Raw genomic sequence first — 203,998 nt, 5'->3', positions numbered from 1 at the left:
AATACAGACGAATTAACAAGCTTTCTTAAAATAGCTTAAAATATCTCGATTCGGATTCAAAATGCTTATTAATATCATACAAAATAAAATGCGTAGGTAAGTAATTAATAAATTACTTTATTTAAAATGAAATTATATTCTTATTGTTGGTTTCTATTTTGATTCGCTATCCGATTTCTATAACAAATTATTTCATTAGAATAACGATATGTTATACTACTTCTTTTATTACAATTTATTTTTAATAACAAATACGAATCGCTCGATTAGTAAATGGAACTTAACCATTATTGAGCTCTATTTGTAAATATAAGCAGTTTCTTAAATCAAAGATGAAGTTTCCTATATTAAATATATTAAGCAGAGTCCTCAAATAGAGTTTCTAAGTCACCATACAAGAAGATCTTCTACAATAGTTTTACATGCTCCTCTAAAAGAACTAAAACCTAAGTTACCATTTAAAATTGTTGCTATCATTATTTCAATTTTTCATCATCCAATGCTAAGAACGGTATTAAGTCTCCTATGTTCGAAATTGCAATGAAAATCTTATCATTTATTACAAAACACATCAATTGATACTTCATTGCAGAATAAGTAAAATTATACTACCTACATTGTCCAAGTGAATCATAGAAAATATATGTGCAAGCAGAAACTTATATGAATAAGAATAACTTACATCGAATCTTCTTCCTCTACTTCCATAATATTAGACATAACTGATGGTTTTGGTGCAGTTCTTGTATATATACGTCTTGGTCTATAAAAATCAAATATAGTTTCTGTGATATTATTTGATTGTGGAGCCTTTCTGCATACACCGTAACGAAGAGCGAAATTAGGAGTTATCTTTACTCCATAGTATATTGCTAGCAATGGGGCCGCCAGTCCTTTTACTAACAACTATCATTTCTCCTCTTATAACAGGATTAGATTGTATAAAATATAATGGGATAAATGTAAGGCTAACGTTTAACATGACGTTTTATTCAGATTCATTATCTGTTACCCACTAAAAAAACTGTACAAATCTGTTATATTATATTTTATACGGATTCATACACTACAATTTATTACGATATAAATACGAAATAAGTCGTAAAGTCAGAACCCGTATAAAGTGACTCTTATGAGGTATTCGTTTCGCAATCCTATAGCAGTCTATTATAAAATCTCTTCCTTATATGCATAATTTTTTTATTTATTTTACTTTAATAGGGAAACATACAATACCTATAACATATAAATAGTAAACACAGCCATAACATAAATCAGTGAAGTTTCCATAATAATCAAATAAACGAGAGCAGATGATTAATATATATATATACTTAAAAATACAAGAAAAAAAAGAAATATGACAATTACAATTTAAAAATGATTTTTTCTTCTAAATATGTAAATTATTTTTATAGTTTTATATTATCTATACCTATACATGTTTATAAGATACAGTCGAATACGTGCCTAATCGAGAATAGTATGCCTACCACTAGCAATAAAAGTTAAGTACCTATTATTACATTTATTAGAGTGTAGGTACTTACATACATTATTAATATATAGAAATGTTGTAATATACTCAATTATAATGATAACATAATTTTATTAAGTACCTATTTTTTTTAAAATTCCACGATTGAATATGGGTTTCCCCCCATATAAGGAAAACAAATCCACTTATGAATAAGACCAGAGCGTGAAAACACCAGATTTGTTTCCATGTAACAGGAGTATTCTAAAATGTAAAGATACTCATAAGTAAATATACATATTGCATTATGAAATTCATAACACAATTACTACCCATTAGAAAAATATTTTTTCCTAAAGTCCAATATTTGATTAACAGAAAGCCGTTGGTTGTAAGCAAGCAGCTACACAAGTATTAGTGTGATATAGAATTATAGTGTTAAACCACTTATGTGTAAAATGTTGAATAACCCTTTATAACATTTATAAAACTAGCCCTACATATAAGCTCGTAGGCAAACCCAACTTCTTGGTTAAAAAATTAAAAATAATAGCAATAAAATATTTGAAAAGTACTTTATATTTTTGCGTGACTTGACCAACACAAAACGATAGAATAATTCCAGAGATATTTCCGACTATTTTTATCACAGTGTTCACTGAATTGACATATGTCGGTGTTAACTCCTGCGAAAGAAATATTGAAAAGTAAAAATTGCTATATTTTATAGAAATACCAGAAATACCCAATAGAATTTTCGTACATAACAGAGGTCCAGAGTCAGGTCCATTCCGGCGGCGGTTAAAGTGACAGATATCGTCAATAAAATAGGCCCAGGTACTACAGGGAACAACCAGGTGACAAATACAAGAAGTCCCGGGATCACGTGAGCTGACAAACAAAATTTACTCTATATCGCGTATTTCAGACTAGTAGTAGTACAGACCCAGGGCGTGCGTGCATGTAAAACTCTTCTAGAGAGAAAACAAAATTTTTTTACAATTGGCCAAATTTAAAGCAAATATATATATATATATATATATATATATATATATATATATATATATATATATATATGGTGTCGTATGTATAGTATGTATGTATGTATGTATTGATTTCTTCAGAGTCACTCAATAAATCGTGATAATGATGTGATGATAATAGAGTGCCAAAGTTCATCTTCATAGGGTACCTCTGTTCCATTTGAGTTTCTGGCGTCAAGCAACTGTGCTTACAGGGCTGTACTTCGCTTTAAATAGCGGTATATGGCAATAAAATTACAAGATGTGGGAGCCTTAATTTTTAGTAATGACAACGCATAAGAAGAACTTACCATCTATTGTCACGATATACTTTGTGATGCACATAATATCACTTTTCATATTTATAGACGACGGTCATCACTTTCCATCAGGTGAGCTTGTTTGACATTTCCACTTACGTAGGTACATAAATTCTAGTCACTAAATAGATCTATTATTAGCACATGTTTATTTGTATACTAAAATATGGATACGTGTTTTTTCGCAGCTTCGTAATAGGGTATGGGTAGTGTGGAGAGTCCTAAAACCTGTACATTGGGCTTGTTTATTTTTAACCATATACTTTTGATGACCTTCATGGCACATTGATGCTTTACGTAAACGAGTCCCGGCTTCGTTTCTCGGTCGAACCAATTTAGGAAACGAACTTTTCTGAATTAGCTCAAGTATAGGGGTTCTTGTTCGCCCAAATATATTTTTTTTTTCTTGAACTAGGGAACAACATAACATAACAACATTGAATATTTTAACTAGAGGACCAAACAATAGGCGAAATTGTGTAATACTTATATTTGTATAGAAATGTTTAGGTATAAAAAAAGTATATACAAGTCATTGTTACATCTGTTTTATATATTTTAATTTAAAAAATGTATACTAAATTTTTAATATATAAAACTGATTGGTGTTAATCGGAATAGTACAACTCAAATTAACTTCGATTGTAATAAACATGAACTCTATTAAGCATAGCGACAACTAATAATGATTAACATATCCAAAATACGGATTATGTACATGTAGGTTGGCTATAAGCCAATATTGACTCGATAAACTCCCATAGTCCGTACAAGTAAATGCCTCTCCACTGTGTTGTAAAATATTTACAAAAATTATTAGATGTACCTTACTACCTTTAATGGATATAAAATGAAATATATTTGTTATTGAGATAGAAGCGAATAAGACGAATGTGAAGAATACGATATGACCCTTAAGTATACATATGAAGTCTAAAGGCAGTCTAAGGGGCAAATGAAAGTAAGATACCTACGTGTTTGTTGTATATTATTTGTGTAAGAAAAGTTCGCATAAAAGAAATGACCATGAAACATTAGATAGGTTTATTCTTTAAAACGATAAATACAATATAATACCCACAAACGACACCAATAGCTACATTTTACTTGTATATCTACATGTAAATCTGAGCTTAATTATGAACTCATTCAAATGATATATTTTATATTTATGTTTTTTATATTTCTGATATTGAAAATGTCACAAAATTTATTCATCATCATCATTTAAACCGTTATCCGTCCACTGCTGGGCATAAGCCGCCTCCATAGACTGCCATAAAGAATGATCCTGAGCCATCTGCATCCACTGACTCCCTGCAACGCATTTTAGGTCGTCACTCCATCTAGTGGGGGGGATCGTCCTACACTGCGTTTACCCGTACGTGGACGCCACTCAAGAACCTTTCTTCCCTATCGGTTATCGGTTCTTCGAGTTATGTGACCAGCCTATTGCCACTTCAGCTTGCTTATCCTTCGAAGGATAAGGGAATTTTATTACAAAAATAAATACTGTATGGACGTCAATATTTTACTTACATACAATAATAAAATACTTCCTTATGTGCTTAATTCTTTTAAGCTTCAAATTGTGCTTATACCAATGAAATGTTTGTATTACAATTGTGCCCAATACCAACCGGCAGAAAAACGGCAAAGCTGTTAATGCTGAAGCCTGCATTTATATTAATACAAAATATTAATAAATAATAACACAATATTAATAAGCTTACTGCCCATAGGAATATAATACAATGCTGTAAAATAATATCACTGGTTTCGGTTTTCCTAGGTTGAAAAAATAAAAATTAAATACTTCTTTATGTGCTTCCTTATATTACTATAGGGCTGCTCCAGTTTTCGATGAAGAAATGTAGCCATATTCTACCTCCTTAACTATTAAAAACATTAAATGTTTTTAACGACAAAGTCAGAATCTGACAAATATACCGCCATAATTACTGAATATAATTTAAAATTTTGCTCCAAAATATAGCTATTTCAATCGTCATAAAATTAATATCGCCAACATGATAGTAATATCTAATTGAATAAAAAAATGAAGATATCGCGTAACATTCACACATAAAATACAGGCAAATTGGGAAACTCCTTTCTGGACAAGTAGCTCATGAAGAGATATTTAAAGTTATATAAACTATATATGTAAATACTTACGCTATAAATACTGTACTTGACTATCTTCGAGTAATAAAATGGCCCATAAATACATAAAGAGATAATCATCCAAGCGTACCCAAAATTCAATATACACAGGGCCCAAAATGGAACAGATTTTAATATTGATTTCCATGGTGCCTGAGAATTCATCAACTAGAATTTTTTAATTAATAATTTTATATTACTTATTGTATCAAATGAATATTATTTCCAATACCGTGCTTCACTTTTGGTAGATAGCCAGTTACATTTTTATCGTTATGTACACATCACATAACTCACTTAAAAATAATAAATACATATACAGTAGAAAAAACCTTGTCTAAAGTTCAACTTTCCAAGGACAAAAATAGCGCAAATACCTACCTAGGTATCTCAGTAAAATTTCATTTTTCATAACCACCAAGTCACCGGTATCAGTTAATGAGTTTAATAATATCATACATGTACAATAAAGTATAATTGTAAATTCTAAATTTAGTTATCAGAGCGAGACCACTGCATCTTCGCGGCTATAAAAACTACCAATTAGATATTCTGCATTTCTATGCCAAAAGTATACATTTAGTAATATTAATTAAAAGTACGTCGAATTTATAACCTAGTTTTTATTATATCTAGACTCAAATAAGTATTACTTGATATACATTCTTTAAAACTTACAATTTTAACTGCTAAAGCAAAAATAATCAACTTGCCTTAATTGTGAATATTGTACCGATTGTATTAGTTAAATAAGTAAATTCTTCATTTGATATATACGGATGTTTATCTGGTCGATCCGTAACCACAAAGAGCCATAAAGCTGACCATGTTACTTGCAATACACCAGATATATAAAAACCCACTGGCCATTGAGAATAGTAGTGCACTGCAGCACAAATAAGGAAAGTGGAAAATGTTCCTGTTGTAATTCCTGGAAAATATGTAAAATCAATAGATCTATCACGCTTCAAGTTTATTTAAATACAATTCGGTATGGCAAACACTATCAGTCATAAACACGAACAGCATCATGGTTATCAGAACAATACTATGAATATTACAGAATAGACTGTAACGTCCATAGAACCCCTCGTGTAGAGCTATTTATTCCAAAAGTATATATAGTTAATATATTTCAGCTTTCAAACCGAAACATACGGCAGTAACACGAAGAGAACAGGTACATATGCAGACGACTTTCGTACAAAAATTATTGTTATATGTTATACTTACCCAAATTTACACTTTATATTATGGAAAATAGATTCAAAATATACAAAGCGCAACAGTTGTAAATGTAGCGCAAAGTTGAAACTGTAGCTTAAAAGATAAAAATGTAGTATATAAGTTGTAAATGCAGCTAAAAAATGTAAATTCTTGTTTTTCATTGATCGAATACACGGTTACTATATTGTTTAAATGAAAAATATTTCAATAATAAGAGTGAAAATATTTAAATAACAAAATTAGTACACTACAAAGAACATAGTTCTAATATTCTAGTAAGTGATAACATCTGTATTAGAAGGTCACACATCTCCATATTCAAGAAAAGACAAGATAAATAGATCTTATAAAAATGAAGAAATAGTAAACTAAATAGATGTATGTTCATCAATTAGTATATCTGAAATATAATTTGTGTACGTATGTATATCTGTTATTATGTAATAATGTATGTCCGGATCTCTAACCAAAGCTGAAACCGCTTGATAAATTTTAAGGTATAGTTTGATAGTTATTAAGTTAATCTTACCACAATAAGCCCACATAAAATGATTTCTTTCTATAGGCGGGACCCAATGTCTCAATACCTGTACCATGCTGGGTTGCATGGCTCCCTGTATGTATAAAATACTTTAAGGTATTTGTATATTTCTGTATATTATAAGGTATATGTATTTATACCTTTGTCGTAACGAAAAAAAGACAATAATACCCATTCATAAAATTGAATTTGTTTATTAGTTGGATAAACAACATTAAATGATAAACTACATAAGCTGACGCCATATCTGATGGAAAGTGACAACTATCGCCTATAAACATAAACATAAACATCATCATAGTTATTATAAAATACACTATGATGTATATGGAACATCGCATGTATTGCCATTCCTGAGGACTGAGATGTTATGTGCCTCTATACAGAGCTGAATTAATCATGTCAGGGCCCTTTTTCTTTTTTTCTTTCTTTCTTCAATATAAAAAAGTTGATAATATTAATAATTAAAGGTTTGTTAAATGAAGATTTGCTTCAAATTAAATTATTACTTAAAGTGATTTTCGCGAAAAAAACTTTGTCGGGAGGCAAGGCCCCTAGCCGATGAGAGAGAACATAGGCCTACACTGCTTAGTGTAAAATTTAATTAATTTCGAATACCAATCCTGCTATTTTTCAGGTCGACCTCCACGCGGTTTCCCCTGGAAACAATCGTGCTAAATTTCAGATGGACGATCACGAAGGGCTAACTGACCTGCTTTTTCATTCTCACCTATCATCCCTCACTGGTGCCTCGCCAACGTATACCGATAGTGCATTATCATCTCTTAAAAAACCCTGCTATTTTCCTCAATTATAAATAAATCCTGTTTAATAGTTGCGAACGAAACTAATGATACCAAAGCTTCGACTTAAGACGTAATTTGTCGACTTACCATTCCATTAATGTTATGAGGAAAAGTAACACTTAAATACTTACTGCGCAAAATCCTTTTATGATGCGTACAAAAAATAAAGCCCAGAAGCTATAGTACGCTGACGCCGGCGTGAGACAGCTTAGTACACCCGATGTCATCCCAGCGATCCCCACTACCCATGTAGGGCCAAGCCTGTGACGTGTAACTGGTTTAGTTGCCTTTGTGGTTCACAGTGCTAATTTTAACGTGCAAAGATGATTCACCCTGTACCGGTATAAGGCCATGCCTGGGACAAGTTCGGTCAAAGATCTCGCATTCCTATAACTGGATTTTTTCTGGATATTTCTATTGCGATGAAACGTCGAGAGTGACAGTGTTGAAATACATTAAGGACGATGGTTTGACCGCGTTGTCACTAATACGTTACATAATGATTAAAAAGTACCTTGTAGTTAAGGAAAAACCCAATACGCATTTTCTTGGTGAAAGTATAAGTAGATATTTATGCATTTGTTTACATATACTTATGTGATGGAGGTACTTATATACAATTTAGAACACGTCAACCGGAAGAAATAACATTTTAATTTGTTTTTTTAACGGCTCGAATGAATTTCATTCGAGTTGCGAGTTTACATTTACCTGTCTCCAATATTGTGAAAGATAGGGAAACAAATGCAATATCCTATGTGATAAGCTGAAAATAACTTCGCCACTTTCATATCATTCCAATTAATTAAATGTAGGGCATTCTGAAAGAAATGATATGGTAGTGAGCTTGAGTAATAAATGGGGAATAATTTAAGTTTTATATAGATGTTTTCCTCGATTGTTTTAAAATTCTATATTATTTTTTTAATATTAACATAAAAATACTACTTTCTACTTATACCAATAATATTAGCTTTAAATAATATGAAAGTTAGTAAGGGTATTTATGCTTATAGCTGTTTAAGCATAGGCTTATGCTTAAACAGCTGAAGGATTTGAATGTAATTTAATATACACATGAACCACGTTCTAGATCAATACAACGGAAACTACTTTTTTAGTTATAAGCACTTAATGAACTATTGCCAGTTACGTATACTGTATCACATATAATGTAATAAAAATGCACATAACCAGTGCATTCAAGTTCTATATTCACGTATAATGCAGTAGTCACTGCCCCAACACCGATAGAGTCAATGACATAAAATATTTTATTTTTTAAATGTGAAATTTTGAGTCTATGCAAATTTATTTTATATTACTTTCAATATCTATCATTCTTTCATTTCTTGTTACTTCTTATATTAGAGGCAAAGTAAAATTTTTTAATACCACAAAGGCGGCAAACATGCATACAACCCGTCTGATGGTAAATAATCATTGTGGCCTATGGACGCCTGCAACACTAGAGGTATCACGTGCGCGTTGCTAACCCTAAAGAAACTTTAATACACTCTTTTTTAACAAACTCACTTATCACCAACTAATCTCTAAGGAAAACCTTGGCAGGGAGCATTACAACTGTTGATTAAATAATACTAACCCCAGACACAGTACCAGAATTTCTTTGAATGTTAGTGTTATTGTATATGCCATTGTCTTCCCTTTTTGTTATCTGAGCCATATCGATTATATGCACACTTAAATTATAACGAACAATGTAAATTAAAAAGTACCCTAGAAAAATCATAACTCCAATCTAAAAATAAAATATGTAAACATTTTATGCTTTTTTTTAGATAATAATTAACAATACTGTTAATGTCTTGAGCGCTTACTAAGGCACGAACTCTGATTTTAAACATCACTTGTAAAAATATGGCGTTCACATTTGTACAAAAATATTTACATAGAGCCATAGCCACATGGATTCTAATATAAACTGAATGTACAAAATACGTAATAAAAATAGGGGAAAAATAATAAAAATAAATTTTATAGGACATAATTACACAAAGTTTATTATTATTTTTAAATTTATTTGCAATAGATACAGATTTAATTATGTCTAAGTATAAGCCAAACATATCACTCATAATTTCTTAATTATGGTAGATCATAACATCACAGAATAAATATTTTCTTATCGACCACTGGTCATAAGTTAAACTAAATTAATTTTAAAGTCCATTAGGATAAACGTAATATTCTACATTAATATGATTTAGTCTAAGGATTATTAAGTTTTAAACTAAGTACTTATCATAAAATATTGAAATACACAAATAATTTAGGAATGTTAAAAACCTGCCAATATCATCGCGTGTTAAACGATGCAATAATTAGAGTTAGACTGGTAAATTAGTCAATTTGCATTATTCATATAATTCGAAAAAATATATGTAAATGTTCACGTCATTTTATAATAATTTTTGTTTTATCGAATTATACTCAAATAACTCTAGACAAAATATTTTTGTAAACGTTTTCCTCAATACACCTTCATATTTTAGTATTGATACTGACACTAGTTAATTCACCGCTACGTATTACTTATTTTGAAATTATTTTATTGTATTTTTGATTTTATGAATACTCCAAACACTAATTACAATAACTAACCAAATCTTCAAAATATTCTACTATACATCCTCAATAATTAGGAAATAGTTATATTATAAAGATTAAAATTTGCGATATGATGGGTACAGGAATTTATATCATAATTAACAGTTCTTAATCACATCTTAACTAGTTTATTGCAAAATGGCAACAATATGTTTAAAATAATATGAATGCCAAGTATACATCACCCGCATTATTTTACATTAAACATTCTATAGTAGGTATGTAATTTTCTAGTAAATCAAGATATGACTATAGTTATTAGTCGAAATAATCGACGCAATAGATATAGACTTGCAATTTTTTGTAATAAGTAATACTTATTTTTTTCACAATGTTGAAATACCTATCTTTCGCAACGGTGAAAACCAATACGTGACCGAAGAAACCACGGTTGTTAAAACCCACTACTCCATCTACAATTGATTTCAACTAGTCACTTGAAATAAACTACAGTTGCGGAGATTAAATACAAATCTATTAAGTAAATAATACAATTCAGACGACACTAAACTTATAGGTAAGTATTAAATTTGGTAATAAACATCACAGAAAATAAGTGTTTAGTAATAAATATTAACAAAATTTATTGTGACTAAATTTATCATGTCAATTAATTGCGTTAAAATCAATAATTTAATTAAATACAAAACAAATTTATTAATGACCTAGCAGTGGAAGTTGCGTAATAAATATCTTTCGAATTACATAAATAATTCTACGTATAGGTTGTGATTTAGTTACAGTACTTTAATAAAGTCAAACTTAAAAAATCAAACCTACGTTAGATATTTCGCACATTGGTTACTAAACGTACCTACCATACCAATTGATTTCGTAGTTCAGTCAGTTTCATTTCTATAGATACTTATACAATTATTTAGGTTTAATAACACTAAACCATACAATTTCTCATCTAACTACTTACATTTAGTGAAGTTTCCTTGGTATCCTTAACATCGCCATTTTTCATTGCTGATGCCTTCATGTCTTTAAGATCTCCATTTTTTTCTTTATCGTCTTTACTTTCAGAAGTGATTTCCTTTGGGAAGTTCCATTCTTGTATATTACCATTTCCAAACAATATGAAAAATAGCGCAGACACTACATACACAGACGCACCTATGAAAAATACTGGCCTCCATTGTTCAAAAGAGTTCTGAAAAAGAAATCTAGATTAATATAGGCAAACCTATTATTATTGTTATATCTTAGTGGAAAAAAACTTTAACGATAACTTTAAATTTTTAATTAAATTATTAAACACGTAAATGTCTATTTTGATTAAAAGAGAGATGACATTGTAGTAATTAACATTAATGTTAGTAAAAAAAACATTAGAATACTATAAATATCTCAGCTAGGCAATCTTATTTAACGCCCGACACCTGAAATCCAACGGGGTCACATGTGCCCTGTTTCTCGACGTAGCGAAGGCCTTTGACAAAGTCTGGCACAGCGGCTTGATTTTCAAACTGCACAAGATGGGAGTGCCAGACAGGCTCGTGCACATCATACGAGCCTTCTTGTCCAATAGGTCATATCGCTATCGCGTCAATGGAGTGCGTTCCAGCGCACGACCGATTAGAGCCGGCGTCCCTCAAGGCGCTGTCCTCTCCCCCACCCTCTTCTCGTTGTACACCAACGACATCCCGCGTCAGCCCCGAGTGCAAATCGCCCTCTTTGCTGATGATACAGCCCTATATGTGGACAGCACGTCGGCCGCCTGTGCAGCCAACAGGCTTCAACGGGCGGTGGACGAGCTGGCCTACTGGTTCAGAAAATGGCGCATCGAAGTCAACCCAGATAAAAGCGCCGCCGTGCTTTTCACGGCCAAAAGAAAACCATCCCTTCCCGCCTCTATTCAGCTGTTTGGCACGCCCGTCCCCTGGACGAACGAAGCCAAATACCTAGGCGTGACACTAGATTCCAAGTTGAGTTTCGCATCTCATCTTAAGCGCGTCCGAGGCCTGGCCAATTTTATACTGGGACGCCTCCATCCCTTTATTAACAAGCGCAGCCAATTGTCGCTTAACGCAAAGCTGACGCTCTATAAAGCATGTATAAGACCGGTGATGACGTACGCTAGTGTCGTCTTCGCCCACGCCCTTCCTTCATTACTTCACCCCCTTCAGGTGGTGCAAAATAAATTTCTGCGACGGGCCACGGGCGCCCCGTGGTACGTGCGCAACGTGGATCTACACCGCGACCTCAAAATACCCACTATAAGGCAATTTATGAAGCAAGCGTCTCGACGCTACTTTGCCTCAGCCGAGTCCCATTCAAATCCGCTCATAGTAAGAGCGGTCAAATACAAACCCCCCATAGAGAACGTCGCTCCAAAACGTCGTCGCCCGAGGCACGCACTCTTGGACCCCGATGATCCAACTACGACGGCAAACGCGTCTCCCTCCCTACCTACCGCGGAACCCTCGACAAGAGCCCCTACAAACACACCCACACATCGCACACACCGCCCCCGCCGGCGGGGGCGAAGAACCCTCGCGACACACGGTCCGCGCGCGATCAGGTTTGCGCCCGAGCGCATAACAACCGCGTCGCAATCTCACCCACCCAGACGTACCGACCCTTCGCCGTCCCTCGACGGGGGTCGAAGTGCGGTGGCCTAAGCCGAGGCCGAGCCACTCTGGCGCCCTTAGGCGCACACACACACCGCAGTCCATAAGAAAGAGTCGACACCTCTGTCGCTCCCCTCTCGCGGGCTTGGAGTGCCATCAGCACTCGCCCCTGCATTCGCGTCCGGTGAAGCTGTAAAGGCCACACACGGCCAACAGCAAACACATTCAGAAAAAAAAAAAAAAAAAAAAAGCAATCTTATTTATAACATCTTAATTTGTTTTTATTTTTTTATTTTCTTACTCTGTTTTATTAATATTCCTAGTATCCTCTTACGATATTCTAAGGACGAAAAAAGTGGTAACACATTGTATTTTTACTCCATTATCAGAAGATACATATGTAGGTAAAAACAATTTAGTAACTTACCCCGTTTTTGGTAAAGTACGCTGTAATCATAGGCGTAAAGAAACCAGCTGTGCTGCCTACAAAGTTTGCTATTCCATATAATGTTCCAGCATAATTCGGAGCGAGGTCTTGATGATTTTGTAGATTTGTTAGCGTCGCTGCTCCGTTAAAACCCATGGACATTGTTATTAGAGATACAGAGAGTGCTGTAGAACAGCCAGCATATACTAGTAATACTAACAATAGTCCAGGTAAAATATGCGAAAATAAGCAGAAGAACTTTCTAATAGTAGTGGTAGTCATTAAGTTTCGTGCCAGTATACAATCACCAATAACTCCAAATATGGCTGCAAAAAACATTCTAGCTAAATAAGGTAGTGCTGAAATAACACCCGCAGCAGATAATTCGAAACCTAATACACTGGAGACAAATTTTGGTCCCACAGTCATTATGAAATATAGTCCCCAAAGGTTTCCGTAATGTATTAACACCATAGCCAAGAATGGAACTGATGTAATTATACTCCTGAATGGCGGTAGACCCTGAAATGAAAATAAAAACTTTTATTTAACTAAATCTCAAATCAGCTTAATTCACTATATTAAATACAATAAATCTCTAATAATGACAAGAAGACAATTCACAGCCAGATGATAACCACAATCAATTGCAACAATTATGAAGAACACAAAAATTAAGTTTGTTAATGTTATTTATTTATGTTATTTCAACACCGCCATTTTATCGTCGGCCAGATTTGACTTTAAAATCTCACAACAGCTAAGATTTTTGCTAATGAATAGTACTCAGCACGAGCATCCCGCCATCATAAACGGAATTACTACTCCTTATTCATAGATTTAAAAATAAAATTACTAACAATAAGCTTTATAATAATCACCGAAAGTTGTTTTAAATATAACATAGGATTTAGTAAACCAATAATCTGTATCAAATAATAATAATCTGCCATGGGCCCCGGCATAGAATAGGTCACCCCTTCCTTTACCGTGGGTGTGGCAAAAGGCAACTAAGGGAACTTAATGGTCGATGAATGGGCAGCAGCGTCCCTCTTTAAACATCACCAAAAGCTAATCACGGTTGCCAACCCGCCTGCCATTTGAGAGAAACCTATGTTCAGCAGTGAACAGTTAACGGCTGATATGATGAAACAAATAATTATAAGGCAACTCTTATTCATTATTATAATTGTTTGTTTGTCCACATGGATATGGATAGATACATATCTACATGATAACAAACTGCCACAAAACCCAATTTCTAACCTATTAAGTACGATTATAGCCAATTTTCCTTTTATATATCTTGAAAAGCAAAAATAGATGGTGATACTGTAAATATTGACTTACTTTGGATTTCTGAATCTTGTCTCCGAGGGCGTCTAATATATATTTTCTCTCTGTATCTGATATCCTAGGATGTTCATTAGGCGCGTCTGCAACTAGATACCACCATAAGAAACACCACAAAAATGTTATCGCTGCGGGTACATAAAAAGCTGATGCCCATCCAAATTTCTCTATAAGCGGCCCAGCTAGAGACCAAGTCACTACTGTCCCTAGAGTTCCACCCATCATGGCGCTAACGAATTTCCCTTTCTCTGCTGGTGGAGCCCATCGTGCTACTAGTACATGCAGTGCTGGATATATAAACCCCTGAAACAATGTTCCAAAATAATCATATTATAAAATAAAAAAAAATACTTTGCACAAAACTATAATTCCTGTTGCTATTATGGTGAAGTAACACATTTCACCGAACATGAACGAGGCATAAGATGGTAGAAAGTAAGCCTACACTACTATAACTCGAAATAATTTGTTTTAATATCGGTGTGTTTCAGCTTAAGAAAGTCAATCTGAAATTTAAATTTTCACATAATTTTTTTTTTTATATCAGTCATATGTATTGTTAGCAATTACACATATTCAATTCTTTCAAATAACGCAAATGGAGACATTCACGGTAAGGACATAGCCGTTTTTGATCCATAAATGAAGAAAATTGATCAGTTTTTAAATATTATCGCTAAATGTCAAATTATTAAAACTTTTCTGTTGATTATAGGCAGGTATATAATTATACTATCTTGACCTTATAAAGGCAAAAGTGATTCGGTTGTTCATGGACTCGCGAGTTTCTTTGAATTATCACTTCCCATTAGGTAAGGTTGAGATCATATACAACACCCTTTAATACAAAAAAATCACCGTTAAGGTCATGAGTAATTAAGGCACCAAGAAGTAACAAATAGACTTATTTATAACATTAAAAAGGATAAAAAAAAAAAAAAATACAAACACACTTGTTTACCTCTAAATAAGTAGTCATACTTTTTTTTTTATTTTGCTCCAGAATTTTTATTGTAAAATGTTGATTTATATCAAGAAGAAAAAAAAAACTGCGTGCAGTGTATACATTTGAAATTCAAGGAAACTATATGACCTAATACGATAATTTTCACTAATAGTCTAAACTTTATTTTTAAAAACAAAAAATATAATAAAAATATCGAATTTTAGAATCGTATAAAATCGAAATTTTGGCCTTTTATGTACAAACGATACTATTTGTACATTTTATGAACACGCTACATTGCTTATGTAGCGTCTTCATTATTCAAACTAAATTACTACGATAAAATATTATAAGGAAAATTACTCAGTCCCTGCCACGTTGGATCTAAAAATGCTTAGCAAAATATCGAGCATTACGTTCTCAACGACATTTTATGATGAATGCCTCCGATTACCTCATAAAATATTACAGTCGTGAACATATTAATTTGCTTTTATTTATAAAGGAGATTCAGGCCTAGTGTTTCATACAACGTTAGAACGGATCTCTTGGTTTTTGTAAGATATTTATCCTACAGGATGTATCATTAAAAAACAAAGACGTCTGACTTATTATGCTGCAGTTATGACAAGATAAAACTACAATAAAAATACTGACTGTTAGTGTTCGGGATCGATGATACCTTATACGTATTGTACATACATATATAACATGATATACCTAATGACGGAACGCCAAAAACAAATACACATAACAAAATTCTATGTAGATCTAAGTCGTATATGTTAAAATAATATTTAATGAATCTATTCAGAGTAACATATGCATGATGTAATATGGTCAAATATAAAGACAAACCATGAGGAATGTCAACTTACCCCCGCTAGACCGAGTAAGAACCTCACAACTACCAGGGCGATGTTATTTATAGTAGCGGCAACTGGACTTAGTGCAGTGAGTATACCGCTGACTGCTGTGCTAATAAGCACTACATAGCGAGGGCCCCAACGTTCCGCCGCCATTCCGCCCACTAGTGACGTCACTGGGTACGACCAGAAATACGAGCCGAGTATCAGAGCTTGCTGATCAGCAGACCAATCGAAGGTCTCACCAGGCACCTATAACATAATATCGCTGTCATAATAACACAAACTTGTAGATATATCCAAAGAATGGGTTTTGAAGCACTACGCTCATGAAGTTCTACAAAATGAAATAAATAATTATTTTAAAATTTTCGATTCTCGTCTCATTGAAAAAAAATATCCGTTTCTCTTATAGAATGTTTCCTTAATAGATGTAAATGATGTCAATATCATTCTGTGTATAAACTGCAAAGAAACTATTTTATTGTTTGAGAGAACTATAACCATTAGCTGAACATAGCATTCTATTTAATTATTATTACGAAAATATATGTAAATTAACTACATGACTTACTAGTAGTCATAATTTATAAAACTATTTTTAAATTAACAATGGTATGTTTAGACAATGCAAATTAATAATAAAAAATAGGGTATATAAACAGAATCGGCGAGAACTGGTATGCAGAACATACATTCTACAACTGTACTTTTAGGTCGGGTCAGTAGGTTTGACAATAATATAGAAACCAATTGCTTTCCACTAATTTATAAAAGTCCACACAGATGTATTACTTTCTGTAAGGAATGATGAATATCAATAAATTATGTTCCCTAGTTGAAATATATTACATAGACATAACATATTATTATCTTGAGAATAAAATTAATATACTACTCGACGACATTAATGGTATAACTGTTTAACATTCCGGCTCAACTTTCGATGATTTCGGGTTCAATTCCCGTACAATATAAACATTTTTGTTCATGAATATATCAGTTCTTATTGGTCTAAGTATTTTCTACATATAAATTATGTATTTGCAAAAATTATTAATAGTTCTATGGATCATATCTATAAGTTGTCTAATTAATACTCTTAGTATAAGCTATAATTTAGGAATTGATGACACTATGTAATATGCCCAAAGGTATTCATTTAAAAATTATGTCTATTACTTACTTTATTGCACACAACAAAAAAGTGCCTATATTTAATATGTATCTCTGCAAGAAGTCTGTACTTATTTCATACCGAACTTTTCATTACTAGTGCTATATATTATCTTACAAACAATGTTTCTTATATCTCAAAATAATTTGCTTGTAAAAAAAAACATACAAATGATATAATTAATAATTATAACACAATAATTGTGCTACTTACTATCCACAATACATAAAGAAAATTTACTGAAAAATGAAACCAAATATCCATATGTTGATAATCTGCATGCCGCTTTCATACCTGCCTAGGTGCTTCTCTGACGTCAGTAATGTCCACATGACGAAGTGTTGCGTTTGTGACATCGTCTGTCGGCTCACACTGAGATTGTATACTGATAAAACACGTAAACATATTAGATACGCCAGCCAATTGCGTGACTAATTTCAATCATAATATATAATAAAACACTACTCAACTGTTATTAACAAAATACCTACAGTTGAATTGACGTTGTCAACCACTTTTTGTTTTATTCATATGTTTTTATTCAATGATAAATTGTCTAACACCTCTTAGAGACAACGATATTTTACTCCCATAGACGTCATCGAGCAACGTGTGGTTTTTGTTCGAAAACAAGCAAAAACTGTTAAATTGAGTACATTTATACCTCTTTAAAGCGTTGTCTGATATTTTTTCATTTTTTTTTTTGCAGTAACTAAGTTTGTATGTCTCATCACATTAATTATAGTCTAGTCTTATATATACTTCGCTATGGAAGTACATTTATGTGTAATTATTTTGTTTACTAAAAAATTTTATTAAATCTACTATTATTCTAAAATATATTATTATTTATAATAACAAAAGCTTACGTGTTATTTTTAGGAGGGCGCGGAACCATAGCGATGAGATTTAGACTCATGTTGACCCGGAGCATGTAAATGATCCAACAGCTCGTGAACAACATTATCCATAGATTAAACCGCACTGGGATCACATCTGAAAATATAAAATACATACTTAATATAACAGAAGAAAAGTGTAAAAAAGAGTTTTCTAGATTCTTTACATAAATTTATCCATAATTATGAATATATGTCTAAATACACAAACACTAGAATAGTAAGTGTGTATGTGTAGTGTACCTACACTCTATAACGTATACCATATGTATATTTATAAATCAATAACGTTTCCATATCGCAACGAACCTGATAACTTAAACCCATACGACTTTCTTCGTGTGAGAAAATTTTACAATAAATAATAAAGATATTTTATATCTATCGAATTTTCTTTGAGCATCACTCTTTATCTTTTTATAAATGAATAAACGAGAATTAGAATAATTCGATTACAAAAAATATTAATTATATCAATTTAACTCAGACAGATTGCAGATTTCATATACTAGATAAAACTTTTTAGTAAGTTTTAGTCACCTGTTTATTATTTGTTACCTATAACTGTAAGTTTGAAATGCCTATCTTGTGAACAAATCATAAAAGAATTTACTTATTCCGTAACATTTATTTCTTAAAAAGTACCTATAACTATTATCTTAGATTATATAGATAGTGTCTCCATAGAAATGCTTCGAGAAAAACGGGTCAACTTTTTCATACAAAATTGCGTGATAAATAGTTATGATTCCTTTATAACTCCTACATTTATTTAGTGTTATAAATTTTGCACCTTTTTAATATGTAAATACTTATTTTATTTATTAAATAATACGTTAAGATGCATTTTATGCATAAGTATATAGAATACTGTAATAAAAAAAAAACTAAGTAGCTAATTTGGCAATTAGATGACAAAAAGTTGACCCGTTTTTAAGGCTTGATGCTCTATCTATATAATCTAAGTCTACTATATATTATGTATTACGAATATAAATAACATGTTACAAACATAAAAACCAGGTTGTGGTACTTAAGTGTAAAGCCACAGTATATTATTACAATCGTTTACAATGCATTTGGTAGAATGTATATAAATGCAAGTGTAAATAATTGCATGTAAACAATACTTTGTTGAAATGACGTTACTGACAGATTAAGATTGTTCTCTGTTTATATTTTTACACCAGGTAGCCAGAGATGATCGAGATCCATCAGTTTTTATTATCAATTTCCGTAACACCATACAATGTTTCCATCACGTCATAAAATTTTTCTTCATGATCACAGGTTTTTGTATTTGTTCCAAGGTTGCGATACCGGTCAAATAAAAGAACTAAATTTGTATAATTATTTAGTGATACTTTTAATTTTCCACGACGCCTATGATATCTTGGAAATGTCATGACGACATCGACATCAACGATCATTACTTATTCTTATGTTTATATACGAATTTCGCTATTATATTATACTGTAACGATAAAATCACACGAAACAATATAATATCGTCTCGTGCTACGATATATTATAAAAGCATTTATTAGTAGGGGATTTACTATTTACTAAAATATATCAATTATTACAACGCTTGCAGGATGTCATAAAGCAAATTGAATTGGGCAAAATAGTTGAACTGCACTTTTTATGTAATTTATTGTATGGTGTGGTATTTCGCTTATGTAAACTCGTGACATAGAGCCAGACGTTGAAACTAATTTTAAAATACAGTAGATATTTTTTAAAATAAATACTAACCAAAAGCAATACGTTTCGTATAAAATTCAAGAGACATTATCATCAATTAACAATATCCATTTTTAGAATACTAATACATTATTTTAATAAACAAATACATAGTGCGAACTTTTTTGTAAGTTTACAATCATTTTTGTATGTCTTGTGCTATATTAACATAGTCTAAAATGAACGACAGTAGGAGTTTAATAAATAAGCAAGTACCTAATAAGATATTTGACAATCTATTGACAATGTTTGCAAGCACAGACTACTCTAAAAGTAATTTAACATTTTAAAAAGAGTTTAATATTATTACATAAATATTCAAAATTATAATATTATAAATTAACATGAGTATAGTATCTAAACATTGTTATTTTAAAAGATAGTCCGTTTTTATTACGTATATTTTACCAGAGGGAGATATTATACAAAAGTCGTTTGCTTGGCCACCTCTGTCCCATTCGTGTTTCTACCGTGAAACAATTGTATTCGCTTGGCTGTGTTTCGGTTTGAAGGGTGAGATATGGCAGTGATTTTATAGAGTACAGAGGGATAACACCTAAGTCCTCAGGAATGGCAACGCATGGGGTATCATAGGCGAAACAGTATACTCTGTTATGTCCATGGTACTGCTCATGTGTATAGGCGAAGGTTACCACTATCCATCAGGTGGGCCGACACTTTGTTTGTCATTCTAAGTTGCATAAAAAATATAATAATATATAATTCTAATACATAGCTACTTCATAAATTATTTTAAAACTATTTTATATAGTAAAAAATAATTTTTAATTCATGTTTCTTGTAATAAATCTGCAATTAAGTTTAAGTATCAGTAGCAAATAAATCAATTTATGTATGCATTAATAAAATTTTGCCATAGTTTTTTACCATCTACCCTACGCTACTCCTTCCGGGTTAATATCATAGAGTGACTTAGCTACGATACTCTATCTATTTATCCACCTTTATGCTACCTGATGTCTGATGTGAAGATACATAAATATATAGAAATGAATAGTTGTAGATATATAATTAATTATTAGCTTTTTACAGATTGATCATATCACCTGTATCAAATGACCTTTGAAAACTCGCAATTTAAGCCAGTTTAATGCCTCCACCGTCTCGAAAAGTACCTATAATGTGACAAGTTAGTCGACATTATGTGAATCACCGAAGCGCATACTCGAAAAGCATGAACCTCGCTAATTAGTATATGACTTTACACAATAGGACACATTTTACCTATGTTACGTGACTGTTTTATTACAGACAGTTATTTCAAATACATAGAGACAGAAACTTAAGTGCAATGTTATATAAATAAAATAAAATTTATTTCTGCTACAATATGAACAGCGAAACGTGACAGAGTGTGAAAGACCTTTTCACATACATATGAAACATTTATTAACCATTTTAATAATGTATTGAATACTATTTTTTATTCTTACATGTTCATGTCTCTATCTATGCACAAAACATGCAAAAACTACTACACGAATTTTGATGGAATTTAATATGGTGATAACTTAATATCTAGATTCAGATGCAGAATATTTTTTTACTGCATACAATAATGGTATTCTTTGGAGAACATACAAAATTAAGTGCACAAATAATACTATCAACTGTCTCGAAGCTTCACTTACATAACAACGCGACATAGACGTAAACAAAAAACTTTTTTTAATTTTATAATTTGTCTGGCTAATCATCAATCTATTACAAAATCTTTTTACTTGGAAACATTGTTCTACTGTGGAGTCGCAATGGAATCGTTCTATATTAAAACTTTTATTTGTGTTAGTTTTTCAACAATAAATTTTGTTACTTTTTTATATATTTATAAGAATATGGCCACATGATGGAAAAGTGGTAATCGCCGTCTGTAAACATGAAGAAAACAATGAAATATTATGATATAATACAGAAGAAACACTTGGTGAGACCGCATATTATGGCCATCCTTTAAGGGAAAACTACCTCAGTTTAGTTGTTCACCTTCGTGAATCGTACTTTCCTTGTTCTTATTAAACACTATATGATCATAATCGAACGGTATATTTGTGATATTTTGTAAATATAATATCACAAAATATACTGCGTCATTCACAGCAATAAGACCACTCAATATTACTTCTAAAGACTAAGATCTTTTACACCTGTAAGGTTTTAAGGTATTAGATTAGTTTATCCTTTAAATTAAACTCAACTAATCCTGTTGTATTATTAAAAACTCTAACTTTACCACTAATAATATTATGTGTAACTCGTCTGAATAGGTTCCTGATGTTATATAATATGTTAAAGTGGGGGTAAGGGATTGTTAGTAATGGGATCTAATTTCCCTATTACAAGCAATACACCCTATCAGATCGACCTCCACGCGGTTCCCCCTGGAAACTATCATGGTTAATTCTAGTGAGATTCGTCACGACTGACTGGGCTGACGCACCTTCTTTCATCGTCACCTATTACCTCTCACTGGTGCCCCGCCAGCGTATACCGATAGCGCGTGCGGGTTTACCATTCCATTTACACTCATTAAAAAAATTATAAAATGTTAAATTTCAATATAGTATAGTATCATGATAAAATCACTTACTTGAATCTACTTTCCTAGTATTTTATATACCGACAATAGGGATTGGACTTTTACAAACTTGGTATGGTATTATTAAGGTAAAAACTAATAAAAGTGTCAATAGTTTCTTTATTAGAATATTAAATAGACTAGTGGATCAGACGCCTTATTTCGCATTTAATTGTGTTTCAAGTTCTATTCTAGTTCAGGTAAATTATCAAAATTGTCACGTGATATTTCATATATTCGCATTAATGACATTTCTTTTATTACTTCACATTAATATTTTCTAAAGTAGTAGAACTACTTTTTTGCATATTTTTCTGTTACAAATCTATTCTGTGATTTACAGTCCTGATCGTTTATTTGTTCCACTTAGTATATTAATGGGTATGTAATTATGTTCCTTACGTGTTTTTAAAACGAAAGTAATGCGACTACCAATTACTAAGACTAATTTCTCAAATAACATACTTAGATAAAATAATGCCTCAGTTGCGTAGTATTGCAAATAAAAAAATATATAGCTCGTGACAGACAGACTAACACATATGTAAACATCATTGGCAGAATCTTTCTACAAGGCGGTAATAAATCGCGAAAGTTCATTATTGCTTCTTTAATATTTATTACATACTTACTTTGGACATGTTTCGATACAACCGACATTTATATAGGTAACTACAAAAAACAAGAGTAAACAGAGATTGTTATTGTATGTGTTACATAGTTATTTAAAATAAATTTCTATCAGAATCTTTATAAACCAACAGGTACCGACATAGAACAATCCACATACATCCTATGTCATGTATAATTATCATCATACATATGTAAGAAATCTGGAATCAATGTGATAATAGATGGCTTGTACTTGAAATTGTCTGTGGTATTTGCTGGAACTCATATTCATTATACTTGCAGTTACTTCGCCAATATAGGGTAATCATTATATAGCCGTATTATTGCTATTTTTGTGACCAAAGTCCAAAAGGGCAGGTCCTTGTTAATCGATATTGAGCTGACCTTACAATGAAGAGCAACCAATACGACTACAAAGGTTGGTATCACAATAACGAATTAATGGCGTAATGGATAATACGTTATAGGACTCCTGTACACTGCATTGAGTTTTTGATAGAGAATATCCATTTGTGACTAATAATATTGTGACTATTAATATAAAATTAGTAAGTGTACATCTCATCTAATATTTTTGGAAGAAGAAAAAAAAAGAAAATCTGAAAATATATGCATGAGTTAAATTAAGCACTTGGTCGAGGATAACGTGTTATATAACATAAACTTATTATTGAGCATAAAATAGGTGTACAAGTACACATTATATATATATAGGGAAACCCAATGGAGAATGCTACCTATAATCCCAAGCTAATATTCTTCCCCATGCCAAATACTACGCGTATCTGTGTTAGAGCGGAAAAATTGAACAGCGGAAAAATTAAAAATATATCTTTTTTTAATGGGTGACGAAAATTGTTGACGGCTGTTAAATTTTTCCGCTCTGATGGAATGATAACTATTATATATATGATGACAGCTATCAGTATACGTTGGGGAGACACCAATAAACGATGATAAGTGAAAATAACGGATATCAGTCAGTCAATATAAATAATTAACAACAATGGTTTTCAGGGTTCTCCCTCTAGTGGTTCGTGGAGAATCACGTGGAGATCAACCTGACAAGGTATATTGCAATTGGTTTGCTAGTCCGCTTTACTATCCCTTTACCCCATTACTCTGGTATTTCCCCGTAGAAAAAGTTTACTGACCCACAATAACTGTGCTGGGCAAGCGGCTTGGTTTTGTATCTCATTTCGAGCACGAATATTTCTTTTTTTGAGTGTGAAAAAATTTATGACGCGTGTTATATGGACTTATATATGTATACAGTCAATACACCGATAAACATGTTCATCGGAGAACAATTGACATACAAATTTTCGCAGTTCGTCGGATTGAAACTCAAGACCAGTCTTGCAAGGTGGGGTAGGTAATAAAAAACAAGGTCACGACGACACTGACAAAAATCTTATGATTGGGCGTTGGCCCATTTCCGAATATAAGATGTTATTCCGCATGTATGAACTTTTATGCAATGCGCAAATTTATATAAGAAAAACTCTGTTCTATCCTTAATCTATGGTCGGTAATCACATCGCTTGAGATTGACTAGACTAATTTAGTTAATTTTTAGTGCTCGTATTAGTCTTATTAAGGATTATAAGAAAAAAAAAACAATTAGAAATTTGGATACGCCAATCTTTGCTGGGTGATCACTTAATTTTTTTTAATATTCATAATAAGGTTTTTAGGGAAATGAAATTGTTTGTTTGTTACGTTATCCAAATAAGAGGAATGTCTAAATGGATTTTAACAAAATTTCATGGTAATGTAAATGCCCCATACAATAATATTTTTTTATGGATAAAAATGGAATGGTAGCCGCGCTTCTGCTATGGATATACATTGTTGGAGCCATACATAGCCATACAGTAGTATTAGGATTCACTTAATAAGTGATGTTCCTAGATCTCATCAGAATCGAACAAATGAATCACGAGATGCATACGAAACAATGCATATAAGAAAATCATAAACATATTGTCAAACTATACAATCGAAGTTTCACCACAAACTGTTTTATAATAAGCACCAATTACATTGTCAATTCAATGTTATGGCCATACTGTGACCATGAACATGCCGTATACTGTATGGTGTTTGTTCCATTATCCATACAAGTGGAATAAATGTTCGATCGACCCCATGAACGAGCAATATTTTATGCTACGTTTTATATTATAAATACTTCCTCTTTTATTGTAGCTTGATACTATATAAAACTACGATAACACCTATTGTGTAATTTTATTTTCAAACTTGAATTTCGAGTTTATTTATATCGAATAATAATTTTACAGGATTGTATTCTTTTAGTTCTTTTATTTTAGAAATACCTTAAGATGTATTTATGTTTTAACAAAATTATGTATTTGCTTATATCACGTAATAATATAAGAGAATACGAAGATGATGATTCGATAGCATTTTTATGAAAATCATATTGATTTATGTTTTCAGAATCAAACGCCATGGTCTCGCAAATGTACTAATAGCATCACATTTATTCTTATATGATTTCTGTAGGTATCCTGTATAAAGGATGCGTGAAATACAGAACCATTGAGGGAGGGAATCGTTAGTAATGGGATTTTTGTCACCATTTTTAGCTACATACCGTCGACAATATACATACACATACATTATTAAGCCGATCTCCGCGCGGTTTCAACTAAAAACTATCTAGTTCATTCCCCGTGAATTCGTCATTATAGACTAATTAATTGGACTAATCTTTCTTGTCTTTCATTTGCGTATAGGGTCAGTTAAGCCATTTGATATTGACTGATTAGGATCTTTTGTACTTCCCTCTTTCTTATACTATAATTTTATAGATCCTATGTGTTACCTTTGCGATATCCTACGGTTTAAGATATCTATAGTCCCCTAGCTTCGGATAAGTCGTTCCCAGTACACTCATACGCATACTTCCCAAACAAATCACAGTTGCACATCAGATGTTCTATGGATTCCGATTCCTCACTGCACAATCTACAGTGTGTCCGAGGATAAACTCATCTTGAGTAGTATACGCCTTAAGTCCAGTTATATAGTATATGTCCAGTTAAGGCACTCTTGTCTGTCACCACTGTAGAATAGTTTATAACATCCCTCGAGCTTGTTGTTTAAGAACTTTTTAGAATGCCTGAGATCCTTCAATGTCCTCTATTCCTTTTGCTGTTCTATCACAGACTCCTCATAGTTAATAACTCTTGATGCAAATACAACGAATGGTTCAGGACTTATCATTTTTGATTCTGACCTCCGTCTCACCAACCGTCGGCCTTTAATCTCTATATGTCTAGGGACCTATACCAAACTAACTAAATTGAACTATATCCTCATCTATCTTTTTTCATTGGTGACCTGCCAACATATAACATTAACGTAGGCGAGGCTACCATTCCTTTTTCATCCCATTAAAACAATATATAGAACCATTAATTAGTGCTGTCTATTGACAACACGCGAATGTCTAACCATTTGGTCAGGTCTTTAAAAACACCACAAGTTTGGTCACATATCTATATTACAAATATATCGTTTTCTTATTATATAGATAATTCATTTATGCCTTTAAAACTATCTACATCTACATTTTTATGATTGTGTGTCTTTATCAATAATTGTCATTGAATTATTTTATATAGTTGTAATCACAAATTCGATAGATAAAATTCATATAAAAATTATATTTTAATCTTAGATTATATAGATAGAGTCTTAAAACCAAGTCAACTTTTTATCATTGAGTCTGCTAATTTGACTTACCATGTTACGATTTGTTCTACATACTTACTGTGTGGTCCCAGCTTGACATGAGAGGTGACTAAGGAAATTTAATAGTCAAGGGATGGACAGCAGCGTCGCTCTTAAAACATCTCTAAAGCCTAACTGCGGTTGCTAAGCCGCCAGCCAAACGTGACGACTACTGGTAAAACCCCCCAATAAAGGAAGGCCTATGTTTAGCAGTGGACAGCTAACAATTAATATGATAATAACTTCTATTTCTTTAAATACCTTTTTGGAAATAAATACTTTTGAAAGCGAACAGATCTATACACTTTCGAATTTTGTAATATTGCGGGATACATAGATAATTGATAGTTGAGTATTATATCTAAAAGAACTGTCTACCTCAACTAACGCAAAGACGAACTTTTTAGATACTGTACGATCAAAATCTTTCGTCTTAAAGTGTAGTATTGTTAATATAGCAAATATAAATAAATCAAATGACCATCTGTGTGATAAAAATCACCAATTATGTACAAAATTAATTAAATAACATTAAAGTGCGCCATTTAAATAAATCAAGCTGTTTTTATTGAAATATTTGTGCTACTCTATCCAGATATTATTCAATCACTGGTATATCCTTATGATATACCATTATTAAGTTAAATATTTAAATGTAGATACGTACTTACGATGCGTCAAAAATAATTAACGTAAAAAACATAAGTTACGATTTGTTTACATCATAGAATTGACTCGTAGATACTCCTATTAAATTATAAAAATAATTCTAACTATAGTAATGATCTAATTTTTAGAAGATTATATATAATCAATAGTAAAATACATATATCTTTCCTACTGATACCTAATATGTAATCAAGAAAATCATACAATTTGTAATAAGATTCATATAATTCGGTAGCTAATGTAGATACCTACTGCTCAAGGTCATTAACTGTGTATCTGCCCAATTTAAACAAGGAAATAATTTGAAATTTTAACGACAAATCGCGTATAAATACTAGACAACACGAGCGACTTAAAAAAAGTCAATGACATTGAATCTACCTTGAAAGGAGCATAATATATAATTTTAAAGTTTTCGAGTCTTTTGCACATAATTGTAACTTTAATTTTAAATAAAATATATATTTGTGTATTGTGGATTTAAGTATACTAGAATAATATAATTTTGTATATCATTAAGTAAATATAGTTTTTAATGTAGATAATGTTACCATACTATTTTTTTTTTATTGTACGCATTCACTACCTACTTCTTGGTGCCCTGAAAAAAGCTCTTACAGTGTCAAGCTCGCCTGTGGCACGTCTTTGTTCATAATAACAAATATCAATGTAATGTTTGCGTGTAAAATATAAGTAAAATGTACTTAAAAAATCAAGCATTTACATCGCCATTTTAATATATTTAATACATATTATGTCTTGCTAGTTGTATCCCGCGGCTCCATTCGCGGCTCAGTACATAAAGTAGGTATCTTATGTGCGAAGTTACGATATCACCTTCCCCTATATTAATTTTCATAAAATTTTGTCCAATAATTTTTGGGTGAACAAGTAACAAATATCAAACCATCCATCCATCGTAACAAATGTTCACATTTATTAAATTAAACTAGCTTTTTCCGTGACTTCGTTCGCATCACCGATTTACTAACCTGTAGAAAAAGTAGCATATAACCGTCTCTAGAGTCCGATCTATCTTTATACCGAAATTCTACATAATCAATTTAGCAGTTTAGACATAAAAGTGTAACAATCAAACTCATTTTCGAATTTATAATATTATTTAAGCATAGTTGAGAGAAGGATTGACTTTGTCCTCGTGACTGAGATAAAAAGTAATTTATATGCTTTAATAACCTTTTCCATGTGAAATAGCACTCGTAATGTGCTAAGAAGAAGGATACAAAGTTACCTTTACACCTCATATACAGCATCTATATATATTGCAGTAATTCCTTAAATGTACGTACAATTTAATATCCATAAATATAATATATTGAATATCTTACTTTAACAATCATTCAAGGTGATTCGTCTGTCATTAATTACTTCAGTTGATGGAATTATTATCCTTTTTTATAAGCATCCCTCTCATATTCCTTCTTTTCCAGCACAAATGATCCAAACTTCTTTTATTTTTTTCAAGTAGTTTTCATCTACAATATAGATATTCTCTTTTGATTTTTATTTGAATTACCTATACTTTTCATCTCGATTCAAAGTTTTCTTCGGAAAACTTCTCAATCGCACTTTCACATATACACACTTGCTTTTACCTATTATATAAATCAATTATTAAGCAAGTTCAATATATTATAATAAAATAACATATATATTACCATTCTTGTTATAATTTACTACAATATTGATTTTTACACCTACAATACGGGTTTTCGTTTACGTCATCCTGTCCAATGAGATTTACATTTATTTTGATTTTGGTATTATTTCAGCATAATAAAAATATTATATAACAGGCAAATTTATATACAAAATTGTGGAGATTAAAATAAATCGTGTTTAGAAAAGAATCCCAAATGAATATATTAATAGAGAATTTAAACAAATTTTAGCATTTCTCTAGAGTTGGTAGATAAAACACAATAATTATTTAAATGATACTGTTTAATCTTTTTATAATATATGAAATTGCTAAATCACATTAAGTACCTAATTTTTAGGCAGACGAAGCCGTAATAAATCGTAAACCGTAACATACGAGTACACTACCGTATACCGGAAAACAATATGATAATGATATTGTTATTCCGGCATTTCTAAGGCCTGAACCACTGTTTCAAAATTTTATAGAAAATGAGTATTTTAATTTAATAGGTAGTACTTTTAATCAAATCAAATGTATCTATTATAAGTATATTAGAGTGAAGGGACTATCTGTAATGAAGAGGTTAGTTCTCATGCTCGCAAGATATTCTATCAGGTTGATCTCCACGCAGTCCCTCCTTGAAACCATCGTGGTTATATCGTAATGAACTCACCATGATGGGCTCACTGATGTGATTTCGTCCTCATTTCATCCTCAATTGATGCCCTACTTTTGTATTTTGTTGACATAGGCGGATACCGACACCATTTCATCTTCATCCATCGAAAAAAATATAGATATCAAAAAAGACAATCCGTAGCCTTATCGCAGCGTTACTTACCAGGAATCTAAACCATTCAGAGATTCACTAAAACATACAAACAACAACAAAACATTACATCAAAATCGTTCTAACGATTTAGGAGAAATTCAGTGACATACACACGTGCATAAAAATGATAGACATATAAAGATTGGTATAAAAAATCAGAGAGACAAGGCAGTTATTTAGTATTATTATTTGATTGTGTGTTATTATCCAGGAAACAAACCATCTTGACATTGGTCTATAATTATATTTTTATAGACTACCTATTTCGGAAATAAATATAATTATATGCTGACTTTATAATGCAAATAAATATTAATGAAGATCTATATTTAATTTTATTAGATTTGTTCTCTTGTGAATGTCAAAACATACGAAAGACATTGTTTAACTATATAAGGCGTTTTAATTTATGTTTATTTGTTTTGGAAGAAGTTTAAACAATTATCAAAAACTACCAATATTGCATATTTATTAAATTCCCGTTGTACCGCTGTATATAAATGTTAATCTAGGCTTCGTCCGAGCAATCTTGTTATCATCTTCGTGTCAGAATAAAATACAGTCCATACAAATAAACATTAAATCTTACGTGTGGAAAATGGATACTAATGCTATTGAATACATCCTAAAATAAAAATACAAGTACTGTTTGTGTACTTGTATCTTAACATCATTAACGAACCGGTTTTGTATTGTTTATGACAAAGCACTGCCACCATCACATCAAGAAACTATCAGATGTCATACCTAAGGGTGCATTTATTTTTCGACTAATTCATCGCATGGCTTTTTTAAACATATCAGGATAAAACGTTATGTATATGTTAATTTAACATATGATTTGTCTCTCTAACAAATGTAATTCAAATCCATACATATGTTTAAGCGTGATCGAGTAGTACTAAATATCCAAATGTCTTTACAAATTACACATTACATACAATATCCATAGTTCACGTTTACATAAGTAATAATAATTTTATATTTTTATTATATTTATACATAACTTATGTTTATAGAAATAATATATAAATATAATAAAAATATTAGTACAAATAGATAGATACTTAACAAATTAGATAAATTATTTAACAGAAGGAGATTCTGTACAAATGTAATTTGCTTAGGTACCTCTGTACCACTCGTGTTTCTACCATGAAGTAGTTGTGTTTGCACGGCTGTTTCGGTTTGAAAGGTGGGACATGGCAGTGAATTTACAGGGTACAAAAGAATAACACCTGAGTCCTCAGGAATGGCAACGCATGGGGGGTATCATGGGTGACATACCCAGTTATGTCCATGGTACTGCTTATCTCTATAGGCGAAGGTTACTACTTTCCATCAAGTGGGCCGTCAGCTTGTTTGCCATTTCAAGTTGCATAAAAAAACTATGAATATATGTATCTATAGAAAGATACAGTAGGATAAATGAAACAAAAAATGGCACATGAAACATAACATCGTCCGTAAAATATAAAATATCAACCGATAGTAATTCATCTAAGATTTTAATTCTAAGGATTATCTTAAGTAAGAATAGACTTTTAGGCAAACGTCATCATGGATAATGAAATAAATTTTCATTTAATATAGATGGCACGTAATGAATATGGCCTAGCACTCTGAAAACTACCATTGCATGCACACATTATATGTAATTATATAATTAGTCCGGTAAATATATCTAATTGTCATACTTATACATCTATAAATGTGCGTCGACACAAATCAAATCTGTTGGGAGAAAAATTACGAAGTAGTAAGTACCATTAGGTATACCTACAACTAATAATGACAAATAAACTAAATGTCTATCTAATGTTACCCTAAACAGGAAGAGACATAATCATAAATCGCTTAATAGGTCGATGCATCATGGAAATATTTCTGCTAAAAGAACTTCTTAATTTATACTTTAAGTGTGTGTTACACGATATCTGCCAATTTTGATCATTTTTTCTTGAATCGTTTGGCTTCTCCTGTATTTTTTCAAGTACAATATTAAATTATCAGTCTAGATATTAAGTCTTATTCAGAAATTTATATTAACATAACATAGAAACAATGCATTTACGATACACGTGATTTTTCAGGTCTTAATACAAAGGTTACCTGTAACTTGTTTGCAATTATCTAAAAAGTTATATTTACCCCCTCCGCCCCTCGCATAAAAATATATTACGTTAAAAATGCATTCCGTTTTTTGCGAATGTAACAGAAGCCTTTCTCAGTTAAGTCGAGATAAAAATCCAATAAAACCACGTCCGCAATTGTATGACCACAATTTTTTTTATCGCCCACATTCTATTCCTTTCGAGAATAAACAACGAGACGTATTTGATAACACAGGCTTCCGCGGCGGGCAACAAATCTTGACGTTGGAGTCTATGTTGACATAATTTCAATGTCTGGGCCAATCAATCGATTGATTTACTCAAACATCGATTGTTTATTGTCGCAATTTTTTGAAACACGAAAGTTGACATTAAATAACTGCGAGAATTTATAAACCTACAGGAATTATATTATTTTACCAGACTACCCCAGAATATATAACATCACCATTATTTTAATAACAGAAGTTTTTAAATTTATAGTAATAATAATATATGTGTATTAGTACAAAAACTACGCCTAAATGACAATATTATTAAAATACCAAAATCATATTTATTATTTTCTTAAGAACTTAATACCCCATAATTTAAGATTTACTGTAGAATAAAATGTTGTAAATAAACAGACATATTTCAATAATTATTTAGTGATTGAAAAATTAAACAAATAAAAATTAATTATAAATAAATGTTTACATCTAAAAAGTAGATATTATGTGTGGTGATCGAATAAAAATACAAGATATCACAACTTCTTTCTGTCCGCAGCATATGGAAATCAAGCACAGTGCACCAGCGCCAGAGAAGGAAAACCTATATTAAAACTAACTACGTCTTCCTCTTATGGCAAAAAACTTCTATACAGAAGCGGAATATTAATAAATTATTAAGGAAAAAAAGCTACACTACAACTAACAGACAGATGTAGCATATACCTACCCTACACATACCAAATTACTTGCATCAAATTTGCATTCGTATGCTTCTATCATTCATATCTATCATGCTATACGTATTTATATTTTATGTATACTTTTATTTTTATTATGCCTGACCGGTTTCGCTTAATAGTATTCTCAAAGATCTATAACAAAAAATTGTGGAATAGTACAAATGTTCTTGCAAAGATTATAAACTCGAAATTCCACACTGTGCAAAAAATCAACACATTAATAAAATCTACTGTATATCTCTATCTATCATCTAATATGCTTTTATTTATTAACCACCTTAATGATCAAAATAACTATACCAAATTTTAAACAAACAGACAAACAAAATCACTTTCACGTTTATTAGATAGGATTAAAAATAATAAATAGAAAAAAAATGTAAAATGTTTTTATTAATACTTAGCGATAATATGAGAACTTAGAAGCGCATTTTAATAATTATTAGATTCCATACTCCATAGAAGCTTATCATGTTTACTTTATAGTTATAACGTTTTTAGGGTTCCGTACCTCCAAAGGAACAACGGAACTCTTATAGGATCACTTCGTTATCCGTCCGTCCGTCTGTCAAGACCCTTTTACTTAGGAACGCGTGGAGGTTCAAATTAAAGTATCAAGTTAAAATTAATATCATATACTCAGGTCTGCAATTTCTTAAAGCAGTGAAAAAATCAAGTTTCGAAATCGACGCAATCAAAAGATACGGTCATTTATGTTCTACTAATATCGCATATTTTGACATTCGCAAAGGGAATCAAAACTTAAAAGGTACTTCCCGTTGACTTAGAGTCATAAAATTTGGCAAAAAGCAATATCATGTAGCACGAGTAAAGGAAAAAATCTGAAACTTATAAATTTATAGTTATTTCACAAAAAAAATTAAACTTGATAATTTTATACGGAACCCTCGTTGCGCGAGTCTGACTCGCACTTGACCAGCCTTTTTTTCTACAAATCACATCAAATCAATTATCATTGAATAGATGTAATATTTTTTATTTGTGATTTCACCTTCTCAAGATCTCTTTGTGTTGTAAAAATGGAAAGAACTATAATTCTTCTAGTTAATACATACACAAAGTCTATCTAGAATATATTTCATACCAGCTTTTCCGCGACTTCATCCACGTGACCAGGATAAAAAGTATCTAATATTCTCCATATTAAATAATATATATACTTTTATGTCCAACTGTTATGGCGCAAAAAAGTAACAAATAAACTCACTTAAATACTTATAAAATTAGTAGGGACAGTTAAGGAAATAACACATAATTATAACAAATGTAAATTTATTATTTATATTGTTATGATAGCATCTAAATAAATAAATTATAAAAAAAAATTGACAGAAATTATGTGTTTTGGACTGGTGATTATACCCAACCAGTGTCTATGTAACTACGTTACGGCTTGTTGAACAAACGTTAATACTTAGTTGCAAATATAATCAACCTTCACTATATTATTTATTATTTTTAACGGTTCCTAAATATTTTATTCTCTGTTATAGATAGATTTTCAATTTGTTTTATAATTTTACGCGACTTGTAGTTATAGTCCAGTTTATTGTGTATTTGCAAAAAGCTATTGAAAATGTATAAACAAAGAAAAACTAATAAAGAAAATATAGAAATTCTTGAATGACCATAGACGATTAGTAGAGCCACGAGAAAAAAAAATCAGTCTAAGATTTACAATATTCATTACCCTTTTATGTTTATTTTTTCCGTCGATTTCAAAAGGGATATTATAAATTACACTTTTTCCTGTACATTGTAAAATATCTTTGCCAATAATGAAGTCAGCTTTTTTGTGATACTTGCATGGTCATATTTTGGCTTGAAATGTGGTAAAGAAATTACAAGATATGGAGGCATAAGATCATAATCTTTAGGAATGTAATACACATGAGGAATACCATAGATATCATTTTTCATTCTGCCATATTCATAGTGCCGTTCATTTTTAAAGGCAATAGTTTCCACTTTGCTTCAGGTGAATTTTTAGTGTGAGCATACCGTGTGGTTCCGGCATAGAATAGACCACCCCTAAGAGGCAGCTAAAGGAACTAATACTCAAGGCATACAATACTCATGGTTTTTTGAAATTTAATCTCGTTTCAAAAACTTTTTCTGTCGTAAGTAGGTACTACCTATATTATTCTAATATGGTTTACTATATTTCAAAAAAAATAATACGGGTATAAATAAGTAAAGGAAATATTTCTTTCAATTACAAATTTAATATCCCATTATTAAATACCGTAGCGATAGTGGTAATACATCATTTCATATTTAACCCAACCATGAAAAACTATTAAATCCACGTAGGTATATAAATCCAATAAATAATACATAGATCCTATATACCCATATATAGAAATAGTACCTATGTCAGTTACTGCATTATTTGATTCTCTTTCATATCACATATATTTTCTATTTTTTATAGAAAATTTTTAAACAAACAAAACGCACACGCAACAAATTCCGCGATTACGATTATTAAGTTCATTCGGCCCATCACACCCCCATGATTTGCCACTACCTAAAGTTTTTATAATGTTATATTGTTTATTTATATAATATCAGGCAACGAATGTATGAATTACGTACATACATTTCAAAACTAATCATATTGCTTTGTGTTTTAGATTAAATAAGTACATTATATACATCCACCCTTTGCGTAGTGCTGCTCCAATCAAATTTTTTATGAAACGTTATGAAAAGTTAAAATAATAATTTTTAAGCTAAACAATACGCATTGTGAATATAAAATATGAAAAATACTAGTAATTTCATCTTGCAATTTTTATATGTATTTTTCGCATTTATTAGTAAATCTCCTCTAAAGTTTTTGTCTTGTTTACAAAATATTTTACCCAATCAAGTTATAAATTTACGTCTAACTGCTTGATCTACTTATTGCTACTCTATTGTACTTGGTCTATTGAACTGAAAAGTGATAAATCATTTATAACGAACCCTACTATTATTTATATATCAAATTATAAGTTATAATTATATATTAATATAAGTAGACCTCCAAATCTACGTTTAGTATACGTTTTTAAGCATTGTGTGTATACATTAACATAATTGTATATTTAAAACACAAATATATGTAATTATACATATACAATTAGCATTAAATCCGTCTTTCGTACTAAACTTTTTTTGTAAATATAGTCAATATATAATATTTAAGAAGCTCTTGCCAAATATATAAAATAAATATATACATATTAATAGTTTTTTTTTTTTATTTGAGAGCAATAAAGAACATTATATTATTTGATTGTATATGAATTTAAATTCACAACAAATATTAAAATATATATATACTGTTTGAGTAACAGTTGAACAATTTTGTATGAAACGCCGTACATAGGCTGTATCTACTTTATCACAAAGTATATTATTTAATCCAATAAATACCTATTAAATTCCAGACATCCAGTTGAATTACTGATACTATGTATATTAAATTACATGAACCCACAAGTCATGCATAAAAATGTATATATCAAAATACACAATTTATACTAAATTAACTAACTCGAACATTTCAAAACTTATTACATCAAAATTCAGATTTGTAAATACAAATTGTTTCGACAATTATACATTTTCAAAATTGATCCAACAATCTACGAGTGTTCGCATTTTAATAATTAAAATTTGGTTTATTTATTAATTAATCAATTCATGAAAAAAAACTTTAAACTCCATATATTTAAAGCAATTCTACCCGCATAACCAAAACTGAATTAAGTAATTCTACAAGACATAGTTCTTATAATTAGCACTTACCAAAAAACTTAATGAATAACACTGCCATGTTTATGTAAAATTTAATTTAAAAGTCTATGTTATAAATTCTTGTCACGATTATATTTAATTTTCACTTCTATACGAACATTTTGTTCCGTACGATTGCGGACGCGCAAATCGACGCTCGCGGAGTACGTGCGCGCCGGTACCTAGGGCCGGTGTGCCTGCAGGTAAAAGCGATGTTGATTCAACAACGTGTTCCACACCGAATGCGAATCATACGGACGGTGATCTGACGAAGCTTGGCAGGTGAGTGGCCGTACTGGTCGGCCCGTGTGAAAATTGGAGACGGGGTGTTATTGTAGCGTTTCCGTTCCGGAAAAGTTGAAGAAAAAACACAAAAGTTTTATGTTCACATGTACGTTGCATATTGGCATTTATAATGCCTAACATTAAGTATGCGTAAACGCAGGACTTAGAATTTTTTTAAATCTTTTTTTCTTTTATTATAATGTTATTGTTACTTCTTAAATAAAAGTTACAATTAACACAAACTAAGGAATGTTCAATTCATATTTTTCAGTGTTTATGATGCAATCAAATTTTATCCCATATACTAATTTTGCCATGTATTGTTTTTTTAATAGTAACGTATGTAAATAATCCGTCCACACTAAATCAAACTATTATGTTTTTTGGTAAAATACTTGCTTGTTAGAAATAAAAAAGACATGAACATTGCAGAAGGATCGCAGCTCCGACCTGATTGATATCTTCATCAATTTCTTCAATTTGTCAAAATATTTCACCAGATGGATGGTCATCTTCATTGGCACACATTCCTTCACCTGGGCTGTCCACGATTGAGACTGTATTTTTTTGGTTTATTCTTACTCCATCTGACCCATCACCATGAGCTTCTCAAAATTGTCGTAATTTCTTAATATTAATGAAATTAATAATTTACTTGTTATTCCCATCTATGTATTTGTAGCGGTTATGAAATGCAAATGGAATTAGTCAACACTTAACCACTTAACCACAAATTTACTCTTCCAATTATGTTGCTAGTGATACTTGTAATGAGACAGGAAATTTTAAAATGTTTCTCTAAATTAATATTGTAAAGAGGAAAGATTTGATTTTTTGTCTTTTTTTATTATCTAGCTACATACTTTAGCTAGTAACGTGGGTTGTATTTTATTTAAAAACAAAGAGATCTCCTGTCTTAATCTGTAGTCAATATACAAAAAAATATGTATATTTAGTTAATAATATATTGTATGAATATTTTACAAGTTTAATTTTGTTATAAAATTAAATCTAACTAATAATAAAAAACTACCCGTGTGAATTCGAAGCGGATTGCTAATATATTATCTAGATTTTGTTTCACTAAAAAATACCAACTTCAATAGTGGTAAACCAATTATTATGATTAATACCTAAACTACTGAACACGTATATGTTTTCAAACAAAGAAATAATTTTCCAAATGCTTTATAGTAAATGACAGAGTTCGGAGGAAATAAACTTAAAAAAAAAACAATTGCATTGAGAACGTCCTCTTTTTTTTTTAAATCGGTGAATTTTTTTTTATGCAACTTAGAATAGCAAACAAGCTGACAGCCCACTTGATGGAAAGTAGTAACCGTCGCCTGTAGACATGAGCAGTGCCATAGACATAACAGAATATACTGTTTCGCCCATGAAATCATAGATGCGTTGCCATTCCGGAGGACTCAGGTGTTATTCCTCTGTACCCTGTAAATTCACTGCCATATGAATGAATGAAAATTTATTTCAATAAACCGTAACACTTACATATACTTAGATTATAAGTAATAACAACATAAAAATAAATAAATAAAATATAGAAAAAAAAGTTTACATTTATAAAGAGTAGTTGAAATCAGTCAGTGTTATGGTAATGAAAAAGGATGCCAATTCAGCTTAAGGTTCCTGCAAAAGCAGAAACGCTGATTTTCAATTAGCACCTCATCACCTAGCCCGGTCCATCAAAATTATGAATAAGTAACACAATACACAAACATACGCATAACAATAGATAAAAAACAAAAATATCAGTAAACAAAAAAAATAAGAACAAAAAAGTTTTAGACCCTATGTGTAAAATAAAACAAGTATCCAAGCCTTGACAATAGCTGTACGAAAAAAAACACATTACATTATTTCCAAATATAAAATCTATTTTTATAAGACACAAAGAATTGGGGATAAAAATTTAAAATTCAAATAAAGCATCGTCCAAATATTAATTACATATATTATACCATACACAATATATATACATATATACACATACATACACACTATATATATATATATATATATATATATATATATACACATACACATATAAATATTTATTAGATGTACACATATTTTTATGTTATATCCTAGCCAAATAAAAATTATTATTATTATAATAAAAATTATGTATTAACAATCCGCTATCTTTTTTTTTTTATACAACTTAGAATGGCAAACAAGCTGACGGCCTACCTGATGGAAAGTGGTAACCGTCGCCTATAGACATGAGCAGTACCATAGACATAACAGAGTATACTGTTTCGCCCATGATAACCCCCATGCGTTGCCATTCCTGAGGACTCAGATGTTATTCCTCTGTACCCAGTAAATTCACGCCATATCCCTTCAAACCGAAACACAGCCATGCAGACACAACTACTTCACGATAGAAACACGAATGGGATAGAGGTGCCCAAGCAAACGAAAAGTATTATTATACTGCTAGTTATATGAAGAAGTTTTAAATCGCTCAACAACCTACCAAAGGAACTCAGAAATTCGCTGCATTCAAATTAAAATAACAAATTTAATGAAAACTCCAAAAATGCAGCAGCAGTGGCAATGAACTAGCGACATCTCTGGTATTATAAAACGTTTAAGTATAAAAATGCAAAAGTGCATTAGTAATGATGAATATGTAACTATGGAGGAAAAAATAATACGTAAATTTGGAGGTCAATAAGACAAAGTGCAACCGTATATAGACTTGGAGAGTAGCAACTATGTTATTGACAGTGCAATTAGCGACAGACTATTGTTTTTAATTGATGTGGAATTAAATGGCGTAGACCTAACGGAGAGGAATGATTATGGCCCGTCGTGGCGAATTCACTATTTCTGATGAATTCTCCATAAGGATCACGTGGAGGTCAACCTAACACAATGTATTGGAGGAGAGGCATTTTTTTTAAAACACAGGGGGCAAACGAGCATGCGGCTCACCTGATGATAAGTGACTACCGCCGCCCATGATCACCCACAACACCAACGGCATTGCAGGTGTGCTGCCGGCCTTTTAAAAAAGAATATGCTCTTTTCTTGAAGGTTATGTTGTCGTAACGAATCGGAAATACTGCTGCTGGAAGTTGATTCCAAAGAATGGTTGTGCGTGGAAGAAAGTGGCTCGAAAAACGCACGGTGGAGAACCGCCACTTGTCCAAATGGTTGGGATAAAATTTTAGTAATGAAAATGTTAAGCCCCATTGCTAGAAATACCTAACTGAAAACTGTAGTGTTTTCTTGGTAAATCCGTCATAATGAGATAACCTGAGGGCCTACCATGAAATGTTTTCCGAAATTTCGGGGCTGAATCAACACAAATTTGATGTTAAAATTGCATGATACATACCATTTAAAAATGTTAAAATATTTGGACTATTATGATAGGATCTATGACGAACGAAATGTTAAGCTCCATTTACTGGACCGATTTCGATATGAACAAAAACACGAAATTCAGTTTGAAAATTCGGAATTTCATTTCATTCGCCCACTGGTGCCTCGCCAGCGTATACTAATAGCACAGGCAGAGTTACCATTCCATTATCGTATTATACAAAATGTATTGTTAACAATGGGATCTGGTTACTAACAATACGGGACGTATGTTTAAGACTTACCCTTTAAATGGAAAGTATGTAAATATTATTATATGTTACACATCTCCCATATTTAGAACTAACAGAATTTTTCATCGTGCCTCCCACCAAATTGTTTATAATTACTCCTCTCCATCCAAAGGTTGCCTGGAAGAGATCGCTCTTAGCGATAAGGTCGCCCATTGTTTTTATCGCATTGTGATTATTTCTTGTAATTATTTATATTTATAATATATTTACTATTGTAATCTTTTAGAGGAAACAATAAAGAGTATCTATCTATCTATAAATAGTGTAAGTTATTCCTCATGGAACAAAACCCATAAAATATTGTCAACTAAAAACCTTTTCCTTTTAATGCCCATTAATTCCATTAAAAAAAGTGTTCATATGGAAGTAATAGTGTATTCCGTTAACAGAATATTTTAAAATGACTACCTACACATTTCTTCGTTGGAAAATATTTCGCTCGAAGAACATTTGAACCTTTTCCGTGTATAATATAAAACTTACCTTTGCGTAGGAATAGTACAGATCTTTGATCCTTATATTTCTCTGCCTACCTCGCAGGACTGACACCTAATTAACTAGGTAACTACTTGCACATTTCATTTTGCTTTTATATTTTACCTGCGACTTCGTCTGCGTGACCTAGATATATTTACTAAACGAGTTAAAAAGCTGCCTATGTCCTGCTCCATCTCATAATAGAATCTCTCAATTTCATAGTGATTAATTAAGTTCGTTAAGGTGCCAAATGGTAATAAACAAGCAAACAAACTCTCTTTTATAATTATAATATTAAAGTAAAAAATAAGTGAATTAAATGCAGGACACGCATATCCTATCTAATAATTCAACAAGATTAAACAATACTTATTGAATAAGGTCATCTGTAAGCCGAATTTTAATGACCGTAAAGGATAAAGGAACTTGAAAAATTGGGTATATGTACTTCAGAGAATCAAAAGTTACTTTTATAATTTTCAATAGCCTTTGTCTACCACATTAGCATCCACAACAGCTACAATGACAACAACGAAAATCTTGATATTTTATTTACCTGAAGTGTGGCGGAAAACCATCTGTTTTGGATTTAAGATTTTTTAAATATTGAATATGTTAACGTGATTGAAACAAAATAAAAATTCAAATACCATTACGATTTATACAATAGTTACAGATAATTAAAATCATGAATAATATACATACATATACAACGATAAGCATAATAATGATGTAGTAACGATTGAGTAATTTGTAGTAAAAGCTGATTTTGTTGACTTTGCGATGGTATCGACAGAAATGCACGGATACTGATTTTTTTTTTTTGTATCTCCTAAAAGACGTAAAAGTTGTTTATTATGAATTTATCTAAAAACGTACATGATCGAGTTGAAGAATACTTTATGAACTTCGGAATATACCTTTTATTCCCACAATGTTGGTATTATACCTGCTCATCACCGGCGATGGTGCCACTTACTTTTACAAATATCTTTCTAAAGTTCTGGCCTTATTACAGGAATATCAACTTGTCATAATGCTTTATGATTAACTTCTAATAGTTTTTCACATTGTCTTAAAATAACCATAAATTCACGAAAAAAGTCTTTAAGACAATATTACAATTGCTTAATAAATAATTTAATTTATAATATTTATTAATAATAATAAGTGAGGATAAATCGCTGCAAAAAACGAAAAATGGGACCTCTGAGTTCGACTAATCGAATGCCGATAGCAATGATTCAGATTCATTGTAAGAAGGTTAGTAGTTGTGTCCTCCAAATAAAACTACCCACCCAAACCTAATCAAAACAATGCTCAAAATATCACGATCCTAAGTGTAGATACTACGAGGTTTGTCCGGAAAGTACGTATAAAAGTTTTTTAAAAATTTTATTTTACAATTATTCAGGTAAATCAATTTTATCCCCTTCAAAGTACTCCCCCTGTGACATAATGCACTTGTGCCAACGCCGTTTCCACTGTGAGAAGGCTCCTTGAAAGTCCTCTGGTTGTAGGTTTCTCAGCTGCCCCGTCGTAGCTTTTTTTATCTCATTTATGTCCCCCAAATGCCGCCCCCGAAGTACCAATTTGGTTTTTGGGAACAAGAAGAAGTCACATGGGGCCAAATCCGGCGAATAGGGGGGTGTTCGGTCACCGTAATGGAATTTTTACTCAAAAACTCACGGACAACAAGAGAGGTGTGGGCAGGGGCATTGTCGTGGTGAAGAATCCAACGCCCCTCTCGCGCCAATTCTGGACGAACTCGTGCCACACGAGCTTTGAGGCGTCTGAGCACATCGACGTAGAATTTTCCATCAACTGTCTGGCCTGGAGGGACGAATTCTTGATGGACAATCCCCCGAACATCGAAAAAAACAATCAACATTGTCTTGACATTTGAGCGGGATTTTCTTGATTTTTTTGTTCGTGGTTCCCCGGATGTCTTCCACTCTTTGCTTTCACGGCCATTCTTGCCGAGTTTCGAGAGAAACTTGATTACGACGCGCTGCTCTTCAACGGAAGCGGGCTCCATGCCGACGGGGTTTCGTTAAGAGGTAACTTCACAGATGGCGTGACAAGCCAGTTCGCACCGCACGGCGGTCAGACCAGAACTGAAGCATTGTTAGGGACATAAGGAAGGGGTCCTGCGCTTACCTGGCCTCCCCACTCCTCTTTCTCGCATTCCAGAACACTTTTATACGAACTTTCCGGACAGACCTCGTATAATGCATTAATAGAATGCACTCGTAAACCAAGTATCTCATTTGACAGATTTTTTCTTCTATCATATGTCACAGCGCAGAGTGCTTCCGCCAAAAACAAAATTTGGAAAAGCGCATTTTTGTAAAGGTAGTTTCGAACAATGGAATTTAGAGTAAGGATCAAAACATTCAATGATGGATATTGTTAGGTGAAGGACAGATAGCTGAATAGGTATTACATTAACCTTAGAAATATATATATATATATATATATATATATATATATATATATATATATATATATATATATATATATATATATATATATATCAGATAAGATCCGTAATAATCTTCAAAAAACTAAAAGACTGGGCCAAGAATTCGCTCAGAGAACTCACTCCATCTGATCTTTTTAATAAAATATCAATCTTATATCGGCCTGGTTCTACAAATTAAAAGAATACGGAATAAATTTAACAAGAAATTTTTAGTAAAAGAACAGAATGTGGTGAAGTGAGACAAGACAGAATGATTAATGAAATATTTAATGAACATCTTTAAAGCACTTTAATAAAGGTTCCTCAAAGCGCAGAGATTTTAATTGCAACAACAATGCTCTGATGTCCATAGTATAATCCCTCAAAGGGACAATAAGTTCTTGACCTTAATATGTGAAATTGTTTGAAACGAAGTGAAATGATTTTTTTTTGCTGTGAATGTGCATAAGCGAAGTTAAAAAATAAAGGATATTTAAAAGATAATAACTTATTAGCAATAAGCGATTACCTGAAGAGTCTATAAATGTATTACTGAATACAAATCGTTCCACGTTGACTGCTACTTATAGAGACAATACAACTAAAAATTTCCTAAAAAAATACGAAAAAACAATGTAGAAATAGAATAATTAAACGAGAAAATTCGCTAATAGTTACAGATAGGTCCCGAATAGACTGTAAAATGCATAATAGATAATTAATATAGATGCAGAATAGCATCAATATATAGTTTGAATAGAAATATAGCAGAGACGTAAAGTAATTTTATAAATTACGACATAGCACTGTGATGCGTGTTGAGCGATTTCGATTGATAAACTGACGCCCCGCGTCGCGCGTCATCCGATCTTATACGAGGAATGTTGTTTAAGATGATGATGAGAATGATGTATAAATTAATGCCCTGTCTTTCTATCTCACTCTAACATACTTGATACTCGTGAATTTAATACAAATAAGTCCTTGTCGTATATGAAGCACTATTTCTATTTCTCATTATTTGACCGTTTACGAACTCATTTATATTCGATTTAGCGGACTCTGACCCAACAATATTAATTAAGGAATCACTCCGATCCCAGTCCAAGCAAAAATGAAACTCAATATCTGTAAATATCTGTTGTAATTTGTAAAAAATATGTTACTTATCTTAAGTACCTACTTTTATTAACATTAATAGTCTGATAGGTTATCATGATAGGTTACCTATTATCAAAAAATTAGTTGGAAAATGGCTATGAAAAAGCAAGTACCACAGTACTAAACAAATTAACACATCGACCGGATCTCCCATTGACAGTGACAGTCACAGAGTATTTTTAAAACACCCTTATCAACAGCATCTGTGAGTGATTGTGACAGATCTGGACAGATCTTTTAATCAAAACATTGATACAAAAGAAGGGGTAAGTAGATTTTATTGTATTAAGATAAATGGGTATACGTGAAGTTTGGACTTTGTTTTTCATTATCATTCAGTAGCTTAACTTCAGTTGAATTGAGTGCTCGCTCCTAGCTAATCTACTGATCTAATAATATAAACTTACTATTTACTGTCGGCCCTGAATGCCGGTGAATACAAAATATTGGAAATAATTGATTTATCATGTTGATAGGAAGGCTTGCTCAGTTAACAATTAGAAGATCTATACACGTATCATCAAAATTAACACAAAGTATGACTATCGACGGCAATACTATATTGGCGGAGAGCCTGAAAAAACAGGTGAGTTTGATGATTTAATTTTCATATCATACCACAAGGACACTCCATTATATCCAATCAATCAAATGATTAATGATATTAATTAAATAAAGTTACCTACTTCATTGTAAATAACGATAAAATATCAAAAAGAATAAAACAAAAATTACACTTCAAACTTTTATAAGAAATTCCAGTTGCAATTATGTATTTATTAACAAACATATGAACACTTATTTAAATTTTTGTTATGTTATATTTTTTTTTATTATTACCAGTGGAATATATTAACGTAGGTCTTTGTTGTTGATATTAATTTATTTAATTCTTTATTGTACACACCAATTATTTATAAGAATATGACAGAGGTAATCAAATGTACAAAGATGAACTTAACTCTAATAGAGTTTTCTTCCGGCAAACCCAAAGTGGAAAAGAGCATCAATGTTAGCAGGTAGAACAGTGTACAATATTGTGACATTTTTTAACAAAGAAACTATAAAATATTTAATTACATTATATTTAATCATATAAATACACATATACATAAATATATACCTACATCTATGCATATACTTATACATACATATACATATAATCCTTACATACACTCCTCGCAAAAATTAAGGGAACATAAAATTTTTTGAAATTTTTGGGTGATTTTCAACAGGCTGTATTTCAGTGAAAAATAATCGTACAGGAAATTTAAAAAAAGGGTTTTGTAGCTTGAAAACTCTAGTTTTCAGATTTTTTGGTGAAAAAATTTTTTAAGTTCCGGTTTCCATGCAATTCTTAAACAAAGCTGAAAATATTTTTTTTCTAAATTTTTTAGGTTTCGTTTTTCATTCTATGGGCATGGAAAAATTTTTTCGAGCTACTCCATTGTATAGGTCTCTTAGCGTGTTTATTCAGCTTCAAAAATCGCTTTGGATGGCTCAATTACGACCATTTGTCTCCGAGATATCGAACTTTGAATGCAAAAGCATCCTTTTCCATTCAACTGCTAATATCTCTGGAACTACTGGTCGCACAGCAAACGGGCGCCGAGTTTCTTTATTTATTTTATGCAGATAAAGAAACTCGGCACCCGCTTGCTGTGCGACCAGTAGTTCCAGAGATATTAGCAGTTGAATGGAAAAGGATGCTTTTGCATTCAAAGTTCGATATCTCGGAGACAAATGGTCGTAATTGAGCCATCCAAAGCGATTTTTGAAGCTGAATAAACACGCTAAGAGACCTATACAATGGAGTAGCTCGAAAAAATTTTTCCATGCCCATAGAATGAAAAACGAAACCTAAAAAATTTAGAAAAAAAATATTTTCAGCTTTGTTTAAGAATTGCATGGAAACCGGAGCTCAAAAAATTTTTTCACCAAAAAATCTGAAAACTAGAGTTTTCAAGCTTTAAAACCCTTTTTTTAAATTTCCTGTACGATTATTTTTCACTGAAATACAGCCTGTTGAAAATCACCCAAAAATTTCAAAAAATTTTATGTTCCCTTAATTTTTGCGAGGAGTGTATATAGATAAATAAATAGATGTTCATAGAGATAAAAGATGCTCTTTAAGTCTACTCTTAAAAATATTTAGGGATTGACTCAAACAGATAGATATGGAAAGAGAATTCCACGATCTAGCAGCATGGACAGTAAAAGATCCACTATAGTGCGTATTTTGTACAAGAATTGGTAGAAAAATATCTAATTTAATCTAAATAAAATTCTGTAAATTAAAATTAAAATGATAACAAATAATTGAATTTTTTCAACTGCATATAAACTCAGAACAGTCACATGCAGGATGCATGTAACTCTTTTTTCTTACTTTTATGATTACATTGCTAAGAGCCAGCATGTGAGTATGTTATTCTATGTCTATGGTACTATCATATTCTAAGTTTATTATTATATTAGCCCTTTTATTGTGTTTTTTTTTTGTTGGTAAAGAGCTAAAAAAAATATATTTTAGCACTTTATATACTTGCTTATTAGAAGAGAGTATGTGACATAGAAAGATAATGCCACAGGTACTATACTAAATCTAAATATAAAACAACAAAACATGTATTTGTGCTTTATGACAGAGAAATAAATGCCTATTGTTATTCTGCATCTAAATATAGATTTATATTATAATTTAAAAAAAGATAATATTAAGTTGTAAATTCTCTCGGTTTATGTACTTTATATATATATATATATATATATATATATATATATATATATATATATATATATATATATATATATATATATATATATATATATATATATATATATATATATATATATATATATATATGTATCTTCTTATAAAATAAATTTATTAAATATAATACAACTAATATCTGTTTCTCTCGCCTCGACACTTTGACCGTTCATTTATAATATACAAAAACAATTATTATTGATTTATTGATTCCATTTGTTCTATATTACAGCCTAATCCACATGATTAAATGGCATGCATTATAGGCAAATATTATCTGCACTAATTACTCTTAATTATAAAATAATTTATTTTGATAAGGAGTAATTACATTACTATGGGACTTAATTAAATATTATATAAACATCTTTATAAATTAGAGCATTACTTCCACAGAATAACAAAATTTTAAATAGAATAATATGTGCCTAATTTTAGATTGTAGCACCCTTATAGTTTCCACTCATCCTATTTTTTCTTTCATTCAATCATTATACTACTTACATCATTCATAAAACTATAATTAATATGACTCTTCATTCATTATAGATCCTTTTTCCATCATTATATATTCAAAGTGTTTATTGTTTTTACATGTTAAATTCAACTATTTTAATATGTTTTAGGGTGTGGAATATGTGTTCGGTATTGTGGGCATTCCAGTTATTGAAACATCTCTCGCATTCCAAAGTGTTGGTCTAAAGTTCATTGGAATGCGCAATGAACAAGCAGCATGCTATGCTGCACAAGCTATTGGATATCTAACTGGTAAGATCAATCTGGCTGCCTCTTGGCCCACAAAGAAGAATGCAAAGGCATACTTAAGTACCAATGTAGAGGTTAAAAGTGTTGATAATTAGATAGCCAAAGATTATTTTTATTACTTGTAACAATACAGTGCTCTCACTTCTTACCATAATTAATAACTACAGATAATTATTATAACATGTTTTTTTTTTACTAAACATACATTATATGAAATATTAAAGCTAAATTATGCATGTTATGATATATGCATAAAATGTTAGTTTTTCTAGTGTAAATATGTGGGATTCAGTAAATATGTGGGGTAAAAAAATATCAGAGACTACATATGTTCTCCTTGAGAATACTGTTAAATAAGCTAATGGTTTCATCTCTATCTCAATTATTATTTGCAATAAACACTCATATCGCAAATTACATGCTTACAAATTTTTTTTAGGTAAACCAGGAGTATGTTTGGCTGTGTCAGGCCCAGGTCTTTTGCATTGCATTGGTGGCATGGCAAATGCACAAGTCAACTGCTGGCCTCTCGTTGTCATTGCTGGCTCCTGTCCTGAAGATCATGAGGGTATTGGAGGCTTCCAGGAGTGGCCACAGGTATACATTTTTATCTTAGCAAAACACTTCTTGACTTCATTATTCTCTACGTGAACGAATAATTATATATGTGAATATCACACACATATATTAGATACTTATTTTTTAATGGATGATAACCCCGTCTGCGCTATCGGTATACACTGGCGAGGCACCAGTAAGAAATTATTGGTGAAGATGTAAAGGCAGGTCAGTTAGCCCATTGTGACGAATTTAACGATAAATTAGTCACGATGGTTTCCAGGGTATATTGATAGCAATGGAGACTAACCTCCATTACTAACAATCCCCCCCCCCCCCCCCAAATATTAGATACTTGCCGTATGGTCCCGGCATAGAATAGGTGATCCCTTCTTTTCCCGTGGGTGTCCTAAGAAGCGACTAAGGGAAAGACGAGGGATGGGCAGCAGCGTCCCTCTTAAAATATCTCCAAAGCCTAACTGCAGTTGCGCTTACCAAGCATAGCAACTACTGGGAATACCCTCCAAGGGTGAAGCTTATGTTTAGGAGTAGACAGTTAAAGATTGATATGATGATGATATTAGCTACACTCAAATGAACACATCTAAACTCTAGTCTTCAAATATGCGTTTAATAAAAAAAAATCATCAGTCATCTTAATAAAAAAAATTTAGCGTAATTTTTTTTTTATTAAGATGACTCCTACTTCAATGCTTGTTGCAATGCAGTGGTATTCACCACAAAAACCATGAGCGTGGACTGTAATTCGCCGGCTCCTAGTTTCTTTGATCCCAGGGCCCACGCTGTTGTTATGGGGAAATATAAATAAAAAAATGGACCTCTTTTGAATTAATTCATTTTTTATATATATACGGTACAGACATGCACACCAAAGGTATTGGTTGATAAAAGGGATATATTACTATGTGTAAAAAAATATACCAACATTCAGTTAGATTAAACTAACTATACCGTAATATTAAAACCATGTAAAATCCTATTATAAATGCGAATGTTTATAAGGATAGATAAATGGACGAAATTTATACGAAGACTACTGAAAAGGTTGAATGAAATTTGATACACGGGTAAATTATATCCTAATTTAGCACATAGTATACTTTATGTATTGATTTATGCAGGCGAAGCCACGAGATACAGTTAGTGTGCTTTATATATTATATTCATACATAGGATAAATAATATAAGTCTTTGATAAAAGTTATTGATATAAATATATGAGTACCTATATCTAGTAATTACGTAAACCCCACATATAGATAACATGTTATTATTTATTAACTAGTTTATCATTTTTTCGCTATCTTTTCTTTCATATATGTCTATGCTATAATATTATATATCTAAGTAATCCTGTCTATTACCAAATATTACGTTAAAAACATGCTTAATCACTCTGGCCGTTTTCAATCTTTCATCAGATAAAACTTTATTTCATTGATAACTTTTTTTTTTTCCTAAATTAATCTTTGTTTTGGAGTCTTCGATATTTTTTGTGGTATCTCATAAAATGTAACATAGTTACAGTTCTGACGTATATTAACTATCAGTACGTATCGCTACTTCGAGGTAACTACTACTTTTGGCGAATATGAGTAAATAATTTTATTCAGAATTTAAACCTCTGTCGTTCTGTATATTTAAAAATATATAAAAGTATAAAAATAATTAACAAAATAGAATTCTTTTATGATCCATTATTTTTGTACATCTGGAACATGTGCGGCATATCGCAATAGTAATAAAAAAATTTTTGTCGTAGAAACAAATGTCATAGTTAAAATAATTAAGGTATAATAATAAATTACTATATATACTTAAACTTTAATAAAAAGTAAACAGCCAAAATATGTTTTGACTCGCATTTTCAACCGATTTCATAAAAGTAAGAGGTTATGACTTTAATGGTATATTTTTTATTTGTTACCTCATAACTCCGACAATTATAAATTGATTTAGGAAATACTTATCTTAAAGGACTTTCAGCTCGATCCCATAATTGTTATCAGATCAGATAATCAATTTACTAATTTAGTTTTTAAATAAAAATAACTAAACTTTTTAAATTATTATAATTGACTTTACCGTGAAAACTGTCCATTTTTTCGTGGGACACAACTTAAAATTCACCTGTAAACTTGCTGTTTGCTGTAATTTTAAATGTTGTGGACATTTACGTGGATATAATACGTAAATCCTATTATCGTACTAATGTTATAAATGTGAAAATTTTAATATTTGTTACTCTTTAAATGACTAACTGGAATTGAATTGTGTACAAAACACGGACAAACTCAATTTCAATCTTTTCTATGAGTTAATCTAAATACGAGCACTAGAGTACTTTATATACTAATTAACGTGAGTTGGAGTAATTATACATTCTTTGGCTATGGACACACGTTGGATACGACTAGTAAAGTATTTGTCAAAGTTAAACATGATTGTATAAATTATAGAGATATATAATTAGAATAATAAAAACATATACTTACTATAGTTTCATTTAAACTGTTTAAATCAAACATTGTATACCAATGATACCTGCTGTGTTAATATTTGATATATAGAAAATAAAAAGACATAGTGACCTTGCCGTAGATTCTTCATAAATTGATATATCTTACAAATTATGGCTAAATACCTATCTAGTGTATTTTATATAAAAACGTTTTAATCACAAGTAAGTAAAATTTTATTATAATACTTATAATAATCATGTATAAAATATGATAAGATTAGGTTTATTAAATTTAATTGTTATTTCACATATCTAAAGTATATAATATCATAAGTAAACACTACTTGTAAAAAATAATGAAATCCTGAGGACTGAAAAATTGATACGAGATATATTGGTGAAAATTAATGAAAAAGACTACTAAGGTTGTATTCCACAAAAAAATCGGACTTCTTGTATGGTAAAAAAAGGTATTTTGATTTAAAGACTCTTTCAGATAAAAAAATAGTTTTCCAAATCAGTTTACAACTGATGGAATTATCGGGTAACAAACATAAAAGAAAATATAACCAAATTGCGAACCTCCTTCTTTTTAAAGTCGGTTTCTTTTTAAACTAAACAATGGAGCCCAAATTAGTCATTTTTAAAATTAATGTCTCTCTTAAAAACAGACAGAAGTACTTGAAAATGACTGAACGAATCGCAAAGAAATTTTATGATCGATATTTAACATCTATTAGTCCAATTTAAAAACTCATGTATATTTTATTAACATCGGTCAAGCGAAACTTAAAATTTTAATTGACCCTCTTTCGTATGAATACATTTAATTGCATACTACAACACAGTATGCCCCTGGACTTGCAGTTGCTATATATATATGTGTGTGGTTCAATAAATTAATAGATATACCAATAAAAGAATATGTATTCCTACCAAAAACGAGCTATTTTCAATGAATTTGTGGTCAATGTCGCTTGGGAAGGATTATACAATACTATACTTCCAAATCTATTCAAATATTTAGAAGTTACGGTGGAATATAGTAACTCACATACATACATGAACCATAAAAACATAAAACTTCTTTTTTGGGCATTTATTATTGAAGATACTGCATTAGAATCTAGTAATGCAATTCATTATGCTCTAATAATAATAATTTAAAAATGTAATATAAACATAAACATGTTTAACAAACGTTACATGTTAACTCATTTTACGGCTTTAGGAATTAGCCAGGCCAGCATCCCCTTGATCAAGCTCTGATACTTAATATTTAATTATTAATATTAGCTCAGTGATGGACACTTTGCTTTGCGTAAATGATATCTCGGGTTCGATTCCCGATCGGGCTAATTGACTTTTTTTTTTTTTTTTTTTACAACACAGGGGGCAAACGAGCATGCGGCTCACCTGATGGTAAGTGACTACCGCCGCCCATGGTCACCCACAACACCTACGGCATTGCAGGTGTGCTGCCGGCCTTTTAAAAAGGAATATGCTCTTTTCTTGAAGGTTATGTTGTCGTATCGGTTCGGAAATACTGCTGCTGGAAGTTGATTCCAAAGAGTGGTTGTGCGTGGAAGAAAGTGCCTTGAAAAACGCACGGTGGAGGACCGCCACTCGTCCAGATGGTTGGGATGAAATTTTAGTTTATGGCGGGTTGTACGATGGTGAAAATCTGCAGCAGGTATCAATCCGAACAATTCTTCAGAGCACTCCCCATGATAAATTCGGTAGAAGATGCACAGAGATGCAACATCTCTACGCAGTTTCAGTGGGTCGAGCCGGACAGTAAGACGCCGATCGTCAACAATTCGAGCTGGCCGACTTTGAATGCGGTCTAACGGAAGGAGTTGGTACTGTGGCGCTCCTGCCCACAGGTGAGAACAGTATTCCATGTGTGGCCTCACTTGAGCTTTATACAGTTTCAGGCGGTTTTCTGGCGTGAAATACCGTCTCACCCTATTGAGCACCCCCAACTTTTTGGAAGCTATCTTAGCTTTTTCCTCCAGATGACCGCAAAACTGGACGTCGCTAGATATATCGACGCCAAGAATCCCCAGACTCGACTTATTATCAAGGGAAGTGCCCTGAAAGTGAGGTGATACGACAAACGGTGTCTTTTTTGCGGTGAACGCGCAGACTTGTGTCTTCTTAGGGTTAAAGTGAACAAGATTGCGTTCACCCCAGATCGAAACTTTATCGAGTGAAGTTTCGATTTCAGACACAAGTCTGTTCCGGAGCTCATCGGTATGTGCCCGCGAGATCTTTGCATGACCGGTGTATAATGCATCTCCTGTACTGTCGTCCGCATAACAATGAATATCACTGATCTGTAACATATCATTGATATGCAGAAGAAACAGTGTCGGAGATAGTACACAGCCTTGCGGGACACCAGCATTCACAGGTTTTAAGTCAGAGCATGCTCCGTCGACTACGACCTTAATGCTACGTTCCTTAAGAAAGCTGGCGACCCAACTGCACAATCTCGCAGGCAACCCAAACGAAGGTAGTTTTGAGATTAGTGCCCTATGCCACACCCGATCAAAGGCTTTCGCAATATCCAGACTAACAGCTAAGGCCTCTCTCTTATTCTCGATTGCCACTGCCCATCGGTGTGTTAAATAAACTAAAAGATCACCAGCCGAGCGTCCCCGTCGAAAGCCGTACTGGCGGTCTGAGATCAGCTGGCGATCCTCTAGGTACCGGAGCAGTTGATGGTTAATAACTGATTCCATGACTTTCGAGAATAAGGAAGTGATAGCTATGGGCCTATAGTTAGCTGGATCTGAGCGGTCTCCTTTTTTAGGGATCGGATGCACCAGAGCAGTCTTCCAAAACTTTGGGACTATACCTGATGAGTAACAGAGCCGAAAAAGACGCGTAAGAACCGGAGCCAACTCTGGTGCGCACGTCCTAAGCACAATTGGAGGAATGCCATCGGGCCCGCTCGACTTATGGATTTCAAGGGAGAGAAGTGCTCTACGCACTGATCTTAGCGTGAATTTAACATCCGGCATAGAGCTCCTACAACGCGGGATGGTCGGCGGTAGTTTCTCCCCGTCATCCAACGTCGAGTTTGATGCAAAGAGAGATCCAAGGAGATCGGCCTTCTCTTTGGCGTTCAGAGCCAACGAGTTATCCTCCCTGCGCAATGGTGGAAAAGATGACTGACAGAAATTCCCTTGTGCAGCTTTGGCAAGAGACCAGAAAGCTCGAGATCCCGAAGGTAAACTAGCCAATCTCTTGCCAATTCTACCAATATGCTCTGACTTCGCTGTGGCCAAAACTCTTTTGAAGGACCTAGAGGCAAAGTTATACTTCTTTTTAACTTGACTTGGTTAACTGTTCTGAATTAGCTCGGATCTGAATGTTCTGGATTGCGCCCTCTGATATTCGTTGCCTGACTCCTCACAACAATAAGTATCCTAGCTTAAAGATCTTAATTTGTGTGATTTTTTAATGAATTGTAATGGAACGATAACACCGCTTACGTCACCGGTATATGCTGGCAAAGCAACAGTGGGACTTGATGGGTGAGAATAAAAGCAGACCCATTATGACGAATTTATATTATTCTCAATATCGTGTATAATATAATATAGTATATGTCATATATGTGTAAGTATATTTGTTATTCATATATATTTATTCGTTTATATATGTAATTTTAGTATGTATGTATATCAATAATTACTAGTACCGCATTCGAGTATTCTGACACTTCCCTATGGTTGACTGGGAGAGAATGCTTTTAGCATTAAGTCCACCATGTACACATATTTGTACTAATGAATAAATAAATAAATAACCACCATGTTTTTTAGCAGGAACCGCGTGGAGTCGACCTAAAGTAATGAGGGGTCTAACAGCCTCATTACTAACAATTCCTCCCAAAGTTGGTGTGATTGTATGGCACTGACTATTATTATGCGTAGGTGGATTCGAGCCGCTTGTATTGCAAGTATACGGCGCGCCCACCATCTGCGCGGCTGATTCCGTTGCACGTGGAGCGCGCGGTTCGGCTAGCGTCCGTCGGACGGCCCGGAGTCTCCTACCTAGACATGCCTGGCACGCTACTCATGGTATATTGTTTTATTATTATATGTTCTGATACACTTTTAAGAGAGTTCATACCAAAGCTTGCTGAAGTACGGCAAAATAACAATAATTTGTCAATTTTTGATATTCGAAAAATGCACTGACACATTAATTTATTAAACGAACTTACAACATTAATTTTTATATATTACGTTGCATATACTTATATTATTACTTATAATATTTGTCCTCTTTTTTATGTGAAAAGCCGGCAAAGTAGCATGCGGCTCACCTAATGCTATAATAATTAAGAACCTCAGAAGATTTGCCTGTGCCTTATATTTTTATTTTTTAAACAAAAATGTATGCATAAGCCTTTTAATATTAAACTCAACTATTAATTGCGGCCAATAATTAACAGTTTGAGTATTATTTTCGTTAGACTTTATCATCCTGGATGTGCCGTGAGTAGGTACTAATTAGTAACATTTTTAGACCATTAAATACAATTTTTACATTTTTTCATGGTAGAAGAAAGACTATTGTTGCAGACTATTATTTCTAACACTGTGAATCTTAAATGTTACCAGAGTCAAGTAGAAGAAGACAAAGTGCAATTAGACTTCTACAGTGCGGACCCGGTAAAATTGGGACATCCTGATCCCGCGCTAGTGTCACAGGCAGCCGAGTTGCTATCACGTGCCGAACGTCCTCTCGTCATTGTGGGGAAGGGTGCCGGCCACGCGCGGGCAGAGAACGAGATTACCAAGCTCATCGAGAATACCAAACTGCCGTTCCTACCGACTCCCATGGGTAATTTTCCCTTTCATTTCAACGGTCTTACTTCAAAGACGTTAAACTTGCAAATGATAGGTGTTCAATACATATTTAAACATCTTACTATGTATACAAAAGAGCGTCTAATGTATTGAAAATAAAAAGTGTTAAAAGTAATGCATTATATTGGCACATAAAATTACATATTACTATTAATATCCCAACCAAACAATGTTTTATTGTATAGAAAGTTTACTTAAACATTGTTTAGATAGGTGGTGTCTTAAATTATTTTTGTAGCAATTGTTCACGCGTATTGACATACGCAGATGAAAGACAACCTTTAGAATACTTTTAAGGCCCTATGCACGCATTTTTAAATACAACTCGTTTTGTTATGCGACCCAGAGGTGGACTAATGGGGGGCGAAACATTTTTATTAGTCTTTTTTTAAGCGGTCGTGAAGAAATCTGTACTATACAAGTCGTATGCGATAATACAGTTGTAAACAACGGATCATAATGACGTGTATGGAAACATTATCAAAAATGTATAACAACAATTCTGAACTATGTGTGTCTTACTGGTAAACAAGTTGTCGTGTGTAGATGGGGCCTTACATTTATACAATTGCTTAGCAATTAATTTAGCAACCAGATGTTTGAAACAAATATATTTTATTATCGGTTATGTAAAGCAAAGCTTGCTTGCCATATCTCATCTATTAAACTACTTGTCTTTCAATACAATGCTTTTAAAGCAAAATGCCTTAGAATTAATCAATACAATACGTAACAATTTACAACTACATTATAACATCATAGAAATTTAATTTGAAATTATTATTTATAGAATTTTCAAATAATTCTTTCAGGTAAAGGTGTTGTGCCTGATGAGTCACAATACTGTGTGTCTTCAGCTCGTACGCAAGCTCTGCTCAAAGCAGACGTCATCTTGCTATTAGGTGCCCGATTAAATTGGATGCTACACTTCGGGCAGGTACCCCGATTTGCACCCGACGTAAAAGTTATACAGGTACTTATCATTTATTTGTTTGCCAATTATATAATTTATTAACTTTAATTTCTCTATTTTTATACCTGCTATATTAATATTCTGATTACGGAAACGTCTTTATTTTTTATCGACGCCTCTACTCTGTACTCCATTAATGCTTATGAAATCTTGTATACACGCTATTGCATGGAGTACTTTTTATACAGTTACTCAAAATCGTAAACATAGGTAATAACTTATATAGTTTTCAAAATTGTAATTGTATCATAAACAATGGTACAAATATAAAGATTCTTTGCCTTTCAGGTAGACATATCACCAGAAGAGTTCCACAACAGCATCAAATCTGAGCTGCCTGTACATGCAGATATTAAACCATTTACTGCAGCTCTCATAAATAAATTAGCTGAGAAGAAGTTCTCACTGCAGCCAACAAACAACAACTGGTGGCAAACATTGAGAGAGAAACAAAAAGCCAACGCCGAATTTTTTGAGGTAAATTATACCAAACCTATGTCCTAAATGAGATTTGAATTTACTTTTTCCTTTTTTTTTACAAGACTTTTCAGTCCTACATATAAACAAGAGTGGAGTAACATAGTTGGAATTTTCCCTAGGTCTTATTAAAAACTTATGTTCAATACAAATAACCAGAGGTTTTGTAGTGTTGTATTCAATAAGGTGTCGCGCTGCTTTAGGTTGGCCTCAGACAGGTAGAGAACTGCATAATTTCTATGTAAAGTGCCTATGGGCTATGTACGGTGTTTATAAGTTTAGATATCATTTAATGATGCCAGCTATTAAGGAAATAAAAGAGATTCAAAATATTCTGTAATAGCCAATTTGTAGTTTATTACACGAACAGGACATTTGTGTGCCAAATTTCAATCAATATGTCAATTCTGAGGCGTCATTTCTTTAAACCTATTTCTAAAATTAAAATTTCAATTTGATATCATAGTGAAATCTTTAATGTAAGAACCAATCAGAACTGTAATTTAATAGATTTTAGTCAAAATTGTTGTAATTTTAATTTATGATGATTTAAATTAGAGAAATGGAGGGATCTCTAAAAGCCAAACTGCGATTGCCAGTTACCCCATATGGCGATACTATGTTCAGCAGTAGACAGTAAACAACAAAAAAACATTCGCAAAATTATTAAATTAAAATATAAGGTTAACGGATAAGTTTAGAAAAATGGTAACTCAAAATCAGGGATGAGTAATATATAGCGATATCTATATATTTCAATTAAAATATCTATATACTGGTTCAATAACCAATATGTTAAGTCTGTTATCCAAAAAATAATATTGGATAACAGAGTATTAACATACTTGAAAATAGATAACCGACCGATATGGGCGATATCAAAATAGGTGATGCCCTTTTTACCGCCATCAATGTCCAGAGGAACCCAATATATAAATATCGAATCGGTGTCCACATATAACATTTGATCACATTCCTTTATGATCTTTTACTATCAAAATCCTAAAAAAAAATCAGTACACACCACAAATATAAATTATAAACTAACATTTTTCAGGCTCAAGCAAACGACAAATCTGTGCCTCTTAATTACTTCGCAGTATTTAAGACTGTGCAAGCTACTATTTCGAGGGATTCAATTATAGTAAGCGAAGGCGCCAACACAATGGATATCGGTCGCGGAATTCTCCTCAACAACAAACCAAGGCACAGACTCGACGCTGGCACATTCGGCACTATGGGGGTCAGTATGCTTTATATATTCTGTCTTTGTATCGTTTATAATAATTAACATCTAAAAATATATTTCGGCCATAACTTTTATTAGCTTCATTTTTAGACTACGTACGTCAAACTTATATATTGTGGTATATATAATAAATGCAATATATCATATCTACGTATGTTTGTAGTATACAAATTTTGTATTAGTATTAACCAATTAAAGTAGGTATATAACAATACGCTCACGTCATTTGTACATGCTTTTATTACATAATTAGTTCTAAACATATTTATACAAGTGTTAAATTCTTAACTATAAAGCTGCATTCACACCAAACGTAATGTCTATCGCTGATTTCGAGTTTTTATTTTTGACATTAAACAATTAATAGGTACTTAGTGATTTGTTATATTTATAGCTAACAAGCAATACTATATACAACAGGTCGGACCAGGTTTCGCGATAGCGGCAGCGTTGTGGTGTCGGGACTACGCTCCTAATAAACGAGTCATATGTGTCGAAGGAGACTCCGCTTTTGGATTTTCTGGTTAGTGGTTTCGAAAAATAATTATTGCCATCACTTTAATATTTGTCCATTATTAGACACAAGCAATTGTTCTATCGTATGAATAAGTCATTCTTATGGTTCTGTTCTATTTATTTATAGCTTGTTTATAACAGAACACTAAAACAGAATATACAGTGAGTTATGGTCTTCTGATCCCTCGAAAAACTTGTTCAGTGTTGTAATTTTTTTTTATACAACTTAGAATGGCAAACAAGCTGACGGCCCACCTGATGGAAAGTGGTAACCGGCGCCTATAGACATGAGCAGTACCATGGACATAACAGAGTTTACTATTTCGCCCATGATACCCCCCATGCGTTGCCATTCCTGAGGACTCAGGTGTTATTCCTCTGTACCCAGTAAATTCACGCCATATCCCACCCTTCAAACCGAAATACAGCCATGCAAACACAGCTGCTTCACGGTTAAAACACGAATGGGACAGAGGTACCCACCCAAGCAATCGACTTTTGTACAAAGTCTCCCTTAATAAATAATTACAAACAAATTATACAAACTATTCCTTACGTCCTTTAATTTTTTAGGAATGGAAATCGAAACTATGGTCCGCTATAGACTTCCAATAATAATAATAATTGTAAACAATAACGGTATCTATGGTGGTTTCGACAAAGAAACAATGCAAGAGCTTCAGTCAGCTGGTGATTTGACTCAATGGTATGTTTACACTTAAAATAATTATTATTCAAAACATAGCAAAACAGAATTTTGCAACAAAACTACTGAAAACATTGCAAATTGTTTTCAGGGTTATCAAACTATTTCGAGCATGTGGAGCCGATTCTAAGATGCCACATCTCTAAACTTATCTCTTAACCTAACATATATTTTAATTTGATAGTTTCGCAAAATTACTGTTTTATGGGCCATCAAAAACTAAAATTAATATAATTTCGACTTAAGTCTATTAGAATATGAGTTCATATTGGCCCTTACAAAAAAGATTTCACTGTAATATCAAATAAATTTTAAAATTAGAGATTTAGAGAAATGGCGTTACAGAGTCAACCCCAATGTTTTGTCTATTATGAACTCTTTGGCTTTAAATGAGATCGGAACTTCACTTACAGATACCTGACTCATGCCTGCCGCCACGCAGCTATGCTCGCATAGCTGTTGGCGGGTCAGAGTTAAGATCTATAATTCAATTTTATAAATATATTTATCTATAATTAAATATTATAAAAATATAAATTAAGATTTTATAATATATAACTGACAAATGTATTACAGTATACCACCAACCTCCCTGGGTACTGAAGTACGATATGAGAAGATGATGGAAATGTTCGGTGAAGCTGGACACTTCTGCCGCACAGTCGAAGAAATTGAAGTAGCTGTGAAAAAAGCAATCACCGTCACGGATAGACCAAGTATAATTAATATCGCTATTAGTCCTCAATCTAACAGGAAGCCGCAAGCATTCAATTGGCTTACCGAATCTAAATTGTAAATAAGATTATAAAGAAAGGAATTCATTAACATTGCCAAAAAATAATAACGGTTTAAGTAACGAAAGTAGGGTTATAAATAATACTTTGAATGAATTATATTATGTGTACATACTAATAAATCTTCATTGTCTCGATTTTATTTGTACATAATTGTTAAATGTATATTTATATTACATAAATAAGATTTGTTCGATTTTAATGTATAAGTTATACGCATAACAGATATTGTACAAATATAAATTGTGATTTTTAATTATGTCAATTAATACTTTATTTAAAATATCATACAACAATTATTAAAAAATGTATTAATATTTTGAGTTGGAAATGGTAAAGGTTCTTCAATAATCATGTTTAATGCGATCGATTTTTGTGATGCGGTGGTAGGCACAGTGGTTTACGAAATAAGATCTCGGAATTAATTAACTATTAGGTCAATTTAGGAAAAATCTTTTTAATTTGCTTGGGTCATAGTAATTTGGTTTATAACCAAATGTTTGTTGCTCAATCACAGAGCATCTAAGCTTCAGTTCAGGATTAGACAATTGATGTGATTGTATTGCATTTGTTGGCAATAAAATAATTAAGTGCAGTTGTGGGCGTGATATTCCAATGTTCAAATAAGTAAATAATTAAATACGCGCATATAGAACCGCGGTTGGACATGGTGCAATTATTTTGGCAATAAATTCCTTAAGGAAATAAACTTATAATATGGGAATAAAATAAGACTGGGTAGGTAGTTTTAATTCAATTAACCCTATAGGGTAATATGATATATATCAGTCAATACCGAAATCACCAATAAGTAAAAGTTCTAAAATATGTAGACAAATAAAATAATAGGCGAAATGTTTCATATTGTCTGTAATTGAGTTACAATTATGTTTCACATCACATTCTTTGTAAAATGAACTTAAAAATATACAATATATATTTTAATACATTTACATTAAAAACTAAATCCCTGTATTTTTATTTAACACTATGGATGCAAATGAATCTCTTGTGTTGGTTGTCCAAAGCAACAGAACATGAACAGTTAGGTTTCCTTCACATTTTACTGAGACAGCCAATCAAGAAGTTCTCTATCACAGTTTGTGCTGTAAAAAAAGATGACACATTTACATGAAATTTCCATGTGACAGGTATCATATTAAATAGCCTAATTACAAAAATATTCTCCAATATTATTATATTTATCATTTTTAGTTACATGTTAGTTATACATAATTAAATTACATTTATAGATCAGTATATCGAATTTAGCTATATCTGCATTTAACAACTGTTATTAACACAAAAAAATATCCCAATAATGTGTTCCTTGGGATAATGTAAAACCCACATTGATAAAATTATGAACATGCAAGACAACAGTAGTGAAAAAAAATATATATTAATAAAAATATATATAAATTGGGTTAAATAAGATACATTGCAGTGCTTCATGATAATGTTATGATTTTTATGGTGGACTAAAAGACCTGCCTCTTCAACCTCACCTATCGTTTGTCACTGGTGCCCTGCCAAATTATGCCGATAGCTCAGGCGGGGGGGCTACCACTCCATTATCGTCCAAAGGAATTCAGCCAAGAACTGAATTCCTTTATTCAGAGCGTCAAAGAGCCTATAAGCGTAAATATATTATATAACTTAGAGACATACATTTACTTAGCGACCAATTAATTACATTTTATGTTTTTTATAATATTATCTTGTTGTATTGTACTGTATATTATTGACATTTGTCCATATCGTGTCTGAGTTGTCAGATTGTTTGTGACGTCGTCCTCCTACTGATAGGTTGGGTTGCCTTACCATTTGTTTATGAGGTAGCTGTTTGTGAATATTTTGTCTACTTTCTTAATTTGGAAATCGTTTTCTATTAATTGAATAGTATGGAGTTCACAAATAATAAAAAAGATGACACAAGGTATAAAACACAAATTTATCCACATTATGTATTAATTGTTAATTTGTATGTATTAATCGTTATTTCTACTGGTAAGTCGTCACTTATGAAACTGCCACTTTTTCAATATGATAATGGAAAGATTTTATAATTTTTGTATAATAAAGAAAGTAATTAAATAAATATGAATTTGTGACAACTCTATTTGAGTAAGGAGAAGTGGGGTACATTTTGCCGGCATCAGAGCACTCACAAAGGAAAGTAGAGGAGTGTCACTTTTACTCAGATTTATTTATTTTTATTCTAATATAATGAAATAGTAACAATACGTCTATATATGGGAGATATTTCAGAAAAATTGATGTCTTAATAAGATCAACAGATAATAGTCTGTTTGTTAGTTGTGTGTTTGTTGACATCATACAAAAATTACTTCACCAAATCAGATGCAATTTTCACAACTAAAGGTCTTACTTAAAATCTTATGTGTTTTATACTGATATATGGTCTCTTTCATGAGTTTTTCTATTTCTAGCATTCTCACAATCTCAATAACGAGATAAAACTAGTCCATACACATATAATTTAAAAGTCTTACCCAATTTACAATTATTTGTTGTGGTCAATGTGTAAGCATCTTGATCATAGTCGTTGGTAAGTGTAAGATCAGCTCCTCGGACAAGTAGTTCATTGCAGGTGTAAGGAAAATCTGCAGCAGCTGCATACATAAGTGCAGTGCTACCGGACTGAAATAAAAAGTAATATGTCTTATTGTTGGATCATTATGGAGTAAACAAAGGGACTGAGTGTGAAAATTCTCTATCTATATATTAATTTAGTACTATATATTTTAGTGAAATCTATTAATATTACTTTTAAATAAATAAAACCTATATTTATTTATTCATATGTATGAATATGAATGTTTAAAATATTTATTATTTATTGAACAAGTAAAATTGAAACAACTGTCAGAAATCACAAAAAGTATGTTCATTAAATTCCTATTCTCCAGTTACTTTTATATATGATGTTACCAATTCAAAATTATATAAACATTTGACTTAATTAATATATATAAATTAATGTGATTATAGCTTATATTTAAGATTTCAGCTAAACCCCTGCATGATAGCTAGGAAAATAAAGATATTTTTAATAAACTGATTTCAATTTAGAAGATATTAAGTCACTTTAAAAAGGTCAGAGGTTCTTAATTAGACTGTTTCTTATGCATGTTACATATCTTATTTTTTTTTTCTGCAATCGACACTTGACCTTGAAATTTTGTGACAATTAAAATTATTATTATTTTTACTACAACAAAAATAATATAAATCATGTAATAAGTTCTTACATCATCTTGAATATCAGCATCGGCTCCTTCATTTAACAGAAACTTAACAACTTCATGGTGCCCCCCTGCCGCCGCCAGATGGAGTGCTGTCTCTCCTTCTGGCCCCCGCATGTTGACATTAGCACCACACCTATAAAATATGTTTCTTCTGTTTGTAGTTATAAACATTTCTTCTTTCAAATAGTAATAAATAATATAAAATTGATATAAATATTTTATATCAATTTTATATTATTTATTACTAACAAACTGCCCAAGCTTTACACAAGCTAATAAAATACATTCCATGTTACTAAGTGTAACTATATTGTAACTTTCTATAGGTGAAATTAATTACTAAACTCAGTTAAGCATTTTTGTGTCTAATCATTACAGATATAAAATTCAAATTTTTCTTCTATATTAATTTAGATCCTTAGCATATTCAAGACTAGCTGCCCCTCCCGGCTTCACACGGGTGAACATTTTTACATTTTAAAAAGTGACCATTAAGGCTGCACACGCGACGGAAGTTTAAAAATGGAGTAACTTCTCCTGTTTTCCCAACATTTCCCTTTACTGCTCTGCTCCTATTGATCGTAGCGTTATGAAAAGTATAACCAGGAGTATAAACTTAACAGTTGCATTGCTAGGAATATACCCTCATAGGTCAACTTCCATTTGGTTCCTCCTGGAAACCATCATGGTTGATTCTTGTTGAATTTGTCACAATTGACCAACTGACCCACTTTCATCCTCACCTCTCACTGCTGACACAAGCAGGGTTACCATCCCAATTTCACCCATAATAAACATTGTCCTTATAGTATCAAGATCCATTATACAAATAGTGTAGAAATTCTTTCTCCATACATTGAATACTTCTCTTACCTACATGATGTAAATTATTGAACAAAATTTGTCATATTATGTTCTAAAAATAATTTAAAATTTCAGGAATATATTGGAATACAAACATAAAGATCTACCTACTCTATCAAATTGTTGAACACACCAGAATGTCTAAGGTACTCAGAACAAAGGAATATGAACACACTCACCACACAAGATCTTGACAACTATTCAACTGGCCGTAACTAGCCGCCCAATGTAGCGCCGTGAGTCCATGCTCGTCAGTGATGTCAACATACTGCTCCAGTTTCAGGTCGTCACGGGTTATTTCTCCGCGGCCAGCTTTCGCGTGTAAGCTACAATCTGGCTGGGGTAGTTCGGGGACCCGCGCCTGCGTATTACCTACAAACACCGACCTTGAATGATCTACTTATCCGAATCCGGGCAAAAGCGTCCTAAATAATCGATATACGAACAAAGAAGATGAGCAAGACCTGTTTCTCACCTCGTTGTAAATTTGTTAATGCAGTGCACTGAACAGATTTATACGGCGTAAATGCACTTTTTCGCACACCGTTCAAATTAGGCGCCCAACGTTGATAACCACCGCTACCGCTTTTACTGCTGTCTTGACTGCCTGAATCAAATTCATATTTGTAGCTGTCCAAATTATCTTGTTTCTCCTGTTTTATATCTATATTTTTCGCTTCGTGTTTGACAGAAACTGCTTCTTCCATTTTTATTTACTTTATATTTGACCACAGATCAATAATCAATTAGGCTCACCACAGATCATAGAGTCTACAGTCTAGACCAAAGATTTTTGAATAGGCCTAGATATTACGACATACCCATAGACATCTAAATAGAGGAGTGGATAATGTTGAGTGTTTTGTACGGCGACTGGTTATTGCCGCTCAACTGTCATATGACGGGTGTCAACTCGACACAATCCTTCAATCTAGGGATTAGATAACATTGACATTAATCTACAACTCGATATCGATATACATCGGGAAGCTACACGTGACTTTACAAATACGACTACTAATTATTCGATTGAGTAAATCATTCAGTTTATTCGAATGATTTTCAAATCATTCGACTATTAATTTTATTCATCCGACTATTAATGTCAGTCGACTACTAATGTCACCATGTCGTTCAAGTACTAATATCATTTATTAGTAGTCGTTAATGTACGAGGCGACACGAACATAGCCGAATCGGCCCGATCGTCGGAATTTTTTAATGGATAAGAGTGTTGCCAATTTAGTTTTTAAAATTGATATTTTAGTGATTGATGGTGTTTTCTGTTTCTTTTTTTTTTTCATCGTCGTTTTTATTAGTTTTTAGTAATGTAGTAGTAATGGGTACAGAATGCGGAATGAACTTAGTAGTAGATTCAGAGAAAAGACTGTTGTAATTACTTACTAATAAATAAAAAAAATATATTACAAATTTTGTACTCGAATTATAAAATCTCTAACTACTAATTGATCGAATAACAAAATCATTCGGATTCGCGCATCGCAAACATCAGGTATTATCGTCCATCGTGAAATTGTAATGATTACAAAATACTTATTAATAGGATTCTTCATCATATTTCCAAAATCCATATTTCTTTATAAATAATATGAAATTTAGGTAAATTTAAGTTTATACAGTTTTTAATATCAAAATAATCTGCTCGAACTAAGATATCTATAAATGTATCGAACGCTATTACGTAATCATTAAGCTCGGTATTAGAACAATTTGGACACTTAAATATGGAATATATTTGAAATAAAAAAAAGTAGAATCTAAAATTAGATTTTAAATTTATCAGTGGTGGGGGAGTCCTAGTCTTTTATAATTTTTATATAAAACCAAGTTTAAACACACTTTCACAAGAATGGCAGGCATTTTACAAATGTTCGAAGCCTTTTATCGGAATTATCTATTTGTTTCTACATAAGCGTCACGTGTTCCAGTTATATATATCACAAATCCATCGATATATTCAACATAAAACTGTTATCATTTAAGAGGTGCAAGGCCGGTTGGTATTAATTTGAACTTTACTGGACTGGCGGAATTCGTGTTTGTATTCGTTGGTTTGTGTTTTTGTTAAGTGACGATTATTTTATGGTACTAGTATCATATTATAACTCGTTTGATATAAATGATGCATATTTAGGCAGTAAAAGAAAAAGAAAAAAATATTATATATAGGTATTTACTAATTATCATACTTTCCACACACACACACACACACACACATATATATATATATATATATATATATATATATATATATATATATATATATATATATAACCTAAAATTGTTATAATTTGTTATGTGTTCCTCATCATTAATATGAAATAGTTGCACACATAGAACAAAGGTCTCTATAAATCACTTGCGCAGCTATCTAATATTTCTCGATAATACTGCACTTAAGATAACACGTAAATGTAAACATGCGAGGCGTGAATATTTACCGTTCACCTATAAAAATTTTGAATTATTCTATTACTATTTCCAGATAAAATAATACATTAGTTCTATAATGAATAACTGATTTAAGAATTAATATGTACTTAAAAATTTATTTTTAAAAATTATTGGCCTAAAATGCAAAATAAACTTATAACTTTAGTTTTTTTACTAAATAGTTAAATAAAGTGGGAAGGAAGTGTTAGTAATGCGGACTACCAATCCCATTGCTAGCAATATACTCAAGTCGACCTTCACGTGATTCCCTTAAAGCTATCGTGCTAAATTCCAGGTGTATTCTTCACGATGGGCTTATGACCTGCCATTTCATTATCACCTATTATCCTTTACTGGTCCCTCGTTAGTACATACCGCTAGCGCAGGTGCGGATACCATTCCATTATCAATCATTAAAAAAAATAGTAGGACAATAACCTTTAAATAGAAACATTTTTGAAAGTCTATCCCACTTTTTTACATTCTGATCTAAAGGTAGAATAAAATACTAAAAGTCTGCTATTTGACCAAATCTACTTAAATATATAAAAAAAATAAGAGTATAAAAATTATAATAAAACAAATAAATTCAAAAGTAAGAAGACTTACGACCACTCCGCACGACGATTTAATCTAAGTGAACTCCCGGGCGTCCCGCTAAACAACTATGTACATGTTTCTAATAAGCCTTGTTTACATACATATATATTAATAGCCTCAAGACTAAACTCGATATGTACCTATATAACTGTATAAAAAATAACAATAAAATGATATCATTCAACGAACAAAAATAAAGTATTCCCTAGCCTTATTTCAAATAAATATACATATAACCTGAGTGTCATAGTTCCATAATTTGTAATTAGTTTGCCCTACAAAATAAAGTTTTACGTAAAGCAATTCTTTAAGAAAACGCACGGCGTACATAAAATAAGCAAGAAAAAAATATTTTCAATGTTTTACGACCATGTTTTGTTCAAAGATATTTTTTTAATGGATGATAATGTAACAGTTGCCCCGCCTGCGTTTACGATGTGCTGACGAAATACTGGTGAGGCATAATAGGTGAGAATGAAAAGGCAGATCAGTTAGCCCATCGTGATGAATACACCTGGAATTCAACACGATGGTTTTCAAGGATGATCACGTGGAGGTCGACCTGCTAGAGTACATTGCTAGGAACGAAACTGGTAATACGCATTACTAACGACCTCTTTCTCCTTCCTATCAAAAATGTTTTACTTATAATTGTTTCTTTTTGTATTGCAGTACTATCCTTAGTCTATGGTTATGTGATTGAAGGACATATGACATCGACATTTCTTGTGTCAGTGCCACATTCGATGACGTTCAGCTAACGGTAGGTATGAATTCGAATTCAAATCGAATTTAAAATTTAAACAAAAAAAAAAAAAAAAACACTATTCTAGAGCTAATAATATAATGAGAATAATTAAACAAATAATTTGTTTCGATAGATCTCGATTCATTTGTATTTAATTTTAATTGACAAGCAATCTGTTTTGTTAACAATAGAAAGCGGTTTTGGAACTGAAACAGTATCTTTGAGTTTATTCAGTAAAGCAATTCTCGCAATCCTTTAGTTTGTTTATTATTATTGACCCTTAAATTGTACACTTCGCTGACTCTTAATACCAGCTATGTCGGCTGTGGGACAACAAACCCAACAATTACAACAAGATTTACAAAATGAATTGACAACAGCAAACCAACTTTTACATTTGATGTGAGTATTCTATAACAACTAAATAATTTAACTAAGCGAAACCGAACCGTCGTTTTTGTGTTTATGTATATTTTTATAATTAACATTTCAAAGTGGGTTACATAATAAATATATGTACAGAAAAAAATGTGATTTCTTCATAATATCATTATCAATTCTTCATATTTGGAGGTAATTGTCCATAGTGGCCATATTGCTAGCAATATTTTGTAGAATGTAATTGAGTAGTGATTTAACACAGCCTCTTTCATTGGTCACTGTTCCAATTTCCGCACAATACAAACATTTGTAGTCATGAGTATATCTGTTTGTATTGTAGCTACTTTAGCATCCATTTTCATTTCAATAACACTGACTCAAATTCAACTAGTCTGTGATATGATAACATTCTGTAAATATTAACTTATGTTATGCTAAATTATTGTTACTTTGTAATTATAACTTAAATATCTATAAGTGTCATAGATTTCTGAATAAAATTACGTTTATTCATTCACATTGTTATGAATATTTCTATATATGTTATTGTTAAATAGTAACTATTACCATCAGTTGTTTAGTATCCATAGTATAAATTTAGCTTAGATTGGAACTCAATAGTGTTACAATGATATTTATTTATTAAATAGATTAGCAATGCCCACATGACACCCCTAGTATAGCAAGCATCCATAGACTACAGTGACTGTTTACCATCAGACAGGCTGTAGGCTTGTTTGCTGCCTTTGTAGTATAAAAAAAATATCCTGTCAGAACTACCTTCATGTGGCCTCTCATGGATATAGTCATTTTAAATTTCTTGTAAATTTGACATGATGGACAAACTGATCTGATTTTATTATCATCATTTCATTTCATAATCCATAATTGTCCTCTAATACCATCAGCATTAGAGGGTCCATTATTCCATCTTTTTCATTCAGTAGAAAAAATATGTTTTACACTATACATATTAATATTGTAATCTGTATTACAGCACCTGTAAACATGGTTGATCAAGAATGTAATTTACATTCTTGAGAAACCATATGATATACATTATAATCTACTTCAATTGCCTTATGGTCTCGTCATAGAATGGGCCGCCCCTTAATTATCTGTGGGTGTCATAAGAGGTGACTAAGGATCTGATACTGATAAAGGGATGGGCAACAGCATCCCTCTTAAAACATCACCTAATCCTAACTGCAGTTGTCAACCTATTTGCTATGTGTGGCAATTATTAACAACCCTTTTCCCCCTTTTGGGATAGACCTATGTTCAGCAGTGGATATTTAATGGCTAATATGATTCAAGTTTTGTTAAAATTATCACAGAAACACTTTAAAAATAAAGTTAACAACAAATGAAAACAATCATTTAATTTGCTTTTTTATTTGTACTAGGTACTATTGGATATCAGTAGCTAATGGCCAAGTCAATTATTAGTTTCTTTACAATTTCATAAAATTTTATTAAAATAGACTATATATTTTCATACATAATTACTCTCTTTGGCCAATAAAGCATTAACAATGCTTTCTTCATATAATGGACAGTGTTTCTTATAAGTACTTATCTACCTAAACTATGTAAATTCCATAAATGTCAAATCCAGATTGAGTGCATTTTAATTATAATTCTTTTTAATTTTCAGTTCCATAGAATTGCAACAAATCAAATATTTCACAAGAAGGAATGGTGAATTTGAAGAAAATATTAAACAGGTATACTATTATTATGTCAATTTAATTTTGTTATAGTATTTAAGAACCACTGACACCTGATAATTTTATTTTTTCAGAATGCATCCTTAGTGATGAGTCTAGCAAGTTTGCAACAAGTTAATGTGGAAAATCTGCCACCACTGACACATAAAGAAATTGACATGAGCACAAACACAAATATTAGTAAATGTGTACAACATGAAACATTTAGAAATAGCTCAGGAATGGATGACAGTCAGTAGAACACTTTAATTATGCTTGAATTAGAATTATATCTGGTAATAGTACAAAATTTTCCATAAACTTATATTTTCCTATTTTATGTCCAGTGTAGTTGTTTCTTTACCCAATAAATATTTTAAACATTTTCAATATCGCTTTAATTACAAATAAATATCATAATACAAGTCACCTATTAATTTTTTGATGAAATTATATAGCTGAGAATTAGAATTTTTACTTAAGTCTCGATACCAAATAAATGTCATGATATTCATTTACTATCTGTTAACTTGTTTGTGTTGTACTTTATTTATAAGTAATATAAGAGAAGATAGCATTAAGGTAATATGAATAAAAATATCATTTGTATATAAAACTTTATTCAATATCCATAACTAATATTAACATCACATATAACTTACAAAACTTTATTAATTTATTATATAAAGATACATTTAAGGCAATGAATTTACTAAAATATAATTATAATGAGTTATATCATAATTTTGCTAATCTATAACATAGGCCGAAATAAAGTTAAGATTGAGATATTTTGCTCTATTAAAAGGAACTTTCTTGAAGTCCAAGATTAGAGGTAGTTTAATAGCTAAAGGTAGTTTTGGCGCCAAATGGTATATAATAATATGGAACATAATTTGATTTTCATTTAATGCATTATAAAATTTTCTCATAATTGAATTTGATAGTAACATGCAATATTCATACAGCTAATGCTCCTTTAAATTTTATTTACTTTATAAATTGATATACTGTGTTCAGTGTAGAAAAAACATTTCATTTATTTCAATCAATAATTCATAAATGATAATTAATATAATATAAAACCCCATTAATAATAATTGACAAGCAATATTGTTAGCATAATAATATATATGATGCTAAAACACCTTCTCCAGTATAATTATTGCCCGTTTAACATTCGACTCGTAATGGGATCTTCTTTTCCTTAAGCCATGGTAACAGCTTACAGACTAGATACAATATACTATGACTATACTAAATCTTATTGAAATAACGCAGCTTTCTCTTTAAACATTTGCCTCCGTAAGGCCTTCTCTTCGGCTTCCCTTCTTTTCTCTTCTTGTTCCTGGATGATCTCGTCGTGAAACTTGTTTGATTTAGAGAGTTCTTCGATTTTTGCTTCGAAGAAATTTTTAGCTCCATTGACGCCTACTTCTTCCACGTTTATCTCAGTAAGTCGCGCAAGTGCTTCGAGACCTGAATGTGACTCGAGTTCTCCAGCACGTGCTTTCCTGAAAAAAATTTAGACAAACATAAATATCGAGTAGTCATAAATGCATAAAACCGATCAGAACAATACAAACATCATCTCAATTTATTTTATTTATTTAATTTTTTACCGCTGCATTACAAATAAATGTTTGGTACAAAAGGTGGACTTAATACTATATAACAGTCTCTCCCAGTTAACCTTTGATAAAACAGAAATGTAATTTTGCGGTGAAAAATAGAAACTTCAATAACTAGGTACTTAAAATATTTTATTATTTAATAAAATTGTAATATTTTGTTGCGGTTTTGGCGGAAAATTGTAATATTTTGTTGGTACCTGTAAATAAGTAAAAATTCTCTAAAGCTAATTTTATTGTCTCCATCCTCGTCTACTTCAGCGATCATAGCTTTAAGACCAAGATGTGTCTGTGGTGCACCAAGTCGTTCCATCATGCGTTTCACTTCCGTTAAGTCCAAAAAACCATCGCGACCCTCGTCAAATCTGTAGATGAAAAAAATATTAAATTAGAAATAATACTTAAATGGCCTCATTTTTTTAAGCAGGGTACCCATGTGTTACAAGAACTGCATGAGTAAGTCAATTCTTAGAACACCTAAATTGGATTCGTGGATAATTTTCTAATTTTAATCCCGCTAAGAATAGAGCTAAAGATAGTGTTTTGAACTCGGTGGGATCCAGTTTAGAAAATTTTACGTGAAACAGTTCAATTTACTTTAGGATAACTGACTACGAAATAGACAAAAAAGGTCTCTAGCGAAGTTATAGAACTGCATAAAATATGTATACAGGCGTTTCAGGAGGAAGAAACTGCTCTGAACAGTACGGACTCATGTTATGGGAATAATCCCAGTATTCTGTGATAATCCCTATTGGTAACGGACGTTGCGATGGTATGGTATGGATGCTATATAATAAAGTAGTGGATGGACATATTGTTAAAGAGTTTTTCAGAACACAGTATACATTACACGCTATCATATTGATTTGATATATGAAAAATATTACGTTAGAATTACTATAATAGTGTTCATTCCAGAATGAAAGGTTCATAAAGAAGTATATGATATTTAGTAAAAAGACAGTTGGCGCTGTACCTACATATCGAAACCGATATCATGCCACGGAATTCCTAATAGTACTAGCTACCGTTGCAATTCGTAATAATGGAAAGAAGGACCGTTACGCATTATGAGAGTTCCTTTGTTGTTTTGTACAGTGAATGTTAATTTTCAATATGTCACACTTTCACCTACTTACCTACTGTAAGTATATACATAAGAATACTACTAATGTAAAATAAAACGTGTATAATTTGGTGTTTATATACCTTTAGGTGTTATCACGAGTATTAAGTTACAAATTTTTATTTACAACATCGTCCGCGGTATTGAAACATATTGGTTGACCAAGATAAAAAATAATGTCTTTGTCCATGTCAAACAGATATTGATTTTACACCAATTTGAACCAATTAGTACTAATAAATAATTAAAACAAATAAACTCGTATTTACATGTATAGTTTGTTATATTTAACCAAAACAAAACGTTTTGCACAGCGGATAGATCTTATAATTAAATAAAAAATATTAAAGTTATATTTTTATTTATTCATTAAAAATAATAACAACATTATAACAGCAAACACCAAATCAATGTTATAAATCTAGTGTGCTAACATACAAAGTTATAATAAATATATTTAACCCGAATCTAGATATTTCTGAGCCGCTTCTAATGTCTTTGGTAGGCTACTACTAAATATATTAATGATGCTTATAATATTATTTAATAAACTTACTGCGTGAGTTAAGGGAGTGTGCTGAAGTAGGTTAGTTCTTACTATATAATAAAGCCGTATGAAAAAAATGACTTAATTTACTTAAATACGTACTAAATCAATCTTAGAAGTAAATTTTGCTGTTAACCATATCAAGTAGCGAGTTTATAGTACAAGGACGGTTAGTTTATTTATAGAAAATAATATAGCTAAGTACATATGAATATAATGTTTCTACAAGTCCTAATTACCGTAACGAACTAAGAACTCGTACTAGATCGCAAGAAGACTCATTTATATGCGACATGCGTTACATCTACCTAACCACTTTGTCGTACTTACTCATATTTCGACAGTCTGTCTGTATGTAAATCGCTAAAATAAGCACAGTTCATGAACATCTGATTTCATTTTTACCAAATTTAATATTGCAATACTATATGTCACTATAGCCTGAAACAGCCCAAATAAAATGAAAATTTATGGCGTGCACCTTTATTTATATAGACAATAGCCGTATAATGGGAAAAAATAAAAGTTTAAATCCAATATAAATAATATATCTGCTTGCATATTATTAACGATATATCTGTTTTTTATTTAAGATGTTTTTGTTTAAGTCGATGAATTTTGTTGATTAACTTGTGGGCTGTCTTAGCAGTATCAAGGTTTTCAAATAAGGAAAAACGCATTGAAACCAAGCTAAATCTGGGATACTACTCTTGAATTTTTGACAAACCAACATACCTATCTACTTGTTATCTAATAAAGGTGTATTGTATATTTGAATTTAAGATATTTATACTATTTTCATCTCCATTAGTTATCATTTTTTTCATCCACACTAATGTTATAAAAAGGTATTGATTGTTTATTTGTATTGGATAAACTCTAAAAATACTTAACCGAATTTAAAAATCTATTCACCTATAGAAAGCTACATTATCAACTAGTGACATAAGCTATATATTATTTCCGAAAATAAATGCCTATCTACTCGTGCGAAGCACGGGCCGAATTACTATTTAAGTATAATATACCAAAAGATCATAGGGTTGATATACCTGAAAAAGGTAAAATCACTTAAGAATTAAAAATAGACGATCAATTGCCCTTAATCTATAATTATTCAAGTTAAAAATGGTATTGTTTCTAGCGAGAGTTGTCAAGGTTATACAAGGCAAGCTTGTTAGCCTAGCAAAGAATGAAAGTAAACCTGTGTATTATAAAGAAACTAGCCTTCATATAGAGCACGCCGTCGAATATTAAAAAAGTACCTAAATTTTCTCTGCTTATTTTTTAATTTCGCGCAATTTTTTTCTACTATGATATGAAATATGAAGTGAAAATAGAATTGTACCCCCACCTGCGCTGTTGGTATTTACTGACGGTATAACAGTGAGAGATTTTTATTATTAATTCACATGCATGGAGGTCGACTTTATAGGGTGCATTGCTAGCAATGGGGCCATAATCCCCATTACTAACATTCCCTCTCCCTTGTATGTAAATAATTAATGATCACAGTCGTCTCTCATCTTATTTTTTGGCTTGGAAATCGGTTTCAATTACCGAAATATATTTGTTCTATGACCAAAGCTTCGAATTAGTACACATATTACTAACTTATTAATCAATAATAAATATTTACCTAAGATGGAAAGAGACTCATTCCGACCCCTCATTATTTGCTTATTGCGAATTCCGTTAATACGCTCACACGACCCAGATTTACCCAGTCACCTTTCATCCAAATGTTATATCATAAAAAATGATCTGGCTGACATAAAATATTTAAGTGAACGGATTAACCACAGTAAGTATACGTAATATGTTACTATTAGAAATATAAAAATACTGATATACGCATACCTCCAGCAATACTTCATTATTCCATACTTAATTATCAACAAAATCCTACTCTAAGAAAGAAGTTAAAAAGTTCTCTCATATAACATATTGTGAAAATTAAGGTTCTTCACTTGATCATTTCTGACTTATATCTTTATCATAATGGACCTAAAATAAAGATACAAAGACCTACATATGAAGTTTTATATTATATAATCATTAAATTTAATCGTAACGCGGAAATAAACTATCAATTGCAAAAAAATATCAAAATCATTTCAAAATTCGAAATCAGAGCTTCCTGCTTTTTAAAGTCACCTAAAAAGTATGTAATATTGACGAAAATACCTAATCTTCAGTTTGTTTATTATGATGTTATGGATGAGATACACTAGTCGGTAACTAACCCCATCTGACGGGGGGGAAAAGGATTGTTAGTAATGGAGACTAAAAATCCCATTGCTAGCAATATACCTAACCAGATCGACCTCCACGCGGTTCCCCCTGGAAACTATCATGATTAATTCCTGATGAATTCATCATGATAAGCGAACTGGCCTGTTATTATCATCGATCGCCCTTTACTGGTGCTCCGCCAGCGTATTCCATTAGCGCAGGCGGAGTTACCAATCCATTTTCATCCAACAAAAAAAAAACCCCATCTGACGTCGCTGACGTCTTATTCAGTTAGGTATTTACAGGCACATTAACCTTACTGTATCTGTTATTTTTTTCTATGGAACAATAGGCGTTCCTGAATACAAAAATCAAGTGCTTACATAATATTATCTATTTATACTGATTTCTCATTTTTAATACATATTACTCTATAATTATTATAATACTTGCTTATGTCAAACAAATTCATTTTAGAGTGTAGAAATACGTTTGATTATTTTCCTTTATTTGAAAGATCTACAATAAAGTAAAAGGAAATTTTGCTACTTTATCTAGATAATAAATAGAAAATATTTGATTGGTTTTACCAATTACTATTTATTATCCAAATAATAGAAGGTGTCAATTAAAAATGGGGAAATGCATGTTACTGGTACGTTGGGCATGTGGAAGATAAGTAGCATAAAACAAATAATACAATTCGAAAGTGGAAATATATAAAACACAGGGACAAATGACTAAAACTAACCTATATTGATCAGATAGACCAAATGTTATCCGAGAATGAAGTCAAGAGTTTCTGAAATCGGAATATTAGACGAGTATAAGTAAATGAATCTGGAAATCTGTGTAAGGACTATATCTTTTAGCCATTTGGCTCTGAGTCCTCTTTTTGAAGTGGGTTCCTAATGCCGGATTCATTAATCCATCCATTATCTTTAAGTCACTGCTAATAGTCACGTCCGGGGGGAAAGGGATTATTAGTGATGAAGACTGAGAATCCCATTGCTAGCAATATACCCAACCAGGTCGACCTTCTCGCGGTTCCCCCTGGAAACTATCATGGTTGATTCCTGATGAATTCATCATGATGGGCTAACTGGCCTGTTTTCATTCTCATCTATCACCCTTCACTGGTGCTCCGCCAGCGTATCCCGTTAGCGTCGGCGGAGTTACCATTCCATTTTCACCCATCAAAAAAAAAAATATATATATATATATATATATAATAATATATATATATATATATATATATATATATATATATATATATATATATATAAAAATACCTAGATAATAATCATTTAATTAATTTCAAAAATATAATAGGTATAAGTGGGGATATAGCTTCAAATATATGAAACCATTATTTCATATACCAACATTATCTAAATATTGCTATATTTAGACAAAAGTTTTATGTATTTACCCACTTAAATATTATTCATTGCGTAACGAAAGAGGAAACTAAGTGTTAATCACCCATTACATTGGTACTCACTCAATGACTAATAACATCTATGCCTATTGAATGATATTTATACTATTTATGGAGTTATACATATTATTACTAATATTTACAACAGTAATAAAGGCAATATTTTTATTTCCTGTACAGATTTTTTTTTGTTTGTAATGTAATCTCTTCTAACCAGCTTTTGCGGTTTCGCAGACGCAATTAAGTATTCGAGGTGGGTATATCTTTTAAATAGTTAATAAAAACCCTATGTAATAACAATAAAAATTTTTTTATGATAAAACCCCGATATATTATTGCTTAGTATAAAATCTAAAAAGAAAAGTTCATTTCCAAATTATCCAAGTAAGAATGAAACCCGACACTTAGTTTATCTATACTAAGTAACGGCTTACCACTATAAGGAGATCGTAAATTTTTGTAAAATATACTTCATTTAATGAAATTATGGTACAGAAAGTACTGTTGTTTGGGTGCCTCTGTTCCATTCGTGTTTCTACCGGGAAGCAGTTATTTGCATGACTGTGTTTCGGTTTGAAAGCTTGGATATGGCAGTGAATTTACAGGGTACAGAGAAATAACACCTTAGTCCTCGGGAATGGTAACGCATGGGGGGAATCATGGGCGAAACAGTATTTTTTGTTATGTCCATGGTACTGCTCATGTCTAAAGGCGACGGTTACCACTTTCCATCAGATGGGCCGTTAACTTGTTTGCTATTCTAAGTTGCATAAAAAAAAAAACTGTAAAATTCACCATTACTGCTAAAACAGTTTATGAAAAACATATTTTTATAAGTATATGTTAATTTTAATAATTAATTTCATTAAGTACTTTATGTAAAAGTGAGGAAAAGAGTCAATAGATAAAATAACATATAACTCGTATATTGAGTCATATAGTGTAAAAATAGCTTAATTTAACATCGTTTTTAATAAGCTACATTAGAAGTGAATAAGAAGTAAATTTGAATATAATATTTACTTCTAATAATGATTCCAATTATTATTAAAGAAATCAAAGAAGTGAAATTTGTCTCTTGATCCGTCAACGCCCCATGGAAAGCACCAGCGCCCACTGGAGGGTGGTGACGCTCCATTGGGAATCTATAAACTAACATTTACAATAGACTCATTTGACCTAGTATCTAAATTTGTTGTTTGATGTCAAATCGATAGTTGACGTGGTAGCATGATGACCCAATATAAAGACAATGTATTCGAATCAACTGTAAGTTCCCAAGAAAACAGGGTCAGTGGCAATAAACCGGCGTGACCTAATATTTAGTGTTTACTATCCGCGCTAGCCCAATTCTATTCAGCTTGCTTTTGGTTTTACTTCCCTCCATAAATCAAATGGTTAGAAGCAATTAAATGTGACACCATTCCATTTAATAATTTTGCAGACTCTAGTGTCTATTTCAATTAACTAATGTTATCAATTTTTTTCTAATATATTCGCTAAGCTGTTACTTATTATGACTTCATTCAAATGTACACATGAGAACTAATAGTACCTACATGTTTAGCGTATAGTTTAGAATATCCCCTAAATTGTATTTCATTAAATTTATAATTGTATACGAGTATATCGACCAATTATAAGAATTTAACAAAAATGTTTTAAAAATATATGAATTAATTATGTAATAACAAGCAAAAATACCAATTATTCATAGACATAAATCCTTTTTATATTAAAATATTATTTTATGTTAAAAATAAGTACCTATACCGAAAACACACGCATATGACGATTTAATTTTAGAAACTAATATCTAATATAAAACTAATAGTTATATCTATGTCATAATTTGAAGAAAATGATCTACGAGATATTGGTAAGTCTAATACTACCTATAGGGGGGGAATGGGATTGTTAGTAATGGAGAATAAGAATCCCATTGCTAGCAATATACCCAACCAGGTCGATCTCCTCGCGGTTCCCCTTGGAAACTATCATGGTTAATTCCTGATGAATTCATCATGATGGGCTAACTGGCCTGTTTTCATTCTCATCGATCACCCTTCACTGGTGCTCCGCCAGCGTATCCCGTTAGCGCAGGCAGAGTTACCAATCCATTTTCATCCATCAAAAAAAAAATACTACCTATAAAAGTAGTACATACACATAATGGTTATGGTTCTTCTTACTCAATTAGATTAGTGAAAACTATTGGCATATATAAGATTATATATGCCAATAGTTTTCACTAGGGAATATTTATATTTGCATGCATATATTTTCCATTAGGGAATATTTATATTTGTTAGGTGAAAATATTATATTACAGTGCATCTTACATAAAGAAACAAGATTATTAGTGATTTGTATTTTTCAAATTTTCTGTAGTTAATTGATTAAACTCAAGTAACATGAGAAAATTGGTAGGTACATTTTGATACTATCATAATAGTTAAGTTATATAAATACTTACTCAAACATAATTATTCAACTTTTGAACCTACAGCCGTTTGGTATGCACGTAACTATTAAAACATATTGACCCACAAACTCATTCGGTACTTACATACAAAAATCAATAGCTAAATCCATTTATAAATAAATTAAGAAAGATGAGATGTGTTACACAACGATTACTCGTGGAATTTATTTATTTTACTCGATAGTTTACTCTTACATACTTATTTGTTTTCAATTATTCGAAAGATGACTAGATGTACCATGCCTATAATATAATAATTTATATTTATAATTATACTAATATTTACGCCCAATTTCGTTCACGTAACTGGGATTCATACCTATATTAATTGACAGATAGAGTCATTAAATCATCAATAGGTAATAAACAAACTGACTTCCACGTTTATAATCATAAAAATTTAAGAATTTTAATAATTTATGATTTAAGTATTATGTGAAAACATAGAAATCTTTATCATTATTAAATTTACAGGGGACAAATGTCACTTTCCATTTCCTAATAGCTGACTGTTATGTTATTTACTAGCTATTCCTCACGACTTTGTCTAACTGCTTCAATGTATAAATAATCCTATGTGTAAAGTTAAGATATAACTTATCCATGTACCAAATTTCATTCAAATCCGTTTAACCGTTTAAGCATTGTTGTTGTTATTGTAACAGCTGTTAACTGTCCACTGGTGAATATAGACTCTCCAATAAGGTTTTGCCAGTAGTTGTCACGCTTGGCAAGTGGGTTGGCAACCGCAGTTTGTTTTTTTGTGATGTTTTAAGAGGGACCACCCCTCCACCATAAGCGCCCTTAGTCACTTCTTACGACACCCACGGGAAAAGAAGAGGTAGCCTATTTTATGCCAGGGCCTACACTGCAAGTTTAAGCATTATTGAGTAACAAACATAAATTTTTATAAACTACAGTAGTACTCGTAGGATAAAGTAGGAAGTAGAATAACATTTAACTGAAGGGGGAGGGGAAGAATTGTTAGTAACGGGGTCTAACAGCCCCATTACTAGCAATATACCCTTTCAGATCGACTTCCAGGTTCCCCCTGGAAACTATCGTGAATAATTATTGTTAAATTCGTCACGATGGGCCAACTGATCTACTTTCATCTTCACATATAATCGTTTACTGGTGGCATGCTGGCGTATACCAATAGCGCAGACGGGGTTACCATTAAAAAAAAACATTTAATCCACTTATCTACAATGTCTTAAACATCTAATAAACAAGTTTACAGCAAGAAATCGAAATCGTTAGCATCCTGTGAAGGTAGTGTTCTAAATTCAACATTTTCACCAAAGTACACATGGGTTGAAAAACTACATTGTCCCTTATTTAAGGGGATGAATTTTGAGAAAACGGTTAAAAAAATATATTTTTTAATACAAACTTCCACCCCTATTTTTGGGGCCGAAATTCGAAATATCCTTTCTTTACTTGTGTTGGTCGTAAAAGGAATTTATTGTCTAATTTTGGTATTTCTAACTTTAATAGTTTAGTCAATCGGAACATTTTACTTTAACCCTTTTTTTTAACATACTTAGGGATTGAATTCACATTTAGGGCCTAAATTATTAAATATATTATTTTTATTTAAGAGCATATTTCAAGTATCTATGGGCTATAAGAAATAATTCCGTACAAAGAGTAGAAGACCCTTATATTTAAACTCTTGAGGGCCGAATTTTGAAAAATCAAAATTGCGTAATTCTTACGTTAATAGTTTCGACTATGCGTTAATGTATCAGTCAGGGTATTTCTCTTTATAGTATAGAATAGATTTCAAGTTGTATAAAATAACTGACGGACAGCGTAATTATGATCTGCTTATATCTATATATAAAAAATACCGTAACAATAAGTCACAATAGTGTTAAACTGCATCACCCACGTTACCCCTTATGTATTGCTGCATCTGAGGATTAACGTGTTTTGCGTTTACCGTCAGAAATTGTATTGGCTATTTCCATGCTGAAACGTATTCGCTCACACTCAGGCTCAGGTCATATCGAAAATAGATTTATGTAATATTATTCGTAAAATACACATCTACTTCGGTTAAATTTTAGCACCACTTTAATACAATATGAAATAAATGTAACATAAGACTATTCAATTAGGATTTTTCGACTACTTGCTTCTTTGTGTAATAGAATACAGAGGTTAATTTCTATTAAATAATTATTTATTATAGAGAAATGTACTATATTTCATTTTAATACTGTAATAAAATAATAAGAAAGAAAATATATTAAACTACATCGTTGAAAACACGGACACTGTACGACTATTGTGAAGTAATGCGCGTCAACACAACCATCGTAATATAATTTTACTTATCTATATTAATAAATTAAAACAGCTTGCCTATAAATTAATATTTTATATTTTTACTTCCGTCTTTCCTTTACTTAAATGCTTGTTAAAATGTTAATAAATATACAGAAATATTCTTCATTTATTATTCTTTATTTATTATTGTGATGTCACTATAAGGAATAATTTATTTACATTTTATGTATAATTTATATTATACATAAAATATTAGAATTAATGAATAACTAGTCGTTTAATGATACTTTATAGAAGACGGGTATTTTTTATTATGATCTTCCTATCGTTACCTTCCTTCTTATGTCCTTACGTCAATTATTTAATTGAGGTCGGCGTCATATATTTTCCTCTTCCATTCATCTCTATCCGCAGTTATTTTCACATTCACTCGTATTCTGGTTATATCATCTTTCACACATTACAACCATATCACTTTAGGTATTCCTCCTTTATAGTCATCTATATTCATACAATACTACAGTAATACAATTTTTATTTATGCAAAGATTTTGTGAAATTTTGTTTGTGTGCAATATGTTGCATTTGTGCAACAAGCATCTTACCTGTGAAGCGTACAAACATTGTTTAAAAAAATTATTTAAGCCTACAGTTATATATAAGTAGCTAATTTTATATCATCTTTATCATTAACAAAACAATCGGTATAAACTATTTAACATGACATAATTATATAACAAACAAATAACGAATATAATTATATTATAGAAGTATGTAGTAAGTACTTATCTACTGGCTACCGATAACGTTTTCGGCAACTGAAAATCAACTCAAATAAAGATAAAGCTGATAATTCATATACTAGAATAACTAGGCCAGTTCTATATGTTATCCTTATTGGTGAAAATTAAAGTAACTAAATAAGTTTATATTGTATCATCAAACCAAAATACAGATTTTAATTTTTTTTTTTTTTGGAATTTGTCATATTGATTGATCCTGGCATATTAGACTTCAAAAGTTCATTTAATGCTAACGAAATGGCATACAAAATGTTACATATAAGATTCTCGTAAAGCAACTAAAATTATTTAAAAAAACAAATAGGTACTACATACTAAACTATTTTTATTAGGAAGTATAGGTATACCTATATGTAATCGATAAAGAACTTCTCACGTATTAGAAGGGAACTACAAACATATACAATGTATTCACAGCTATATTGAGTACTGGTAACGTACAAACAACTGCACCTAAGTATACTATTGCAGAGATTGCAACCACAGAATACTTACTTGCAACATTCCCACAATGGCTATTTGCCACGAATGAAATAAGACGCTTTCCCAACTAAATGAAACTATTGTACGTAAATAATTAGCCGGAAGTTTATATTAGGTATTTACATTTTTTTTTATATATAGGTAATAAGAACTCGTTGTTTTTTTTTACTATTTTATACTAGCTGTTCTCGCAAATACCTTCCTAGACTTACATCATAATTGTAAAACACAAGCTTGCATTTTTCTGCATTTGATGTACAAAATTAAAATCTATTTTCTAATGTTTTTAGTAAATAATATTTATTGCTATATTAATTATTATAATGTATAATGTTACAGCGTCAAATATTCGTAATGTGTAGGTATCATTCTTTGTGAGGAACAATAAAAAGTTTATCTTTTATTTATTCATTCACCAATTCCAAGTTTATGGAGTCTTACGTTTATAAATGCTCAAAACACTTTGTTTACCCATCTAAATCGAATAATTGTTACTTTAGACATTAATAAACAATTATGATATTACTGGGCGAGCCATAAGTCACGCCACAACCCATCTCTAGGGCAAACGCACCATCACGAATGTCTCTACGGAGAATGATAAATACGAATAATGAAAAACATAATTTAGAATCAATTCCACAAGGAAAATGTCATATTAAGTATTAAAATTGTAATTTACTAGCAATCCGACCAGGCTTCGCTTGTGTAGATAGAATTTTCAAAAATAATACAAAGCCTTTGTTACTCTTGTGTACTTATAATGTAGCTTAGGTGAAAGAAATTTTAAAATTAGTTCAGTAGTTTTTTTTTTTATTTATCTATTAAAAACAAACAAACAATCAAATCTTTTCTCTTTGTAATATTATTATAGATATTAATAAACGTTCACATTTACAAGTAGTAATATAATTACGTTCAAAATACTTCACTACTATTAATAGTTCATGAAACAGATTAGGTTAAAACTACCTTTTGCGCTGCGACTTCGTACCTTTGGATTTTGAAAGTATAAAATCTAGTGAAATAAACTACTTCTAGTTATCTGATGATAAAACATACATAATCAACCTTCTGGAACACAACTCTGAAAACCACATCCAATTTGGTGCAATAATACACACAGAGCGTATAGCTTTTAATGTAATACTATTAATTAAATACTATTAATATTTACCTAATTCTAAATAGTTATGAGCATATATAGCTTACAAGTCATTATCTTTATCATGAAATAATTAAATATTTTTTTTATGTCTTCGATAAAGAATAATGACTGGTGTTATTGCTCAATATTTTACTTTATACAAAATATTTAAGAAAATTATACCAACATACAGAAGTTATTGTGTCTTGTCAGTGAGTAATCGAATGGAAGCAAAAGTAAAGGTGTTTACAATAATATTTTGATGTGCAGTTTGAATCTCGTTTTTTGTATGAGTCAGTCGCGTGCGTAATGTAGGGATGGCAATTTTTTTTACGGTATATTACAGTATTTTTCTAGCCAGCACTTAAAAATTATAGTAAATATATCCAAAAATATATTTATATATATTTAATTAAATGAAATGAAAACTTATAAAATATGTCGACCTCTCAAAAACAATGGAACGACAAATGCTTTGAAAAAAACCTCTTTCGCTTCTTCCAAATCAATCTTTTCATACACACTCGACGGTTACGTGTATTTTACAAGATTGATATCGCCTATTTAGTCGAAGAAGCGAAACTGACATATAAATCTCTTTGTAATTCTTTCCATTGTCTTCTGCCTAACCAACGCAATGGGAGACAGGCGTGACAGATATATATTTTTATTATTCATGTATGTATGTATGTAATTAAATGAAAACTTTATAAAATATGTTTACATACTTATCTCTCATGCTTGCCTCAGAAACAATGGAACGCCAAATGCTTTGATTCAAACAAACCTCTTTCGCTTCTTCCACATTCATCAATCTTTTCATACACACTCGCCGGTTACGGGTACTTTTAATTTGACCCTTCTTAAGCACATCGCCTATTTAGTCGACATACGTCCGTCTAGAGCGGCCACATACTGACATCTCCATTCTTGCTCGATAAATCTCTTTTGTAATTCTTCTTTCATCCATCCTCTCCAAATGGCCAAACCAACGCAACATTCCTTTTTCGTTTTTGTCACTACATCGTCTTTCAGTCTACACTTCTTTCTAATCACACTGTTTCTTACTCTATATTTTAATCTAGAATAAGAATAAAATATGTTTATACTACTAATTTATTGTTTCTATAAAAATATATTTTTATTATTCATGTATTATAGTAAAATAAAATATGTATACACATACGTATACAAGTTTTCAGTATTAAATTTTTATCAATGTTTAATTTTATAATTTTTATTATTTGTAAAAATTTTACATATAGATTCTTAAATGTATATGTGATTAATTCATTAACCATTCATTTAGTGGAGAATACGTATGTACTTAAATACATAGTACATTCACAATACATAGTATACAAGTATATCTGGTGCCTATACTATAAAATATTATAGTACACCAATGAATAAAATAATATAGTACGACTGACAACCCTAGCGGTATGTTTAATGCTTTGGTGTATAATGTTTACGTTTACGAGGTAATCTACGGAGGTAGGTTTATTCACATTTGCCTACTGGTCTGAAGTTTTCGGTTCCGTTTATACTTTTTAAATACATCCTGATTACAGAATTCAGAATTTTAAATTTAATTACTCTTGTCCGTATTTCGTCAATAACCAGTTATAAATTAATTAAGACGATTTGCTAATAGCTGACTATTAGGAAACTGTGTTAATTTTAATGTAATATGTGTTAATTTATTTTAATGTAAATAGCTACTGATGTATTCGTTGTTATTTTTTAATGAACGATATTGGAATGGTAACCATGTCTGCGCTATACGCTAGAAGGCATCCGTAAGAGACGATAGATGAGGACGAAAGCAGATCAATTGGCCCATCATGACGAAATCATCGACGTTGTCAATATCCAACGTCTTTTTTCTTTCGAAATGAAAGTGTATCGATAAATTTGTTTGTCACTTGTGTAGGTTAATTATATTGTAACGAAGTAATCTACATCTGTTTGACTTCATTTTTAATCAGAACACTTAATAATTATTTATTATTAGATAATATATATAAAAGAGGATGATGGTTGACTGACTGACCCACATATCAATGCACAACCGAAACCGCTGAATCTAGAATCTAAAATGTTAAAATCAACCGCTGCTTTCAAAATCCAAGGGTACGAAATCGCGTGCAAAAGCTAGTCTTATATATAAAACAATTGATAACAAACTGCAATTTTTTTTAAATCGTCTTAAATCGTCTTAAAAATTACCTATGTGTATACGTATATGTAGACACTATATTTTACCTAGACCCAGATCTTAGACTAGTAGAAAGATTTAAATGAAGTTAGTGTTGTCTTATTGTTAGTTGCTCTGAAAATAAATAACTAAGACATAGTAAGTGTGTGTTTCAATTATTTTCTGCATCATTAATTATGTATATTTTACGTATCATTAAGTACATTTTTTTCATATTATACGTTAAAAATCTATAGATATGTACATCCTACCATCCGCCATATACTTCGTATTCCTATATTTAAATACACTAAATGTATAAAATAGATAAGAGGATTTATTCGTTTGAATTCTCATTTAATTGAACATAAGAGACTCGATTGTTCAATCCAGATTTGTCTTAAACCAGTTCCATTCAGTCAATAATAAAAATAACATTCGAATATGAATAAAGTCACATCAAGAGATCCCACAATGTTGAAACTGCCCATCTGCAGAACCACACTGTATCAACAAAACTGTGATATAATGACTATTAAAATATATAATAAAATACCAAAATCAATAAGAGAACTACCAGTAAGTCACTTTAAATTACGGTTAAAAAAATGGTTACTGGAAATTTTATTTAATAAATGACTTTTATAAAAAACAAATGAATGTTTTTTTATGTAAATGTCTAATTAATTTGTATTGTATGACATTTGTTATATTATTGACTTGTTATGTATTTGTTTTTGTTTAGTTTGTATTTGTATTGTTTAGTCTGCTACCACTAGTATGTGTGTTTCAATTATTTTCTGCCAATATTTATGGATTTTTTTTTTATCCTATTTTAGGCTATTAATATACGTAAGCCACTAAATTATAATACTAAATTTGCATGCCTTTAGATAAGGCGAAATGTGTAGATCTATTATATTTAAGACCATTATTATTACCACATTTCTAACAAATAAATAAATTATTATTATTATTATTATTAAAAAAGATATACCCAACTTACTTTCAAAGAAGCATGCTCAATTATTTTATAAATTTTAATTAATAATACAACATATAAGACAATTTTTAAAATTATTATAAGTATTGTCTTTTGAGTCTATTATTTCTATTATTGTCTAAAAATGGTAAAAATAGTATAAATATACATTGTTTAACATCCTTATTAATTATTGTCTTTACATGATATTGAATTTGTAATATCTTATCTCAATTCAATTATTACGTATCAGATACAAACAATTCCTAGATAATGGTTATATTCTAATTGTAACAACAACCACTTGGTGAATTGTAAATGAAATCAAATAAAAATGGACAATGGAAATATTTATTTGGAGATATTGGATAAGTAATATGTCTGAGTATCCTAAAGGATATCCTTTCAAAATCATTTTAGTTTGACTCCAATTTACGTTTAAATATAGAACCTGGGTCCACTCTTTCTACGTTCCAGTCATATTGCCTAAAAACTTAATCTTCAGGGTGATAACCACGGACGTTGTATAACGTACTATGTACTGTAATGACTGATTGACTGGTCTTTAGTACCAAAACAAACAAAATAGTCATAATACTTTTTATTATTAAATATGAATTTAAAGGCCGGCATCGCACAAGCCACTTCTCTCGTGTTGCAGGTGTTCATGGACGATGGTAGCCGCTTTCTACTAGGTGCACCGTCTGCTTGTTTGTCTCTCTAATAATAAAACAAAAGAGTATATAGACAATATTATTGTCGTGTTTGTCACTGTCCATTCTTTTCCTACGGGTGTGGTAAGAGACGACTAAGGGAATTTAATGTACGAGGATAGCAGCGTCCCTCTTAAAAATCTGACTGCGATTGCCAGCCTGTCTGCCAAGCTTGGCAAATAATAGCAAAACTCCCTTTATAGGGGAGGCCTATATTACGCAATAAACTGTTAACGGCTGATATTGTCAATATAAAATATAATAATATATATGTCTTTTCCAAATGATTCATAGACAATAAGTTGTTTAACGTAGTTTACCCATTATGTCATGTAATTAATCTCATATAGGCACTTAAATACATGAATCATTTGTATAATGTATTGATTGTGTATTTACATCCGTATTTGCTCCCGTAGTTTGTCCATTTAAACTATAAAAAAAAAATTAAACCCGAGTCTGAGGAACAAACAAATACATAAAGTATCCTGTGTTCTAAATTACGATATAATTGTACTAAATTTTATTCAAATCCGTTCAATATTTTTTGCGTTAAAGAGTAACAAACATCCAACTATCCATTCTTATAAATTTTCGCATTTATAATATTAATAAGATAAATAACATTATCTAGTAGAACGTGAATAATTATATTTCACTAGTTGTTATCCCCAATTTTGTCTATGTATTCGGGACAAATTGACAGATCAGGATAAAATGTCGCAAATAAAAAATTATTCCTTATAAAAATACCTAACTATGTTACTCGTAGCATACACCGACATATTGCACTAAGCGAGCATTGATTTTCTCGTTTCCTATCGCAAGCAGACTGCCTGCAGTGCACTACTTCTGGCGCCAAATACCTACATGATATTGAAATGAATACATGTACTTAATTTATGAAAATGTTGGTTTGAAATAAAAAAATAATAATTTAATTCGTTTACGATCTTTACGTTACGATTACATCTCCTTTTTATTTTTTATTTTTACTAATTTTCCTATTACTTTAAATATAAATTGCTCACTTTAGCTACCACAGGTTTTCCAGGTGTATTCATTCATTAGACTAACTGACCTGTCCTTTTCGTTCTCACCGAACATCCCTCACTGGTGCCTCGCTAGCGTATACTGTTTACCATTTCATTGTCATCCATTAAAAAAATTAAATAAAGGGAAATGTTTATGTTGTCGCATGTTCATTTTAATGAAAAGTGTATGCGACAAAATAAACATAGACTAAGAGCAAATATAAATAAATATTTATATTTGCTCTTAGTCTGTTTCAATAAAACTTAATGAACATGTAAGCAAAGGAATAATTGACGCGACTGGAGCAAAGACAGTCAGTCTGCAGATGTTCAAAAGCAGTACATATGAAACATCGATTAATTGAATGAATACTGCGATTTATTAAAAATTTCATTTAGAAAGTTTATCTATATGTGTTTCTAATAATAATATTAGCAATTTTTTCGTAAATTTCTATTGAAACAAACTATAATAAGATATGACTTCTTTATATTTCTATAAAAGAGTAGTATCTATTCATTTATTCAAATAAGGAAAATATTTTTAATCAAAAACAAATAATATGTCGCCATTAATTATTGTATGTCATTGTACATATTTATGTCTTAAAGAAATCAATAAAGAAATAACATCTGTCAGCTTGTTTTTTTATCCAATACAAAGAGATTGTTTAGCTTTAAGGTCGTCTTACATATGCCTACTTATTTTTTCACTGTTATTTATGTTACTAATAATGTTTTACTAATTAATAAAATCTACTACCTAAATACGTATTAATATTGCTGTTTCTTTTATTCTGAGACATCGTAATTACATACATGAGGGTGCGTATGTGTCACTGACGGGACAGCATCGAATTTGTCTCGCATCTGCTGCCGGATTTCCTCTCAATAAGGACCTTTGCCCGATTTGTGTTCTGTAGAAAGTTATCACACGTCCATTGTCATATCAGCAGGATGCTGAATAATATTGACGTTCATTGCTGTTTTAAATTGATTCCTATTAATATTTGTCTTCTCATTACGCCTTATGTGTAATTCACGCGATGTCTTTGCTAATTCTGAAGCTATTTTATATTTAATAGGGTATATTCCCGTATTCGACCTATATAATTTTGTCGTGATGGAGGTCGTCATTTTCATACTTTTTATTATAAATATACCAAAAAAGAATAACGATACTAATTACCTATATATTTACTTATTTCTGTGCTTATTCAAACATACTTTGTTAAATAAATAAATAAAAATTAAAAAAAAATATTTGGCAGTAATATAAAAAAAAAATGGTTTATTCACTTTTACACTTTATCTGAGTAGTAAGTCTCTCATTTTCGTGTATAATATAATATATCCACTTTGTTCAAATAATATAAGTCCACTTTGTACAAATGTCCTATAATAAAGAATAAATATACATACATATATATAATACATATTGTATATAAACACGGAAAATATAATATGTATATAAAAATCCATATTATATGTTGCCATAGAAAATGTCACGTCCTCCAATACCAAGGGTTACGATGCAAGAAACAGTAAAGAAAAAAAATATGCGAAGATATAATAAGCATTTTTTATATTTTTGTCAGGAACGAACAAACCTAATTTAAACATGTGTAGCTCAATAATAATTAAAATGGTGGGACTCTAATAGTACCAAAGTCCAATGTCGATCAACTTTGCAATATAATAAAATACAAAGGTACGTGTGTTAAGTAAGTAAATAAACATTTATGCACACCCAGGACATAGGTATACGTTTTGTATTACGAGAATTGAGTAGGTAGGTCCAGTCAATATAATAATTTACACCCAATGTCACCAAAGGTTCACATTGTGTTGTTTACCCACATACACCTACAGCCAACTGAATGTAAATTAACACCTGGTTTGTAAATTGGTCACAAGGGTTAGTAATGACTCACTTTTGACTTGACATATATACTTTAGTCAACTTTTATAAGTAAACTACATTCGTAAAGTTAGATGACTCACTTTGTTGTATTAATATGAGAATTATTGTTATTCTAGCTTATCTGTGATTAATTTCCGTTCGTTTTATTAGTCGGTTAACCTAATATTTTTCCTTTATTTTTGTAATTTCATAAAAATTGTAATTTTCAAGCAAGTAATTAAACAGTTATCAGTAAGTGAATCTTAATATAACTACGTCACAGATGTCAATAAAATTTATTGATTATTTATTTAAATTATTCAAATAATAAGTATAGTCGTTTCTTGTTAATATTACTATTAATTTGGAACATTTTTTGTTTCGTACTGACCACCACCACTTGCCGTCATAATGATTCAACATATCGTCATAAAATTTAGCATACTTAGATACATATAATATTTACTTGACATAGAGAAGGATATGGACTACTTTTCTCCTATTAATATATATGTCTCGATCATCTTTTTTTTATACAACTTAGATGTCTGGATATCGTTTGGATGAATACAGTAGATATTTTACTATAAAAAGGCCTAACTTATTCCTACATAAATAAGTAAGAAATATATTACTGCAAATAATTTTATGATGGAGTATATTCAGAGAGTAATGAATTTAGAATACCTAGTAGGTACAGAAGTTATTCAGAAAAAATTGTCTCCAATATACACATTTCATTGTTCTGGCGATATATTTACGATCCAGCACATGTTTATTGAATTATTCAGGTATTTAACATATAACCAATGATATTATTTAGATTGATTGTAGAAAATATACTTTTATAGGCTCATTAGTTCCTCACTAATTTATTACAATCAATAAGAACAAAATGCTATAATAGGTATGAACTAAGAATGTTTACATAGGTATTCATCTGTCTTTATTAAACGGAATGGAAGAAAACTGTTTCATTAACTTTTTAATAACATCTAGGTATATTATTTCCAACAATAAAAGGATAAGGTTCTTTATTAGCCTTTGTTTCTATGGATATCATACGCTTAGTCTTCGCCAATTTTAAATAGATTTTTATAACTTTGTCTTCATTATTTAATAATTTTGTCTCGGATGATCTCATTCTTTTATAGAAAATAAATTATAAACAAAAATAATTATCTGTGGGAAAAGGATTGATACTAATAGGAATTAGCTAACTCATTGCTAGGCTACATACCCTGTTAGGTTAGGTTAGGTTTCCAGGGAAAGCTGGCTGGAGACAATCTCCAGCCAGCTTTCCCTGGAAACTTTTTGTCACGATAAAGCAGTTAGACTTGACTTTATTTTCCTAACATCCCTGCCACAATAAACCAAATGTGCAAACAAGGTATCTATTCTATTGACATCCATTCAAAAGAAATGATAATTATTTACCTATCTATGATGAGTGAGAGCTCATTGAACGGAATAAAAAATATTAATTAGAAAAGTATAAGCAAACTATACAAGTATCGTGTGAATTATAAATTAACGTCATATTATGTAAATGAAAGTAACGTTCAAGTAAATTATTCTCGTAACTCTGTAAGCATATCGTGTCTCCTATTCATTTTTGTCTCCCACGACGATCCGCAGCGATGTCATTTCACCTAATAAATTCCATCTAGTTATGTTATAATATTACGTTATTTTACGTTTTAGCAATGACTTTACTAATTTGTTGAACTTTCACTAATATACGGCTACCCGCGTTTAACGAATTATGCTAATCATGATTTGTTTTCGCAATCTTATTTACATTAAGATATTTACACAAATTATCATCAAATTTTAAATATTTTCCTACTAATTAAAATGTAAGGTTTATAATTAACAGATTTATAGCGAAATAATATTTAAATATTTTAATTTCATTCAATTAATATTATACTGATACTAATCATGTTATTGCGTATTGTAGATAAGTATACAAACATTTATATCATTCTTATATTATATTTTCCATAGGAAGGTTATATTATCAATGAAATTAAATTTATCAATATTATCTATCATTAAACGTTATTTATTTTCTTAATATAAATAACACTATAACTTTATGGAGCTGCGTCTGATACAATTCACTTACTTGTTAAAGGTCACCTCGTATTGTTTTATTTCCTTTCTGGAGAACTCATGAAATTCTGTGTAGACGTTAACGAATTTGTATTTAGGTTTGATCTCGAGCCCTTCTTCGAGTTTCTCGTTTATTTCTTGCCTCCTTGACAGGATACCACTAAGTTCATCTGTGGCCGCCATCGTGAAGATTTACGCGGGAATTTAATGTATTTCTCCGAATGCAATCTGTGACCGACACCGCGAGAGGCAACACGCGCTACGACCTTTGCGATACTGGAAGTGCGGCCGGTTCGCAGCCGCCAGCCACTCAGTGCCTTCGCACTCCGCGCGCACTCCCTCGCGGCCGCGCCGTAATCACGTCGCGGGGGACGCAGCGATGAATCGACGTAAATAATAATATAATATGTAGGTGCCGCGCACGTAATCTTGCCGCAATGTCACAGAGAACCCCGCCGTGCCAGACTTCAGATTTGGAAGAAAATAGTCTAATCTAAACATAGCATTATGCTCCAATTACATATTTTATGACAAAGATTCTTCAGTAACATTCATAAAATTAAAATTTTTGGTCACTGTGTATGCCCTCTACTTCTCAGATATATCAGAGTAGAAAAATCAAAAATATACCTAATAGTTATTGATAGTTATAAAATTGAATAGGTAATATTTTTCGCAGGAAAATTAAAAATATTTTTTTCAGAGTTATGAAAAAGCACCAACGAATATATCCGTTTATCGTCAGATGGCGCTAGTAATGGTTGATAATGGAATGGCAGCCCCACCTGCGCTAACGGTAAACGCCGGTCAATGATGATGATGATGATGATCATGATGGTAAACCAGTAAATGATGATAGATGATAATGAAAAGGCAGATCAGTTAGCCCATTGTGATGAATACACTTGGCATTCATTACAATAGTTTCCAAGGGTATACCCTATAATATAACCTGACAGGGTATACCCTGTCAGGTTGATCTTCACGTTGTCCCTAGCAATGGGACTGGGATTCCGCATTCATAACAATTCCTTCCGCCCCAGACGACGCTAGTGTATACATAATAGAATATACATAATACCACATAATACAATACATAATAATACAAGAGAGAATCCCACAAAAAACTATCATAATATGATTCATGAATTCATCATGATGGGTTAACTGGCCTGTTTTCATTCTCATCGATCACCCTTCACTGATACCGCGCCAGCGTATTCCGTTAGCGCAGGCGGGGTTACCATTTCATTGTCACCCATTAAAAAAAAAACAAAAATAGAGTACAAAAATTTAATAATTTTATTATCACTAGGATTGATGAGATATATCTTCGGATAACTTAAAACCCGTAGGATTCTATTCCATCTATTATAGTATTTTAATACCTTTTTAGTACAAACTAAATTTTTTTCAAAAGCGCCTGGTATTTATTGATTGCCGAATAGTCAAGTACTTGCAACTTTTCATGTGTTTTCACGTAAGGATAATAAGTAACTCAGTCACAAGAGTAAGGTAATGACAGCCAGTGCCTTGAGATTGGGGGCAGGGTCGGGTCGTGGCCACAAATTGGGTCACTTGGTTCGACGTAGGTAAGTACTTTTGATTAAACAAGGGAGATTATGCCGCCAAGAAAAATTGCCTCTCTCTAGTCATTCAGTAGCCCTTCTGACATTTTAAATTTTCGTCGTTCTCAGACAGTTCCCAGTGACGCCGGAAAAGCTGTGGCTGACTCTAACGATAGTAACAAGATCGACGTATTTCAATATATCCGTCAAAATTAGAATAAAATGTATTTTACGAGTATGTTTTAATCTTAGATTATATATGTAAATAGAGTGTCTCCATACAAATCCTTCGAAAAAAGCGATTTAGTCAACTTCAGTCAGACAAAGTCATTCAGTGTCATTGACTAACAAATATTGAATTATATTTTCAAACTTATGAGTTTAGAATTAAGTAGGATAAGTGTATTTGTTATTTTAGTATTTGTTTTACCAGAGGAGATAAACTAACAGTAAATTTACAGGGTACAGAGGAATAACATCTAAGTCCTCAGGAATGGCAATGCATGAGGAGTATCATCGGCGAAACAGTATATGTACTCTGTTATGTTCATGGTACTGCTCATGTCTATAGGCAATTGTTACCACTTTTCATCAGGTGGGCTGGCAGCTTGTTTGCCATTCTAAGTAGTATAAAAAAAATAAGATCCTTGCATGTTGATAAATTTTTAACACAATGTAGACATAATAACATCAACTAGCTGTCAAGGATTGTTATTATATTAAATGAGTCTTTTAAATTGCAGTTACAATTTCCCAGTGTTGCCAGTAAATTAAAAAATATCTACCTAATTTTTTATCGCCGCCTATTCTTCAAATGATAATAGCAAGGTAAAGGAAAAGTATTATAAATCTGAAAACCGGTAACAATCATAAATATGGGACGAAAGAGTTTCTCCAATGATGATGATATTAAAATAATATTCTTTCACAGTATCTGTTGCTTATAATAATGATATACTTAAAATGTGTATCTTTAAACTCTATATTATTGTAATCTAACCTTACAGTCATGACAAGAAGATTAACAAACCATGAATTAATGATACACGTAGTACAAAATAAAAAAGGGGAAAAGTGTTTGTTAGTAATGCGGACTACCAGTCACATTGCTAGCAATATACTCCGTCAGGTTGACCTCCACGTGCTCCCCCCTGGAAACCATCGCGTTGAATACCAGATGTTCGACACAATCGGCTAACTGACCTGATTTTTCATCTCACCTATCATCATTCACTGATATCCCGCCAGCGTATATCGTTAGCGCGGGCGGGGTGACCACTCCATTGTCATCCATTAAGAACAAATACAAAATTGAACTCACATGATATTTTTCAAATAATACCTACTACTACATTTCCTTAAAAAAAATATATTATTTAGTATATGTATTTATTTGTGGGTGCTTACTGATGGAGAGCGTCGCTGAGGCCGACCCAGAAACCGATGGTGTAATGACCTAGACGTATTTATAAGTAAGACGAACGGTTTCGGGTGGCGCAGAATAGGAAGTTTTAGAAGAAAATGCGGGAGAACTTTGCCCAGAAGTGGACACCGTGGGTTAATAGACATTATGCATTTGTTTAATACTTAATATATTTGATTTTTATTACTGTAGTAAGTGTAAAATTACGTTAGTTACACATTTATTAAGTCTATGTTTTATTACGTACTTATCTCCTTGACCGTCCATAGACAGTGACCGTGTTATCTTTCTTATCCTTTATTTTCATTTTCCCAACCAATACTTTATTGAATATATAGTTTTTGTTACTATTATACTTATTTCTTTATAGCATAATAAATTCATTATTGCACAAATAGATGTATACATAGACGATATACTTAACTACTGAATTATTTTATCTACTACTTTATTTTTCTTAAGTATGTAGAAAAAGTGCGTAGAAAAAATAATAGAAGAAGTATCTAGTGTATGAATATTAAAATTTTACTATATAAATTTACTCCGTTACATGCTATAGTCTAATAGACTATACATAACTAAATAAGAAAATAAATATTTTCCCATAAATTCGGTAAGACGGATTTGTTGAACAGGTATGACGAAGCGTCACAACTTTATATGGAATGATACAAAAATAGTTTGAAACAACTGGCTTCCTTCAATGGTACAAGACGCTAGCTGTATTTAAAAATATAATGGCAGAGTCTCTCATAACAATGCAAGAAATTAATCACAGGTAAAAATTATTTCCGTTTATTACTTATGTATATTTGTATGTTTTAAAACTAGTTATATATATTTTATATAAGATAATATTATTTACTATAAACAAAATCAAACTGATATTACATAATACTTAAGAATTTAGTCATCGCGACATATATTTATTACAAAGGTTACTGGAAAGACGGGAAAGCTTACAACTCATGCTGAAAAGCCGTCTCCTTTAAACGTGAAAAATTAAATGATATAAATTATAAATAAGTTACTTTATTGACAAGGACAATCAACCAATTGCTCAAAATAATTACAATATTAACACGCGAATAAACATTTTCGAATAAAAAGAATTAGTAGATAATACTAAAATATTTTTTATTGAGTTATTTATATGGCACACATGTCAATTTCGACATCTGCGCACATTTTATTTCTATCACGTAACTTACAAAAGGTAATTAAGATTTTATTTCGTAAATCATGCCACCAGTCTTAATTGAACACATTAACACGAGTAAATTTTGTGATTAAAAGGGAATCGCACAAATCGATATAAATTGTCTAAGATATATATATATATATATATATATATATATATATATATATATATATATATATATATATATATATATATATATATATATATATATATATATATATATATATATATATATATATATATATATATACTTATATTTTATATATATATATAACAACTGCAAGCTATTTCACTGCCCCCAAGTTACATTATTTTTGTTTATAATATTATCAATCATTCAATTGTTTATATTTTACTTGCCATAAGTAAAATACAGGTAAACTAAGATACCTACATTATAACTTTAAAAAATAATTAATATACAATATATATTATTTTTGGTAAAATATCGATATATAATATAGGTAGGAAAATATTACGTACATGATACAAAAAAATACAATAGAATTATTTCACGTAATTACAACAAATTATTTTTACAAATTAAAGTAAACATGTAGTAGAGAAGGTATGTTTGTTTGACAACACAATCAAGTGAAAAACGAAAACAGTTGTGCAAAGTAGCTATGAATAAAAATACAATAATCCACTCGTTATAGCCGTAAAGGTACTTATTAAATTAATCCATTTACACATTATATACTTCGTAGCATTGCGTACACAATAATATAATACAATACAACGGTGCGTATGCAATTTATGTGAATTTTAATTTCGTAATTGACACATGTAGTCCTCTGGGTCACATAGTAGTCCAGGGGTTGATAGTACATTAGGTACATATTTAATTTATATTGTTTTTTTTTATGGTTGATAATGAAAAAGTAACCCCACCTGTGCTATCGGTATACACCGGCGGGGCACCAGTGAAGGATGATAGGTGGATGAAACAGGTCAGTTAGCCCATCGTGACGAATTCAACAAGAATTGCTCACGATGGTTTCCAGGGGGAACCACGTGGAGGTCGACCTGACACGACTAGCAATGGGGCTGTCAAACTCAATTGCTAACAATCCCTCTTCCCCCAATTTATATTGTTATATAACAATATCAAGACAGGTAAATACTATCTGTTCATTGGACGCTTCATGAAATAAAAATGTAAACTGAAAAACAGCAGATTAATTATCTATGAGGATACTTATCTACATTTACATTCCAAAAAAAATGTTTATTTCTTCAAAATGCGCATATTCTTTCATCTAATTTTATTATATATTAAAATAAAATAGTTTACAAAATATAATTTTCTGTTGCCTTATATCATTATGAAAAGTTGTTCGGAAATAAATTCAAATTGAAGAATAGGATTAAAAAGAGGCATTCGTAAATAAAGATCGAACGTATACCGATAATAACGATCATATTATATTATTTTATTTGTCACAATAAACTGCGATTGAATAAATTTTTCTCTGTATATTTTACTACTTCTTTATTTTTAATACTAATTAATTTATATAAACGAATGTAATATGTAGTATAATGGAATTCAGATATCGCATTGCAATAAATTAAATAGTATTGTAGCATAGAATGTTAACATTATAACTTTCGGCTCCCTAACTATAATGGCGATTTACTCTTTTCCAACCAAGCCTAAATTACTAGCAAAGCTTTTCGGGCCGTCACCCAGTTCAGTCACTTAAAACATGAGACGTCATTCTAGGTAAGTCCTTTAAAATATGTTTTCAAGTCATTTGAGATTTTGCTTCTAAAAAATATTTTAACTGTCACAAAATTAAAACCAACACAGGAATAATATCTGAATTACAAAAACAATTATGTATCAATTCAGAATTGACGGAGATATCATGTAACGATATCTCTGCCAATTCGATTCTGAATGAAATACAATGAATGTATAAACACATTGACATCACACACATCCTTTTTTAAATCAATTAAAAATATGTCATAATAATGAACTATTTTTATATAATAGGTCAGAAAGCATTGGAAAAACGCCAGAGACTGATTGGGATAGTCAGCGTGATGTAAAAGTTAAGAAAAAGTCAAATTTTGTAAAAGATTACTTAATTGATTATACATCTAATTCAAACCTTCATGGCCTTAAATATCTTGGAGAAAAACAAAGAACTTCGGTTGAAAGGTATTTTCATAACCTGATTATAAAGGTTGATTACAGGTTTATATATAATGCCAAATAATTTTGATCAGTTTCTTATTTTACCATAATAACTTATAATTAAAAATTTTCTTTTATATCTTTGAATAGTTTAAAATATTGTGTATATTTTTATTTATATATTAATGACATAAGAATAAAAACATTTTAGGGTATTCTGGTTTTTCGTATTCACATGCTGCGTGGTACTTTGTGCCGGATTGATAAGAAAAGTGTGGATAAAATGGAATGTGAGTCCAGTAATTGTCAGTTTTGCAGAATCGTCTACCCCTGTTTGGCAGGTATATTTACTGATTTACACATAATTGTTATTGATGATTATTAATTCGTGATATAGAGATTTATGTGTTTTTTTTTCTTCGTTTATTGACATAATTATTATTATATATAATTACATGTGCCAGTAATATTTTCCAACTTTAAATTTTATATGATCTCTTTTGATGAATATCTCAAGTCCCCTCTGTCACTGCATACCATAAGTTAACGATAGTAGGTATCTGCAGCTTTCTACGTATATGTGCATGTCATTGATTATCTAATAAAAAATATATAACATGAAGTTCGGAGTAGAATCACAGTATATTAAAGTTCTTTAAACTATAGTAGTGTTGTGTTTTGTCTAGGTAGGTAATTTTGTGATACCTAGGTATATCTACGGTATATTCAGTATATATAACTTGTTATTTTGATCTGACTGAAAGAAACTGAACACAGATAATGTTTTATTATTATTATTATAGCTTTTTTATCCACTTCCGTGGTCCCCAAGGGTAAAAGCCTCCTCCATCTTTTTCCACTTCTCCTTATCTATAGCAATACCCGTCCAGTTCTGACAGACAGTGTTGTAACAGATAATGTTAGCAGACTCTAATAAATACTAAACGCTAAATGTCTGCATTTAGAAGAATTTAGCTTGTGAAATATAGTAACGTAAACATACAAAAATTTTATTTAGCAAAGCGATGGTGATCATGATGTAATCATAAGATTATTTTTTCAGATACCATACCCAGCTGTGACCGTATGCTTAGAAACAAAAGCCAAACAGTCCGTGTTCAATTTTACAGAATATTACCACCTTTATAATGATTCTGGAACACGTGAAAACTTGACGACTTATGAGTAAGTCGTATAAATTATTACTTAAAAATTATACACAAACAAGTAACACTAAAAATTATACACAAACTTTGGAGACAGTTGTTTTTGTTTCAATATCACCTGTAATAATTTGTATAAATATGATATTTTTTATAAATATTTACCTTGTTTGGTCTCATTCCGACTTTTTTACTTACTAATAATATATGGACAGAAAATCTATGATATTTTGAAAATAGAAAATAATGCATGTTACTCGTTATTCATTTTTTTTTTTTTTTATTTTTAATCTTTTTTTATTGTTAGGAAGGCAAACAAACGAAGCGATTTTAAAATTTCTACAGGTGAAAATTCTACAGGTGATTTTCAAAATCGGTTGAGAATTTTAGAATTTATCCATTTTAAATTAAAAGTTTTTTTTTCTCTTTATAATATTAGTTTATATATACATATTTAATACTAGCGACCCGCCCCGACTACGTAATATTTTATTGAAAATAAAATATAATTTAAAACAAATACGTGTAGAATAGAATAGAAATTCCAATAAACGTTCTATATGAGAACTGTACATTCTTTCTAGATAAATACTTACTTGATTTTTTTTATGCAACTTAGAATGGCAAACAAGCTGACGGCCCACCTGATGGAAAGTGGTAACCGTCGCCTATAGACATGAGCAGTGCCATGGACATAACAGAGAATACTGTTTCGCCCATGTTACCCCTCATGCGTTGCCATTCTTGAGGACTCAGGTGTTATTCCTCTGTACCCTGTAAATTCACGCCATATCCCACCCTTCAAACCGAAACACAGCCATGAAAAAACACAATTGCCTCACGGTAGAAACACGAATGGGACAGAGGTACCCAAGCAATCGACTTTTGTACAAAGTCTACCTCTGGTTAAAATATTTACATCGTAAACAATAATAATTTCAGACGAAATCTGTACGAAGATGTAACGCTAGTTTGTGATGACCATCTCGCCCCTCCTCAAGGCAGAAAATTTGGATTTGGTAATGAAACTGTTACAAATATAAAAGAGGTTAGTGAAGATAAAAAGTTATAAAATAATAATCATCATCTGTGAACCTTAAACACGCGTAATAGGTTTTACGAGTATGTTTAATGATATCAGAAATTTTCTCTTTTAGGTATCACCGAACATAACCGATGCATTTTTTGGCTGTAAATGGAAAGATATCCCCAAGGAAACATGTTCTGATCTTTTTTCTCCTATATTGACGGAAGAAGGACTCTGTTACACGTTTAATAACTTAGGTGCTAATGAACTTTTTAGAATGGAAAAGTATGTATAACTTAAATTACTTGTGAAATATATTAAATATTTTACTGAACTAGGAGTTATTTTGCGGAAGTTCATAACTGCAAACACTCGAAGATTGACCATTATTATCATTATCAGAAGTTTTACAACCTTCCATATTAGCCATCAATTTCCCCCTGCCATTCCGTCCACGCACGTTTTGCAACACGTGATTATTCACCTCTAAATGAGGGGTATTTAAGACAACATTAATAACCGTATTAACCGTGTGAGTTTGGGCGCCGCACGCTTACTATTGGTAGCGCAACTAAATAACAAAATAATTCTAATCAACCCTGTATACTATTTTTTCAGTGGCTTCTTTCTCAATCTATTAAAATACTATTGATAAAGGAAATACTATTTATATGTCATAATGTTATTTTGTTATTACGTACTTACGTATATTTTAGTGGAGAATGTTCGACTAGTTTAGGTATCTCATTCTAATATTATAGTCCAGGATATCAGAAAATTCACTCGAATTTGTCTAAAAGTATAATTAAATTAACTTAAACAGTATGTACTAAGTTAGTGTTTGATAAAGTACACTATTTTATCAAACCTAAACAGTAAATTTACTATGATGATCTAATAATTGTTATAGCATACACAAAGATTATCAGTATCTTGAACATCAAAACGTGGCAGAATCTTGGAGTCTAGAAGATGGTTACGCCCCGATGACACCCATAGAAACGTATCCCCACAGAGGTTCTGTAAGTATATTAAACTGTAAATAATACTTTTGTGAAGCAGTTATATATATTAATATTATAAATGCACAAGTTTGTCAGAGCGGACAGTTGGATGGATGTACATATGAATGTTTATTCTTCTTTCACACAAAAACTACTGAACGATTTTTAATAAAATTTTGCACACGGGTATTTATATCCTAACATATCACATGGATACTTTATATACGTAATCACACGTGTAAAGCCATGGGATACAGCTAGTATTTATGTATTGGTAAAATCTCACCAAATTTCATTTATAGAAGGATCAATGATAATCTCATGTAAACAATTTTTTTCTCTTATCCCTCAAAGAAAATAAATTGTAATGCACAATGTTATAGCTTATTTTATTAGTGAATTGAAAAAGGAGAAAAAATAATTTTTATATTCAATTAGTAAACATTCCAAACTCTTATTAATAAGTAGTATTAAAAATTATTTTCCTAGGTTTTCTATTGTATTCCTACTTTCGAGAAAAAGTAGAACCAAGGATTAAGCAATTAGTATAGAGATGGCATAGAGTTTTCAGATGCACGACTCAACAAATACTTTCCTAGTGCTACACAATTTCATTATTTGTTTCATAAAACATAAGTATGTTTCATTAAACTTCTGGCTAACTTCTAACTTTCAGGGATATGGCGCAAAAGCCGGTTTGACATTTCTGATGAAAACAAAACAAATCGATTTGGATTTTCTTTGCAGAGGGCCTGTTCAAGGATTCAAGGTAATTAGTTAAAGTTAGCCTTTATTTAAATTTAGTATTGTTCCTAAAGTATTTTTTCTTTTCATAGATTTTACTACATAACCCTGCAGAATTACCTAGACTTTCGCAACAGTATTTTCGGTCGCCTTTATCGCAAGAAGTTGTTGTTGCTGTTAAACCAAAAATGATGACCACTTCTGAGGGTCTACGAGCATATGATCCGAACAGGCAAGTCATCATATTTATATAATTTAATTCTTTTATTAAAATTAAATTGATATTTATATTATATATGTAAATATATTATATAAATACAAATGTAGATATATTGAGAATTTATCCCGTACCTTAGGTATTCTTTACACTTTTAAATAAAAGAAAATCTTTATGCAGTAAGTAAATGGCCTAAACAACTAGTACCTATCACGTGGTATTTCTATAAATAAATCTCTTTAATACTACCTTTATGCTCGCTACTTCGTACGTGTGGATTTTAGAAATATAAAGATAATACTCGTATATTAAGATAAAACATATGGCCTGTAGGAATATAACTGTAAACTGCATCCAATTTCGTGCAGTATTTTTTGCGTGATGCTAAAACAAATCTACAAACAGACTGACAATATTTATAAAATTATCTTTTTTGGTTTCTATTTGTCTTATTAAAATCCCTCATACGATTTTTCTTAAATATCTCCCATGTACAGACACTGTTAAATTAGATTGTTATTATATTAATAAGTTTGTAATAGGATAATGCTATCTAATTTAAAAAAATATTTGTCTTCAGACGACAATGCTATTTCCCTAGTGAGAGGTATCTGAAATATTTTAAAATCTATACCCAATCTAATTGTGAGATGGAATGTTTAACAAACTTTACTTACGCACGATGTGGCTGCGTTCATTTTGGAATGCCACGTAAGTATCAACTATTGAAATAAAGCTTACCGGGAGAGTAAGAATTGTATTAAATAAACAAATTATATTTTTAGATGGCCCGGAGATGAAGGTATGCAATGCGGGAAGCATGGCTTGCATTAAAAAAGTACAAAGTTAGTATAAAAATAAAATATAGCTATTATTCATGTTGTTAGTTATAAATATCTATACCAATACGTAGTATCGTGTACTTTATCCTATTTGTATTACGTAGTAGTACCTACTACTTTGAACTGACGTCGTTAACTTTTGACAAAGTAAATGTAAGTAAATACCCCTGATACTTATCTTTAATCGGTCAAACCATTCGTTCGATCAAATATTGAAATATACGATGTGTATATTTCAATATTTGATCTAATAAATGATTCATGGTGGGCATTCTTGAGCAAACAGTCGAGTAAAAGAAACATTTATGACTACTTTTTCTTTCTATTACGCTGTGTATTAATTTTGTAATGTACAATAAATTATTTTGTAAACATTTTTTTAAGTTATTGAAAGTAATAAATATATGCCCTAAATAACTTTAAGTAAAAGAAAAAGGTAGAGTTTGGTGCCCACCCCAAAACTGTTTTTTTTTTAAATAAATATATAGTAAATATCTGGTAAAGCTAAATAACTAATAAAAAGACTTTGTACAAAAGTCGATTTTGGTGTCCCATCCCAAAACTGTTTTTTTTTTTTAATATCTAAATATATAGTTAAACAATATCTGTTATGTCCATGTACTCATGTCTATAGGCGACGTACCACTTTCCATCAGATGGGCTAAATAAAAAAAAAAAAAAAAAAAAAAAAAAAAAAAAAAAAAAAAAAAAAAAAACTAATATCAATTTATTATTTCAAAATGTGATATTTCTTAAGCCTAACTTTTCGTAGGTAATGTACCTATATAAGTCTGTTTCAATACATCATAATGAAACGGTAAAGTTTTATTTGAAATTACCACAGAAACAAACTCCTAATTATTTTGGTAACAAATGAAAACAATTAATCAATTAATTGATTTTTTATTTCTATTATTATTTATTTGGAAATCAGGAGATGATCTTATGTATAGTTAATTATTCGTTTTTTTACATTTACATTAATTCTATTGAAACAATATACGTGAGTAAAACTTACTGATGTAAAAATGGTTTTAGCTTTCTTGACAATAAATATATTTTCTCATACAAAATAAAAAAAATATAGACAATTCAGACAATACTCGTACGTCATTAATCAATTTAATATTTCCTACACATTCTAGTAATCCTCTATTAATCTTAATAAGAAATATATTGCAGTGGAGCTCGTAGTAGCAGAAGTAGAAGCAGGTCTAGAGAAGAGGAATGAAGAGAACGATACGATCGGCGAGGCGCGAAAGATTGCCTCCCGCTGCAAATGTCTGCCGGCGTGCACCTCCATCGAGTACGAGGCGGAAACCTCCCAAGCAGACTATGACTGGAAAGCTATTTTTAGAGCGTACAAATTAGAAATTCCACCTGAAATGAATGAGTAAGTTTTAATTTGACATGCAATATTTATTTTAAATTCCCTAAGGAGGAGAGCAAAAAAATTATGCTGTATATATATGCAAATTAAAAATAACTACTGTTAATTGTTTAATATTAAATGCTTATAAATATTACATGCAATTATTTAAAGTAGGTAATCATATATAACCAGTAGCGCATTATTAGTAGCGCAGTGAATGGACAAGTAGACTTTGTATAAATGAGGGTCCGGGTTCGATTCCTAGTCGGGTCAATTTAGGAAAGAAACTTTATTGAATTGGTCTGGGTGTTCTGGGTTGTGCCCCAGATATTCTTAGTCTAGTTCCTCATAACACAGGATGTCTTGACTTGAAGAGCAGGCGATTAGTGTGATTTTGAGTGGCAATAACGATTTCATTACTTTTGTTGATGTTAAAATTTATTATGTTATTTAACGTTGTATGTTTTTACGCAACATAGATTAGCAAACAAGCTGACGGCCCACCTGACGGAAAGTGATAACCGTTGCCTATAGACATGAGCAGTACCTACCACGAACAAAATAGAGTATACTGTTCGCCCATGATACCCCCCATGCGCTGTATTTCCTGAGGACTAAGGTGTTATTCCTCTGTACCCTGTAAATTCACTGCCATATCCCACCCTTCAAACCGAAACACAGCCATGCAAACACAACTGCCTTCCAGTTGAAATACGAATGGGATAGAGGTACCCAAACAAACGACTTTTGTACAAAGTCTCCCTCTGATTTGTGTTTATTTATGTGTCTATTTATATATGCTTTACTCACAGTTTATTTAATCATTTAAATAATTTGTGTAATGTTATTAAAATTTCAGCATGATGTATTCACGTGTAATGATTTTCTTCAAAGAGCCACAATTTATAACATCGCGCCGCTCTGAATTGTACGGCCAGACAGACTTTTTAGCCAATTGTGGCGGTCTACTGGGGCTTTTCATGGGTTTCTCCATTCTGAGTGTGGTGGAAATTTTATACTTTTTCACATTAAGGTAACCATCAAAAATTTTTGTTTAACTATAACCTCTAACTACATGCGAGAGGAACCGTCTGGTTTCTAATGTTTCTGGGTCTTTAAAACACGAACACATCTGTCTGTTTGCTTTACATGTTATTTAAAATACGAAGCAAGTGACAATTAATTAGTATTAAAACCTTTCTTATGTAATATAGGACCAGCGCTAAAAAACTACAAGAGAACCGTATAACTCGTCGGTAACTGAAACTAACAAATGGAATTATTAATAAACAAAACAAAAGTACGAAAACTATCAATACTAAACTATTTAAAAAAATCATTATATATAGCGAGCTACATAACAGGACTAAGAAAAAGATTTATTAAATGGATTCGGAATCAGACTCACGGGAAAGGTTGCTGTGGTCCATTGACATTTGAAAACTTTACTGTCCCTCTCTTTCTCTGCTGTTTTAATGCAATATTAATTAATTAGAAAACAATTTTATATTTTATAAAATTAGATATTTAGCTATAGATGTTGTAATGTTTTTCAGGTTATGGTGTGTAGTATGGAATCGTCGCCGTAACAAGAAAAATGCCTCTGATCTTCATCAAGCTGGAGATATGGATGTAAAATCCGACAAATTAAAGCAAAATTATAAGGATTAAAAATTTCATCTTCATAATAGATATAATTTTTCCTTTTTACAAATATTGTCAAAATATTTAAGCATATTTCTTTGTCTATTTCGCCGTTTGCGAAGAAGTTATTCTATTGTATGTTTTAAATGTGAATATTTTAAATACGAAATAAGAACCATTTTTGTAATGCAACTTTGTGTCGTTGTTGTTTAACAAAAAAAACTTTATTATATTATTTGAAGCCCTGAACAAACATCTAAGTCAAATATTTACAATATATTGTCACCATTTCATCAAGTCAATAAATTAATATATGTAATATAACGGAAGTGTCTTCTCAATGATTTATAGAAATATTATATTTAAGCCTAATTTTATTAAAATATTTCTATATGGTAAAATTAAAGACAATTAATTTTAGCTTACAAGATATGTGATAATATCTTGTACCGAATCTAAACGTTAATATATTAAACACAAGTGCTCCTTTGTACCTTTTTGATGTGAAACACTAAAAATATAAAATAGGTAGGTAGGTAGGTACCTTCAGGATGCGATACAGGTAAAAAATTCTATAAATATTGGTAATAATAAATTATACAGTAGGTAATTAATCCTTAAACCACGAAATAAGCAAGCAACTATAAATTATGCCAATTCATTTTTAGTACCTACACGTAGGTAGATACACCACCATTTCATACATATTTATATATGTAAAAGAAAAAAAAGAAATTATCGTGTATATTTTTTTTTAAAGTCATATAAAATTCGCAATGCTGCGTTATAGTACTTAATTTCAGAAGATATATCCTATTATAATTCATGAAGATGCATTGAAGCACATTGGCAAAAATTAACGAATAAAACGAATAAAAATTTTCAAAATATGTAGGTACATTAGTAGCTAACTGTTGTACTTGAATCCAATAATGAAAATTGTTTTAATATTTCATATGTAGCGTATTTACCTAATGCAATTGGCAAATATTAACGCTATTCCATGGTGTTGGCACATTTTTAGTGTGTGTTTTAATTTCCTAAGTAAGTCCCTAAGGGCAGTTTGGTAATTTACTATATGTAGATATATATCAAACAACTAAATTCAAATGTACAGAAGGTACCGAAGCGTCGCACGTTGCACTGTGCAATATAAGTACTAAATTTGTAAACATTATGAGACGGCACTCCAGGTAAGTTCGGATAAAATGTTCTCAAATTCACATAGTTGTCTTCAAAATATAACAATACTAACTGTAATTGTATTCTGATAGATTGGAAAGCATTGGAAAGTATTCAGGGAAACCTGATCTAGACAATTGTTCAAAAATAAAAAATTCGAATGACAATGGACGAATAAAGAAAAAACCTATATTTCTAAAAGAGTACCTTATAGATTATACTGCAAATTCTAATCTTCATGGTTTAAAATACATCGGAGAGAAACAGAGGACTGCCGCTGAAAAGTAAGTACCTACATATGTACATATAACCAACATCTATTTTTGCTAATTTGCTCTTATTTTTTTTTATCTTCTAAGATCTAAAGTTTTAAATCTATTTATAAAGCATTTACATCTGTCAGCCACTAACTGGCAGCTTGTCTGTCAGAGCCTAAATCAGTGAGTTTAGAAGGAAGAACTTTTGTACAGGAATTCCATAAATAACGTAGATGAGCAGTACGAAGGGATTTCCTAGAATTCACACTGAAACAGGAGATAATGGATATGCAAGGGCAAAACTACGGGAAACGACTAATTTATATTGAATTATATATTTTTATAATTCACTATTTGCGTTGTGACTTGTTTATGAAACTTTAATATATCAATTATATAATGTTATTTAAAATACTTTAGCAAGATATTTTTAAACTAATGAACCTTTACGCTCAGGTATATTTAAAATTTTACTTTCTAGAATATTCTGGCTGTTTATGTTCATTTGCTGCGTGATACTTTGCGCTGGGCTAATAAGAAAAGTTTGGATAAAATGGAATATAAGCCCCGTGATCGTCAGTTTTGCAGAAACATCAACTCCTGTATGGCAGGTACGTATTTATACATTAAACTCAATTCAATTTTTTTTTTAATTATTCTTTTATTGCAGACCGTTTCTCTCTTATTATTATAAGTATCTATACAGAATATGTTTAAGATGCATAAAGAGTTTAATTAATAAATTATATTTTATTTATTTATTAAAAATAAAAAAATATATAATATAACTATATAAAATATAAAATGATGTAATAATTTTCTACAGAACTATCCCCGACATAACTATATTCTGTCGGGGAAAAGAAATTGTTCATAATGGGACCGTCAGTGAATCGCCAGACTAACGGTTGTTGACAATACTAGTATACCCTGTTAAGTCCCCCACGTTTTAAATAACCCTGGAAAAAATTGTGATTATCCTTGTGAATTCGGCATGATAGATTAACCGATTTGACCCGATTTCATCCTCTTCTACCTATTCTAATAGGTATTCTTCTTCCTTCCCTTCTATCTATACTAATAGCACTGGCGTAGTTATGGCATTCCATTTTCGCCTATTAAAAAAACTAGTTCTAACAGATCAGCATAACTCTTCTATAATCATAATAAGCTAGTTATTTCGCTTATTGTTATCGCTGAAAAATAGTTACCATAAATATAAAAAGTTATCATACTTGTATTAGAGTAATCTTCATCTACTTTTCGTCAGGCAAGCTATCAGCTTATTTATTAGTCTATGCTGCATAAAAAAATATATATGGCAAAGGTATAAAGTACATATATACCTCCTCGACAGACTAATGTTCTCATTTCATCATTATAGATACCATACCCTGCTGTGACTGTGTGCTTAGAAATAAAGTCAAAACAATCAGTGTTCAATTTTACGGCATACTATCATCGCTATAATGATACCGAAAAACGTGCAAATTTAACCGATGAAGAGTAAGTAGTATTAATTATTAGTTGTTAATTATTAATAATTTAAGATAATTTTCTATATATATATATATATATATATATATATATATATATATATATATATATATATATATATATATAATACTAGTATTGAAAAATTATTATTAAAAACAGTTCAGAATTGGCGAATGTACCGTGTACTTACACGAAAAATAGGCGGTAGTCACTATCAAGTGAGCCGCTTGCTCGTTTGCTCCCTGTGTTTTAAAAAAATATATTTTAGTGAATTAAGAATCTACTTTTTAATATCATTTGATAAAAGATACATTCGAAACGTTTATATGTACGTACTTTTATTTATTTATAAATCGGTTAACAAAATTATTATTTGTACAAACGTATATATTCAATTTTAATAAAGATATATAATTATTAAATTTCAATATTCCTCCTCAATAATTTCAGAAGGAACTTGTATGAGGATGTGACACTTGTTTGTGATGATCATCTTGCCCCCGTAATGGGTAGAAAATTTTGCGATGGCAATACAACAGTTAATAATATAAAAGAGGTAATACGTTACGATACATTTTTATGTGAACAGTAAAATGGAATAGCAAAACTTATATGTATTTATAATATAAAATATCATAGACAAATATTCAATTTGGTGAAAAAATTACATAACACATATTATCAAAGACTTTAAGAGAAATTTAAAAACTATACATATTCTAAAAAACCTCAGCGTCAACAGCCAGTATTAAATCTCCAACAGTAGGTGAATCACTAAAGTAATTCCTTGGCTTCGTCTGCATGGTAGTTAAAGTAAATATATAAACTAAATTCGTAAAATAGTGTTAGATTTTACTAAAACAATACAATCTATCTGTATAATTATATTCCTACAGCATAACTTCTTGCGCGAATCCATTGTTCTGTTGTCTTTTAATAATGTACGTATTTTCTTTCATGATTTTTTTCCTTTTAGGTCTCTCCCAACATAACAGAGACTTTTTTTGGTTGCAAATGGAAAGATATACCTAAGGAGACTTGTTCTGATCTCTTCACACCCATATTGACTGAAGAAGGACAATGTTACACCTTCAACATATTGGCAGCTGACGAACTGTTCAGAATGGAGAAGTATCTTATTTGTATATTTGACTAGCTTATTCAACCGTGTGTGTTTTGTTTGTTTCAACCGTGAAGTAGCTGTGTTTGCATGGCTGTGTTTCGGTTTGAAGGGTGGAATATTGCATAAATTTACTGGGTACAGAGGAATAACACCTGAGTCCTCAGGAATAGCAACGCATGGGGGATATCATGGGCGAAACAGTATACTCTGTTATGTCCATGGTACTGCTCATGTCTATAGGCAACGGTTACCACTTTCCATCAGGTGGACCGTCAGCTTGTTTGCCATTCTAAGTTGTATAAAAAAAAATCTCTTTCTGAGTAGGTTATATCCTAACTTAACACAACCGATTTTCATTCAAATCCATTCAGCCATATAAGCGTGATCGAATTACAAACTTGCTAATATTTTACAAACTTGCTAATATTTCTGCAGACCTACACATTTATAATATTAGTAGGATAAAGTTTAGTTATAGACTAGGCTTTGTATTTAATCTTTGTGTAAAATATTACATTTAATTAAGATTTAAGAAATAAAAGTGTTTTCTTTTTATATTTCTATTAATTTCAGTTTACATAAAGATTATCAGTATCTAGATCATAAGAGGGTATCAGAATCTTGGTCCTTGGAAGATGGATACGATCCTATGACTCCTATAGAGACCTACCCGCACCGAGGATCTGTAAGCTCAGTATTATATTATCTAGTTAGTGTAAAATATTTTTAAATAAGGAATATAATATAGACTGTAGGTATACTCATATTTTTCCAAGCTTATTTGAATACCAATAAAAATAGTGTAAGATCGTATTGAAATATTGTTAAAGTTGATAAAAATTAATTTTCATTCTGCAGGGGTACGGCGCAAAAGCTGGATTAACATTTTTGATGAAATCTAAAGCTATTGATTTAGATTACCTATGTAGGGGACCTGTTCAAGGATTTAAGGTAAATAATAAATATTCTCACTTAGATAACAATAAATCTTGTAGAAGTGTGATATGTTTCATAAAATGTTCCAGATATTATTACATAATCCTGCGGAATTACCGAGACTTTCCCAACAATATTTTCGGTCTCCTCTATCCCAAGAAGTGGTTGTAGCAATTAAACCAAACATGATGACTACTTCCTCGGGACTCAAGCCATACGAACCTGTCAGGTGAGAATATCAATATTATTTTTTTTTTATCTTATTTACGTGCGACTTCACTCAAATTATACCTATATATTACAAATTTTATTAAATAAATTACTAGTCAACGCCGCTTTGCAAAAAACGCTCCAACACACTAGACGATTTTCCAAATTAATCAAACTGTTAGTATAATTTGTTTTACGTAGAAATGCTTGATCTATATGTGCACTTACATTAAAATAAGCCAATCTAATTCCTTTTACTGCTCTTTTGTTTTGCGATTTCAGGCGTCTCGATTAACTTACTAAAAATATGCATTTTATGTTTAAAAATGTAGTATTATATATCTTCCAAGTTACAGTCAGTCAATGTAGCGGAATTCATTCAATTCTGTTGTGTATAGATTACAAAATAAATATGTATTAAATGAATATTTTATAATCAGTCTGATTGAGTTACGAAGCTCTACATCTACTTTCAAATGTATAATAATAGGACATACTAATACAATAATAGTAACACTTTATAACTAACATTTTAGGCGACAATGTTACTTTCCAAGTGAGAGGTATCTCAGATATTTCAAAGTGTACACTCAGTCTAATTGCGAAATGGAGTGCATATCTAATTACACATACTCCAGGTGCGGCTGTGTGCATTTTGGTGTACCACGTGAGTAATTCAACTCTTTGATATAATAATTTATAGTTTCATATTGCTTTACGTAATGGGGTCCCGGGTTAAATTTCCGGTTGGGCCAATTTAAGAAACGAACTTTTTTGTATTATTTTAGGATCTGGATATTCTGGGTTGAATCCCCAGATGTTCGGTGCTGGGTTCCTCATAACACAGGTTATCTTACCTTGAGAACAAGGCGATTTGTGTGAAAAAAAAAATCTGAGTGTAATTTATAGTTTAATCAGTAATACATCTATTGTAGAAAATTAAATATCCCTTTGTTTTAGATGGTCCAGAAATGAGAGTATGTAATGCTGGAAGTATGGCCTGTATTAAACGAGTACAAAGTAAGTATCTATGGAGGTATTTAATGCATTGCAAACATTGGAATCATAGAATAAATAAATTGCTTACACATTATAATTTATTCCGTGGCTAATCCGGCAAACATGGGGGAAAGGGATTGTTAGTAATGGGGTTTGACAACTCCATTGCTGGCAATATACCCTATCAGGTCGACCTCCACGTGGTTCCCCTTGGAAACCATCGTGAACAATTTTTGTTGAATTCGTCACGATGGGCTAACTGACCTGCTTCATCCTCATCTATCATCCTTCACTGGTGCCCCGCCGGTGTATACCGATAACGCGGGTGGGGTAACCATTCCATTATCACCAATAAAAATAAAATCCGGCAAACGTTGTTTTGATCCCTACCGCTCACTAAATGCATTTATATCTTTAAGGGAAAACCAATTTCAGAAATTAGCGTGAACGAACATCGTGACAAGTTATTTTTATATCTTAAGATATATAAAAATTCTATGTGTGGGTATCGTAAGAGCCATCACCAAACATCACCAAAACTTAAACTGCGGCTGCCAACCCGCCTACCAAACGTGGCAACTATTGGCAAAATTCCCCCAATGGTAAACTACCATTAGGAATAGCCCAGGCATATATTCGGCTATAACAGCTATTCGGCTATATATACAGATAACGGCTATCATATCAGCCTTTATCTGTCCACTGCTGAACATAGGTCTGGGCTGTTATCTGTCCACTATGATGATGATGCTATGATATCAGTTGTCCAGTACTCATTATACGTGTATTGTGTAATATTTTCAGAAGTACTACTAATAATTTATCTACCAGAGGTAGACTTTGTACAAAAGTCGATTGCTTGGGTACCTCTGATCCATTCGTGTTTCTACCGTGAAGCAGTTGTGTTTGCATGGCTGTGTTTCGGTTTGAAGGATGGGATATGGCGTGAATTTACAGGGTACAGAGGAATAACACCTGAGTCCTCAGGAATGGCAACGCATGGGGGGTATCATGGGCGAAACAGTATACTCTGTTATGTCCATGGTACTGCTCATTACTTTCCATCAGGTGGGCTGTTAGCTTGTTTGCCATTCTATGTTGTATAAAAAAAAATATTTTTAATAACTAGAATATTATTTCTATAAAATATAGGTGTTAATTTCTAACTACGAGTAAGTACTATTATTGTTATGATAGCAGTGATGAAATAGAAGTTAAATAACATACCTATATAGAGTATAGAGTAAATCATTTGTATCTGACATTTCAGTGGAGCTCGTAGTTGTAGAAATAGAGGCAGGTTTAGAGAAGAGGAATGAAGGAAACGACACGATCGGTGAAGCACGAGACATTGCCTCCCGCTGCAAATGTCTGCCGGCGTGCACCTCCATCGAGTACGAAGCAGAGACCTCCCAGGCAGACTATGACTGGAAAGCTATTTTTAGAGCGTACAGATTAGAAATTCCACCTGACCTCAATGAGTAAGCGTACACGATTTTTTATCTTAAATATAATAATAATAATTTGTCTTAATCTTCTTTTCAATTCATCAATTTAAAATGTAATTGGGGGAAAAGAGATTGTTTGTAATGGAGACTGAGAATCCCATTGCTAGCAATATACCCAAACAGGTCGGCCTTCTCGCGGTTCCCCCTGGAAACTATTATGGTTAATTCCTGATGAATTCATCATGATGGGGTAACTGGCCTGTTTTCATTCTCATCTATCACCCTTCACAGGTGCTCCGCCAGCGTATCCTGTTAGCGCAGGCGGGGTTACCATACCATTTTCACCCATCAAAATTAAAATGTAATTCACGAAGATAGTATAGGCATATAGGTATTTAATAATTTCAGGTTTCATCTATAGTTTGTTTGTTTTATTGTGAAGTAATTCGCACGAATTTAACCATAAGCATCTAATAAAAGAGGAGTATCCGTACGAAATATAGAATATCTAGCAAAAATAACTGGTATATTAAGTTCTTTATATTTTTTTTTATATTTATAACTATTCATTCCAACTTGCACATTCTAATATCTCACTAAATTCTGTATTATTCTCTCATTTTCAGTATGATGTATTCGCGTGTGATGATATTTTTCAAAGAACCTCAATTCATAACGTCGCGGCGTTCGGAACTTTACGGTCAAACGGACTTTCTGGCCAACTGTGGAGGTTTACTCGGACTCTTCATGGGTTTCTCTATTCTAAGTTTAGCCGAAATAATATACTTCCTCACACTAAGGTTAAATACCAATTATAAGCATTATTTATTTTTAATAACAACAAAACACCTAAATGCGTGTGAACCTTTAAAGAATTTCATTACATTACTACTAACTTTATAAACCATTTCTTATAAAGTATCCTATATGTAAAGTTACCCCTTTATTCATAATAACTATACTCTATACTATAATATCTACATCTAGTTCAAAAACCCTATTTTAGGTATTGAAGTGATTTATCTTTTTCTTTTATGTTAATTTCTCATTTTGAAAGTGACAAAACATTGTAATTGAACAAGGAGGCGAAAATATAACTTACCCGTATATAAAATTTCATTCATATCCATTCAGCGGTTTAAATTTGATTGAAACATTCAAACATCTTTACAGACTTTCACAGTTAAAATATCATTATACTTAGTAGAATGAAGTTTGAGTTTGTTCCATTTTGACGCCTTGATAACATAAACAATCGTCACCTTTTTGAATACATATTGAGATTGAGACAGAGAAGAAAATAGGTATTTTAACGCCTGTCAATCAATATGTACCGGTCTCGCGAATTAAGTTGCGAGCACAGTCACCTATAATTATAATTAGAGACAAGAACTAATTAAAATTGCTAACAATTGCTTTTATTACAGGTTGTTTTGCGTTGTCTGGAATCGTCGTCGTAAGCCAAAACACGAATCAGATCTGCCTAAGGCTGAAAATATACAAGGAAGTGACAAAACGGAGAAAATGAAGCAACTGTATATTGATTAATAAATATCACATTCATTAATTCATTCACCTACATAATTAAGCACAAATAATGATTGTTTATCAGAGCTGAGCAAAATACATGTTTGGTTTTCATTAAAATACAAATCACAAAATACTATCTCATGTGTATTTAAAATATGAAATATAAAATATTTTTAAGTAATGTATTTAAGTATGGTATGTATGCGAAATAATGCGATTATGCCATTTTGCAATACCTCTTAAAATTATATTTTCATTAAGAACCTAATATAAAATAAAAAATTTAATTAAATTAAATAAAACAAACAAATATGTGCCATTTATTTTTACTCGTATTTATTTTATTCCAGTAATTAAATCATATTACGAAGCTTTGAATTTTTTTTTTCATACAATTTTGCGTGCCAAATAGTTATGAGCAACATTTTTTCAGAAAAAAGTGAAATTATCTCTAGAGATTTCTTCCAGCAAAACCTTTCCATGTTAATGTATATATTAAAAATAGATTATTAATGATTAGAAAAATGTAAGGAATGTGTTGATTTCGAATGGACTTCATGCAGGCGCATTGTTTACTCGGCGCTGTTGGTTTCCCAAGTTGCATAACCTGGTGGAGAATAAAAAAATATCATTTGACAAATTCATTTACGATATTCTCAGATTATATAAATAGAGTGTCTCTATAGAAATGCTTCGAGAAAAAAGGGTAAATTTTTTCATACAATTTTGCGCGATTCTTTCATAACTTTTATATTTATTTTGTCTTATAAATTCTGCACCTTTTTAATGCGCAAATACTGATTTTATTTATTTAAATAATTAAATATAGATACATCAATTTAATTTGTGTGCGTAAGTATATAGAACACTAATAAAAAAAACGAGTCAGCTAATGAATGACAATTAGTTGACAAAAAAATTACCCGTTTTTGAGACTCGATGCTACAATCTAAGATTACATTATTAACAATATCATAATTGCACCCTAGTATCTCCTATGAACTGATGGTCATAACAGACATTAGGGAATAATGACACTACGTAAAACATACCTATTTTAAACAGTACTTGGCCCACTTGGCTTCTTTTTGGGAGCATAACCAATTCTATTATGAATTTCTTCTGTCGTTTTCGGCCCAGTACCAAGAGATTTAGATGCATCATCTTGCATTTCTGCTACTATAGATGAGTTACTTTCTTGATCTTTTCGAGAATTCTCATAGTCTTGTACATCGTCCAATTTTAATGTTATTTCTGTTAAAGGTCTTCGTATCATTTTGTAAACTGCAAAAGCCATATTTACAATTAATAAAAAAAAAATCTAAAATACAAAACCACCACTCCAAATAGAATTATTTATCCCTATTAACGTGATATCAAATAATAACCTTTCCAATATAAACCAATAGATAAAAAGAAAAAATAACTGGGATTTTTCTTTTAGTGTATATAATATCCTTCTTGCTAATAAAAATTAATTATAATTATATTAGCACATCTGCTAATATAAAATCAATTAATATTTTTTTAAACTCATTTTTTAATTAAATAATAAAACCTGGATTTACTATTATAAAAGGTGTTATTAGTGAATCAAATACAAAATATAAAGTTGTATTGATTTTATAAAATGAAAAAATTTACATAAAAAATCAATTAGGTATATATATTTTTTTAAACACTTTCTATTATAGAATTTCACAGTAACGCCATCATCGCAAACGCCGCCATGTAAAAATACCCTATCTTGAAACTGACTAATAGATTTGCAGGAATTTATTCTACTTTTAGTTTTATTTTTCCTGTGCTCAAGTCGAAATAAGTAAGATTAATTGAAAAGAGTTTGCTGGGGCCCCAGCATAGAATGGGCCACCTTTCCTTTTCCGTGCGCGTCGTAAGAGGTGACTAAAGGAACTTCATGGTCAAAGAATGGGCAACAGTGTCCCTCTTAATACATCACCAAAGCCTAACTGCAGTTGCCAACCCGCCTTCCAAGCATGGCAACTACCGTAAAACCTCTCTCATGGTTCGCCATAACTGAACCACCTGAGCCCTCCCGGCTTATGTTTAGCAGTGGAAAGTTAACAGCTGATATGGTGATGATGAATTTGATAGAGAACTGAGCTCTAGTCTTTAACCACTAAAAGGAATGCGATATTAGGCAATTACAAAATGACGATAGTCGTTTACGCTTAGGTAGGTACTTAATTATTAACTTCAAATAGATCCCTATAATTTTATATCAACTTCTAAAATATTTGCCATCAAGATTGTTTGGTAAGTAATGAAAGAAACCTTAATACAGAAAGCAATATACCCTCCACAGTGTTTTTATTTTATTTTGTTGGATGGAGAATAATGGACTGGCAATCTCGCCTGCGCTGCTGTTCAATCCACTGCGATTATTTTCTAACGAAATTATCATTTACATTTTGTACCAAATATTTCGTGTAAGTTTTATACAAAATTCCTGAATAAACAACTATAAATACTGAAATGCAATTTTAAAATCATAGAACGCTACATTAATTTATATTGGAATTGTGAATGCTACTATTTTTTTCAGTTATTGGTACCATTGTCAGTTGATTCGATAGTAGGGATGTACACATTAAAATAAACAATTACAAATATCGACAGAAAAAAATACATTAAACAATATCAATTGTTATAAAATCATCTTAACATTCATAAATAATTTAACATTTTTAATGTACTTTAAAATGTAATGTACTAATATGTACTGTCTGTATATACTCTACTTAATTCTACCTACTAATATTGCGTCACAAATAAATAATTCATTCATTTTTAACACTAAAAAACTATAGGCCGTATTGTAAGAAATATCAATTTAAATTAAAAAAAATATATATAAAAAAATGTTTTTATAAATCTTGTGTGTGAATATTAAAAATAGGAGTTTCATATGTTATTAAAAAAAATATTAAGATCTAAAATCAATTAAATTCAATTATTTTTTTTTTAATATCTCTAGTATAATTAGACTTAAAACACGCAAACTTACATGCAAAGTTTCACTCTGTCTGTAAATAAAAAGTACTATTAAAACAAATAACGACAAAAAAATAGATGTATTAAATAATTACAAGTCGGGAATTCAACATCAAAAGAGCTTTAAAAAAGGATTAACGAAGTTATTTATTAAAAAAAAACTACCAACAAAATTAAGTTACTACGTAGATACGAATTAAATTGTCGATGTTACAATCTATCGACACAAAATTCATGTGTAATTACACAACCCTATTCATTTATAACGTGGATAAATACTTGACGCTTAGTATCGAAGCGCATTTATACTCAGTTATCTCGAAGTAAACTATACTTTTCTCGAAGCTTCGTGTTTTCAAAGTGCGTAAAATACAAATAGAACAGGAAAAAGACTTACCAAAATGCTATATCTTGAGGATTATTTGGAAAGTAAGTTGGTTTTCGTTCTTTAAGCGATGACGTAATACCTGATCTGTTGGTAGAACTGTGGCGTGTCGTGTCATAATCAGTCCACAGATTGGCGCGTAATTCAAATTTTTAGAAAGCTTTTTAAAGTTTTTGAACTATGTAAAGTATGTGATAACTGTACGAATATTATTACTATTACCTATTTTAATCTATTACATCTAGCTTGAAAACACGCTAGCTAAGCATATTAGTTACCTAATATTATAAACAATTAGTAAAATAAAAAGCAAGGTTTCTATGATATCATTGTTTTTTTTTTGTTGTACACCTTAGAATGGCAAACAATATTATCTTATTAAAGATTCAATAAATTATTTTTCCTTTAAGAATATAACTGCTTTTTTTGCAGTGATCGAACATCTACCACAGGAACTTAGGGATCGTTTTACTGAAATGAGGGAGATGGACTTATCTGTTCAAAGTAAGTACCTAATATTTGTAGATAAAATCAGTAATAATTGATAAATAAATAATATGAGTAAATTGAAAAATACCGATTACTTACCTATTTAAATATGGTATTATGATATTTGAATCATATAATTGAATAAATGTAAAATTTTTACTTGCCTTAAAATATTTTTTTATTAAGTACTTATTAATTACTTTGTTTTTTTTTTTTAACTATCTACTGCTGATCATAAGCCTTTCCCATAAGGGGGGGTTTGCCAGTAATTAACACTCTTGGCAACCATTTTATATCATCAATATATATAACTTAATGTTTAATATCTTCAGTTGTTTATTGAATCAGTTAATAATTGGTTTATATAAATGAAAAGGAACTGATTCCTGATACACAGTAAACACTACTTCGGGAGTCAGGACTACATAAAATTGTAAGCTAATTTATAACAATAAATTGATAATGATAATTTATAAATGAAATAAATTGTATATAATAATAATTATTGTTATATACCATTTATTTCATTTATAAATTTGAAATAAATTGTATATAATAATAATTATTATCATATACCATTTATTTTATTTATAAATTACCATTATCAATTTACTTACTTAGGTTGTTTAATTAAACAACTTAAGTAAGTAATTATATCTGTGGGATTAACATTATTTGTAACTAAATTTTAGAATAAAAAGTGAATAGAGTAGAAAAGGAATCAGAGCCTTACATTATCAACCTAATTAAACTAACCTAAATTATACATATATACTTTTTTACTATAAACAGATAGTATGGATACACTAGAAAAAAGAGTCCGGACATTATTTGGTGGCTGTCGACGTGGAGAAATAAACACAGATCAAGCTAACACTGAATTTGCAGACATAAAACATGGATATAACAAAACATTGGAAGAAGCAGATGAAAAAGTAGCACTGGCTAATCAAATGCGTGATTTAGTTGATCGTTACTTGCGCAGACTAGGTATATGCTTGAATTATTATAAATTTTCATATATAACAATACTAATATCACCATTAAAATATTTAATTAATAAATTGGGATGTTAGTCTCCTTTTGTTATCTTCCTTTTTTACTTGCATTAATATTAGTAATATTGGCATAATATTAATGGGTGGAAAAAGGGATTATCCAAATGATTGTGCTCATATGCATTGTAACTAATTATTGTTGCTATTATTACAGACACGGAACTGCATAAATTCAAATGTGAACTGGAAGCCGACAATAAGGGCATAACAGAGTTACTTGAGAAACGTTCCCTCGACTTAGACACTAACACAAATCACACGTCTACATCTAACAACAACCATTACAAGGAAAACAGGTACCTCCTAAAATAACGCCGCAACCGCATCCATATATTTTTTATTTTTTTTTATATTTAGCCATCAGTCCTTATTCATATGTCCCATTAGGATTTACAATTTGAATGTTCTTAATAATATGTTCTTAAGAAGACATGAATTGATTTACACTGGTAAGTGATGATAGATGAGAATGTAAGATCAGATACCCTACAATAATGAATTTACCAGGAATTAACTACAATGGTTTCAACAAAGAAATCACATGGAACTCCACCCGATGAGATATATTGTTAGTAATGGAGTTAATGATTCATATTATTCTTCCCTTCCTCCAGATAAATAGTTATGTGGTACATATTTTTTTTATGTAATAACTTTAATTATTAATCTGTTAAAATATAGCAGATACCGTATCAGAGCAGAAAAACGCAGAGACAGCTGGGGTACCAGGGAATCAAGAGCTCATGCTACTACTGGCAACCTTTCCAGAACTGACTCTGCTATACAGGTACATAGTAATGTTATTAACAACTGTACTTAGAGAATATTTTTTATTCACTGTTTAATATTATTTTTAATAACATTTTATGATACATTTTTGTAACATTCTTGTTTATGTATTTTGTTTAATTATTTAAGTGAGCTGTTAGCCGTTTATGCTTTCTTTCTTTGTAATTGATAAAATATATGTAAAACATTATAATAATGAATATGTTACTAAATTATAATCTTATATTTTAGGCTGCACTGGGACGCGATTCATATTCTTTAGGGCATGCTGGTAGCGCCATAGCCGCAGCAGCCAGCCAGGCTATAGCCGCCACACAACAGGTATATTCTATTGCAAATTTTATGTATTTACATACAGATCTACATGAGTAATAAAATTGTACCATTAATTCTGCTTATTTTATATCCAGCAATTTTTTTATCTTTTTTAATAATGAAAATAGCACCGAGTTATCAGTAAATAATGATAGGTGAGATTGTTGTCAGTTAGCTCATCTTGATTAATTCACTTGGATTTAACCATGACGGTTTCGAAGAGTCACAACATAGAGCTCGATCTAATAGACATATTGATAACATTGGGGCAGTTAACTATTTATTATTTTATAAACTGTATTGTCTAGCCACATAAAAAGGGTACATAATTATGTTAATTGACATGAAGCTTTGTTCTCGTCCTGGAATATGCACGATCCATCCGGCCCTCCCTTAAATATACCTACGTCCTCAATTCTAGCAACATCTTGATTGCAGCTTAGTAACACGTTAATGCAACTTTGTATAAAATCGAAGCTAACTGCAATGCATGGCTTCAGATGCAGCAGGGGCGGCGGACGGCGTCGCTAAAGGCATCATACGAGGCGGTCGCAGGTGGTGAATTACAACACGCTCACCATTTGCATCATGCCGCCGCGCTCGCCCACCATGACCACGGTACGTAATCATACCACTACCACAGCATATACTATCATCACCACTCTTAGGTGGCAGAGATTCTTAGTTACGAAGACTAACGATCCTAGCAATATAGCTGATCTGTTTTCGTCTTCACCTATCATCTCTCGCTAGTGTCCAGCTATCGTATACCGATAGTTCAAGCGGAGTTACCATTCCATTATTATATATTTAAGAAAACCATCTCTTACTACACCATTATTACTAATCATATGAGGGTGGTACTGTTTTGAGAATAGAGTTCATAGACCTCTGATATAGCTATACATGCTGTTGATGCATGAAGACAATAACAGTTATTTTCTTTACTTATCCAATCCATTGATCGCTTTTTTTTTCTTTATCGGATTAAAATATGCCCCAGAAGTATGTTTATTTCATAATTGCAATCATTACGTATTATGTATCTACTTCATTATTAAAAAAATATATACAATTACAACAGGTCACGGGGTAAGTTCTGGTCACAGTCAAACCACCAGCGTCCATGGGCACCATACAACGTCGCACGGTCATAGCAATTCGTCCTCGTCTAATAAAAGGCAGAAACAAAAGTAAGTGCTCAAGAATATAAATATTTCTTTGGGCCTATGGAATCCAACCCCAAACCATATGTATGTCTTTAAATTGGGTCCCTAAAAAGATCATCGCCCATTTCAAAGTCGCCCACGCCGGGTTCGCACCGCTTTTACATCTCTAACAGTTTTATTGCGCTACCCTTGTAAAGGCGGTAATGTGCATAACCATCAATAGCCACTCCTGAGAACCAAGGCAGAATCTCTAAGTTGCTTTGCTATTAGAGTGAGCAATTTTTAAATAATACCATTTAGAAATATGAAAAATTGACAAATAATTCAATAAACTTCAGTATGAACACTCTTATGTTCTATGTACATTAAAGTAAAATATTAAATATTTTTTATATTCTCAGAAAAACCAACTACAGTTCATCATCGAGTATGTCAACCCACACTCAGCAATCCGTCGCAGCCGCCAGTCGTTCTTCATCGCCTACTGTTGTGTATGTATTTATTTCAATTTTATTTATTGCATGTGGTTCAGGACTGAGCAGTGGATAATGTAGAGCTACAACTAAAATCATGAATCTAACTTACTAGGTAGAGCTTGGAAATTTTTACACATCATTTAGCTAATCAATCACAGAACTTTTTTTCTTTCATTCGCATGAGTAATTCAGTATGTCTAGTGGATACCTATATCACATTAGGACTCTGCAAATTTCTTGTTTATTTACTGAAAAATATTATACTTTATTTTATACACAATTTGTATAAGTTTTATGTAGATATTATTCTCAAATATTATAACATAATTTTCAGCGGTAACATTGTAAACAATGTTGCTATTGAAGAGCCTATGGAAGAGGAATGGACATACGACCCCAATGAGCCACGCTACTGCATTTGCAACCAAGTGTCCTATGGGGACATGGTCGCGTGTGATAATCAAGACGTATGTATTACTAAAAAATTTTAAACTCCAACCTCTGTAATTAGAAATCGTAAAATATTAGGTTGAATAATTTTTAACACTTTGATTCAACAAGATTTCTTATTGAATATGCTTTTCTTATCTATCCATGTAATGTAAATACATAACACTTATATGTTAATTCCATAAGACATTGGAAGTACATAAATAGAAAAACGCCCAAACCAATACAAACAGACATACGAACACAGATGTTGCTCAATAAATCGAACCTGCAACCATCCAATATTGGCGCTCATTTATGCAAAGAAAAAACCACAAACGTCTCGTTTTGGAATCTAACAATGTATAATATAATAATATATTATTTCTTTACCAAAGTAAGAATAGAAACACCTATCATTTTGAAAAAGTAAGCTCGATTTTTTTTATGCTACTTAGAATGGCATACAAGCTGACGATTCACCTGATGGAAAGTAGTAACCGTCACCTATAGACATGAGCAGTACCATGGAAATAACAGAGTATACTGTTTTGACCATGATATCCCACATGCATTGTCAATCCTAAGGAATCGGGTGTTATTCTTCTGTACCATGTAAATTCACTGTTAGTTTGTCTACTGTCAGTTCATTTGCAAAGAGGATTTTTTTTATTATTGATATTATAAATTTGTTTTCTTCGCCCTACCTAACGCTATTATTTTAACAGCTAAGACATCACAATACGGCATAAAATCGTTCCTATTTTAATTGTAATAATCTAATCATAATAATTTTTCAAATTATCCTCACTGCTATAATCCCAGAAACATAGTCAAAATACTGTAATTTAAATGCATTCTCTCTTTCAGTGTCCGTACGAGTGGTTCCATTACCCTTGCGTTGGTATCACCGCTCCGCCGAAGGGCAAATGGTACTGCCCTCAGTGTCAAAATCTTCGGCGCAATCGCACCCACCGAAAGAACTGAATTACCTAATGCCAATTCATCACTTGCTAAAATATATAGAAAATTTATGCATTTAAAATTTGTAATGTTAAATGTGTAGTAAGTAGAGATGGGCAATCCACCTGGGTGGGTTTAAAGTCTGGTGGGTAAAAACCGGGTGTTTTGGGTTTATTGGGTTTAAACCCCATAAACACCCAAATTTTTGGGTGTTTATGATTTTGTACTTCATCATCGTCATCTCAGCCGCAAGACGTCCACTATACTGGACATAGACAATATTATTATGCAGCCTACAGAATAAAAAACTTTTAATTTGATTTTGAGTTTATTAAGAAAGAGATGAAAGTAAAATGTAAAACTACAGTCAATCACTGTCAGATTCAGAGTTATTACAAGCGATGAATTGTATAGGTTCGATAGGCTCTATTTCGTCTAAACTGTTATGTTCATTTACTTGCTCAATGAAAGCTTCTAAGGTATTTTCTTCATTAAACTGAATGTCCTCGCATTCAGCTTTATGTTTCAGATTCCAGTTATAACAAATGAATGAAATTTTTTCAGTTCTTTCAGTTGTAAGTCGATTTCTTTTGTTATTATGTATGTAGCCTTGGATACTAAAGGAACGCTCAGTGGCTGCCGAAGTACAGGGAGCTGATAGAATACGAATCGCTACTTTGCTTAACTCAGTGGAACCACAAATACCTTTCCACCATATTAGGGGCTCAATGCTATCTAATGAGCTCCATACAAATCCTCTGGCCCAAAAGTTTTCTTTAGCTTTATAACACGCCAAATCTGCCATTACATTTGACAAACTTAAGTATTGGCTTAAATTGTAGATAAACTCCATACCCTTAAGTTCTTCCTCTTGAGTAAGTTCGACTCCTAGAGTCCTGGGGTCTAGAATATATGCTGCAAAATGTATTGGCCTCATTGCCATATTGCATCTTGAAGATACTGATGTTAGAATCTGCTGTTTGCTTTCTTCGCTCAATGTCGAAATCTCATTTAATGCAAAACGTATCTTAGCTTGTACATCTCTAAATGTAATGTATGTGCGATGCAAACGATTCTGGTCGCTCTCTAAGTAAAATATGCTTTCAGTGACTGGTTCCAAAATACTTATACATTCCCCTGTCTTCGTCCAGAAATCATCACTTAGAATTAAATCTTTAATATCTCTTGAAATTACCACATCTTCTCTAACTGTTAATTAATAATAAATAATAAGCTATCTTATTTGCTTTCAAACTTTTTAACGAAGTAACATGACTTCCCCATCTTGTAGCACAAGGCAATTTTAGTGTTTGTGTAGAATCTTCACCCTGCCTTGATTTTATCAACAAGGAACTTAATCGTTGACTCCTTTTAACAGTTTTTATTATATTTATGGCTTGCATAATAAACACAGTTACTTCTTGTATCTTTACAATATCTTGGCACAACAAGTTAAGGATATGTGCACAGCAACCGAGAGGAACAACATGTGGATATTTGAGTTTTGTTAATTCGAATGCCTTTTGTATATTTCTAGCGTTATCGCCAAAAAGTACAAGAAACTTATTTGCTCCATACACTTTCATTACTTTTTCAACTTCTTGGCTAAGGTATTCACTAGTGTGAGGATTACTTTCTGTATTCAAACTTTTAACGTATGCAGGTTGAGGTTTTGATATAAGAAAGTTTATTATTCCTTCATTTCTTAAATTAGACCAGCCATCGCACTGAAGGTGTAAGTAACTACAAGCATTTAGTTCCTCATTTAACTCAAAACGCATTTCTCTATATATTTTATCTAAGTATTTTGTCGCTAAAGCTTTACGTGAAGGTATTTTAAATTTTGGTTGCAATTTTTCGAAAAATTGTATCCATAAAGGATGTTGCACCATCGATAATGGCGTCCCTGTTACAAATATAGCTCTCGCTAATTCTGTTTTTATATGATCATCGGTGTCTTGAAACTCAGCATTTATTGTAGTGTTAGCAGACGACGAGGGGCTTATAAAAGAATCATTTGTCTCTATCTCTGACAGTCCAGACATTTTGGTTTTGGACGAGCTATCTTTTATAAGTTTCATAGAGTCTTTTAATGTTTCTGGAGATTTTGGACAAGTGATAAGATGTTGAAGCATTTTGGCAGCATTACTGAATTTGTAGACCTTATTACAAAGCTTGCAAGAAACAGACTTGTTTGGTAAAGTACGGTAGTGCTCCCATATGCGTAAATCTTTAGGTCTCCCCATTGAACCTAAAAAAATGAACGATGATTAGTTGGTCTGACGAAAATTCAACAATAGAGTGCCTATTTTTTTACAATGATTATTTCTTGTTATTTACAATAAATTTATTAAAAAAATAATAAAATAAATACAAAAAACCTTTGTAAAATTACATCTCCTCGGAGGATTAAACGCAGACGCTAGTTTATTATCGTATTGTTCTGTATTTTTCTCAGCAACTTCTTTAATTCGATTAGGTACTTACGCATATTATGTTAAAAATAAATATCTAGTACACATCTTAGGCTATCCACCATTATTATCCAATGACGACTCTCAGCTAACTATGCACTATCATCCAAAATAAACGTGTATGGAAAATTTTATCCCAGTCGGTTGAGGATTGAGGATAATTGCATCAACATACGAACATACCTACATACTTTTATTTACATAACGCAAGCTAAATAAAAGCTTGTAATAATACATCTAATTTTAAGTTAAAATTGTTAAGTGATCATGATATAATTGTATCATTCAAAAATCCACTTACCTTTAATTATTTCTTGTTAAGTATAAATATTATTTCAAATCTGCTCCCTTAATATGCACTTTTTTACTGCTTTTCCTACCTAACACGTTACCAGGAAGTCACGTTACCAGAGTCAGAGTAATAGTGAACACGTTTGACAGTGATTGTCGTCGCCTCATATTCAGCGTCGACGAATAGGGGAATCCCCAGTCATAATGTATTGCATGCGTGGCGGTCTTACTTCAAATCCATAAACAAAGAGATAATTACAGAACTCGATACTAGATGGCGCTGTTTTTGTTTGAAGAAAGTTTGCGGGCTAAAATACATAGAATTTCATCAATGACTTCCACAAAGAACAACATTTCTGTTTTTTCTAAGTCCGTATCTCTTCCGTATATTTCATAAGATATAAGCTTGGGCTACATTGTTATGCAACGTGATTTTGTCGCTGTCTTGCTAGCAGGGTTGACAGATATACGATTTAAATCGTACTCATACTATTATTTGTCTATTTTTTAATGTACGATCGTAAAGATTATGATCGTAATTCGCACAAAAACATACGACTTTTTGGTTACCTGGCAACATTTTTATTATGAAACGAACATGCTCACATCATCAGTCACATGCAACAATTTATTGGGGATTTCCCCTTCACATCTGGCAGTCCTGCTTGCTAGAATATAGGTAAGTCAGCCACAGTTACTGACGATCGATATTTAAAGGGTATTGTTTTTGTGCTAAATATTTCATAAAAACGTTATTTAATACTTTGTGGATTATTAATTTAGTTGATAATCACTGGAAGTAAAATGGATGCTAATTTGAGAGATCAAGATCTTCGTATAAAACAGTTAATAAAAGAAAATCTACGTAAGTACTCTTTTTATACCTAGGTAGGTAAGGTATAATAAACACAAAAGGTACTTAGATCGCGTGTGTTCGAAGCATTTATTCTAATAAATTTAATTTAAAATTGTAGAAAGAAAAAAATGTCTGCCAAGCCGTAGCCGAAGCCGATCTCCAAATATATTTGGCGATAGTGAGACCCAGTGTCCAGACGATTTACCCAGCGTCGTCGCAACAAAGAAAAAAAACGAGGATAAAGTAAAAGAAAATTTACTGAAAGAAGAAACAAACTGTTCTAAATGCTTAATTTATGGAGAAGAGGATAAAAGAAATGAGTATTTCGGACTGTTAGTGGCTCAAGAATTTAAATATATACGGCCATGTGTGCGAACGAGGTGTTATGAAGAAATTTTAAAGTATCTACGGGAAGCAAAAGGCCAACATGTTGATCAACTGCAACATGAAAACACTGAAAATTAATTACTTTCATTTTATTATATATAGATTTTTAAAATTTCCTGAAATATTATTAGTTAACGTTTTATTTAATATTGTAGAATTGATCAATACAATTTATAAAAATAATTTATTGGTATTACTTACATATTTTCAAAAAAATACGTAAAAACCTATTTTTTTGGGTGATTATGGGAGTTTATGGGTGTTTATTGGGTTTTTACCAAAGCACCGGGTTTAAACCCGGTGCTTTGCCCATCTGTACCACCGGCCCAACATGACATTACGACATTACGTTAGAAATCGCTAAAATTATTTGTGTTCTTCTACTATATTATGCATGTATTATACATATAAACCTTCCTCTTGAATTACTCTATCAATTAAAAAAGCCGCTTCAAAATCCGTTTCGTAGTTTTAAAGATTTAAGCATATATAGGAACGGAGTCACGACCTTGTTTTATACTATGTAATGATAAAAAAGGGAAATTTTGAATTCTTCGTAATAACAGTTGGAAATCTACAACATACAGGCTACTCGGGTGCAAAAAATTATGGTGCTAAGGTATATGACCAAATTAGAAAAGAAGGTTGACAGGCCATCCCTGAAACTTCTTTGTTGTTTTTCTTCCTAGAAAATAGATATTTTTGAAGGGTGCGTAATTCAAAGCTTTCCAGGGACGCCATGACATTAGTTACGACGCTGATGTAATGCTAACCCTTGTTTTGGTGTACACTGTACCCAATGATTTTTTATAATAATAAAACACTGCACGTACAATTTGACAACAGTTGCAAATTGCCAAAAAGAATGTATTATATAGTACGATTGCTTCTTAATTGCCCTTAGTAATATTATGGGAATAAAATAAAAATAATACAGATTTAAATGGTTTTATTGGGTCCACTGCATATTAATACATATTATTTTAATGTAGTAGGTACTTACTTGTCAATAAATGTTTTTAAAATGGTTTACAGTACTCATGGTTTGAGATGAATTGCAAATAGTAATCAATGTGTACTTTGTTTTTTGACAATAAGAAGACTATTTTTAATATATTTAGATTAGTAATTAGATATAATTAGTCAGGAGTACTTTTTTTAAATGGATGAGAATGAAATGGTAACCCTGCCTGCGTTATCAGGGTACTTATACACTCGTGGAACACCAAAGATAAATAAAGATATAATAAGATAAAGATAACAGATAAGGATGAAAACAAATCGCTTGGAGTTTCCAAGTGAAATATGTGGAGGTTGCTTCCATTGCTAGCAATATACACTATTGCTAGCAATAGGACTATTAGACCCTACTATTACAATCCTTCTCCCACCGATTAAGAGTTTTACCAGCTAGTAAATCTGAGGTCTAAAATTAAGAGGTCCTTAGATATGTCTATTGGATTAGTAGTAGTATATGGGCTTTTAGATCATCTAAAGTGTACTGCACTTATTGGGAACTCTAGTGTTTAGTTTGTAGCTGTAATAAAAATTAGGTAGTTATCTATATAATCTAGTGTGGTTTTGTGAATGTTAGTTGACATATTATCTAGTGCTCCTGTTTGAATGTGCATACGCTGGAGTCGATTCTGAGGCCAATTATTCAAAGGACCAATATGAAATAAATTTAATGAAAAAATATTATAAATTTTGTTTATGATGGTCCATAAAATGATAAATTCGAAAAATTATTAAATTAAAATATTACATTAAGAGATAACGTTAGAGAAATGGCGCTTTAGAATCGACACTACTGTGCGCAATTCTAATCTTTTTTTTTATGTTTATAATTATTTAATCAAAAATATTTTCGAAAACTATTAGAATGGTTACACTTATATTCATTTCAGTTACATCGAACTAGCGATCTGGCCCGAATACGCATAGATACATAGAATTTTCGTTTTTTACTTGCTGGTAATGTAACTTCTTAAAGGTAAAAGAGTTTTTACGGTCGGTTGAGCAGTTTTTGAGTTTATCCATTACAAACAATCAAATCTTTCCTTTTTATAGACTAGCTCGAAAATATGTCATTTTCTCGAAATACATTACATTTGATAGAAATCTTTTGACAGATTTCTATGTGCAATAAATGTTTAATCGTACTGTTATTAAGTACTTACTACTACAGATGGGCAAAGCACCGGGTTTAAACCCGGTGCTTTGGTAAAAACCCAATAAACACCCATAAACTCCCATAATCACCCAAAAAAATAGGTTTTTACGTATTTTTTTGAAAATATGTAAGTAATACCAATAAATTATTTTTATAAATTGTATTGATCAATTCTACAATATTAAATAAAACGTTAACTAATAATATTTCAGGAAATTTTAAAAATCTATATATAATAAAATGAAAGTAATTAATTTTCAGTGTTTTCATGTTGCAGTTGATCAACATGTTGGCCTTTTGCTTCCCGTAGATACTTTAAAATTTCTTCATAACACCTCGTTCGCACACATGGCCGTATATATTTAAATTCTTGAGCCACTAACAGTCCGAAATACTCATTTCTTTTATCCTCTTCTCCATAAATTAAGCATTTAGAACAGTTTGTTTCTTCTTTCAGTAAATTTTCTTTTACTTTATCCTCGTTTTTTTTGTTTTTTGCGACGACGCTGGGTAAATCGTCTGGACACTGGGTCTCACTATCGCCAAATATATTTGGAGATCGGCTTCGGCTACGGCTTGGCAGACATTTTTTTCTTTCTACAATTTTAAATTAAATTTATTAGAATAAATGCTTCGAACACACGCGATCTAAGTACCTTTTGTGTTTATTATACCTTACCTACCTAGGTATAAAAAGAGTACTTACGTAGATTTTCTTTATTAACTGTTTTATACGAAGATCTTGATCTCTCAAATTAGCATCCATTTTACTTCCAGTGATTATCAACTAAATTAATAATCCACAAAGTATTAAATAACGTTTTTATGAAATATTTAGCACAAAAACAATACCCTTTAAATATCGATCGTCAGTAACTGTGGCTGACTTACCTATATTCTAGCAAGCAGGACTGCCAGATGTGAAGGGGAAATCCCCAATAAATTGTTGCATGTGACTGATGATGTGAGCATGTTCGTTTCATAATAAAAATGTTGCCAGGTAACCAAAAAGTCGTATGTTTTTGTGCGAATTACGATCATAATCTTTACGATCGTACATTAAAAAATAGACAAATAATAGTATGAGTACGATTTAAATCGTATATCTGTCAACCCTGCTAGCAAGACAGCGACAAAATCACGTTGCATAACAATGTAGCCCAAGCTTATATCTTATGAAATATACGGAAGAGATACGGACTTAGAAAAAACAGAAATGTTGTTCTTTGTGGAAGTCATTGATGAAATTCTATGTATTTTAGCCCGCAAACTTTCTTCAAACAAAAACAGCGCCATCTAGTATCGAGTTCTGTAATTATCTCTTTGTTTATGGATTTGAAGTAAGACCGCCACGCATGCAATACATTATGACTGGGGATTCCCCTATTCGTCGACGCTGAATATGAGGCGACGACAATCACTGTCAAACGTGTTCACTATTACTCTGACTCTGGTAACGTGACTTCCTGGTAACGTGTTAGGTAGGAAAAGCAGTAAAAAAGTGCATATTAAGGGAGCAGATTTGAAATAATATTTATACTTAACAAGAAATAATTAAAGGTAAGTGGATTTTTGAATGATACAATTATATCATGATCACTTAACAATTTTAACTTAAAATTAGATGTATTATTACAAGCTTTTATTTAGCTTGCGTTATGTAAATAAAAGTATGTAGGTATGTTCGTATGTTGATGCAATTATCCTCAATCCTCAACCGACTGGGATAAAATTTTCCATACACGTTTATTTTGGATGATAGTGCATAGTTAGCTGAGAGTCGTCATTGGATAATAATGGTGGATAGCCTAAGATGTGTACTAGATATTTATTTTTAACATAATATGCGTAAGTACCTAATCGAATTAAAGAAGTTGCTGAGAAAAATACAGAACAATACGATAATAAACTAGCGTCTGCGTTTAATCCTCCGAGGAGATGTAATTTTACAAAGGTTTTTTGTATTTATTTTATTATTTTTTTAATAAATTTATTGTAAATAACAAGAAATAATCATTGTAAAAAAATAGGCACTCTATTGTTGAATTTTCGTCAGACCAACTAATCATCGTTCATTTTTTTAGGTTCAATGGGGAGACCTAAAGATTTACGCATATGGGAGCACTACCGTACTTTACCAAACAAGTCTGTTTCTTGCAAGCTTTGTAATAAGGTCTACAAATTCAGTAATGCTGCCAAAATGCTTCAACATCTTATCACTTGTCCAAAATCTCCAGAAACATTAAAAGACTCTATGAAACTTATAAAAGATAGCTCGTCCAAAACCAAAATGTCTGGACTGTCAGAGATAGAGACAAATGATTCTTTTATAAGCCCCTCGTCGTCTGCTAACACTACAATAAATGCTGAGTTTCAAGACACCGATGATCATATAAAAACAGAATTAGCGAGAGCTATATTTGTAACAGGGACGCCATTATCGATGGTGCAACATCCTTTATGGATACAATTTTTCGAAAAATTGCAACCAAAATTTAAAATACCTTCACGTAAAGCTTTAGCGACAAAATACTTAGATAAAATATATAGAGAAATGCGTTTTGAGTTAAATGAGGAACTAAATGCTTGTAGTTACTTACACCTTCAGTGCGATGGCTGGTCTAATTTAAGAAATGAAGGAATAATAAACTTTCTTATATCAAAACCTCAACCTGCATACGTTAAAAGTTTGAATACAGAAAGTAATCCTCACACTAGTGAATACCTTAGCCAAGAAGTTGAAAAAGTAATGAAAGTGTATGGAGCAAATAAGTTTCTTGTACTTATTGGCGATAACGCTAGAAATATACAACACATGTTGTTCCTCTCGGTTGCTGTGCACATATCCTTAACTTGTTGTGCCAAGATATTGTAAAGATACAAGAAGTAACTGTGTTTATTATGCAAGCCATAAATATAATAAAAACTGTTAAAAGGAGTCAACGATTAAGTTCCTTGTTGATAAAATCAAGGCAGGGTGAAGATTCTACACAAACACTAAAATTGCCTTGTGCTACAAGATGGGGAAGTCATGTTACTTCGTTAAAAAGTTTGAAAGCAAATAAGATAGCTTTGCAAATATTAACAGTTAGAGAAGATGTGGTAATTTCAAGAGATATTAAAGATTTAATTCTAAGTGATGATTTCTGGACGAAGACAGGGGAATGTATAAGTATTTTGGAACCAGTCACTGAAAGCATATTTTACTTAGAGAGCGACCAGAATCGTTTGCATCGCACATACATTACATTTAGAGATGTACAAGCTAAGATACGTTTTGCATTAAATGAGATTTCGACATTGAGCGAAGAAAGCAAACAGCAGATTCTAACATCAGTATCTTCAAGATGCAATATGGCAATGAGGCCAATACATTTTGCAGCATATATTCTAGACCCCAGGACTCTAGGAGTCGAACTTACTCAAGAGGAAGAACTTAAGGGTATGGAGTTTATCTACAATTTAAGCCAACACTTAAGTTTGTCAAATGTAATGGCAGATTTGGCGTGTTATAAAGCTAAAGAAAACTTTTGGGCCAGAGGATTTGTATGGAGCTCATTAGATAGCATTGAGCCCCTAATATGGTGGAAAGGTATTTGTGGTTCCACTGAGTTAAGCAAAGTAGCGATTCGTATTCTATCAGCTCCCTGTACTTCGGCAGCCACTGAGCGTTCCTTTAGTATCCAAGGCTACATACATAATAACAAAAGAAATCGACTTACAACTGAAAGAACTGAAAAAATTTCATTCATTTGTTATAACTGGAAGCTTTCATTGAGCAAGTAAATGAACATAACAGTTTAGACGAAATAGAGCCTATCGAACCTATACAATTCATCGCTTGTAATAACTCTGAATCTGACAGTGATTGACTGTAGTTTTACATTTTACTTTCATCTCTTTCTTAATAAACTCAAAATCAAATTAAAAGTTTTTTATTCTGTAGGCTGCATAATAATATTGTCTATGTCCAGTATAGTGGACGTCTTGCGGCTGAGATGACGATGATGAAGTACAAAATCATAAACACCCAAAAATTTGGGTGTTTATGGGGTTTAAACCCAATAAACCCAAAACACCCGGTTTTTACCCACCAGACTTTAAACCCACCCAGGTGGATTGCCCATCTCTAGCCGGTGGCGCTATTTAGTATCAACATTGCACCCATGCGAAACCGGGGCGGGGCGCTAGTTATGTATAAAATTTCTATTCTAATACATATACTTCATATCATAGATAAATTCTTAAATTTCTAAGACTAATGACTTTGATTTCAACTGTATATATAGAAGACACCACTCATAGAATATTAGGTATATTTTCTTTGGATAGCTGTGCACAAATAAATGTATAAAAGTACGTATTTACGCCTTTTTTAATATATTATATTTTAATTTACTTAAAAAGTAGTTATTTCAAGTATTAGTAACGGGTGCTTTTCAAAATAGGAAAGGCAGAGGCCTTCAGCTTCTGTATCCAAAGCTGTAAAAAGCAATTTAAAAACCTGGTATTTGACAGTCGAACCGTGAATGTCAATTCCAGACAAATTATCTTTTTGAAGACTAGGCAGCATGGTCTCCGACCTTAGCCTGTTCCAAACGGAACAAACGTACTAAAAAAAAAAAAACGTGAATGTCAACGAATGAAATTTTCTAGAAAATGTCGGTCGAATTCGAATGAACTAGAATTTACATTACAAATTTTATTACATATTCTTCGGTTCTGGTTGCTTCTGACAATCAACTCTAGGTTTACTATTACTAAACATAACCTAACTTTTAAGTGGTATCATTATTCTTGCATTTATTTCGGTGATTCCCAGAAATACGTCTACTGTGATAAAATTATTGTTTTGTGGATAAACTAAGCATTATAAATTGTATCCACTATGTCTGAAGTGAAAATAAAGGAGGTAAGTCTAAATAAATGTATAAAAGTTTCAAATACCTGAGATTTAATATGATTTAATGGTTTTCCGCTAACATGATAAATGTTTTATTTTAGTTGCGCAGTGATATCGATGAGTTAAATGAATTGCTAAAACTGTCAAAAAGGAAAAAAATCCAAGATATCTTGTCGCTTGAAATCCGCAAATTAGAGACCGAATGGATCAACTTGAAAGAAACTGAAAATGCTTCCACCCCTATGGATACCACACTTGCGCCAACGACATCGACATCGGCGCAAAAAAAATATCAGATCAAATTAAATGGCTATGGTAAGTAAACTTTATTGTTTAATTATTTTATTTTCTCAATTTTTGTGCTCTATAGATACCATTGATACACTATTGAGAGGGTATACTGAGATAAAGCACTCCAAAAAAATAAGAATCATCAAAAAATCAACTATTGTTTTGTCATTTTCAATCATAAAAGAACTAGCGACCCATGCTGATGACTTTGCACATTTTCTTTTAATAAAACACAACCCATTTTCCTATAGATCATATAGCTTTCTATACATATAGTGAATTAATTTTTAAAAGTATTTTTAGTTTATCCAAATCAAATAAAAAATCAAAACTTTATCATATTAGTTTAAAGAAATTAAAACACTAATAGCTAAAATATTAGATATTTGTCATTTTTATAATAAGGAGTATTCATGCACATTAATAATTGTAATATTAAGATTTTGCAATTGTTAATTGAACTTTTTTCATTTAAATATATAATTTATCTTTGTTATATTTTATAAATGCTTAAATTTACTGCTTATAGGTTGGGACCAATCAGATAAATATATACAAGTGTTTGTTACATTGAAGAATGTCCACACAGTGCCAAAAGATCAAGTATATTGCAAACTCACTGATAGATCAATGGAATTACATATTGATAATTTGGATAACAAAGATTATTTGCTTGTGATCAACAAACTTCTTGAACCTATCAATATTGCAGAAAGTCATTGGAAACAAAAGACCGGTAAGTATGTATTTAAAGTAAAAAAAATATGTCAACCTATACAAATTGTATTAATCAATTGAGTAGACATTAAATTTTCTTGAAACCAACATTTGTTTTTTGTATTACAGATAGAGTAGTTATATTCCTGGCTAAATCACGTCCAAATGTTAAATGGTCACATATGACTGAAATTGAGAAGAAATTTGAAGACCAACGCAATAACCGTTTCAAGACTGATGATTCAGAAAAGAAAGACCCACAAGAATCCATCATGAGTCTCATGAAGAATATGTAAGTGACTAATATTATTACATAATCTGAATGCACTACAATTGATAATTAGTAATTATACTTCCAGGATTATAATCATGAGGATAATTATCTAGTTTTTTTATAGTGCATTGAATTATTAACAAAAATTCTTTTTAATATGACTTAGAATGGCAAACAAGCTGACAGCCCACTTGATGGAAAGTGGTAACCATCACCTATATACATGAGCAGTACCATGGACATAACAGTGTATACTGTTTCACCCATGATACTCCCCATGTGTTGCCATTCCTGAGTACTCAGATATTATTCCTCTATATCCTGTAAATTCACACCATATCCCACCCTTCAAACCGAAACACAGCCATGCAAACACAACTGCTTCACGGTAGAAACACAAATGGGACAGATACCCAAGCAATCGACTTTTATACAAAGTCACCCTCTGGTTTTAACTAAATAAAAAAAGAAAACATTAACATCAATAGGTATACTGTAAAATTACCTCTTTAAAATCATAATTCTGACTATCCATAATACTCAGAATTAGAAAAACTTAAAATATGCTAAGTAACATCTTATTAATTATTGTTAAATCATCAAAACTGGATGATATTTACAAAATTAAGGCATGAATAAAGCTGAAATAAATAATTTGTATATATAATCTTATAAAATTTGTACATGAGAGTTAGATAAGATTATTAATTTATTCTTTATATTATGGTTAGATTATCAAATATACAATTTATAATTTTCAGGTATGAAACTGGTGATGATGATATGAAGAGAATGATATCCAAGGCTTGGTATGAAGGCCAACATAAGAAGAAAACAGACACATTGGACCTGTAAACTGTTTCCAACTGTATTTAAATGTAATTGTATTTAGAGCAGTGGTTCTCAATGTCATATACTATGAAACTGTAATGTACTACCACATGTCTCTGCTTTTTTGGTTTTACAGATTACCCTTTACTTTATAATTTAAATTATTTACTTTAGATTATAATTTAAAACTGATCAAGTACATGATTAATCATGTACTTGATCAGTTTTAAATTATTACTACCTTTTATTATAAATAATGGAGTTTAGTATGAGTTAAATTTGACACTGAAATTATAGACCACTGCTCTCTGAGTATTAAATATTCTAAGATAACATGCATGGTTTTTTTTTAGTAATGTCACTGTAAAGCATTTTATTTAAAGACAAATGAGTTGTAGCCATGTATGTGTTATCCATACCTAGATTGGTACAGAATATTATTATGTACTCAGTATATTAAATCAAACTTTATTTTTAAGTGTAATAAACCAGTCAGTGTTTTTTTTGTAACAGAGTTTTTATTGACAGACATTAGAATTACATCAAATCCTAATTAATACAGAAGTGCATTAAATTCTAATTTACTTGGTGAAATGAAAGCATTTTGAGTGTTATTTTCACTACAAAGATCCAATTGATCATTGTACCTGTCTCTACTTTTTAAAAGATTGTATTTGCGATAACTATATTTTTTAATATTCATATATTTTGAATAGTGTATATATTCTATGTCCATAACAAATCTCTTATAACTCGTAATTTCTTTCAATATTGTTAATTATAATAATTTCTGGATTGATTGAAATTATACTTCATTAATCCACTAAAATTCAAAAATGGAACTATTACATGTTGATCATTTAAATCGACATGTGAACTTAGCTGTTCATTTAATCACAATTCATTCATAGACCATCAATGCCTCATTTTTATTATTTTTTGCACACATTTTCTAAAGCATATTAGAAAATAGATAAAATATAACAATTTTACTGTTCACTGATGTGACTAACTGTTGTAACCAACATATAGGTTACTGAGGAATAAAATCGTATGCCCTCAGAATGGCAATGTATCTATTGTACCATGGGTTTCATAATCGATTTCCATAACGTAGTTCATGTCTATAAGTAGACTTGGTAGGTATAACACATAGATTATATTGCTTTATGTATATATATTGTATATTTCTGCATTAGTCTACGTAATACGTAGACTAATGCAGAAATATACTTTTTAATTTAAATAAAATCAAATTTATCTATCTCCTTTTACATTTTATTTTTAGTTGTATTCCCTGTTAATTAAAAATAAATTTTCTACACGTGACGTAAAAAGAAATTATTATCGCTGAAGCCTTAATGTGCGAACTCAACTCACATTTATCTAGAGATGTTTAGGAGATTTATTTAAGAAAACAAATATTATAAGTATAACATCGATTTATTATTTTCTAATAATAAATAACACAGAGATCATAACATCAATGCCTAAAAGATCTTACACGTAGTACACGTAGTAGTGGTAGAACTACAACATCAAATCTAGATAATTCATTATGTTAGATAAGTACTTGGAATGTGACTCGGCGGCTTAGTCCACTTTTATTGGAGCTTTGAATGAATCTGCTTTCCACCAACTGAAAAAGAAAAAAAACATGTAGGTTGTCTTCAAACTACATTCTAATTTATATGAATGAATGAAGTGAAATCATGAAAGTATATAAGCTCGATTTCGCAATCGATAATATAAACGCCTACATACTAAATTTCAATAAAAACAAGTACTTATTGTCTAAAAATTTTGGCTACAATTATTATATATAGTTAATGAGATAAATTTGTTAAATGAGGATGAGGAAGTAGGATTTCTAATTTTTTACCTGACTTTTTTAGCTCCGGATTTTTTCTCGGAGAGCATTTGCATTATTATAGTACAGATGTAGATGCCTTGCAACGTATATAATAAATATTGCCAGCTCAATACAAACGCTTGATCTTTAAACTCTGTTTTGTTTCGAATCAGGGATATAAAATCTTCACGGTTTCTTGCAGATTCAACTAAACGAGAAACGAGTTTACCGTCACCATTAATTATATCCTTTGTTCTATATCTATATTCCACATTTCGCCGCAAAGCTACTCGTATGTTCTGGTTTGTTTCAGCAATGTTTTCATTCCCTCCGTAGCCACGATTGTGAACTGTTTCCCTTTCCATTAATTTCTCCGAAATCGGTGAGGTCTTTTGCACTCGAGTAGAATCGTCTCTAATGAGACGTGTGTCGTAGTTTGCCCTAATCTCATCTCTAGATCCTCTTTTTTCGTTTACTCTTTGTTGACGTTCCCTATATTGATTCATATAGGAGAGGCGATTAACATTTCTACGCTCATGCCTCGCCTCATATCGAGAATTTTCACTTGGCCCTGTGATACTGCGAACTCGATCTTCCGCATTAAGCGATCGTCTATTTTCGTAAATTCTATTAGAAAGTTCATTATACTCTTGAGGAACGCGTTCCATTTGAGATCTAACTTCAGAGCGAGGCCTACTCACGTACCGGTCAATACTCATTTGTATTTTATTGTTTGTTTTAGTAGATCTGTGTTCGTTTTCTCGAATAACTGCACGTTCTCTCCTTTCAGAAGAGCGTCGATAGTAATTTTCATTTACTCGGGACCTGCTCTCGGATCTTGGTGTCTCTCCTACAGTGTTTCGACTATTTTGGAACAGAATCGGGTTTTCAGTCTTCCTTGAATCTCGAAATTCTTTCCTGATGTTGCTAATTTGTTCGATGTTTCGTAATATAGGAGTACCTTCACGACGTTCATTGATTTCCCTGAATCGTCGATCTAAAGATCTTGTTTCACGCCGGAAAATGTCTATTGATCCTGAAATTCGTTCATCCCTTTGTTTGGAGTTCCTATTTTCATATCTAATATCTGCACTAAACCTATTATTAATTTCTTTTGTACGTTGGTTTAAGAGACTGGGGCGTTGGTTGTTAAGGTCGAAATTTGATTTTGCTTGTCGGTCAAATTTCATTGCATCCCTTAATGAATTAGGCATATTTTTATTGGTGATACGACGTTCGTTCCGTGAATACTCATTCGATTCTCTTATATTGTTTCTGCTAGTTAGTCTATATTCTGTCTCAATCGAATTTACCCTGAATTGCCTTACATCACGATTGTAATGTCTGCGTTCTTCACTTACCACACTACGTTCTCTTTTGGTATCTTCGCGTCTTTCCTGGGATTCCTTTCTGTTACTATAAATACGATTTGTTCTAGAAGTTACAATATTGCGACTATGATCCTCGACTCCCCTTTCATTTTGATCTGTGGATCTACGATTTGAATAATAATTATTTAGTCTTGATTCAAATTTACTCGAAATTGCTCGACGTTCAAATTCAGCTAAATTTCTTACATTACGCTGATCATTCCGATAGATACTTAGGTTAATGTCAAAAGATTGTGTGTTGGAATTACGTATCGCATCACGTCGCATCATATCGTTAGTCTGCGAGGCAAATCGAAAGTTGGAGTCATTAATATTTCTTGTGCGCCGTTCTAAAGATCGACGAATAATTCTATCATTATTACTTATTTGAAGTCGTGACTCCAACCGTGAAAGAGAACTACGACGTTCTGTACCTTCTCTTGACATCTGTGGCTCATTTCGAGCATTAAAGAAGCGAGTAGGAACTACGTGAGCCCTTGTTTGTTCGGGTATATTACGATTTTCTGCAGTTCTTGTAATACTTCGAAGTAAAATACGTCTGGAACTGTCAGTTCTAGACTGGGTGTTATCATTCGTAGTTCGATCCGTTTCGCTGATAATACGAGATACCCTAAACTCTGTACGTTCACGGTTAATGCGGTCATTTTCTCCAGAGTTCCTAGTAAAACGCTTCGAAAAAGCTTTTGGTTCGCGTTCTTCTCGAACTAAAGTTTGACGTTGTTCAATTCTTGTAGATCTATCGTTCAGATATAGAGGAGCACGTCTTCTAGGATCTTTTTCTCGTAAAATTGATTGCCTTATAGATGCACTGTTGATGTCAAAATCAACATTGCTTCTATACAATTTTGAATCTTCTTGGCGATAGTTCACACGACGCTCTTCCGATCCAAGTTTGTAAAAACGATCAACTCCATAGACGGCTAGCCGTGTATCTCTTTGCAAGGTTCGTGGTTGGCGATCACAACACTCTTGCCTTCCATCAACGAGATTCCGCTCGGTGAAGGATGCAATTGGCTGGAATACTGCGAGAGACGCAAGTAGTAGTAAACGCCAGTTATACATAGTAACTGTCTGACCTTATTGTGAGGATTCCTTCGTTCGCGATTTCTAGATCAGAGTTAGAAGTGGACCTATGAAGCCTGCTTCTGTACTGAGAAAGTCTACCAGCGATGCCTTCTTTTATACTATATCGAGGTCTGACGCCATTGAATGTCTATTTAGCGCTAGAACGCATCCAATTTTAAACAAGATACGCCACAAGAGTTTATGACACCGATCAGCTATTCTTAATCCTTAAATAAAATTATTTTTAAATATCAATTTAGTTCTCATGAAAAGGTTTGCTAGAAGAAATCTCTTAAGAGAGCTTATCTCTAAGAGGTACACCTTTGTACATTACATTTAAAATTAATTGCTCTTATCATTATGTTTATGTACAATAACGAATAAAGAATAAAAATTACCATGGGTGTTTCGGTTTCGAAGGTGGCAGTAAAATTGTAACGCATGAGGAATACCATGGGCGTCACAGTGTTGTTTGTAATGACTGTTGTGTTGTTTTAAATATGAAGATTTATTATTTATTACTCAATGGAGCCTAAATCACTAAACGGATTTTAATGGAATTAGTTACACAATTACACAAATTTTTACAAATTAATTTGTTTATTTTTTTGTCATGACAACAATGCTGGAAATGGGATAAATATACAATGCGACAATGAGTTTGGTGTTTTAATGGCACGCTCATCTCTAGGAAAAGACATTGAAATAGTTTTCTAAAAATTAATAGGTAGATAAAAGCATTTTAAGTAAAAGTAATAATTATCCAAAATTTCTCTGTATATCTGTTTGTTCCGACAACACGCAAAAACTAAGTGCACCAATTTTTTTCCATTTTTCTAGTCCCAAAATCCACCCGATCAAAATAGCGGATAAAAGCAAGTAAAATATAAAGTATCAACCAGGGTTACAATGTAGTATACAGAATCATGTTATCAGTGGACACAGCTGCACAGGAAAATTTGTCCTTACTCGTAAAATAATTATCTGATCGCACTCGCTGGGGCAAGAAATGGGAATCCATAAATTGAATTCCTATGACGTCAATATAGATAGCTTAAAATTCTATAATAAGATACTTGCACATAAAAGAAAGTAGAGTAGAGGCACATAATAGTTATGGAAACTCCTGAGAAATAACTAGTGACCCACCCCAGCTTAGCACCTTTTTTTAGATAAAAGACAGCCAATGTTACTCGCTGATAAATTAGGGCCGATTCTGAGATACCAGTTCTCTAAACCTTTTAACCTAATATTTTAATTTAATAATTTTACGAATATTTATAGACTAGCATTATAACAATTTATACTTAAATCTGTTAAAAAATTCGTTCATATTCTTCTTTACTATATTTTGTTGTGATATCAAATTGAAATTTTAATTTTAGAGATAGGTTTAGAGAAATTTATTTATTTTATAAAATAAATAAACAAGTTAATGAAATTAATAATAATTTAAAATAAAACGGCACCTCAAAATTTAACATTTTTTTAATAAATTTTAAATCTAAATTATTATAATGATGGCTTATAAAACAATAATTTTACAAAATTATAAAATTAAAATATGAGGTTAAAAGATAGGGCCTTGTTCTTGCGGCTCGTGGCCCGTTCTGTAACTGAAAGTCTTTATAAATGAAATGTTTTCGCATTTTTATTACCATCTGTATAGAGATTAGATATCAAAATTATGGATAAGTGCGACTCGCCTTTACTTTAATTTGCCCTTGCCTAGCAAAAGGTTGCCGACCCCTGCTGCTTCTGGACGTACCAAGCGTGCGTTATCGACCCTCCAGAAAACGGGGGGAAAGGGATTGTTAGTAATGGGGTTTAAATGACCCATTGCTAGTAATCGTCCTATCAGGTCGACCTCCACACGGTTCTCTCTGGAAACCGTCGTGATTAATTCTAGTGGAATTAATGGTCACGATGGTCTAACTGACCTGCCTTTTCATTCTCACCTGTTATCCCTCATTAGTGCCCCGCCAGCGTATCCCGTTAGCACAGGCGGGGTTACCATTCCATTATCACCTATTAAAACCCTCCAGAAAGTTTTACCCCATTTTAAAAGAACCCCAAGCTGTAGTTTCTAGGAAACTGGGAAGAAAGTTCATTTCACAATTGATTCGATTATTAGCAATGGAGTCTAATTGCTAACAATCGAATCAATTTGGTTCGTTGCTAGTAAGTCAGACCCTATCAGGTCGACCTCCACGCGGTTCTCGCTGAAAGCCATTCCTTAAAAAAGGTGTACCTGTCTGCTTACAGCTAATTGCTTCGCTTATTATTCAGGGGTGGACACAAAATAGGGGGGAAGGATTGTTAGTAATGTGGACTACCAGTCCCACTGCTAGTAATATACTCTGTCAGGTTGAACTCCACGTGGTCCCCCCCCCCCTAGAAACCATCGTGCTGAGCTGCTTTTTCATATATCATTATCTCGCTAGCATATATCATTAGCCCAGGTGGGATTACTATTCCATTGTCATTCATTAAAAAAAAGACCCCCGTTCCCGCCCCTCGCTCTCTAAATACACTTATCAACAATAGGTGGTGGGGGGGAAGGGATTGTTAGCAATGGAGTTTGACAGTCCCATTGCTAGCAATATGCCTTATTAAGTCGACCTCTACGTGGTTCCCCCTGGAAACCATCGTGAATAATTCTTGTTGAATTCGTCACGATGGGCTACCTGACCTATTTCATCCTCACCTATCATCCTTCACTGGTGCCTCGCCGGTGTATGCCGATAGCGAGGGTGCGGTTATCTTTCCATTATCAACAATTAAAAAAAATACAATGGGCGGTCATTTGAATTCTAGGGTTCGTATAAAAGTTGCCCAATGTAGTCTATATAATGTATTTAAAAACATTATTTGAAGGAGTACGTAATTTGGTAATAAGTATTAAGGGTATAACTGTTTGATAGAAAATCACGTCGTAAAATATTCCTGGACTAATCTTGATATTTTCATAGGTATGTGAGTAAATTAATTGTTACTTTTTAAAACGAAAACAAAAACTCAATAAAATTATTTTTTCAAGATTAACGTTCAGTAAGAAAAACGATATTGACAGTTATCCGTGGAAAGCCGAAGTGATACCGGCCTTATAGTCTCGTCTTAAAGAAATTTAAAATTGACATTATGACATTCCTTTGCGTAGAATAGAGGTTATTGTATTTTTCATGTTCATATGGACCTTTGGTTCATTGGTAACAGTTACCACTGTCTAGGTAGTCAGTCAGCTAATTTCAAATATAATAAAAAAAGAAAATAATAATATAACTAGCCATAATATACGCATATTACAGATATAGGTAGTAAATATTTTTCAATAGACTAAAAACGAGGAAGTACCTTTACAAATTAATTACCTGTGTTACGATTGTGTAATTTAACAGCCAAAAAAAGCAAGTAAGCAATTGTCGTATATATGGTAATAACATTTTTATTTTTAGAAATATAAAGAAGTAATTGCTAAAAATCATACAAACTTAAGAGACTATATATAGACATCACTCATCCATAAATGAGTAAATGACGCTTAAAGGATATTAAAAAGAAATCACAGTTTGGGTAACCAAAGGTTTATTTTTATAAAGTTCTCTTAATCTTAATTGTAACCATAGGACTGGATGAGAGTTGTGAACGGCGCTGTAGCCTTTGCAACCTTCTCACCGGCCTCCTTAGTGATTTTCTGTAAAAAAAAATATGTTCAGTACTCCCAGTTTTATTACAATAGACTTGTATATAATAAGAAAAATTTTGATATATCAGAATAATATTATTTTCATGAAGCATCAAATAATGTAGGTAAGTGTGTATTGATCATCACTTAAAACTAATATGCTAGGAGTATATAGAAGATACAACTTCCATAAGATTTCTTTAAAAACGCATAGGAGTTTATAAGGAATATTTTTACTATTTTAATTTTAAAAGAAAAAAAACACGAACCTTAAGTTTCTTCTCATATGCAACTCTGTGGACAGCCTTGAACTTCCTCTTGTCCTCGAGTTTGCGTACGACATCACGGTACTTCCAGCCAACCTCGTGGGACAGGCGGCCAACATGACAGTACTGAGGAAAATATTTTTCAATCATGAACAATAATGTATTTTAATGCAATATTGTCTCAGTGTACATATAGTGTTTCAACATATTTTTCATTTCAGTCGCAAATTACCCAAAAACATCATTGGTTTTAAAATGTGTGTATACAAATAAAAAGCTATGTGGCACACCATAGAATGTGCCATCCTTTCCTTTCCTGCGGGTGTCATAAGAGGAAAATGAGGGAACTTAACGGTTGAGGGATGGGCATCAAGCATCCCTTTTAAAACATCACCAAAGACTAATTGTGGTTACTAACCTGCCAAGAATAGCAACTACTGGTAAATCCCCCACTTTTGGAGGAGGCCTATGTTCAGTAGTGGACAGTTTGCAGCTAATATAATGATGATAAATAAAAAAAAATTGAATTAAAGCAAAAAAGATCTTTTATTCTGTGCAACAATAATATAATCATTCGAGTTCTTATTCAGTACTCTACCTATAAGCTACAAGTGTCATTTCCTGCTATATCAATCAAGATCAAAATGGGAGTTCGAAAATAATTTGCAACCTCATATCCACATCACAAAAAAGCTAATTTTAGTATTGATATAGCTGTAGTTATATATAGAATTATATTTATATTTTCAGTTTCCTCAATCATCCCAACAATATACAAGAATTAAATAAAAGGTTAATTTACTTTAAAATTTGTGGGAAAATAAGATGTGATTATGTGCCACTTATTAATAAATTGTAGGATAATATTGCATTATGTATTTTTAATGTGCTAAGAAAAAATAGTATACCTTGCGACCAGGCTTCAAGCAGAAGACACGGAGAGCTGCAGGCACAACCACTCTCCTACGGTTGTCATAAGGCGGAGGGCAGCCATCATAGGCACGAAGCCTTCTAAGAGCATCTTTTCCACGCTCAGTCTTGTGTGGGATCATGCCTACAATAGTAGAATATGAAATTAGTACTATTGAAATATTATATTGAAAAATACATAAATGAGTAGAGACTTCATAAAAAGTATTATGATCACAAACATCATATAATGTAGGTATAGAATAAAATAATCATCAGCAGCAGTTAGCAGGAATTATAACTATTTAAAACTAAAAAAAAAAAAAAAACAAATAATATGTAAGAAATGCTAGTATTTTTTACATATTTTCTCAAAGTGACTATCTAATATTATACATATTACTAGTAATATAGGTAATTTTAGATTCTTTTTATTTAAGATTTTGGATGTGAAATTAAATAAACTATAGAATAAGGTAGCAGTGTAAAGTAGTGTGAAATCTAAGCATAACAGCTAAGGATTAACCTACATGTAATAATAGTCATTGGGTGCTCTGTATTAAAATTACTGTGATCTACCATTAGATACTTTATAATATATTTTTCTATGTTGTATTGTTTATAAAATTCCTATTACACACATATATAGATATAATTAAAAAGATAAATTTTAAAAATAAAAATAATACTGTTCTATGTATTTTTAATTTAGAATTTTATGTACACAATTTAGTAATTAGTTTTAGGTGAATTTTGCTATACTGAATATATGTGCTTTTTATTGAATGCCCCTTAAAAGCATTTTATAAAAAACATTCTATACTTAAGATGACAATATTATTAAAATTTCACATAAATGTAAAACAAACATTATCTATTATAAAAGTACTGATGTGCAGTTTTTTAAAAAAATATCTATAAATAGCAAATCATTTATTCTATAAATTTACATAAATCTATCTGAACAGAGGCAAATTCAATAAGTTATTTTCAACATACCTCTGACAGTTTTCCACAGAATCTTAGAGGGTGCTCTGAAATGGAATGGGCCACGAGCTGGATTCACATTGCATCGCTTACGCAGAAATGACATAAACTTCAACTTGTTTCTGAAATAATAAATGTTAAATTGTTACACATCTATTATATTGATTAAGTCAATACTCTTTTAGAAGTGATATCAGAATAATAATGTAGCAACATCTAAAAATTCAGTCGCAAATTACCCATAAAATAACATCATTTTTCAAAAATAGTATGCCAATTGAAACTTCTTTTCAATTACTAAATTAAATCAAAGGTATATGATCTTAGAGATAATAAAGATAAAACTAAAAAAATATGTTCTGTAACCACTCATGTCACAAAGAGTGGAGCCAACTTACCTGAAGAAGTTGCCAGAGATGTTGAGTTGTTCACAACGAACAACAACAACTTTATTTCCTTCCAACAGGACCTTAGCGATTACTGCGGCCAGTCGGCCGAGTAGATGGCCACGGCCATCGATAACTATGGCCTGCAAAACAACAATTAATCTTTATACTTATTGGTTGACGTTGGACACACCGCATAACCTCAAATGGGGAGACGGACATCATTAGTAAATAATACAAAAAAAAAATTGGCAAATCAACTTTTTATATAAGTATTTTACATTTGATAAAACATAAAATAGACTGCAAAATTTCATACAACTTATAAGAAATTAAATTGTAATGAACACAAAAAACTAAACACGTGTTGTGGTTATAGTAAAATAATATAAATCTGTTTTTTTGTTGTAACTTATACAACAATAACGTAATGACTTATTTTTTCATTAAATAGAGAAGATTTTACTAATATATATGTACAAAATAGCATTTTTTCTCCTCACCTTATTGCTAAAGCCCGTCATTTTCACGACAACAAAACGGAAAAGAGTATTTTTTTAAAACAATATGGCTACCTACCGGATGCCGAATATCAATCAGTGTTGCCTTCTTTCATTAAAAATGGTCTAAGAGTAAATCCTTAAACTTTTTGAAATTATGACCACTACCTATTTCATTGAAAATATAACTAATTACTCAACATGATACAGATATCATGTCGAGTAATTCGTTATATTTTATATTGTTACTTACAGATGCAGGCATCAGTTATGCATGTAACAATTACAGAAGTAAATCGGTACATTACCGTAGATAAAGAATAATCGTCTATACGTAAAAGATTTACAATCATTGTCAATATTTTTTTTTATACAACTTAAAATGGCAAACAAGCTGACAGTCTACTGACAGATTCAATGACTGATTGACTGTCAGTTTTAAGATCACAATCAATTAAGCCTGTATCACTTCAAACAAACAATCATATAAAAAATCTATACAAGCACTTCATTGAAATTGGAACGTTATAATGAAGCTATAGTTTGTTACAGTAAAAATATACAAAAAAGTAAACAAACGAACAATTAGTATGACTATAAGACAGTAAAATTTTAATTCAAACTCAAATCAATTTTATGCCAGACAATAAGATTTATTTTGTTATATTTTTTTTTATACAACTTAGAATGGCAAACAAGCTGACAGTCCACCTGATGGAAAGTGTTAATCGTCGCCTATAAACATGAGGAGTACCATGGACATAACAGAGTATACTGTTTCGCCCATGATACCCTCCATGCGTTGCCATTCCTGAGGACTCAGGTGTTATTCCTCTGTACCCAGTAAATTCACGCCATATCCCACCTTTGCCTTTTACCAGCCATGCAAACACAACTGCTTCACGGTTGAAACACAAATGGGACAGAGATACCCAACTTTAGCAAACGACTTTTGTACAAAGTCATGCCTCTGGTCTTCTTCTTTTCATTTAAGAGTTTCCTCTTGACGATATAACTAATTAATGCATCTTCTTCCAGCTAGCTCTATCTCAGGCCATATCTTTGCCTATATGACATGATAGAAACATTAGTTTTTTTTTTATCTGTCCCATGTAGTTATTATTTGGTTTTCCTCTTTTTCTTTTGCCCTCTATTTGTTAGTAGTAGGCTTAAAACTACGTTAATAAAAAAGTTTATAATTTAATAAATCATATACCTGAGAGGCATTCGGCCAGGACGATAATAAACCAAACCATGGTTATTTTGTGTTTTAATCATTGTCCTGATGAACTGACCTGACCTATCACAAGTGTATGGACATCCTCAGCTATTATTTTAAGAATGGTGTTGTCACTCTCCCGCATTCTTTTCACTATTGAGTCGACTTTCTTATGAATGATGGCATAGAAACCATTAATCCGGGAAGAAAAAGGATTATTAGTAATGAGGTTTAACAGCCCCATTGCTAGCATCACACCGTATCAAGTTGACCTCCACGCGGTCCTCTAGGAAACTATAGTGATTAATTTTTTTTCTACTGGTCACTATGGGCCAACTGACCGGCCTTTGTCCCCACCTATCATCCTTCATTGGTGCCCCGCCAGTGTAAACCGATAGCGCAGGCGGGGTAACTATTCCATCTTCACCCATTAAAAAAAAAATAATCCGTGCTTGTGCAAACTTTTCTGAATGAAACTTTCATGAAGTCCCAACGTCATCCTTAAAATATTATTGTAATCATTGTAATAATTGGTACTCAATTATCGGGAGATTTGATAATTTCATAAGTATAACGTATAAAATATATTCAATGTTTTTATCTTCATAAATTTTTATTTTATATTAAGAACCAATTAGTATATCTCATTAAAATTAACAAATTAATTTTCGGAGAAAAGTCAAAGTTTAATGTTCACTAACTGTTGTTATCATTACTTTTAATATATTTATTGATCAATCTTATCATAATTGAAATGATCGCCTGATGGGAAGAACATATGGCGTTCATACAAAACGTTTAAGCAGCACTGTGCTGTTAAATAGAAATGCTACTTGTCGATGAACGTGTCGTAGTATTTGTTTAAGTTTTATGTTTAATCGCAATGTACTCATGTATGCGTTGGACAATCGAAACATTGTAAATAGTTTTACTCACACATTTTTTATTCTCTGGATTTTGGGGGGGCGTGCCTTGGTATTGTACTGGGTACAAAGGAATAACACCTGAGTCCTCAGGAATGGCAACGCATGGGGGGTATCATGGGCGAAACAGTATACTCTGTTATGTCCATGGTACTGCTCATGTCTATAGGCGACGGTTACCACTTTCCATCAGCTTGTTTGCCATTCTAAATTGTAGAAAAAAAAAAAAACTATATTACACTAAATTTTCCTTTGTCGTGATGATACTTTATGGTAGTTACATAGAGTTATTTATCAGTTTCGTCAATATATTTGTAGTGTCGATTCGGTTTTTTATTAGTATGAGTCTATGACAAATTGACAATTGACCAATAAAAACAAGGCAGCTCAGGTAATCTAAAAATAAATAAATACTAAGCTTGAAGAAAGAACAAGAATCATAATTACTAATAATAAGATGTATTGCATTTTGTTTAATTTACGAAATTAGAATTAGAATGTAATTTTGAAAATTTCGTGTTCATATTATACTGATTCTCAGTGAAAATAAATTATTGTATAAAAGTTAATCTATTATATGCAGTACAGTATGGAAATTCCTTATAAGAAAATATTTATATATGTTTTAACATTTGTTGCTTATGCTTATACTGGTGTAGGCTCTAATATGTTGCGGAATTTGAAAGATGCAGTATTATCGGCTGAATCTGTATTTGGTGATATGCTCCAGAATGTAATTACTGTAGCAGAAAAGTTCCGGTCTTTACACGAAGTATTTGACGCGGCCGTAGAAGAAGAATGCATATATTCCTGCCCAGAAGGTAGCTCATAACTTATTCATACTAAATTCTTTTATATGACTTTGAGACTGTATTTATTTCAAATAATAGGGAAAATCTAGTTCCATATTATCATAATTCTAATTGTTTTCTTCAAAATTCTGTACTTTATTAATTTTATCATTTTTTTCTGTGAGTATATGTTTTTTTTCTGCTCTAAATTATACATAGTGACATTATACATGTATGGTTACCTTACTATTTATTCAAACAATAATGAAGTGTTTTCTATATAATTATTTTCTTTTGTGTTAATGCTCTAATCTTTTTAATGTTTTGTATTTCAGATGGGAAACCAGTTCGTAACAAAAACCACATACCTAAATCTGATGGATGTGGTTCCTTAGGTTTTGAAATATCTACAGAATATTTGCCACTAGAACTTATGACCAAGTGTTGTGATGCACATGATATTTGTTATGATACATGTAACAGTGGCAAAGAAGTATGTGACTTAGAATTCAAGAGATGCCTATATAATTACTGTGATACATATAAATCTGTAAATATAGCTGGTGATACATTATCAAAAGGTAACTTGTAGCTTCACCATGGTTTGTTAACTGGAAATTATTTCTGTTTTTCTTACTAGTCATATTCAATAAATACACTAAATTACAAATTTCTTAGTAATTGGTTATGTTGTTATAAGCTAACAAATAAATAAACTTACTTTTATATTTATAATATTGGTAAGGATAGATTCAGTTGAGGTTACTGCATCTATTGCATTTTTCATTGTAGTATATATATTTTTTTTTTACAACAGGGGGCAAACGAGCATGCAGCTCACCTGATGGTAAGTGACTACCGCCGCCCATGGTCACCCACAACACCTACGGCATTGCAGGTGAGCTGCCGGCCTTTTAAAAAGGAATATGTTCTTGAAGGTTATGTTGTCGTATCGTATATTAATGATTCCAAAGAGTTTTTAAATAAAAACGCTTAATTTATGTTTTTTAAATATTATGTTAAAATGAAGCATAAACACTGATAGAATCCTGGCAGTTATCACCTAATCAGTAATTTAAAAATAAATGTAACATTCCACAAAGTGCTAACAACAGATCTATTTATTTTTATGTTATAGGTTGTAAAGGAGCTGCTAAATTATTGTTTACTGGCACATTAACACTTGGTTGCAAGTCATATCTAGATGCACAGAAAAATGCCTGCTACTGCCCACCAGGGAAAAAGAATAGAAGATATCCAGGGAATGGAGAGTTATAACAATTTCTTATATCTGCAACTATAATTATTTTACTTGTAAGTTTGCAAAAGAAAACATGTAAGCTCACATGGAGATGTAGTGGTATTTTTGGATAAGCAGTGAAGGAAACTAATTGATCAGTGTTATATATGATAAAGAACTGCTTTAATATTTTGTTTTTATTTTCTTTTTTTTATAATTTTTATACCTTGTTTATAAGATCAAGAAAAAAGATCCTGGAATATATGTCAACATAAGATAGATTTTTAAGATGGGGCAGTAAGTGCAAGCACCTTAACTGTTGCTAAATAATAATAACACACATGTGCATGTTTAGTTAGTATGTTAGGTAGGCAAAAAATAAAATTTATTGCCATATGTGACATAGTTTTTAGCATTTTTTGTGTTCTAACGTCTTGGATTTTATAAGAAGTTCAATTGGAATCAATTTCTCCTTACTGTGTACTTAAGTATACAGTAAGCAAAATTTACATTTACAGATCTTGAGATCTGTAAATGCCAATTGAAATATCCTCCAGTCTCGTATGAATATTCTTTTATAATTACTACAGTTAAGGTATTTGTTCTTATCTACTTTGTGGTAGTAACATTTGTTGATATGTCTTATATCAACAGATATTATACATACTTAATAGAATCTCATAATGGAATTCAAAGCAAATGTATTGTCACTAGTTTATTATTAATAATTTGTTTTTACTATGGCTATGTTGTTTATGATTGTGATATTTAATAAGTTATAAGGGTAAAAACTATGTACTTTGATTTTTGTTTAGATGAAAAAACAAATTGTGGTTTGCATATTAATTTATTTTCCAGATAGGTTCCTTTATATTTTGTAGTTCAAGTAAGTTAAGGCTTACATTATGTACATACATGTCTTTATTTAAATAGGCCAAAGAGAAATTTTATGCATGATATATAAGTTATATGACATGGTTCTCAACTATGAAGGGAAATAGAAGCCTGATTCTTATATTGGTTTAGTTTTATTTTTAGCAAAAATTACATCTTACTTATCCCCTTGGAGTTATATCTTAACATAAATTATTTATTAGCTTAATTTAGATTATAAGGCCATTTGGAAATCTTACACCTGCAGTCTAATTGTCATGTACATTATAATATTTAAGATGACAATTCATGCAAATATCTGTGCAAGTTTTCCTAATAAAGATATAGATAGGCCTTGAATATACAAACTAATCCTAAGTGGACGCACAATCAAAATACATATGTGATTTATAACTCCATATGTTGAGCATATAAAAATAATTCATTAAAATGTAAATAAATGCATGTAAAAATATTTTATGATTAATTTTCAATCCTAGGATATATCTTGATTAGCTTTCACAATATATTAATGTGAGTGTTTCCATTAGATGCTGTGGTGAATTTCTGGTCACAAAAGGTATTCTATGTTAACAGTTCTTTGATTTCATCTTTTTCGGCCGCTTCAATGTATGGTGTACCATCTGGAGTTTTTCCACTTTTAGAAGCACCCTGTAAATATATTAATAAATTTATTTTCTGGATAAATATATAAGAAAAAAATATTTTAATTAAATTACTATTAAAAAGATATTATATAATTTCTAGTACTAACATTCTTAAGTAATGTTTTCACACAGTCAGTATGACCTTCCCAAATTGCAGCCAAAAGGACAGATATACCATGTTTATCTATCATCTGAAACAATATTTAAATCTTTTATTATATAAGTAATTAAAAAATCAGTTAAGCCATAACATAGGCAATTCATAAGGTATGTTCCAAATCTCCAATAAAAACAATGTATAATTATTAGTATTTATATTCATTATTCATATTGTTTACATTATACATATACATTAATATTGTTAAGAAAGACATATTTTTCATTGTTATTATAATTAGTGTTCAAAAATATACAAATGAATATATTATACTCACATTAGGATCTGCACCTTTATCCAATAAATAATTCAGAACAGTTGTTTGTCCATAGTCAGCAGCATAATGGAGTGGTACTCTACCATCTATGAGAGCATTAACATCAATTTTCTGAAAAAAAAATATATATATATATAAATAGATACCTATATACTATTGTTATATATTATTGTGGTTATAGAATAAAAATTGTGGATAATTCCAGAAATGACTATGTAATTATTATTGTAAGAGGTATACTGTATGTTTGAAATAGTGTGCTTTAGTGATTCATTACAATTTTTTTTTTGTTCAATATTGTATTCAATAAAACCAATGATCAATGAAACAAATTGACTTCGAAACACTAATCCAATAATCTTTAACAAATTACCCTACGAATGAACGGCATTCTTAGCTTTCTCTTGCCGACAACAGTGCAATTTCCCTATAATCGCAAGCAACTTGTTTACAAGATATACATTAGCAGAGACTGATTTACCTTATTTTCGATGATATCTTTTACTTGATCTATATCGCCATTTTTAATTCCCCAAACTAATTCGCTCATTGTTAGGTACTTAATAATTCGCAACCATTCAATTCTTTACAACGAAGTGCAATTCACTGCAAGTAATGGAAACGGATGGCGTTGTGACAAACAACTGACTTGTGATTATGACGTGATTTTTGACAATATTGACATTCTTATTTGACATATAAAGTTTAGTTTGACAAAACTATCACGAACTCTAAGAATAAGGAATTACATAGAAGGAATGATAAAATAAAAACGTTAAATCATAAGGTTGCCACCTTACTTCTTATGCAAATATATTTAGTAAAAAGAGGACGAAAGATACACTATTACTTCTATTTTGGTTAATTCATAACAGGCTAGTGTATAGAAAATATACGGTCGTATAACACTATTAAATTCAGATACAACCTGATTGCATACTTTCTATATAAACTGTGTCGAATATATAGTGTAGTAATGTAAAATTGTCATTGATAAATAGTTGGCATGTTACTTTCAAATATATATTATTATACAACTACAATATAATCACAGAAATACAACTATATACTATCAAAAAGAGTCATGATCTATTGATTAGACTTATTTTTTATTTTTTTATACAACTTAGAGTAGTAAACAAGCTGACGGCCCACCTGATGGAAAGTGGTAACTGTCGCCTATAGACATAAGCAGTACCATGGAAATAACAGAGTAACATGATACCCTCCATGTTCCTGAGGACTCAGGTGTTATTACTGTTTAAATTCACGCCATATTCATCAAACCGAAACACAGCCATTCAAACACAACTGTTTTACGGTTGAAACACGAATGGGACAGTTGCCAAACATTTTTTATAGATTAGCCTATGAATTGAAAAAATAGGAACCGATGGTGTATCTTTGATCATCTTTTTACTAATTATATTTGCATAAGAAGAAAGGAGGCAACTGTATGATTTACAGTTTTTATTTTATCATTCCTTTTATGTAATTCTTGTTTCTTAGGAAAAACCACTTTTGGTTACCATAAACGCTTTTTAATGTTTAATGGAATGTTATTATTAGAGAACTAGAAATGTTACTATATATTAACAAATTTATTTAAGTTGTTCCTTTGATGTTTTTTATGGTATCGTAGATAGCTACTATCATTAATTTATAATAGGTACATAAAGGAACTGTCACATAAAAAAAAAAGAAACGCAGTACTATTCTTATTCTATGGCTATCATAGGCACATGACCCAAATAAAAGATTTAGCGCGGAAGAGAGTCCAATTACATTCTTATTCTATGAGTACATGCGACTAAACCGACGTTGACAGTGACTATTGTCATTCTCGATGATAACGGTGAGGAAGGAATTGTTTTTTGAAAATAACGAATAATGAGTATTCGGTGATAGGAAATATAACTTTATTTAAATTCAATTTCATTATTATGAATTTATTTATATCTACAAATGAAAAATCAAACTTTTTAAGTGTCTATCATCGAAATATAACAATTAATTAACTTTTCTGTGGTTGTAAATAAATGAATACGATAGAAAACTATTATTTTTCTAAATTTTCAGTATTACAAACTAGTATCAAATTAAATAAAATGGAGAGTTCTGACTTAGAATTATTGGAATTCTTACCTATGCCGCTGGATCCTCGCTTTGCTGTGAAACATATTGTGGTATAATTGAGTTAATGATTTGTGCAAGTAAATTCAGAGATTTTGTAAATCCTAATTTGTTTTCCAAAGCATTTCTAATAAAAACAAAAATTGGGATTAAAATGACAGTCCTTTTTTATTCCAATTTCTGTTTTTAAACATATCCATTTTTGTAATGTTGCAGGGAATTCTATTAACCAAATTTCGTCCAATAAGTTTACGAATTCATAAGAAAATACTATCATTTGATAATGATTTAGAGGATGATAATATTAACAGGATTCAAGATATGGTTGCCTTGTGTACAAGCCAAATAAAAAAAAATGTTCTGAATTTGATGGACATATTTAAAGTAGAACATTGTCAACAGCTATCCCTTCAGGTTAGTATTTAAATGGAACTGTGATAATGATGAAATTAAATTTTATGAGTTGTTTTTATTTATTTATTTGAAATAGGCATGGCAACAGTATAAATATTATACATAACATTTTTTGTATAGCATGCTGATATACATACATATGATTATATGCATATTAAAGATAGAATATAATTGGATAAATTAAATTTACAATAAATACATATTATTATATGATGACTATGTCACAAGACAAACTGAGAACAGATAATATGATAATAAAAGCATGAATAATTGAAATCTTATATATTAATTTATTGTGCATGAAAGAAACAATGTAATCAATTTTATCTATTTGTTAATAGTTGTGGAGTGTATCATTTATGTGAAATTCTACTATCAGTAATTATGGGCTATTAAATAAATAAAAAATAATAAGATTTAAATATAAAGCAAGACTATCAAATCTACAAGGTCTTCAGAACTTTACTGTGAAACACAACCAATAAGCCATGGGTTATACCCATATCTGGATTTAAACATATCTTTATATTTATTCCATATTGTCACAAGTGGATCACTTAATCCTAAGTTAGTTGTTATTCAGTTAAAGATCATCACTTATCTAAAGAGTTTTAACTCTATTTTTTATATTAACTGCTTGTTGCCTACGAAAATGTATAAAAAGTTATGCATAGATTGTAGCTGAAAACTTTTTAGAATATGACCCACATTAGGTTTGCAATTTAATGGTGCCCATTAATTTAGTTTTGGAAATATTCATTTTTCTATCAGTAATTTATACACTCTTACAAACAAACAGCAGAAACTACAATTATCCCTAATTTTTGTTTTATTATAAAATAAATTTCAGGGTGAGTATGTTGGGAAACTGTAAAGCTCATGCAATTGATGTAATAAATAAATAAAATAAATTATTATTTTGTTGTAGATTAAAATTTTGTATTAAAATATGTAATTTTTAAGGCTGGCAATGCAGAGGCATCTCCTCTGGTATTCTTAATGTTTATGGACTATGAACTGCATGCTCTTTTATGATCCTTGCACATAAAAAAATTATGATATTCAATTGTTATGTTTAAAAATCTTACAGGAAAGTCGCCAATTCACTATTGAAAGGTTAACATGGTGCATGAATAGACTGCTATTAATTGAACAACAGTTGTCATCTAATGTTACAACCAATGATGAGAATAATGAATCTGTCTTCATTATACCAATGCATTTTGTTAATTGGATTGACTATACATTTGAAACACTTGCTAAGCTTTCCGAAACTATTTACAGGACTGATTATAAAAAGACTGAAAACATTTATCAACAATGGAAAGATGATGTAAGATAATTTGTTTCAATTTTTAATTTAAATAATACTTTATTATATTGACATATTTATTTTTTTTTCTTAGATGGAGCAAACTTTTGGTATCTGGGATTGATAAAGAACATAAAAATATAAATAAAAACATTTATTTTCTATATTTTCATACTAAAATACTAATCTAATATTCTATTGGATACAGATAGTAAGTAATGTACAATCAACATAATAAGTAGCATTGTTAATTTCCTTTTCAGGTGGTTGACTCTGTGACTGTGTTGTATAAATGTATTGATGAACTCTTACTTTCTGCTATGACATTATGCAGACATTGTATTACTTCTGATCAATATATCGTAAAAGCAAGATGTCAAGTGGTAGGTTTACTATAATTTTTGTATTTAATATAAAGTTGTTTTCTTACAACATTTAATCGTAAAGTTAGTTGCTGTTATTATAATTGTATATACAAATACAATTCATGCTATCAAACTAGATTATTAAAAATCCAGGTTTCTTTTCATGGTGGACTTAGATCAAGCAAGTATCTCTAAAGGCTCATTACTCATATAAGTTTACTGTTGATATACTAAGAGAATTCTGCATAATGGAGTTCTGAACTTCTGAGTACATGTATTGGTCTTCAGTCTAATCCTCTGGTTCTATATTTTAGCTATTGCTCCTGTTGTTTTTTTGGTTCCAGGTTCTAAGAGAAACAAAAGCATTATTTAGTGAGCTTGTGGAGGAAACACCCAGTGAAACATTCAAAGTCACTCCAGACACATTAAAAACACAAATTAAACCTTCCAATGTGAATGTTCTTATAGATGTATTGAAAGATGTTTTATATGTGTTAGAAACAAACACAAATACAGCATTATTGGCATTGTTAGTGTATTGCTTCAGTAATAGCAAAACACCTGTAGAAATATTAAGAGAACATTTCAATAAAAATACAAAAGGAGGTTGTTCTTGTACTCATAGTTTGGGAAACGTTTCAGATGAATGTTCTGTTATAAAGGAATTTGATTTGTACAATGAGAGGCTTATGCAAATTGGATTATTTGCCATCTCATGCTCATCTGATCAAAACAGTATGTTTTTTTAATATTATTCTAAAGTTCTATTGTAAAGTGTAAAGTTCTAATATATACTGTAATTACTGATAATATAATTATAAAAGTTTGTGAAAATAATAATTTATTTTCAGTATTTATATTTGGAATTTTACATATAAGTAATTCTTCAAAAGACAGTTCTCAAACTGTTACTTGAAATAAAATAAATATTATATACATTGAGCATTCATAACTTTTACTGAAGTGTTGCAATGTCGCTATTATATATCAATTTTCAAAAACAATTTAACATTTTGTAATGTTTCTGATTGTTTATTTAAAAAAGTTATGATCTAATGAACTGAAACCTACACAGTTCCTCATATGCAAAAGTTTCAAATTATTTAGTTAGCTATGGAAAGGGCTATACTCAGACTTTCTTTGTGTGACAGAATTTGAAATGAGAATAACTGCAAAAGAACAATTTACAAAGTTATTTACATAGCCCGTAGGATAAGCAAGCTGAAGTGGCAATGGACTGGTCACATAGCTTGGAGAACCAACAATGGGAGTTGGTGGATGCAGGTGACTCAGGCCCGTTCCTTATAGCAGTGTATGGGGTAGGCCTATGTCCAGCAGTGGACCGATAATGGTCAAAATGATTTAAAAAGTGCTCTGCTAGCAAACGAAAATTTTAATCATAGAAGATGTTTTATATTTAATCTACTATTAAAAGCTTTGCAGCTACTTCATATTTTTGTTTAAGAATATTTCAAGTACATTTTTGTCATCAAAATCCAAATTTTCAGTTCATATTTTTGTTTAAGAATGAATTTTAAAAATGATCATTGTTTTTGAAAAAGGACAAATTGTGACGTGGTCATACTTTGTTATGAACACTCTTAAGATAATTAATGTGTTTTCACTTATATGAATGTCTTTTCTTTAGGAATTTTAATTCTTCGTAGTGGTTTAGCAAGCTTAGAAGCTTTAGACCCACATCTAGTTCCAGCTGTAATGGTTTCTGCTAATTCCAACCATAGCATTATGTTGATGAGAATTTGGCAGCAAGAAGTACAGGAGATAAGAGATAATGTCTTTTTGATTGTGGATCCTGCTGCATTTACTGAGGTAATATATATTTTTGGTATAAATTTCTATCTATTTTTTGTCAGATTTCATCAGAATAAGACATGAAAGATTTTGTAGCAAATTGTCTGCATGGGTGTCTGTGTGTCAGTCTTTTTTCTGCCACCAATTGTGCGCAATATGACAGTGAGGTTATTATGAACTAATCAATACTTGAACTAATTAGTTGTAGTATTTATAATTTTGTAACATATGCTGTAGATCTAATTTTCTACTTTGTTTACAGAAATCAAAACAAATAATGCACCAAGTACTCTTAGAGTTAATAAAGGCAAACTGTTACATTAATAGTAAAGTATGCTCTATTATAAATATAGGTTGTACATTACATGAATTCTTTTCTGTTTACAATAAATATGAACCAAATGCTTTGATGCACCGTGAAGAGTTATTGCCTCTGTTGGCAGATCTGGAAAAAGGTATATTATTGTGATTATCTCTTTAAAATGTAAAACTTACTGTATTTATTATATGTACTGCACTGAGTATTATTATTTCTATTATTGTTGTCTTGTGATAGATTACACTGGCTGAAAAATGATTCATAATGAGTTTTAAATTAATAGTAATAATATTAAAAAAATTATAATTATGTTTAATTGTTTATTTTAGTACAAATGGAATGTAAAATCGTAAGCAATATTTTAAGTTCAGGCGACGATTTTATATATGAAATTAAAAAAAGTATACCCAATAAAGAACTATCTTTAGAGCAGCTGTTGAAGCGTTTAAAACTTCTATACACTATGGTCAATAGAATTAATGAATTACTTCATCCAAAAGAGAATGAGGATCAGTTATTCGCTGACGATTTTTGTGAATACGATCCACCAAGAAATAAAAATGTTACTCACTCAATACTGCCTATTAATACTAATACATATGTCAATTCTCCAAGAAAGCACAATAATTTAACTAGAAGTGTTTTTGCTAGAACTACAAATGTGCGATTATCGAGAAATAACTTTATATTATCGAAGTTGACGAAACATTTAAAAGATAAAACAGGATATCGGCGCGATGTATTAAGCTACTCGGCAAGACTGGATGAACTGTTAAATGAAGAAAATAATTGTAATGCAAATAATACCGAAAAAAATAAATTATTAAGTATTCGTGAACCGTCAGTACTATTTATGTCACCACTGAAGAGTAGATCATCACTACGAAGAGCAGTTTTAAACAGTCATTACAAATTGCAACATTTAAAAAAAACAGAAAACAAAACAAGCTTAGATAAATCGGTTACAGAGAAAGAAAATCTTTTTGATGAAACAACAAGTCTACAGATTACAGGTACTATGAGTGTTTTTTAACTGTTAACAAATTGTGGAGTTATGATACTGTTTTGTCACTTTAGATTTGCTTTGGGTCCTTTTTTTAAATTTAATCTTCTATATTAAAATAGCCTGTCCAATTTTTAAATTAGTATTGTGTGCTAAAAATGTCGCCGTGTGGTCCCGGTATAGATTAGGCCATCTCATCCTTTCTGAAGGGTGTCATAAGAGGCTACTAAGGAACCTTTTAACGTTAACTTTTTTTACAGATGTTTTGAATGAAATAAATGATTTAACGAATGTTCTGTCAACAACTAAAGACATATGTAAGAAGAGAGCTACGAGTAATATTGAATATAACAATGAGAAAAGTATCCTAACTTTAAAAGTAAATGAACAAAATACGGCTACTTCTAAATATATATGGAATATTCCGGTAAATAGTAATATTGAGGAAAGATCATTAGACGAGAATGAAATGATTTCAAACGTATCAAATTTGACACAACCTTCAGATGTTACTACTCCAGAGAGAATAAGCGACTTGGATCTTGTTGAAAGTAAACTAAATAGCTTAAAATGTATGCAATTTGAAACTAGTTTGTAAATACGTAATTAGTCAGAATATATTAATTTTATAACAGAGTAAAAATAAATATACTACTATTTGTGTATGTAGTTTTGGAATTATTTATTGGTCTTTATTATCTGAAATAACATAGATAATGACCCACCTAGTGTTATGTCATTGCATTCTGTAATTTAATTTCTAACTTTCACTGAAATTATTTCAGCCATTAATTAAAAGAGAATTATGAATTCCTAAGCAACGATTCGAATATCTCATTTTAGAAAGTGTATCCCTTGTATTGTTATTCACATACTTGTCTGATCATTTATCAATATGTCCGATGTTAATATGCAGACGTTTTTGCCTTGCGCGGACGTATTTTGCATTGTGTAATCATTACGTTGTTCATGTAGTCTAATACATAGTTATTGGAAGTAGTGTTTATTCTGTTGATGAGCATTATAGTTATTTTTCCAGGTACGTTAACATTTTTAGGGTTCCGTTGTGAATCGTTGAAACTCTATACTTTGGAAAGTAGCTTTTTTTACGTCTAATAACCTTAGAGATATTTTATGTAAATTTTTTAGAATTATGATATTTTGTATGGGATAGAGTCTGCTATAGATAACAGCAATATTTTTATATGATAACCAGCTGATCCGGCACATCCTGTTTTTTAAAATAAGTGAAAATGGCATTGTAACGCCTCCGCTATCAGTGTACATTGGCTGGGTAACAGTGAGAGGTGAGGATGAAAAGACAGGTCAGTTAGCCCATCGTGACGAATTCAACGATAAATTAATAACAATGGTTTCCAGGGGAAACCGCATGGAGGCTAACCTGATAAGGTATATTGATAGCAATGGTGACTAACCTCCCCATTACTAACAATCTCTTCCCCCCAAATATACTATTTTACCCCCTACTTCTCCACAACCTGAGCGTTTCCAGAAAGAAAATACATTGAAACCGCATTCTAGATGATAATTTATTCGCTAGAAACCGAGTGAGGATGAATGAAAAATTACGGAGCGGCAGAAATTGAGGTTATTCAGCGTGAATGAACATGTTGTAAGTCTGTTACTTAGCCTCTCATTTGGGCCGTTGTGCGTTGACAACTTTGTTTTTGATTTGTTGTTCACGGTTTATTATCATATAGAAAGTCTGCTGAAAATGGCGAACCTTAAGCCATAAAACCAACAGAAATTCCAAAATTACTAAATATCTATCATTAAGGTAGACGAACTATAAAAAATTCCATCAGGTTGAAGTGGTACAGAAAATAAGTTCTTGAACATAGTTTCGGTTTCGGCCTTAGTTGTTTGAAAAATTTTTGCCAAAGTCAGAACTAAACTAAATGTTTGGAACATTTGGCTGAAACTGGCGGAAATTAAAAAAATCAGTCGGACAATAACTAGAATACCATACGTGTACCTACCTAATGAAAAACTAGACATTGAACATCAGAGGCCATAACCCCAAATATTCATAACAGAGATTCTATTCAATCTATTTCAAAATAGATAGGACCAAAGTGTTAAAAATCATAATGGAAAAATCAATGTATGCCGTCTTACTACAAGCACAACAGTTTACAATTATTCCAGGAAGTCTAAACTGTTTATGATTCTAAATTACAAATTACTATTAATAACGCTTAAAATTAAGTTTACTTGAATAAACATTACCTATCTTTATTCTATTCTATAGATACGAGTGACTGGAGATATTTTTTCACGACAGTTTAGTGGTCAATGAGAAGCTAAAACACCTAATAATGAGAATCAAACATCAGAATGAATATGTTACTCGGTTATAGAATTAACGGTTCATAATAGATTATTAGTGGCCCGCCTACGGTATTGGTATACGCTGGTGGGGCTTCAATGAGATATGATATGTGAGGATAAATATGAAGTTAGGCCAATTGGCGAATTGTGACAAAACCTCTGGGAATTTACGACAACAATTTTCAGAGGATTTCGAGTGGAGGTCGACCTAAGTATATTGCTAATAATGAGGCTGTTAGGTCCCATTGTAAATAATAGTCTCCCCCCACTGCCGGTCATAGAGTACATGGTACAGATGTAGTTATTAATTTTATTCGTAACATCGATTGCGTGTCAATAAAGTTACCTTAATTGCTGATCGTAAAAACGTAGTGTCGCACTGAACGTTTCATTAGCACATTTTCTATTTAAGTTCCTACCTATATATACTGAATAAATGAAATGGTATAAATAACTTACTCGGTTTCTGTCACAGACTATGCTTGGTTAGCAGAACTGATTTTAAAATGTATTTTTACATAAACATTTGTGTATTGGCGAGTTTGGTGAGAGAAATACTATTTTTTATTTACAATATATTATTTAAGTTTTTATTATGCAATTATAATTTATAATTATTTTTCAGATAGTTTCGGATATTGTTTCAACAGAAAATATCAACGATAACATTAGCTTTAATAGAACATCCAAAACAGACAACGAAGAAAGGATACCAACAGGTTTAGTAAGATTGATTGTAACCACAATGGAGAAGTCTTTAAACAAAACAGAGGACAGTGAAGCGCGAGCTATTTATTGGTATCCCACCCCTTGCAGTTTCAGGGCTGAGGTAATTGGCACAAGATTTATTAAAATTTTATTTAAAATTAAAACGATAATATAATACATATACCTTTTCGAAAGAAAAATAATTAGGTAGAGAATTTTGTACTTTTATAAACAAGTGCAGGTAATTGGTTCTCGTTTAGTGTAATAAATATTGTTGGGGTCATGCTATTAATGAATAATGATGGTCGTATTTCTAGTAGTGTAAGCACGATCACCACGTCCCCTTCTGGATACAATAGCGGTGAATTCTTAGTAAATTCATCACAATGGGCCAATTGCAGGTCAATTGGCCTTCATTATTACTTGTCATCATTCGATGGCGGTATCATCGTATAATAATAAGGCAGGCGGAATTACTATTATTATTTATACCTGGAATATATTTTTTCAGGGAGGGTATACCTGCTACAGTTGCAGAGAATCTCTTCACTGCTTGCCAGGTAATGCTGGCCTCTTGGCCTTCTGCTATGGTCGTAGACCATACTGTAGTAATGGAGTGTGTTCTGAAGTTAGCGGGGAAAAGTGCCAAGACACCCACATAGCGAATACTACTATCGAGGCTTATGATGACGTGGTTACACAGCCAACAAAAGTAGATGCAGTAGCATAAATGCTGACTTATATGTATCAAAATAATTTTAATTTAATTTTATAAGTATTATGACACTTAAATATATTCATATGTATATATATTTATATTTTTTTATTGACGTTACACACCTTAAGTAGTAATAAAAAAAAAATCAAATTTCGAATACACGATGAAAGCAACAAAGTACTACTTACGTGTAGTAGGTTTACAATTACTAGCCAAAAAGTGAATGTATGAATGTAAATGAGTCTACTCGTGTTACATAGTAGTCACGAATATGTCTACTTATTCCTGTTTTTTCATGAATGAAAATAGATTGGTAATCTTGTTTGCATTACTGGTTTATGTGGGTGGGGAATGAAGGTAAAAGGTACCAGTGAGGAATAAAGTCAAATCATTAGTTCATCGTGACAAATTCACCAGAAATAACTACATTGAATTCTAGAGGAACCAACGGACGTCGACTTGAAAGGGTAAATTGCTAGTATTGAAATTATTATGGTAAACACTTTTACGAAATCTGAACTTGTCATTATATTTTATTTTTTCACATTGAATCTTTTACTAAATTGGAAATTTTTATGATGTGATCTAGTTTTATTCGTAGACACTTAAGTGATGTTAACATTTTTATTTAATTTTAGACATTTTTGATTATGTAATATTCGTATAAGTTATTTAGATGTTTTATTTGCAGCTTAGGACCGCTAAAATCAAATAAAGAATTTGATAAGGGTCAAGATATTAGCTCCAAAAATTTCAAAACCAACCGGTCTACATAAAATCACAGAAAAGGAATTTTCATTAAATACGAATAGTCGGAATCTTTGGTAGTCGCGGTGGTGGTCGGTTGAGATTTTTCTTGATTAATGTTGCGTACGGTAACCGAGGTACTTTAATTAGAAGGATTTTATTTATTTTTTTATGCAACTTAGAATGGCAAACAAGCTGATGGCATACCTGATGGAAAGTTTAACCGTCGTCTATAGTCATGAATAGTATCATGGACATAACAAAGTATACTGTTTCGCCCATGATACCCTCCATGCGTTGCCATTCCTGAGAATTAAGACGTTATTCCTCTGTACCCTGTACATTTACTGCCATATCCCACCCTTCTAACCGAAACATAGCCATGCAAAAACAATTGCTTTACGGTTGAAACACGAATGGAACAGATGTACCCAAGCAAATGACTTTTGTACAAAGTCTCCCCTTGGTAAAAGGTACTTTCTCAGGATAAAATATTGATTTAATACTAAAGAAAAAAATGTAAGTAATATTTTTTAATAATAATAATGAACATGTAGCATGTAAGATTGAAATCGACTGCGGGAAATGTTAGTGTAGGTTGGTTGATGTTTAGTTATATACAGGTAGGGCTATGTTGATTATGGCATTCACAATTATAACATATAGGGGATGAAAGTTTTTTAGATGAAAATTTCAACATATAGATATTTAGTTTACACCATTGTATTGTAAAACAATCATAGCACTATGGTAATGTTATTTTATTGCTGAAAGTGGGTTCTAGTTAGGGATGATAGATGAGGATGAAAACGGGTTTTTTAGCCCATCGTACTGAATTCAACAAGAATTAATCACGAAGGTATTCAGAGAAATCCGTATGAAGGTTGACTTGAAAGGGTATATTGCTTGCAACAGAGCTGTTAGATTCTTACTAGCAATTTCTTTCTCACACTATGATAGTGCTGCACAGTGATTTGTTTCTGCTTAAAGACTTCGTGATCGTGGGTATTCGTTAGAGGTGTCTGTTTTAGTATTTCATGGAATTGATAATTTATCAATCCCATTTTGAGTTATCCATATATTATATAATAAACTTAAATATAAATAAACTTGTAACCGCAGCAACAACAGCAAAGTAAAAAAAAAGTGCGACGTTACATTAAAAGTACCTTGTTGCTAAAATTTTGTGTAAATAAATAATATTATATATTAAATATATATATGATATTAAAATAGTTCCTTACTCTATCTCTAAACTAATCTCGATTAATCTAGAGGTAGTGGAAATACGTGTAGGACCTTTGCAGTATTTGTGGTTTAGTTGCTACGTTGCGCTGTTTCTAAGAGGAGGATTATATTGCGATTTAAACAGGATTAACATCAAAATATAGCATAGTGTAGTATATAAATATACTTATAAGATATAACAGAAATATATCTGATACAATCGAAAATTCAACCATTGCTACCTATTAGTAATTAGACGTACAAGGAACCAATTAATCAGAGATTAAAAACCGGCATTGAAAATCAAACATACGTACTAAATAATGCACTAATTTCTAATCATTCATTGCAAGAATTGGCGAAGATATTGCATAACATACATAAAAAATACAGATGAATCCAGAACTTTCTATTTTTGAAAATAGAAAATATATATATATATATATACGAGCGGAACATTACTTTCATGCCATTAGGATATTTCCTAAACTTTTAAGATTCTTTCCTTTGTATTCATATATTTTTCAGTTATTATATTATTTATGAATATAAATAATGAAATAGCCAACATTCATTGTGTAAGGTTTTCCAACTAGGAAAGTCAATATCAGTATTTATTGTTTTGAAATGGAAAACTACGCACGCACGAGAGCACCTCGGCATATCTATCGCTGTCTAGTTAGGTAGGTATCTATGAGTCATTTCCATTTTATGGTTTTTTTATGTAACAGCCAGTTTTCGTTCGTTAGGATTTGCCTATAGTGAAAACCTCAAAACATTCTTAATTTATGTACCGAATAACGAGAATTAAATCATTAAAAAATATTTAAAAGCTACCTAAACGATTTTATTGCATACATTTTACAGTACATTTATTATATTTTCAAGTATAATGAAAGAAAATACTTTATTTGCATTATACAATATAGAAAATAAGAAAGCCAATTAATAAATATAACGATACAATTGTATAAGTATAGGAAGACGGTCTTATTGCTGAAAGCAATCTTTTCAAGACAACCTTAGGGTAATGAACTAATTGTTGTACAAGTAGGTATGATAATACTGTATAATTAAGAAAATTAACAGCGTAAATACTTAGGAAAATAATTATAAGTACCCCTAACAAATTAAAAAAATAAAATGATTAACTATATACAATATATTATTTTATACATATATGTTGTATATGTACCTAATACTAGAACAAATATAAATAATTGTAGACACAAGGAAAACAAATTAACATAAAATAAATAACTATATGAATACATAAATAAAGAATGCCAATTTATCAAATGAAGAACCAATCAGATAGAGAGAAGATAATCTTTCACTTGTCGTTTGAGAGTATCAATGGATTTTGCTCTTCAATTTACAACAGGTAATGAATTCTATAACTGTATGATAGCATTGTTTTTCGAATGCTTTATTTAACAAAAGTTTCATAATACAATTTTAAGACCGTTGATCCAGTATATCCTTAGGGATGTTATTGAAAAATTTAATATCTATTTCTATAAAAGATTTATTAAGGTTGCCGTATTGATGGACAGAAGCACCCAATCAAACGATTTTTGTACAAAGTCTCCTTCTGATGGTTATCTATCAGTAATATGTATGTGTAATAATTTATCATGTGTGCAATTACAATTTTACTGTAATAACAGCGGACGACGAAATATCTCCATGTGAGATTCAAGAGAAAAAAAGGACGATTCACAATTGAGTAGATGTATGGTATTTTTTTCTATCGCATTTAGGTAGGTAAGTACTACAATTTTGGAAAAAATATTACCATGTCATATTATGAAGCGTAAACTGAAAAAGAGATTTATTTTAATGATTAAGGGACAGTAACGCGAGAGGTCTCGTGGCGACCAATCAGTAAGCCTTTGAGGCTCTCATGTGCATCGTTAGATTTGGATACCCTTTGACCTTTGCTTTGATTATAGCTACTTATATTCTTTGCTGATTTATTACTAATGACTATGTATTAAATATATCTATATGAGTATATAGCTTTAGATAATTGCAATAGAAGATAATTTAGGGATTCATTATATGATAAACATGAATCGTGAGTTTGGTTATTTTGTGATTAAATAATATTGAAATCGATTGAGAAATGACGATTATATAGTGTAATATTTCCACACAAAAGATACAATCAAATTGAGAATCCGTTAAGTACGTTTAGCCGCTAAAAAAGAGATTTATATAAGAAAATAAAAGGCCACACCGTGATCGACTATATATTATTTTGCGTATTATTATGCAAAGAGTGTGTACATTTACATGGATGACATGTTCCACGTACGTTGTTTGAGATTTAGAGAAAATATTTGTATTGTAATAAGACGTACATTATTGGTATTTATTGTGATATATCTTCATATCAAAGTACGTTAATAATATTTACAGTAGACAATATCTACAATTTTTTATCGTTCAGGTTTGATATATGAAATGGGATTTTATCCTTTTTTGCAAATTGTTTTATAATCTGATATTTGTCATGAATATTTACTGTTTGTATTTTTATAATATTACTTATGCACATTTAAAATTAAGAAATAAGATATAATTTAATAGATCCTGTTAATGTAACTTATCTTACTAATATAATAAATATGAATATTTATACAAATGTTAGAATATATATTTGTTATTGAATCATGCTTAAAAAGTTGAATTATTTGACAGAAGTTTTATACTTAGAACGACTGTTTAATATTTGTAAAAAATAATGTTTATTATTAAATTAGTTACATTTATAGGGCGTGTTTAAATTATACTTGGCATGTATTTGGTTTCAGTTATTATTGTTTTAGGTTATTTGGAGCACTTGGAATGAACTTTACAATTATCATTCCGTCCTTTCAGTATATACATATGTTAATATAATATTGAAAGTAATTTGTCAAGAGTAAACGCTATCTGCCAGTCAGTTATTGCTCTTTAGGACCTGGGTATACGGCTCAACCGTTTTACTGTATTTAATTTAAAAATTGACCTGTGACCTTAAGGACATATCAATTAAAGTGCATACGTTTTGTATGTATCTAGACATCCCCTGTGACGTAGTACGCATGCGTGGACCCGTAACTCTGCTATATAAGAATTATCGCACCCTTCCAACCATCATTCCCGCCAAGACTCCAAACCGAATAAATCGAAACAGGGAAGTCAAGTTCGCAAAGTTGGGAGATACTTTTGTAACTTTTGAAAGTGCGCTGTAGCTGTGAATTTGCGGTTCGGAGTAAGTAAAATTATTGCAAATTAATGAGAAAGACTAGATACTATTGTATTTTGGGTACATTATAATTTATTTAATATATCTTAGAACAATTTAACCTATTCTTCTAATAAAAAATGCTGTTATAGTTTGGTTTTTAGGTAGTTAGTGACACCGATTTATTGTGTTTGACTGAGAGAGATAAATTTTACTCGCTAAATTGAAACATAATTAAAATGTGCAATTTATGCATCTACATATTAACTTATTTTATGCAGGTAATTTTAGGTAATATTTTGAATTTCTAAAAATATAATTATTAATTTAAGATTATGTTCATATAATAGAATAAGTATTGAATCGTGTTTAAATGGAATGAAATCAACACGGGAAAACCCTTTTAATAATTATATATATACATATACAAAGAAATCATTATCGGTTGATTATTCGCCACTTGTTTGCGTATAATTGGAAGTTTAAATATTTATTTTGTGATAATAATTGTTGGTAATAAATGAAATATCAGTATTACACGTTTCTAGTGCATAGGAAAATAATTATCTCAAGGCACCTCATTTCAGGGTTGAAGGAAATTATTTATCTATATCAAATTGTGTCATAATGAAATTTTAGATTTTTTTTTTAAATAAATCAGTTCAGTTCAACACCTAACAAAGATAAAAAAAAAAGATATTAAATGTCTAATTTCGATCCTATCCAGCATTCTATAACTGTATCAGTGTTAAATAAGTGACTAACCAGTATATATATTTAACAAATTTAATTGGAAGATGGCATGAGGCCTTTTCTAGGTTTGTAAAATTCAAATAGACTCGACGAAGTAGAAATAAATGTTACAGTTACAGATCATTTGGAATATAATTGTCCAAGCGTATAACAAGCGTATAACAAGCGTATAACTGTCCTTCTTTTGATTACGAATTGTGAACTTATCAACCGACTTAAAAAGAAATTTCTCAATTCGATCATATTTTTTTTATGTTTGTTGTCATAACTCCGAAAGGATATACTTACAGATTAGTTTCGTATGAATTTTATCAAAATCGATTTAGTAGTTTAGTTTTCAGATCAGAATAACTAGTTTTGTCACAATTGATTTCAGTTTCTTTTTATGGGATTCTTATACGTACAAAGGATATAGGAATACAGTCTTATTATGAAATCTATAAAAAGTTGATGTAGATATGTATGTAAGCAGCAAATGAGTATAGTTTTATCTCAATAATAATTAATAGGACCATTTAATTATTTATCTCTGTAAATGAATGGATTACATTCATAATTATTATAGACATGTTTATTTGTATACAATGCCCTATCCCATCACATGCCCCCTTGGTTGTATAATCTCGGATTGTATTTAAACATAGTGTGAAAAGCACACAGTGAGTCGACATAGTGCAGCAATCGTTAAGAATATAATATTCTCTTTTCGGTTGATTGATTTCATGGGCCATGTTGTCTGTGTTCGCTTAGGAGTGGTTACATGTCGTGCTATATTAAAAAAAATATACTATAAAAAATATCAATCAGATATTCCATCTGTGTTTCTGCTGTGAAATAGCTGTTCTTGTATGGTATTTGAAGGGTTATGGTATGTTGTATTTGAAGGGTGGAAATTACAGGGTACGGAGGCATAATATCATAGTTCTCAGGAGTTCCTGAGATAATATCATTGTGACGCATGATTGATGATCACGGTATATTACTGTATTGGTACTGTTCATGGCGGTTAATTTGTTTGCCATTATAAGTGTCATAAAAATCATAATTAATGCAGAGTGCGGAATTATTGCAGTTTTGTCTGTGCGGACTTTAGGTGGAATTTAGAAGATTGAAAACATTTAGGGGGTTCAAAACTTAACAACCACTTATTTTAATGTTTATATCGCAGTATGCACAACAAACAATGAATAATTGTGCAGGTTTTATGATTACGAAGATTTTTATTCCAATAAACATGTACCCGCGGGAATTTCCATAAATAAAAATTAAATAGCCTATTTTTATTTGATCAGGGAGCTTTTTATTAAGATGTTCTTTTAAGACTTTGCGCGACTTTTGCTTTTAAAAAATGCGCGGACTTTATCCAAAAATATTTTAAAATCAATTCATACTTTTAAATGAAATTAAATTTTTATACATTTAACATTTAAAAAAGAATAAATCTCTTAAAACCTCTTCGTCATCATCATTATCATCATCTGGTCAGATCTTAATCGTTCACTGCTGAACATAGGCCAGACCCTATTGGGGGGTTTTACTAGTAGGCAGGCGGGTTGGCAATAGCAGTTAGGCTTTGGTGATGATTTAAGGGGAACGTTACTGCCTACTCCTCGACCATTAAGTTTCCTTAGTCGCCTCTTACGACACCTACGGGAAAAAAGGGGTAGCCCATTCTATGCTGGAACTACACGGCATACCCTTATATTTTAGTGAATTTTCTTCCAAAATTTTTAAAACATTTATTATTCATTTTAATGCCAGAAATTTAAATACGAATTTTTATTTTTCCATCGAGTTTAAAATTAATTGAGTCGCCTGTTAGGGAGTCATCTACCAATGAATAATAATAATAATTGATGTAATTGTCCCTTTTTAGTTCAACTTTAAAAGAATTTCATGCAATCCGAAAATAGCTTCAACATTATTTAAAAAATAATCGGATCGGGATTACTTATTGTGCAGGTACTAAAAATATCCATTTACCGACTGGAGTCTTTACAATCGTATCAGTGCTATATGTATATGCTTATTTGTTGCTTATCTATTGCATTAGAGGATTACTTCTCGTATAAACCCATCTTTCACGATTGTATGAAAAGGAAATATCTACAGCACGTAAAATATGAACGGCGAAGAAAAAGGATGGAAGAAAGAGGGGAAAGGATGGATGAAAGAGGGAAATTGGCATGGAATCCGGATGTTTGATCGGAAATAATGACGTAGAGATATCTAAAAATAGAGTTAAACACCTGTATGGAAAACCCTGTTTTATGGCGTCATTGCTGAAATTGAGTTTGTATGCTTATATAAAATGCATTATATATACATTTCGGTAGATGGAGTTACAAGTGTTAGAAAACGGTCAGCTTTCATAACTTGACGTGAGTTTTTCATATTATAGATAAAATATTTAATTTCTTATAAGGATACATAAAATTTTGAAAGCTTTTTATGATAAAACTTATTAATACAATAACTAACAAGATTGATACATTTTTAAAAGCACGTCATTTAAAAATAAGCTATTGTCTATAAGCATTAAAATAAGGGAACATTCTATTTAAATTTTATTTAACTAGTTCAAAATAATCCTTATTCTTAGGTCTAGATAAATTGAAAGGATAAATTAACCTGCAGAGCATATATATGACAGCATATGAAGGAAAGGTTACACCGTAAGAATAGTGGGCTATCTTATGGTTATCATCATAATCTCAGTCTACCTATATCTATTCGTGGCTGAACATAAGCCTTTTTCCATTGCTTTGAAATATGTGTGTTTCTTTGCTTTTTGTATATGGATACAGAAATTAGGGTAGCGGATGGTCGCTTCCCATTGTCCATCTAGAAAGAAAATTATCCGTTATAAAGTATGCGGCCTTTACTTCAAGAATTTCCCCACCTGTCATGATTCGGTCGATATGTCGCTTCTCAGATTTTAGTTCGGCCACTTTAGCTGACAAATTTCAAGAACTGAAGTAGTATGTCAACGACTTTAGTTTTCTGTCAAATTTATTTGTTCCGGATCATATCCTTCAAAGAATTATGGTTATATTGTGAAGCCGAAATGCGGCAACAGTAGTATTTGTTAAACTTAACAACTTTCCCTAAGGAATATGGAAATATGAAAGTACTTTTTGATATGATAAACCCGTTCGGTTTCTATGAAATAATGGTTATAAGATTAGATATACGACGTCGATTTAGTATAATATGTTTAAAAATTATTTCCTGGAATATAGTTTATACTGACATTTCATAGTATTTAGCCTCACAATTAGGCCCTTGTGTGAGTTAATACAACAAATATAGACTGTTTTGAAATGTCATAAGGTAGTTTTGGATTGGCGTAGGTCTCAGGAAGGGATGCTGGTGATATCAGGATCGGTGTTCGTTAATCGACCACGCTCTGGCACTCAATTAGTGCGTGAGTTGGTGTTTTTTTTAGATTCTATACATTCTAGTAAAGGAAAAATGTAAGGAAAGAAAAGAAGCAATCTCAATTGCAACTACTAGGTGCATGCTAAATTTCATGACGAAGGGTTAAGCTGTTAAAGCTGTGAAGTAAAAAACGCACACCGTTTATAAATAATTTTATCAATAGTTTTTTAAAAAAGTGTTCCGCTTTTCCCTGACAGTAGCTGTCACCTTGTATGAAAGTTCACTTATCGATTAATGTCTCAGTCAAAAATAAAGATATACGTATAATAATTTTTATTATACGGTTTCAATTTTAAAACTCAGTGTTCGTGTTCATTTTAGAAGAGAAATAAAATGGAGTGTACCATGTTTAAAAAACAAAAGAGAAATTGTTGATGAGCAAGTGTTACACCCGTGACGACTGAAACGTTTGGCGCCCTCATTTCTCTTTGATTCCGGTTTTTGAATCTACACGAAAATTTGTATTTTAAAAAAGCGTACTGTTATACGATGTGATTATAATAAAAATAATATAAGTATGATAACATTGTTTTTTTAATTCGTCATCTTAATAAAAATATTCTTTATAAGCTATAAAATATCTATCCTAATATAAAATCGGTGAATAGTTATTTCATTCAATAAAATAAAAAGTAGCAATTAAACCTGTAGGATTTTCTTCTCGTAAACATTCACAAAGTAAATGATCGAATTATTGTGAAAGTATAAAAAAAAATTCAAATAGCAATAAATCGAGGATGTAGTCTTTATAAACTATAAAATTTTATGATTCTAAGTATATTATTAGTAGGATCAGTAGGATTTTGTTTCTGTCTTTTTTTATATTCCACGGGCAAAGTTGTTCGGTTTCATAATTGATACTGTAGATTCTTTTTTCTCTATACAGTTACAAGTAGAATTATGACGACTGACGGGTAACTGTTCACAAATTCAAAGTGAAACGGAGGTAGAATTTGCTGTTACTACGTTACATTAGACTCAATATGCTTATCAAAACGTAGTATCTAGTAGTAATATAGTAGTATATATAATGTTTTGTCATTATGTTGATAATAGCTATGAACATATTTATTTTCTTTTTTAATATTGTATCCCATAAATCCAATAAAATAATAATAGGCAAATTAATGTAAAAGTTTGAGGAAGAAGAATATGTAAACAAATGTATATATAACTCAGACGTTTGTTTGCTTTATTTTGTATATAAGACTGAACAGATTTAAATTAAGTTTCGCACACAGATACAAACTTTTACCCTGGTGATGTATTCTTGTGAGTTAATTAACAGTTGAAATTTACACATATTTGTTGTGGATTAAAGACAGCGTATCCTTATTAAAAATGTGAACTGTTTTATATCAATTTAGGATTTCGCTGTGTGAAAAGAAAATGGATATTTCAAAGTCGAAATTAATATTGTACTAACATGGGAGTACATTATATTGATTTAAAATAAAATTATTTAAAATAGGTTAGACGATACAAACGTGAAACATAGCTGTAAGAAATAAACACTAAATGAATAGAAAAAAATAGTCAAAACGTATCTGAACATGTCAATAATTTCTAGGAGAACTCGTATAATGCATTCAATATAAAGTAGAAAGCTTATGAGTGTCCCAGTTAGTCGTGGGTGCTTATATTATAACAGCATTGTAATATTCTCTTTTGATATACCAACACTGGGTCCCTTCATTTTCTTATAAATACATTGCGATAAATCTGCCCAGGCTTTACTCTATGACATTTCAATAAACATTGTAAAGCGAAGCTTGGGCGTAACAATAATGTCAATGTACTTATTAGGTAAGTAGGTACTCGGTAACTATGTACTTAGAACAGTGAATTTTAAAAACTAGTAATTCTCAATTATGTACGTAGTTCCCTATTTAGCCACTACGAGTATACATCTACTTTACAGAAGATCTTTGTTGTTTGTTTAAATCTAGGATATTTATGATACCTTTTTAATGTATTTGAGTTTGGGTATTTTCGGTGTTCCCTCAGATATTTGTGGTCTTGCTTCCTTATAATATCTATAGGGCATCCTAGTTTAGGGACCAGATAATTAATGTATGCCTCATAAATATTATTAAGATGTAATACATAATATTATTTCCTGGCCTTGTACAGGTACTAATTAAATATATTATTTATTTTATTAGGTGTAGTAATTTTTTGGTTATCTAAAATTGAATAATGAACATTTTAGTGCATCTCGTGATACCTTAGGTATATGTCTAAGACATTAAATGACGAAGGTTCTCAATAAAGCAGTTTTTTTCCGTTATGTTTATTTTCGCTTTATTGCACCAGAATTTAATAAAAAAGTACACAAAATAGGGATCGACCAGTAAATAAATAATAGGTAATAAATTATAAAAGGTAGTCTCATAGATAATCAATATCTTCTGGGCTTGCCCAGAATCGCGTAATTAGATAGAAATTGCATTTGTTAAAAGTCATCTATAGGAATATTATTTAACAGTACAAATACGACTCGAAAGAATTAAAGGAAAAAATTACGATAAAAAATGGCAAATTGTGCTTGCAATTAATCATAGTATTTATTCTTATATTGGCTCTATACTGATTTTGTTACGATTGAAGTCTTATTTTTTGTTGAACAAAATTTTCAACTATATCTTTAATAGTGTGTTAGTTTGAAGATGATAAATACCTATTTAAAATGAATATGACGACTATGTTCAATGTGTTCTGGCTTGGTAGAATCTGCTTATTTTGTTTAGACAGTTGACAATTACAGGGTAATAGCTCGCAGACACATTTAATGAGCCATCGATTCTGATTCTTTAGTGCAGGCACGGTCGAGTAATAAATGGCAGTTACTGTTTTCATGACGACATGCCGCAGGCTCGTTACGGCTTGTCTTCGTAAACATAATTTCTTGTTATTTCTTATGTAATAACAATATAGGTTGGAGAAAATTACAAATTATCTTTTTGTCTTTTTTGTAATAAAACACCGATTTATTAGTTACTTATAGACTATGGGAACGGGTAATGAAATATTATGAGAGATTGAGTGCGATGCTGTATTCGTTTGTTTTCATTCTTTAACTATATTAGTTAAACGTATAGTCTACAATATATTTTAATATTTAATTATTCTATATTATTTTATTGCTTTATTGTTTATTTTTTCATTTAAGAGTTTCCTCTTGTTGGTGCAACTAATTCATGCATCTTCTTCCAGCCAGCTTTATCCCAGGCCATATCCTTGATCTCCCTATACGACATGACACCTAGTGTTTCTTTTATCTGTCCCATGTAGTTATTCCTCGGTCTTCCTCTTCCTCTTTTGCCCTCTATTTTTCTTTCTACTATGCTCTTAAAAAAAAAATCGTCATGTCGTATAAGGTGGCCCAGCATTTTGCTTCTTCAATTCCTGCTTTATTGTATAAAGCGAAAAAATAATAATTTACATATATTGGTAGGTATAAATTATCATACAAAATTTTTTTAAAGTCCTTCTAGATCTTTTTGTAGGTTGCTATTTAGATCTGGTTTTATCATAAATTTATATATTGTTCACACATTCTATTTATAATTATATAAAACATTTTTTTTTCTTTTTAAGATGACAGACACTACGGGGTTGAGTATAGGAAGACACCGAGGATGTTTTTTACTATTAGCAGCATTGGCTCTGGCGTTTTCAACTTATGTTGAACAGGTAAAGCATTGCATTAATTCCAGGTTTAAGAATATGAAATTCAATATCTGACTTAAGCTATAAGTATTTGTATTAAATAAATTACATTTAATTATATATTTGTTAGGTGGTGAGTTTGCCAGCGGATCCAAATATAAATCAATGGCCAACATTTCCTAGAAGGAATATAGCAGCTTTGGCTCGAGATGGATATCTTAAAAATTCTGTGCTTGGAAGTTATAAGAGGAGTATTTCTACTCTCGCCAAAAATGGACAATTGCCTACATTTAGATCTCCCTATGACGAAATCGATAAACAAGATGAACAGGATGAAGAGGAATCTCATGCGAAAAGGAATATTGCTTCCATAGCTCGTCTTCGTAGTTATTCTGCTATGAAGAGGAATATACAGGCATTGGCTAGGGATGGTTTCCGTGCCGGCAGAGGACAATATAATCAGCAAAATGACAAACGTAATCTGGCCGCATTGGCTCGAAATGGCATGATACATAAAAAAGATGAAATTAATGGAGACGAATACTATTATCCGTTTTATCAAAATCCAATTCCCCCTCTATCAGAAATTGATGGCCCGTACGACTTGAATGAAATGTATGATTACCAACAATCAATTAACCCTGATATGTTTCCACCGCTCTCACAAGTGTTTAAGCGCAGTAGTGTTTCACCACAGTCGCCTATGGATTTTAATCAATTAGATGTGGACAGCAATTGGTATTATAAGAGAGGAATAATGGGTATGCCGGTGCACGGTCTTTATAGGCCAGTATACACGGAACCGAATGTTAGGAACAAGAGATATATACTGACTCTTCCAGATGTTATCGAACATAACGATTTAGATGTATCGGAAAATGACAGTGGAAATAATGACAAGCGCTCTGTTGGTAAGTTATATATATTGCAATAACAACATAAGTTTGAATGAAATAAATGGTATATTGTTGTCATAACTATACTTTTTACAGATGAAGATAACGATATACGTGAAAATTTTGAAAAGCGTCATATCGGTTCATTGGCTCGATTAGGTTTGCTACCATCATTTAGGTTCTCAGGAGGGCGCTATAGCAGATCTGGGAGAGCTAGACTGTTATTGCCCAGTCAAGAATTGTACAGGTCTTGTAAAATAAATGTACCATAAATGTACCTTGTGTTAAAATCATGTAGATCTAATGTGCTTTAGTGCTTCTGGACAAGAAGAACGTCTAGATTTCAATGGAAACATTAGAGGCATGATAAATGTTAGTGCATATGTACTAAGTGTTTACGAATTGATGTTAGTGTAGGTGTATGTTAAACAGGGTAATTTAGTAGCATATTAACATAGATTGCGGTACAAGGATTGATTTAATGTACTGTATAGCTGCTGTATGATCTTAAATAGACACGAATTTCCCTGAAGTATCGTTAACAGTGTCGCATGTGAATGGAATATCTGAATAAGATTCAATACTTGTTTAATATTATTTTATGAAAATATTATATATGAGGAAGTGTTGATAAGCATGAGTGTGGAAACAAAAACGAATATCTTGGAAAATTTATATAATAAATATGTATGTGTATTAGATAATTGTTTATGTAATAAGTGTATTATTATTAGTTCGAAACAGCTAATTTATAATTATTTTTTTTAGGAAGCATACCCCTGACGAGAATTTCGGAATTAGGTGAGTTAATTTTTTTATTAAAGTTTAAAAGTAATAAGATCATGATAATAAGATAAATTTTTATTTTCACGATCTTATCAAGAATGTTTATATTTTTTTATGCAATTTAGAATGAAAAACGAGCTGACAGCCCACCTGATAGAAAGTGGTAACCGTTGCCTATAGATATGAGTAGTACCATGGACATAACAGAGTATATATACTGTTTCGCTCATGATACTCCCCATGCGTTGTCATTCTGAGGACTCGGGTGATATTCCTCTGTACCCTGTAAATTCACTGTCATATCTCACCCTTCAAACCGAAACAAAGCCGTACAAACACAACTGCTTCACGGTAGAAACATATGTTTTATGTTATTTGAATGACTTGAAGTGTTAAGTCTTTCATATGTCTATTTATTGACATCTGTAAATTAAAGCTTAAATATATAATTATAATATTGAATAAACTTCATGTTAATGAAATCGATTGATATATCAAATTCACGATAGTTTTTTTTTTAAACTCAATCGGACTCAGATTTTTCAGAAATATACACTTTCTGAGAATTCTCGATCAAAACACTAGATGAAATTAAATTTTATTATAGAGGCTTAGAAATAAAAGAGTGCATAAAGGCTTTATTTATATAGGGATCAGACATAATTGTTTACTTAATACGACGGAAAATTAACTTGTATCATTATGATAAATATTAAATATAACTCGATTACATGCATAGTTTCCCGGATGTTATCTATTGTGTGATGTAGCGGGGTTCTACACGCAACACCCACCGGCACGGTCCGAGGCGGACGGTGCTGTGTCTTCCTGTACTCTGTTAACTTTGTTCTTTGATGTTTCTGTATTTCCGCGTTGTTTCATATGCTTACATTTTAATACTTATAATTATTTTGTAATCATAAATATATAAAAACATCGGTGTTGTTGATTAAAAATTAAACAACTGTAAAATAAATAATAATTTAATATAATATTTTATACTAGTAAAAGTTACTTTCAAATATATAATATTATACAACTACAATATAATCTAAGGAATATACCTATATACTATCAAAAAGAGTTCGACTCGTTCGTCAAAGAGAATCTATTGATTAGACTTATTTTTTTTTATACTACTTAGAATGGCAAACAAGTTGACGGCCCACTTGCTGGAAAGCGGTAACCGTCGCCTATAGACATGAGCAGTACCATGGAAATAACAGAGTATACTGTTTTGCCCATGATACTCCCATGCGTTGCCATTTCTGAGAATTCAGGTGTTATTCCTCTGTACCCTGTAAATTCACGCCATATCCCATCCTTCAAACCGAAACACAGCCATGCAAACGGTTGAAATACGAATGGGACAGATCACACTTATCACAGAGTACCAAAATAAATGAAACTTTGTTAATTAAGTTTGACAATTGTGTCATGAAAAATAATATTTTCAAGAAGATTCTTTCGCTGGGATGTATTATTTATTATGTAATAAGACATATTAATTTTGTTTTATCTCCAAGGCAACTGCGTTGTGGTGTATGACTGATAAGACTGAGTATTATTATTTAAGCCTCAGTAAAGATAAATTCATCCACGTGAAGTAATTACGACAGAGAATTCCATTGTTAATATACTTTTTTTACTAAATTTATATAATATTATATATGCAGATATGTAAATTCAACTTTTTTTTTAATTACAATTATAAAATACTAATAATAATCGTCGTGGGTCCGGCATAGAGTAGGGCACCCCTTCTTTTCCCATAGGTGTCGTAAGAAGCGACTCAATGAACTTATTGGTCGAGGAATGGGCATCACCGCTCCTCCTAAAACATCTCCAAGGCCTAACTGCGGTTAGCTACCCCCTTGCCAAGCGTGGCAACTACCGACAAAGCCCTCCATTAGAGAATTAACTGCTGAGTTCAGGAAATCAAGAGTTGAAAGATATCTACGGCTTTTGTATGTTTATCATGCGATGATAAATAATTTCAATTTACAACTAATATTATATTGAACCCAGGAATTTTGAACTCTCGTTTATACCTTTATATATTACTTTATAGTTACCTTTTTGCCGGCGTCTTAACGCCTATTACAATTATATACTTTTTCTATTTCGAAGTAGAACCACATAATAGTTTGCTTTAGTCATGCTTTCGTTTATATTTTCTGAGTAAAGTATTATTAATTTGACTTTTATTCAATATATCTCAAAGAATTTTTATCGACTATAACCTTGACTGACTGGCGAAATAACTTTCAAATAGCGATCAATCTTCTGAACTTTTTATTACGCAATTAATCAATCTATTTCAGTAGATAATAAAAGAGGATTCTGTTGATATTTTAGTAAACTCAACAATATTTGTTTGTCGACAGGCAATATATCCCTAGTGCCGAAATTGACACAGCAATCGATTCAGACGACACCGACGTACCGCCGGCGGCAGTACCTGCTCACTCGCACCCGACCGGTCGGATCTTCAACCGACCGTTGAACAACGACCTACCTATAGCCTCACCTCCACTCCCATCACCACCACTCCCACCTCCAAATTACCTAGATGTCTTCGCAAAAAACCGCTGGCAGTCCAACACCAAAGAGATCCCCAAGTTCTACCACTTCAGGTCTCTTAAAATTCCTTATCATACATCCGGGAAAAGGTACTTGTTACTGCCAGCGGTCGACAATATTCTCTTAAGAAAAACCTACCGCAACAGCAGCCTACCGAGCCGGCGTAAGAACCAGTAGCTGTGCCAGTGTCCGCTAGGTGACGCCACGTTGCTTAGCTCCCAGGCTAGATACGCTAATGAACTGTGAATGAATTATTCCCACTTAGCTCTGTGATTTTATTTTATACCTATACATTTACAATTGCAACAGGGATCATGGATACTGAAATATATTTAGACAATAAAAATATTCGAATTAATAAATCTTATTGATGTTATATGTTGTGATTACAAGTTTTTAAACTTATAATTATTATGGATTAAAAATAGGATAATTAATTATAATCTAAGGGATCTCATTTTTGTGAAACGACTCGGCCAGCTTATGACAGATATCGTATAAAATTAATATTGTAGATAAATTTTTAAGGTGTCAATCGCAAATATTAGTTGAACGAATGCGATGTATTTTCTTGGTAGTATTATAATTGTAAGAATTAAGGAAAGTTAATTACTTTCCTGTTCCTCAAATATTAATGATCTCATTTTATTTGGATTTGCTCATTCTTGTACTATTAACTATATTGCTGTTATAGAGGGTAAATGTTAGGCTTCCAATTAAAAAGAATGTTGATCAAAGTAAGATAACGATGTGATAAGTATGTAGAAGATTGTATTTATTTCTTTTCATTTAATTCTGTTTCATTTACTCTGTCCTTTCCTTAAACTTATATTTAGCTGTGTTCGACAAATAAATAATTTGAAAATATTTGTAACTTTGAAGCTTTCATTCGAATTGCCCGTAATGTTTTCTGTGAGGACAATTGTGTGTAGTATATATCTGCCTATATCTATTTTTTGAGGCGTGGACAATAAATAGATGATATAAGCGACCACGGTACGAGATAATAATTTACATTCATATTATACTGTAGTGGTATTCTCTTTCTTATGTGAAGTACTCGTAAATGCATACTGCTATTTTAGAGTTGTATTTGTTGTAAATAAATTAAACTGGGTCAAAGATATGTTTTATTTCACACCTATAATTATTTGATAGATCATATTTATAAGTAAAATAAAATAAATTCTTAATTATAAAGTGGTCATAAGACCGTTTCTCCAATAACAAACTATATCTAAGTCTCTGAACTCATACGATTTTCAGATAGTCAAACAAATAATGAAACTAGTGAGTAAAAAGTTACGAGGTATATGAATATTATTATATATTGATAAAAATAATATATAATCCAATAATTGTTCAGTACTAATATTATTTGTAGATACGTAGAGCACCAGGCGTTACAGTGTATTTTATGATGTTGATCTATAGTACCATTCATTCTCTTACCATTCATACTATAAGTGACGGTTACTACTATATGTCAAGAGAAAAAGAAATTCTAGTGAAGTAATATATATATATATATATATATATATATATATATATATATATATATATATGGTTATATATATGGTTTTATATTTTTTCACATTTTTTGTGAGGTAACAATATAAATGTAAATTCTCTCTTTATTTCACTCTTTTCCGCGTTTAGTTTCTCATTTGGGTCGTTGTGCGAAGCAATATAAATATAACGTACATGAAGTTTTTTTAAATAGCGTACTAAAAGGAAAAATAGAAAGCAGAAGAGGAATGGCAAGACCGAGAAATAGTTATATGGGACACATGAAGGAAATACTAGATCTTATGTTGTATAGGGAGGTCAAAGATATGGCCTGGAATAGAGCTGATTGGAAAAGAACACATGAATTAGGTGCCTCGAGAAAGAGGCAACTTTATAAGATATAATAATAGGAACATTTTAAATTAAAAAAAATATGAATACTTACTTATATATATCGGTAGTCTAACTTACTAGGCTGAGTCACATAAATTTAAAATAGGATACGTTATCATAGACAAGAGAATAAAATTCATAGTTGATTAATAAAAAAAAGTACTTCTATTTTTTAATAAAGTTGCCCATTCAACCGAAGAGCACAAGCTAAAAGCCTATAGTAAATATTGTAACTAACAACTCTGACTTGTAAACAAGCAACGTATCTGTCTACGCACATGAAAGCTAATTTTATTTCATTATCGTGTGCAGCATACTATGAAGTGAGCATTGAAATATTTCATATATTAGTGTACTGTTCATACTCAATATTTTCTTGTAAAGATAGATAAAGTACTAATAACATAAGTACCAGTAATTAAACATCATTTATAATTAATTGATAATCAATTAACGTGATATACATTATTAACTATATATGGTTACCTCGTACCTACGTATATTCTTTCTGAATAAGACATGAGGAAACGGAACAAATATTATTTGATGCAACTATTATAATTATATATATAATTATAATTGGCAATATTTAAGATATTTTATTTTAGTTTCTGTTTATTTTTAATTGTTAAATTATGTATACGACCTTGTTGTAGTTACTTTCTATTAATATTAATTTCCCCATAATACTAAAGAAGGTTGGGACTATGGCTCCTTAACACACTCCTTAACCTATTTAGGAACCTAGTTCTAAAACTACAACTATTGTACCCTTTTAAAATTATAATATTAATATAATAAAGTTAAGAAACTACAGTTATGTTTTTACGAATAAATTTCACTTCATTGCACTTAATCGTTAAAATTTGTCCATCTAGATTAGGCTTTGCACAGGTAGATAGAATTTTTTTTTATACGACTTAGAATGGCAAACTAGCTGACGGCCCACCTGATGGAAAGTGGTAACCGTCGCCTATAGACATGAGCAGTACCATGGACATAATAGAGTATACTGTTTCGCCCATGATACATGCGTTGCCATTCCTAAGGACTCAGGTGTTATTCTTCTGTACCCTGTAAATTCACGCTATATCCTACCCTTCAAACCGAAACACAGCCATGCAAACACAACTGCTTCACGGTAGAAACACGAATGGGACAGAGGTACCCAAGCCATCGACTTTTGTACAAAGTCTCCCTCAGATAAAATAATTTTAGAATAATATATGGCCTGTGTTACTCGCCGTGTGGCCCCGGCATAGAATGGGCCATCCCTTATGCTGTGGGTGTCGTAAGAGGTGACTAAGGAAACTTAAAACATCACCAAAGTTTAACTGCGGTTGTCAACTGGCCAGTCAAGCATGACCACTACTGGTAAATGCCCTCAATAAAGAGAGGTCTATGTTCAGCAGTGGACAGTTAAAGGCTGATAAGACGGCTTGTTAATAATGTATCTATAAATGAAAGAATATTTAAAATCGGTTTAATAATATTGGAGTTTATATATATACAAACAATCAATTAAATCTTTCCTCTTTATAATTTTAGTATAGGTATAAATATTCATTAATTTTGAAAATACAAAGAATTTATTCAAGTTCTTTTTTCAGGGTGAAATAGTAGATTCCGGCGTTTATTATATCACCTTATACGATGTTACTTTCCGAGAACTAATTTCAACGTTCTCGAGTCGACATTCTAGGACTTTTCATTTGTATTAATTGCATAAGGTTTCATTAGTAGGTAGTTCCGTTTTCTTTTGTAAAATAATTAAATTAATAATTAAGTAACATTTTAAACTGTTTTATGTACTACTTAAAGTGTTTACTGAAAGGCATTTGTATGGATTTGAGCAAAGATTTTTATTTTTAATAAAATATTAAGTTTTACATTTACTTTATCGCTTAACTTGTAATTTTTATTGTGTTGATAGTTAGACTTTTAATATTAGTGAAAAAAAAGGAGAATGCAAAAAAGACAACTGTTAATAATGTAAGAATATTTATTAAGCTATTAAAAATCGTTATTAAATCTTTTCAAGCCGTTTGATACTGAACACGGGAATTGCCAAGTTATCTTCTTCATTCACGAGGGTGATATTCAATATGAGGATGTTGAATATCAAAGTGTATTGGCATATTGAAGGTCAGTTCAATCTTAAAGATTTAAAGTGGAACGATGGCTTCGGTGGCCGGGGCACATTCGGCGGTTGGAGTGGCGGAACATTGACCCAGGTTGCAGTAAGGTAGAGTAGGGTCGGTGCAAGCGCGCTGAAGTCCACCAATCTTAGTGCAGATTAGTTTAGTATTACAGTCTAGGCAGCTTGAGCCGACACCGACGCATGGTGACCACTGTGCCAACCAGGGAGCTCCCGCTAGCCAAGGTGGTAGCCATGGGTTTACACCACCAGCTGCACCGCCGGCCGGACCACCCCATCCACCCCAGGCGCCTCCAGGCTGCGCTGGAACTGCTGACGCCACAACCACCTGAAAAAGTAGTAGAGTGGTTTTATTATTAATGCATGAACACGTAAATATATAGCAGTGTCATAATTAATGGTGTCTAAGTAGTTAGGCAATATGCATTTTAGCAAAATGTATATTACATACTATTTTATAATATAAAGTCTAAGACAAGTTAAAAATATTGTGAGTATTTTTGGTATAATGAATCAATGACCTTAGCGATGATATAGATCCAGGATAACAAAGCTGCAATGTTCAGAATATGTATATAGATATCATAGAATGAATGTATATTTTTCTATTTGTGATTTAAATCATTTTATACTGTAGGTTACAATACTTACCACAAGGCAAAGTGCTACAAGGACTTTGGAGTACATGTTTGAGATCTCGTATGTCGTTCGTATCGTTTCACAAAATACAATTCAATACGTATAGACGTGTAGTTCCTAGCGTATAAATAGGAGCTGATGTTAATTTAAGGATTAGGTTCAAGAAAACAACTAGAATAATAAGGTTTTTCCAGCGGTACATCATAAACGTTCATTTACAGATAGCACGTGAAGTATAGATAGCAACTAAAATGTGTAAATAAGGATAATATTTGAGATTTCTATACCGCTTATATTATATGTATTATAAAAAAGGTCAGAGAAGATAAAGTCGTTGTTGATATTGATCATCATTTTCATCATTTCAGCCATTATCCGTCCACTTGCTGGACATAAGCCTCCTCCATAGACTGCCATAAAAAACGGTCTTGAGCCATCTGCATTCACTGACTCCCTGCAATGTATTTCAGGTCGTCACTCCAGCTCGTATGCGGTCGGCACTCAAGAACTTTTCTTCCCCATGTTAATATTGATATTTTTTAATAATACAATACAATCTTATAAAAAAAGTTAAGTTATTGTGTTGTAATTGGAGGGTTTAATTGTTTCCGGAACGTATCTGCCTGAAAGGATATCTTTAGTAATTGTATGTGGAAATGCTGCAAGCCTTTTAGAAACTTTCGTGTCGGGTACGGAAGAGGACACTTTTGCTGAATTAACGTATATAGTCTCGGTATTTTTTTTACAAATTTATTTTTAATTAAATTAAAATAATAAGTTAGTATTTTAAATACACAATATAAACACAGTCACAGAAAGTTACAAGAATATATTGTAATACAATATTGTTATATATTATCTTAGAGTAATCGATTGGGCAATTGGAACATTAATCTGTGCACATCTATGTTTTACGAGTATTACGTGGCCGAAGGTTTGTAATTTTTTAAAATCTGCTCAAAATATATTAGATGATTAATTTGTGTAATTATTCGTCTTTGAGTTTAAAAAAATATACATCGTTCCATGAGAAATTAAATAGATATTTTTCAAAATATTGTCTACTGCAATACCAAATCACGAATATTTTGAGTAGGTTGATAGATTGATATAAGTAAGGTTTCACCCCTGTTTTGAGAAAAGAAAGTATTAGATAATATCTTAGCAGGTATCATACACTGGGAATGATAGGTATGGTAAAAAATAAATATAACGACCATAAATTGTTAGTAACCATAGATAAACATTCTACATAAGAGTTATTTATATAAGAATTTACCTATTGGGTTTTTTGGCATGTCCATGTGTTCTTATTTATTATTTAGTCATAAACACATAAACGTACAATAATTTCCTAACTGCGTTCTAATTCTACGCTACCGTACTATCGTATTTGATTTTTTTAATATGTTGGTTTTACGATTAGGAAATTTTAATCTAGTGACATATTTTTCTTCCTATGTAGTTTATAGTATAATTTCACAATGGAAAATTCACGGGGGGTGTTTTTGTTACGTTTAGCATACAATACGTATGTTTATATAGAGTTTTATCAGTTTGTTTTATACAACACTCGATTATTCCGCATTAAGAATCTAAGATAATGGAAAAGTATGTACATTCGTTAAAACTATAAATATCAAATTAAAGGAACAATTTGAAATACTTATGTTGCTTAATAGAATATGATCTAGCACCCTAGACAAGTACGACTTTATTGATAGAATTGTCAACGCTAGCGAAACTATGAGATAGAAAGAGATGGCGACGTGGGCTGTCTTGTTCTTTCTTATATGAGTGTTGATTGACGCGATTCTATCGATAGATTCGTTTGTACCCTGTATAGGGATCCGGTTCAGTTAGGAGTAGGCGATGTAAAATTTACATTGTAAATAATTATCAATGAGAATTGAATATGAGTCGATTTTAAAATGAAGGAGATCCCCATTTCACCTGTTTTTTTGTATAATTTTCGATATATTTTTTCTGTAAGGTTTACTAACGCGTTGATCATCTTTCAATTTTAGCATGGTCGAAGATTATATTTTTTAGAGTAGCAAAATTTGAATTATTTACGTAACGATGTTATCATCCTAACTAAAATTACAAATGCGAAAGTGAGTTTGTTTGTTTGTTACGCTTTCCCGCTAGAACAGCTAAATCGATTATGATGAACTTGAGTACGAGTATAGACATAGATGAACCTAGAGATGGTTATTAGCTACTTTTTCTTGCGAAAAACTTATAGAATACTTTTTATTGCGTATTCTGTTTTGCTTCAAACTATGCAGATTTGACGTTTATCCATTTTTTGTAACTCATTTCTACCTAAACTAACAATGAGAATTGTTATACAAAATCAATATTAATGCGGACGAAGTAAAAGTTTGTAAGGTTATAAAAATCTAATTGTAATAATACACTGAAAAAAATTATTTATTTTATAGGAAATATTTATAGGAATATATTTATGGGAAAATTAATTGGATGATAAATTATAATATAAAAACCACAATTACTCCTGGATAAATTTCATTAGCAAATATTTTTGCTAATTTTATTTTATAAGGCTCCAGTGATTATTGTTGACTTTTAGATAAATATATATATTAGGTAAGGAAGCTAACATTAATCGTGAAGATGCACAATGGTATTTGCATACTAATTGTGCATTTAACTATTAACGAACGTTTAACTTTTAGGGACTAGATTAATATCACTAATCTAGTAAAGTAGTATTTAAACGGTAGGTTAGTAAGCACTAGCCCTGGAATGGCGTAGAAGGTGCGGATTCAAACTTCGACTGCTTTGTTATTTTATATAATAACTAACGATCCGCCCCGGCTTCGCACGGATGCAATGCTGATAAGGGCCATATTGATCTGTATTAAATGAACAATGTATTTAAGATACTTAATTGGATAAAAATTACTACTGTATTGCTTAAAATGCTCCGTAAATAAGCCATTTTTCCCGTAAAATGTAAAGTTCCAAAAAATGGTTATTGTGAGTTTTCCTTAAGAGATAGACATATACCATCGCGGACTTTTTTGTTGATCTTTTTAAGGTGTACAATACTGTAGTGCATTATTTTGATTTATCTCATGGGGTTTAGCCAGCGTTTGCAATGTAAGCGCAAAAAATGTGTTTATTTACGACATAATATTAGAAACCTCTAAATTTATCAGGGTTTCTCTACAATATTATGTATGTATTATATATATAAACCTTCCTCTTGAATCATTCTATCTATTAAAAAAACCGTTCCAAAATCCGTTGCGTAGTTTCAAAGATTTAAGTATACATAGGGACGGACAGACAGCGACCACGACTTTGTTTTATACTTTGTAGTGACAAGCTTTTACTCATGGCTTCGCTCGCGTGATTTTGTCCAACAATTCTGTTTGTTGGTAAAAATAGGCAAACGAAAAAAACAGCAAAAACAATATAAAACGTAATACAATTACATTATTATTAATATAGAACTAAATACAGATAACAATTTATACCAAGTATAAAATGAAAAAATATTGGATACAAAGTAACTAAGTAAAACTACACATATATAGTATAACGAATTTGAAAATAATAAAAGACTATCGCTCAAAGGAAAAAAAAAAAAAGAATGATATATAACAAAATGCAATAACAATATAATTAACATAGAATTAAATACAGATACATGATAACAAATCAATCAATTTATACCAAGCATAAATTGAAAACTATAAAATAAATTTCCTCTTAAACGTTTTTTAGAATGCATGAAACGTGAACCGTGTGGTTCCGACATAAAATGTTGATATGTCGTTGTTTATCGAGATTTATTTCGTCATGTAAATATCAGCCGTTAACTGTTCACTTTTGAACATAGGCCTCCTTCATAGGGGGGGTATTGCTAGTAGTTTTTTTTTATACAACTTAGAATGGCAAACAATCTGACGGCTCACCTGATGGAAAGTGGTAACCGTCGACTATAGACATAAGCAGTACCATGGACATAACAGAGTATACTGTTTCGCTCATGATACCCCCCATGCGTTGCCATTCCTGAGGACTCCAGTGTTATTCCTCCGTACCCAGTAAATTCACGCCATATCCCACCTTTCAAACCGAAATATAGCCATTCAAACACAACTGCTTTACTGTTGTCACATTTGGCAGGCGAGTTGACAACCGTAATTAGGTTTTTGTGACGTTTATGGGAGCTGCTGCTGCCCATCTTTCAACTATTAAATTCCCTTAGTCGTCTCTTACGACATCTACGGGAAAGGAAGGGGTGGTCCATTCTATACCAGGACTATACATCAAATAAACAGTAAATACTCTGCATATAATATTAGACGTGTATAATACTTTCGGTATATTGCATATAATAGTTCATTCAAATAAGCGTTAATTTTTGATATATGATAAAAAAAAAAAAAAAAACTGAAAATAATAATCTAAATAAGATTTATCATATGCTAGTTATGAACTCTAAACTTGTCTTAAGTTAGTTAGAACTTCTGAAGAAAAGTAGCAAATAAATCTACCAGTAGTAACGAAATCGTTATACATTCTTATGCTAAAAAACAAGATGCCAGTGTGATGCCTTTACTGTGTCGTTTTGTCTCATGCATATGGCAGTCATTTATCTAGGGAAGCAGATTAGGGACCTGTTACTGCAATTTTGTCAACTGATTTGTGGCGCACTGTTGAGTTAGAACTTGTTCAAAAATCCTGTTGGATATTATTAAAGTCAGTTTGCTGTTTTGATTTAACACAAACACAATGAACTTAGCTTTAAATTCAAAGTACGGTTTTTTTTATTACAAACATTTTTTTTTAATTTTTTTTTATATGACTTAGAATGGCATGTTTGCCATTCTAAGCTTGTTAGCTGACGGCCCACCTGATGGAAAGTGGTAACCATTGCCTATAGACATGAGTAGTACTATGGACATAACAGTACACACACATACTGTTTCGCCCATGATTGCCCCATGCGTTGCCGTTTCTGAGGACTCAGGTGTTATGCCTCTGTACCCTGTAAATTCACGCCATATCCCACCCTTCAAACCGAAACACAGCCATGCAAACACAACTGCTTCACGGTAGAAACACGAATGAAATAAATCACTTCCAGAAGATATATTAAGATGAAACATACACCAGTTTTAAACAACTTAGATCTTCAGAAATACAATGGTGAAAACCATACCCAATTTGGCGCAGCAGTTTTTGCGTGATGTCGAAGCTGTCTGCCTGTCTTTTTGTATGTATATATATATGTTTATATATATACATACAAAAAGACAGACAGAGACAAAATTTATAAAAAATATTGTTTTGGCTTCTATTGATCTTATTATCGTGGTGGTGGTCTCGGTTGCCAATTCGTCTGCCAAGCGTGGCAACTACTGGCAAAACGCCCCAAGGGGGAGGCTTATGTTGAATAGTGAATAGTTAAAGGCTGACATGATGATGAGGATTTTATTAAGACACCTTATATTAATTTTTTTAAACATTTCTCATGTACGCACAACATCTACTTACAATTTTATTAAATCAGTAAGATGTTCATATTTGTAAAGTCGTAGAGATAGATATAGATATATAAGCCTGTTTATACGAGTATGTTTGTTAATTAAATTTAAACAGCTAAACGAATGTTTGGTCTGCTCTATATTCCAAATTTAGATCTACCTATATTGTGATCTATAAAACATTTATTCATATTTATGTGTTTTCTACGGATATTACTAACTATTATAAAAAGATTGAGTTACGCGTCACGATGTTTACTATGTAGATATGAATTGTTTGTATTTCAGATGTTTAGAAGCTAGACACAATGATCCGCATACTAATTATAACAAAGATAGCAAGTCTACGATAAAATATTAGTATCATTGAAATTATTATGACTGTTTTTTTGACGTTTAGGGAAAAACGCGAATGGGAAACAAACTGATGGCCCGTCTGATAGAAAAAGCGGTAATCGTCATTTATTGGACATAAACAGTACCAAAATGTGCAATTACAAATGGAGCCATCGCTAAAGTAACCAATAAATAAAAAAATAAAAAGTGCAGAGAAAATAAATTTAAAATAAACAATAATAATAATATCTAACAATACAAAAAAGTAACTATTAAGTATAAGTATGATGGCAGGAGCTGCCTAAACAAATTATTCAATAGTACTCGATAAGTATTTGTTTATCTGTGTTCTGTAGACTAAGGTAGGTATTGCATCGATAAGATTGAAATTTAGTGGAAAAAACAGCACTTTACTACTTTTTAAGCAACTTACAATGGCAAACAAGCTGATGGCCCACCTGATGGAAAGCGGTAACCGTCGTCTATAGACATGAGTAATGAGTAAACTAATATATATGTATAAAACATTCGTTTATTGTAAGACGGTTCTTCAGCAAGTTACAAAGAAGAAATCATGTTCAGAGTTTTGCAGAGTGAGAGAATTCAAAATAAGGTCGCCCGGAAAATAACCAAATCAAATATATTGTTGGAGCTTAAGAGGCAATGGACCGGCCAAAAACTTGAGAAACCGACTGTCGATGGAAAAAAAGTTTTTGAGTGGCGAACCCTATTAGATAGAACGATGACCTAAAATTTGTGACAGTAGTGATAGTATAGATACATACATATTATTATAATATATTATGATAGATATTCATAAAATTTTAGTGTAGAATTTTTAAAGCATGCCTATTTGTCAGTTACACAGTTTTGTATATGTTAATATTAAAAATTATTAATATATGTAAATTTATGTCTAGCCACATGACAATACATATATGTCATTATTTTTTGTCGGTTCGAATTTTGTTTCCATGAAAAAGTCTACTCAATGTATTTTTTTTTTTACAACACAGGGGGCAAACGAGCATGCGGTTCACATGATGGTAAGTGACTACCGCCGCCCATGATCACCCACAACACCAGCGGCATTGCAGGTGTGCTGCCGGCCTTTTAAAAAGGAATATACTCTTTTCTTGAAGTTGATATTTTCTACAAGTTATTTATATTTTTATTAATAAAGAAAGATCAGTAGTGTCAAAATTATTATAGGGCTAACAGGGATGTAAACCTTTTGTATTAAAAAAATATGTTATACTAAATATAATAATATATGTTAAACTATACCTTTATATATATATATATATATATATATATATATATATATATATATGTCGGTTCAAAAATATTCTTTTTGTAACTCAAGAATAATTTAAAAAAATTTTCAATTAATTCCTATTACATACCTTGAAGCACTAGAATTTAAGTCGTTATCTTTCAGATGCATCGAGTGCTTCTTCAATTCCTCCAAAAAAAGAGTACTATGATGTGGGTAACAAGAAAGATATCATTTTATTTTATGTATTTTTAATATTTAAGCATTCATTTAATTTGGGCTAAAATTTTATCTTGCAACGAAGGTTAAATTTTTTAATACTATCTAAATATTTTAAGATGTTCATATGCAACATTATATTTACAAATGTTTTCAAATATGCAATAAGAATCATTAATAAATTTATTACTGACGTATAAAATGAAAGTCATATGACATATTTACTTACGTAAGAGATAACTAATATCTGTTGTTTTAAAAGAATCGTAAGGTAAGTATTTGTTTTTGTAATTTATTATGTAGGTTTTAGTCCACCTGAAATCGTTTTTTGTAATTATGGCAAAATTATGTTCTTGTTATATATTTATTTATACTTAAATTTGCAGTAAAGTTTTAAAACAATAGTTATCGATAGTTTACCTAATATTTTCGTTAATTATGGATAACAAAAATCGGATATCAAAAGTTAAGTTTTAAAGAGTTCTAAATAAAAGTAATTTGGTTGACAGTTATCTTTAGTTAATCATTATACATTTAGGCATAATATCAAATAAAAGAAAAAAGAGAAAAGCGTTTCAGGATTGACCCCAATATCTTAATATATACAAAAAAAATTGGAATGTAGTTGTAATTTTTCATATAATTATGTACATTATGCACATGATGACGAGCACGTTTGACAATTAGTATGTATATGCTTACGTAAACACAGAATATAATCTGTCTAATACGTAAGATATTAATTAAATAATTTTATGACGAATAAATGAATCTTGATTTCATTGTTTTTTATGTTTTGTTTGCACTTTGATAAAAATATTTTTCTTTGCAATATTTCCACTTGTTGTATACATATGTTTATTTCTTATCAGAGACGCTGTCTTTCAAATTTCAGGGTATTATTTGTTTGGTAGTTGTATAACATGCGTGAAATATCCAAAACAAGTATACGAATTCTGAGATAAATAGGAAGTGTTTAGAAGGTATTTTTAGGTACTATACTAATATTTTAACAATTTTTATTTGTAGTAACCTTATTCTGTATTATTTACTCCTATATAATATATTATTATTATCCTATTAAAATTATAAAAGTTTGGATGTTTGTTACTAAATTTTTTTGAAAGACTGTACGTATCTGAATGAATGAAATACATGAATCATCATACATGAGATTACCACATAGGATACAATAGCATTTCACTTGAGCAAAATTGTGAGATTCAGCTAATAGGCAAATTACATTGTATTAGTTGCATTTTGTTGTTTCACCCATGTGAATTAGTACATAAACTTTACATAATACCAAATTTAATTTTAATCCGTTCTGTAATTTTTGCGTGAAAGAGTAACAAACATCCTCTACATCATCGTCATAAGCTCTCGTATTTATAATATTAATAGTATGTACCTACTTAGTATAAGTGTAAGTTACACTTATACTTGAGTTACACTGTGTAACTCAAGTACTGAAATTATTGTTGGACTGTATTAAAAAAGAGAGTGTAGTTGAAATTATTCATGTAAACCTACATGGTTTACGTAAATAATTTCGGATTTTAATTTAATTTATGCTGAAAAGATGACCGATAAAAGGTTTATTATAAAATGAAATTATTGATATATCTGATTAAAATTATAATTTGCATATTTTAATAATAACAGTTATGTATATCACTTCTCTAATACGGACTACTCTAAATTATAGCATTAAAACAGAGAGATAACACAATATTATATTATAAATATTAAAATAAATAAATAAAATAAGTAAATAAAATAAGAAAATCTGTGTAGTAAAAAACATATATTTTATTCAGATAAATACGTAGTTCCATTATAGGATGGTGTTTCATAAAAAATATATTTCAATTTGAATTCAATTTTGAAATATAATTATTATATTTTCTTATTGGACTAGATATTTAAGATTCTAAACTATTAAAATACGACTAGACAGTGTATTTTAGATTCATGAATAAGGTTATTTCAAATATGTTTCTGTAGAATAGATACCTAGTTTCAATTATAGAATAAAAAGAGGAGGAAGGTTTAAGATAATCGCGAGTATTTAATTAACCAAACATTTAGAAATTTCAAGTGTACTTCGCTAAAATCACAGAGTAAGTAATAAAGAAAAATAATATGATATCGTCAGCTCTCTAACAACTCATGACGCAGTTAGCTGTTTATTTCATTATAAAGTTAATGAACCTAATAATAGCATAGCATGTACATGTAGGTATATTCATTATACGAGTATGTAGAACATGTTCTATACTTTCTTTTAATGAATTTAGTACAGATGTTAGGCAAAATTATAATTACCTAATAGCTGTCTATTTCAAAGTATAAAGTTTGACAATAAATAAGTAGTAATACTTATTTATTGTCAAAAGTTTACTGATATCCTGTAGATATGACATGTCTAAATATGTTTTATATCTAATTCAATAGGAATAAATTAAAAGCAAATTTCAAAATTACGGAGTAATAAAACAATTGAAAATATGTGTAGAGATTCTGTATGTTTAGATTATTTAAATGTTTCTTGATTTGTAATATTTGCATTCTATCATTCCGTTCCATTTTAAAAATGGGCATTTGTTAAAAATCAGACGGAATGATAAAACTCAAATACTTCAAAGGGTTTTCCAATGTTTTTAATTACTCAAGAGAAGGATTAGCTTTTCGGTTGCATAATTAAAAACATTGATATTATATCAATGGTAAACGCAACGAATATTAATAAGCTTAACGGACGTATCTAAGATCAGTACATCTTTATTTGTTCCAATTCTATTGCATGTATATGTAACTGTTATTTGTTCTTCACGTATATTCCTTGTGTTTTCGTTAATACCAATTTCAGTTCAATTCCCTTTTTAATCAACAATTTAAAATAATATTATATCGATAAAAAATTGTGCCACTAGTGTACTAAATTTTTACTGCATATTTAACAAAAACACAACATTAGATTTGTTGATATCGCTTTTAAAAATTAATGTGGAGAATTTAAATGTAGGTCAGTTATCCTGAGAGTTTGGTATTTTAATATACTATTTCCGCAAAACATTCGTAAATGAGCTACTAACAAGGAATGTTAACAGAGTAAAGCTTAAGATAAAAGGTTTTTAGTTTTTTCTGTTGGATGCGATATTTCATATGGCTATTGCTACGTAGGTAATAGCCACATTTTTTTAAATCTATATTAATGGTAGTTTTCTTTATGTAGTGACCTAGTATGAATACAATAGAAATGAGTCCGAGTCTAATAGTATATTTAGGTGAAGCGCTGAGTGTATAAACGTCCCAAATAGTCTATAGAATGACGCGTATTTATTTAAAACCGTACAAAGAGCGTCATTTTTCAGTGTTATTAGCAAGTCAGTTCAAAATTGTCAAATGTATATACATGTGTACGAGTATATGGTGTGTATATAGGTATCTTTATTCTTCTTTTTTTAATTCAAATAGAAAAATTCCACCACAGTTTTTGATAATTACAAAAGGCAATATTAATAAAGCTCTATATTACTAAAATCGATAGGCACCAACTTCAGACTGATTTTATCCTATAAATTAAGAGTCTAATACCAGTTTATTAAGTTTTTGTTTTATATATATTTTTTAAAGTCGGTTTAATTTTTTTTAATAAAGCTTGATTATTTTTTCCTTTGAGTGTAAATAATACGTAAGCAGCGAGTAAAAAAACTATCTCACATATTACAATTAAACTGTTATTATATCATATAAGTTAGTTTATAAATTTATTATATATCATACAGAACTGTAAGTTAGTTTATAAATTTATTAACTTTATTAAGAATTTCAATTTCTATTTTTAACTTTAATACTTTTTTTAAGCAACTTAGAATGGAAAACAAGCTAACGGCCCACCTGATGAAAACTGGTAACCGTCGCCTATAGACATTAGTAGTACCATGGACATAACAGAGTATACTGTTTCGTCCATGATATCCTCCATGCGTTGTCATACCTGAGGACTCAGGTGTTATTCCTCTGTACCATGTAAATACACTGCCATATCGCACCCTCCAAACCGAAACACAGTCATGCAAACACGAATGAGACAGAGGTGCCCAAGCAAATGACTTTTGTAAAAAGCCTCCTTCTGGTAGTTACTACTATATAAAAAATACACAAAATACACAAAAAAATACATAAAAAAATAATTCTCGCTAATAGCAAGTATTAAAAGTTATTGTTAGTACAACAATAAACAAGTACAACAAAAATAAGCCATTCACCAATAGGATATCATTAAACTATAATATACGTATTTTGTCAACTGATACAAAGTTCTATGGCTTTCATCATCATCTTAGCTGTTTGAAATGATAACTCAGAGACACAATCACCCAAATAACCTGAAAGAGTTTAAGAAACAGTATATCCATCCTTATAATATTCAAGAAATTATCCCCCAACTGCTAAATATTAACTTGGTGAAAAATGGAACCGTTTCAGGAGTATACTATTTTGAATAAAAACATAATTTTTGAAATCTGTTCATAATTGAAGTAGAAGTCAGTGGACATTACATAAAAAAGAAATGTTTTCCCCCACGAACACTCAGGTTATGGAATGGGCTCCCTGCCGAGGTTTTGCCAAGAGACTACAGCATGGGTTTCTTCAAAAACCAGGGGGTAAAGAGGTCAGGGTCGCAACGCGCGCGTAATACCTCTGGTATTGCAGGCGTTCATAGGCTATGGTAACCGCTTATCATCAGGTGGGCCGTATGCTTGTTTGCCACCTCAGTGGTATAAAATATGTATATATATATATATATATATATATATATATATATATACCGATATAATCGAAAATACAACCTTCTCTTTTTTTAAGTCGGTTGAAAAGGTGGTATGCCTTTTGAAGTGAATTTATTTATATTACCAATCGGGTTTCAACTAAGTAAACATCGTTGTTACATGTACAGGTAAAATGTTAACACTTACTAAATGAGTGACACAAATATAAAACTTGATATTTTTTTACATCTACAACTTGAAAGAGTAATCAAGCAAAGGTCCTGGGTCATAAAAAGTAGTTACTGTTTGCGTCGTTCATACTTAGTTTGTCCTTTATGCCTCTCTAAATTATACTAACGATCTTGCGAAAGATCCTTTGACGTATTCTATAATCACAATTTTATTAATATCTGTTAACCAACTTCTCATAAGGAGGGGAAAGGGATTGTCAGTGATGGGGTCTAATTTCCCCATTATTAGCAATACAGGGTGTATTCAGTTCGACCTCCACGAGGTTCCTCCTGGAAAACATCGTGGTTAATTCTAGTTAAATTCGTCACGAAGGGTTAACGTACCTGCTTTCATCGTTACCTATATTATATTACCTATATTACCCAGCACTGGGATCCCGCCAGTGTATACCGATAACGCAGGCGGGGTTACTATTTCATTATCATCCATTAAAAAAAAAAAAAACTACTCATAGAGACAAATAAAATCAGCACCTATTTGATGACGTTGTATTGTTTTACTATAATATTCTTATCACCATCAGCTCCTGAAGTCAAATTGAAGTGTTTTTTGTACCTCCGTATGTTATGATTTATTGGACAAAAGATTATGAAGTAGGTATAATATTTGCATCTTCAGTACGAGTATTTTCTTTGAACACATTTCCTCTTTTATTGTTTGTCGACATTTTAAACTGATGTGTTAAATTTCATCATATAGTCCCGACACAGAATGGGCCACCCCTTCCTTTCTCGTGGATGCCGTCTAAGGGGGCTTAATGGTATGGCTGTCTTCCTCTTAAAACATCACCGAAAGCCTAACTACGGTTGGC

General features: G+C 31.2%; 19 protein-coding genes and 2 long non-coding RNA genes across 28 annotated transcripts; 10 read left to right on the top strand and 11 right to left on the bottom strand.

The window, feature by feature from the left end:
- Window positions 1-455: 455 nt before the first annotated feature.
- On the bottom strand, window positions 456-9,443 carry LOC113516212 (sialin-like). Its single transcript, XM_031908844.2, has 12 exons — window positions 9,401-9,443; window positions 9,166-9,321; window positions 8,271-8,380; window positions 7,691-7,820; window positions 6,742-6,826; window positions 5,699-5,916; window positions 4,998-5,153; window positions 4,359-4,494; window positions 2,241-2,368; window positions 2,053-2,163; window positions 1,620-1,741; window positions 456-763 (listed from the first exon to the last, which is right to left on the bottom strand). The coding sequence occupies exons 1-12, from the start codon at window positions 9,425-9,427 to the stop codon at window positions 679-681; spliced, it is 1,464 nt and encodes a 487-aa protein (XP_031764704.2). The 5' UTR covers window positions 9,428-9,443; the 3' UTR covers window positions 456-678.
- A 137-nt stretch (window positions 9,444-9,580) lies between these two features.
- On the bottom strand, window positions 9,581-37,495 carry LOC113516072 (sialin-like). The gene is made up of 7 exons (XM_026900423.3): window positions 37,230-37,495; window positions 18,405-18,531; window positions 17,830-17,920; window positions 16,371-16,610; window positions 14,544-14,849; window positions 13,194-13,715; window positions 9,581-11,346 (listed from the first exon to the last, which is right to left on the bottom strand). The coding sequence occupies exons 1-7, from the start codon at window positions 37,255-37,257 to the stop codon at window positions 11,104-11,106; spliced, it is 1,557 nt and encodes a 518-aa protein (XP_026756224.1). The 5' UTR covers window positions 37,258-37,495; the 3' UTR covers window positions 9,581-11,103.
- Window positions 37,496-45,352: 7,857 nt separating this feature from the next.
- Window positions 45,353-62,403, top strand: LOC113515963 (2-hydroxyacyl-CoA lyase 1). Of its 2 annotated transcripts, XM_052900950.1 has the most exons (12): window positions 45,353-45,520; window positions 45,731-45,840; window positions 48,654-48,795; window positions 49,232-49,389; window positions 55,780-55,926; window positions 56,473-56,695; window positions 57,534-57,694; window positions 57,983-58,171; window positions 59,229-59,414; window positions 59,841-59,943; window positions 60,510-60,642; window positions 61,219-62,403. In XM_052900950.1, exons 2-12 carry the CDS (start codon window positions 45,793-45,795, stop codon window positions 61,436-61,438), a joined length of 1,710 nt encoding a protein of 569 aa, XP_052756910.1. In that variant the 5' UTR covers window positions 45,353-45,520; window positions 45,731-45,792; the 3' UTR covers window positions 61,439-62,403. The 2 variants fall into 2 exon arrangements, with proteins under 2 accessions (XP_052756910.1, XP_052756909.1); XM_052900949.1 differs by lacking the exon at window positions 45,353-45,520 and having other exon boundaries at window positions 45,553-45,840.
- LOC113515962 (DNA-binding protein RFXANK-like) lies at window positions 62,292-66,503 on the bottom strand. The gene is made up of 5 exons (XM_026900272.3): window positions 66,048-66,503; window positions 65,752-65,944; window positions 64,712-64,841; window positions 63,953-64,100; window positions 62,292-62,542 (listed from the first exon to the last, which is right to left on the bottom strand). The coding sequence occupies exons 1-5, from the start codon at window positions 66,277-66,279 to the stop codon at window positions 62,493-62,495; spliced, it is 753 nt and encodes a 250-aa protein (XP_026756073.1). The 5' UTR covers window positions 66,280-66,503; the 3' UTR covers window positions 62,292-62,492.
- A 1,063-nt stretch (window positions 66,504-67,566) lies between these two features.
- Window positions 67,567-71,854, top strand: LOC113516265 (uncharacterized). 2 transcript variants are annotated; one of them, XM_052900951.1, is made up of 5 exons: window positions 67,567-67,644; window positions 69,299-69,389; window positions 69,566-69,776; window positions 71,413-71,482; window positions 71,560-71,854. In XM_052900951.1, the coding sequence occupies exons 3-5, from the start codon at window positions 69,691-69,693 to the stop codon at window positions 71,722-71,724; spliced, it is 321 nt and encodes a 106-aa protein (XP_052756911.1). In that variant the 5' UTR covers window positions 67,567-67,644; window positions 69,299-69,389; window positions 69,566-69,690; the 3' UTR covers window positions 71,725-71,854. The 2 variants fall into 2 exon arrangements, with proteins under 2 accessions (XP_052756911.1, XP_052756913.1); XM_052900953.1 differs by having other exon boundaries at window positions 67,644-67,762.
- Window positions 71,855-72,067: 213 nt separating this feature from the next.
- Window positions 72,068-94,950, bottom strand: LOC113516119 (EF-hand domain-containing protein D2 homolog). Its single transcript, XM_026900491.3, has 3 exons — window positions 94,627-94,950; window positions 73,296-73,460; window positions 72,068-72,978 (listed from the first exon to the last, which is right to left on the bottom strand). Exons 1-3 carry the CDS (start codon window positions 94,794-94,796, stop codon window positions 72,729-72,731), a joined length of 585 nt encoding a protein of 194 aa, XP_026756292.1. The 5' UTR covers window positions 94,797-94,950; the 3' UTR covers window positions 72,068-72,728.
- Window positions 94,951-98,277: 3,327 nt separating this feature from the next.
- LOC113516213 (pickpocket protein 28-like) lies at window positions 98,278-109,144 on the top strand. Of its 2 annotated transcripts, none has more exons than XM_052900987.1 (14): window positions 98,278-98,382; window positions 100,811-100,978; window positions 101,166-101,295; window positions 102,018-102,139; window positions 103,060-103,165; window positions 103,275-103,429; window positions 104,055-104,166; window positions 104,825-104,917; window positions 104,985-105,124; window positions 105,690-105,820; window positions 105,895-105,954; window positions 107,134-107,344; window positions 108,183-108,356; window positions 108,880-109,144. In XM_052900987.1, exons 1-14 carry the CDS (start codon window positions 98,342-98,344, stop codon window positions 108,992-108,994), a joined length of 1,758 nt encoding a protein of 585 aa, XP_052756947.1. In that variant the 5' UTR covers window positions 98,278-98,341; the 3' UTR covers window positions 108,995-109,144. The 2 variants fall into 2 exon arrangements, with proteins under 2 accessions (XP_052756947.1, XP_052756948.1); XM_052900988.1 differs by lacking the exon at window positions 98,278-98,382 and adding an exon at window positions 100,442-100,534.
- A 999-nt stretch (window positions 109,145-110,143) lies between these two features.
- LOC113514907 (pickpocket protein 28-like) lies at window positions 110,144-118,334 on the top strand. The gene is made up of 14 exons (XM_052900980.1): window positions 110,144-110,160; window positions 110,242-110,433; window positions 110,888-111,017; window positions 111,791-111,912; window positions 112,354-112,459; window positions 112,880-113,034; window positions 113,600-113,711; window positions 113,885-113,977; window positions 114,052-114,191; window positions 114,709-114,839; window positions 115,133-115,192; window positions 116,442-116,652; window positions 117,246-117,419; window positions 118,047-118,334. Exons 1-14 carry the CDS (start codon window positions 110,144-110,146, stop codon window positions 118,165-118,167), a joined length of 1,764 nt encoding a protein of 587 aa, XP_052756940.1. The 3' UTR covers window positions 118,168-118,334.
- A 314-nt stretch (window positions 118,335-118,648) lies between these two features.
- On the bottom strand, window positions 118,649-121,653 carry LOC128202055 (uncharacterized). The gene is made up of 3 exons (XR_008253579.1): window positions 121,562-121,653; window positions 119,202-119,433; window positions 118,649-118,756 (listed from the first exon to the last, which is right to left on the bottom strand). It is a non-coding gene; the product is annotated as an uncharacterized LOC128202055 (long non-coding RNA).
- On the top strand, window positions 121,397-127,356 carry LOC113515947 (inhibitor of growth protein 3). 2 transcript variants are annotated; one of them, XM_052900969.1, is made up of 11 exons: window positions 121,397-121,593; window positions 121,982-122,053; window positions 122,831-123,028; window positions 123,251-123,392; window positions 123,781-123,883; window positions 124,117-124,206; window positions 124,701-124,818; window positions 125,285-125,393; window positions 125,771-125,860; window positions 126,180-126,312; window positions 127,145-127,356. In XM_052900969.1, exons 1-11 carry the CDS (start codon window positions 121,566-121,568, stop codon window positions 127,259-127,261), a joined length of 1,200 nt encoding a protein of 399 aa, XP_052756929.1. In that variant the 5' UTR covers window positions 121,397-121,565; the 3' UTR covers window positions 127,262-127,356. The 2 variants fall into 2 exon arrangements, with proteins under 2 accessions (XP_052756929.1, XP_026756050.2); XM_026900249.3 differs by having other exon boundaries at window positions 121,403-121,593; window positions 123,778-123,883.
- Window positions 127,357-128,442: 1,086 nt separating this feature from the next.
- Window positions 128,443-131,531, bottom strand: LOC128202053 (uncharacterized). The gene is made up of 2 exons (XM_052900970.1): window positions 130,013-131,531; window positions 128,443-129,488 (listed from the first exon to the last, which is right to left on the bottom strand). The coding sequence occupies exon 2, from the start codon at window positions 129,481-129,483 to the stop codon at window positions 128,443-128,445; it is 1,041 nt and encodes a 346-aa protein (XP_052756930.1). The 5' UTR covers window positions 129,484-129,488; window positions 130,013-131,531.
- A 2,390-nt stretch (window positions 131,532-133,921) lies between these two features.
- LOC128202054 (uncharacterized) lies at window positions 133,922-137,799 on the top strand. 2 transcript variants are annotated; one of them, XM_052900971.1, is made up of 2 exons: window positions 133,922-134,978; window positions 135,503-137,799. In XM_052900971.1, the coding sequence occupies exon 2, from the start codon at window positions 136,320-136,322 to the stop codon at window positions 137,202-137,204; it is 885 nt and encodes a 294-aa protein (XP_052756931.1). In that variant the 5' UTR covers window positions 133,922-134,978; window positions 135,503-136,319; the 3' UTR covers window positions 137,205-137,799. Both variants share the same exon structure in this region, with proteins under 2 accessions (XP_052756931.1, XP_052756932.1).
- A 265-nt stretch (window positions 137,800-138,064) lies between these two features.
- LOC113516019 (calcyclin-binding protein) lies at window positions 138,065-140,944 on the top strand. The gene is made up of 5 exons (XM_026900352.3): window positions 138,065-138,330; window positions 138,423-138,636; window positions 139,142-139,348; window positions 139,459-139,621; window positions 140,365-140,944. The coding sequence occupies exons 1-5, from the start codon at window positions 138,307-138,309 to the stop codon at window positions 140,456-140,458; spliced, it is 702 nt and encodes a 233-aa protein (XP_026756153.1). The 5' UTR covers window positions 138,065-138,306; the 3' UTR covers window positions 140,459-140,944.
- A 914-nt stretch (window positions 140,945-141,858) lies between these two features.
- LOC116412890 (uncharacterized) lies at window positions 141,859-144,848 on the bottom strand. Its single transcript, XM_031908764.2, has 2 exons — window positions 142,317-144,848; window positions 141,859-142,073 (listed from the first exon to the last, which is right to left on the bottom strand). Exons 1-2 carry the CDS (start codon window positions 144,737-144,739, stop codon window positions 142,028-142,030), a joined length of 2,469 nt encoding a protein of 822 aa, XP_031764624.2. The 5' UTR covers window positions 144,740-144,848; the 3' UTR covers window positions 141,859-142,027.
- A 3,462-nt stretch (window positions 144,849-148,310) lies between these two features.
- LOC113515940 (60S ribosomal protein L13a) lies at window positions 148,311-151,593 on the bottom strand. Its single transcript, XM_026900240.3, has 6 exons — window positions 151,479-151,593; window positions 150,988-151,118; window positions 150,602-150,711; window positions 149,602-149,747; window positions 148,697-148,819; window positions 148,311-148,436 (listed from the first exon to the last, which is right to left on the bottom strand). Exons 1-6 carry the CDS (start codon window positions 151,497-151,499, stop codon window positions 148,353-148,355), a joined length of 615 nt encoding a protein of 204 aa, XP_026756041.1. The 5' UTR covers window positions 151,500-151,593; the 3' UTR covers window positions 148,311-148,352.
- A 2,370-nt stretch (window positions 151,594-153,963) lies between these two features.
- On the top strand, window positions 153,964-156,665 carry LOC113515943 (group XIIA secretory phospholipase A2). Its single transcript, XM_026900242.3, has 3 exons — window positions 153,964-154,438; window positions 154,744-154,989; window positions 155,547-156,665. The coding sequence occupies exons 1-3, from the start codon at window positions 154,195-154,197 to the stop codon at window positions 155,684-155,686; spliced, it is 630 nt and encodes a 209-aa protein (XP_026756043.2). The 5' UTR covers window positions 153,964-154,194; the 3' UTR covers window positions 155,687-156,665.
- Window positions 156,477-158,277, bottom strand: LOC113515944 (myotrophin-like). The gene is made up of 4 exons (XM_026900243.3): window positions 158,105-158,277; window positions 157,624-157,734; window positions 157,297-157,380; window positions 156,477-157,193 (listed from the first exon to the last, which is right to left on the bottom strand). The coding sequence occupies exons 1-4, from the start codon at window positions 158,171-158,173 to the stop codon at window positions 157,107-157,109; spliced, it is 351 nt and encodes a 116-aa protein (XP_026756044.1). The 5' UTR covers window positions 158,174-158,277; the 3' UTR covers window positions 156,477-157,106.
- Window positions 158,278-159,464: 1,187 nt separating this feature from the next.
- LOC113515942 (serendipity locus protein alpha) lies at window positions 159,465-168,796 on the top strand. Of its 3 annotated transcripts, none has more exons than XR_008253585.1 (11): window positions 159,465-159,809; window positions 159,973-160,170; window positions 161,261-161,503; window positions 161,746-161,865; window positions 162,192-162,582; window positions 163,496-163,677; window positions 163,922-164,114; window positions 164,308-164,991; window positions 165,242-165,553; window positions 167,959-168,162; window positions 168,553-168,796. XR_008253585.1 is itself a non-coding variant. In XM_026900241.3 (9 exons), exons 1-9 carry the CDS (start codon window positions 159,663-159,665, stop codon window positions 165,577-165,579), a joined length of 2,496 nt encoding a protein of 831 aa, XP_026756042.2. In that variant the 5' UTR covers window positions 159,465-159,662; the 3' UTR covers window positions 165,580-165,648. The 3 variants fall into 3 exon arrangements, 1 of the variants encoding a protein (XP_026756042.2); XR_008253586.1 differs by having other exon boundaries at window positions 159,465-159,836; XM_026900241.3 differs by lacking the exons at window positions 167,959-168,162; window positions 168,553-168,796 and having other exon boundaries at window positions 165,242-165,648.
- Window positions 161,622-164,243, bottom strand: LOC128202061 (uncharacterized). Its single transcript, XR_008253587.1, has 2 exons — window positions 164,155-164,243; window positions 161,622-162,194 (listed from the first exon to the last, which is right to left on the bottom strand). It is a non-coding gene; the product is annotated as an uncharacterized LOC128202061 (long non-coding RNA).
- A 5,080-nt stretch (window positions 168,797-173,876) lies between the features above and the next one.
- On the top strand, window positions 173,877-187,213 carry LOC113516149 (neuropeptide-like precursor 1). The gene is made up of 6 exons (XM_031909029.2): window positions 173,877-173,995; window positions 181,763-181,858; window positions 181,965-182,745; window positions 182,827-182,977; window positions 183,499-183,531; window positions 185,904-187,213. Exons 2-6 carry the CDS (start codon window positions 181,763-181,765, stop codon window positions 186,274-186,276), a joined length of 1,434 nt encoding a protein of 477 aa, XP_031764889.2. The 5' UTR covers window positions 173,877-173,995; the 3' UTR covers window positions 186,277-187,213.
- Window positions 187,214-189,985: 2,772 nt separating this feature from the next.
- LOC113516130 (uncharacterized) lies at window positions 189,986-190,957 on the bottom strand. The gene is made up of 2 exons (XM_026900502.3): window positions 190,811-190,957; window positions 189,986-190,487 (listed from the first exon to the last, which is right to left on the bottom strand). Exons 1-2 carry the CDS (start codon window positions 190,844-190,846, stop codon window positions 190,167-190,169), a joined length of 357 nt encoding a protein of 118 aa, XP_026756303.2. The 5' UTR covers window positions 190,847-190,957; the 3' UTR covers window positions 189,986-190,166.
- Window positions 190,958-203,998: the final 13,041 nt, after the last annotated feature.

This window comes from Galleria mellonella, unplaced genomic scaffold, assembly GCF_026898425.1.
Source record: "Galleria mellonella isolate WM207_F2 unplaced genomic scaffold, CSIRO_AGI_GalMel_v1 utg74, whole genome shotgun sequence".
In the NCBI taxonomy this organism is placed as follows: domain Eukaryota; kingdom Metazoa; phylum Arthropoda; class Insecta; order Lepidoptera; family Pyralidae; genus Galleria; species Galleria mellonella.
Note: the sequence above shows the minus strand (reverse complement) of the source record. Positions and strands in the feature narration are given on the sequence as shown.

Bases quoted from the DNA above. Each gene is read 5' to 3' on its own strand.
- LOC113516119 (XM_026900491.3), bottom strand. From the start codon at position 94,796: ATGGCGGCCACAGATGAACTTAGTGGTATCCTGTCAAGGAGGCAAGAA. The intron at 73,461-94,626 runs GTAAGTGAATTG...TTTCATCTACAG, and splicing joins TACGAGGTGACCTTTAACAA to ATTTGACGAGGGTCGCGATG. The intron at 72,979-73,295 runs GTACCAACAAAA...AATTTTTTTCAG, and splicing joins GAATTTTTACTTATTTACAG to GAAAGCACGTGCTGGAGAAC.
- LOC113516265 (XM_052900951.1), top strand. From the start codon at position 69,691: ATGTCGGCTGTGGGACAACAAACCCAACAATTACAACAAGATTTACAA. The intron at 69,777-71,412 runs GTGAGTATTCTA...TTTAATTTTCAG, and splicing joins AACCAACTTTTACATTTGAT to TTCCATAGAATTGCAACAAA. The intron at 71,483-71,559 runs GTATACTATTAT...TTATTTTTTCAG, and splicing joins TTGAAGAAAATATTAAACAG to AATGCATCCTTAGTGATGAG.
- LOC113515962 (XM_026900272.3), bottom strand. From the start codon at position 66,279: ATGGAAGAAGCAGTTTCTGTCAAACACGAAGCGAAAAATATAGATATA. The intron at 65,945-66,047 runs GTGAGAAACAGG...CGGTGTTTGTAG, and splicing joins ATTAACAAATTTACAACGAG to GTAATACGCAGGCGCGGGTC. The intron at 62,543-63,952 runs GTAAGACTTTTA...CTTTTTTTACAG, and splicing joins AACAAATAATTGTAAATTGG to CACAAACTGTGATAGAGAAC.
- LOC113515944 (XM_026900243.3), bottom strand. From the start codon at position 158,173: ATGAGCGAATTAGTTTGGGGAATTAAAAATGGCGATATAGATCAAGTA. The intron at 157,735-158,104 runs GTAAATCAGTCT...TTTTTTTTTCAG, and splicing joins AAGATATCATCGAAAATAAG to AAAATTGATGTTAATGCTCT. The intron at 157,381-157,623 runs GTGAGTATAATA...ATATTGTTTCAG, and splicing joins ATAAAGGTGCAGATCCTAAT to ATGATAGATAAACATGGTAT.
- LOC113515942 (XM_026900241.3), top strand. From the start codon at position 159,663: ATGAATACGATAGAAAACTATTATTTTTCTAAATTTTCAGTATTACAA. The intron at 162,583-163,495 runs GTATGTTTTTTT...TCTTTTCTTTAG, and splicing joins ATGCTCATCTGATCAAAACA to GAATTTTAATTCTTCGTAGT. The intron at 164,992-165,241 runs GTACTATGAGTG...CTTTTTTTACAG, and splicing joins AACAAGTCTACAGATTACAG to ATGTTTTGAATGAAATAAAT.
- LOC113516213 (XM_052900987.1), top strand. From the start codon at position 98,342: ATGGCAGAGTCTCTCATAACAATGCAAGAAATTAATCACAG. The intron at 103,430-104,054 runs GTATGTATAACT...TAATTGTTATAG, and splicing joins GAACTTTTTAGAATGGAAAA to CATACACAAAGATTATCAGT. The intron at 104,918-104,984 runs GTAATTAGTTAA...TTCTTTTCATAG, and splicing joins GGCCTGTTCAAGGATTCAAG to ATTTTACTACATAACCCTGC.
- LOC113516130 (XM_026900502.3), bottom strand. From the start codon at position 190,846: ATGTACTCCAAAGTCCTTGTAGCACTTTGCCTTGTG. The intron at 190,488-190,810 runs GTAAGTATTGTA...CTACTTTTTCAG, and splicing joins TTGTAGCACTTTGCCTTGTG to GTGGTTGTGGCGTCAGCAGT.
- LOC113515963 (XM_052900949.1), top strand. From the start codon at position 45,721: ATGTTGATAGGAAGGCTTGCTCAGTTAACAATTAGAAGATCTATACAC. The intron at 57,695-57,982 runs GTACTTATCATT...TTTGCCTTTCAG, and splicing joins CCGACGTAAAAGTTATACAG to GTAGACATATCACCAGAAGA. The intron at 58,172-59,228 runs GTAAATTATACC...AACATTTTTCAG, and splicing joins CCAACGCCGAATTTTTTGAG to GCTCAAGCAAACGACAAATC.
- LOC113515940 (XM_026900240.3), bottom strand. From the start codon at position 151,499: ATGACGGGCTTTAGCAATAAG. The intron at 149,748-150,601 runs GTATGTTGAAAA...CTACTATTGTAG, and splicing joins TCTGTGGAAAACTGTCAGAG to GCATGATCCCACACAAGACT. The intron at 148,820-149,601 runs GTATACTATTTT...TATTTTCCTCAG, and splicing joins GCTTGAAGCCTGGTCGCAAG to TACTGTCATGTTGGCCGCCT.
- LOC113514907 (XM_052900980.1), top strand. The intron at 110,434-110,887 runs GTAAGTACCTAC...TTTACTTTCTAG, and splicing joins CAGAGGACTGCCGCTGAAAA to AATATTCTGGCTGTTTATGT. The intron at 117,420-118,046 runs GTTAAATACCAA...CTTTTATTACAG, and splicing joins ATATACTTCCTCACACTAAG to GTTGTTTTGCGTTGTCTGGA.
- LOC113516019 (XM_026900352.3), top strand. From the start codon at position 138,307: ATGTCTGAAGTGAAAATAAAGGAG. The intron at 139,349-139,458 runs GTAAGTATGTAT...TTTGTATTACAG, and splicing joins TCATTGGAAACAAAAGACCG to ATAGAGTAGTTATATTCCTG. The intron at 139,622-140,364 runs GTAAGTGACTAA...TATAATTTTCAG, and splicing joins ATGAGTCTCATGAAGAATAT to GTATGAAACTGGTGATGATG.
- LOC113515943 (XM_026900242.3), top strand. From the start codon at position 154,195: ATGCAGTACAGTATGGAAATTCCTTATAAGAAAATATTTATATATGTT. The intron at 154,439-154,743 runs GTAGCTCATAAC...TTTGTATTTCAG, and splicing joins CATATATTCCTGCCCAGAAG to ATGGGAAACCAGTTCGTAAC. The intron at 154,990-155,546 runs GTAACTTGTAGC...TTTATGTTATAG, and splicing joins TGGTGATACATTATCAAAAG to GTTGTAAAGGAGCTGCTAAA.
- LOC113515947 (XM_026900249.3), top strand. From the start codon at position 121,566: ATGCTATATCTTGAGGATTATTTGGAAA. The intron at 125,394-125,770 runs GTAAGTGCTCAA...TTATATTCTCAG, and splicing joins AATAAAAGGCAGAAACAAAA to AAAAACCAACTACAGTTCAT. The intron at 125,861-126,179 runs GTATGTATTTAT...CATAATTTTCAG, and splicing joins TCTTCATCGCCTACTGTTGT to CGGTAACATTGTAAACAATG.
- LOC113516149 (XM_031909029.2), top strand. From the start codon at position 181,763: ATGACAGACACTACGGGGTTGAGTATAGGAAGACACCGAGGATGTTTT. The intron at 181,859-181,964 runs GTAAAGCATTGC...TATATTTGTTAG, and splicing joins TTTCAACTTATGTTGAACAG to GTGGTGAGTTTGCCAGCGGA. The intron at 182,746-182,826 runs GTAAGTTATATA...TACTTTTTACAG, and splicing joins TAATGACAAGCGCTCTGTTG to ATGAAGATAACGATATACGT.
- LOC113516072 (XM_026900423.3), bottom strand. From the start codon at position 37,257: ATGGCAGTGTTATTCATTAAGTTTTTTG. The intron at 16,611-17,829 runs GTATGAAAGCGG...ATTATGTTATAG, and splicing joins TCAGAGAAGCACCTAGGCAG to GTGCCTGGTGAGACCTTCGA. The intron at 13,716-14,543 runs GTAAGTCAATAT...TTTTCATTTCAG, and splicing joins ACAAGATTCAGAAATCCAAA to GGTCTACCGCCATTCAGGAG.
- LOC116412890 (XM_031908764.2), bottom strand. From the start codon at position 144,739: ATGTATAACTGGCGTTTACTACTACTTGCGTCTCTCGCAGTATTCCAG. The intron at 142,074-142,316 runs GTAAAAAATTAG...TTTCTTTTTCAG, and splicing joins TCCGGAGCTAAAAAAGTCAG to TTGGTGGAAAGCAGATTCAT.
- LOC128202053 (XM_052900970.1), bottom strand. From the start codon at position 129,483: ATGGGGAGACCTAAAGATTTACGCATATGGGAGCACTACCGTACTTTA.
- LOC128202054 (XM_052900971.1), top strand. From the start codon at position 136,320: ATGCAAGCCATAAATATAATAAAAACTGTTAAAAGGAGTCAACGATTA.
- LOC113516212 (XM_031908844.2), bottom strand. From the start codon at position 9,427: ATGTTTAAAATCAGAGTTCGTGCCTTA. The intron at 7,821-8,270 runs GTAAATGTAAAC...TACACGTCACAG, and splicing joins TTTCACAATATTGGAGACAG to GCTTGGCCCTACATGGGTAG. The intron at 4,495-4,997 runs GTAAGTATTTAC...ATATAAATGCAG, and splicing joins TCAAGTACAGTATTTATAGC to GCTTCAGCATTAACAGCTTT.